General features: G+C 46.4%; 5 protein-coding genes, 2 long non-coding RNA genes and 1 other non-coding gene across 21 annotated transcripts; 4 read left to right on the top strand and 4 right to left on the bottom strand.

Annotated features, from left to right (window-relative positions):
• Positions 1-279: 279 nt before the first annotated feature.
• On the bottom strand, positions 280-44,855 carry KIF17 (kinesin family member 17). Of its 10 annotated transcripts, none has more exons than XM_028712586.2 (15): positions 44,701-44,798; positions 42,672-43,086; positions 41,029-41,175; positions 36,123-36,224; positions 32,183-32,372; positions 30,270-30,722; positions 19,726-19,835; positions 18,836-18,983; positions 13,282-13,376; positions 11,148-11,281; positions 8,997-9,228; positions 6,260-6,518; positions 5,131-5,204; positions 4,053-4,173; positions 280-1,918 (listed from the first exon to the last, which is right to left on the bottom strand). In XM_028712586.2, the coding sequence occupies exons 2-15, from the start codon at positions 42,900-42,902 to the stop codon at positions 1,719-1,721; spliced, it is 2,496 nt and encodes an 831-aa protein (XP_028568419.2). In that variant the 5' UTR covers positions 42,903-43,086; positions 44,701-44,798; the 3' UTR covers positions 280-1,718. The 10 variants fall into 10 exon arrangements, with proteins under 10 accessions (XP_028568419.2, XP_077777148.1, XP_028568411.2 ...); XM_077921022.1 differs by having other exon boundaries at positions 42,672-43,502; positions 44,701-44,773; XM_028712578.2 differs by lacking the exon at positions 42,672-43,086 and having other exon boundaries at positions 44,701-44,855.
• PPAN (peter pan homolog) lies at positions 44,855-58,731 on the top strand. 2 transcript variants are annotated; one of them, XM_028712589.2, is made up of 12 exons: positions 44,855-44,995; positions 45,124-45,294; positions 45,966-46,067; positions 46,967-47,017; positions 47,787-47,957; positions 49,447-49,523; positions 51,330-51,437; positions 51,885-52,008; positions 52,232-52,310; positions 53,653-53,782; positions 53,923-54,083; positions 54,843-58,731. In XM_028712589.2, exons 1-12 carry the CDS (start codon positions 44,978-44,980, stop codon positions 55,274-55,276), a joined length of 1,626 nt encoding a protein of 541 aa, XP_028568422.2. In that variant the 5' UTR covers positions 44,855-44,977; the 3' UTR covers positions 55,277-58,731. The 2 variants fall into 2 exon arrangements, with proteins under 2 accessions (XP_028568422.2, XP_028568423.2); XM_028712590.2 differs by lacking the exon at positions 47,787-47,957.
• LOC114588217 (small nucleolar RNA U105B) lies at positions 46,796-46,877 on the top strand. Its single transcript, XR_003704422.1, has one exon. It is a non-coding gene; the product is annotated as a small nucleolar RNA U105B (small nucleolar RNA).
• Positions 58,732-62,354: 3,623 nt separating the features above from the next.
• On the top strand, positions 62,355-67,268 carry LOC144325938 (uncharacterized). The gene is made up of 2 exons (XR_013391103.1): positions 62,355-62,903; positions 63,606-67,268. It is a non-coding gene; the product is annotated as an uncharacterized LOC144325938 (long non-coding RNA).
• Positions 67,269-67,667: 399 nt separating this feature from the next.
• On the bottom strand, positions 67,668-74,077 carry EIF3G (eukaryotic translation initiation factor 3 subunit G). The gene is made up of 11 exons (XM_028712553.2): positions 73,921-74,077; positions 72,865-72,911; positions 71,922-72,044; positions 71,735-71,823; positions 71,206-71,265; positions 70,055-70,159; positions 69,440-69,629; positions 69,202-69,309; positions 68,866-69,002; positions 68,535-68,641; positions 67,668-67,773 (listed from the first exon to the last, which is right to left on the bottom strand). Exons 1-11 carry the CDS (start codon positions 73,938-73,940, stop codon positions 67,758-67,760), a joined length of 1,002 nt encoding a protein of 333 aa, XP_028568386.2. The 5' UTR covers positions 73,941-74,077; the 3' UTR covers positions 67,668-67,757.
• A 3,574-nt stretch (positions 74,078-77,651) lies between these two features.
• LOC144325954 (uncharacterized) lies at positions 77,652-83,455 on the top strand. Its single transcript, XR_013391125.1, has 2 exons — positions 77,652-81,666; positions 82,108-83,455. It is a non-coding gene; the product is annotated as an uncharacterized LOC144325954 (long non-coding RNA).
• Positions 83,456-89,067: 5,612 nt separating this feature from the next.
• On the bottom strand, positions 89,068-140,773 carry DNMT1 (DNA methyltransferase 1). Of its 3 annotated transcripts, none has more exons than XM_028712550.2 (34): positions 140,703-140,773; positions 134,350-134,392; positions 134,112-134,219; positions 132,041-132,317; positions 131,214-131,286; positions 129,290-129,395; positions 128,914-128,954; positions 125,484-125,535; positions 124,455-124,538; positions 124,264-124,373; positions 122,637-122,755; positions 121,118-121,210; positions 116,748-116,899; positions 116,248-116,435; positions 115,328-115,517; positions 112,053-112,150; positions 111,306-111,453; positions 108,995-109,110; positions 108,120-108,324; positions 106,227-106,360; positions 105,819-105,992; positions 105,095-105,316; positions 102,683-102,875; positions 102,121-102,211; positions 100,315-100,449; positions 99,859-100,141; positions 98,058-98,199; positions 97,413-97,579; positions 94,859-95,036; positions 94,166-94,361; positions 92,365-92,528; positions 91,286-91,402; positions 90,297-90,387; positions 89,068-89,570 (listed from the first exon to the last, which is right to left on the bottom strand). In XM_028712550.2, exons 1-34 carry the CDS (start codon positions 140,756-140,758, stop codon positions 89,533-89,535), a joined length of 4,584 nt encoding a protein of 1,527 aa, XP_028568383.2. In that variant the 5' UTR covers positions 140,759-140,773; the 3' UTR covers positions 89,068-89,532. The 3 variants fall into 3 exon arrangements, with proteins under 3 accessions (XP_028568383.2, XP_028568382.1, XP_028568384.1); XM_028712549.2 differs by lacking the exon at positions 140,703-140,773 and adding an exon at positions 140,500-140,606; XM_028712551.2 differs by lacking the exons at positions 89,068-89,570; positions 90,297-90,387; positions 91,286-91,402; ... (1 more) ...; positions 98,058-98,199; positions 140,703-140,773 and adding an exon at positions 140,500-140,606 and having other exon boundaries at positions 94,258-94,361.
• Positions 140,774-171,569: 30,796 nt separating this feature from the next.
• On the bottom strand, positions 171,570-225,407 carry S1PR2 (sphingosine-1-phosphate receptor 2). Of its 2 annotated transcripts, none has more exons than XM_077921433.1 (3): positions 225,040-225,407; positions 181,026-181,274; positions 171,570-177,492 (listed from the first exon to the last, which is right to left on the bottom strand). In XM_077921433.1, exon 3 carries the CDS (start codon positions 177,364-177,366, stop codon positions 176,311-176,313), a length of 1,056 nt encoding a protein of 351 aa, XP_077777559.1. In that variant the 5' UTR covers positions 177,367-177,492; positions 181,026-181,274; positions 225,040-225,407; the 3' UTR covers positions 171,570-176,310. The 2 variants fall into 2 exon arrangements, with proteins under 2 accessions (XP_077777559.1, XP_077777560.1); XM_077921434.1 differs by having other exon boundaries at positions 181,026-181,143.
• Positions 225,408-243,793: the final 18,386 nt, after the last annotated feature.

Raw genomic sequence — 243,793 nt, 5'->3', positions numbered from 1 at the left:
AATATCCGCTCCGCTCTGCGCCCCCCCGCCCCCCGCCAGGAATCTGTGGTATGAGGGAAGCGCAGAGATTGCATGCTAATCCCAGATAGGGGACTGGGAGGGAGAAGGCAGGAAGTCATTCAGAACCCCCAGTGTTTGGGGTCCAAGGTTGCAGAGATTCTTGGCAGAGATTCTCTTCTTCCCTGCCCTCTGTTTATGGCACATTTCCTTCCAGGGTTACAATTAAATTGAGAATGGATAGTGGAGGACAACATGGGCTATAGAACAACCAAGCTAAAGTTTCATTAACAGGCAGTTTATTGTGCTCACATAAAAGGTGAAAACAAAGAAATCAACTAACACATGGACAGAGAGCAGTACCTTAAATTAACATCTGACTCCCACATGAATGTGCTACTCTTACTCCCACTCCCGTTTTCAACTGTTCTCATCTAGTGCACAAAGCTGGTGAATTATTGTGCAGTATCAAAAGCCCACGTTCTGTGGTGAGGCATCCATCTTGAAATGGGCTTGAAGAAAGCAGTGGCTAAGGCGTGGCAGTGAAACTGTTGTAAGAGTGTATTCTCTTGCTATGGTGAAGGAGGAGGGAAGTGCCTGCTGGACTGAGGTGATCTCAGGCTGCAGAAGTGACAAGAAATTGCTCTAGCTAAAAATGTAAAACTGAAGAGCTTTGGAAGGTGACATTAATTAATTTAATGATGTCCCCAAGAACAATGGGGTGTAGAAAAACCATACTGTGCCTTCTGAGCAGAAGAGAAATGATCTGGGAAATCTGTCTATCCCCCCCCCCCCCACAATCCTCCCCTCCAACACCCTATATGTGGATGCAACTGAGCTGCAATGAAATGCTGGGCTGCTGAGTGAAGAGCAGGAGAGAAGCTTCTGGAGTCCAGCTTCTGGGGAAGCCCAGGCATCGTGAGCTGGGCAGACATACCCTCCCTTTCTCTGACCCCCTGCCTAGATTGACAGTGGAGCTTCCCAGCCTTACTCAGCCCTCTCAGCTCCCCTTGAACGCTGCTTGACAGGTAGGCAGCCCCCAGGAGGCATTTCCCACCCAGCACAGCATAAATTTAAACTGCGCAGGTTCTGCTTTGAGCACTGTTCTTCTCAACTACTCAAAATTCAGCCCCCTTCAGCCACTATTCTGCTCTTGAGTGTAGAATGGATCTCCCTTCTCCTCTTGTCTGTCTGCTTCAGAATCCCTCAAAATCCAAAATGAGAGCAGAGTCAGGATCTAAACTGAGCTAAACAGGCAGGGCAGTGATGTTACAGGCTATTCAATGGGCTTTGGGATTTTCTGCCAGATTATGCCCACTAGCGTCCTTTCCTACAACAAATTAGGGAGGCAAAAGGCAACACTTGGATAATCTTAAGGTCCACCACCAAGAATTCTTAATCCATCTGTTCTGGGTTTGAGTTCCCTTCCTGCTGCCGTGCATTTCAATGATTGGGAGAGGAAGAGCAGACTGAAAGGCGAGGTCACTACAAAATGGCAAAGGAATAGGCAACTGTGAGAGAGGTATCAGCCCCACCTTGAACATGGAGGGCTGACCACACTATCGTCTGTGGGAAGCAGCATTTAATTGCTTTCACTCTCCCCAAAAGGGAAAGAAAAGCCATGGATCCCTTTGAAAAGCAGCTATGGTCCCCAAAATGGAGGTCAAGGAAGGGTGTCCAGATGTTGACTAGCCTGGCAAGCAGACCAACAACCACAGCAGTCAGAGAGGGTCGCCGCCACTCAAGTTGTTCCGGCTTTTCTTGCGCTTTGTCTTGGCTGACGGAGAGGAGAAATCCAGAGATTCGAGACGAAAGGGACGTGGCTGGGGCATCTCCATCGTTTGGGCAGGGGGAATAGGAGCCAGGCTGGAAGTCAGGATGGAGGTATTGTTGTTCAGCAAAGGGGGAGAATTATGGGAAGCTGCAAAGGACAAAAATACAGACACACACACACACACACACACACACACAGAGAGAGAGAGAGAGAGGGAGAGAGGGAGAGAGAGAGAGAGAGAGAGAGAGAGAGAGAGAGAGAGAGAGAGAGAGAGAGAACACATTGAGATACTTGGTCTAATTTCAACATGAAACACTACATCTCCCTGGAGAAACCTATACATCACTTAGCATAAATATTTTTTAATACTCGGGGCTGCAGTCCCACCTCGCTCCACTCACCAACCCATTTGCCAATCCTGCAACTTCCCTCTCTTCACCTCACCCCCCTTGCCCACCCCCTCCTTCTCACAGCTCACCTGAACCCCCTTCAGAGGGTGGTTTTCTGACACACCTCCTCTTCCCCTCCATTAAACCTTGCTGCAGCCATGTTTAATGGATGGGGGAAGGTGCTTCACAGAGCGGTTTGGCAAATAGGTTCAACAGATCGCCCAGTCCACCTGCCCTCACCTCCTGACAGCCACATGAACTACATCATCAACAGCCTTACATTGTTATGTATATAGGAAGATTTTGAGGCTATGCTTTTTAAAGATTTTGAGACATGCTTTAAAAAAACAAAACCCTGTACATTGCCTATTGTGTATGTGAGCATATTAGATACTTGTATAATAACAGAGGATGTTGATGATATGGAATAGGTACAGTGACATACTAACACCACAGTCCTAACCATGTTTACTCAGAAGCAAGTCCTATTAACTTCAGTTAAATGACTGTAGGACTGCAGCATAAGGCCTGACCTTGTGTAGTACAGTGCCATCCAGGGAACTATTAAGCAGTAAGTCCCTAGTTTCAGTCTTGTCACTGGGCCCTTACAGACTGTTGTTTGGGTGGGATTCAATCACATGATGCCAAATTCACATTGAAACTAATTCCAATTTGGTGCTTTTGCACAACAGAACTACTGCAAAATCAGATTATAACAATAAGGAAAGTGATGGGGAAACAGCAATTACTTGATGCAAGGTCATCTCTTTGCAACCTCTTTGCAAACAGATCAGGATAAATGCTCAATAAACAAGTTGTTTGGAAGTGAGGATTGTCATGGACTTACTGGTAGGTGTGTCAGTCCCTCCAACGCAGCTCGTCATGTGCAAAACAGAGATAATAATACTGCCTGGCCTATCATCCTGGGTTGTTGTAGAGCAGAGATGGGGAGAAACCTCTTTGGCCAGATCCTTATCATGATTGGTCTCATGGGACAAATTTGACAAGTGGGTACAGCCTGTCAATTACATGGCACCACAGCAATGCCATCTGCAAAGTGCTACTGAATTGGAGAGGGAAAATCCCTTTTAGCAAGAGCAGAAGATTCCATCAACAGGAGGGGGGGGGGAGAGAGAGACTGAGATTTTAGCATTTTGAAAGTACTCCCTTTTTTTACAGTGGGCATTTGCAGAGCAGGCTCTCAACATTATCCACATAAAAAGGAAGTAGAGGGTAGAGAGTGGAGGGGGGGGGGCAAAGGCTACTGAGAAAGGAGTCTGCTGATTGTGTGCTGCTGCAAAGTATTTTGCAGCCTTGGGGGACCTGAACTGCATGGACACTCTAGTGCACAGGGCTAATCCTTCCAAAGGTTTGCCTGCTCAGCTGCTACAACCTTGAACTTTTTTATGTTTGTACATATTTTATGGGCTAATAGCCGTAAATAAACGAATGAATGAACCTTGAACTTTAGAAGTCTAGTAGAGGGGGGAAGCAGCAGCTGGGACTCCTCCTGCCCACTGCCAATGCTTGCAAAAGGCACCTTTCTTTCTCCCTTCCCTGTCACTTGATGAGGAGGAGGGGAAGAAATAATATTTTGGCTTGCAAGCTCATGTTCCCTGTTGGGAATAGGCAGTTGCAGCCAAGGCAGAACTGAACTCTGCCCTTGCACTCTTGTGTTGACAGGTGGTTCTGGTGCAGACAAAACTGGACTCCCTGGTGAGCCAAGATCCTTCCACAAGGGGGAGTGTTCCTGCCTCTCTTGTAAGGAATACTGAAATAATATTTCAGAAACCTTTTGGACACCTTAAGAGTACTGTACAAATGTTGGGTATTCTGTAGAAGTCAGGCAAACCTTTTGGGGAAAAAAGGAAAGAAGACATGAAGGGGTTTACCTAGACTCTTCATGGGGTCAGCACTGAGAATCTGGCTTGCTCGTTTTGAGCGAAAATAGTTACTGGCAATATTCTCACTATCACTCTTGCTCAGCATCACTTTATAGCGGTCTTCTTCCTGCTGGGAACATAACCAAGCAGTCACCAGTTTATCATCATTTAACCCAAAGAGGTCACTACTGTTCACATTTCACGCATGAGGGAAACTGAGGCTGAAACCTGACATGTCAGCCCCACTTTTAACCTGCTGAACTACACTTACTTCTCTGTCTAGTTTCCACACTGGTGTCCAAAAACTAGGTTACAAAGCCATGGAAAAAATAATCTAATCCAGACCAAGTTATCCATGGGGTATAAATGAGAGGGTTGAGAGCTTACTTAATGTATCCTATGAAAAGCCATTGTGTGTAGAAGAGATTAACTTCTCATTTAATTTCTGGGGGAGTAACAACACTGTGGAATGTATGCACTCTGGTTAAACATGAAAATATTGTTGCATGCCACCCCACTCTGAGCAGTGTGAGATTCCAGGGATTCAAGGAGTTTACCCAGAGTTTGTGTATCTTTTGGAATGAGGTGCAGCACAGACTGTGGTGTCCTATTTAGACATATCTACAACCCGAGCCTACAGTGGAGGAGTTCACAGCATTAACACAGCAAGAGGGTCTTGCTTCACCATGACCATGATTGCTCCCAGTTGGTCGGTCTGAGCTTTCCACACTGACTTGGGGACTGATTTATATATTGTACTCTAAATGAAAGAATGCAGGAGATAGGGCCAATTCCTTGCTGCTGCTGCCACTGCTACTGCACCTTTGCCTTGGCTGCTGGAAGAAGGCAGGAGCTAAACCCTGCCTGCACTCAAGCCCCCACCCCAAATATCTTCCTCCAGTGACCAAGCAGTAGGGCGTTAGTTTCACTCTTTCCCCTCATTATGAAGGCAATGTGTGAACCAGCTTGGAGATCAACAGAATCCCCTGAAGTTTTACCTTCAGCGCAGACTCCCAGCTGTCATCATTTATTATGTGTACATTGTGTAACATTCTCAGTATTGCCCAAGTACCCTTCCTTAGCTTACCATTGCTGCTGCATCCCCATTCTCCGATGATGAGCTCTTCCTGCCTGCTTTGGTCTGTGACAACGAGGAAACTGCTATGGAAAAGAAGAGTAAGGGTGGCTCTCAGCCTCAGTGGTGGCTCATTTCTCTGCTAGTTCCATGTCACCTGGGGCCAGGATCCAATATGTGCATAGACTTACAAAGGCCTATTTAACAGCTTGGTTTCTAAACATTTTCAAAGCGGGGATGCAATAAATTCCATCCGTTCATTAGTCAACAACAGTTGCTGTTGCTTAATTGGTGAAAGCCAATCAGAGGGCAAATGTCGATTGGTTGGTCAGGACTCATATTTTGACCTGAGGCTTGAGCAGTTTAGTCTCTTTCTCACAAACCCTCTATTGATCATCATCATCCACCCTTTCTCCCAAAGGAGCCCTGGGCAGCAAGGAGCATTTAAGGCATCATTTTTGAAAAAATGCAAACATTAATTGTGGGTGGGTGTGATTATTGGGATCACAGCAGGCAGGCAGGACTCTCCAGGACTCCTGAGGAAAATCCTTCATTTGAAGCTGCTATTTGCATTGGGAGGAAATCTCCATTAGCACCAATAGGGATTTTCTCATATATAGCTGTAGTCATGTACACACTTACCTGTGAGCAAAAGAATGAGGCTTAATTCTGAGTAGGCACGTGTGGGGTTTTTCAGCTGGAGAAGCAACACCTCACTGCATTCTGCAGTTCTTAAGTTGTTCTCTCTCCAGCTGGTTTCCATGCCAGAAGTGAGCTGGGCAGAGAGAAAAACTCTTAAAGGAACAAAGCGTAGTGGTGGAAGGGGTCACATTTTGCTCCCCTACTCTGAGAACTCCATTTTGAACGCAGTAAGTAGATCCACACACACCCCACACGCATCTTGCTTAGCTCCAAGTTCATGAGCCTGAAGCCTGTTCCCGATTTCACTGTGCATGAAGGTGAGATGTGAAAAGTATTTTAAATAGTCCCAGAGTGACCATGAAGGAAATAAGAAACCCAAGAATTCCTTAAGAAGTGAGTGAAACCCACATGAAAATCCTGGGAGACCATTTTTGCTCCATTTTGTATGAATGGGCAACCAGAGCAATGTAACATGGTAATTCCGAGTTGTTCTTCTTACCTGCAGGGAGACTGGTCTTTTGAGTGACAGGCTCTGGGATTTTCCAGCAGCCTGATTCTTCATCCCACATGGACTCCCGTTTGATTTTATCAAAGTTGCTGTAATTACAGTCCCGCCGTATGAGGGGTTGCACCTGGTCCAGTAGCTGTTGATAAAGGAGGAGCTCCCGCTCTTGGCGGCGGATGGTGGCCAAATAATCAATCTTCTCCATTTCAAATTCGGACTGAAGGTCTTTGATTTCAGTCTCAGCAACCCTCAGCTGGGAAGAAAGCAGCCAGTTATGGGAATAAGAACTAAGTAAAATGTTGGGATCCAGAGTCCTTACCTGAGCCTATCATAGGGCTGGCTCACACCTGCATGAGCATCACCTGAGGAGCTTGCACTTGATGATGAGCACGGAACTAGCTCAGTTGAAAATCGTAATATAACTACAGAACTTTTTTTTTTAAAAAAACAACTTTTTATTTATTGTTAACAAAACAAAAAGAGAAAACATAACAAAAAGAAATACGACAAAGAATCAACAATATCAGTCATAAAGCTCATCTCGCTCTCAGGCGTTTGTCTACAGACAGCTTTCCGGGTCATGTGGTCAGCATAAACCGCTTCTGGCGTGATGGAAGCCAGATGGAAATGCCGTTTCCGTGACAGATGGCCATCCAACCTCTACTTAGAAACCTCCAAGGAAAGAGAGTCCACCACCTCCCAAGGGAGACCATCCCACTGTCCAACAGCTCTTACTGTCAGAAAGCTCTTCCTGGTGTTTAGTTGGAATCTCCTTTTTTGTAACTTGAAGCCATTGGTTTGGGTCCTACCCTCCAGAGCAGGAGAAAACAAGCTTGTTCCATCTTCCATGTGACAGCCCTTTAGATAATGGAAGATAGCTATCATCTCTCCTCTGAGATTCCTCTTCTTCAGGCTAAATATCCGCAACTCCCTCAGCCATTCCTCATAAGGCTTGGTTTCCAGGCCCTTGATCAACTTGGTTGCCCTTCTCTGCACACGTTTCAGCTTGCCAACGTCTTTCTTAAATTGTGACACCCAGAACTGGACACAGTATTCCAGGTAGGGTCTGACCAAGGCAGAATAGAGTGGGACTTTTACTTCCCTTGGCGCATAAAGGTGTATAAGTGCACAGTGTACAGTTAACACTGTGATGTATACTGATACTATTTTATCAACAGAAGTGCCCTACTTCCCTTGACTAGAACACTATACATTATTATTATTATTATTATTATTATTATTATTATTATTATTATTATTATTATGTCACCCTTCATCTGTAGATCTCAGGAAGGTTCACAACAAAAAATGCAAGATAAAAAACACAAAATACGTAATAAAGACAAGAACTAAACCAATAATCCCCGCCCCCCCCCCACTCCTACAACACATTTAAAGGGCTATGGGATATTAATTAGCCAAAGCGCTAGTTGAAGAGGAACGTTTTTGCCTGTGCGTAAAGGTGTATAATGAAGGTGGCAACCAAACCTCCTTACGGAGAGTGTTCCACAAATGGGGAGCCACTGCAGAAAAGGAACATTCTTACCGAAACTCTCATGGAGGAGGCACATGAAGAAGGGCCTCAGGTGATGATCTCAGAGTCCAGGTAGGACACTTCTGTTGATACAGTCTAAAACAGTATTAGTATATATACACAGTGTTAACTCATGTTAAGCTTGTGGTCTACCAAGACCCTGAGATCCTTCTCACAGGTTGAGCATTGCTTTCCTTTTTGGTGAAGACAGAGGCAAAGTAGATGCTGAGCAGTTCCGCCTTCTCTCTGTCACCCAATAGCATTCTCCATCTTCTCCATGCAAGGGACATACCACTTGGTCAAATATGGAGGTAGTCTTGGCTCCTTTAAACTTGAATGGTTGCAGCTTGTTCTGCAGGGTGGGGAAAGCTAAACCTGTTGTAAATTCCCTTTTCTATACAACTATTTCTGGTAAAGGAGCTCTGCTCTCATTTCTATAAGGCCTCTCTGGTTTTCTCCTCTCTCCCCACCACCCTTTCTCCTCTTAAAAAATCAAACTAAATGTAGATACAAAATAAAATGGTGGTGATACTACTAACACTACTTATATTAGTATGAAAAGCAATGCTTTAAAGCAATGCTTCTCAAGCTAGAAAATTGCTGAAGGTCTCGGTGGACAACTTAATCATTTTTCTGCCTGTTACAACAATTGCAATGCGCTGTGTGAGATGCTGTATGCTTTTTGAATTTTATGGAATTTAAGTTGTAAAACAATACAATGTAAGAAGCATTGCTGGATTACCAAATAGGCAGAGTTGGCACTGGCCTAGGGGTCCACGCCTTTTAGGGATCCCACAACAATGGATCAAAATTATATTGATTCGATCTTGAAAGAATTTGAATTTGGAAGAGAAACCTGCATTGACTCAGAAACCGAGCCCACCATCTGCAAGATTTCAACTGCCTAGGGGCCTCCACAGGGTTTAATCTGGCACTGGTAAGAACTTAAAGAAACAATAAATATACCATTAAAATCAATGACTACTGAACATGGACAAGGCACAGACCACCTGAATGAAGCTTGTGGACAACTGGTGGTCCATGCACCATAGTTTGGGAACCCCTGCTTTAAAGGTCATGGTGAGAAGGACCTGATCCTAAGTCCGTTACTGCACAATGCCCTTGAGTATCTAAATGTGGTGTGGATAGCCGTCCTTACCCACCACTGTACAAGACTTCAGAGGGGAAAGGAATCACCTTTTCCTTCATCTTCTCCAACAATTTGCTTTTGGCTCGCACTTCTTCCTGGATGGAATCATAGACGTTGAGCAGGACCCAGTCACTGCTGTCCTCATCTGATTTCTGCAAAGCTGCCAGCAGCTGCTTCTTCCGCTCATCGGCAATTTTCTTTCGCCGTTTATGCTTTTCCTTCAGGTCTTTGTTCTTGGCCTGTTCACCTCCCACCACCTGCTGCTCCAGCATCTGCAATCTAAGAGGGTCGGAGGCAATGTCTTAGCTCTAAGCACAGCTTGTCCAACTTTCTATATTCAGTCTCTCCCACCTCCATTTTGCCACTAACTTGTCAGCTGAGGATCCCTGAAACTTGGAACCCCTGAACTTTGCAAAAGATTATTGGGTGCTGGCCAGTCCTGTTCAGCTTCCCAGCTGCTCCCCTTAGGCTGTGCAGATATGAAGCACATTCTTCCCCTCAAGCCATTCTGGGCACTAGATTTTCCTCCTCACAGAGTTACAATTCCCAGCAACCTTTAAAAAACACAGTGCCCAGAATTCTTTGAAAAAAAGAATGCTTTGTATGTGCCTTATATTCCCTATAGTGTGGGAATATATGAAGACAAACTGTAAGCAATTAAAAATGTTAGTAGGATTGACATAAACATGAGCAGTAAGAAATAACGGGAGTAAAAATGATAAATTTGTAAATAGGTTTGAATTAGTTATGCAGTATGATTATGATATAAAATAAGGAACCGCAAGGGGAAGGGGAGGGAAGTCAAATAAATGTAGGTTAAATTTGTTTAGATTTACCGTAATTATTGTTGTTGAAACATTGTAAAATGGAAAAATTAAAAGGGGGGAAAATAAAGCTATAGTGTGTAAGTCTAAACTGAGACTGTGCCAGAGATGGGTGGGGTAGAAATAATTTATTATTATTATTATTATTATTATTATTATTATTATTATTATTATTATTATGTCCAACACATTGTAGGAGAATATTGGTGATAATGGGAAGGCTATTTTGCAGTTTTAGGGAAACTTCCCACTATTTCTGATTTTGTGACTGAGAAACCTCAATAAATCTGTCAAAAAAACCCCAAAACAGAATTTGAGAACCAATGTTCTAGTGCACTGAAGAAAATAAATACCTCCAAAAGGGAAAATAATTTTTCATGCCCGGCAGAGCCTGCACATTCAAAGGTTGTTGGAACTGAAGCAGGAAGTGGGGTCAGCAGGGAGACAGACTTCAAAGGCTGGCCGGAGAGGCAGCTGAAACAAGATCCTCTGGACCACAGCTGGTTGCTGAGAAGCTGAGCCAAGGGAGGCTGAGAAGGAAAGCATGGTGGGAAAGCCAGTGGGGACAAAGGAGGAGCAACTGAGGATCCACTGTCATGAGGGAGGAAGAAGTTGCCATTCAGGTCACAGACCTTCTACCTTCTGAACAACAGAATCCTCCAGACATTGCCTTGGCATGCCGAGGCAAGGTGTGGGGAGAGAAACTGTGTTGGCCACCAGGCAATGGCTTTTTCCACCTGCCTTGCCCCCCCCCCCCCCCCCCGGCCAAGGAGCCTTTCCCAGACCATGACTTGTAAGACAAGCAGAAGCAGAGGCAAAGAGAGGAGTTCAGGGCTTTTCTTTTTTAATAATTTTATAAGTTGTGCGTCTTTGTTTCTCAGTTTGATCCTTTTACATGGTTTTGTCTGTATTGTGTTATTTTATGCATTGTGGCTTGCTGTTATTATTACTGATTATAGTTTAGCAATTATTTATTGTAATTGTTAATAATTAAACAGAAATTCACTCTTATTTACTGACATTTAATTTTATTGTGCACTATTCTATTCTAATGGATTACTTTATATGATGTAAGTTGTTTATTTTAAAGTTAGGTTTTTATTATGACTTTTTTGTATTGGAGGAGGTGCATGATCTTTTGTTCTTTCTTCAGCTTGTAAATAGACTTGTGCATAGATATAGAAAGGGGGCATACACATGAAAAATGAAATGAAATGAAGGTGCATGCAGGGACTCCACTCCCCCAACACGGAAGGAAAATGGAACAGTGTCTGCTTCAGGCCTCGAGGGCCCACACGGGAGCCTCTCTGGAGCAAATGAGCAAGTCCAGCAAACATTGCACCCCTTGATGGTCTGTCTATTCCTCACACCGACCTGGCAAGTACTTGCTGCTGGTTCACTGCCACTGGGAGTTCCTCAGCCACCTCAGTCCCAGGTGTCCCCGGTCTGACAGCTTTCTCCAAATTCTGGGCCACAGAAGGAACAGGCGGCTCAGTTGTGTTGGACTCCTGAGTGTAAGGGAAAATGGGAGGCAGCCATTCTGAATATGCATGATATCCACATTGAGGGATGGACTGAAGCTGATTCACATACAAGTTTCCAAAATTCAACACCCTATATTTTGCCTGTCTCCCAGAAGGGATTGGGAGAAAGGAAACAAAGACTGGCCCATCCACTGGACACACAGTCTGAAGTCTAAGGTCAAGGCTTGCTGGAGCATTGTGCTCCCAGCGCTTGGTTACTACTGCTGTTGGTTTTGCTGCTGCCATACTTCAGTCCCAGCCAACCCAGCTGTTGTGCAAGGTTCTGGGAGAGGAAAGGGAGAGGAAAGAGTTTGCTCCCTGGACATGCCCTGAAGTTGCTGGGCAAGAGTGAAATGCTTCTATCATCAACCAGCAGAGAAACTGAGCTGCTGACTTCACAATGCACACTGCAGTGTAGGAATCTCAACTAAAGCATGTTTACCCAGAATGAGTCTCACTTATTTCAGTGGGATTTATTCCTGAGCAAAGCATGGGTGTAATCCTGTACCACTTACTGGAGACCTTAGTGGGACTCACTTCTAAATAAACACACATGTGCTTGAAGGACTCATCCACACTTCCATTTGTCCTATGATTTCTAGGTATGGGTCACAGAGGTCCTTTTTTTGTCTCACCACTTTCCCCAGGAAAACCCGCTGCTTACTGTAGAATTGGAACAAACAATTGGTTTTTTCTGAGGATTGATGTTTGTTCCGATTCAGCAGTAAACAACGGGTTTTCCTGGGGAAAACCTCTGAGACCCATGCCTAGAAATCGTGGGAGAAGCAGACATCTGGATGAGCCCTTAGTCTGGTTTTCAAAACTGTTTTAATCCAGGAGAATACCTATTAACATCAAGTATAATTCCTTACTCGAAGTTATCTCATGGAACTAAATATATAAAAGTACTGGCTTTAATCATTTGTTACATCGGACACAGTTCATTAAATTCACTTGAATCCCATAATTAAGCACCACGAAGGGTGCTTAAGCATCAGCGAAAGGAGGCATTCTGGTGGCAGCGGGGCGGGGGGGGGGGGGCAGATGCACATTTCTGTTTCACTTCACTTCACAGGATGGGCCACCACTGGGTCCCTCTAATAACTTGGAATTGGTATAATGGATTAGAGTAGTCCTTGAAAACTGATACTAAAATAAATTGGTTTGTCTTTAAGATGCCACTGCTGTGTCTGAGTACACCACAACACAGCATATATTCAAGCAGGGCTAACCTGTAAGATATAATGGTTGAGAAGTGGTTTGTGACTAAAAGACTACTCTGCTGTGAACCTGCTAAAAAGCTTTCGGGAAGTCTCTATCCGCCCTTGCTGACCTAATTTACCTGGCTCTTGTAAGAATTACACCAAGGGCTATGTTTCAATGTCATGATAATCCACAGTTTATTGTGACAGTAATCAGAATAGGAAGGCCTTGGGCTTGGACGCTCCCCTCCCCTCTCTTCTCCCACCTATGCTGTAGCTGCAAAGAGAAGTTTAGAAGCATTCACATCTGGGGTTTTTATTTATTAAGCACAGCTTATTGCATAAATAAATAAATAAATATTAACAAACCTACTTAAAAATTTGGTTTAAGAAGTTGGCTTGCTTCACAAGCCCATAGCTAAGAATAACCATGGTTTAGGGTTGGGCATAATGCTAAACTGCAGTCAGTCAAAGACAGAAGCAGAAGTGGCCAGTCTCTTTGCAGCTGCTCCTAAAGAGGAGGAAAGGAAGGGGAGGAGGGTGTACCTAAGTCGACAAAAAGTCATGGTTTCTATCATGATACCTAAATGCAGTGATATAAATGGTATATTATTAAATGGCTATTATTATTAAATCCAAATCGCCTCCAACTGAAACACACTCCAGTCTCCTGTGACAGAGCTGCTCTACATGGCCATCGGTGCTTCACGTTACACAGACCCTGTGTCATTTTAGAAGTATTTTTATGCATGGCCATCATTTCATCTGTTGAGGGAAGTTCACCTTCCTGGGTACCTTGGCTGACACTTCAGTTTCTTTAGCAAGGCCTGGAGGCAAAGAAGCTTGGTCAGCAATGGCTTCAACTGTCTGGGTGATTTCTAGAGAAAATAAAGGAAATGCAGAGAAAAAATGAGTTTTATCCTGAAGCTCTGTTAAGCTTGAGAGAGGCAGTAGTTTTTAACTGAGAGTGATGCAATTTTATACATTTATATATTGACTTCTAAAATATCTACTTTGCCTTCCATACAATACTGTGGGCACTTTCAATAACTAAGACAACAGAATAATAAATAGAGCAATAATAATAACAAAGCCTTAAAACATTAAGACGAAGAACAGACTCCATTTGAGGATCTCTCCCTCATTACAGTCGATCAGGTATATGAAGATGAGCAGCAAAGTCAGTTCTCAGGGAATGTGCAGGCGACCTTGGAACTTGACAGCTCACAGAAGAACCCCGACCAAACCTAAGAGGAGGCGTGTAGTGGTGATAGGGGATTCCCTACTGAGGGGAACAGAAGCAGTGATCTGTGGGCCTAACAAGATGTCTCGGGAGGTGTGCTGTCTCCCCGGGGCTAAGATCCAAGATGTAACTGAACGACTGCAAGGAATCATAAAACCCACTGACAAATACCCCTTCCTCTTGGTTCATGTGGGAACCAATGACACTGCAAGCAATAGCCTCCAGAAGATCAAAAGAGACTACGAGGCTCTGGGCAGGAAATTGAAGCAATTAAATGCACAAATTGTCATCTCATCTGTCCTCCCAGTTGAACGACGTGGCCCAGGGAGAGAGGGAAAAATAGTGGAAGTGAACAACTGGCTTCGCAAATGGTGCAAACAGGAACGGTTTGGATTCTTAGATCACGGACTGCAGTTTCTTGAAGATGGACTTCTGGCAAGCGATGGGCTGCACCTCACAACGGTTGGGAGGAATGTTTTTGCCAAAAATCTCAGAAACCTCATCAGGAGGGCTTTAAACTGACTAATGTGGGGGAGGGAGACAGTGCTCCTGAAGGTAGGAGTCTATCAATTGATGAAGATGATCATCCAAATGTCATAGACCAAATGGAGCAAACAGCATGCAGACCTAGTGGTGGGAGGAAAAAATCCTTAAATAAGAGACACGGGGGAATGATTAATGGACTTCAATGTCTGTACACTAATGCGCAAAGCATGGGAAATAAACAAGATGAGCTTGAGCTCTTGGTACAGCAAACTAAATATGACATAATAGGCATCACTGAAACCTGGTGGGATAAGTCCCACGATTGGAATGTAATAATGGAGGGATACAATCTATTTCAGAGAAACAGACCAGACAAGAAAGGAGGAGGAGTGGCGTTATATGTCAGGGATGTGTATACCTGTGAAGAGATCCAAGATTTAGAACCTCAAAGCCAAAGTGAGAGCATTTGGGTCAAAATTAAGGGAGAGAAGAATAACAGAGACCTCATTGTGGGAGTTTACTATAGATCCCCAAGCCAAACGGAGGACATAGATGATGCCTTCCTGGAACAGATGGCCAAGCATGCAAAAGGAAGGGAAATAGTAGTAATGGGGGACTTCAATTACCCGGATATTTGTTGGATGTCAAACTCAGCCAAGAGCATAAGGTCAAACAGATTCCTCACTGGCCTTGCAGACAACTTCATTGTCCAGAAAGTGGGAGAAGCAACAAGAGGAACAGCCATTTTAGATCTGGTCCTAACCAATGTTGATGACCTGGTTAGTGGGGTAGAAGTGGAAGGATCATTAGGCGCGAGTGATCATGCTCTTCTGAAGTTTACTATACAGCGGAAAGGAGCAGCCAAGCATACTAGGACTCAATTTCTTGACTTTAAGAAAGCCGACTTCATAAAACTTAGGGAAGTGCTGGGTGAGATCCCATGGACAGTAATACTAAAAGGAAAGGGAGTTCATGATGGCTGGGAGTTTGTTAAGAGGGAGATAGTAAAAGCACAACTTCAGGCAATACCAATGAGACGGAAACATGGAAGGTGCCTAAAGAAGCCAGGGTGGCTATCTAAAGAACTTTTAACTGAGTTAAGATTTAAAAAGGATGTGTACAAAAAATGGAAAAGGGGGGAAACCACCAAAGAGGAATTCAAACAAATAGCCAGCACGTGTAGACACAAAGTCAGAAAAGCTAAAGCACAGAATGAACTCAGGCTTGCTAGAGAGGTTAAAAGCAACAAAAAAGGCTTTTATGGGTATGTCCATAGCAAAAGGAAGAACAAAGAAACAGTGGGGTCACTCAGAGGAGAAGATGGTGAAATGCAAACAGGGGACACAGAAAGGGCTGAACTCCTCAATGCCTTCTTTGCCTCAGTCTTCTCCGATAAAGAAAACAATGCCCGACCTGAAGAATTTGGAGCAAATGATTCAGCAGAGGAAACACAGGCCAGAATAACTAAGGAGATAGTACAAGAATACTTGGCTAGTTTAGATGTATTCAAGTCTCCAGGGCCAGATGAACTGCATCCAAGAGTATTAAAAGAACTGGCAGATGTGATCTCAGAACCACTGGCAGTCATCTTTGAGAATTCCTGGAGAACAGGCGAAGTCCCGGCAGACTGGAGGAGGGCAAATGTTGTCCCTACTTTCAAAAAGGGGAAAAGAGAGGACCCAAATAATTATCGCCCAGTCAGTCTGACATCAATACCAGGGAAGATTCTGGAGCAGATCATTAAGCAAACAGTCTGTGAGACCTAGAAAGGAATGCTGTGATCACCAATAGTCAGCATGGATTTCTGAAAAATAAGTCATGTCAGACTAACCTGATCTCGTTTTTTGACAGAATTACAAGCCTGGTAGATGAAGGGAACGCAGTGGATGTAGCCTACCTTGATTTCAGCAAGGCATTCGACAAGGTGCCCCATGATATTCTTGTAAAGAAGCTGGTAAAATGCGGTCTTGACTATGCTACCACTCAGTGGATTTGTAATTGGCTGACTGACCGAACCCAAAGGGTGCTCATCAATGGTTCCTCTTCATTCTGGAGAAGAGTGACTAGTGGGGTACCACAGGGTTCTGTCTTGGGCCCGGTCTTATTCAACATCTTTATCAACGACTTGGATGATGGACTCAAGGGCATCCTGATCAAATTTGCAGATGACACCAAACTGGGGTGGGGTGGCTAACACCCCAGAGGACAGGATCACACTTCAAAACGACCTTGACAGATTAGAGAACTGGGCCAAAACAAACAAGATGAACTTTAACAGGGAGAAATGTAAAATATTGCATTTGGACAAAAAAAATGAGAGGCACAAATACAAGATGGGTGACACCTGGCTTAAGAGCAGTACATGTGAAAAGGATCTAGGAGTCTTGGTTGACCACAAACTTGACATGAGCCAACAGTGTGACGCCAGTGGCGTAGCGTGGGGGGTGCAGTGGGGGGCCGGCCGCACCGGGCGCAACATCGGGGGGGGGGGCGCTCGCCGCCTCCGGAGTCGCCGAAGAGCCTCGGGCGCAGGCTGTAGCAGAGCCCCATGTCTCGCGGAACAGATGAGCTGGCAGCGGCTCTCAGCGCTCGCCGCGGTCCCCGCGTGTCAGGGCCGTGGAGGGCGCGCCAGGCAGCCCCTCCTCACAGCCCCGCCGCCGCCGCCGCTGCTGCAGCTGCTGGGCCATGTTGCATTTTCCTCGCCTCTCTGCCCTCCTCCTCCGGGCAAGCGGCGTCGTTTGGGCGGCAGCGCCAGCGGCAACTCGCCTCAGATCACCTGTCACGGACTCGCCGCCGCTGCCGTGGCTACCTTACCGTAAATACTGCAGCCCAGGCAGCAGCAAGAAGAAGCTGGCAGCGGCGGCAGGTTAGGGGTTAGGGGGCGCAAATTACTTGCCTTGCCCCGGGTTAAGGGGCGCAAATTACTTGCCTTGCCCCGGGTGCTGACAACCCACGCTACGCCGCTGTGTGACGCGGCAGCTAAAAAAGCCAATGCAATTCTGGGAAGTAATAGTGCCACTGTATTCTGCTCTGGTCAGACCTCACCTGGAGTACTGTGTCCAGTTCTGGGCACCACAGTTCAAGAAGGACACTGACAAACTGGAACGTGTCCAGAGGAGGGCAACCAAAATGGTCAAAGGCCTGGAAACGATGCCTTATGAGGAACGGCTAAGGGAGCTGGGCATGTTTAGCCTGGAGAAGAGGAGGTTAAGGGGTGATATGATAGCCATGTTCAAATATATAAAAGGATGTCATTTAGAGGAGGGAGAAAGGTTGTTTTCTGCTGCTCCAGAGAAGCGGACACGGAGCAATGGATCCAAACTACAAGAAGATTCCACCTAAACATTAGGAAGAACTTCCTGACAGTAAGAGCTGTTTGACAGTGGAATTTGCTGCCAAGGAGTGTGGTGGAGTCTCCTTCTTTGGAGGTCTTTAAGCAGAGGCTTGACAAACATATGTCAGGAGTGCTCTGATGGTGTTTCCTGCTTGGCAGGGGGTTGGACTCGATGGCCCTTGTGCTCTCTTCCAACTCTATGATTCTATGATTCATTCTAAAAGGCAACAACAGCAATCACGATTTCTTTAAAGAACCAGTCTCTTCCTAGTCATATTGCACAGAAGTTGCCTCAAAAGAGGGTCCTCAGGTTAAAAGGTATAAATGAATACCACCAGCTGTCGATTTCCAACTGGCGGGTAGGAAACAGACACACCTTATTGGTAGATTATCCTGCAGACTGACTATTGACCATTAAAGAATTAGCCCAGCCCCTAAAACTTTTATCTTGAATATTGCAGGCTGGAGGAACATATTAGCTGACTCAGATTTTAAAAGGTACCGACACACAGTTGACATCGTCTGTCTGCAGGAGATTTGGCTCCCGGAGACAAACTCTCTAAAGCTCTAGGGCTTTAGGACATGGGAGCAACCTGCCTGGAAAATTTCCTTGCTCAGGCATGGAAGTGGCAGTTGAGCTATTCAGAAATCTGTCACTGTAGATGCAGAGATCACAGAGATAGAGGACACTTCCTCTAATTATTGGCAGGTGCTAACCATCCGGGCTTACAAGCTGCATCTGTTGATTTGTATCAACCTCAGACATGACAGCAGAGATTTGGCAAAGGATAGGAGAGTGTTGGACAGAGTCTCTACTGGATATCCTAACTACCTTCTTATTGTATGTGGGGATTTTAACGCCAGGATGGGGAATGACCTTACTCATAAGTAAGGCCCTGGACTCAAACAAGAGGATGTCTTGAGCATTTCCTGTTCCTCAAATGATAAGACTGTCAACAAATCAGGCCAGAAGCTTTTTCCTTTAATTTAAAAATATCAGCTGGTGGAGCAGCTGGCTCTGAGCACCATCTCTGGGACCAAAGAAGCATCAAAATAGTACATCCTAATCCTATTCAAGAGTGCAGCCTACAGTCTCCTAGTTTGCATTATTTGTTCTTTTAATTTTACTACTTTGCATAATTTAACCTGAAATTTAATAACCTGAAATTATTAAACATAATTTAACTGCTGGTCATAGAGATGTGCAAGGACACCCCACCCCTTCCAACTCAAAGGAACATTATTCAGCCGCTCTTCTGGCTTCATGGCTATACCTGCTTCCTTTTGGAGGTTCTCATCTAAAGTATGGAATTTCATGTCATAAGCATTCCTCAAGGCGCTGATATCCTCCTCCAGCCGGACCCGAGATTCTTGTTCAGCTTCGTAGTCAGCCTTCAGCCGCGCCAGCCTCTCCTCATACTCCTGAAAAGGTCAAGGAAAACAGCTGAGGGATCCTGGTGTGGCACATTCCAACTCTAGAGAATATTTGTTGAGGGAGGACACACAGTGGTTTTGCTCATTTATATTTTCAAGAGAATTGAAAACTTTAGATTTTTAAGAAACTTAGCCTTTGCTAAGCATATTTAACTAGAAGGAAATACCATGGATATCATATATTTTTTTCCAAATGGCTGTGCTTAGGACCACAGCTAAAATCAGAAGGTCAAACTCTGGCAATCAAGTAGTCAGGAGAAAAGATCTTTTCAGTTGTGATGACCTATCTGAGGACTGCTCTCCCAAAGAGGGTCCATCTGGCATTGTCACTAGTTTCTTGGGTGTTTTCTCAATGATGCTGATACACACACATACGCATATAGGTTGGTTAGTTAGTAAGTTAATAAAATAATGATAAACCCTTCATTATCCAATTCCAGGGTGGTTTATAAAATACACTAAAGCAGCATATACTAAAACAACAGTATCTCAAAACATTGGTACAATAACCACAGCAGAAAACTATAAAGGCATATTACCAAAAGCTAGGTATTAAACTCAGCAAATTCTTGACAAAAGATAAATATTTAATAGATGATGGAACATCATTTAAACCATAATGTGTGTGGTTCAGCTAATTAGAAAAGTTACCTGGCAAGTTTGTGCAAGGAAGACTGTACTGGAATCCCACCCGTCCCTATTGCCAGAAGATATGGTTGCACCAACTTACTTCTCGAATTAGCTGCTTCTCTTTCTCAATATCTGCCAGGGACTCAAGAGAGGGCTCTGGCTTCGCCTCAGGCTGAGCAGCCTCAGGAGGCAGCATGTGAGACAACTCCACTAAGGAAGGAGAAAGGACATAACTGAGAAGATGGCACACCTAGAAAGCTTGGAAATTGGGCCTGGGAGCAAAGCTCACTTTTTCCTGACCACCCAAAGGAATTCATTTCCAAATAGTTTGATATAGTTTATATTGACCACAAATATATTAAGAGCCTTTCAAAACCCTGGAATGTTCTGTTTCTTTTGTTATTTAACAATGGGAAATATACACTGGTGAGTCTGTTGTTGCGGCCAATCTTGATTTCATACCCTTTGTTTGTCTACCCGGTCATCTAGCCTGGTGAGAGGACCCCTCCCCTCTGAACTGTATTTCGGCCAGGATGCTGAGGTGTCTCTGAAGTGCAACAAGACCTGTACCAGCAGTTGGCACTTCCAAGAGGCGAGGGAACAGACTGACCATCAGACTGACCATCATTGCTCTCTCTGACATTTCTCTTTTACTGTTATCAACCTCCTCAGGAGGAGAGCCAGCGGTGTGTCATCTCCCCCTCTCTGAAGCACACTTGGAGTGCAGCAAGACCAGCACTAGAAAGGTTATTGTCAGTTAACTCTCATTTTTGTTTTGTATTTATGCATTTATGTATGTCGATATTAGTTTTTTTCTTTGTAATATTGAATTTATTCTGTGTTAAATTGTTGGATATTTGTTATTTTTAATTTACTGACTTGTTTTGCATTACATATTTGTATTTCCATGTACTCTATCAATGTCCTGAATGTTTGCCATAGGCTGCTTTGGGTACAGCTCATTGTGGAAAAGCGGCATATAGGTAAGTAAAACCAATCAATCACTGTGGGAAATCACAATTTCCCCAGCACTTAAACCAGGGGCAAAACTAGGCTTTCTTTCATCTGGGTCAAAGACTCATTCTAGCACCCCCTTGTGCATATATTATAATAGAAACGGTGATAATGGTCAGACACATACCAGAGAGTAAGTCCTGTTGAACTCAGTGGGACTTAAAGGTAAAGGTACCCCTGCCCGTACGGGCCAGTCGTGACTGACTCTAGGGTTGCGCGCTCATCTCGCTCAAGAGGCCGGGAGCCGGCGCCGTCCGAAGACACTTCCGGGTCACGTGGCCAGCATGACGAATCTGCCACTGGCGAGCCAGCACCAGTGCTGCACATGGAAACGCCGTTTACCTTCCCGCTATAAAGCGGTACCTATTTATCTACTTGCACTTAGGGGTGCTTTCGAACTGCTAGGTGGGCAGGAGCTGGGACCGAACGACGGGAGCGCACCCCACCGCGGGGATTCGAACCGCCGACCTTTCGATCGGCAAGTCCTAGGCGCTGAGGTTTTACCCACAGCGCCACCCGCGTCCCATCAGTGGGACTTACTTCTGAGTAAAAATGCTTAAGATTGCAGTACTATCGAGCCAGCTCAGCCCAGCGGTTCCATCGACCAACGCATTGCTTGGATCCCCAAATCGCTTCCAGCGGTTTGAGACCCGCGGGCGCTGCCTGGCTTTTTAGAAAAAAAAAAAAAAGATTGCAGTACTGTATAAGATTGTACAATCTTTACACAGTGCCCTCTTTACATACAAGTAAGTTGTCCTCTAGATACAGACACATTCAACACACACCCAGAGAGAGAAAACATATTACAAGCAAACAATACTTCAAAGTGCTTATCTTGTGATTTTGCCATTTATATTCTCTAATCATGACAAAAGCTCCTGTTTCTGAAAGATACAGGAGGTGGTGTTATGATCTCTTTACCACTTTTAATTGATCTCTGAGATGCTGAGGGGAGCAAAAGAAGAAGGAAGGATAGTTCAGGGGGTTGGCTGTGTGCCTTCCAATCTGCAATGATTCCCTTTAACAGCAGAACAAGAAACAAAACTTCCCTTTTCAACTTTGCTCGGAGGGCAGCCTTCTCCACCCTTTCCTTCGCCAGGATTTCTGTCTCACACAATTGCAAAAACAGACGGGGGGGGGGGGATCCTTACTTTTGCCTCCCAAGGTATTCCTGCTTCCCCTTGCAAATAAACATCCTCGGAAAGATGAGGATGAGAGCTGCCTAGGTAGGATGCTTTTAGACTCCAGAGCCAAGGAGGCCGAAATCTTCAAAGTGGGCAGAATTGGACTTCCACAACAACTTCACAAGCTCATTGAAAAAATCTGGGAAAGAGAAGAGATCCCAGCAGACTTTAGGGATGCCAAAATTATCAATCTCTTTAAAAAAGGTGACAGAACTGATTGTGGAAACTATCGAGGCATCTCTCTATTAGCTGCGGCCGACAAAATTCTAGAATAGAATCATAGAATCATAGAGTTGGAAGAGACCACAAGGGCCATCGAGTCCAACCCCCTGCCAAGCAGGAAACACCATCAGAGCACTCCTGACATATGGTTGTCAAGCATCTGCTTAAAGACCTCCAAAGAAGGAGACTCCACCACACTCCTTGGCAGCAAATTCCACTGTCGAACAGCTCTTACTGTCAGGAGGTTCTTCCTAATGTTTAGGTGGAATCTTCTTTCTTGTAGTTTGGATCCATTGCTCCGTGTCCGCTTCTCTGGAGCAGCAGAAAACAACCTTTCTCCCTCCTCTATATGACATCCTTTTATATATTTGAACATGGCTATCATATCACCCCTTAACCTCCTCTTCTCCAGGCTAAACATGCCCTTAGCCGTTCCTCATAAGGCATCGTTTCCAGGCCTTTGACCATTTTGGTTACCCTCCTCTGGACACGTTCCAGTTTGTCAGTGTCCTTCTTGAACTGTGGTGCCCAGATTCCTTCTTGAACTGTGGTGCCCAGATTCTTGCAAGGATCTTAGCAAACTATCGCATAACAATATCCGAGGTGACCCTTCCTGAATCCCAAAATGGTTTTCGACCTTCTATGGCGACAGTGAACATGATTTTCACCACTCGACAGCTTCAAGAAATATGCAGAGAGCAAAACCAACCCCTGTATATAGTGTTTATTGACCTGACTAAGGCTTTCAACACTGTAAATTGTAATGCCCTGTGGACTGTCATGAAAACTGGCTGCCCAGATAAATTTGTAAACGTCATTTGGCTCCTCCATGATAATATGACAGCAACAACCACAGATAGCAATGGCTCTCAAAGTGAACCATTCGCAGTGGGATCAGGTGTTAAACAGGGTTGTGTTATTGCCCCAACTCTATTCATTATTTCCATTGCCATGATCCTGCACTTTGTCAAAGGAAAACTCCCCACCGGAGTAGAAATCATATACCGAACAGATGGAAAGCTCTTTAATCTGAGTAGGCTGAAAGCAAAGAGTAAGGTTACTGTAACTTCCGCCATAGAGCTTCAGTATGCTGAAGACAACGTAGTGTGCACACGCTCAGAGGATGACCTACAAACCATCCTAAATATCTTTACAGAAGCTTACGAAAAGCTTGGCCTATCACTCAACATCCAAAAAACCAAAGTGCTGCACCAACAAGTACAAAATAACCCCTCTGCAGCGCCACAAATCCAACTCAATGGTGTAACACTGGAAAATGTCGATCACTTCTCCTACCAAGGCAGTTATCTTTCCACAAGGGCCAACACTGATGCCGAAATCCAGCATCGCCTGAGCTCTGCAAGTGCGGCTTTCTCCTGATTGAAGTGCAGAGTGTTTGAGGACCGGGACATTCGCAGGGAAACCACAAGGCTTGTTTACAAAGCTATTGTACTACCAACATTACTATATGATTGTGAAACATGGACCACTTATAAATGCCATCTCCAACTCCTTAAAAGATTCCATCAACGGTGTCTCTGAAAACTTTTACACTTCACTTGGGAAGACAGGCGAACTAATATCAGTGTAATGGAAGAAGCAAAGATCACCAGTGTTAAAGCAACGATTCTTCAAAATCAACTTCGTTGGACTGGTCATGTTGTGCGGATGCCTGATGATCGTCTTGCAAAGCAACTACTCTATCGCAAACTTAAAAATGGAAAGCGTAATGCTGGTGGTCAACAAAAGAGGTTTAAAGACTGTGTTAAGGCAAATCTAAAAAAATGTAGTATAAACACTGACAACTGGGAAACACTGGCCTGCGAGCACTCCAGTTGGAGAACAGCCTTGACCAAAGGTGTCATGGGCTTTTAAGACACTCGAACTCAGGACGCAAGGGAGAAACGTGCTAAGAGGAAGGCACACTTGGTAAATCCACACCGTGATCAACTCCCGCCCAGAAACCAATGTCCCCACTGTGGAAGGACATGTGGATCCAGAATTGGCCTCCACAGTCACTTACGGACTCACTGTTAAGACCATGTTCATGGAAGACAATCTTACTCGGCTAGGAGGGATCACCAAAGAGCAGTCAGAGGAATCTCACACAGCCTGGGAGTCTCCATGGTGCCCCTCTGGAAGTTTCATCCAGAATAAAACCTGGTTAGCCCCGCCCCCCTTATGAACCTGCTTAAACTGCAGTATGGGAGTTTCGGAGGAAATGCCATTCTTCCTAATGATAGCAAATGCCATCACAATTACGAGTACAACAAGAGATTGTAGCTGTGCCACCATCAAGGACACCTTTTTAAAGAAACTGTTTTCATTAAAGTTTTTTGGGTTACAGAAGTACATACATCATCTCTATTTTCAGATCATAAAGTCCTTTTTACAGATCAGTTATATCTGTTGTGAGACTTTGAAGGTGTAAGGTTGGGGGAGAAGATAGGTGTGTGGGGAGAGCAGGGGAAGAGAGAAGGGGCGTAGTAAATATTTATTATTTTACAAGGTGTATGTGTGAGGTTTTTGTGTGAGGGTCACATGAGTAGGTTCTCTTCCTGTCCACTTACTAGTTTTCATCAAGGACACCTTTGGGTTAGTGCCCATTAGCAATGCAATTCCTAGTGTCAATGTTGTGTTGTAAAAATTATTTATTTTGTATTTCAGAATACTTCAAAAGATAATACTTAGAAACCTAGCACTCCTAGCTCTCCCAAGACAGCATGTAATACTCATTTAACATTTTAAATATTATTTTTGAAGTGGGAAACTCTTATAGCAAGTCATTTTATGACACTTTTGTTCCTTTTTGCACCTAGACTTATTAATTAAAAAATGATATTAAAATGCAACATTTTTTGAACAAAAAACAAGAACAGGCTCCTATCACATCATGACAGATGGAGTCTATTTGCCTGGCCAGGGTTGCCCAACCTCAGTCAACCTCTGTGAGCACAGTCTGTGGCCAGGGGTAACAATAACAGGAAGGCTGCATGGCTCCTGCTCCCAGGTGTTCACTTTCCATTTTCTGTAGTGATATAGTTCCAGGAGGCCAGCGCCACACGCTTTATCTAAATGTGTGGCTTGCTCAGGCCTGGCGTAGCACCTTGGGATGCTTCTTGTCCTGGCTATTGTTCCACTCTTCCTTCCTTCCTATCAGAGTCTCCCCCCCCCTTTATATTTAAAATAATACTGCAAGTCCACACTTCCACTTCTTTGTACATCTCTGGTGAGAATCATGCCAACACCAAGTTAGTCAGTTGGTCCCTTCTAACCCACTCCTGCCTCCTCCAACTGAGCTCTCTGGCTTCTTGGATGGGGGTTGAATATATTCTTACAAAAGTTGGGTGTCTGCGCAGAAGCTAGATTCCTGAGGGTTCCAGGCACTCACCCAGCGCCTGCCTTCCTTGGAGTCCAAATCTTTCAGCATGGTCATCTCAAGAGAGGCTCATTTCCCACCGCAGTCCAACACGGGGCTTCAGTTAGCCTGCCCAAAACGAATCTCTCTCTTTTGGTTCTCTTTCTTCTTCCCAGGACACCTTGCTCCTCACCTTTTCCTGTCACCTACCTTGGCAAAGGTCCAAACCCCCAGTCAAACCTCAGGGCAAGGGGGGAGGGCAGTTCTCTTCTATTGCCAATGGCCCTCAGTGGCCCTGTATTGTTTCTTAATGGCCCTCGCTTGGCCAGGTTGTTTTGCATAGGCTAGCTTAGGAATTCCTCTTCAGCTTGTATTTCCCCCTTCACATAGCAAATAATCAAAATTCCACCATTTATTAAATTCTAGGGTTTCTGGGGGTCCCCCCAAATGTGTAACACCACCCCCCTTTTAGAAAAAGGGACAGCTTTCCATAGCTGTGCAGAAGAAATAACAGAAATGTTACTAGCAGCATTCAGTTCAATACATCAAAGCACAGGGACATGTTTGAAAACACAATCACAGCTCCTCTCCAAATGATCTCCAGCTGCCCTGGAATTCTCCAGCCTTTTCCTTCCTCTTGTCCAGACACAGGCAAACTCAGCCCTCCAGATGTTTTGACCTGCAACTCCCACGATCCCTAGCTAACAGGACCAGTGGTCAGAGATGATGGGAATTGTAGTCCCAAAACACCTGGAGGGCCGAGTTGGCCTATGCCTACTCTTGGGATACATTCTGGTCCCTGTTTCAGCCTCCCAGTGCCACGTACCCAGTCACCCACACTGGGCAGCCAAGATGATGTGTTTCCATGACATATTCAAGCCGGGATGTCTGCCTCAGTATCACAGCTGTCTCATCCAAAGACCCTCCTTCCTTCATCATTATCATCATTACTTATCAGAACATTCCTAAACACCATTAGCAGTTTTAATCAGCACTGAACAAGCTAATTTAACCAAAACACTTACTACCACCCCCTCGCAAGCAGCAGCAGCATGCAAGGAAACAAAGAAAAACACACTACAGTGCTGTATTTCAGGATGATTGCTGAACTTAGTCCCAAGAGTGGAGGCTCCGCCCCAAGAGTGGAAGCCTGCCTGGGGTAGCCACAGAGCTCTTAATTCTAGTAGCTTACACAGAAGTCCTGGTCTTGCAATTTCCACATAAAGTTATCAATCCAAGCCCATCTTAAAGATCATTAAACAGTTCTCCATACAAGAAGGGGATAAAAATCACAGGTCCAGTCTTTCTAGAGACTTCCTATTTCATTTCTGCCTCCCTGCTGCTTGTGGCTCAGAGGCCCCAAACTCCTCCAATCCCACTTCAAGACACAGGTCTCAGCAATACAACGTTTTAAGTGTGTTTTAAGTGCAATATACAATGTAACACTAGACGGCAATGGAAAATTCAATGTATTTTTAAAAACACTTTTTAAAAAAGCGTTTTTTTAATATGTGTGTAGATTCCAGCACAATTTTAGGATCTCTGCTGCTTCCTCTCTTGCAAAGGGGGAATCCCCTTTTCCATTTCTCCTCCCTGGGGCCCAGTTTACTTCATCCCCTGCCCCAAACTCCAAATCAAAATGCCGCCTCCAGGCTTTACCTGGGGCACTTTCTGCAGAATCTCCAGACCCACCCCACCCCCTTTCCTTACTCATGGGGCTAAACAAGGACGTGTAACTTCCCCAGTCACTTTCTTCCCTTAAACCCACTGGACTCTGGGTGATCCTGGCTGCTGCCCCCAGCATTAAGACAGGTCCCCCCAACCCTTGCAGACCATCTCGGGGCATCCAAGAGGTAAAACCACTGGCAATTATTATCTCACACACCTCTGCAGCACACAAGCCTATTGCTGCTCCTGGGCACCCTCTTCCGCTCGGGGAAATTCCGGAGAAACCAACTCAGGAGGAGCCAACTGCTCCCCTGGCAGTGAGCGGACGCAAGCCTGGAGTTGCTCCTTGGTGTTTTCCTCCCCTGAAGAAAGCGCCATTTCCCCTTGTGCACAGACAATCAACATCTTCCTTTCCCATAGGTGCTGGCTTCTCCCCCAACTCCTCAGGAACAGTTTCCCCTCTTTCTGGCACCTCCGCAGGCACGGGTTCCTCTGGCAGGCTCTCCGGCACCTCCATTTTCTCCTCTTCCACAGAAGGCTTCCAGGGGTCAGGCAGCTCAGGTGGCCAGCCTTTCTCCTCTGAGGCATTTTCTTCCCCCACTGCTGGAGCTCCGGGACTAGGAGAGAGATCAACTAGCAGCTCCTCCTCCGCTCCAGCCACCTTGGTACCTTTTTCTTCTGCCACTGGCGCCTGGCAAGGAGTCACACTTTACTCTCCAAGGAGATTTCTTTCCCACTCTATTCTCATTTCACTGAACCACTGCATCTGCTGCCCATGATGCTGCTTTCGGTGCTCCTCCATCAGCTTGAGGAATACTGCTATTCCTCCCTTCATTTTGACTTCAGGAGCATGGTCTCCTAGGCCTTCACTCCAGGAAACACGGCTCCCACTTCTTACACCAGTGTAACAAAAGCAGGTGTCACCCCCACTCTCTGCTGAGTGGTATTCCTGAGGGGGTTCCAGCGCTCCCCTAGGGTCTCTGCTCCTTTGGAGAATTGAAAATGCAGTGGAGACTGCTGTAGCTTTAAGAAATACAATTTATTCCCATATGTACACCTTCAGTCTGCATGGAGGGAGTCCAGATCTTACAGCATGGTCATCTTAAGAGAGGTTTGTTCCCTGGAGTCCAAGGCATCTCCCCCTTCTTCCCAGCACATCTTGCTCAAGACATTCTTTTCCTGTCACCTCACACCCACTTACGCTGGCAACCTTAAAAATCCCCAGCCTTCAAAATCAGGGTAAGGGGAGAGGACAGTTCTCTTGATTTGCCAATCGCCTTCTGTAGCTCTGTATTGTTTCTTAATGGCCCTAGCTTGGCCTGGTCCTTTGCTTCATAGGTTAGCTCAGGAATTCCTCTGCAACTTGTATTTCTCCCTTCACAGCCCAAACAATAAAAACCCCATTTATTAAATTCTAGGTTATAGGGGGTCCCCCCCAAAAAACTTATAGCAATATACATGCAAAGCATGCACTCTACTCACTGAGGCACCTTAAAAGCCACTCTAGCAAACTTCTCAAGATCTCTGCCTATAAAGGGGTCATCCTGAGCCAGAATGGCAGAAGCTCTCTGAGGTCTTTTTCTCAGATCTTTTGAACTGGAGTTGCCACATGCTCCTGCATGCAAACCATTTGCTCTACCACTGAGCTTATGCCCCTAAGGTGTGCAGGTGTTTTCAGGCGCATATCAAATGGCAGCCCCCCCCCCCCCCCCGCTCACGTGGGGGGTGGGCGTGAAGCCCGCAACCCCACCTCCTGGGCAGGCCGGAAGTGGCTATGTCAGCAATACAATCAGGGCAATGATCAAGCCTGTGATCATATTGTCCCTTTATTTATATCTCTGTTTTTGTTGCTGTTGTTGTTGTTATTCTTAACCTGTCCTTCACTTTAAGGTCCCAGGGTGGGGAACTACATTAAAACAGTTAAAAACATTAAAACAGCCCCCTCAGCCTTTGAGAGAAAAGGAACCACCAAGAGGGTCCCCTCTGCCAATCTTAGCACCGAATAGAGTCTATAGGAAAGAAAGCAGATATAGTGGGTAGTTAATGGCTTGAATTTTTAAAAATGAAGTATTGCCTTTTAGGAAATGGTCCTGAAATATTGCTGAAAGGGTCAGGTATCCTGTTATCATTGTGGGGGGAGGGAGAATTGCACTTACCCCTCATCTGAGACTGTGTGCACACTAACCTATTTGTAGCACCAACATATAATTCAGTCTGGAATTGTTCATGCACATCCTCAACATGCTGTTTTCAATCCAGACTGTTTCTAAATCCTGACATCCACAAGGGTGAGTACAGTTACTTAACATGCATTTGAAAACCTTTCCCTTGGTGAAGCTATCCATGCCTCTTCCTCCCTGCATATGCCCCAGGTTAAGGAAAAAGGAAGTGGTGACTGCAGTCTACCCTCAAAGTCACTGGGCAACTGTAGGTACAACCTGGCTGGCATCACCTAAGTCAGTTTTTATCTTTTTTCAAATGTATGTACTGTGCAATTACACAGAATCAATCTGCAATGAGCTTTTTTTCTTTTAATGAAACCATTTTCTCAATAAGTGCATTTCTGATTGGAAGGTATTCCACGATGAGAAGGAAAACTCTGATCCTAAACCTCTGCTGCCTTGCAGAATATATTTGGAAGAAGAAAAGCCTAAGGAGTAAACCCTACACAAATCCAGAGTACAGTCTTAAGACAGCGGGATGGGGCCTTGTACGCCTCCTCCCAGCAACTCCTGCAGCCAAGCTGGTGTCAAACATTTCTCTACTTTCCTTTGGACCACCCCAAGAGGGGTGTTTTGCCATCTGGGCAGCCCAGGACCTCCATAAACACTGCCCAGGCTTATGCCCTGGGAAGATCACTTCTGTGCTACTAGTACAGTGGTTTGACATCACCCCCAGACGCACACTCTGTTGTCTGTCAAGACAGATGGATGCCAACAACAGATGGGGGGGAGGAATGCAATAGATTAGTTTGTGTGTGCCGTGTGTCAAAAAATCCCAAGGATTCAGTTTCCATTGATTCTTGAATATGTTGTGTGTACACAGACTAATTGTTGAGAAGGGGGCACCACCTAAGATTAGAAGAATAGCTGCTGTTGTCACTACTGGTGGACAGAGGTTTCCCCCAATGATTGAGGCACAGAACATAAGCAATTCCATTTCAGTAAGTGGTGAAGCAGCTACATGAAGGGATCCTACCTTGCAAATGGCTTATGTTCATCTGCTGAGCCAAGATGGCTCTCAGCTTCTTGATTTCCTCTTGGTATTCCCTCAGCAGAGCATCCTTGGGATCCTCATTGATGCGGGGTTTGTTCCGTATGTTCTTGGCTCGGTGGGCATAGCGCAAGGTGCTGAGAGTCTCGTCGTAATTGTTGTCCGCAGGAGACAAGCAGGCTACCATGAGCGTCTTGGTATTGCCTCCAAGCGAGTCCTGCAGCACCCGAGTCAGCTTGGAGTCTCGGTAGGGCACATGTCTGCACCTCCCGTCTGCCAGGGCTGAGATGACGTTGCCCAGTGCCGAGAGGGAGAGGTTGATTTTGGTGGCCTCTTTGAGGCGTTCGCCAACAGCTCCAGTTTTGGACTGCCTCTCGCTCCCAGCCAAGTCCACTAGGTTGAGCTTTGCAGCCCTCAGGTGATCTTGCCCCCTCTCATCTGCAAGGAAGAGAGTCTGGGCTGAGCTGAGTTCTTGAAAGAAGGGAACAATCCTGAATTATCTAGAGTATATCAGACCTGAAGGGCCTTGTGCTGCACCATTAGCTGCTTGCTGTGATAAAATGTCTTGGGACAGCCCTACTTGCTATCATCAGACAGCAATGAGTTCTACAGATTATCACAGAATTGTGGAGCTGAACCCCAAGGGTCATCTAGTCTAGGGTTGCCATATGTCCGGATTTCTCCAGATATGTCCTCGTTTTACGGTTTAAAATTTCTGTCCAGGTGGATTTTAAAAATTATGCAAAATGTCCGGGGGGGGGGGTTGTTGCGGCCCTTATCCATGCGCTCCATAAGGCTGCTGGGGCTGCTCTGGGACTAAGAAGGGACACATGGTGCCTGGTGGCGGCGCTGCTGCTGCTTTGGAAACCTGGGCTTTATCACAGGCAGGGGCTGAAATTGCTGGGGAGCCACTTACAAGCAGCAGCAGCAGTGAGTGAGCAGGCAAGCAAGCGCGCGGTGGGACAGGGCTTTTGAGATCAAGCGTTCGACATCCAAGGCCTTGCTTGCTGGGAAAGGTGCCTGTGCTGGGCACGGGTGGAGCTACCTTTATTGAAGGAAAAGAAATCAGAGAGGAGGAAGGGAAGAGTGTCACCCCCACATGCCCCCCCTTTCCGATGTGTGTGCTCAGGGACTGAATCTGATACTAACCCCACCACAGCTTGGTCGAAAGTCAACAGGCAAGCCCTGCATATCTGGGGGGAGGGGGTGTCTGACTTCCAAAGCGATGCCTTTCAAAGTTGCCAAAGAGGATTTAAAATGCAGGTTGGCCATTGTGAAAACTGTTGAACACTTATTGTCTTATACTGGGGGTGGGGGTGGGGAGAGACCGGAAGGTGGCTGGGCAACAGCTGGGGGCCCTTTGGAGAGACCAGAGGAGAGCATGTTATATGCAAATAGGCAGAAAGGGAAGGCCCCAAATGCTGGCCACTGACAGGCAATGCACGCCGTGGCCACACTGTGAGGGGAGAGAGAGGCAAATGTATCCTCTTATTTGCTTTTCAAAATATGGCAACCCTAATCTAGTCCAACTTCCTGCAATGCAGGAATCTCAGCTAAAGTATCCACGGCAAATGGCCATCCAACCTCTGCTTAAAAACCTCCAATAAAGGAAAGTCCAACACTTTCCGAGGGAGTCAGTTCCACTGTCAAACAGCTCTTAAAACTTCATTTCAAGCAGAATTGCAAGTAGCTTTGCTTCACCCACGGAGAAACAGACACTGCTGCCACCCGGCACCTGAACTCTAGATGCACCAGCAGAGCACAAGCAACCTCTGCCGTGCCTGAGGCAGACCAAAATGGTTGAGCTTTTCTGGGGAAATCAAAGTTGTTGAGCTTCTATGCTCCAGCCCCTGTCTTGTCTCATTCACATCCTCAACACAGGAATTTTCAGCTTTTACCTACGACATAGATCTCCATGTTGATGGTGAAGATGGAATGGGAACGGGAGGAGTCCTTGTTCATCAGGGTGTAGCCCACGGCACGGTTTCTCCAGCCCATCTCCATGATGCGCTCACACTGGGAGATGCTGTGCACTGTGTGCAGCGACAGGCCTTTCACGTAGACCCCTTTCTCTGGATGCTCCTTCAGCTGCAAGGAGGGCCGTTACAGCAAGTTACAGTAAAAGCTGCAGAAAGACACTTGAACTAGGAAATGACCAGAAGCTTGAGGGTCACTGCTATAGAAGGAGAAAGCTCTTATGCACAGACAGTGGCACTCTACCCCAAAGAACAAACCCCACAGAGGTGATGGGTTCCTAAAGCTTTCCCCATCACCTACAAGCAAGATGGGCCACATCTTGCTCTGCCCATTTATACACTGGTGTGTTTTCCCAGATGGATTGCATCCGCTTATACACCTCTGGCAAACTGCATTTTTGGAACAAGAATTGCAAATGTAGGTCTTGTATTTACCAGTAATACAACAGAACTGGGGGAGGACTATCATGCAGCATATGGGAAAGATACAGCAGAAGGTCCAGTCCCAAGTGTCTGCTGAAAGAATCTGGGTAATTGAAAGGCTGGGGAAGATGTTAACAATTTGTCCCCAAAGTGGGAGCAGGTGACAGGGCTGCCAGCATTCCTCAGCCCTATAAATCTTTGTGTTCACCTGCTGAGGGAGGGGGAGAGAACATGCCATAGATTAGACTGCCGTGTGGTGTCTGTAGCTGGTGCCAGAGAAGACGCCAATAAAGCCTGATAAGTTTTTAGAAGCTTGCAGGGAGGACTTCGGAAAGTGACCTCCTTGACACGGTGGCATAGTGGCACATTTGAACAGGAGCTTTGGAGCTTCAGCACCTTGACTGTGAATGGCAAGTGGCTGTTTAGACGGCAGAAAGTGTTCATCAATTCCAGGGGAAATGGCAGAAGAGCGCGCTTGTCTGTTTGGTGAGAAGCAGGCAGGGGGCCAGCTAGTTAATAGCTGAATGACCCTAGAGACGCGGAGATGTAAAGGAGGAATATGGTCGGGTGTCAAGACCGAGAGTGGTTTGGAGCGAGGGAGACTCCTCTCCAGAAAGATCCTTCAGGGGGAGAAAGAATTGTGTTTATTGGGACAAGCATACGTTCCCCCCATATACTGAAGGGCAGGATTTAGTCATATTTTGCACTCTCTTAAGCTACATGTGAGGACTTTCTTGTTCCTGTAAGCCACTGGATAAGAATTCATGAAAACATGAAACTGAATCGCCAGTAAAGTTCTTACGAAGGGGAGGAGTGGGGAAAACAGAAGCTTTGATGATAATAATAACAGGAAACCCCCTAGGCGGGAAGGTTTCAATCTCGTCTCGGAGTGGCCTGGGTTTTTTTTGTAAACAGCCAGGACATCTTAAGAAAGACTGTAGCTTTTTGCAAGAGAGAGAATGGCGGAGAGGTTGCGTCTCAAGAGCAGCACAGCTGAGGAAGCGTCATGGGAGGAGGAAGGAAGGCCAAGGGAACAATCTATAGCAGCACCTCCCCCTCCCCAGAATCAAGCTTCAATAGAAAATGGTTCATCAGAAGAGGCGCCAAATGGGGTTCAACAGACTGTGAGAATGGCATTAATTGACCCACGTCAATCTAGATGGGCTCAGGTGCAATTCAGTGAGGAAATTAAAATTAATAACGTATTAATAGTAGAGTTAAGGGATACGGGGCTGATATTTCCTCAGTATACTGTACAAGGGGTTATTATAGCCTGGCCAAATTTTAGAAGGCAGAGTTGATTGTAACTCCCTATGGGGGCCAAGCAGTAAAAACCAGTCTAGCCCAGGTGGGTTGTGAATACAAAGATTTTACAAGGTCCTTACCAGTTTTAGTACAAGAAAAGGATGTTTACACCTTTGCCTTATAGGCAATGATCTTGCTTTTAAGACAGCATTTAGCTCAGCTGTTGCCTGACCCTAAAGGGTTAACCTTTGGTGAATTGTTTAGCCCAGGGGCCAGCAAACTTTTTCAGCAGGGGGCCGGTCCACTGTCCCTCAGACCTTGTGGGGGTCTGGACTATATATTTTTTGGGGGGGGGGGGATGAACGAATTCCTATGCCCCACAAATAACCCAGAGATGCATTTTAAATAAAAGGGCACATTCTACTCATGTAAAAACATGCTGATTCCTGGACCGTCCATCGGCCGGATTTAGAAGGCGATTGGGCCGGATCCAGCCCCCGGGCCTTAGTTTGCCTACCCAAGGTCTAGCCAATGTGTTGAGGAGCCTGTCACTGGAAATGTCAATCAGTTTGATTAAGCTTGTGAGTCAGCAGAAATTTCCTTGGCAAAGTCTGGTGAGAATATCGTGACTTCTCCTTCACCACTTCATGATATTGAATTTAAGAAAGAACTGCTTAAGGATCCAACTTTAGAATTATATAGAAGTGCGGGGGTGCCTAGGGCTGGCGCTGGACCAAGAGTAGTTTCATCTGGGAGGAAGGGTTACTTTATAGCCGGTTCCTTCCAAAGAAATCGGCCCCAGAGTGTGAACTGAGAAGACAGTTGGTAGGACCCAAACATACAGAAAGACTGCTTTACATCTGGCTCACAAATCTGCCTTTTCAGGGCGCTTGGAGTTTAAGTGTACATTAGGAAAGGTTACTAGGGAATTTTATTGGCCTGATGTGTTTGGAGATGTTAAGTTCTATGTCAGGTCTTGTGATGTATGCCAATGAGTGGGACATGACGGAGGTCATAAGCATTTCCCATTACAGCCCAGTGGTGTTACTGGGGAACCATTCACTAAAACTGGAATAGTTATTATTGGCCCAATGCCACAAGCCACTCCTCCATTTGAAATTAAGATTTAGTATGTAATCTAGCATGGGTTGTTTTGTCAGACTGCCAGATCTTGGAGTCTGGTCGTAATACTTAGGGTTTTAGCCGCCTCCTTTGTTTGGATCCCCAGGAGAAAGTCTAAAACTTCAGCATGAAGCAACAAAATCAAATTTCCTGATTGGCTTGAGAGCTGTGCTCTTTGCTCTAAATCAGGGGTCAGCAAACTTTTTCAGCAGGGGGCTGGTCCACTGTCCTTGTGGGGGGCCGGGCTATATTTTGAAGAAGAAAAAATGAACAAAATCCTATGCCCCACCAATAACCCAGAGATGCATTTTAAATAAAAGGGCACATTCTACTCATGTAAAACACGCTTATTCCCTGACTGTCCGTGGGCCGGATTTAGGAGGCGATTGGGCCAGATCCAGCCCCCGGGCCTTAGTTTGCCTACCCATGCTCTAAATCACCACGTCCGTCAGGCTCTACCCAAGTCGCCAGTCTGCTGCATGGCCCACCAGAGGCACCACCTCCTGCTCCAAGCAGGCTCCACCCCCATGACCAATATAAGGCAACCTCTTGGCACCCATGTTCTGGGGAAGGGATGAGTGCACATTTAGCATCCCAAAGTTCCCAAGTACAAACTCCAGATAGGGCTGGAAAATACTTCAGACTGAAACCCTGGAGAATCTTTCCCAGTTTCAGTAGACAATGTTGAGTTGACGGACTAATGGTCTGATTTGATATAAGACCCTAAAAGTTCCTACTGATTCTACTGCTTATTCAGATGCTGAACAAAAGGGAAGCGGGAGCAATGGGAAAAATATGAGCAAGGAGCCCCATCACTGAGGGTCCTGGAATAAGAAGGGTTCTGGTGATGATGGTGACAAGGAAAGAGGGATGGATTTCACATACCAAGTTAACCTACCAAATTTTTCAATTCAGGTTTCTAATTTTCTCTGAATAAATGTTCTTTACGTTCCTGACAATTCATTGTGTGGGGTTTATTTTTCTCACAGCGAACTGTCAGAATTCTGGTTTCTGGATTTTTGTTTTGTTTTTTGACTTACTTCAAACTAAGTTGCTAGTCTGGTGTCCTCACCTCCAGTTTTTGTTTGGTGTTTGGACCAAGGAGGTCTCTGATGTCTTCGTTATAGATCTCCAGGTAAGAAGCCCTTACCAAGAACTTGGAGTTTTCGGCACACTGTAAAAAACCCGAAGCAAAAACAAGAATAGGCTTCTTAAGTTTCCAAGCTGATTTATACTCTGTCAGGATTGTCTGCTAGGAGGACGGGGTTCTTGATGGCATGATGACTGTGTCCTCCCTCCAGTATTAGAGGCAATGCCTCTGAACATCAGTTGCTGGGAACTGCAACTAGGAAAGCGCTGTGGCACTCATGTCCTGTTTGCAGGCTTCCCATAGGCACCTGGTTATCCACTGGGAGAATCGGACGCTGGACTATGATGGGCCTTTGGTCAGATCCAGAAACATGCTTGGAGCAGGTTCTCACTGTCTGGTCTGTACCACTTCAGATGGAAAGTGGGAGAGAATGTCCCCCCAGCATAACGGAAATTCTTGCTCTATCTACTCTAGCTACACAAAGGGAACCCAATGTTTCTACTCCGCTAGTGAAACCATTTGAATATGACCAAGATGCGGAGACTTCTGCTCATGGTTGTTAGGAGAGAAACCAATTTCAAGCCCACATCTGCACTCAAGACAAGCCACGTTCTAGCTTGTTTCCTCCCTGGCCAGGGGCATACCAAGGAGTTGGTTAAGAGTGCAGGCCCAGAGGGGGTGCAAAAACTGCATGGCTGATGACATGTTGTGCAGCAGGCACCTCCTCTGCAAGCCCAAACCACACCAACCTTTCAGCTTTTCACAGTGCAGAGAGCCTGTGATTGTCTGGATGCCAAGGAGGTGAGGGTCTGGGAAGAGAAGAGGCCAGTCTTCAAGGGGGAAGAGGTGTGTGGGATGCTGCAGGAAAAGGAGTGGCAAGGCTGGCTGCAACACTTTAAACAGCTGCCCAGCAGAATCTGAAGGCAGGGGCAAAACTAGGCTTTATTTCACCTGGACCAAAGACCCAGTTTGGTGCCTCCCCGCCCCCCCCCCCATGTGCATACACACATACAGGCTGGGAGCCTCAATGGTGCTCCTCTGGAGACTTCACCAGGGCAAAAAACCTGGCTAGCCCCCCCCCCCCCCAGCTACGGCTCCGATTGAAGGGGGTGGGTGTTTTATTTGGGTGGAGGTATAAATGATGGTGATGAGCACCTGTGGATTCCTGACCATCAGAGTGGGAAGGCTGCTTCAGGCAGCTGATATTGGGTGTCATGGAAGGGGCAGCAAATTGTTAAAGATTTTGATTTATTATCACGGTATTTTTATGGACTAGGAGCAGGAAAGGTGCTTTTTGGCTTTTCTGCCTCAGGTGCTAGAAGGAACTGGCCAGCCTTGGCTACTATGCACCTTGATGTGGGGTGTGGCTTCACTGGCCACTCCTCGGGCATTAAAATGACTTAAGCCAGCTCTGGATAATTGGTTGAGAATATATTGTTTGCATATCTGGACAGCAGACCGCAAGGTTCAGGTTCAGCATTTCCCACATTTTGGTTTGCAGCATTATAGGAGAAGTCAGAAAGATAATAGTTTGTGAGGTGGACATGTCATAAAGAAGCCATAGATCCAATTCCTGCCAATTCTCAAAAGTTCAGAAGAGAAACATGATTTCATAAAATAGATATTCATCAAGTTGGTGCTTGTTCAGACTAATTAACTGGGAGCAAAGTTGTGTGGCCCTCACCTGTTCTGAATCCCTTCCTATCCTTCACCTTTGCAAAGAAACTGTGGACACTTAAACGCTGCAGCTTCTTTAATTCTTAGAATTTAAGTGCCTTACCTTGGTTCAGAAGGGATTGCTGCTTCACAATGAGTATTGCTTCTAATTTCCTTATGAATACTGCACAATTATATTCCATTTATTTAGTCATACTAGTAGACCAGATTAAAACAGCAAACCTAAAATTATATACTAGGTCCAACTGAATTCACATTGGATTTACTTATGGGTAAACATGTTTAAAGATTACAATTCTGGAAGAAACTTACAATCAACTCATTGGGATCTACTTAGGTGTTTAGGATCTACTTAGGTGTTTAGGTTCTGAGTGACAGCACAGTGTGGTTGCTGTTGTTTTCAATAATTGCACACCATTAAAAAAACAACAGAAAACTTTTATGTGCTTATTTCCTAAATCCACCATCCTAAATGCCCAATGTTCTTTGGAAATTAGATTACCATATTTTTCACCCTATAGGACGCACCGGCCCATAGGACGCACCTAGATTTGGGGGGGGGGGAATACCCGACCCCAGCCCCCCCCCGAAAGGGTCCGAGAGCGATGGCGAAGGTGCGCGCACGTTCGCCATCGCTCTCGGAGCTTGCGAGGCTGCGGGCGGGGGAAGCCGGAGTTTACCCCGACCCCAGCCCCCAGAACGGGTCCCAGAGCAATGGCGAAGCTGCGCGCAGCTTTGGCATCGCTCTGGCAGCTTGCCGGGCTGGGGGGATAGCTTCCTGAAGCCTAGAGAGCAAGAGGGGTCGGTGCGCACCGACCCCTCTCGCTCTCCAGGCTTCAGCGAAAGCCTGCATTCGCCCCATAGGACGCACACACATTTCCCCTTCATTTTTGGAGGGGGAAAAGTGCGTCCTATAGGGCGAAAAATACGGTATATGTTTCTGCCAAATCTCATGCGCCTTTCTATGTCTTTCTGCACCTGTGGCTCACATCTATGTGCCTTAAGCCAGCTTTTGCCAACCTGGCGCCCTCCAGATGTTTTGGACTACAACTCCTGGCCTTGCCTCACCCTCACTCCAGAAGCTTCAAGTATTTGGGTTGCATTTGTTTTTCTCCGGGGAACCGGTGCCAGTACAGTGCCTAGATATACCTCTGCTCCCTGCCCCCCCATGCCCTGGGACAGTAAGGAGCAGGAGAGGAGCAAATTGCTTGTGCACATTAGATCATGGTTCAAAATATGTTATTTTTAAACAATGTGTTTGAACCAGGCCAGCATCTCTCTACTGCACCTGAAGGCAATAGGTTGTACATCACAGAAAACTATTATTTTCTGCCCACAGGATTCGCTGCCTGAAGCAGCTTCCCAACTCTGCCTAGTGGTATGGCTGGTCATAACTCTTGCTGGTTAACTGGAGTCACATACAGGTCACTGAATTTCTCTATGGAAAAAGGCACTCCACCAGCAAGGAAAAAACCCCCCTTACAATTATTTACATGATCACATTCCCCAGGGAGAAAGAAAGACAAGTCAAGAACACCCGATCTTGCTATGGTAGGGTTACCAGACATCCCTGTTTCCCAGGGACAGTCCCCAGATTTATGAATAAGTCCCTGGACAAATTCCATCCCCAGAATGTCCCTGGATTTCATCTAATGTCCCCGGGAAACACAGCCGTGGCAGTCTCAGCAGCCCGGAGCAGTTGGCTCTGGCTGGCTTCAGGAGCTGCTCAGAAGTCCCCATATGATGGTGGTGGAGGGTCTCTAAGATGCAGCTTCCGGGCTGCCTCCACCTTCCCTGACCCCAGCAACTAAGCTGTGAAGGGAGGCTTCATGTTGCCTATCGGAGCAGCCTCCCAAATCCTACTTGTGTGCAAGCAGGAGTGGGGCGGGGATCTTAGCTGTGAAGGGAGGCTTCACGCTGTCTATCAGAGCTTGCGTGCAAGCAGGAGGGGGCAGGGATCTCTCAGGCAAGGGGAAGCCTCCCTTCCCAGCTGAGGGATCCGTGCCCCCTCCTGCTTGCACGCAAGTAGGAATGGGATTGGGGCTGCTCCAATGGGAAGGGAGGCATCGCGCTGCCCGAGCCTCACTGCTGCTCTTGGCCCTCCTTCTCTGCCTTCCATGCCTGACCCACCGCACATTGCTTCACCACCACCACCACCATCACCACCGAAGAACCAACAACTCAAGGGCTGCCTAGGCTCATGGAGAAAGGAGATAGAAGCCTCAGAGGAAGGGGAAACGTGGCGGTTGAGGTCAAGGCCATCGCTGCAGCACCAACGTCCCAAACATGTAGTATTTATTTATTTATTTATTTATTTATTTATTTATTTAAAGTGTCCCCGGATTCATTGAAAAAAATCTGGTAACCTTATGCTAAGGGTTGCTGGCTGACTGACTTTCATTTCATATCAGTCTGTTTTACTTCAACACCTCTGCTCAGAAAACTCAACCAAAACATGACTTTGCTCTCAGGAGCAACCTGTGGCTCACACTCAATGTTCTTGCTCCCCTCATGCAAAACGAGTCTCTCACCCACTTCCTGGTTCACAGCTTGCTTCCAAGCCAGAATCAAAATTCCATTCAAACTGATATTTGTTCTCTTTTGGAGGTAATCAGTGCTGTGGGGCTCTGTGTTGCCTTATCTGTTGTGATGTCCCTGCTACCAATTTTAGATGTCTTTGGGGAGATTATGACTCGGCTAGCATTGGGGGAAGTCAGGGTGGGGCTTCTGGATTTTCTTACGCTAGTCTTGGATTGAATAACTCAGCTAGTAGCAGGAACACTGCAGGGAGCATTTCGATAAAAGTTTGTCATGTGCCCTCCTTTATTTATCCCCTATACCAGGGGTCAGGAACCCGCGGCTCCGGAGCCGCATGTGGCTCTTTTACACCTTTGCCGCGGCTCCGGGGCGGATACTAGCGAGGGAAGGAGGTGCATTGTGTGCCCTGACACTCCCCACTGTTTTAAATGTCGCAATGGTTTTGCGGCTCCCAGTTTTTTTTCCTTCGGTCCAAGTGGCTCTTTTTGTCTTAAAGGTTGCAGACCCCTGCCCTATACAAATGTACCTTGCTTATCAGTTTTTCCAAGACAGCTAAGGTTCAAATTTTATCAAATCAAGTGTCCAAAGAGAGGCCCTCTAGATATCAGAATTGCTAATTGTGTAAACAAGCCCTTAGCCAGCTAGTCCCTTGGACAATTTTAATCGTATGTACCTGCACACTCTCAAATAAGTGTTCAAATGCTCTGGGAATTATGCCCTTCTGGGAAGATGGATCCAGAATCCCTTGCATGGTAAAAGACTTCCCACTTCCCGTCTGCCCATAGGCAAAGATGGTACCATTATAGCCTTCTGTAACACCCTGGAATTTAAACAGAAAATGCAGATTAATAATAACCATCAGCTTGGATTTGTGTTCTCAGTTCAGTGTCTACCCTTCCTCAAGAGATTTTGTTTGCAGGCAAACTAACCACAGGCATCAGCTTCTATTAAGATCCACTCAAATATTTAATTAGAATAAGCATGCATCTCTGGGAGTGTTTCAAAAAGAATTGGATATGAGATAGCATGGATGTAGGGGTTCCATAGCCCAGGGCTTACAGAAGTTAGAGTTACTGCTATTTGCAAATTCTGCAATGAATTCTGTGATGAATTCTGTGTAGGCAGAATAGTCTTTCATACATATTGTCCTATAGATCAGCAGGGAACTTCAATTCCCATCATCCCTCATCACTTAAAGGTAAAGGTAAAGGTACCCCTGCCCGTACGGGCCAGTCTTGCCAGACTCTGGGGTTGTGCGCCCATCTCACTCAAGAGGCCGGGGGCCAGCGCTGTCCAGAGACACTTCCGGGTCACGTGGCCAGCGTGACATCGCTGCTCTGGCGAGCAAGAGCCGCACACAGAAACGCCGTTTACCTTCCCACTAGAAAGCGGTCCCTATTTATCTACTTGCACCCGGGGGTGCTTTCGAACTGCTAGGTTGGCAGGCGCTGGGACCGAGCAACGGGAGCGCACCCCGCTGCGGGGATTCGAACCGCCGACCTTTCGATCGGCAAGCCCTAGGCGCTGAGGCTTTTACCCACAGCGCCACCCGCGTCCCTCCCTCATCACTTACTATGCTAATAATAGAGTGCAACAACATGTGGAAGACCAGAGACTCCCCACCCCAATAGATAACCATCAGTCTTCAACCATGCCACAGCTGAATTGCAATCTGATCTAACACAGGGCCCATCATCTTCTACAGGAGAAAGAGGGGTGGGGAGAGGAAATTGAAAAGTGTGTGTGATATATTATTATAACTACATACTGCACTCTTTCCTGAGGTATGTCCCTTTGAATTGGATTTACTTCTTGGTAGTCATAGAATCATAGCATTGTAGAGCTGGAAGGGACCCAAGGGGTCATCTAGTCCAACCCCCTGTAGTGCAGGAATCTCAGCTCAAGCATTCCTGACAGATGGCTACCCAAACTCTGCTGAAAAACCTCCAATGAAGGAGAGTGCATCACCTTCTGAGGTTATGCATCGGCTTGCTCTGTAATTTTGTTTTGAGCAGGTTAACATGAAATGAGGGCCCCAAGTCTGAAAAAATTAAAGGCCATTGCTACAGATTTTTTTCTGCTCCAGTACCTTAATTTCCCCCCTGCTTTAAGTTACCCACTTCCCTAGGATAAGCAAACTATGAACGCACACACTTAAGTACAGTATGTGACATTTATATCACTGAGCTGTAGATTTCCCAATAGGTAAAGGTAAAGGACCCAGACAGCTTTCTGGATCTGCTTCTGGTGCAATGGAACACCGCGACGGAAGGCAGAGCGCTTGAAAACGCAATATCTGCAGCTGGTTGCACTCACCTCTATGAGGGGGTAGGCAATTTCATTATAGATTTGCTCTGTGTTGTGGCTCATGTTATACGCCCCATCAAAGGTGAACTGTTTGGGTGGGTCCTCGGATGCCATAGGGTTCTGGATAAAGCACTGGCCACAGGAGCTGTCCATGTTGACCACCACCTTGCAGCCCAGCTGCTTTTCACGCTCATTCAAAGGGCGGCAACGCACAATCACTTTCACCGCTTCTGAGGCCATCTTCAAGGCCCATGAACTTGGGCTTGGAGACTTGGTGTGGGGCTAAGGCACGTTACCTCCAGCACAGGAAGTAGGGCTTGTGCTCACTTCAATGGAGTGTCAAGAACAAGGCAGTAGAAAATGGCAGCTTGAAGGCCAGCTGCTGTGCTGTCAGACAACTGGCCAAGGGTGAAGACTGTTTTGCCTGGCAAAGCAAGTAGTACAAAACAGGTAATTCCTTTTGGGTAAGATCAGTGCAGGGGGTGCGACCGTAAGAGGGCAACATGTGCTACACCAGGTGATGGATTTTCTAGGAAAATATGGGACACCTGAAGTGCCACGAGAGAAGTGCCAAGAATGTGAGCGGCCGAAGGCAGTACTATGCTAGGGCAGTGGGGTGGGAAGCCTGGCAGAAGAACAGGTGTTCTTCCTTGGTCTTGCTTTGGCAGGAGCAGCGATGAGCAGCAGCGGCGTTTCCTCAGAACCTGGAATGTGAGTGTGACCTCACAAAGACCCTGCTAGGCAATGAAGGCTCCGGTGCCAGCGGCCGGCAGCTCCGCGCAACTGTGCATGGGTGCGCATGGAAGCCCTTTTCTTGCTTCCCCCAAGGACTGGGTGTTGCTGAAGGGAACAATGGCTGGGGAGACACGCATCAGTTTCACCTCTAAATCTGCCAGAGATGATCCATTAAGGGGCTGTCAAGCCCAGAGACTTGGGAGCTCCAGGCCCTGGCAGCCTGAGCAGCTGGGAACTGGCACAGCACCAGGGGGGCCAGAGGGCGGGGAATGGGGGCAGCTGGCCCGGAGGGGGCCTGGCCCACAAGCGGAGCGGGGGGGGGACAGCTGAGGGGCCCGGGAGCGCGGGGAGCCTCACCGCAGCCTCACGGGGGCTCCGGAAGGAGCCAGGCCCGGCGGGGCACGCGAGCGCGGACGCGGGATCCCGCTCCGCCGGCACAGCCCCCTGCCTACCGGCCTCGGGGGTCGAGGGCGCGGGAGGGCGGGGCGGGGCTGCGCGGGGCAGGCATGGAGGGGGGCTCGGGCCGGGCGCCGCTTCGCCGTCCAGCCCGCCCGCCCGCCCGCCCGCCGCCGGCTCCTGGCAGTGGCAGTGGCGGCGTCGGCGTTGCTCGGGCGACCGGCAGCGTCTCTCTGGGCGCGCGCGGCAGCCTCCGAGGCGGGGCGAGGAGCGCCGCAGTCCGCGGGTGGCTTTGCCCCTCGGGCGCAGACCTGGGCTGAGCAGGGCAGCAGAGGCCCCTTCCTGGGGAACCGGGCGGCTGCTCCGGCGCCCAGAGCCCAGCGGGTTTTCGTGTTGAAACTTTTTAAAGGCAGCTCAGGAAAACTGGCTTCCCGCCACGGAATCCTTTCGCGGTGAACTCGGGGGCTGCCTCGGGATGGGAAGAAATTGCGCTCAATCCTACGCACGACCAAAACGTGCGACCCCTGAATTGCCCCGGAGCATTAAAGCTTTCGCATTGGACTGAATCCAAAGGTGCGGGAAATTATGCACCAGGCGCGGCAATTCGCCGCCGTCTTTCACTCAAAAATAACATCTCCCCCGCCTTTCTTTCAAGCATTTCTGCCCTACCTACATAGTAAAGGATACAAAACGCTCAGAAATTTGGTGCTTTGTTTTATACCTGCGTGTGGGTCTTAAACCTAAAAATACATGCAGCCCCCCCCCCCTCGCCTTTGGGATAAAAGAGAGTTAAGATGCATGGAAGAGAATCGGGGGCGAAGAGAGACGGGCGCGGCCGGGAGTTTTGTTAGGGGGCAGCTGCTCCCCGCGACTGAGGCCTCGCTTTCCTCGCGCGGCTCCAACTCACTTCGCAGAAAAGCCGCTTGTTCCCAGCAGCGCCCCGTCTGCTCGGGGCCAGAACCGCGTGCCCGGGCGAGTCCGAGGCGCGGCCAGGCAGGCGGGCCGCTTTCTCGGACCGGATATTCGCGCGTCTAGGGGACAACCCGGACCGCTGATTGCGCGCACTTCCGGGCGGGGCCCGGCGCTGGGGCGGCGCAGCACACGCGGCCGGAAGTGGAGGGGACCGCGTGCTCGCTCTTTCTCCGGAGGAGCCCGAAGCAGCAGCCGCCGCCGCCGCCGCCGCGATGGGTCGTCCGCGCAAGGTGAGTCCTGGGCCGGGGAGGGGGCGGGAGTGAGGCGGGCGGCGGGGCGTCCGGGGAGGGAGCGGCGCCGGCCTGCCTGCCTGCCTCGCCGCCGGCCCTGCACGAGGTCTCGCGTTCCTCCCTTGCAGACCAAGAACCAGAAGAAGGAGCGCGCGGCCGCCCAGCTGCGCGGCCAGGAGGAGTTCGGCTCCGTCCCGCACTCCTTCGTCTTCCACCGCGGCCGCGTGGGCAAGAACCTGCAGCAGCTCATCCTGGACGTCCGCCGCGTGATGCAGCCCTACACGGCCTCCAGCCTCAAGGTGAGGCCAAGGGGAAAGAAATGGTGTTCCGGAGGGGGGCGGGTAGGAGAGGCCTCTTACAGATTGGGGCTTCTGACTGATTCTAAGGGGAATATAGGCTACTAGATGGGGATGAGGAATTAAATCCACACATAAATGCCCAGAAAACAGTTTGGTTCTCTCTCTACATACATTTAAAAATGTGTGGTCTTGGACCATTTTTGTTCAGAACAATAAAACATTGCTCCAGTCAGCATAATCGTCTCCCTCTGACAGGGGCTGTATAAATTCTGGATCATTTAGGGGGTGGGCTGTGTGTTTGTTTTTAAAAAATCTTGCAAACATTTTGCCAGTTATACAGATCTGTGTTTATGAAACCTGGATCACATAGTACCTAGCCATTTTGCATATTTAATGCAAAATGCTAGTCCTTGCGCTTGTTTAGTTTTGTTGCAAAAGTGTTCAAGGATGTAGTTGGGAATGGCTGGGGGGGGGCGGCAGGTAGGGTAAGAATACCAGAGGCTTTCCTGAGTACATGTTTGCTCAAAATGGATTTCTAAAACTCTAGTAACTTTAAAGCATTTTACTTCAACTAATTTAATTAAGTAATTTAAAGACAATTCTATGCCCTGGTTTTTGTCTGGCAGCACAAACAGCAGAGCCACACTGATTACAGGTCTTGACTTTTTCAGGTGCGCAAGAAGAACACTCTGAAAGACTTTGTGGCAGTGGCTGGACCTCTCGGTGTGACTCACTTCCTGGTGTTCACGAAAACCCCCACCAATATCAACCTTGTAAGTTAAGCAGTGAGAAGTTGCTGAGTGGTGGCAACAAGTGGTTCCGATATTGTTCTGCCCTGCTAGTCTTGTGTTTTGGTTCTGTTAGAACAGGCACAGGCAAACTCGGCCCTCCAGATGTTTTGAGATTACAATTCCCATCATCCCTGACCACTGGTCCTGTTAGCTAGGGATGATGGGAGTTGTGGCCCCAAAACATCTGGAGGGCCGAGTTTGCCTGTGCCTGTGTTAGAATGTGCAACTTGAATTCTTTCTCTCTATATTGATGCTTTTCAAACTCTTGTCTTCAAATTGATTTGTCTGTTGAGGACAATTTTGTGTTGTCATTGTGAAGCTTCTACTCTTCAAGGCAGGAGATTCTGGAGCATGTACTAGATTTTACAGTCAATTCCTATGGAGCAGTGACCAAGCTTCTTGGGCCTCGTTGCTGAGTGTGAACTGAGTACAGCCTCCTAGGACACACAAGTCCCCCTGCTTGCCCAGGTCACTGATCACTCCCTGCAATATGTAGTCGTAGAGCAGTCTTCCCCAACCTGATGCCATCCAGAAGGGCACCAGGTTGGGAAAGGCTACCATGAAGCAGTATGGCAAGGCAGAATTGTCGGAAAGGCTTGTCTGGTACTGACCCTCTCACTGAGGGAGTCCTGATAAGCTTCTGAAGAACTTTATCATTCTCCAGAACCCTGCTTTGCAGGATGAAGTATCATTGTAACTCTGCCTGATGACCTGATGCAAATGATGACAATGTGTTTTGCTGAGTGAAACCTGTGATTCTCACTTCAAAGTAAACGCACTGATGCATCTGGATTTTGCAAAACACTAAAAGCAGAGTTTGAATTATGACAACCAATCTGCCTGTGGTAGAGGCTGCTCTGATTGATTTCTCTCTTCCTCAGAAATTCTTCCGTCTTCCTGGTGGACCAACCTTGACCTTCAGAGTTGCTCAGGTACCAGTTGCTGGAAATAGTAGGGTAGGCTAGTTAGAATACAGCTGCCTCTGAAAGACCCTTTTATAGCTTGCTAAAGTTAGAAGGGTTTTTTGCTACCTGTTCTTTCTAGTGGGTTATTTATTTATATATCGCCCTTCATCTGTAGATCTTAGGGTGGTTCACAGCATAAAAATACAAGATTAAAACAAAATACATAATAAAAACAAGAACGAAAACCAAGCAAACCAATAACCACCCTCCCACCCCTCTTACAGACTGCTAATGTGGTGTGCTGTGAATCCTTGACCTAGGTGAATTATTTATCTGTACTTCAAGACAATCTAAATTTTGCAGCCTGTATCACTTAAATGTATTTTGCAGCCTGTATTCACTGTAAATTGCCTAATTTATCCTGGCTTTATCACTACTGAACATCATATGCAGCCACCCCTCTAGCTTCAGGGATTTCAGGAGTACAATTTCCAAGCATATATTTGCTGCCATGAGGTCTAGAAACCTGTGTGTTTTTTAAAACGAAAGCTTGAGATGCTCATGAAGCTGAACCAGTACCAAGTCTACAGGCCTTCTGGATATCAGGGTTTACATCAAGGATGGGCACTCCAGATACTGCTGGAGTATAACTCCCATTATCCCTGACCTTTGTTTAATTAGATTTGTATACTGCCCTTCATCCGAAGATCCCAGGGTGGTTTACGACAAAAACATACAAAATGAGAATACAAAGAATACACCTCTGCTGCTGCCTCACTCATCTGTTTCACTTCAGTATTCGCTCATCAAAGATGTTGTGTCAACCCTGAAGCGGCACCGGATGCATGAGCAGCAGTTCACCCACCACCCACTCCTGGTCCTCAACAATTTTGGCCTTCAGGGCATGCACATCAAGGTCATGGCGACTATGTTCCAGAACATGTTCCCTTCCATCAATGTCCACAAGGTAGGTGTGTGCTGGCCTGGAGACTGTGGGAAGTCAGCTTGATGGTCCTGCTCTGCTATTCAGATGCCTCTGGCCCTGGTCTCCCATGGTGTGTCATACAGGTCAGCTCTGCCCTGCTTCTCAAAAAGAGCGTATGTTATTCATAACACTTGTGTCTTCTTCATCTCCAAATCTCAGGGCAAATTTACTTCTGTGAGGTTGGTTAAGTGGGAAATGTGTGGCCTCAGTTAAGGTGTGTCTTGGCTTTACCATGTTAGATTGGAAGTGAAAGCTCACACAGTTGGAAGCCTCTTAATAGACAAAAAATATCCCTCACCTAGAAAACATTGGGGAGAAGGCAAGAGTGGAACCTGCTTCCTGATGTGAGTTAGAGAGGTTAGTTTTATAGAGCATTCAGTCTGAAATGGCACCTCTGTGACAACAAAGCTTGTGACAGGATGACCTCATCCAGGATATATAGAGTGTGTTTGTGATTTAGACCTCCGTTTTCCATTCTGGAAAGGGTTAGGGTGGAAATTAATGTACCGTATTTTTCGCCCCATAGGGCGCACCTAGTTTTTTTTTGGGGGGGGGGGAAATAAAGAAAAAAAATTATTTCCCCCCCAGGCACAGGGCTGGGGCGGGGGAAGCCCGAGCTTCCCCCAACCCCAGCCCCCAGAACAGGCTGCTATCCGCAAGCCTAGGGAGACCAGCGGGAACTGGATAGCAGATAGCTTCCTGAAGCCTGGAGAGCAAGGGATATAAGAACAGGATGAAGCACAACCATGCGTTAAACTTACTCTGAATCAGCACTGTGTTTTGGGATATATTGCTTTGATAAGTCAGGGGTCCCTTTACCTTTTAAAGCTCAGTTACCGAAGTTGGATACCTAGAGCTGGCTACAGCTAAGTTGTGCACTAGTAGAAGCTAGCACATTGAGTCCTGCTAGCAGAATGGGACTTCCTGTCTCTCCACCCAGAAAGGTCAAGAGAAGCCCCAGGAGGAGGAGGAGGAGGAAGGTCATTCCGTCTGCCAAGCAGAAATGCTTGTGCAGACAGAACAATTGCCTTAGCACAATGTTGAATTCCACCTCAAGAGTACTAGGGAAATTGGGCACTAGGCCTCCTGGCTTCTATAAAGGCTGTTACAGCTAGGGAATCTTCATTGCCACCTAAAGTACTTGTCAGATGAGGGACTTCATCATCATCATCATCATTTATTATTTATACCCCGCCCATCTGGCTGGGTTTCCCCAGCTACTCTGGGTTGCTTCCAAAAAAATATTAAAATACAGTGGTTTGTTAAACATTAAAAGCTTCAGCCTTCAGATGTCTTCTAAAAGTCTGGTAGTTGTTTTTCTCTTTGACATCTGGTGGGAGGGTGTTCCACAGGGCGGGTGCCACTACCGAGAAGGCCCTCTTATGCCATATTGTGAGCCTTGGTTCTCATGCTGTTGTGCTCTCTTTTCTCCTACCCTGCCCCCCACCACCCACTGCCTGCCCTGCCCCAGGTAAACCTTAATGCCATCAAGCGTTGTGTACTGATCAACTATAACCCAGACACCCAGATCCTTGAATTCCGTCATTAGTAAGTATCTTCTGTTTCATGCTGTGCTCCTCCCCAGTGCTGAAGGATCAGATCTGAGCTCACAGTAATCTGCACCTGCAAGAGAGACATACTGCATGCATGGCCACTTTCATAAAATATATTTTAATTAGTCTGTGTTAGCAGTTCATTGTTTGTGTGCCAGTCCGCATTATGCATGTCAAACATTCATATTATTGTGCTCATTAAACAAAACACTGTTTTGCACTGTAAGGATGTACACTCAGGGAAGAAATACTTCTTTGTGGCTTTGGTTTGATGATAAAAGATAAAGCTCAGGGCAGCATACCAGGGGTACATCCTATTTTATTCTTGCAATGTAAAATAGTATAGACCAGGGGTCACCAACCTTTTTGGACCGGGGCACATTTCAGATTTTGAAAGAGTGCAGTTGGCACTAGTCACAAAATGGTACAATATGGCTGCTGGGGGGGGGCATGGCATGGCACAAAATTAAGAGAGTAGCCACAGTGAAACGTTTCCTGTAATTGTATTTCTATATAAGAAAGGAAGACAGGAGTGCCTGGCGTGCTCTGGTCCATGGGGTCACGAAGAGTCGGACATGACTAAACGACTAAACAACAACAAATATAAGAAAGGGTTTAGCCTATTGAATTTCAGCCTGACACACAGCAATTAAAGGCACAAGAGTCCTGTTTGCCTCCAATGCCAACCATAAACCCAAGCCTAGGATTCCATCCTGCACCTACTTACAAATATTACTTCTGAGGAAAAATGTACACCATTGTTCTTTAAGTTAACTAATTAGTGAATTCTTAATGCATGCCTAGTTTTAGCTTCTGCACAGCAGGAGGCATACCTAAGCCTCTTAGCACAGTTTTCACATTTGCCTTTGGAGGGGAGGGGGATTTATTATCCTCCATCCACACTTGTTCTGTAGTAGTACTTGCAGAAAATAGCTTCTAGGTGTGCCTGATCTCAGATAAGCCACCACAGGAAAGATGCCTTCTGGGAGTTAGGCGGAAAAGAAGGGCAAACTAGGTGCACATGGTGAGAGTGTGGTCTGCTGGTGTGTCTCTGGTCTTAATCTGAAACAAAACATTCTGATGAATCTTAAGCCGCTTGGGAACAGGAGTTTAAGGGATTGCTGTCTGGTGATGTCACGCTACTCTCTTTCTTTTCAAGGTTTTTTTTAAAAAAATATTTTATTAAGGTGATTTCAATTAAAGGTAATACAGTGATACAGGAAAAAAGAAGGAAAGTGAGAGGGAGAAAACTAATAACAAAGATACATATCAAAGTGAAAAGGGTTTTGAATCCTGGAAAATTTATCTAACCAACATTTTTTCTAGTGTATTATGCCACCTGCCTTGTTGGGGTCCAGAGCAACTGGAAGACAGCAGGTCGTGGGGATACTTCCCTGGATAAAAGGATCCAAGGAGTTTGCCCCTGAATCTAACAGCTAAATTTTCTAGATTGTATTCCACACCCCTAGCTGGAAGCCAAGCTTGTTTCCAGAGTTGAAAGAAGATTATGTCAGCTAATATAGGAGCAAAGCAGGAATAGCCCCTGCCCAGATGATAATGTCAGCACATCACATTTCACATCATGACCCTTGCCAGAGGCCTCAGACAGAATAGAGAAGAGTCTTTCCTAGGCCTGCATCCAAATAACCTTTAATTGGCGATGCCAGTGACTAAATTTAGGAGCTGGTACATGGCAGTGCATATCTGCTCTGCCTCCTCCACCCAACACAATAGCAGTGGCTTGCTCCTCTTGCTTGATGGAATGCCTTCATGCCCCTCTCCTGCCCTTTGTGTTTTGCAGCAGTCTGAAAGTGGTGCCTGTAGGAATAAGCAAAGGGCTGAAGAAGATCATGCAGGAGAAGTTTCCTAACATGAGCCGTCTGGAGGACATCAGTGAACTATTGGTTAGGTGAGAAAAAGACCCTCCACCTCCCCATAAAGCTAAGCCCCCACTCCCACCCCATTCAAAGTGTAGGCTCATTTTGGGTCCTGGAGCAGGTTGAGCTGTTCTTAGCAGAGCTAGAGATTCAGTAGAGACTAATGGTTTGTGAATAAGGCAGGATGTAAGGAGGTTTGTGGATTTGGGGCCCTGTTTCATGATGATTCTGATTTTCTGTTCCTTTTTACTTCTTCGTGTATGTTTAAACTCCTGTGGAATGCCAAACCAGCTTGATTCTCATGCTCCCACTGATAAATCCTCTTCTTTATTGGTGCCCATTCTTTTTCCACCACACTTCTTCCCTTGTGTGTCTCACCTTGCTTGGACTGTAAGCCTGAGGACTGTTTTATGTGCAGAGCTCCTCTGTTAGCAGCATGCTAGGAATAATAATGTTTTCCTTCCCTCCCTGCAATGCAGAGACATCAATCTTTCTGAGAGTGAAGCTGAGCAAGATGGCAGTCACAACACCACAGAGCTGCCTCAGGCCTACGCTGGCCGGGGGAACATGAAGGCCCAACAGAGCGCTGTCCGCCTCACCGAGGTCAGGCCATGGAACTCTTGAGCTCACAGAATGGGAGTGGCTGGGGGGGGGGGGCAGCATAGAGCTGACCTCGGCTCTTCCAGCTGCTGTCTGCTTCAGCAGTGAAAGTCCTGATCATCCAAATTGGGATAGCCATGAGGGCTGCCAGGCTCCTGCAGGTGGTGGGGTGGTGGTGGTGAGGATATCTCTGACCTAATGAAGTCTCTGCCTCTTTTCCCAACAGATTGGCCCTCGAATGACCCTGCAACTGATCAAGGTGGAGGAAGGGTTAAGCCAGGGCAATGTGCTCTATCACAGCTTCAGTGAGTTCATGGAGCCCTCTTCTCCTGAGCTTCTATGTGGAAAACAATACCCCCCACCCCCACAAACACACTTAAAAGGCTGTAGAATATTAATCAGCCAAAGGCCTGGTTGAAGAGGAATGTTTTTGCCTGGCCCCTAAAGGTGGATAATGAAGGTGCCAGGGGAGCCTCCCTGGGGAGAGCAACCCACAGATGGGGAGCCACTGCAGAGAAGGCTCATTTTTGTGTCACCACCCTCCAGGCCTCTTGAGGAGGAGCCACGCAAAGAAGGGCCTCAGAGAATGATCTCGGGTTCTGGGTTGATTCATATGGTGAGAGGCGGTCCTTGAGGTATTGCAGTCATCATCATCATCATCATTTTATTTGTATGTCGCCTTTCCACAGTTAAAAACAACGCTCAAGGCGGCTTACAACATGACAAGATTTACATAATTACAAAAGTCATAATAAATAAACCACATCAAAATTACACAACCAAATGGAAAACAATTTCCACATAAATCAAAATCTAAAACTTAAGAATACAGCATTAACATAACAGTTTAAATTGACATAGGTAAAAAAATAACAGCAATTTCAAAAACAAAAATGGAGCCCTCTCTGCCCAGCGGCAGCAGTCCTTTATGGAGCCCGTCAGGCCCCGCCCTGGGCCAGGTGGTGAGTGGCAGGACGGGGGCCCTCAGGTGCTGAGCAGGGGAGTCCTGAGCCATTTAAAGCTTTATAGGTCAAAAACAGCATTTTGTATTTAAAGGTGGGGGGAAGTTAAAGTGAATAGCTAGGGGTGCACCCCAGTATTAAAGATATTGGACAATAAGTCTGTATAACTTCCAGCCATGTTCAACAGTGCATGAATAAATCTGCCCTTGCTGCCTCCCCAGAACAGCAAAAACAGGCTGTTGGGCATCCAAGCATGTTGCATTCAGGTTGGTGGGCCTGTTGTCAGCCATCGTCTTCAGTTGCTGAGTTGTGTTAGTGGTGCCACTGTCGCTTTCTTAGATAAAAAGCACTTGTATGTGATACCTGCTCCCACTGGGTTCCCAGCTGCCCTCTTAAGGGAGTAGATATTGAGTGGAACGCAATCACTCCATTGGTGAATCATTTAAGCTTGCCGGATGGAATGATCTCTCTCTGAGCCCGCCCACCCCAGTTCTGGGGTTTCTACCCTTCCCCACCTGCCAGTTGGGGAGAGAAGCCCCAGTTCCACTAGTGGGACTCATTAGGTTGGCTCCCGCTAAGCATAACTGCTTAATTGAATCTATCCCCATGTGTTTGTTTTATACTTGCTAATGTGTAGTGTCAACGTCCACAGCTGTTGGTTTTAATTTCTCACTCCTGCCCTCAGTTTATAAAACGGAGGAAGAGCTCCAGGTGGCCCTGGCCCAGAAAGAGGCAAGGCTGCAGCTGAAGGCTGAGCGGCGCCGCAAGCAGGAGGCGGATGTGGAACGCAAGCAGGAGCAGAAGCAGGCTCACAGGTGAGGGAGAGAAGAGCCAGAACCTTGCGTCCCACAAAGCCGCTGTCCCTACATGCACACATTCCAAAGTAGCATGCTGCTTTGCTTTGGGAGGACCGATATGTGCACTTGTGATTGTATTGTTGGTTTGCGGGCTACAGGAAGAAGAGTCTGGAGGGGATAAAGAGGAAGAAGAAGCAGGCAGAGGGAAGTGACAGTGATGCGGAGGACCCTGGGATGCAAGAGGACCAGAAGGTGGATGAGCCATCAGACGATGACATGGAGTATTATCGGCAGGAAGTGGGAGAAGAGCCTGATGAAGGTTGGTATCTAATTAAATAAAAAAAATTCCTTCCAGTAGCACCTTGAGACCAACTAAGTTTGATGCATGTATCTGAAGAAGTGTGCATGCACACGAAAGCTCATACCAATAACAAACTTAGTTGGTCTCAAGGTGCTACTGGAAGGAATTTTTTTATTTTGTTTCGACTACGGCAGACCAACACGGCTACCTACCTGTAACTGGTATCTTAATTAGTAGTGCTTAAAAGACTTGGCGGCTAGGGACCCTCCTGGATGCAGCTGATGAAAACAGTTGTGCTTCTGAGCATGAGCTGGGACACTTGCAAGGTCAACGCTCAGGTGCATCTATCCAAGGGGAGAGGGAGGGAGGGACACTGCATGTGTGAATGCTACCTCCTAGCTTCGTATGGACCACCAGTTATATCTGTGTTACATGTAATAGTCTGCTCAGAAGCAGCCACCGTCCCACCCTTTTACATGGGACCCTGTCCTAACTTTCTGACCCTGAGTGATGTTCTTCCAGAGTGACCAGATGCAGAGGAAGGGAAAATTTTATCAGCAATTTCCTGGTCCAGCAGGACAAGTTGCCACCTTCCAAAATTTCCCCTTTGTAATCTACAATGCTACAAGTTTTGTTTTTCTCTTCCAGCAGCTCTCTGTTTTTCTGAGGGTCCTGAGATACCACTTGAAGACCAGTGGCCTAAAGAGCCTTTTGGACTTCAAGGCGGCATAGAGGCTGCAGCTATCTTTATCTTCTCTCCTTGTGACCCTCCTTTAGATCTGTTTCCCCAAAGCGCTAAGAGGAAACGAAGGCCCAGTCAGTCCACCAGAGCTGGGAAAAGGCATAAATGCACTCATCCTGCTGGTGACCAGAGCCCAGCAGCATCTGCAGGGACCAGCACCAAGGCAAGGAAGCAGAGGACCCCACGGCCCGTCCAGTGGAAGCCGCAGAAGTTGAGAGGCTTCTCTCCTCGACAGCCCAAGGGGGCCCAGAGTCCGCAGCACAGGGAGGCTGGTCAGCCCGCGGTGCAGCACAGAGTGTCACCAAAGACCAGGAGGAAGCGGCCCCAGGCCCCAGGGCAGCACCACGCCCGGCGGCAGCCTGGCTCAAGGCCCTGGGGGCAGGGCAAGTCTGGACTGCGGCAGAAGCCGGTGCTTAAGGGGAAAGGAAGCTTCCGAAAGCCCGGACGTTCAGGGAAGAGGCCCGCCTAGAGCCCTGGGCCTCCCTCTCTTGGTTTTGTATAGCTGTTTGCAGGACACATATACCTACTGATTCACCGTGAGCTGCCTGCCTTTTTGTCTGACTGTCTCTGTGAGGCTTGCCCTTTCCCCATTGCTTTGCAAGGCACAAATATCTTTGAATCGCTACAGAATTGGCCAGCGGTGTCTGTCAGCTGGATATGGTGGCTGATAAGGCTTGTTTGCTGGCAAGGGGAAATGGAGCAGGGGGAAATCAGTTGTTGCTGGAATAGTGGGAGATTCAAGACAGCTGAAGAGTGTGGTGGCTGGTATCCACTGGAACTGGTGAGGCAGGAGGGAGAGAGGCCAACAGTAAGTGGAGCCCGAGCCAAAAGTGGGCCGATCCCATTCATTTTGTTTTCTGCCTCTTCCTAGAAGGGCAACACTGATAATGGGGGGGGGGGCAGATTGGCAGGCCGTTTTGCCCCCTGAACTGATTGTAAGTGAGAAGGCAGGTGCAGGGGCAGGCAGGCCTAGTTTGTCCTCCTGGGCCAGCCTGATTCCTTCATGCAATATGTAGTGATGGCTGCCATTGCAAATGTCTTTTCAGGGAGGATAATTCTTAGCCAGCAAGCCTAGTAGTCACTGATACACATTACCTCCATTATCAAGTGTCAATATGCCTTTGAATAACTCTTGTTGGAGAGCAACAGTGGAGAGGGTGACTGCATTTGTGTTTTGTCTCTGGGTTTCTCACAGGCACCCAACAACTAAGAACAGGATAGGTCTTTGGACTGATCCAACAGGCTCTTCTTAAGTTCTTAACTGTGCAGCTTATTGAGGGTATAGTTCATAACTAATTCTATTCTACTCCTCTTTGCTCTTTTTAAAAGTAATTTAAATTACTTTTGGACACTCCTTAAAATGGGCCATGGAGCACCAGTGACCCCGAGGTTGTTGGATTCCACATCATCCCTGACCACTGGCCACGCTGGCTGGCTGGGGCAACTGGGAGGTGGAGTCCACAATTTCTGGGGAGCCACGTGCTCTCCATCCCTGCCTTTGAAGGTGGTCAGAGCAAGATAGACCAAGTGTGGATATTCCCCTTTGAGGAGACCCATTTGTCTGAGAAGTGGTTGATACTTGATCACACCGTTACGGAGATGAGATTCCATGAGCAATTTTCAATAGTTTTCTGGTCTCAGAATGAGACCCATTAAAGGAAATTGCTGCTTAGCCATGACCACTCTACAGATTATTTGTGTAGTTGTGTCCATGTTTGGAATTCCGAAAGCCTTGCCTTCTGAAATAATAGCAAGAGCAAGTATTCTAGTCCTCATGGGCAAGATAATTTTTAGAAGAGTGATCTCTGTGGCTCATTTCAGGCATCAAGCTGAACCATGGTTAACACAGCTTGGCATGATAATCTCATTGTTAAAGCAGTTGATTTAAGAGATCCTTATTTGGGTTTCTCTGTCTTTTTGCCTGAGAGAACAAAACACCACTACAGCTGTTTTTCCCCCATCAGGGGAAAAACTTATGTGAGAGACAGATAAATGGAAATGATAAATGGAGCTCTCAAAGTGGCAATCACTAGCATCCTTAACAGTCTGCACCACATTTTGACTGTCAGAGGAATGCTCCATAGGAACTCAAATGTCCATCAAAAACTCTGGAGAACATTTCCTTTATCTTAAGGTGGGTGTGGGACCTTATCTCTGAGAGGACTCTTTAGGCCTGAAATGTACTTATAAGATACTAAGCAGCCATCTGTACATTGGTCAAGAGAAATATATCTTATAGGAACTACATACCCTTCAATCTATCCCTCCATTCCTGTTTTGGTGACTGCTGAATTTAGGCTGTAAACACGTTTGAGAGGATCCACAAAGTGTCCAGTTTTCTGTCCTGTTTGAAAAGCTCTTTGCCAAATGTTTTCTTCAAGTCCATGTGTCTCACCTTTCGCATTCGAGTCATAAGTTCGTTGGCATCTGTCTGTCTCAAGACAATGGAGTGTGCCTCCTGGGGCTAAGTCAAACCACTGGAGAATTACAGCCCCTGCTGTGGCTGCAGAGACTGTTAACTTCTGCCTCCAGCTTTGGTTTTGCCATGTTAGCAGCACTGAAGTGACCTGGGCAGTGTGGATGGAGGTCCTGGGTTGCCCAGACAACAAGACCACACTCTTGGCCCCACCGATGTGGTCCAAAGGAAAGGAAAACAGTACATTTGACACTAGGTTGGTTGCAGGAGTTGCCAGAAGGAGACGTACAAGACACCATCCAACTGTCTTAGATACTCCACTCTAGATTTGTGTTACGTTTACTCCTTTGCCTTTTCTTATTCCAAAGATGTCCTGCCAAAAAAGTGGGTATGGGTTTCTCCTCCTCCTCCTCCTCCTCCTCCTGAAGCCTTTCTCATGAATAGGTAAAGATGTGAGGCAGTGGAGGTTTGGATCAGAATTTTACTTCTCCCATGTGGGCTACCTTCTCAGGTTGTTGAGCCCCGTCCACCTCTCACTTCCATCTCCAGCACATGCAAAGGCCACCTTGACCATTGGACCCACTACTCAATATGCTGAAGGCTGTCTTCTCAGGCAGGGGAAGTCTCTATCTGCCCAAGCCGGCCAGTTGAAGCCATTTCTTGGGTGTTGCCACTTGCATACTGACAGCTTCAAGGAGTCACAGGTGAGAGCTGGAAACCAAAGGTGGACAAAGTACCCCAGAAGGAGCACAACATCTCCCCCACTAAAGGGACTACCCCTCCCCAACACCCCATAATTGGCATGACCAACTTTTAACATGCCCAAATCATTGGAAATTGAAAACATTTTAACTCTTGACTGGATTGTGCCCAACCAGTTCTGCAGTTTGTATCAACTTAACTCTAAGGAGCCATGCACGGCACTGAAACTTACCAGGTATTATTTTTATTTGACTTGTTAATCACTTGTTCCCAAAAGGTCTTTAAGCAATTTAGAAGACATCTGTTCTAATGATTTCAAGCATACTTTGCACCTTGTGCTGTGCTCTTTGTGCTGTTGCTTTGTTTGGGTGGAATTGCCTTGTGCCTCCAGGGGCCAAGTCAAACGACTGGAGAATTAAGACCTGCATGAGTTCCCTAAGGTTACATTCCTTAAGCAGTTGGACTTTCCACCAAGTAGTACTTGATCTTTAAGTTTATAGGACCTTCTATTTCTTCCCTCCTCCCATTGAAGCAGACTTCTATTCATGTTTTTTTTTTCTTTTAAAAAATCCTTTCACCATAGAACAACATTTAATCAGAGACATACAGTAATAAAACACCCCACTCTCACCCAGAAGCTGCTATTTGCATGCAAAATAATAACATAAGTTCTTATCTCAGACTTATATTTGTATAGGTGATAAATGGTTGAAGTTAAGCAATATGGTAGTCTTATGAGAGGAGTCCTCTAGTTTGGATTTTAGCCATGTACTGTATGTAATAAAGCTGTGCCATTGAAATACAAATGAGTCTTTGCTTCAGGCCTTGTGCCAATTTTCTTTTTAAAAAATTCACAAGTGCTATTTGCCATACTTCATTGTACCAATTTGTTAGAGAAGAACCTTCTAAGTTATTGTATTACCTCATTATTGTGAGCCTGGCTGTTAGTAGAACTTTTTAAAAGTTTAGACGTAAGTTTTATTTGGACAAATCCTTCCTCCCAGAACAGCCACCTCCCCAAAGGTCCACCACACCTGTTTGTAAGAACCAGATTCTACAGCCTCTGGCGGTTTGTTGAGGGGCTTATATGGGGTAACTGCATAGGCAGGGGTGCCATTTTTGCACTATTTTAAGTGCTACCTCTCACAGAGACAGATTTCCTCTACACTGAGATCCACACCTCTGTTGATAGTTATGTGCTGATCTGTTTCCTGCATTTGCCTTAAACCATCTGTACCCAGTGCTTTTTAAAAAGAAAAAAGGTGCCAGTACTCACCATGAAGTTGTTACAGTAAGTGCCAAACTTTTAACATTTTAAATAAAAAACTGTGCCAGTACTGCATACCCTTGAGTACCCCCAGAAAAGCAGCGCTGGCATCCCGTGTCTATTTGCATTTTTTTTAAAAGATATTTATTAAGATTTTCAAAATATTACAAAAAGAAAAATACAAAATAAAAATAGTTAAAAACAATTCCATCTTTCCATTACTTCTCTTTCATTTGCTTGTTTCCCGGACCTCCTCACACCTCCCTTTTTTGTATTCCAGTTCAATTTGTTAGTTCAGCAAATCCTTTCCCTCTTTCTTTGTCCTAGTCTTTAATCTTAAAGTATTGTAACATTAAGTTTTTACCTGTTAATAATCCATTTTTCCATATTCCTTTATAGCATTATAGCTAAAAACCACTTCTTATCCAACATCATTCTAACATTCATTAATTTTACAGTATTCCTGTAAATAGACTTTAAACTTTTTTCAATCTTCTTCCACCGACTCTTCTCCCTGGTCTCGGATTCTGCCAGTCATTTCCGCCAGTTCCATATAGTCCATCACCTTCATCTGCCATTCTTCCCGGGTGGGTAGATCTTGTGTCTTCCAATACTTTGCAATAAGTATTATTGCTGCTGTTGTGGCGTACAAAAAGAAAGTTTTGTCCTTCTTTGGCACCAATTGGCCAACCATGCCCAGGAGAAAGGCCTCTGGTTTCTTCAGGAAGGTATATTTAAATACCTTTTTCAATTCATTATATATCGTCTCCCAGAAACCCTTAATCCTCGGGCACGTCCACCAAAGGTGAAAGAATGTACCTTCCGTTTCTTTACACTTCCAACATTTATTATCGGGCAAATGATAGATTTTTGCAAGCTTGACTGGTGTCATGTACCACCTGTATATCATTTTCATAATATTCTCTCTTAAAACATTACATGCTGTAAACTGCATACCTGCGGTCCATAACTGTTCCCAGTCAGCCATCATAATGTTATGTCCAACATCTTGTGCCCACTTAATCATAGCAGATTTCACCGTTTCATCCTGAGTATTCCATTTCAACAGCAAGTTATACATCCTTGACAAATTCTTAGTTTTGGAATCGTAACAATTCTGTTTACAATTTTGATTTTTCCACCTGGAATCCAATTTTCTTGTCCAAATTATATGCCTCCATTATTTGATAATAATGAAGCCAATCTCACACTTTATTTTTTAGTTTTTCATAACTCTGCAATTTCAGTTTGTCTCCCACTTGTTCCAAAATTTCCCAATATTTCGGCCATTTGGCCTCCATATTGTGCTTTTTCTGAGCCTTCGCTTCCATCGGTGACAACCACCTTGGGGTTTTATTTTCAAGCAAGTCCTTATATCTTATCCAGACATTAAACAATGCTTTCCTGACAATATGGTTTTTAAATGCTTTATGTGCTTTGACCTTATCATACCATAAATATGCATGCCATCCAAATACATTATTAAAACCTTCCAAATCCAAGATGTCTGTGTTTTCAAGAAGTAGCCATTCTTTCAACCAGCAGAAAGCTGCTGATTCATAATAAAGTTTAAGGTCTGGCAGGGCAAACCCACCTCTTTCCTTTGCATCCGTTAATATTTTTAATTTTATTCTGGGCTTCTTGCCCTGCCAGACAAATCTAGAAATGTCTCTCTGCCACTTCTTGAAACAATCCATTTTATCCAGAATTTGCAATGTTTGAAACAGAAATAACATTCTTGGCAATACATTCATCTTTATCGCAGCAATATGGCCTAGCAGTGAAAGCTTCAAATTTGACCAAATTTCTAAATCTTTTTTCACTTCCGTCCAGCATTTTTCATAATTGTCTTTAAATAAGTTCCCATTTTTAGCTGTCATGTTAATCCCCAGGTATTTCACTTTCTTAACCACTGTTAAACCTGTCTCATTCTGAAACCTCTCTCTCTCAATCGCTGTTAAATTTTTCTCTAAAACCTTTGTTTTTAACTTATTCAGTTTAAATCCTGCAACCTGACCAAATTCTTGAATCAATTCCAAAACTCTTTTAGTACTAGATTCTGGCTCCTGTAATGTCAATACTAAATCGTCTGCAAATGCTCTCAATTTATACTGTTTAGCTCCGACTTGTATACCTTTAACCAATTGGTCCCTTCTGATCATATTCAACAAAACCTCCAGGACTGATATAAAAAGCAATGGGGAAATTGGGCAACCTTGTCGTGTCCCTTTTTCTATCTTAAATTCCTCCATCACCTCATTCTTAACAATTAACTTGGCCTTTTGTTCAGAGTAAATTGCACTTATACCATTTCCAAATCCTTCACCCACCCCCATCCCCTGTAAGTTCTTCATAAAACTCCAAGAAATATTATCAAAAGCTTTCTCCGCGTCCACAAATATCAAAACTGCCTTAGTGTTAATATTCACTTCTAGTTTTTCCAGAATGTTAATTATATTCCTCAAATTGTCAGACAAGTGTCTACCCGGAAGAAAGCCTGCTTGGTCTTTATGAATCTCTTCCATCAACACTTTTTTTAATCTTTTGGCCAAAATATCTGCAAAGATTTTGTAATCCACATTAAGTAATCATATTCAGTTTCTGTTTCCGGTATAAGTGTAATATACGCTTCTTTCCACGACTCTGGTGCCCTTTTCCCTTCCAATATTTCATTACAGACTTCCTTTAAAGGTTGTACTAACCATTCTTTTAAAGATCTGTAATATCTAGAAGTCAGTCCATCTGGTCCTTCTACTTCCTGTTCAGATATTTTATGGTTCAACATTAATTTACTTTCTTGGGATTTTTTTTGTAATCCATTTATCTTCAAAAATCGATCTATATCAATTTCTTTCTGTGGCCCTTGTGTATATAATTGTTTAAAGTACCTCTGGAAACAGTTTTTAATCTCGGCTGGGTTCTGTATGTTCTTTCCTTCCACTTCTAAATTTATAATAGTATTTAATTTTTGTCTTTTTTTCATTTGCCAGGCCAACAATTTCCCACATTTGTTAGCTGATTCAAATGTATTTTGTCTCATTTTTTTAATTTTCCATTCTATTTCCTGATTCATCATTTTCATATATTGTACTTGATATAACTTTATTTCTCTCAAGATCTCTTGCGACTTTGGTTTTGCTCTCAATTTCTTCTCACTTTGTCTTTCTTCTCATTTTGGCTTCTCTTCTTTATTGCATTCTGTTGTATCAAGAACCCTCTCATAACCGCTTTGCTTGCGTCCCAGATTACTCTTTTTTCAACATTAGTATTCATGTTTATCTCAAAATAGTCTCTCAGAGTTTTTTGGGCCTTCTTAATCACATCTTCATCTCTAAATAAGGTGTCATTCATCCTCCATCTGAAAGAGCCAGTTGATATTAGTTTCATCTCCATCTTCACAGCATTATGGTCGGAGCAGGTTTTTGGACAAATTTCCACTTTATCTTTGGTGCCATTCCTCTAGTTACCCATATTTGATCAATTGTGGTCCATGTCATTTTGGCTTCAGAAAAGAAAGTTCCCTCTCTACCCAAGGGATTCTTTGTTCTCCAGATATCAACTAAGTCCAAGTTATCTGTCATCTCAAAAAATGTTTTCGGTAGTCTACCATCCTTGGTGACTACCTGTCTTTGTGCCTTATCCATATTTGTAGATACCACTCCGTTCATATCCCCCATCAAAATCAGATTGTAATCCAAATAGTCCATTAAGGCAGTGTTTCCCAACCGGTGTTCCGCGGCACACGAGTGTGCCGTGAGACGTTGCCTCGTGTGCCGCGAGATGCCTGGAGGGAGGCGGGCGAGTCGGGCGGCGAGAGGCGGGGCGGCGGCGGCGAGGAGAGGCCGCGCCTCCTGCTGTTGCCTGGCGCTCCTCCTCGCAGCCGGAAGCGCTGCCTGGGCGCCTCCGCGCGACTCTGCCTCGCTGGGTTTGGTCTCCCAGCAGAGACGGGTCACACGCGCCCCTCCCTCCCTCCCTCAGCCTGCGCGGAGGGAAAGCCAGAGAGAGGCATCGCTCCTGCGCGGCGGGAGAGGGAGCAGCCGGAGCGATGCCCCAAACGAACGCATGGGACCGGAGGGGAAATCCTCTCCGAGGCGGATTGAGCGCAGCTGAGAGAAGCCTTTCGAGGAGCTGCCGTGTCCCCTGGAAACCCCCTTCCCAGCTCTGCCTCAGCCGCCGCCGCCTCAGTTGCCGCCGTCCCTCAGTCCCTCGCTCTGCTGCCTCCTCCCACCCCCAAAGCTTGGAGGTTCCCCAGCAAGGGGGAGGGAAAAAACTTTCACTTTTGTGCGTCCCTCCCGGCGTGACGCTGCGCGCTGACGTCACGGGGCGGGGCTTTAATGGTGGTGTGCCGCGAGATTTTTTTTCAGTAAACAGGTGTGCCGTTGCCCAAAAACATTTGGGAAACACTGCATTAAGGTCTCATGCAACTTTTTAAAGAATTCAGATTTCCCCTCATTCGGTGCATAAACTCCTACTATCAAGAATTTCTCTCCTTGTATTTGAATTTCAATTGCCACAAATCTTCCTTGGTCGTCTTTAAAAATAAATTTCGGTGATAATCTCTCCTTTGCATAAATCACTACTCCTCTTTTTTTAACTTTGTCAGATGAGATAAACTCCTGTCCCAATCTTTTGTTAATCAATACTTTTCTATGTAGCCTTATCACGTGTGTTTCCTGTAAGCAAATCAAGTCCAATTGTTCCTTTTTTAGTAAATGAAAGACACTTTTCCGGGGAGAGTTGAGACCATTACAATTCCAACTTAATAGTTGCAGAGCCATAATGTAGTTACTTTGCTTTTCCTCCAGCTGCACCAAGTGTTTGTTCTTGTTCTGTTGGTGGTGTCACTTTCTCTGAACCATGCAATCCAAAAGATAAGTTTGCTATGTCTAGTATTCCTCTTTCCAGTGCTCTTGGCTCTTCTCCAGATTCCTCTTCTTTCTGTAAGTCTTCTCCGTGATCTTTCAAAAATCTATCTTTGTCGTCAACTGATCTTATTTTTATCTATCTTCCTTTGTATCTAAAAGACAGGCCTTGGGGAATTCCCACCTAAAGATGATTCTGTTGCTTCTCAGCAGGGCGACCAGGTCTCCGTAGTTAGGCCTAAGATCCAAAAGATGTTTCAGAATGTCCTTAAATATCTCCACACTTGACTGATATATTTCCAAAGTCTTTCGGAAATGCGGATTCAATATTTTGTCTCTCTCCTCTTTTGTTCGGAGGGTAATCAGGCAGTCTCTCACCTTGTTCTTCTTTCCTCCTCTTCCAAGCCTGAATGCACTATCTTAAATTCTTCCTTCCCCAAATCTACCGTAATTGCCAGAAGTCTGCAAATTCCTTCGTAAGAAAGTCAATCAAATTATCTTTCTCAAGTTCAGGTACGGCCCTCATCCTCAGATTCGTTTGTTTCTCCTTCAATTCAATCATAGAGAACATCAACCTGTGGTCCTCAAGTTGCCTGTGTATCGGTGGTATCTTCTCTTCAGTAGCAGTTGCTATTTCCTTTGCTTCTTCAGCTGTCTTTCGGGTCAAAGTAGATTCCTGTAACAATTTCTCAATAGTCTCTGTATTGGTGTTCACCTGCTGTCCCAAATTGTTTATGCTTGTAGTATTTTGATCAATTTTAACTGATGCTTCAGCTACTTGTTTATTTGTTTCAGCTACTTGTTTACTTAAGTTTTCCAAAGATTCATTAATTTTCCCTAGTGCCAAAGCTAAAACATCTTCAGACGACATTCCTTTTGGCTTAGCTTGTACAGGTGCAGCCCCTGATAGTCCAGATGGTCCAGAAGGACTGGATGTTGATGCTCTTCGCTGCAATCCAGTATCTGTACGAAAAGATTTACCAGACCTCGTTGTTTTTTCTTGAAGCAACTCTAACTTTTCTTTTCCATCTGCCATAACACTCTAGATTAAATCCAAGGTCAGTCCCACGGCTAGGATTTGTTTTGAAGTGGAAAATTCCCCTGGCCCAGTTGTTATTGTAACAATATCAAACTTCCTCTAGGTGGACACAGTAACAGTCAAAACTTGTAACTTTAAAGAGAAAATAACCTTTTTAAATCCCCCAATTCACAAAAAATTACGACAGTTTCAGTTGCACTTAATCTCCAGTTACTTTAAAACCAGGAGAAGCCAGCCAGAAACACTGTATCTCTCTTGCAAAGTTAGCTGTCAAAAGTACTCTATTTACCAGTAGTGCTTTTCACAGTATGGCATTCCTATTGTCCATAGGCAGTCCGTTCCCAGGTTCTAAGCGGTGGATTTTAGCTTCCTTTCCTCTCTTTTTTTTGCAGGAAAATGCAGTTCAAACCTTTCCCCCTCCTCTCCTGCAATCCGGAGGGGAGATCGCTTATTTGATGTTAGGATTTGAGTCGTTTTAGAAGCGTCTTTCAAAGTTTTAGCTTACAGTCTCTTTGCTTTGATCTATTTACAAGAAACGGAAGGTGGACTTCCTGTTTATGCCTCCCCGCTTCGGTGCCGAATTAATTCTTTTTCTCCCTTTAAGTCCAATTTTATCCTACTCACGGGTAGTTGCTTTTGTAGCCAAATTGTCCCAGGAAAAAGTCAGCGCTCTCCGATAACGTGTCTATTTGCATTAACAGTTTAGACACTAGACCCTGTTCTACTTCTTTAGCAGAATCCCACAGTACAGTCATACCTCATGCTGCGTCCGCTTCAGGTTACGTCTTTTCAAGCTGCGTCCCACAGCAACCCGGAAGTACCGGAATGGTCACTTCCGGGTTTCACAGCATGCACAGAAGCGCTAAATCGCACTGCACACAGACACAGCACTTCTGGATGTGAACACTTTGAGTTGCATAAGCTGTGTGAAGTCACCTTGAGTATGCACTCTTGCTTAAGAACATACTGTCTGTCTGACCTACCATTCTTTGTAATAAACCCAGTAATTGTAACCTGTTCAGCAGATGACGAGATTGGCCAGTGATGTACCAGTTGACAAGGCTCTATCTCCTGTTCTAAGGGGTGGGACAAATAACTTCAAACTTTTATCCTTATTTAAAAAGGTTGTGAAGTGTTTAGCCACAAACCACACAACACAGGGAGTAACAAACTAAGCTGCAGTAATTGTGAGAAAACCTTTCAAGAGGTTATGGATGGATGATAAAAATAGTCATGAGTCATAACCAGGACTGCAGAGGGCCTGTTTCAAAACTCAGGCAAAGTAGTGATTTATGGAATATCAGAAAGATAACATCAGAAGCAACATGCAATGGATCCAAACTACAAGAAAGAAGATTCCACCTAAACATTAGGAAGAACTTCCTGACAGTAAGAGCTGTTCGACAGTGGAATTTGCTGCCAAGGAGTGTGGTGGACTCTCCTTCTTTGGAGGTCTTTAAGCAGAGGCTTGACAACCATATGTCAGGAGTGCTCTGAGGGTGTTTCCTGCTTGGCAGGGGGTTGGACTCGATGGCCCTTGTGGTCTCTTCCAACTCTATGATTCTATGCTGAGCTTGGGTTACCACTAGTCAAGAAGTTAACAGTAGGGCCTTAACCAACAGTTGTACTGGAGGCCTCCCACACCTAATCCGGAGTCCCTCCACCACCCCAGAGGGAGAAGAGCTGGGGGGGTGGAGGGATAAGAGGGAAAGCAGTTGGCCTCTGGCACTGCTAAGGCATGGTACCTATTTCCTGTTTGCCTGAAGCCTTTTGCTAAGCTAAGCAGCAAAAGTTGCACAAGGCTATGCTGAGTGGGCAGCCTCCCACATCCCAAAGAAAGACTGAAGCCACAAGCCACAGAAGAGAAGAGAAGTGTGACCAGGCTCCTTACACCAATACAGTCACTTTCTCAAGCATCAATGCATTGCATGAAGATATTTCTCCAATGGGTCAGTGCCACCAGCAGTGCCTGTTTGCTGGTTAGCTTAATTTTTTAGAAAAAGGAAGGTAAGGGCCACTGTGTAGATGTGACTGCATAGCAAACTGCACCACCTTAAATTACTTTTGCATGGTTGTAAAAAGGTGCAGCTGGCAGCCTGGCAGAAAAGATTAAAAACATGCAAAAAATGTAAAGTGGATCTTACATTGCATACTGGAATTAAAGGGATATTGTAAGATTGAGAGCCTTTTCTAAAGAGAACCGCAAGAGTCTGTTACTTACTCCTCTTAATTTGGTCATTACTGGAGGAGGCTGCAGAGAGTCCAGAATGTGGCAGTAAGTCAGTAAATGGCAACCTTCAGCCGAGCAAGCCACACAAAGACACCTTCCTTTCGCTACACCTAATCCCACTCTGGATCAAACCCAGTGAAACAGTTCAACATTTACTTTAGAGGCCTGGGTCTTCATCTAAAACGGGGTTATTAACATAATAAAAATTAAACACTCTTGCATCAGAAAGCCTGTGTATTTAACAAATCACTCAGTAAAAAGAAACTCAGCTGTTAAAATGATATTGGGTGACTCCAGCAACAATAGGGCTATTTTGATGAGGGACTGAGACACACCACAAGAGAGCGACTGAAAGGAACCTTTATTAGTGACTATTATTTCCAGTGAAGAGCAAAACTGGGCAATTTCCAAAGACAAATGCCGGACAGGAAGCCTCAGTTGGTGGAAGGTCTGGGGGTGGGAAGGGGAAAAAAGAGACATTAATATTTTAACAAGTGGACGACTGAAGATTTAGCATCCAATGCACCACCTGGAGAATCTGTTGCTCATATTTAAGAACTAAAAAAAAATAGTGAATCCGCATAGCACTGCACCACTTCAGACAGCAGGCAGAAGTTCTCACATATGAATGTTCCTCCATACATGAAGATAGATTTTGTGTAAATAGGAATCTTATCATGAGGGAGAATTCCATTTAAAATGGTACAGCTGAAAGACTAATATATAGAAACAGGTCTACTGTCTCAGTGAGAAGCAGGCTGAAGATTTATGTAAGAAACATAAATTTGCAGTAACAGCAGAATTTGAGGCTGTTTGACAGGCACACTGCTGAAAGGAATTAAATAGCCTACCCGATACCCTATTATAAGGGACTAGGGTGTAGCTAGACACAGAGCCTAGGACTTGCCGATTAGGTCTGCGGTTCGAATCCCAGCAATGGGGTGAGCTCCCCTTGCTCGGTCCCTGCTCCTGCGAACCTAGCAGCTCGAAAGCACGTCAAAGTGCAAGTAGATAAATAGGTACCACTCCAGTGGGAAGGTAAGCAGCGTTTCCGTGCGCTGCTCTGGTTCGCCAGAAGCGGCTTAGTCATGCTGGCCACATGACCCAGAAGCTGTACGTCAGCTCCCTCGGCCAATAAAGCGAGATGAGCCGGTCACGACTGGACCTAATGGTCAGGGGGTCCCTTTACCTTTATATAGAGTCCTACTTACTTGGCCCATTCCACATTTAGGATCAGGTGATCATAGCCAAAGCCAGATACCCCTGCAATGGCCCTAGCAGCATCTTCTCGGCGATGGAAGCTGATGAAGGCAAAGCCCTGAAGGTAAGCAACAGGAAAGATGAAAATAAGAGATAAGGAAGGTAATTTTTGCTTGTATCTATATTATTATTTATAATTAATTTATTATTAGCCCTTTACCCGCAGGTCTCAGGGCGGTTACAACATAAAAGCACAATGTCTTCCAGCACTCACCTGTTGCCACCTCTTTCCCCACTTTGAACCTGCCAAGTCCAGCCCAATTATCAATCCCTCTTTCTCACCTTGGATTGGCCAGTGGTTTTGTCCTTGGCTAAGTAGATGCGGGATATGGACCCAAAAGGACGGAACAGTTCCTGCAGGTCAGTCTCTCGGGTGTCCTCGGACAGATTGGTGACTCGGATGGTGGCATTATCATCGGCTAGGATACAAGGAGGACTGTTGGATCAGGGTAGCAGAAACTGAAGGACTCTTAAATACCTGCCAGCTCAACTATCTTTAAAGCAGGCCTAGGCTTGTATGGCACAGAATATACACAGGACTAGACTGCTAGATGCCAACAGCTACTGCTGTCAGGACACGTCAGATTCAGTCCCAACCTCCCCTCAAAGGCAATCTACCTCTACGGTTAGGCTGCATGGACTCCCCTCTGCGCGTGGCTCCATCTCTCAGGCTGGGTGGGACATACTTCCCAGTCTTGCTTTGCTGGGCTTGAACAGGTTCTGGTTCTGCAGAAACAAAATGCAGTGTTAGTGAAACTCGGAGCACAACTCTCCTTCCCATCCCTGGCATAAGCCAACCTATCTGTCTCTGCAGGAAGGGCTCACCCCATATCCTCTGCCTTTTTGCACCCCTCACCTCCTGGCAGTTTGTCCTTCTCGCCTGTGGAGAGCCCCAGCTGCTCTGCCAGCTCCTTCTGCATAGGTCCCAGGGTGTCCTTATATGGGCAGCGAGTGGTCCAATGATCGCCCTTGCAGATACGGCACGACACAATCTTCTGCCCTTTCAGCTTGTTCATGGGGTCCTCCTCCTCTTGGCAATTCAAGTCCTGGCAAAGGACACATCTGAGTGTGTGAGCAACTGAAAGTCTGCTTGTCTTCCCACCCACATTCAGAGCCCACAAAACAATTAAGTTCCAACCAAGTGTTTCTTATCTTGGCTGTGCCAGTAGTCTTAGCAATGGCAGAATGTTAACAGGCAACGGCAACAGCTCAGTGGCAGACACCTGCTTTGGAAGCAGGAGGTCCCATGTTTCCCTTTCTCCAGGTAGGGATTGGAAGGACCTGCTCCCTGAAACCCTGGAGAGCAGCTGCCACTCAAGGTGGACAATCCTGTGCTAAATGGCCCAGGGGGCTGACTCAGAACAAAGCAGCTTCCCGTGCCATTTCCCCCCAGAAACACAAGCACCACAACCCATCTGGAAACCTCTGCTCTTTATTTTCACCCCCTGCTTTCCTGCATGCTGCCACTCACCTCCTTACTGGTGATGAAAGTCATGAACACATCATCGCTCACAGTGGTAGTGGCCACATTTGGACCAGGGGCATCAAACTCAGAATTTCCAAATTTTTTCCAGTTCTAGAGAGCAGAACAAAAGAGCTGGATGAAGTCTTTGATCTCATTTGCAATCCCCAAGAAGTGGGGGAGAAAGATGATGCAAGACAGATATAGTAGGAATAGGCTGGAGAGACCAGCAGGGTGATTTCTAAAAAAATCTCCAGCTGGCAGATCCCAAATTCTGAGCAAATTGCACACCAGCTGCTCCAAAGCAAAACAGCAGCAGCAAAACATTCTGTCAACAAGATGTAAAGAGTATCAAAACACCATTTAAGATCCAGCATCTCAAAATATGAGATACTACAATGAAAAAAAAAACTTTGGGTGTCCCCCCACCCTTAGCCAGCCTCTCCCAACATGGTGCCCTCCAGATGTTGTTGGAATGTAACTCCCATCATCTAGCCAAATGTGAAGAATACATGCAAAAACAACGTCTTCACTCAGAAAGAGAGCAAGACTAAAATGTTACAGATCAGGAGGCTGAGTTCACAGAAAAGTCTGATGAGCACCAAAACTTGCATAACTGTGTGTGCAACTAATGGTGGGACCTCCCTTCAACAGGCACAGGCTGAGGGTGGACCTCAGGTCCAATTTTAAGCCAATCAAGAACAAATCCCAGACTTCACTTCTTTATGGACCTATTTGTTTTTCACTGGAATACTGGTTTGAGATAAATATATATATTGTTTTGGCTTTTAGACATCTCTTGCTCCAGTACCATTACGTCAGATCTGATGATGGCATAAAACAGGAGTCAGCAACCTTTTTCAGCCGTGGGCCGGACTATATTGGGTGGGTGGGGGGGGGGGGAGATGAATGAATTCCTATGCCCCACAAATAACCCAGAGATGCATTTTAAATAAAAGGTCACATTCTACTCATGTAAAAACACATCGATTTCCGGACCGTCCGCGGGCTGGATTGAGAAGGCAATTGGGCCGCATCTGGCCCATGGGCCTTAGGTTGCCTACCCCTGGCATAAAATGTCTGTATACATATGCCTAGTATGCCTAGTGGTCAAGGAGGAAGGTGCAAGGGGATAAGCTTCACTCTCTTAGGTGACTCACCTTTCGCCTAGCCACAGCCTTTGAGGCCTTCCGGGTCTCAATTCGAAAGGTGCGGATAATCTGGCAAAGGATAGCAACATGTCATATTACGCTCAGGGCAAGAATCAACAAAGAGGAAATGGGGAAAGTCTGAGGATCACACCTGCAGGTAGAATTTGCTTGCTTCTTCCTGACCACACAGTTACTGTGCTTAAGTCACAACCAACCTCCACCCAAAAACCTATTCACTCAAGCCTGCAGAACTCGAGCAACATGGTGGATTGGAGGAAAACATCTAGCAGGGTCATCACTTTCAGACTAAAAGCAGAAATGAACCACATGACATGGAGAGTTCTGCCCCTGCACAACCTAGGAAGTGGCGTGCTGGGAGATGAACTTCCACTGTCAACGAAAGGCAACTGGAAGTGAGGGTGGGGCCAAATCCCTAAGACCACAAGACACCAAGAGGATAATCTGGAGGTGACCCTGAGAATGAGAGCTGGGGGGGGGGGAGAAGAGAGATACGGCTTGATCCCAAGCCCTCACTCACCTTCACCTTGCGGCCATCCTCCTCTTCCCTGTACTCAGTCACTGTTTTGATGTTTCCATTCACAAGCTCCTTGGGTGATGGGAGAGGTTCTGTAAAAGTAGTGGGGGTGGGAACTATAGTAATCTTTCTGTGTCTCCAAGTCACCCAATACTGCAGTCCCTTTTTGAAATGCAAAGTGAACTTTTACCTCCTTTCACAAGCTCAGGCTCAATGCTTACAGTTACATTTACAGCTCCACCTCCACCTCCACCTCCACCCAGCACTCCACTCAGGGGGATGTCCTTGAGCAGGTCACTGGTGATGCATTTATCTGTGATGGGAAAGCACAATAACTCAATTAAAGTCTTTACATGAAGGATATTATCATTCTCTCTAATAATAAATTAGTATAGTCAAATTTGTATAGCCATTGGGAATGAAAACAGGGCTGCCCAAAATAAAATACATACATGGGATTCTAGAGGTAAGGATGCTTATAAATACCTAAGTACTCCTGAACATGGCCCCATGAGCTTCAGGTACCTTTGGAATGTTGACAGCACAGAGATAAGAAAATTTAGAGGAAGATCTCATTGTTTGGAGTGGGTTCACAATGAGTATTATTATTATTAGAATGTTAAGACCTCTTGGAAGGAATTCAACATTAGCAGTTTGCTCCACCTGAGCAAGCATATCTGCTTACCTGATGGAATGATCTGCCCTCAGTGTGGCTCAGAAACTATTACTCAGAATTAACATGTTTAACTTAATACTCCCTCCTTGCCCCTTCAAAATGGATTGTTGCGGCCAGGCTTCCTTTCTTTGGAAGAGCACTGTGACTTCTCGGGGTGCGGAAGGAAGTGTGGTGAGGCAAGAGGAATGGGGCCACACTGGGAGGCAGGCAGCTGCCTGACTTGTATAGCACCATAAACTTGTCTGAAGGCATCCAGGTGGGATAGACAAGGAAAAAGCAGAGGCTAGCTGCAATCTAATTTTCTTGGTGTGTTCAAGATGTGGGTACAGATTTCAAGGTACAAGGAAAATAAAACTCATTCTAGATGGCGTGGAAGTCTGCTCTGACTTCTCCTGGGTGAAAGGGGCTGCTCTTCCTTTAACATGCACCTTGTTCAATGACACATGAAATTTCTCACCATCATCCCCTTCCTCTTCCACTTGGTCTGCCCAACTGGGCTTGGAGCTGAAATAGAGTTAGAGATACCAAGTTAAGTATCTGTTCAGTTAATGTAAATGTATAGAGTTCTTGCCTGATCCTCTAACCTTGGCAATTGCTCTTCCCACACCCAGTACTTTCTTACTACTTACTTGTAGTAAGACTAGTCCCTGACCCCCACCCATATACCTCATACTCTCATTGCGAGTCACTTTAATTCTACCAAAATGCACATTGGCTTCTTCATATAAAAGATAGGAATGTCTTCGAACCACATTCCAAATGGCATCCATAATACTAACTCCACCCTGAAACTCTATTCCAGGTACTCTGCCATTAACCCATTTGGTCAACAGCTGCTCTTTTATTTCCTCTTCTGCCCAACCTCCAAGGAAAAGCACCCGACTACTAGTCAGCCACAACCTACCAAACATTCTCTCACGCTTTCTGACCAAGGCCCAAGAGAGAAACAAAGGGCACAGGAGTCCCACAGAAGAAGGTCTCCCAAGCTAAGGCTCCATCTTCTCTCTTCTACACTCCTGCCTGCTGTTCGCCTTCCAACACCCCCCAAAATAGCCTTACATGCTTCACGGTGCCCCAAAGCCAGCAAAGAGCCCAAGTATTTCCCTCTCATTCTAATAGCTCAATCGCCCTTGCAAGGCCGCCTCTTGCCAGGCACCCAATGCACCCCGGCCTCCTGGCTCAGGCGCCCAGAGCTCCTCTCCCCAGAGAGGAGACTGGCTTCTGGAGGCCCCGTCTGTATCTGAGCAGGGGGAGGTGGGGCAGGTCTCCCACCCGCAGCTCCGCCACCGCCGGGAAGCAGCAGGCCCACTCCCGCCTTGGGCCTTTCTGGGGGCTGGACTAGATGATCCTGAGGGTTCCCTCCACCTCTGCCATTCTAGGATTCTCCGAGCCCGCGTCGCGACCAGGCCCGAGCGCCAGGCGGAGCGAGCAGGCCGCGCGGCCCTGGCGGGGCCCCGGGGAGGCCTCCGGGCAGCCGCCCCAACCCCCCCCCCCGCCCGGCCCCCGCTCTCACTCGTAGTCCCCCGTCGGCATGGCCGCCCAGCAGCGCGCGAGCGGCAAGGGAAGCGCGGGCCTCGGGCGCACGAAGCGGGTCGGGCGAGTCTCAGGCGCGTCGCGGAGCCGAGCAGAGGCCTCCGCGCGCGCAGCACCCTGGGAAGCGTAGTCTCTCCGGCGCGGGGGCTGACGGGTGGGGAGGCCCCTCGCGCCTGCGCCTCAGGGTGCGCGCTGGGCCTCATCCGGCGGGGCCCCGCCTCCCCGTCGCCGCTCCCGGGAGGAGGAGGGGGGGGGCCGCCGGCCAGGCGGGCGGCCATCTTGGAGCCCCCCCCGCCCCGTCCCCTGAATTGCAGCCCGGGAGGCGGGAGCCAGGACGGGAGGTTCCTTTCCCTCCTTCTAAGTCCCCCGCGTCCCTTTCAGCCGGAAACAAGAAGCAGCTTCGCCAGAGAAGACGGAGGTGACACGTGAAAGGATCCAGCAGCCTGAGTCAGCAAAGGCGGCCTCAAGAGCAGCTTAGTCTCTAGAGTCAGCACTGCTCTCTTCGGCCTCGCTCAGGCCCCGCCAGGGACCCTGTGTCCACTTCTGGGCTTCGCAGTTTAAGGAGGATGTTGAGAAGTCTGCAGAGGAGGGAGGAGTTAGAGGAGGCTGAGGGGAGCAGGAGAGCCATCTCGAAAGATCTAAAAGTATCTGACATGATGAAACGAGGAGCTGAAGCAGTGGCTTTAAGTTACAAGGAGATTCTGGCTAAACATTAGAAAGAACTTTCTGACAGCAAGAGCTGTTCAACAGGGGAACGATGTCCCTGGGAAGGCTGTGGACTCTCCGTCCTTGGAGGTTGGGCGGCCTCCTGTCTTGGATGCTCTAGCTGAGATTCCTGCATTGCAGGGGGGGGGGGTGGACTTGACCCTTCCAACTCCACAATTGTAAGATTTTATGAAAGCTCCTTACAGCATAATGCAATTTAGTTCCATATGATTAGGCAATTATAAATAAATGAGCGCCCCCCCCCCCGAATAATGTACTCAGATAAACTGGCCAGTGCAGCTCTTTTGGGGTAAAATACTTTGGTTATAATTACAGGCTACATCCAACTAAATCCTACTTAGTGCAGACCCTTTGAAATCAATGCTTGGATTTTTATTTCATTTCAGAGGTAAACCATATTTGTGTGTGTTGTGTAAATTTACATAGCAGAAGGGCAGGGCAAACGAGTGCTGAGAGCAAATGCAGAAAGGATGGGACAAGTGCATATTCTTGCACTGCAGTGGGTTGGCCTAGATGATCCTCCTCGGGGGAAAAAGGTAAAAGGCGGATCTACACGGATCCTCGTGAATTCATATGATTTTTTCATTCAAATTAAATAAAACCACCATGATACTGTAGACCATGTCTTACTCTGTAGAAAGCATCAAAAAAATCACGCATCCACTGTTTCGGGGGGGCGCAGGGGCGCAAAAACATGGTTAAAAAACACGGATCCTCATGGATCCTCATGATTTTTGCACTAGATCAGCCCAAACTCACTTTCAAATTACAAATCATGTCCAGGGGCACAACATCCACCACAGAAATCACGCATCCACGGCTTCCTGGCGAAACCGTGGCCCAAAAACGTGGTTTTCAAGAACGGATCTTCATGGATCCACACGCTTTCTGCATCGGGCCAACCCAAACTCACCGTCAAATCACATATCATAGTAAGGGGCACAGCCTACAACACAAAAAACTCGGATCCACACCTGCCTGGCCACGCCCTGGCCCAAAAACGTGGTTCCGAAGCACGGATCCTCATGAATCCTTATGATTTTTGCACTAGATCAGCCCAAACTCACCGTCAAATCACACATCATGTCCAGGGGCACAGCTTACACCACAAAAAACTCGGATCCACGGCTTCCTGGCCATTCCATGGCCCAAAAACGTGGTTCCAAAGCACGGATCCTCATGGATCCTCACGCTTTCTGCATTGTGCCAACCCAAACTCACTATCAAATCACACATCATTCCCAGGGGCACAGCCTGCACCACAAAAAACTCGGATCCACGGCTTCCTGGCCACTCCATGGCCCAAAAACGTGGTTCCAAAGCACGGATCCTCATGGATCCTCACGCTTTTTGCATTGGACCAACCCAAACTCACCGTCAAATCACACATCATTCCCAGGGGCACAGCCTGCACCACAAAAAACTCGGATCCACGGTTATCTGGCAATGCCATGGCCCAAAAACGTGGTTCCGAAGCACGGATCCTCATGGATCCTCACACTTTTTGCATTGGGCCAACCCAAACTCACCGTCAAATCACACATCATTCCCAGGGGCACAGCCTGCACCACAAAAAACTCGGATCCACGGTTATCTGGCAATGCCATGGCCCAAAAACGTGGTTCCGAAGCACGGATCCTCATGGATCCTCACACTTTTTGCATTGGGCCAACCCAAACTCACCGTCAAATCACACATCATTCCCAGGGGCACAGCTTACACCACAAAAAACTCGGATCCACGGCTTCCTCCCCACTCCATGGCCCAAAAACGTGGTTCCAAAGCACGGATCCTCATGGATCCTCACGCTTTTTGCATTGGACCAACCCAAACTCACCGTCAAATCACACATCATTCCAGGGGCACAGCCTGCACCACAAAAAACTCAGATCCACGGTTATCTGGCAATGCCATGGCCCAAAAACGTGGTTCCGAAGCACGGATCCTCATGGATCCTCACACTTTTTGCATTGGGCCAACCCAAACTCACCGTCAAATCACACATCATGTCCAGGGGCACAGCTTACACCACAAAAAACTCGGATCCACGGCTTCCTGGCCACTCCATGGCCCAAAAACGTGGTTCCAAAGCACGGATCCTCATGGATCCTCACGCTTTCTGCATTGTGCCAACCCAAACTCACCATCAAATCACACATCATTCCCAGGGGCACAGCCTGCACCACAAAAAACTCGGATCCACGGCTTCCTGGCCATTCCATGGCCCAAAAACGTGGTTCCAAAGCACGGATCCTCATGGATCCTCACGCTTTTTGCATTGGGCCAACCCAAACTCACCGTCAAATCACACATCATTCCCAGGGGCACAGCCTGCACCACAAAAAACTCGGATCCACGGCTTCCTGGCCACTTCATGGCCCAAAAACGTGGTTCCAAAGCACGGATCCTCATGGATTCTCACACTTTTTGCATTGGGCCAACCCAAACTCACCGTCAAATCACACATCATTCCCAGGGGCACAGCTTACACCACAAAAAACTCGGATCCACGGCTTCCTGGCCACTCCATGGCCCAAAAACGTGGTTCCAAAGCACGGATCCTCATGGATCCTCACGCTTTCTGCATTGGGCCATCCCAAACTCACCGTCAAATCACACATCATGGCCAGGGGCACAGCCTGCACCACAAAAATCATGGATCCACGGCTTCCTGGCCACTCCATGGCCCCAAGACGTGGGTTTGAAGCACGGATCCTCATGGATCCTCACGCTTTTTGCATTGGGCCAACCCAAACTCACTGTCAAATCACACATCATGGCCTGGGGCACAGCATCCACCACAAAAATCACGGATCCACGGCTTCCTGGCCACTCCATGGCCCAAAAACGTGGTTTCGAAGCATGGATCCTCATGGATCCTCACGCTTTTTGCATTGGGCCAACCCAAACTCACCGTCAAATCACACATCATGTCCAGGGGCACAGCTTACACCACAAAAAACTCGGATCCACGGCTTCCTGGCCACTCCATGGCCCAAAAACGTGGTTTTAAAGCACGGATCTTCATGGATCCTCACGCTTTTTGCATTGGGCCAACCCAAAATCACTGTCAAATCACATATCATAGCCTGGGGCACAGCCTACACCCCAAAAAACTCGGATCCACACCTGCCTGGCCATACCGTGGCCCAAAAACGTGGTTCCGAAGCATGGATCCTCATGGATCCTCATGATTTTTGCACAAGACCAGCCCAAAGTCACTATCAGATCAAACATCATGGCCAGGGGCACAGCATCCACCACAAAAATCACGGATCCACGGCTTCCTGGCCATACCGTGGCCCAAAAACGTGGTTCCGGACCACGGATCCTCATGGATCTTCACGCTTTTTGCATTGGACCACCCCAAACTCACTGTCAAATCACACATCATAGCCAGGAGCACAGCCTACACCACAAAAGTCACGGATCCATGACTTCCTGGTAAATCCATGGCCCGAAAATGTGGTTTTGAAGGACGGATCCTCATGGATCCTCACGCTTTTTGCATTGAGCTACCCTAAACTCACCGTCAAATCACACATCATGTCCAGGGGCACAGCCTACACAACAAAAAACTCGGATCCACGGTTATCTGGCAACGCCATGGACCAAAAACGTGGTTTCGAAGCACGGATCCTCATGGGTCCTCATTATTTTTGCACTAGATCAGCCCAAAGTCACCATCAGATCAAACATCATGGCCAGGGGCACAGCATCCACCACAAAAATCATGGATCCACGGCTTCCTGGCCATACCGTGGCCCAAAAACGTGGTTTTGAAGGTCGGATCTGCACGGATCCTAACGCTTTTTGCATTAGGCCACCCCAAATTCACTGTCATATCAAACATCATGTCCAGGGGCACAGCCTGCAGCACAGAAAACTCAGGTCCACGGTTATCTGGCAACGGCATGGCCCAAAAACGTGGTTTTGAAGGTCGGATCTGCACAGATCCTAACGCTTTTTGCATTAGGCCACCCCAAATTCACTGTCATATCAAACATCATGTCCAGGGGCACAGCCTGCAGCACAGAAAACTCAGGTCCACGGTTATCTGGCAACGGCATGGCCCAAAGACATGGTTTTGAAGCACGGATCCTCATGGATCCTCACGCTTTTCGCATTGGGCCAACCCAAACTCACCGTCAGATCACACGTCATAGCCATGGGCACAGCCTGCACCACAAAAATCACGGATCCACGGCTTCCTGGTCATACCGTGGCCCAAAAACGTGGTTTTGAAGCACGGATCCTCATGGATCCTCACGCTTTTTGCACTAGATCAGCCCAAATTCACCATCAAATCACACATCATCGCCGGCGGCACAGCCCGGACCACAAAAAACTGAGATCCACGGCTTCCTGGCCATACCGTGGCCCAAAAACGTAGTTTTGAAGCACGGATCCTCATGGATCCTTACGCTTTTCGCATTGGGCCAGGCCAAACTCATCATAAAAGCTTTTTGACACCTAATCGTCTCCGCCTCTCATTGCGCGGGAGTCTCCTGCGCAGGGTGGGCGTGGGTAGCGGAGTGCCTGGGCTCTCTTCACTGACTTCCAGGGAAGAATCCCGGAGCCCTTCCACCTCCTCTTCCCATTGCTCTCCTGGACTCTTGGTGTCACGCGTATTTCCTTCCCCTTCCACCAAGCTGAGTCTCCCCCTTGTGCTAGGACCTTCACCTGCAGAATCTGAGACCCTCTCCCTCTCCCGTGTCTCTGATGTCAGTTCCCTGACAGCTGCCATTAGACCCTGGATTGCAAAAGAAATAATACAGTACTGTAGGAAAAACTATTTTGAAAGACAAGACAAATATTTTCAAGTGGAAATTGATGCTGTTCCTCCCAAGAAGAGACAAATCTTGAACGAGAGTTATATTACTGTGTCTCGACCTTGCCCAGAGGGATGGAAGGATACACTAACCTATTGCTCAGATATTTTACCTTCCTTGTTTGAAGGCTGCTGGCCACTATGTTTCTTGAAGGAAGGGTGCAGGAGGCCCAGTGGTGACCTAACTATGGTTTACTGTGAAGGAAACTGCAAGGACTGGTACCACTGCTTTCACATAGGCATTGATTCAAAAGATCTTCCAGAGGTTTTCGTGTGTCCAGACTGTCAATCCACTGTGGCCAAATAGATTTTGAAACTGCAAAGTGTCATATTCCACAGGTTGGTATAATACAGCAAAATCCAAACATATAGTTTTCATCATCATGGCAGGGATGGTCCTTTTCCGTAGAATTCTTATTTATGGAGTTAGTTTTTATATCCTGCTTTTCTCTACTTGAAGAAGTCTCAAAGTGGCTAAAAATCTCCTTTCCCTTCCACCCCCACAACAGACACCTTGTGAGGTAGGTGGGGCTGAGAGAGTTCAGAGAGAAGTGTGACTGGCCCAAGGTCACCCAGCAGCTGCATGTGGAGGAGCGGGGAAGCGAACCCAGCTCACCAGATTAGAGTCCACCCCTCTTAATCACTACACCACAGAATCGTATCTCTTAAAACTCTGGAGCAAGCTGTTCAGTTCAGCCTTGTAGTGATACTGATTTGAGGAGGAAAGGTTGGTGATGAGCAAGATCTGTTCCCATTTCCCAACACAGAGACCATAGAGCAGTTTCTTTTGGGAGCTGATCCTGCAGAGTGTTTCTGTTCAGAATTTCCGTGGCAGAAATCGGCTAAGTGCCTTTATAAACATTCAGCTTCTCAAATTGGAGGTGGAGGGCAGAGAAGGTGCTAGTCCTTACCTCCCTCCTCCCAGCCCCATGATCCGTTGCCCAATGGGCTGAATTTCAGGGCTTTTGCATGCAAAGGGCAAGCTTGTTCTTTACTTGTTTAGATCTTTAAACTTGGGAACAGATATTTGGCTCCATGACCACAATGACCAAAAGGTTCAGCTTCTAGAGGACTGGAAAGATCATGATTGTACTTCCCCTACCCTCAGCCCTAACTCCGTTGAGTATTTTTTGTTATGAGACTGAGTGTTTGGGGCTGATGCCGTGGCATTCTTGTCCGGGGGCTTGATGGAAAAACAGAAAAGTGACCCTCACCTAACTCTCCAATGCCCTTCAACAAGAATGCTGTAGGAAATATTGCTAAGCCCAAAGGGAGGCAATTTGCTTCAGCTCACCTTGTTAATGGCAGAGCAAAAGCTATGCGTGTGTCATTCTCAACCAGTCTACTTTCAGGACTGATTTTAGAACCCTCTTATATCAGGCCACATGGTCACTGGGGTGGCTCCATCATGCAACCATGACTATCCACACAGGGACCATCTATTTTTGTTTTTTTCTGATACTGGATTTTAAGTTACAGTTACATCTTTTAAAACAACTGTCAGTATATCACACTGTATTGAGTGCATGTCGGATCTCGTCTTCAGTTTTCCTTTTTCTGTGAACCGTCCCTTGGAGCTCTCCGGGCCCCATCCTGTTATTTGGCTCTGCCCAATGACCCACCCTTGCATCGCAGTGTTCACCTTCTGTTGTCAGATATTTCGGTTTTTAAGCCTTTGTGCTTTTTTATGTTTGTACATATTTTATGGGCTAATAGCCGTAAATAAATGAATGAATGAATAAGTATCACACTGTATTCCACTTGCCTTCCAAAGGAACACATGGCTCTCCCCACATAGCGGGTTAGGTTGAGACTGCTGATCCAAAGTGATCAGTAATTTTTACGGTAATTACAATCCTGCTTTCCCTTGTACCAGCTTACCTTGACTTTGGTAAGGCCTTTGAAAAGGTCCCCCATGATATTATTGCAAAACAACTAGTAAAATGTGGGCTAGACAAAGCTACCGTTAGGTGGATTTGTAATTGGTTGATGGGCTGAACCCAAAGAGTGCTCATCAGTGGCTCACCTTCATCCTGGAAAAAAATGACTATTGGGGTTCCACAAGGTTCTGTCCTGGGCCTGGTGCTATTCAATATTTTTATAAATGATTTGGATGATGGAATAGAGGGCGTGCTAATCAAATTTGCAAATGACTGCAAACTGGGAGGGGTTGTGTAGTGGTTTGGAGTTACTCTTGCGTAAACCGACCCCGTTTGGGTGCTTGGTTGCCTGGTTAAATCCTTCGGACTGCACAGCCCATCTCCGCTTGACTGCCTCAGTCACTGACAGAATCTGTCTGTGGGCGTTTCTTAAACCTCTGCCAGCATAAAAGCTGTTTGACACCTAATCGTCTCCGCCTCTCATTGCGCGGGAGTCTCCTGCGCAGGGTGGGCGTGGGTAGCGGAGTGCCTGGGCTCTCTTCACTGACTTCCAGGGAAGAATCCCGGAGCCCTTCCACCTCCTCTTCCCATTGCTCTCCTGGACTCTTGGTGTAACGCGTATTTCCTTCCCCTTCCACCGAGCTGAGTCTCCCCCTTGTGCTAGGACCTTCACCTGCAGAGTCTGAGACCCTCTCCTTCTCCCGTGTCTCTGATGTCAGTTCCCTGACAGGTTGCTAATACACCAGAGGACAGGGTCAGAATTCAAAATGACCTGAATAGCCTAGAGAGCTGGGCCAAAACCAACAATATGGAGTTCAATAGGGAGAAATGTAAGGTACTACACCTGGATAGAAAAAATGAAATGCACAGGTGGGGGACACTTGGCTTGACAACAGTACCAGTGAAAGGGATCTGGGAGTCTTAGTTGACCACAAGCTGAATATGAGTCAACAGTGTGATGTGGCAGCTAAGAACGCCAATGCAATTCTGGGCTGCATCAATAGGAGTATAGTGTCTAGATCAAGTGAAGGAATGCTACCACACTATTCTGGTTGGTCAGACCACACCTGAAATACTGTGTCCAGTTGAAGAAGGATATTGTCAAGCTGGAACATGTCCAGAGGTGGGTGACCAAAATGTAAAAGGTCTGTAATCCAAGCCCTATGAGGAGAGACTTAGGGAGCTGGATTTGTTTAATCTAGAGAAGAGAAGATTAAGGAGTGACATGATAGCCATGTTTAAATATTTGAAGGGATGTCATGTTGAAGAGGGAGCAAGCTTGTTTTCTGCTGTTCTAGAGACTAGGATGCAGAATAATAGATTCAAACTATGGGAAAAGAGATTCCACCTGGGCGCGGTAATCCAGTCAGGGAAAAAGGGAGGCATACTATGTTTAGGGCACCATTTCCAGCCTCTTCTCCTTTTCGGGGTGAGAATAGTGGATCCTAAAAAGGGCTGCTCAGTCATGGATACAGCTGCTGAGCTGCTCAACTGCCTTATTCCTTGAGTCAGAACGACTGAACGCCCATGTGTCGGTTCATGACTAGGGGCTTCACATTCCTGCCCCTGTAGCCATTTAGTGATCGCCATGGGGGTTGGGTTTGGGGGGGTTGGGTTGGGTTTTTGGAAGATGCCTGTGCGTGAATTTGTTTTATGTGTGTAGATCAGTGCACACTGACCAACGCACAGCCTTCGCAGTAGGGCTCTGTTCTGATGGCATGAGTAGTCACGACGAACTGGTGGATCCTATCTCATGCAGCCTTCATCCGCCTTCACAGCCGTTGTAACACACTGCTTGTTATCACCCGCCTGTTCTGCCATTGAGGACTTCTTGGCTCATTCTTTGTCTAGCTCCTTCCCTGTTATGTACTAAGCTTGGATCCTAGAACAATAGGCAAGTAGGATCCTAGAATGCAAGAATTGATTGGCTTGCAGGAAAGACCAATCAGGCTCCAGGAGGGAAGCAGAACCAGCCATTCAGACGGGACTCATTGTGTAAATAATGTATATAAAAGCCTGAGGTTTTGGGGGAAATTCAGTCACTGTTTTACAAGCTGCAATAAAGAGCATGAAATCACTACAGGACTCTGAGCATATTTAATTTTCTTTGACCTTACCACCTTGGGTGACCCTGCTGGGAGTACGAGATTCCCAACGGCTTCACTCACAAGGGTCATAGGAATGTGCAAGCCCACTCACCATGACAAGTGAGAGAACTGAGATAGATTGCACTGAGCCCTGGTCTCATTAGACAAAGTGTTCCACCAAAAAGGCTCTGGCTCTGGTTGAGGACAGCTGGATATGTTTTGGGCCAGGGACCACCAGTAGGTTGCTGTTAGATGAGCATCACACTCATGGGGGTGTATTGGAAGATAATTCCCACAGATAAGAAAGGTCACAGACTGTTTAGGGCTTTAAAGATTAGCACCAAAACATTGAACCTGATTTGATACTCCACCTGGAGCCAATCCAGCTGATTAACAACCAACTGAATGTGGGCTCTCCACAAAGTCCAAGAAAGAACTCATGCATCTGCATTTTAGACCATTTGGAGTTTCTGGAGCAGTCTCAAGGGTAGCCCTGCATCTCTCTCTCTCTCTCTCTCTCTCTCTCTCTCTCTCTCTCTCTCTCTCACACACACACACACACACACACACACACATATTTAAACCCTGCACTCCCCGGCTCAGGTGTATAGCAAGTTAAAGTACTCTAGTACTGTATGCAGGTGACTACTGCATGGATCACCATGGCTAGGTTGGAAAGGGACAGGTACAGTGCCGATTGCCTAACCTGACATAGATTCAAAAATTCCAGTTTGGCTACATTTGTGACCAATGCCTCCATAGAGACAGAAGCATCCAGGATCACACCAGGACTCCTGATGGCAGCTACAGGTGACTATTGCACCCCATGAAGAGCTGGGAGCTGGCAAACCAAACTGAAATTATTCTGGCCCAGCCATTGGACGCCCATCTTTAAAGGATAGAGATTCAGCCGACACTGTTTCCTCCATCCCAGCACACCCACCTAAAAATTGGCCAATATATCCAGGGTAGCATCTGGCCAGGGCCATGAAGCAGTAGATCCATGATGTTTGTGGTCAGATCTGTGGTTATGTACAAGATATGTGAATGAAGGGTGAATTTGGGGTTCCCCAATGCAAAAAGTGTGATGATCCATGAGGATCCGTGCTTCAAAACCATGTTTTTGAGCCATGGAGTGGCCAGGAAGCCATGGATCCGTGATTTTTCTGGTGCAGGCTGTGCCCCTGGAAATGATGTGTGATTTGCCGTTGATTTTTGGTTGGCCCAATGAAAAAAGCGTTAGGATCCATGAGGATCCGACCTTCAAAACGACGTTTTTGGGCCATGGCGTTGCCAGATAACCGTGGATGCTAGTCTTTTGTGGTGCAGACTGTACCCCTGGACATGATGTGTGATTTGATGGTGAGTTTGGGGTGGCCCAATGCAAAAAGCGTGAGGATCCATGAGGATCCGTGCTTCGGAACCACGTTTTTGGGCCACAATATGGCCAGGAAGCCGTGGATCCGAGTTTTTTGTGGTGCAGGCTGTGCCCCTGGCCATGATGTGTGATTTGACGGTGAGTTTGGGTTGGCCCAATGCAAAAAGCGTGAGGATCCATGAGGATCCGTGCTTCAAAACCACGTTTTTGGGCCATGGAGTGGCCAGGAAGCCGTGGATCCGTGATTTTTGTGGTGGATGCTGTGCCCCTGGCCATGATGTTTGATCTGATAGTGACTTTGGGATGGTCTTGTGCAAAAATCAGGAGGATCCATGAGGATCCATGCTTCGGAACCACGTTTTTGGGCCACGGTATGGCCAGGCAGGTGTGGATCCGAGTTTTTTGTGGTGTAGGCTGTGCCCCAGGCTATGATATGTGATTTGACAGTGATTTTGGGTTGGCCCAATGCAAAAAGCGTGAGGATCCATGAAGATCCGTGCTTTAAAACCACGTTTTTGGGCCTTGGAGTGGCCAGAAGCCGTGGATCCGAGTTTTTTGTGGTGTAAGCTGTGCCCCTGGACATGATGTGTGATTTGACAGTGAGTTTGGGTTGGCCCAATGCAAAAAGTGTGAGGATCCATGAGGATCCGTGCTTCAAAACCACGTTTTTGGGCCATGGATTGGCCAGGAAGCCGTGGGTCCGAGTTTTTTGTGGTGTAAGCTGTGCCCCTGGGCATGATGTGTGATTTGACGGTGAGTTTGGGTTGGCCCAATGCAGAAAGCGTGAGGATCCATGAGGATCCGTGCTTCAAAACCACGTTTTTGGGCCACGGTATGGTCAGGAAGCCGTGGATCCGTGATTTTTGTGGTGCAGGCTGTGCCTCTGGACATGATGTGTGATTTGACGGTGAGTTTGGGGTGGCCCGATGCAAAAAGCGTGAGGATCCATGAGGATCCGTGCTTCAAAACCACGTTTTTGGGGCATGAAGTGGCCAGGAAGCCGTGGATCCGAGTTTTCTGTGGTGCAGGCTCTGCCCCTGGGAATGATGTGTGATTTGATGGTGAGTTTGGGGTGGCCCGATGCAGAAAGCGTGAGGATCCATGAGGATCCGTGCTTCAAAACCACGTTTTTGGGCCTTGGAGTGGCCAGGAAGCCGTGGATCCGAGATTTTTGTGGTGTAAGCTGTGCCCCTGGACATGATGTGTGATTTGACAGTGAGTTTGGGTTGGCCCAATGCAGAAAGCGTGAGGATCCATGAGGATCCGTGCTTCAAAACCACGTTTTTGGGCCACGGTATGGTCAGGAAGCCGTGGATCCATGATTTTTGTGGTGCAGGCTGTGCCTCTGGACATGATGTGTGATTTGACGGTGAGTTTGGGGTGGCCCGATGCAAAAAGCGTGAGGATCCATGAGGATCCGTGCTTTGGAACCACGTTTTTGGGCCATGAAGTGGCCAGGAAGCCGTGGATCCGAGTTTTCTGTGGTGCAGGCTCTGCCCCTGGGAATGATGTGTGATTTGATGGTGAGTTTGGGGTGGCCCGATGCAGAAAGCGTGAGGATCCATGAGGATCCGTGCTTCGGAACCACGTTTTTGGGCCTTGGAGTGGCCAGGAAGCCGTGGATCCGAGATTTTTGTGGTGTAAGCTGTGCCCCTGGACATGATGTGTGATTTGACAGTGAGTTTGGGTTGGCCCAATGCAGAAAGCGTGAGGATCCATGAGGATCCGTGCTTCAAAACCACATTTTTGGGCCACGGTATGGTCAGGAAGCCGTGGATCCGAGTTTTTTGTGGTGCAGGCTGTGCCCCTGGACATGATGTGTGATTTGATGGTGCGTTTGGGTTGGCCCAATGCAAAAAGCGTGAGGATCCATGAGGATCCGTGCTTCGGAACCACGTTTTTGGGCCTTGGAGTGGCCAGGAAGCCGTGGATCCGAGTTTTCTGTGGTGCAGGCTCTGCCCCTGGGAATGATTTGTGATTTGATGGTGAGTTTGGGGTGGCCCGATGCAGAAAGCGTGAGGATCCATGAGGATCCGTGCTTCGGAACCACGTTTTTGGGCCTTGGAGTGGCCAGGAAGCCGTGGATCCGAGATTTTTGTGGTGTAATCTGTACCCCTGGGCATGATGTGTGATTTGACAGTGAGTTTGGGTTGGCCCAATGCAGAAAGCGTGAGGATCCATGAGGATCCGTGCTTCAAAACCACGTTTTTGGGCCACGGTATGGTCAGGAAGCCGTGGATCCATGATTTTTGTGGTGCAGGCTGTGCCTCTGGACATGATGTGTGATTTGTCGGTGAGTTTGGGGTGGCCCGATGCAAAAAGCATGAGGATCCATGAGGATCTGTGGTTCGGAACCAAGTTTTTGGGCCACGGTTTCGCCAGGAAGCCGTGGATACGTGATTTTTGTGTTGCATGCTGTGCTGCTGGCCATGATGTTTGATCTGATGGTGACTTTGGGCTGATCTAGTGCAAAAATCATGAGGATTCATGAGGATCCGTGCTTCGGAACCACGTTTTTGGGCCAGGGCGTGGCCAGGCAGGCGTGGATCCGAGTTTTTTGTGGTGTAGGCTGTGCCCCTTATTATGATATGTGATTTGACGGTGAGTTTGGGTTGGCCCAATGCAGAAAGCGTGTGGATCCATGAAGATCCGTTCTTGAAAACCACGTTTTTGAGCCACGGTTTCGCCAGGAAGCCGTGGATCCGTGATTTTTGTGGTGGATGCTGTGCCCATGGCCATGATGTTTGATCTGATGGTGACTTTGGGTTGATCTTGTGCAAAAATCATGAGGATTCATGAGGATCCGTGCTTCGGAACCACGTTTTTGGGCTAGGGCGTGGCCAGGCAGGCGTGGATCTGAGTTTTTTGTGGTGTAGGCTGTGCCCCTGGCTATGATGTGTGATTTGACGGTGAGTTTGGGTTGGCCCAATGCAAAAAGTGTGAGGATCCATGAGGATCCGTTCTTGAAAACCACGTTTTTGGGCCATGGTATGGCCAGGAAGCCATGGATCCGTGATTTCTGTGGTGGATGTTGTGCCCCTGGACATGATGTGTAATTTGAAAGTGAGTTTGGGCTGATCTAGTGCAAAAATCATGAGGATTCATGAGGATCCGTGTTTTTTAACCATGTTTTTGCGCCATTGCGGCACCACGAAACAGTGGATGCGTGATTTTTTTGGTTCCTCCTACTGACTAAGATGTGGTCTACAGTAGCATGGTGTTTTTATTTTGTTTCAATATAAAAATCATATGAATTCATGAGGATCCGTGCCTCGGATCCATGTTTTTATGGTGCTGCAGCGCGGCAAATTGTTGGATCCACGTTTTTTATAGTCCAGTTTGTAGGCGTGCCTTCTAGGTGTGATTTGACACTGCATTTGTTGGAATTATTTTTAAAAAACTGGAGGATCCATGAGGATCCGTGTAGATCCGCCTTTTATGCAGACCCCTCATCGGGGTCCCTTCCCACTCTACAATACTGTAATTCTATGAGAAAGGAGCCGAAAGGGGAAAATTGCTCCCCAAAGGTTTCTTTCCAGGGTGAGAAAGGACTTAAAGAGAGGCAGGAAAGACTTAAGCAGGGAGATGTGGAAAGGTGGGAAGGGTGAAGAGAGAGAGGGAGGAAAGTGTCACTGTTAATCTGTTCACAGCATCAACAGAGCCTTGGGATACTTCAAAAACACAGCACATTACTCAGGAAAATAGTGGGTGTAAGTGCTTCAGCGTGCACTGGCCCCCCTCTGCTTCCGCCTCCCAGAGGAGCCTGAGTGGGTTCAGGAGGGGCAGCACAGGCACAGCTCTCAGAGGGAGGGAAAGGAGGAGCAGGTGAAGAGGATGCCCCCCTTTCTCCACTCTTGCCTCACTGCTAGCCATCTACTTGCAGGAAGATTTTTTTTAAAAAATAATTACACTAAAAACATACTCTGCGGCCTGTATATATAAAAGGTTGGGGGTCGGAAGTAGCCCTCTTGCTGATCACATTCTCTTCCGCAAGAGAATCCCTGGCACATGACCCCAGCTGAACTAAATAAAGCCCTGACAATTTTCATGTTCCAGCACAGAGTCCAGGCAGGCAGACATTCAGGCCTGCTTACCTACTAGCCATGATTTTCTTGGTGTGTAGAAATGAGCCAGCATTCTTGTGCTTAGATTTCAGAGGCAACACTAGCACACCAGACACAATGGGCAAATTCATCTGAAGAAAGTCAGAAATACCCTCTTTGAATAATTTATAGCAGAGATTTTATTTGAAGAAATATTACAACATATAAAAACTACATAAAGTATTAATTTCCACTTGTACAAAGTGGTTGATTAATTTTCAATACAATGCATAATAAAAACACCCGCAACCCTTCCCCCCAACACACACACACACACACACACACACACGCATGAAGTGGCAGGCACTGCACAGTTGATCACTTAAGAATGGTTATTTGGAACATCAAAATGGCTTCAGAATGTCAGCCAAGTAGACAAACACTGCTCACAAATACAGGCTTGAAAAGAGAAAGACAGAACACAAAATAATTCCCCAAACAAACAAAAACTTCCAACAATTTTCAGCATGTCCAGAAGAAAGCAAATAAACCAGAAAATGAAACAAAGAAAATTAAAAACAATCAGTGCATGTTTGGGTGTTCAGGTGCTGGAACAGAAGAGCAGCAGGTGAGGGGCTACTGACAAATTAATCTGAAATGTCCATCTTTTCCTGCTTGATGTTACCTGCAGAAGAACAAAATATACCAGAGAGATAAATTAGATATGTTATTCCAGGGATGGGAAACTTGTGGCTTCCCATCAGGCAGCATTTATTGCCAGTGGTCAGGGATGATGGGTGTTGTAGTCCAACAACATCTAGAGAGCTAAATGTCCTCCAGTCTCTAGGTGTGCATGTGAGGGTGTCCAAGAAGCACATGGGCCCTGTGCAAATACAGTGGTACCTCAGGTTACATTCGCTTCAGGTTACACACTCCACTAACCCAGAAATAGTGCTTCAGGTTAAATACTTTGCTTCAGGATAAGAACAGAAATCGGGCTCCGGTGGCAGCAGGAGGCCCCATTAGCTAAAGTGGTGCTTCAGGTTAAGAAGAGTTTCAGGTTAAGAACGGACCTCCGGAACGAATTAAATACTTAACCTGAGGTACAACTGTAAAAGTAACCCCATTAGTTCTTTCTGGAGTGGGGGGAAATGCCTCCCTCCATTCCCCTTAGCTGCCTCAATAGTTACTCCCAGGACAGGCAAGTGATACAATGGTAGCAACTGACCTAAGTCAGGGAAGATAATGCAGAAGTATTGTGCTGCGAAAGAGGCTGCAATCGTAGCCCAAACAGGTGTGGAGGCATGTCCCTGCTTCATGCCACAGATGGGACATGGAGTCTGCCAGAGCTGTGGGAACAGGTTGCTCAGAAGTCCTCTTTAAAATACATCACCGAAATTCCATAGCTTACCTGTAGCATCCTCTTTCATTTTGGCCAACACACACAATTTGATCTCTAGTCCGATGGCTTTTGCCAGAGGTGGAGGCACTGCGTTACCCACCTGCAAAAACACCGCCAGGGCAGGGGCAGAATAAACAGTCATCACATGTCTGCAAACCACCTCACTTACTGCTAAGTATTGGTAGGGCCACCAAAGCAGGCGGTGGTGGGGTGTGTGCAAATGGAACCCAAAGGTACCAAAACTTTCTCCCTTCCTCTTTTTGCTCACTGCGAGCAAGCCATCTGTTGATTTGGCAATCAAAAGTTTCAGAGTATAAAACGCATCTTAAGCCACCATCTAATGCTATCTTTTACAATAAGTATTTCAGCAAGGGTATTTAATCTCTTTCCTTGTGTATGCATATTTGTATATACGCATGCAAACACGCTCACTCTTCCCTGATGGGAGAAATCTTAGTTGCATCCTGCTGGGCAGCTGCTTCTAGCATCTTGAGTTCTTCTCAGTTTACACAAATTCAGAAATTTGAAGCATCAGGAAGCTTTAAAGGTTTCATCGGAAGGTTTTTAAACTTGTTCCAGCTTACATGGCTTTGATAACCTCTAATCTTCTAAAGAAATGTGCAAGGCAAGACAGCTATATGCTTGTCAGCCCCTTTATCTTAATTTTGAAATAATGATAGGTCTGTGCTCTAGCACTAACTTTCAGACAGCTAAATAACAAACAAACAAAAAGTAACAAAGCAACAGGGATGCTCTGGCATCTTTCTGGGCATCTCCACTTCTTTTAAAAGCAGGGATGAGGAACTTGTGGCTCTCCAGGTGTTGTTTGACTCCAACTTGCAGTAGCACCCAGACAGCATGGCCAATGGTCAGGGATGATGGGAACATTTAGAGGGCCACAGGTGTCCCACCCATGCTCTAAAAGCATAAGAAGCTGTCCCATAAACGTTGACATCTAAAGGTCTCCCTCCCCACCCAAAACATCTGCGGCAACCTACCTGCCTGTGCTTGTCAAGCACATTTCCAAACAGACGGTAGGTATCTGGAAACCCCTGGGACCGTGCGCACTCACGCACACTCACCACCCGGTGCTGCTCGGGATGAAGCACACGCCCCTGCAAAACAGGGTGGAAGACCATGAGCCATTTCCAGCTGATATCTGGGCCATGTCCTTTCTCGGGGCATAAGGGGAAGAATTCAGCGCTGCGCTATCAGCTCGCCAGATTGAACAACCCCCCTCCCTCTGCACTTCTGGGGTTCTCCCACCCCACACCTGAGCCAATATACCAAGGACTGCCTCTCCCCATAGAAACTGACCCAGACTCTGCATTCCTCCACATGAGCTCCAGAGGGTGGCAACACGAGAATGGACCTTTTTTGCAGTGGCCCCTTGTTTGTGGACTGTTCTCCCCAGGGAGGTTCATCTGGTGCCTTCATTATATAACTTTAGGCGCCAGGCAGAAACATTCCTCAGGCCTTGGGCTGACTGACATCCAATGCTCTTTTAAATGTGTTTGTGGAAGAGGGGGGTATTGTTTTGTTGTTTCTGTTTTGACTGTTTATTTGTGCATGTTTCCCAACTGGCCCTGTTTCATTTATTTATTATATTTACTCACTGCCCTTCATCAAAAGATCCCAAAGCAGTTCACATGATAAAAACATGAGCCAATGAAACAGAGCCAATTTGGAAACCGTGCAGGGGACGGAGTGGGGGGAACTGTCCCTCTGACCGGGCCCCTGGGGCCCCTCCTGGTCCTCCACATGGCTTATTTAACAGCTTTCTTTACATGAAAATATAAAAAGAGAAGAAATCCAAAGCAGCCCATACTGCATAAAATCTTCAGGGAAACTTTTAGAATTCAGAGTAACTGAAGAAAGGCCTAACTGGAGAAAAGAAGCCTTCTAAATGGAAAAGGTTTTCCATGCTTCCTCAGGGTCCCTGACGTTGGGCAGCTGGACTTCCTGAGCAGTGAGTTCTGCGAGGCCAGAGGTGCCACCACAGAGAAAACACACCAGGCAATACAGCTAAACTCACAAAATATGCCACTGAATGCATTATCAAGCAGTTCTCTCTTACCTGTTTGCCCATGGGCTCAGGGTTGGTGACTGTTGTACTGAAGAACCCATCCCACTCTAATCTTCCATACAAGCCAGCCCAGTGGTTGTGCCGGTTCCCCGTGTGGGGCAGACACCAGGGGATCAGGGTGTTGAACTGCCGGTCCGCAGGGTCACATGGCTTGCCTAGGAAGGATGACAGAGTTCAGACAAACCTCCCACTGAATGTGTGGACAAAGGGGGACAACAACCCTTTAACACAAGAATCTGAATTACACCACAAGCCTCAGAATAAAACTGCAAGGGGCCATGGACTGTAACATCCTAGAAAAGCCACCGTCTCTATTTTCTAATTCGAAATACCATTTCATTACCATTCCTTTAAAAGGGTATTTAAAATTGTCACAAAATCCTGAGGTCTACTGTCAAAGGAATTCACTGCAATTGCCAATCAACTGATAAGCACTTACAGTGACCTCACTTGAAAGCACTGCTGGGATTGCACCTTCAAAGGGATTTGTGTGCTCACTGCCCAGCCATCTGTTGGCTCCAGCAAGCCTCTTTTAAGCTTCAAAGGAAGTGGTTTGAATGCAAACCTTTTGCAGGAGAAAACCAGTCCATTTGCAGAAGTGGTTAGGATCCTAACCACTTTCTCTAAACGGAGAAAGCGACCCCTCTTGGCTGCACTAGGGAGACCCCAATGAAAAACTCAGTTCCAATGGGGGTCCCTGTCAGGGTCAATAAGCTGGATCGACATGGACAGAGAACAGACCCCACCTGCCAACCGCACCTGCTCCACACCTGACATCACACAGATCCATTTGTAGAGCAGGCGGGGGCTGCTTGTATGGAATGACTGTGGACTAATTTGGGTGCAGCATTGGTTCCAATTAGGTCCATGGTTCAGAGGTTTCCCACAGCTGCCCTGGTAAAATGCCATTTGCCTTGTGGGCCTGGGGCTTACTCACGGACTACAAAGAATATTCCCTGGTAGCTTAGAAATGCAGGCCCACAAACCTAGGTCAGGAAAGATTTGCCGCTTTGGGGAGGGGAGAGCAAGGGGTTGTTACGCCCCCCCCCCTGCACCTCACAACTATTTCACTGTTTCTGCCGCTAAATTCCAGTTAGGCACAATGTGAAGATCCAATTTAGACATAAAATCTATCTATCTATCAGTGGCCTGTACCAAAATAGAGTGGCAGAGTTTGGTTATTAACTTGTAACAACTCACACTTCCTTCACAATCTCATAAATACACCTATATTCCAGTTTCAATTACAGTATGGTCGTGTATACTCAATCTGCCCCCACACAAGTACTCTTACCTTTCAGAGCCTGTTCTTTGACCACGTTCCTTACCACGCAAGCAAGGTGGAGAGCTTTGAAGCTCAGCACACATTCTGACATGGTCTTACAAGAACTTGCGGGGCCGTCTGGGTTCCCAGTAGAGAATCCTAGAGCCCATGTGCTAAGCGGGACTTGCCTGATAAGCAAGGCGGAGAGCTTCAAAGCTCTTTCTCCACCAGGAAAAGCCAGTACACAAAGAGCTTTGAAGCTCTCTGCCTTGTGCAATTTCAATTGGCTGGCTTTCAACCAAATGGTGCGTAAGATGCAACTGTACTATACAGCTATTCTAAGGTTTTAATCATTTATAAGTTAACCGTTTTCAATTAGTTCTCAGCCCTGGTTATTAACATTTCAGGTAACAGAGCCAACAAAGACCCTGAAGCACTGAATCCATTAGGGATGAGAAGACCATCTAAAGGACTGAAGACTAAAAGGACCATCCTCTGGTGGCAAGAGTTCACTTTGGCATCCCGTACCTTCAGCGCAAGAGCAGACCCCCCGGAGGGCTCCTGTGGTGCTGCGCCCATTTTTCTTCTCATGGTGTGTGTAGCGCAGCTTGCGGGTGGTGGTGCCATCGGAGAGACGCACTTCAATGTTGGGCAGATCACGCCAGTCTGAGCCTGGGGCCAGAGGAATGTGTCTCATCCGAGCAGCCACCAGTGCACTCATATCCTAGGAAGACAAAGTCAAGAGTTCATCCCCTGCGCTGCAGCAGCATCAGCTTCCCAGTCAGAATCCATTAGGGCCACCGCTTACACCTCCGTATAAAAGCGACTACTCTTTCCCTGGTAGGAGACTCCTCAGTGGCACAAAGGGCACAATGGTGAGGAGGGGGCCGCACAGCACAGCTGCTTGGGTCTTTTTCTCCAGTAGCACAAGGGGAAGGGCTGCAGCTCAGTGGCAGAGGTCCCAGGTCCAATCCCCAATGGCATCTCCAGGCAGCGCTGGAAGAGAAGCCTGCCAATCGGTGGAAACAATGCTGGATGGATCAAAGGTCCAACTCTGCATGAGGCAGTTTCCCATGTTCAAATTATGTGGAAGCCTAAGGACTTTGCTTCAGAAATCAGAATGCAGCTATCAAGAGAGCCTTCTTCCTAGGAAGCTCTGGACCTCAATACAGTGAATTCCACCCCATCACCAGATAACGATAGTAAGAAAAAGTGCTTCACCTTACATATATGATCCCTGAGGATGGGCTGATACTGAGAGCCTCGAATTTGCCTCTGGAACCAAGATTGTGGCTCCCCATTGTAGGAGATTTCAAGTGCTGATGCCCCATTCCTGATTTCAGGAAGGTCAGACATGGTGTCCCGGACTGTGATGGTTCGGAATGGGCCGGAATAGGTCCTAGAGGACAGCAGAAGAAGGTGCTTTACAAATCAACTCCTGCCTGAGCCTTCCCCTACTCGGGGGGGGGGGGGGGATGGCCCCACTCATACCAGGAAGCATGGTTCATTAGCAGGCTTTGGCTAAAACTTGCTTCCACTGACAAATAAAAAGCCTTACTTGAGAAGAGTAGTTATTCCCAACGTTAAAAAATAAGTTTCAGAAAACAGCTTCAAGATTATGGCTGCTGGCCAGAATAAGGGAAGGGGGCGAAAACTTTTTGCTGCAGGGCTCTTGGGAGCTTTTCATAGAATCATAGAGTTGGAAGAGACCACAAGGGCCATCGAGTCCAACCCCCTGCCAAGCAGGAAACACCATCAGAGCACTCCTGACATATGGTTGTCAAGCCTCTGCTTAAAGACCTCCAAAGAAGGAGACTCCACCACACTCCTTGGCAGCAAATTCCACTGTCAAACAGCTCTTACTGTCAGGAAGTTCTTCCTAATGTTTAGGCGGAATCTTCTTTCTTGTAGTTTGGATCCATTGCTCCGTGTCCACTACTCTGGAGCAGCAGAAAACAACCTTTCTCCCTCCTCTATATGACATCCTTTTATATATTTGAACATGGCTATCATATCACCCCTTAACCTCCTCTTCTCCAGGCTAAACATGTCCAGCTCCCTTAGCCGTTCCTCATAAGGCATCGTTTCCAGGCCTTTGACCATTTTGGTTGCCCTCCTCTGGACACGTTCCAGTTTGTCAGTGTCCTTCTTGAACTGTGGTGCCCAGAACTGGACACAGTACTCCAGGTGAGGTCTGACCAGAGCAGAATACAGTGGCACTATTACTTCCCTTGATCTAGATGCTATACTCCTATTGATGCAGCCCAGAATTGCATTGGCTTTTTTAGCTGCCGCATCACACTGTTGGCTCATGTCAAGTTTGTGGTCAACCAAGATTCCTAGATCCTTTTCACATGTACTGCTCTCAAGCCAAGTGTCACCCATCTTGTATTTGTGCCTCTCATTTTTTTTGCCCAAGTGCAATACTTTACATTTCTCCCTGTTAAAGTTCATCTTGTTTGTTTTGGCCCAGTTCTCTAATCTGTCAAGGTCGTTTTGAAGTGTGATCCTGTCCTCTGGGGTGTTAGCCACCCCACCCCAGTTTGGTGTCATCTGCAAATTTGATCAGGATGCCCTTGAGTCCATCATCCAAGTCGTTGATAAAGATGTTGAATAAGACCGGGCCCAAGACAGAACCCTGTGGCACCCCACTAGTCACTCTTCTCCAGGATGAAGAGGAACCATTGATGAGCACCCTTTGGGTTTGGTCAGTCAGCCAGTTACAAATCCACTGAGTGGTAGCATAGTCAAGACCGCATTTTACCAGCTTCTTTACAAGAATATCATGGGGCACCTTGTCGAATGCCTTGCTTAAATCAAGGTAGGCTACATCCACTGCGTTCCCTTCATCTACCAGGCTTGTAATTCTTGTTGAATAAGACCGGGCCCAAGACAGAACCCTGTGGCACCCCACTAGTCACTCTTCTCCAGGATGAAGAGGAACCATTGATGAGCACCCTTTGGGTTCGCTCAGTCAGCCAGTTACAAATCCACTGAGTGGTAGCATAGTCAAGACCGCATTTTACCAGCTTCTTTACAAGAATATCATGGGGCACCTTGTCGAATGCCTTGCTTAAATCAAGGTAGGCTACATCCACTGCGTTCCCTTCATCTACCAGGCTTGTAATTCTTGTTGAATAAGACCGGGCCCAAGACAGAACCCTGTGGCACCCCACTAGTCACTCTTCTCCAGGATGAAGAGGAACCATTGATGAGCACCCTTTGGGTTCGCTCAGTCAGCCAGTTACCAATCCACTGAGTGGTAGCATAGTCAAGACCGCATTTTACCAGCTTCTTTACAAGAATATCATGGAGCACTTTTCCTGCCCTCTTTACGTATGTTGGACCCTGGTGGAAGGCATTCTGCACTCAGTGAACAGGGCTCAAAGCACAAGTGGAGGGGGCTCAGATAAATCTGTCCCTTGTCATGTGAGAATCAGCTCAAACATGCATCCAAAATGTGAATGAGAAACCTGACATATGTAAAAAAAGAGGCTTATCTGCCAAAAGTGGTGATCTTGCAATGAAACTGTGCAGTTTGGATAAGGTACTAAAAATAATCAGTGTTCAGTGTTCTTCTAGACATGCTGATGCCGAAGAAAGTTTAGGAGCATAGCCTTAAGTCCAACAATGGATGGCAGAGAAGAGCCTTTGTCAGGGGATCCTTGAAAGCTGAACTCTAGCCAGGTTCTGTTTTTTGTCTTTAAAGGCACCCCAAACATACATGCACACACCATGAAACTGCCAACAGTTAAGTTTGAAAGACGGCCATTACCTTGTGATATTGCTAACAAACTTCTTATCGTCCACCACCACACTGAGCTGGCAAGCACGGGGAGCAAAGACATGCAGAGGTTCAGGGAACATGGGAAGCTTCTCTCCTGGGGCTGCAGCCAGCACAATCGCTCTCCTGCGTGTTTGGGCCACACCATACTGACCAGCCTGGAAGGGAGGAAGATTAAAACACACACGTTAATGCTGAGGAAGAACAAAAGCTGCAAACTTGCCTAAAAACTTGTCGTTTTGAATTTATTGCCTTGCCTTGCATTATTCAATCAAGTTTGCCACAATCTACAGCTAGCACCAGTTCACCACCTGAAAACAATTCCAATCTAAAAAAGCATCTACCCTAGCTTGGAGTTCCGTATCTGGTGGTAACCCTCCAGATTCTAGAGGGCCACACAGGTTTCCCACCTGTGCTCTAAACTCTCTTCAAAACTATTGATGCAACCCAAGAATTGGCATACTGGGGGTTGGGGGGAGGGAGCTCAGCAAAACCACCTAACAGCTCTCACTTTTCGTGGCATTCTGGTTCGACTCCTGATCTAAGAGGAATCTTTCTCCTTCTGAGAACCTGCAGAGGACACACTCACTGTGACACGTCCCCTGCTCTGACAGAGAGGCTGCCCAACTAACATACCTGCAGAACCCCAAAAGTGCACTGGTATCCCATCCGGACAAGGCAGCGCAGGGTGAGCTTTAACACCATTGAGCGCTTGAAGGAGACAAAGTTCCTCACATTCTCAAGCAGGAAGAACCTCGGCCTGTAGTAGTCACAGTAGCTGGAGAACAAGAAGGGTCATAGGGGTTCAGTTGTGGGCTCTTTTCCCCTCTCCAACAGCAGACAGGTTTCCTCAGCAACACTAGGATAGGGGGGCAAGTCCCAGCCCAACCACCTCACCCACTCTCCCAGTACAGCCTCAGGTCTTGCAAGGGTCCCGGCCACTGAGGGACAGAACATTCACCCATTCCATGCATACTTATTCATAAAGTGAACACACTGCAGTAAGGAGTAAGAATAAAAGCATTTTATGGTGCTCTGGGGCATTCAAAGCGCTTCAAGCATACCTTAGACACATACCTTACCTAAGGCGGTTTGACAAGATTCCTGTATTGGAGGGCCATTGGATGAGAGAGTGGCTTGCCTTAGCAAATCCATAGCAGAAATGAAATTCAAACTGGGACCTTCCCAGTTCAAAGCAGAGTCTCACCACTATGTCACATTGGCTTAACGGGTGTGTACTCTGCTTCTCCCTTGATCAGAGCACAGATGAGGGATCCTAAAATGAAATTATTGTGCAGCTTCTCTCGGCCTCCCACAAATCTACCTGTGATCTCAAATTCCCAAGCCACCTTTCATTTGTTCTTGAGGAAAGCTTCCCCTTACACAAGACATACAGTGGGTGCATTTCAAAGTTCAGGCTGTAATTGTGCAAATTTGAACAAACTGCATAATTTCTCTTCATTTTAATGGAAACAATAATTCAGGTTTTTCTAGTTATGTGAAGGGGGAAGGAGATATGTAGGGCACTGAAGCCATCCAGTCACTGGAAATGCTGGTAGCAGGAGCAAGGAACCTGTGGCCCTCCCCTCCAGGTGTTGCTGGACTACACCTCCCATCATCCCTGACCACAGGCCATGCTGACTGGGGCTGTTGGGAGTGGGAGCCCAACACCATGGGGGGGGGGCACAGGGTCTCCACCCACACTACCTGCTTTGGTTTCATTTACACTTGCAAGGCCTAGAAATGTGCCTCCTCACCTTCACCTCCATCTTAAAAAAAAAGAATACAGAGATTTTCCAGGAAAGCTGAACTCTGTAGTCACTGTCATGGTCCATGTTCTATCCTGTGGAACTACAGCACATACACAACCCTGATTCAGCTTTTTAGAATGGTCTACACTGACTGGCGGGATGCGGGTGGCGCTGTGGATTAAGAGCCTAGGACTTGCCAATCAGAAGGTAGGTGGTTCGAATCCCCATGACGGGGTGAGCTCCTGTTGTTCAGTCCCTGCTACTGCCAACTTAGCAGTTCGAAAGCACGTCAAAGTGCAAGTAGATAAATAGGTACCGCTCCAGCAGGAAGGTAAACGGTGTTTCCATGCGCTGCTCTGGTTCGCCAGAAGCGGCTTAGTCATGCTGGCCACATGACCTGGAAGCTGTACACTGGCTCCCTTGGCCAATAAAGCAAGATGAGCGCCGCAACCCCAGAGTCGTCCACGACTGGACCTAATGGTCAGGGGTCCCTTTACCTTTACCCTGAGTGGCAATGGCTCCCTAGGGTTTCAGATTGGGTGGGGGGACATTCCCAGTCTACCTGGAGGCATTGGGGACTGAACCTACAATCTTCTGCATTTGAAGCATGTGATCTACTGCTGAGTAAAACTTATATTGCTGATTAAGCCCCTAGAACTTATATTGCTGATTAAGCCACTGTCAACCTGAGGAAGGAGACCACCAGAGAGTTCTTGAACTTTGAATAGGTGCGCGAATTGAAGCGGTTCATCCCACTGAAGCCTTGGCAAGGTGGTCCACCGCACAGCATCTCCACGTCTCCCTTTTGTGGCAGCTTCTGACCCAAGGAGTTGGTCTTCTCCCCAGACATGACCAGCTTGAGCAGGACATTGCAGTCCTCCGTGAACACTGTGGTGCCAGGATTGTTCAGGCGGAAGGCCTGTGCTGCTGGTTCCCACATCTCGATGGCCCACAGAGTCTCTGAGACTTCTGCCATTGGGAAAAGAAACCAAAAGAGGAAAAAGAGCTTTACACTGCACGCCTCACTTCCAAAGCCGGGTAGCAGGGTACAAACCACCCCCCCAGCAAACAAAACTGAATCTCCCACTGGTCCATCATCCTGCACTTCCTAGCCTCCCCATGGCTTTTTTAAATGGCCTTGCCTGCTTGGTGGAAGCCTTCTGACAAGCCTCCACAGCCAGAGAAGACATCCAGGCTGCGCAACTTTGATGGCTTAATCTCAGCAGTTTCAATTTCACTCTGCTCCGTTGCTCCTGAAGATTTCCCTTTGCTTTTACCTGTGTCAAAAACAGAACAAAACTGGGGTGAAAGGGTGTTCAAAATTGGGTCATAGCAAGACAGCTACACAGCTGGCACTCTGATCCCACAGGGTGCAGGACAGGACTTGGACTTTTAAGGCCCCCTTAAGAGCAGTTTCAGAAAGTGATACACTGCAATGCAAGGGAGATTTTCAAGAAATATAAGAGGCTTTGGAAGGCCAGCTGCTGGCCTTCCATAGGGAGCTAGGACACTGTACCTTCACCTCCCTCCCCACCATGCAAAAGGCAGGGGGGGAGCCTCTCGTGGTTTTCCTTTATTTTATTCATGCATGCAAATGTACTGAGAGGAGGAATGAAGAGGCAGAGTTTGGGCAGCAGAACAAAAGGGAATGGGCGCCCTACTTTAAGCTACCGGGGGAGGGGTGCTATCTTTTAAAAATGACCCCTGCTGCAGTGAACGCTGCAGGGAAGAAAGGTTCAAGCCCACTCTCTGATCTGTTAATTTGCTACTTGCAGAAAGCTTTTCATGCAGGGGAGCATCAAAAAGAAGATCCCTCCCTGCATTCTGAAGTGCAACAGCCCATTCTACAACCCAGAAACTCTGCCTCCTCATTCCTCCCCTCATTACATTTGCATGCGTATCCAGCTTCCCTGGATAACTTACACACATTTGAGCAGCCCATCTAGTTCAGAATCCTCATCTCAGTGGCCAACCAGATGCCTCTGGGTAGCCCACAATGAAAGCCTCTATTGCCCATTCGCTGGATGGACTTGGGGCTTTCCCACATGATCAGATATGGGCCCCCAACTACATTTCCCTTTCAGTGTGTTATTAGCCCTAGAGACAGTAGTGCTATTTCTTAGACAAGCTGCTGGAATATTTGGCAACTGGTGGGAGGGAGAGTGGGAGCCTACTGTGAGTGGATCCCCCACCCTTCAGAAAACCCCGCTATAGATTAGGCTTTCATGCAGTTATGCAAAATGAGAGTAAGGAACGGGGTGTCCTGTGTGTTCATTTAACAATACATTAAAAGAACAAAGGAAAGTGCCTTCAGCCCCTGGGACTGGAAATAACTCTCCAGAGTTACTACCACTGGATCTAACCCTGGTGTCTGCAAAACTAGGACTGAAATATATAGCGCTAGAGTCGTCCCAGATGCTTGAGGACAGAGCAGCTCCCCTCAGCAGTCAAGGGGGGGGGGTTGGTTCCATGCCCTGCAAAGCTCTTTGTGCCTCCACATGGATTAGCACAATCATGCAAGCCATCAGTTATGAGAAATGGGTGAAATTCAATGCTAGTCCTACTCCAAGTACACCTAACAAAATTAACAAACATAACTAAGTTAGATTCATTAATTTAAACGAGTCTACTCAGAGTAGGACTTGGTTGAACTCCACCCAACGTCGTAGTGTCTGATATAAGTTGCTAAAATCATTTTTCTGTCTGCAGAATTACTGGATTAATTCGGAATTTTGATTCTCTCCCCTTACCCCCAGCACTCTTCAGCCTTCCACGGGGAACAATCCCCTGCCCTCCTCCCCTGCATGCTGTTTTTGAGGTTATCCTGACCCCCCACGAGGGGAAGGGGGAAGTCTTTGCACAGCCTGCCACTGGCAGGACTAAATAGTTGAATCCCGCCCTGAGAGTGGGCTGGGATCAAACACGTTATGTTCTGATCAAGCACCCACCTTTCCCTTTCCCTTTCCCTTTCCCTTTATTTCCAGAGCTACGGGCATGATATGGTGGGTCTTCAAAGCTTTTCGTTTTTGCATTATATGCCTAGAAAACAAAAACATAAATAAAAATAAACTTAACACTAAACATTTTGGCCTTCAAGCTAGCCCAGACCAAGCACAAAACTTTTCCAAAAGTTCCTTGGGCTCCCAAGTACATAGCTGGGACACATGGACAGAGTGGAAAATTAATCCTTTAGACCACTGGCTCCAGCCCACCATAAAACAGCTGCCTCAGGTAGTGGATTCTGGATGCCAGGCAGCAGCCCCGCCTGACCCAAGGGGCGCATCCTACTAAGTGCTTCTCCTGCCCATAAATGGGGCTTACACGGGGGAAACGTGCCAGTGAATTGGTCTTCATGTTCATTAGTGCATGTTTGGGGTGGGGATGGATTTTGCATCTCTGACCCCAAAATGCCGTGAGCACTAAGGGCTTTAGCAGCCTTTGGCTACCAGCTGGCATGCAGAGAATGCATCAGTGCCTGCACAAGTCAACCTGTGCCATGGGAAAGGTCACCTCTAGGAAGTAGAAGCGATCAGAGCCACTGGCAGAATAGTCCTGGATGTTTTCTGTCAAATCTTCCCCATACACCACCGTGCAGCGGCCCTGCACATCTTTGAACTCGACGGTGGCCTCTTCATCGCTCCAGTATAGTAAATTGATGTCTGCATGGTAGCTGGCTTTCACGGACTTATGGGTGTTCTCTGGCCTGGAAAAACAGCAGCACAGAGAAGTATTTTCTTCTGGGAAGAGAGCAGGCCCAAACAACAAAACATGCAACATGAAATAAATGATGCTTCCTCAGCCATGTCGCTTTCAGAGGTTTTTTCCCATTGCCCTGGTATTTGAAGGCAGTCTTACCTGCCTTCAGTTCTGCCATCCACATTTTGTCTGGGTGTTGATTTGGTCACTTCACTCCTCTGTCCCAAGTGCATGGAACCCGTGGCCCTTCAGATGCTCTTAGGACTACAACTTCCATAATCCCACCTGGCCAGTGGCCAGGCCGATGGGGCTGATACTGAAGGGAGTTGGGCATTCCCTGCACTGCTTTTTCTTCCATTATTTGTTGTCCACCCCATAAAATAAATAGAAACACTGAACACACTGGATATTGGGTTACAAACACTTGTACTATTAAATTCTGTTTGATGACCAAGCTCTCAAATATTGAATATTGGTGTTTTTCATTTTAATGTACTCAGTAAGGAGCCAAGCTAGAAATGATGGAGCAGCCACATCTGACCAATTGTGTCTCTGTCTTCTGCATGAATAAAGCAGGGTAGGCAAAAGAGTATTTTTCTTGATCAATGGTTTCAAGAAGCTAAACAGACCCACAAGCCCAGCTCCAATACTAGGAATGAGTCAGGCTGAGAGAAAGGTTGTTGCACTTCTAATTGTGCTTTGAAAACATGTTTATTCTGGAAGGCCTGCAATGACTCATTTTTGCATATGCAGATTTGAGCTTAGGCAGTTTCGGATTTTACTGTATTGACTTTATAGTAATATCTGTAAGCGGCCATATGAGATATTTACTTTTGAGAATGGGGTAGCAGACACTCCATCCACATGCTGCTTTTTACATGAACAAAATGTACCTGTTCACATCATAGCCTAGTGTAGGCCTAACGTTTGCCATTTCAGATGTTTCTCAATGTTGGTTCAGCTACTTTATCTTAGAAGGCACTTTAGAACCATGTACTGCTGTTTTTTAAAAAATAATTTTTATTAAAGATTTTCATGAACTACAAAACAGCTGCACTTAAGAGTTCAAAAATAAAGGTTTTACTTAAATTGGCTAACACTGGTCTCTTCCACCCTTCCACCTTCAGTTCAAACACTCTGCAGAAATACATTTTGGTGTTTTCTTCTCTGGTGTGCCAGCCAGTCATTTTTCTAAGTTGAGGATTTCTCCCTCAGTCCCATACATCTTCCTTAGTCACCATTTTGTTACCAGGATGCAGGGACTTCCCACAGGACACCTGCCTCCTGACATCTATCAACACCATCACCATCACCAATCGCCATGTAAAAAATCCTCAAGCCTTCTTGCAACCATTTGTTCTCTCAAAGCTTCCTTTATGAGGTCTGCTCCCTACGTCTCATGTCCAAAGGGGTTAGTGTTCAAAACTTCACTCTACCATGAAGCTCACTGGGTGACCTTGGGTCAGTCACTCACTCTCAACCTCATCTACCTCACAGGGTTTAGTGACAATAAAAGTGGGACGATAACCATGTATGCCACCTTGAGCTCCTTGGAGGAAAGGTGGGCTGTAGAAGGAAGGAAGGAAGGAAGGAAGGAAGGAAGGAAGGAAGGAAGGAAGGACCCCTCTTTATAACTGTAAGCTGCCCACTGTTTGCTAGTCCTCAATAAAGACTACTCTACACTCCACTATGTAGGGCACATACATCCTAACCCCACTGACCTGCTATACAGTGGAGGAGGAGGAGGGAGCCTAAGTAGAAGAGACACAAAGTTTGTCCACGTTATTGACGCAAATAGAGGACCCCCCCCCCCTTGCTAACAGCAGCTTCAATGAGCAGGAATTTCCATCAAGACCACAATAAGGGGGAAAGAGCTAAGCTGCTCCTCCCTGCCTGCTGCAATCCTCATTCAGCAACTGATCTTAGCATTTTTTAAAATAACACGTTAAAATACAAAGATGCGTTTGGTTGTGGCCATTTGGTCCTGAATCCAAACATTGCTCCTTCTCCTGAACAGCAAGTTACCAGGATCATATATCTTTGTTTTGCTTTGCGGGGGGAAATGTTACCTCATGGGCAATCCTGAATGCAAGGTCTTTGCGCCCAGGAAGACACGAAGTTTCCCATTTAGGGATATGCATATGGAAGATGCCTTCTGTATCCCCAATTCACAAACAAAGTTTATTTTTCCATCTTGCTGGTAAAGCCATCCTGGTTGCTGTTTACCTGTAAAGTTTGTATACACGCAGCTTGATTTCTGCTTCGTTGGGCCTGCCGTTGCTGCGAATATTGCAGTAGATTGCCTTGATTCGGCCGATGCGATACGGCTCAGGTGCATCCTGGTTGCTGCCTTTGATATATTCAGAATACTTGCGGTAATGCTCAGGATGCAGTTCCTCGTCTACTGCCTCCTTTTTCTGCCGCTTGATAGGGCTGGCAAGCCTCAGGCTGGGGAGAGGGGAGAAAATGGGGATGAAATAAAAACCAGGGCAATCAATGAGCGACACAAAGTCAAAGTTTCTGCAAATAGGAGGAGAGTGACTTCAAACTGGTATAAGTGTGGGCAGACAAATGGGCACAAAATTTTGTGGCCTGCACAATAATTATCGTTGATTGGTTCGCAAGGCTGTGCTGAGGACTCTTGACCGATCAATAATATTTAGAAGGCTGCCCTGAAGATCTGCAATGTAATTGCATTTCTTTCTTAATTCTTTAACTCCCACAACTGTATCCCACGAGTTTCCTTCCCTTTTAGTGACCCTTTTCTTCTACTGTTGATGTTTAAATGACGTTTTAAGATGTGATATTCTGAAAAATAAACATTTTTAAATGCGTTGGGCTGGTATGAATCAATTTGGATTTTTGATTCCTGCATTATCAACAAAGGAGCCAGCTCTATACTAAGCAATCCCTTCTCTTGCTCCACCCAGAAGCCAGTTCAAAGACCAACCTGAACAGGAAGGCATCTGGAAGGAGGAAGACTCCATCTCCCACCCGATACTGCACTCCATTTTTCACTGCCATGCTGTAGAACATCTTCCCTTCCAACTCCTCCTGGGGCTCCAAGACTTTGGGGATTTCCTTCTGCCTCACCTCATCCAAACTTGCGCAGCTCATGCAGAACCTGGGAGAAAAGCAGGTGAATGCTTGGATTAGATTGAGTGGCGTGGGGTAGACACCAGCGAACCCTCACCTTCTAGCGCTAGATTAATGGGACAACGGAAACAGTTTGGAGCATCCAAACCAATGCCATAAAGTTCTATCGCACCAAAGGCTACACATCCATGCCTTCTACCCCACTTTCAATATTTTCCAGCTACACCTCCCCTGCCAAAGCCTTCTAGTCTGGTGCACTAACTTGTATTTGTTGTCTTCAGGAGGCAGAGTCTTTGGCGGAGTCTCAAACCTGGCATACTCTTGATCATACCACATTTGGTAGAAATATGTTCTGCCATCATCTTCCACCATTTTGATCTCTGTATCAAGCCCTCCCTATGGGAAGAAGATTTTGGAAGTTGAGGGGTGGGGAGGAGAGAGATGAAAGCAAGCAGATTATCTAAGCAGAACAAGAAATGGCCACTATGATTTCAGCATGTGCACATGCACCAAAACACACGCAGAAGCCACAAAAGCCCAAGTTCAGTTTGTCTGAGGAATTCCTGGCTGCAGGATGTTCTGAATGGCAACACATGGACCGGATACAAAAAGAAAATGTGCTGCAATAGTTATGGTGGGGGAGAGATGAGAGTCATGCCCAAGGTGTCCCTATGAAGCTGGAAGTAAAAATAAAATAAGAAATGCCACAACAGATGCTGGCAGAAGCGGAAAGAAAAATGTTTGAGGGTGGGACAACCTATGCTTCAAGACCACCTTGCAAGGAGACTGCACATGAAGTCACAGCTCCTACTGGAATTATCAGGTGACTTGATCCTTCCAGTGTCTTAGAAAAAGCTGGTGCTTTGCCTGGCCCAGACCCCTGACATGGGGCCCCCAGGCAGCCCTCCTGCAGCCAGCAGCCTAATCTGACTAGGGTGGGAACCTCTTTACAACCTTACCCTATATATGCCCACTCTACTGCTTTATCTGCAGAACTGGCACTTTTACAAATGCCACAGGATGTTCATTTGGCACTTGCAGGAAACTGATGTTTCCACAGGGAAGAATCTATGCCCTTGAACTCCCTGCCCTTTGACACTAGGCAGCCTCTTGGGCTGCATTCTTTTTGGCACTGGCTAAAGCCTTTTGTGTTTAGTTAGACAAGCCTGTGAAGATAGCGGACACGGAGCAATGGATCCAAACTACAAGAAAGAAGATTCCACCTAAACATTAGGAAGAACTTCCTGACAGTAAGAGCTGTTCGACAGTGGAATTTCCTGCCAAGGAGTGTGGTGGAGTCTCCTTCTTTGGAGGTCTTTAAGCAGAGGCTTGACAACCATATGTCAGGAGTGCTCTGATGGGGTTTCCTGCTTGGCAGGGGGTTGGACTCGATGGCCCTTGTGGTCTCTTCCAACTCTATGATTCTATGATTCTATATGCAAATGTGACATTTTAAATGCTTTTAAAATGCTTATTTTGTACTTGCTGATATTACTTATATCTTGTAATTTTCTTTTGGCTAGTTTGTATTTAAGTCTGATTCTTATTGATACAGTGGTACCTCAGGTTAAGTACTTAATTCGTTCCGGAGGTCCGTTCTTAACCTGAAACTATTCTTAACCTGAAGCACCACTTTAGCTAATGGGGCCTCCCGCTGCTGCCGCGCCGCCGGAGCACGACTTCTGTTCTCATCCTGAAGCAAAGTTCTTAACCTGAGGTAATATTTCTGGGCTAGCGGAGTCTGTAACCTGAAGCATATGTAACCTGAAGCGTATGTAACCTTAGGTACCACTGTAATTTGAATGTATGTTTTATTTTATATACACTGCTTAGGGACTGTTTTAGAATTAAGAATTATACCAATTCCACTAAATATAAAGTGTGTGTGTGTGTGTACACATACACCCCCCACCCCTTACAGTTACCTAACTTCTTCCTATGATACTCACTCATGAGCAGGCAAAGGCAGCTCTGGCATGGTAGCTGCCATGGGCCGCTGCAGTGCTGCCTCCCAAAAGCTGGAGCCAGGCGTAAGATAAGAACAAGACATAGTGGAGAACTGTGAGCATATTAGCCTGGCACCTCATCACCAGAGGGAGACAGTGGTGCCACCCTTCCATCTAAGCTGCCAGAGCAGTGGAATTCCTCAACATACCTCTAGGGACCAGTTCTCTGAGGGAGCCTTGTAAAGGACATTGACTTTGCCGTGAATGTAAGTCAGCTGCATGTCTTCGCACTCGTCCACCAAGAAAAGTTCCAGCGGATCAGAGGTTGCTCCCAGAACGGTGTCAGTGCCACGGCAAAACCAGTGGGCATGGAACATTGGCCCACTGCTGGCGTCTTCCCACATGGCAGTGACTCTGGGAGAAGGAACAAAGATGAGCTTCAAACTGGAAACCAAGGCAAAGACATCACCCCCTCCCTCGGAAAAAGATGTTTTGTCTGAAGCGCTCCCAGAAAAGGTGGCCTAGCTGAGAAGGCATCAAAAAACAGGTGGGGCAGGCAAGAGGACTTTGCCTATAGCTCTGTGCAAGTCAAAGGGTTAGAAAGGCTCCAAAGAAAATCAGCAATCCTTATGAACTCTGTAAGTTGGCCAGTAGACCCCTTTATACTGAAGACTGGGGGTGGGGGGAGAACTAAGGCTGGGAGAGAGCAGACTGCATAGGGCCACTTGAAAAGTTTACAGCTGAGGCCGTCTTTCAACCTAGGGCTTCCTAGTTCACAGCTCAGCCCCCTAACCAGGACATTGCAACAGCTTACAAAAGAAGCCTATACTGAACAGGGGAGACCACCTTCTAGGAAGCAGCAGTGGGCTCAGAATAATTCATACCAGTAAATGCAATCCCCCTTCCATGGCTTCTCTCTTTCTAACATGCTTGGTAATAAAATACATACATATTGTATACAGCCTAATAAGCAACTTGCCACTATCCCTAAATACAGTTTCTGGGTAGCCTGTGTCCAAGTTACACGACAGGACGGAAGGTTGAGTCCAAGCCCAGCCCCTACACCACCACCATGACAGCACACCTTGCCAAGTAAAGAGGCTTTGTGGGGTCATCTGGGCTGACAGAGACACAGTCACCAATTTGCAGGGCCTCTGAATCAATGCACACCTTCTGGTAGAAATCCTTTTTGCCGTCAATCTGCAGACAGAAAGAGGGTGGTGTCAATGAGACGGCAAGACGAGAAAAGCACCAGTGCTGGGGTCTTGAAGACTACATAAGCACACTGACACCCACCTTGCTTGCTGTCATCACATCTCAGAGCTCCCTCTGCCTTGGCAGAAGGGATTAGAGCAGTGGTTCCCAATCAGCTAATTACTGAGGACCCCCTATTCTTCAAGCCATGGACCCCCTACTTCTGAATATTTTGATAACTCTATGGAAATTAACTGTGCAAAGCAATTTTTTGAACAAAATGTGGGGTACTCCCTAAAAAGCAAAGGATTTTCAGTATACTAAAACCAGACTAGGGCTGAGCAACATCTGGCTTTCAACATCATGATATATCAGCAGCTAAACATCATGATATTCTGATATATCAAGATGTCTGAAATTGGAGATGAGGCGTGGGGATCAGATGGGTGAGGGGAGGAGAGGAAGTGGAGTCCCCTCCACCACATGGTTTGAGTGGGAGGGGTGGGGGTGGATCAAACCCCACTGTGGCTGCTGCTGCTTTCCTGCTGAGAAAAGCTGCTCTGCCTGAGTGCCAGGGGAAGGTAGTGCCACGGTGCCTTGGAGTGAGAATGACCAGCTGCCCTGTTCTCCGTCAGCGTGAAGAGAAAGCAGCACCCTGCAATCAGTTGCCCTGTTCTCCGTCAGCGTGAGCAAAGGCAGCTCAGATCAGCAGCGTTATCAGCTGAGATCATTGTGCAACATTGGTGGTGCCTTGAAACTGGCTGCCCTGCTCTCCCTTGCGCAAGGAGCAATATATTGCTGTGTATTGCTGGGTCAAAATCATTATCACGGTGTGATTTCAAAACTGATTTTGGCGAATATATTGAAAAATCGCACAGCGCTAAAACTGAACATAAAATTTGTGATATTACCATGCAAAAATGACAAAAATTTAGTTGGGGGCAGGCAAGGGATGGGGCCACGGACCTGCTGGGTGCATTCCATAGACCCCCCGAGGTCCCTGGACCCCTAATTGGTAACCACTGGATTAGAGGATGTTGCCTGGCCACAACTGCACCAGGAACCAAAGCATCTGGCTGGCAGTGTGTAGAACTGCTGCCTTCTTTAGGTCTCTGCATAGCTTGGATTTAATTTATTTTCATTTTCTGCTAAGCATGTCTCAAACTCTCATGGTTGCAAAAAAGAAATTGTTTCAGCTTCCTTTAATTAGTTTGTGCTTTAATGTTTTTAGTTTCTGAACTGTCTAGAGAATGATTGTTATGGGTTGGTTGGTTGGAGACCGTGATGAGATACGCTAGGCATTTTCCAATATTTAAAGGATATCTAAAGCATGTGACATTCATCACATCAAAGATGGAGCAAGCTTGTTTTCTCCTGCTCTGTAAGGTAGGACTTGAACCAATGGCTTCAAATTACAAGAAAGAAACTCTGGCTAAATATCAGGAAGGAAGAACTTTCTGACAGTAAGAGCTGTTTGACTGTGGAACGGACTCTCCTTCTTTGGAGGTTTTTAAGCAGAAGTTGACTGGCATCTGCATTGCAGGGGTTGGAGTAGATGATCCCTGGGATCCCTCCCAACTCTCTAATTTTATGATTCTATTAAAAAAATGTAGTAAGTATTTTTTTTAAAAAAAGACAAAAGATGTGTCTAAACCACAAATCATAGGGCACCCAGGAATATCAGGCCCATAATGTGGACACCTACTGCCTGGGCATCTAGCAATGCACCACAACATTGTTTTACACCAGGGTTAGCCAAGGTGGGGCACAAGGAGAAGGGGACGACAGAGGACGAGATGGCTGGACAGTGTTACAGAAGCAAGCAACATGGATTTTACGAAACTCCGGGAGTGCCTGGCGTGCTCTGGTCCATGGGGTCACAAAGAGTCGGACACGACTAAATGACTAAACGACAACAGCAGCCAACATGGTACCCTCCAGCTGTTGCGGGTGTCCATCACCCTTTAGCCCCAGCTAGCATGGCTTATTGTCAGGGATAATGGAAGATTTAGTCCCGCAACATCTGGAGTGCAACCTGCTGGGTATCCCCAAATGACACAGTGAAGTGCAATACACAACAAGAATGCAAAGGTTGAACTCAAGGGATCTCTGCATCCCCGCCCCCCAAACTTGGATGTGAGACACCAAGCTAATCCCTTTTCCAACTGCTTGAGCTGCCTTTTCCTGTGCAGGCATTATACCTTGATAGGCTCTCCCACCCAGGAAATTCGGCTCTTGCTTTGCTTCTTCTTCCTTCCTTGCAGCATTTTTTTGGGCGAGGGCACTTCAGGGATGTTATCATCCACTTCCTCATCTTCATCAGCTTCTTTTACGGCCAGATTGGGACATCTAAAACCAATTTTTAAAAAAATACAATGTGCAGCTGAGAAATGGAGGCCTAATTTGGCACAGACATGCACACACACTCCCTCAATTCGGCAGTGTGTTCATTTTGCAAGCAGATTTCCCAACTGAGATATTATACCAACAGTACAAACATGTTTTGTTTTACATAATCCTGGCTAATTTAGTTTGCCTGAATCATCTCATTTCTACAGTGCTTTACAATACTTTGACACTGAGCAGCATTAAATCCAGCCCTTATTGCTGCAGAGAAGAGTTTGAAGATGGGACTAAAGATGCAATTGCTCAGAGACAGAAAGCAAGGCAATTTAAAAAAATCCTCAACTCATAACTGTTCAATTCACATTGATTCTAAATCCATATAGCCATGTCAGGATTCAACAGTTCCTCACATATCTTGACCAGAGATGTGATAAGTTGTGTGGTGGGTGGTTTATTTCAATAAGAGTAGTAACACAATTATGTGCATTATATAAACCTGAGTGCATGTATAAGTTTTCAACTGTTGGGTCGGCAAAAATGGACACAGGTGGATGAATCTCTTGCCCAAGCTTGCAATCCTTCAAGGCAGAGGTCATAATTACCTTCTCATTATGCAGGCCTGTTTTGACTTCCCAGTGCCACCAAACTTAATCATATCCTGGCAAGCTTTGCATTTGCCACACTCTGGCTGCTGGCAAACCTGGAAAGAGAAAAAAAAGGAAGGAAGGAAGAAGGAGCCGAGAGAACATATGCATATGGCCCAACACCTGCCAGGAGACAAGTATCCAAACAAGGGTAGTTCACAAGGAAACTGTGGATGGGTAAGCAGAATGGGCAGGTGTATCCCAAACCAAGATAGGCTCCACTGTGAAGAAGACTCAGCAAACTCTTAGGAAACAGTAAGATGCTGACCCAGCTTCCATTGGTGGCAATTCCTAACAGGCCTCCAAACAAAGCAGTCTCTAAAACAAATCACAGCCTTTAAATAACATAAAGGACGGTAGCCCAGGAAAGGGAGGGAACTACCCATGATAAATGTTTTGGACTACAACTCCCATGAGCCCCAGCCAATTCCATGGGAGCTACAGTGCAAAATATCTGGAGTGTGCTAGGTTGGCAAAGGCTACGAGAGAGAGACAGACAGAAACAGAGAGACGGAATGAATTTGGGGGAAATGTTAAGAAGTTTGACTTCTTCCCTTAAACTTTATATGCAGTTTTCCCATGGCAGCCTGCCTTGTAACTCTTGTTACTATCATTTCACACCAGGAGGATAAAAACATTCATGTTTTCTTAAGACTTTTAAGAATTACTGGGGTTTTCTTAATTTGGGCATTTTTTTTACAGTACATTTGAGTGGATTGCTACTGCTTAAGTTCGTTGTGTAAGGATATATGCTTTATTTTATTTCTCTCCACCCTCTGCCAATGTAGCTTTTGCTGTTTCTCACTAGTTTGTTAACCATCTCAGGAATGTGCAGGATAGAAATTGTGCAAATGAGTTCTGAAAATACGGGTCATATTAAATAGGGTTGCCACCCATCCCTTGAAAAATGGGATTGTCTTGTTTTGGGGGCACAGAGTCCCCTGTCCCGTCTGGCACCCAATTTGTCCCATTTTTGAAGTCATAAAAACAAAATTGGCATTTGTGAGCTCACCCAAACTTGCTTGTCTCATGCAACCAGAATTGCTAGGTGCTCAGGAAACTGAGCCCTCCCTCCCCTCCAAAACCAGCTAAGTGGGGCTCCAGGGTGGCCAACAGTGGAGCAGCAGCCTTTTCAAAGGGGAGAGAAAGAGTGTGGTTGTGGGAGGCAAGGAGGCAGCCTATGGGGATTATATCTCTGGGAGAGCAACAGGGGGTCTGAAAACAAACAAGGATTCTTTGGGGGACGGAAAGAAGAAACAGTTCCGACAAGGGAAGATTGGCAATTAAAATTAATGGAATATGCAGAAATGGTGAAACTCACCAGAAGAATAAAAAATCAAGACAAGAGACTTTTAAAAACAGACTGGGGAAATATTATTGAGTATTTGTAAACGAATTAAAACATTTGCAGGACTGATATAAGCACGTGCAGTAAGAGACAATTAAGGGGGAAATAAGGAAAAATTTGTAAATATATTTGAATCAGATATACAGTAATAAAAAGATATGAGATAAAGAACCACAGAAAGGAGGGGAGGGAAGTCAAGGGGAAGAAAGATTTTGTTTTTCTTGTTAAAATATTTGTGAAAGCTGAAAATGGGAAATAAAATGATTTTTAAACAGGATTCTTTGTGGAACTCCACAACTGTTAGTGGCTTTAAATGATGCTTTAGTTAAGATTCCTGCATTGCAGGGGGTTGGACTAGATGACCCTTGGGGTCCCTTCCAACCATACAATTCTATGTCTCTATGAATTCTTTTAAAAATGCTTCAGGTATGTGACAAGAAACCTCTAGTGGTAGGATGAACTTGTCTGACTAGGGTGTGTGTGTGTGTGTGTGTGTGAGAGAGAGAGAGAGAGAGAGAGAGAGAGAGAGAACTGGCACATGGGACGTTGGAGACAAAGCTCTGTTAGGAAGAGAAACAAAACTGTTGCTATCTCCAGCTCTTTCTTTCTTTCTTTGGCTGGGTTTCCACATTTACCATTCTTCTGACAGGCAGAAATTCAGTGGTTGGGGAGGATGTGAGTCATTGAAATTAATGTGCATTGCTAACTTAGATCCATAAATTTCATTGGGTCCACTCTATGAGTATGACCAGCACTGGAAACAATCCACTGTAATGGATTGCTTTGAAACAATTTCATTCTGCACCAGGTGGAGTACTTTTTAGCCCACCAACTCCCCTCCCACAACCTGTCCCTTATTTTGCCCAACCAAAGGTGGCAACCCCATATTTAAAGAGCTCCACATTGCCCTGCAGAGAAGGATGACTAACTTCCTGTGTCACGTGACCACAGGTGCTTTGGGGTCTGCTTCAGGTTGCTTCATGCTTCCTCTGGTGGAGCAGAAAGGTAATAGCAGGTAATCAGAGAGCTCTGCTCCCACTCAGTGTTTGAAGCTCCCATTGTTAGGCACATTTTGCAACAGGGAATTTCATTAGCGCAAGCAGTTTCTGAGCTCTGGGAGCTGTACTGCACCTAAGATTTCAGATTAAAACTGCAGAGTGGAAGGAAAGGAGGAGCTTTTTCTGCCTCTCCACTTCCAGCTACTCTCTGAAGACTGGAAACGAGACCCTCTTAAGAATATTAGGGGGGGTGGGCAGGGGAAGGACCAGACCATGTGAAAAATGAACATAATACTTTAGCTACAGTTCATATTCTTGTTATAAAAAGTGCACCTAGACATTCCGCTGTTGGGCCATAACCTCGGTTTAAGGTGCCCTTTAGCTCCAAGCTTTCACATCTCTGTTTCTAACGCTGCTCTCACCCTCAGCTCTGGAAGGTACAACAGTAGTCTTCTCTATGAAAGACCAGGTAAAGCTGGAGGAAAATCCAGGAATACATGCTCAGGGACTCTCTTCTTCAGCTACCAAATTAAAGCCAGGGGCCGCTGACCAATGCAGGAGCTCATCTCTTTCTGTCTATCTGCCCTGCTTCAAGTAAAAGTGACCCAAGAAGCAGAGGGGGGAGTTGACCTTAATCTGCATGCTGTGTGCTGAACCAGACAGCTCTATATTTGAAGACTTTGGGAACTGTTTGGCCAGGAGCAGCAGTGTTGGGAAGGGGAGTTCCATAAGGCAGGAAATGAATGTGTCCAGGAGACCAAAAAGAAAAGATGAGGAAGCGCTGCTCCTTCCATGTTGGAACTCCTCATGCCAACCTCATGCCACCCTTTCTCTGTAGGCAAAACAGGGTGTCTGGGTCACCAATGCAGCCTCTCTTTTGTTGTTACCTCGCAAACCCCACAGCGCCTGCGCTTCAAGCCGTTCTCTTTGTCTTCCTCCTTTTCGTTTTTCTCTATTTGCTCAGAGAAGAAGGTGTCAAAGATCAAATGGACCAGCTTCGTGGTGGTTGCCTTGGTAGGGCCTTTGTCCTTGTCGATCTTGGTAGGGTGCCGAATGGCTTGCCTTCTTGCTGCTCGTCTAGGAGGAGAAGACAGATGTGAAAAGCTAAGCACCTGCAGGACACAGGGAAAACACTGGAACAAGATGGAATCCCCCCTTTCTCCAGCTCTCAAAGCCAATTTGGTGCCCTCCAGAAGCTGTTGGGACTAAGCACCCCTCACCTGCAGGACTGGGCTACCTGGGACTGATGGTAGCTGTAGTGCCACCAACATCTGGAAGGTACCACATCGTCTATCTCTGAGCTACAGTATTCTATCCTCATATAGGCAAGAGGAAAATTCACCCACGCGCTCCTCCAAATAGCACACAACTGATCTGCAGAAGGAGTTCTAGCAGAGTGATAGAGGACACGCTTCTCAAGGAAAAGGTCCCAGGCTCAACCCTCATACTCTCCAGGTGGGGCTGGGAAAGACTCCTTCCTGAAATCCTGGGGAGCCGCTGCCAGCTGGCGTAAGTACTGGTTTAGATGGGCTGACTCAGCAGGAGGCGCATCTGTGCTGTGCTATGCCAAACATCAGGTCACATGATTGAATCCTTCTCCCTAAAAAAACATTCCCTGCACACAGAAAGAGGAAGGACCAAAGAGAAAGTCTAGAGCCCACCTCCCAAACATTGAGTGTGGCGAACACTGAGCACCAAAGAAGGTTCTCTGACGCAAGCCTTCTTCTTTGGCGTTAAGTTGCACAGCCCAAAGGAGGAGATGAAGCACCTCCGAAGGGCAACTCCCAGGGTGCAGCTGCTGGCGTACCTTTTGCCTAGCGTGACTCCTGCCAGTTTTATCAGGTCTCTCATGCAGGGGGTGATGAGAACAGGAGGCTCGTCACTGTCTCCTGCCTCATCATAGCTTTCCACTTGCTCTACCACAAACTGGGCATGCCGGAGGAGGGAATCTTCTGTGAAACGGTTGAAGTTTAATCCAGCCGGAGGGACAGTGGTCTGGAGACAGAATTAGAAGGAATTTAACAATTCTACTGGTTTTAAACTGGCAAGTCAGGAGAAGAATGTTAAGCAAGAGCAAAAAAGCATTGCAATAGCAGGTTCATCTGCTCTCTCAGCTGCCTGGTGTTCAAAAATGGTTGCTCAGCCATCTCAAGATGGTGACACACAATGGCAGTCTAACCTACTTCATAGGGTTGTTTTGAGGACAAAAAGAATTGAGATGGATAGACAATGTATGCTGATCTGAGTTCCTTGACGTCGGTCTTCTTACAGACACAAGACACGGCTGCCCTCGTCTGCTGGACTAACCTCTATCTTGTTCAGCAGGTCCTCATAGCTGACATCAGGGTTATTTTGCAAGAATTCAACAACAATTTTGCTCATGTAGATCTTCTCCTGCATCAGAGCAAAGATGGGGGCGTATTCCTCACTTGGTTCCATCAGGATATAATCTGCAAAGGCTAGAATGCAATGCAAATGTGTTTCCCAATGAACAAGACTTGGGTACAAATACATACTTAGCCATGAACTGAGTGGATGATTAAGCAACATGTGTGAGCACCTAAGAATGACAAAAACTGCATTAGTGAGCAAGACCAGAGGTCTAACCCTGCTCCCTGTTCCCAACAGCAGCCAGCCAGAAGGCACAAAGATTGCTTGTCTATCAAAGGGCTATCAAAGATACACTGCCAATGAACATGGAGGCTTCATTCAGTTCTCATGACCAACAGAGAGATATTTACAGGAGGGTAAACCCTGGCAGTTGCCCAAGACAGAAAATTTGAGAAGGCATTTGTAAGGTTGGTATGAATCTCATGTAATATAATTTGAATGCAAGTGTTGTTTGTATAAAAGAGAACAGAATGAGGTTTGTAACAACTTTAAAACATGTATATTTAATGTACCTCACTGGGTCAGCAACAAGGCTAGGGCCTTTTGAGTTTATGAACAAAGAAAACTGTAACTGATGGGAGCTATTACGTATATTTTTTGCAGGTGCATTACTGAAGAAGCAAATTATGTGAAACGGATACCAAAAATCTGTATTATTGGAGAAGCAAATTTTGTATAACAGTAAGCTCCTGTGAAACTGACAAGAAAAAGTTTTAATAATGGAGAAGAAGCAAGTTTTGAAACATGAAAAGCTCTTTTAAAAAAAAACACAAGATAAATTTTTTTGGAACGGATCTTACTGCAGTAATTGCCTATTACTATTGCCTGCATGGGTTTTCCTTTTTTTGCAGTCACAAAATGGTGGCAGATGGAGGCAGCATTTGGCACAACCAGCTGGCAATTCCTGACACCCCTTTCTGCTGCTATCTGGTTCATATTTGGAAATGATTAAATTATTTGCAAGAAATCTTACTTTGCAGCTTCCATTGCATCCTCTAGCTCTCGCCCGGCACAACTTTTTAGAATAATTAGGTCAATAACGTCCTTAGGAGGACAACCAAATTTAAGCACAAATTCAACCCACAGCTGTGAGGCATTCGCGAGCTTTTTTGCGGAGAAAGTCCTGTTGCTCCGCCGTGACCTCCCTGCCAATTTAGATACAGTGACTGAACTGGAGGCCCCTCGACTGACTTCAGGTCCAGTGTTGGACCATTTTGATCGGATACTCCCTACTGATGTGGATAGATTCCTCCAAGTTGGTAGGCCCACCACCTGCCTCCTTGATCCGTGCCCGTCTTGGCTGATTAGGGAGTGTCCAGATGTTGCGCGGACCCCCCTGGTTGAAATTATCAATTTGTCCCTTGACACGGGGACTTTCCCAGGGGAATTGAAGGAAGCAGTGGTGTGTCCACTCTTAAAGAAAACTTCATTAGATCCCTTAGACCTATCCAATTACCGCCCAGTTTCAAATCTTCCATACCTGGGTAAGGTAATTGAGAGAGCGGTTGCTGAACAGCTTGGTAGGTTTCTGGAGGAAACATCAGCATTAGATCCATTTCAGTCCGGTTTCCGTCCTGGTTTTGGGACGGAGACGGCTCTGGTTGCCCTAACAGATGATCTCCGTAGACAACTGGATCGAGGCGGGTCAGGACTGCTGATCCTTTTAGATTTGTCAGCAGCCTTTGACATGGTCGATCATGATCTTCTGGACCACCGCCTCGCAGACGTGGGGATACAGGGCATAGCCCGTAAATGGCTGTGCTCTTTTATCTCTGGTCGGGGACAGAAGGTGGCACTAGGGAGGGAGATGTTGTCGCGCCACTCCTTGGTGTGTGGAGTGCCGCAGGGCGCAATTCTCTCCCCGATGCTTTTAACATCTTTATGCGCCCCCTTGCCCAGATTATCCGGAGCTTTGGGCTGGGCTGTCACCAATATGCTGATGACACTCAGCTCTATCTGCTGATGGATGGCCACACCAACTCGGCCCCGAACACACTGACCAGATGCTTGGAAGCTGTGGCTGGTTTCGTGGGAGCCAATTGAAACTAAATCCTTCAAAGACAGAGGTCCTATGGCTAGGTTGGGATGGCATGGGGATGAGGGACCAACTCCCTTCTCTTGCGGGGGCCCAATTAGTGCCATTGCCTTCCGTTAAGAGTTTGGGTGTAATCCTTGACGCCTCCCTCTCCATGGAGGCGCAAGTTACAGCAACAGCCAAGGCGACATTTTTCCACCTTCGCCACAACAAGCAGTTGGTCCCTTACCTTTCCTGCCCCGACCTGGCCACAGTGATCCATGCGACGGTCATCTCCAGGCTTGACTACTGTAATTTGCTCTACGCGGGGCTGCCCTTGAAGCTGTCCCAGAAAGCGGCAGCGAGGCTCAAGGGGTCTTTGCCATGGGAGCATATTCACCCAGTGCTTTTCCAGCTGCACTGGCTCCCAGTGGAGTACAGGGTCAGATTTAAGGTGCTGCTTTTGACCTTTAAATCCCTTCACGGCCTAGGACCCTCGTACCTACGAGACCGCCTCTCCTGGTATGCCCCACGGAGAGCCTCAAGGTCCATAAATAACAACACCCTAGTGGTCCCGGGCCCGAAGGAAGTCAGATTAGCCTCAACCACAGAGCCAGGGCCTTTTCAACTCTGGCCCCAGCCTGGTGGAACGCTCTGCCTCATGAGACCAGGGCCCTGCGGGATCTGATTTCTTTCCGCAGTGCCTGTAAGACAGAGTTGTTCCGCCTGGCCTTTGTCTTGGAGCCAATTTGATTCCCTCCCTCCCTCTCTTTCTTTTTTCTTTTCCTTCTCCTCCTGCAATGAGGCTACATTTTAATATTTTAATGTTCCATTATTTTAATGTTGTATTTTATTTTTGTTTTTAAATTGTAATCATTCTTCTTGTTTTTATTATTGCTTGTAAGCCGCTCTGAGCCCGGCCTTGGCTGGGGAGGGCGGGGTATAAATAAAAAATTATTATTATTATTATTATTATTGTTGTTGTTGTTGTTGTTGTTGTTATTATTAAATGGAGAAGGTTTTATCTTTTGTATCAGGCATAGGCAACCTTTGACCCTCCAGATTTTTGGGACTACAATTCCCATCATCCTTGACCACTGGTCCTATTAGCTAGGGATCATGGGAATTGTAGGCCAAGACATCTGGAGGGCCCGGTTGCCTATGCCTGTTTTATCTATTTCTCTTCCCACATGTCTCTCAAAGTATTTCTACCCATCTCCTGCCGAGACACTGAAGTCCACCTGAATGTGGCCCAAGCACCACTGAGGGGTCTCAGTCAACTGCTTGAGAATCACTGCTCTGAAAGAATGCTTTTCTCTTTTTAAGTTGAGCACAACTTGGTTCTTAAAGAATGCTTCTACGTGATGGCACTGGGCTGTGGAATTCCCTCCTCCTAGATACGAAGGCAACCAAGCATTCTCAAAGCTCTAAAGCAGGGATGGGGAGCCTGTGGCCCTCCAGGTGTTGCTGGACTACAGCCCCCATTGTCCCTAATCATTGAGCGTGCTGGCTGGGGTTGATGGGAGTTGTAGCCCAGCAACACTGCTCCACACAGTTTGTCTTCCCTGAGGTCAATTCCATGGTAGCTCTCTGACAGAACATGTATGTCAAGATGTGCGGCAGCATGTCCTGCTCCTTGGCTGGTAAAGCACATGCGCAGCTTTGCAAATAGGTCGTGCTGTGGATTTGTGAGGACTGCTTGCTCTGCGCAGTCACATATGCAGCGCCCAAAGTGGTGGAGGTGATCAGGGATGAAGGGGGACAATTAGGCCACTCAATTAAGCCCACCTGGAAAGGGATTGGCACCCCCATTTTGAGCACAGCATGCAAGAGAACTGGGGTTGGCAGAAGAAGACGCTTTTCATCGCTGCCAGTAGTTTCTTCAACAAGAGACTGAGCTGTGAGTTCTGCAAGGCCTGGGTCCCCCTTGTCTATCTGGCTCACTTAGAAGAGTCAGTGACTTAGGAGTGGTTGTTGTTGTTGGGGAAAACTTTAATTTCAAAAAATATGTAATGTTTTTCTGCTGTTTATATATTTTTGTATTTGTTCATATTTATTAATACATTTTGGGAGGCCTATTAATATTTGTATGGTTGTTTCTTTAAAAATTGTTATATTTTGTAATTGTTGGTGAATTATCTTGAAATATTGCTGGTATTTCATTACGCAGATTTTTCTGATGCTGTTGTGAGCCATTCCAAGTATGCGCTGAGCATGAAAAAGCAGGACACAGACAAAACTGAAAGGCATGATGATTTCCTTAAAAGCTTACCTGTGGTGAATCCAATCAAAGCCTTCTCACCTCCATCAAAACCAGTGATCCACCATGCATTGATGGGGCCCATCTTTCTGGCTCGGACACCACCTAAAATCAGTGATGAAAATGGAGAGGCATCGTATTTTAAAATCACTTAGTTGCTAGGCCATGGTGGATGCATGTGCTTTAATAAGCCCACGCTGAGGAACAGGAGCTGGGCAACCACCTCTGGCTGGTTTCTTAGGGTTCTTTGCTTCCCCTGGAAGCTTGCAGATACAAGTGGGCTGGCCTGAGAAGCTCACTTCCTTTCCCACCAGGTCACTAGATCCACACCTGCACCAAAACCAAGGCACCTAATTGGTCCGTCTTACCCTTGGGAAGCTGCAAATATCTTGTTACTTGATTTACAATGGCTAATTAAAGACAAAACATTTGACCTTCCTGTCATGAATGAACGATGCTTAGCTAATTTAGCAGCATCCAGTGGCTCGTCTAGTAATGCACCAAGCAAACACGGGGCTAAGTGTCTCTTTTGTGGGCAAAGTGTACTTGCAGCCTCTGAAATGCTGTCCCACCACCTGTACCCTGGACTGCAGCCCATTGTGACTTGACAGGATGGGTCCAAGGAGTGGCAAATGCCTCCTTGCCGTAGGGGGTGGTACCAAAGGCTTTGGGGAAATGTGTTAATGTCTCTCGGGGATAATAGTCTGGATGGGGCCCAATAAGCTGTAGCTGAATTCCAACAAGCTGTTGGCTCTGCTGGTCGTGGTTCCCGATTCCAGAAGATGGGTAAACGGTGTGTCCTGAAGGGCACTGCACTCCCCTTGAAGGATCCAGGTTCGTGGCCTGGGGGCACTCTTGGATCCATCTTTGCCACGGGAGGCTCAGATAGCTTAATGAAAGCCTATTTCTAGCTCTGGCTGGTTTACCAGCTATGGCTGTCCCTGAATTGGAATAGACTTGTCACAGCAATCCATGCCCTGGTTACCTCAAGTCTGGACTACTGTAATGTGGTCTGCATGGGGCTGCCCTTGAAGACTGTTCAGAAGCTGCTATAGATTTCAGCCACTAGGTTATTGAGCAGCAAGCCACTTTGAAGTCATATCACATTTATTTTCCATGATCTGTGCTAGTTACCTATTCATTTACATATCTAATTTAAGATTTACCATTAACCTTTAAACCCAGAAGAGTTCAGGGTCCATGTAACTTGGAAGAGCACCTCTCTTGGTATGTGCCAGTCTGGTCACTAAGATTAAAGGGATCTTCTTTGGGTGCTGTCTCTGGGTGAGGCCCTGAGGCAGTTCCATGGCTGATGGTCTTCTCTGTTGCAACACCCTCCCTGTGAAACTCCCTTCCTTTGGAAGTCAATCAGACATAATTTGCACTCCAGTTTTATGACAGGTTAATGTGATGTGTCAGTTATGTATGTGGCAGAGTGAATGTGAACACTCTGGAGTTTTAAATTAAGAGCATCATATAAATTAATTGGGGGGGGGGGATAGGGAAAACCTGCCTGCAGAGCCACACTTACCATCCAGACAAGGGTTATCATCATATATTGGCTTTACTGCACCACTGAAGTAGAGTTCGATATTCCTTTCTATGAGACCAGTATCAAATGGGCACAGGTGGCCTTTTCGATCATAAACACTGCACAGAAAAGGAAAAGGTTGCATAGTCTTTGGTTGTCTATACACCTGTCATTCACACCAGCCAACTAAGAAAACCTCCAGTTTCTCATTAATGTAGCTGTAAAGCGTGTACAAAGTGCTTTTACAGCTCTTGGGGCAAAGGGTGGCAAACCAAGTGGTGATAGCAAAATAGAAGAGTCAGGGCTCCAGTGAGAGTAGTGGCAAGGCTTGAAAACGTAAGTGGAGGCCATGAGATGCAGAACACAGGAAGACTGATTCACCTTTTTCTTTTGTAAAGTAAAAGGAAGCCACACTGATTATAGCATTGCCAAAGGCCAAGAACCATAACCATATATAACCGATATGTACTGTACTTATATTACCCATCACTACGGACAACTTTCCTGGCCAACCCTATCCTATTTCATAGCTGTACACAGGGAACTGTCCCACCAGACTGGGAAAATCAAAAGCAACACAAAAGCTGGGGTGACTTGAACCTTGAAACTTGTGTGTTCTGCTTTATTTACTTACAAACTGAGGACCACCAACTGGAGCAAAGTCCAAAATAGTGGTTCAGGAACATAAGCTGAGAATAAAAGACAGTGTCTCTTTAATCCTGATCAGCCCAGGGTTAAAAACTTAGCCGGTCTTTTCCTCCAAAGCTTTCTCTATGTCGGAAGTTTAATTCAGGGAGTGCAGGAAGCCTTTAAATTGCTCCCATTGTTAAAGACAGTTGGGATTCAGAAAGTCACCGCTTCTGAAAATCACCCGAGATCCCAAACCCCTTCCTGTGGCTTAAACCACACCATCCTGTTAAGGGCTAGGGGCTCCAGAGGGCTGCAGGTGCAGTTGACTCTGCTGCTGGGCACCCGCCTTCCCAAAGATCTCACTGCACTCAAGCAACAGAGTTCCAGCAGGTGCCCCAAGGATCCCTACCAGACTTCTGTGGGGATGCTTGGAGGCTGCAATGGAGCACAGCCCCAAACCTAGGAACACACTGGCGTATCCTCAAGGGGTTGTGTTTATTGATAAGGTGCCCCATACTGCTGCACCCTCGCCCCTGCCCAATCTCAACACACACAGCAGCACTGTAGACCTCTGGATCAGAAATAAATGGACATTCAAAGCTTTCTTTTTTGAGCAGACGGCTACCTGCTTCCTTCTGCCCTTATCACCCTCTAGTTTCTAAGCCTCAGAGCTTAGCAGATCCTTCCTCCAACTGCTGCTACTGCAGATTCCTGCTTGGAGTCTCAGAGATGTAGGGAGGGGCAGTCCTCCAGGCAGCAAATTTCCAGTATTCATGACTCCCTCCATATTTGTCCCACCCTGAGATTCAATTACCTAGGCTTTACAGTGGTGCTTGCTAATGTGGCATGCTCCCAATGCCGCTGGACTACAACTCCCATCAGCCCTGACCACTAGTCATGCTGGCTGGGGCTGGTGGGAGCCAGTGTCCAACAGTAACAACTGGAAGACCACAAGTTAACCAGCCCTGCTTTATGGCAAGTCAGCACAAGGCCTCACCTGAAGGAAGTCACTTTGTGCTGAGGCAGGTCATCGTAACTCTCAAACCCATCTTCGTTGGCATCAAAGATGGACAAGCGCTCATCTGTCAGCATCTCAGGTTCATCCAGCTAGGAAGATACAAAATTTTATTCTAGACATATACCAGCAAGATAGAATTCTTTTTGTTCATCTGCAAAGGATGGGCTTACGGCATCATCAGGATCTCCTTGGAAGAACTTGAGATCAGGGTCATCTAGGTATTGCCTGCATTCAACACACTTGGGAGGAGTGGTCTGGAAGAGAAAGATATAAGGAGAAAATGCAAGGTGGTGAATATAAGGAGAAAATGCAAGGTGGTGAACCAGGATCTAAAAATGGTGCTGCCAATAAGCTTGTGATGTGGCTGAATAACTCTGGGAATTTGTTACTTAAGTGACATTAGACCCTACCATTTCAAAGTAAAACATTTATAGGTCCACTTACAAAAATCATACTAAAAACAGGTTCCCTCCAGATGTTGCTGAACTCCAATTCCCATCATTCCTGATCACTGGCCATGCCAGCTGAGCTGATGGGAAACAGGAGCCCAAAACATCTGAAGGGAACCAGGCTGGGTAAGGATGATAACAGGGTCAGGGAACCTGCATCTCTCCAACTCCCATCAGACAGTGTGGTCAGTCATAGTGAGACATTGAGTCAATCAGCATCTGCAGGGCAAGAGAGTTCCCCATCCCTGGTGTAAAAGCTGTTACTGTACTGCTCTGGGTCACTGGTACCTAGCCAGAAAGGATACCCAACAGGTTTCATGTGCATAAGTGGCATTTCTAGAAAATGCAGGGATTACTCACTCATAGTTGGCTAAATCTAGCTGAAAGGGGGAGGCAGGATTTCATCAGTCCTTACATTCCATTCCACTGTACCAGCCATCATTTATGGAGCCCTTCCAAATGCTTAGCTGCTTTTCTGACTCATTTTTAAGAACAAAACACACAAAGTTATGCCACTTTCATTCACTATTTTTCTGTTCTTAAAGACAGTAAACCAAGGCCAAGATATGGTATCAGAGCAATGCTGATGTGGTATATCTGAACCCACCCAAAGTTCCACCTGACAGAGGCATTAAATGCCTGTCCTGAAAATCAGAAAAAATAGTATCTTCTTGAACTGCTGGTGTTCCAGTCATTCCAGGGCGGAGTGTGTGCATATGCCAGATACAAAACAAACCAACACTTACTGACCTTAACAGGTGGCACAGTTTTAACCTGGTTTGCTTCTTCTTTTATTTCAGACCTGGGCAAAAAACAAAACAAAACCCTCACACAGTGCAGCAAGTTGGGTAATATAAGCTATCACAAGAATAATATTGTTTAAGTCACTGGCTACAGAGACTTTGATAAGTCCATGCAGTAAAATGCTTTCATATACAGTGGTACCTCGGGTTAAGTACTTAATTCGTTCCAGAGGTCCGTTCTTAACCTGAAACTGTTCTTAACCTGAAGCATCACTTTAGCTAATGGGGCCTCCCGCTGCCGCCGCACCGCTGGAGCACGATTTCTGTTCTCATCCCGAAGCAAAGTTCTTAACATGAAGCACTATTTCTGGGTTAGCGGAGTGTGTAACCTGAAGCATATGTAACCTGAGGTACCACTGTACAAAGAAACTTTCAGCTTAAAGAAACTATATTCTGGGGAGCCATTTTATACCCTCTACTCTCACTTCCATCAATGCATGAACAGGGCAGAGACTGACTGCTCCATTTCAATATTCTGTGTTTCTTTATTTAGCCTAAGGAACGAAAACAAAGCGCTTCTGACCTGGTTGGGATTCCTGATGTTCCTGGTCTCTAAACAATGGTTTTTCTGTAGGGTAATCAGTCTGAGGCCCTCTAGATAATTTAGGCTACAACCCCAACATCCGAGATTTGGCCATGCTGACTGGGCCTGACAGGAGCTGTAGTCCAAAACATCTAGAGAGGACCAGATTCAGGGAAGGAGCCGATTCTCTCCCCTGCACCTCCTACATGCAAATTTCTCCTTTCTTCCCATCACAGAGCTAACTAGTACATCTGTACAGATGTTTGAAGCTAGCCAAGGAGGAGTGGCTTTGTGTAATCCAAACACCCACTGCTGCCACTCTCCAATGTATGGAGATACTTCATTTCTCTCCTCATGCCAGAGGCAACATTTACAAGGCTTTTTTTTTCTTTTCATTTTTAGGAGTGCAACAGGGTTGCTTTTTCTTCGGACCAGACAGACAGAGCTCAAAAGAACATGAACTATCACTGCTCCCACTTGCACCTTTTATTTGCAGCTGGCAGATTTCAAAAGCCCAATTTCAAAAGCTTCCTGCAAGAAATCAGTTTGAGCCTCCAACAAGAACAACCCGTTTCCCTTCCAATGGAAGGGAAGGGGGGGGGGGGCGAGAAGGGGCGAACTCCTTGCTTTTAACTCTTGCCACACCCAACACTGTCATGTGACCCTCAGGAAATCTATTTATCATCATCATCATCATCATCATCATCATCACTATACTACTACAATTACTACATTTATATCCCCCCTTTCTTCCAAAGAGCTGAAGGTGGCATGTGTGGTTCTCATCCCTCTGCATTTTATCCTCACAACCATGTGAGGTACGTTAGGCTAAGAGACTGTAACTGGCCCAAGAGCAGCCAGAAAACATCATGGCTGAGTGGAAATTTCAACCCTGGTCTCCCACACCACCAGTGGCTTGAGTGTTGGATTTAGACTCAATCAAACTCACTGAAATAATGTCATGGTCAAGTGCAGGCATAGGCAACCTCGGCCCACCAGATTTTTTGGGACTACAACTCCCATGATCCCTAGCTAACAGGACCAGTGGTCAGGGATGATGTGAACTGTAGTCCCAAAACATCTGAAGGGCCAAGGTTGCCTGTGCCTGGTCAAGTGCCATTGATTTTGATGGGTCTTCTCTAAGCATGACTTAAGTTTGGCTCCATCACCCCTAGTCTGTAAACAGCAAACTGTCCTAGTCTCCTCAGGTAAATTGCTCTAGATTTTTGGAAACTGGATTGAGGGAGGGCCATAGGTAGGTAGATATTTGGACCTGGCCAATATGGCTAACTATTGCCCAGTCTCAAACCATCCATTATTGGGCAAGGTGACTGATCATGTGGTCGCTGAACAACTCCAGACATGCCTGGAGGATGTGGACCATTTGGATCCCTTCCAATCGGGGTTCAGGCCTCATCATGGGACTGAAACTGCCTTGGTCGCTCTGGTCGGTGATCTCTGGTGGGCTAGGGACATAGGTGAAAGCTGTTTCCTAGTTCTGCTGGATCTCTCAGCGGCTTTTGATACCATCAATCATGACCTCCTTCTGGACTGACTAAAGGAGCTGGGAGCACTGTTATACAGTGGTCCGGCTCCTTCCTTTGGAACCGTGTCCAGAAATTGGTTGGGGAATGAGTGTTCAGACCCCTGGGCTCTCACTTGTGGGGTGCCTCAGGGTTCTGTCCTCTCCCCCATGCTTTTCAACATCTATATGAAGCCGCTGGGGGAGATTATCAGGGGGTTTGGGCTGAGTTTTCACCAGTATGCTGTTGATACCCAGACCTACCTCTCCTTTAAACTGAAACCAGTGAAGGCAGTGAATATCCTGTGAGTGTCTGGAGGCAGTTGGAGGATGGTTGGCAGCTAACCGATTGAGGTTGAATCCTGACTAGAAGTACTGTTTCTGGGGGACGGGCCAGATGGGTGTGGGGGACTCACTGGTCCTGAATGGGGCAACTGTGGCTCTGAAGGAGTAGGTGAGCAGCCTGGGAGTCATTTTGGACTCACAGCTGTCCATGGAAGGGCAGATCAATTCTGTGTCCAGAGTAATGTCTACCAGCTCCATCTGGTACACCAGCTGAGACCCTACCTGCCCACAGACTGTCTCACCAGAGTGGTGCATGCTCTGGCTATCTCCTGCTTATTGACATGCGCTCTACATGGGACTACCTTTGAAGGTGAATTAGAAACTACAACTAATTCAGAATGCGGCATGTAGACTGGTGACTGGGAGTGGCCGCCGGGACCATATAACACCAGTCTTAAAGAATATTCACTGGCTCCGAATACATTTCCGAGCACAATTCAAAATGTTGGTGCTGACCTTTAAAGCCCTAAACGGCCTTGGTCATGTATACCTGAAGGAACGTGTCCACCACCATCATTCAGCCCGGACACTGAGGTCCAGCTCCGAGGGCCTTCTGGTGGTTCCCTCACTGCAAGAAGTGAAGCTACCGGGAACCAGGCAGAGGGCCTTCTCGGCAGTGGCGCCCGCCCTGTGGAATGCCCTCGCATCAAATGTCAAGGAGATAAAGAACTACACAACATCTGAAGGCAGCCCTGTATCTGGAGGTTTTTAATGTTTGATGTTTTACTATGTTTTTATATGTGCTGCTAGAAACCCAGCTAGATTAGTGGGGAATAAATATTATTATTATTATTATTATTATTATTATTAGCTATCATTTTCTGTGGTGGTCATGTGTCGTAAATGTTTAGTTTTGGCCTAAGTATGTTCCCAAAAACAAAAAGAGAGTGTTGCTTTTCGTATCCATTGATGAAAATGGTTACATTTCTTGCTAGCAAACATACATGCAGAGAAAGCTGATGAGATCTCATGCGCCCAGGCACTTACCCTTCTTTGGCTTCTATTTTGATTCTTTTCTCATCTTGTTCCTTGAGAGCAAAAAGGAAGATGGCATTGAGAAGAAAGAAACATTTTCTCTTTCTTTAAAATTAGGTGTGAAGTATTAACCTTCTAGGGCAGCCTTCACCACCCTGGAAGCCTCCAGGTGCTCCCATCAGGCTGACAGCAACAGCAGTCCCAAACATCTGGAGGGCACCAAGCTGGCAAAGGCTTTTCAAGGGCCCATAATTTATCCCCACTCCAGGGTGAATCAGCAATATTAAATCCAAAATTCCAAATGCAAGTGAGAATTCAGAGGTTTCATGCATACGTTTCAAGCATTCTGGTGGTGGTGGAGTAAACTAGTAAAGCAATCAGCATGTACCTTCTCTCCAGGCTGCTGCTGCTCCTCCTCTTCCTCCTCCTCATTTTCTACACTAATTTCTTGTTTCAGGTCTCCATTCACTTCCTCAGATTTGCGTTTATTGGATCTATTGCAAAAAGGAATTAATTTAGGTAACGTTATTTTGACAAGATGTTCACTGTGCTTATTAATGAAGGTGGAAAGCTAAGAAAAACTAAATGGGTTTTAACTTTACAAACCATGTTCAGATAACGCAGCATGAATTGGATAGCCATGGATATGTGACATTTTAATTTAATTCTTTTAATTGATTTTTATTGAAAATGATCAAATATACATTTCCATCATTAAATATCCACCATTGTAGCTGTACATTCATCAACTTCTCTCCTTCCCCTTCCACAGTTCTTTAAATTTTCCCATATTTTCTGCATATTCTAAGAACCAAAAAAAATCCATTTTAGTCATCGTTGTGCCCCTCCCCCGGCAATTATCTCTCTCTACTGTGTGTTATACTATTGAATTTACCTTAATGCTGCTAACATTTTCACTTGCTTTACAGTTATTTTCCAAATATTCCACAAAATTTTTCCACTCCTCTTTATATACAGTCGTACCTCGGAAGTTGAACGCCTTGCAGGTCGAACCTTTTGGCTCCCGAACACCACAAAACCGAAAGTGAGTGTTCCAGTTAGTGAATGTTCTTTTGGAAACCAAATATCCGACGCAGCTTCCTGCAGCCAATCAGAAGCCACGCCTTGGTTTCCAAATGTTTTGGAAGTCGAACGGACTTCCAGAACGGATTCTGTTCAACTTCCGAGGTACGACTGTATTTGATCTTCTTGCTCTCTTATTCTTGATCTCCAACAGAGGTCCACTTGCCTGATGTTTCTTTCCCCAGGACACCTGGCTGCTCCGTGTCTCACATGAACACCTTTACCGTTCACTGCTCAATGTTAACCACCTTGATGTAAGTGGTAATGAGGCAATCAGAGTACAGTGGTGCCTCGCAAGACGAAATTAATTCGTTCCGCAAGTCTCTTCGTCTTGCGAGTTTTTCGTCTTGCGATGCACGGTTTCCCATAGGAATGCATTGAAAATCAATTAATGCGTTCCTATGGAAACCGCCTTCAGACCAGGTCCGGGGACAGTCTGTCCCCCAACCTCTTCTGAAGGCTGGGGGGGGGGGGGGACAAGGGCTTTTCTTCCCACCCCCAGCATTTTAAAAAACCCCGGGACAGCGGAGGACTTCTCCGCTGTCCGGGGCGATCTTAAAATGCTGGCGGGCGGCATTTTAAAATCGCCCCGGGACAGCGGAGGACTTCTCCGCTGTCCGGGGAGATTTAAAAGCCCCTGGGAAGGCAGGCAGGGGGGACAAAGACTTTTGCCCCCCGCCAGCCTTCAGAAGAGGTCCAGGACCTCTTCTGAAGGCGGGCGGGGGGCGAAAGTCTTTGCTCCCCCCGCCTGCCTTCAAAAGCCGTCCGGGACAGCGGAGAAACGCGCTGCGTTTCTCCGCTCTCCCGGGAAGGCAGGCAGGGGGGAACAAAGACCTTTGCCCCCCGCCGGCCTTCAGAAGGTGTTCCCTCCCCGCCGCCCGGCTTCGGAGCATCGTTCCGAAGCCGGGCGGCGGGGGGAGGTGTTCCCGCCCCGCCGCCCGGCTTCGGAGGAGGTCCGAGGACAGTGGGGAAGACGCGCTGCGCTTCCCCGCTGTCCCGGAGATTTCCCTATGGGCTGTCGTCTTGCGAAGCAAGCCCATAGGGAAATTCGTTTTGCGAAGCGCCTCCAAAACGGAAAACCCTTTCGTCTAGCGGGTTTTCCGTCTTGCGAGGCGTTCGTCTTGCGGGGCACCACTGTAAAAGGTGGCAGAAGTATGGGGATGAGAGTCAAATAAGCAAAAGAATCTTTAAGAAAAACCCACAAAAGAACAGTCACACAACCTACTCACCCTTTGGAAAACATAGCTACTATGGTTGGTTGCTTGCCAGAACTACGGGTGATCCTTGAACTGCTTGGGGATTCTGCAGATTAATTTAAAAAATAGAATCAGTTGCAGTTACCACACATAAAAGGTTTCTGCTGCTTTCAAAGTGCTTAAAGCAGATTAGATTCCCCGCCCCCCCCAGCCAAGCCCAAACAAACCCATCTTCTATTACCAACTGCAGAATCTTAATCTGAAACAGACTTGAAGGACAGACTTGCTTGCATATATTCCTTACAAAGAGCTTGCCATCACTATCTGCAGCAGCCTTCCCCAACACAGTGCCCTCCGGGTGTCACAGGACCCTGATGCTTTCACCAAAGGGAAAGAAAAATAAAAAGGGAAGGGACTCAAAATGTTCATTATCAGGCTTGTTGAATTTTGAAATAGAATTTGCATTCTCAAAATCATCATTGACGTCGTCATCACTTCCTATTTTCCTTTTTTTTTTAAAGCAGGATGAAAATCTATGCAAGGAGACAGCAAGCCAATTCATGAATAGGAGCTAGGAGCACATCCTGCAGATGGCTCATTTGTGCAGGCTGAACGTAAATGAGAACCTGCAATGCTCCGCTAATAAAACTAGTCAAAGGCCAACCTCTGGCAAACAAGCCCACAGAAGTAACTATGCCACCTCTGCCCTCATTTATTTGAAACCTAAATAGTAAGTGGGAGTGGGGGGAGAAACACCCTCAATTTCCAGAAGGCTTTCCTGCCATTTATGCTATGTATCCAGAGTCAAAGTAGTGGAGCCTCCCAAGAGCCATGTTAAAGCAAGTCTCTAAATGACGTACTTCTGTTCTCACTGTTGGACTTGCTCTTCCTACCCCTGCGGGCTTTGGGCACAGAGGGTGAGGCCAATGGTGTGGAGGAGCAAGACAATGCTGCCTCCTCCACCTCCATGGTGCTGTCCTCTTCTCCCTTGCTGCCTCTTCTCTCGGGCTCTTCATCACTGCCATAGGCACCATTTTCTGTGCAGCCGTTGGGCTTCTGGCCAAGCTCCAGGCTATCTCCATTCTCCAAAGCAAGTTCTTGGTGGAGCAGGGTTTTGACTTTGGCCAGGTACAGTTCCTGCAGCAAAGGGAAAGAGGAACAGGCTGAGTGCAGTGCACATCTTCTGGGCACATCAATGGACTTTGCAGAGGAGGAGGGGGGAGATAAGAAATTCTGAGATCCTGGTTCCACCTGCTGCATCTTTCTTCCGGGAGCAAAAGAGGAAAGGCGCAACCTGCCAGCTCCAGTGAAGGCAATTTGAGCTGCCAATACATGGCGGATGGGGAGCCAAGACGTATCGGCAGCTCAAAATGTCTGAAACTAATAGTGCAATGTGAATGCCATACCGGTTTCAGACAATAAATCGGATTATCACCCAGCTGTGGAACACAGTGGACAATCTGTCCATGCTCCTTTACAGCAGATGAACTGCCTGGCCAAGATATAAATCACAGTCAAATCTACACATATATCCTTTCACTCACACAATATTTTTGACATGCAATAGCATGATAAGTATGCTGCCAACTGCCCCGAGATCTATAGATGTAGGGTGGTATACAAATGTAATAATAATACCCCCCCCCACACACACTTATTCTTACAGCACAACACTATAGAGTCTACATGCCAGGCCAGAGTATGAAATCAGTGTTAGAAACAGATACGAAGGCTGGGAGCTAAATGGCACCTTAAACCTAGGTTATGGGTGCAACAATTGAATGCCTAGGCACACTTTTTATAACAAGAATACAAGGCTGAAAATGAATGAACTGCAGCTAAAATCTCATATTCATGTTTCTCATCTGAAGATTTCAAAAAACAAAGCCATGCTTCCCCTGCCCACCCCCTGATATTCTTAAGAGGGTCTCTTCTCCAGGCTTCAGATAGTAGCTAGAAGTGGGGAGGCAGAAAAGGTCCTCCTTTCCTTCCACTCTGCAGTTTTAATCTGAAATCTTAGGCACAGTACTGCACCCAGAGCTCAGAAACTGCTCACGCTAATGAAATTACCAGTCACAAAATGCGCCGAGAATAATGGGAGTTTCAAACACTGTGTGAAATAGCCCTTAGCCTACAATGCAATGATCTGGCTCAGTGTCCTTGAATATGTATAGAAAAGGACAGGCAGAAATCTATTGTTTTGGCAATTGTCTCAACAGAATACTGTGGAGTTATCATCCTAGTTATGATCCTAATGCAGAGTCATACAATTTAGCGCAATCTAGAGCAATCTATGGAATTTACAATCTGCTTTAGATTAAAAAAAACCAATTTATATAAAGCTAGCAACCATGTGGCTCCTGGGACTTGTGTTCTAGAAGCCAAAACAAAATGTCTAGGTGCCATTTTAATTTTGCTGCCATGCTACCCCATAGACCACCTAATTTGCCCTACAGCAGCAAGCAATCAATAAAATCAATCAATCAATATTATTATTATTATTATTATTTTGCTGCCAGGTGCATCAGGTGGTCTGCAGGGAAGTGTGGCACCGAAAGACAAGTCTTTTGCTGCCACGTTACCCCACAAACCATCTGATCTGCCCAGCAGAATATATGTGTGTGTGTACACGCGCACACACACACACACACACACACACACAAAAATAAATACATAAATACACACACACACACACACACACACACACACACACATATATGTTCCCCACTGCTAGCTAGATCAAGAGTGAATGAAGTTAGTATCTCCCCACCTGAAAAAAAGAAATAAATGAGTTGATGACTGCAGCAAACTGGAGAACCTTTCTCATTTTAGAAATCATCCCCATCCAACTGGGAAGGCAGGCACAGTCAAACCCACAGAACGGTATCTGAATGGAACAGGAGGAACTGACCCATCCCTATAATTACCTACCTCTGAAAGCTCCTCTTTGTGAAACTTGGTCTCCAGGTCTTTCAGTTGATTCTGAACATCGGCTTGCAAGAAGCCGTGCATCAGACTCAGTTTTTCCTTAACACATTCCTAAAGACAGACAGAGAGGCAGACAGACAGCATATTAAACTGGCAACTCACACCTTCTCAGGGGGTGGCTGCAAGGAGGCACTGGCATGACTCTCCATTAAAAGGGGGAGGGGGACACTCATGCACTCACTCTTTCACCAAGACCATCTTCATCCCTTTCTAGATCTTTTAGCCTGTTTAAAAAACAAACAAAAACAAACACAGTTCCTCATTAGGAATTAGCCTCTTACAAGGGAGCTTCAGAGGGCTGAGACAGGTGGTATTTCACCTCCTGGATGACACTGGGGTAGGGAAGGGGGAAAGAGGGGCTTGGCACCAACACACGTCTCCCTGCCGCCCTCATGCCTGGGCAATAGGACTCAGGGGGAAGCGGCGTTTATTGGCAGAAATGGAGAACCTGACCCCTCCAGATGTCTCAGATTCTTTTATCTGCACCATGTCATCTGTCAATAGTACCCAAGAGCCACCTGGCTTACTGCAGAGAATAAGGAGATACCTAAGTTGGCTGAAAGAATAAAGTGTTACTTCCATCTCCCTTATTCTAGCCCTGTTAATGGCTGTGGCTGGGATGGCATCACTTGGTTGGTTCTCCCCACCAGCACTGCTCAGGAAGCCTCACCTCGAGAAAGAGAAATCAATACATTTCCACTGAATGTCTCCCTCAGCTGACTCGAGAATTTGGTCATCCAAGCCCAGGAAGGACAAAGAACCCGGGAAGAAGTCAAGCATGCCTTAGCATTCCATGCTGTTATTTGTTTTGTTGTTGCTTTATTTGCCATATTCACTAAGATGGCAATCCAACAAAACCATTCTGAGGGAAGAATTGGAATTGAGTGGGGTAGAAACCTATATAGAAAGATTATCCCTTAGAATAGCTGAGGGTGGGGGACTAGAGTGCTCAATTTAGGGAGGAAATCCATGCTACTGCCCACCCCTTCACAGACCCACAAACTGAGAGCATGTTCTAGCTGGCTAGCAAGGATTATTTCAGATCTGTGGAATGCTTCCCTAATTTCCCAGGAAGAGTTGGCGGGGGGGGGGGGGGAGAGAGAGAGAGAGCCAAAGCCAAGCTCAGCCCTTCAGAGGCAGCACCTAGACCAGGGAAGCCAGCCAGCATGTCCTGTAGGACATTGTTTGACTACAACTCCCATTCATCCTGACCAATGGCTAGGCTTGCTGGGGCTGATGGAAGTTGAAATCCAACAATATCCAGATGTCACCATGTTGGCTACCCCTAACCTAGACCCACAGCTGCCTACCTAGAGGGAAGCAGCAGTGGGGTTGCTGACATGCCAATTTGGGTTGGAGGGGAAGAATGGGTTCCACTGCTGAAGGCCAAGGGAGAGATGAATCGTAGAATTATAGAGTTGGAAGGGACCACGAGGATGATCTAGTCCAACCCCTGCAATGCTTCCCTCTGGTCACCCCCTTCCTATACTGATGTATCTGTATTTGTGGATTCACATAGAGACCTTGGGCTTTGAATTCCACTTCCCCCAAAATCTATGTGTCCTCTTCTCAAGAGTCAAACATTTCCAGCTGGAAGCCAGAAATCTACAAAATGACATATGAAAGTTTCCCCTCAAAGCACATGATTAAACAGAGGCCCCAGCTACATACAGGCACCAATACGTTCCAGAAAGCAACTCTGGAGACCCTCTTCTGCACTTTCTGTCATTTCCTGATGTGTACAGACACACATGCCTGTAAGAACAGGACCAAATTTTTCAGAAACTGACTAATTCCTTAACTCCATTGAGGCAAAATGTTTCTCTTTGGATGCGTACCAGGGAACCACCCCCTCAACCAAAAACAAAGAGCTGCTGACACACTTTGCCCCAGGACACAAGCCAAGGCAAAAAGGGCGCCATTTGCTTGCACTTTGCACATTTAATTCCTGTTCCATTGTGACATTCCCTGAGGCCAAGGGAGTGCCGCCACATGCAAGCCCCCCCCCACTCCAACTTTGCATCCAATTTTGATATTTTCCCCATGTCTCTTTTTACTTATCCTACAAATCTAAAGTGGCCAGCCACCACTACCCTAGCATATAACACATCCTTAGCACACTAGTCTACATTCTTGTTTTACAACTTAGTGAACTGTAGGGAAGAAATCTCTGTTAGGCGAGAAGTCTTTTTGTAAATATTTTTTTATTAGTTTTCCAATATTCCCTCAATAATAGCCAAATTATAACAATATCAATTAATTCCCAATTAATACAATTATACAAATGCCAATCAACTTCCAATTAATACATTTTAGTTAAAATGGCTCCCGCATGATGGATTGGATGCATATCCGATCTTACGTCACTGTGTTTCATAATCTCATTAATTTCAGTTATATTTCAGTTATAATAATAATCCTTTAATCAACAGCTGCATAATTAATGATTTCCATTCGTGTTGTTATATTATATAAATTTATAAAACTTCTAGTGAGGAATTCAAACTACAGTCATACCTTGGGTTACAGATGCTTCAGGTTGCCTTTTTTCGGGTTACGGACGCGCCGAAACCCGGAAGTACCGGAACGGGTTACTTCTGGGTTTCGGTAGTTGCACATGCGCAGAAGTGCTAAATTGCGCTTTGCGCATAAGTTCCGAATTACAACCCGCGTGTGCACATGCGCAGCACTGCGTGTTGTGAACGCTGTGGGTTGCAAACATGCTTCCCGCACAGATCACGTTCACAACCCGAGCATCCACTGTATTATCTTTGTTCTGTCCTGCATGTGAAAAACTGTTATGTCCATGGAGATTCCTTTTGACCATATATGGTGTTGTCTCTTTCACTTCCCAGCTGATGCTGCCTCCCATCATGACTTGAGGCAGAACTGCGTCTCAAAAGTTTCTCAAAGGACTTATCTCTCCATCCCTTGCCTCAGTGTCTCAGAACAGACAACAGCCTGCTAACTGAACCTCTTGGGCTTGCCGATCAGAAGATCTGCGGTTTGAATCCGGGGTAAGCTCCTGTTGCTCTGTCCCAGCTCTTGCCAACCTAGCAGTTCAAAAGCACACCAGTGCAAGTAGATAAATAGATGTCCAGTCACCTTTGACTGGACTTAACTGCCCAGAGGTCCTTTACCTTTGTTTTTCTTCAGCCTGGGCAAGTGGGCTATTTTCGAATGTGCTGGAGATTTTCCTTTGCAACTCTCAGTATCTCTGCAACACCACTCCCACAGCCCTGTTTCCTTTCTTCCTTACAGCTGAGATTTATGGCCAATTATCCTTTATCTTAAATTACATTCTGTCAGAAGCACAAACAAATCTCAGTCTCTTCTTCCTTTTTCGATGTTTTAAGTGGAGGTGGGGGGGGGGGGACGACTCTTATGTTTCCAGCATACTTGAGCTTCCCCTCCCCCTCCTTTCTTCTTTTCAAGTCACACACAGTCTTCATTCTTGCTAATTAATCTCAATAATACTCAAATTTCTCCCTTCCTCACTTGTAAATATTTTTTCATCTTGCATTCTAGAGAGGGTTGCCGAATCATAACTATAAAAAGAAGCTTAGAATAAGCAAACCATGGGCTTCCCTCTCCCAGCCGTCTCTCGCACCAAATAAAATCTTATTTCAGTTCATGCAGCTGAATGTCCCACAGTTTATCATTGCATATTTCTCCAGCAACCCACCCCCGATTATTTTAAAGCCAATTTAAAAATCAATTAATGAGGTGACCTCTATTTCCAGAAAAGGGGTGTTGCGGCAGACAAAGTGCTTCTGCACCCAGTGCCTTTGCCTGTTCTCACACTCCATGGGGAAGTGAGTGCCAGACCTCAGGGCAAACAGCGGATGAGAGTCCCTTCCTCTCAAGCCCACCAAGGAATTCTGAGAACGGTTTAACCCCCACCTCTCTCATTCTCTTTATCTGCTTCTCCCTGCAATGTCAAGGGAGTCGTCCATTCCTGGCGCAAAATGGAAATGGAAGCCTGTTAGGCAAGAAGTCTTGCTGCTAAAATACAAGTACTTCCAATGCCTTCTCTCCTTGGGGAAGAATCTCTTTGAAGACTCTTGAGAGAAGCTGCCAAATCTGAATTATTTTTTCCTCAAATTTGCCATTATCAGACGTGCTCAGCAAACTGCCTAACTCTGACTAAAAGTGCTGAATGTATAACTTGCTTAAGGTCAACAATGCAAATCTACTGGGCCAAATTCAGAATCCTAAGAAATGCCGCCTACCCACAACCCCCTTGCCAAAGAGAAAGAGAAGTCTGAACTGTTAGACTAGAACTTACAGGCAGAGCACTTCGGCTGAGCTGCTGGCCCAGAATCCTTCACTCGGAAGCTCCCTTCCATACCATAGACCAAACTTGTGTGCAAGGCAACACAGAGATGGAAAATAATGGAAGCTGAAGAGGTTTTGTTTGAGAACATGTTGCTGTGTTGGACAAGAGTCTACCATCAGCCCCTCCTCTTCCAAGAATGATATGTTCCCATTGAGGGCAGACAATCGAAAAATGCGGAAAGGGGGAAAATAGTTTAGGAAAATCCCAGAGCTGAAGTTTAGAGCCACCACTGGCTCTCATAAGGGAAAGGCAAGCGAGTTCCTCCCAGACTGTTGACTCCAGACAACAGCAGAGAAGCAGTTGCTGCCCGCCTGCACTGCTCTGAGAGGGAGACTCAGGAAGTAGATACGCAAACGGATGCACCATGCGGCACAAGCTACAGCCTCACAACCATTCACAGCTGTAATGGTGGGCAAAATGCACATACTAGAGCCTTCAAGGTGGAAAGCAGGCTGAAAAAAGGAAAGAAATGAGAAATAACCATTTCCTTCTTTCGGTCTGCATAGCTGTGCAAAGGCTAGCTTGTTTACTTTCCAGATTCCATTTTGCAATCGGGCCCAAAGGACCACCTAGGTTGGCTCTGAGAGCAGGAACACAGAGCCATGACAGACCCTGAGCTACAACAGCACCCTATAGAACAAGGATTGCATGGCCATTTTCCATCTGAGAGAGAAAAGTGAAAGTTAGAAAACAGAATACAGAATGATGTTGATAAATATTTGCTACCAACAATTTCAGAAATAAGATCAAAAGCTCAAAAATAAGTTGAGAAACAGTAAAGGTGTGCAGCGTTACTTCAGTGTAAAGAAGCAACTGGCATCCTCTAAGTCAGAGGCTAGGAAGAAATCCCAATGGGGCAAGAGAGGGCAGCGCCTACCTCCCATCCCAGACCCAACCCGTTTTGGCAGCAGAGCACAGTTATCAGTTTCAGAAGCAGCAAGCAGAAAGCAGAGGCACTTCGACAAAGGAAATTGTTTTGAACAGATTAGGGAAATAGACAGCTACTACTATGTGGAATGACAGGTAGGCGAGATTAGACCTGGGGGGGGGGGGAGCCCACCCAAAAAACACCTCCCAAGGGGAGCGGAGGGAAGGGCTCCACTGAAACGCAGCGGGCATTAGAAAGTGGAGAACCAAGCAGCATTGCAAGCTCGTGGCTGCCAATGACGCCAACCCACCATGGCGTTTGCCCGGGCTTCCGCTTAACCCTTCCCCTCAAGAGACACAGGCACATTCCCGCCAAGCCAGGCTTTCCACTAGAAACGCTCCTCCATTTCCTGACGCAGGTGCCAAGGGGGCACAGGGAGAGAAGGGGGGCCAGTCAGCAAGGGAAAGGCAAAGCCCCCGGAAAACTGAAGGGCTGCTTTCGGCTTCTCTGCTGGTTCTCCCCTCTGCACCCCAAGGAAAGGCAGGTTGGCTGCAGGAAAAGTGACTCCTCTTCCTCCTCACATCGTCGCTGCTTTTGGAAAATCCTAGCAGAGAATTAGTCACCTTCATTCCCCAGAACCCTATTTTTTTACGAAGAAAAGTTGGGGCACCAGCCCCTCCAGAAGGGATGGGGGCGGAAAGTTGACAATGAATTCCTTGGGGACATTTGCCGACAGCTGAGCCCCCTTCGAGTTGTGATTTGACAGCCATAGCAATGCAGGTCTAGGACCACCCGTCCAATTATGCATTAAGAGGGAAAGCGCTTTCCTTCCTGGGGCGCTGCAATTCTCGGAGGGGGAGAACTCGCCCCCCCCCCCAGTAATGCGGGCCTCCGCGCAGGCGAGGCTCCCTCCGGCCGCCCCCCCCCCCCACCGGAGACCAGAGTCCTCCTTTCGGGAAACTTTCCTTGGGAGGCTCCTTGGCCGGGAGGACGCGGGGCGGGGGGGGGGGGGAGCCCCGGCCTCGGCGGGAGAAGGCGCCCCCTCGGGAAAGGGGCTGGGGACCCCCCCGGCGGGGCGGGGAAGCGCCTCCCCCCCCCCCGCGCGCGAGGGGACCCGCACTCACCGCCGGCGCAGCTCCTCCGGGGTCAGCGGGGCGGCCCGGGCGGGCATCGGGGCAGCGAGGCGGCAGCAAGGCGGGCGGGCGGGCGGGCGGGCGGGAGGAGAGGGATTCGCGCGCGCGCGCCGGGAGGGAGGGGGCGGAGCGGGACCCCGGCAGACCATCCGGAGTCGGGGAGGAAGGGGCGGGACTTCACGGCCGCCACTCACCGAGAGGGAGGAACCAAATGGGGGGGGAGCGGAAGAGGCGCGCGAGGCGGGACCATTCTCCTTTCTATCTGTCTGCGTGCAGCAGGCGCATCTCTGGAGCGTGGAAGTGAAAGGCCGGAGCCCGGAGCGGGTTTTGGGAAATGCAGGCGCTCCGCCCTGGCGCTCCTGCCCGAGGGACGCCCGGCTTCGGCCCGCGGCCTCCGCAGCCCCGTCTCGCCAGGCCCGTCCTGCCAGGCTGCCGAGGCTGCGCTCGCTGTTCCGCGGCCGGTGGCTCTGGCTATGCGGCCCCCGGGGCCCGAGCGCGGCTGCCTGAGGCGGCAGGGGCGGCAGATCCCCGGGAGGACCCCCCCCCCGGCCCTGCTGCCCCTCTTCTCTCCGCGCTCCTTCCGCGGAGGGCACCACAATGCCCCTGGGCGGGGTGAGGCGCCTCCGCCCCGGCTCCTCTCCTGGGAAGGCGCCTCAGGAAAAATAACAAACTTTTTAAAAAAAAGAAATAAAAAATCCCCTGCAATTATTTTCCCCACCCCCACTGTGTCGCTGTATTTTTACCTGACAGTCATAAGGTTTTAAGGATATAGAAAGTTCTAGCAATTCAACCTTTTACTCAGACAGAAGTTTTAAAAGTCCCGGTTTTTTCTTCAGCTAAAAACACAAATTTTAAAGACAGTTATAAAACAGTATCAATCCACAGTATTTATCGTTTGTTATCTTCAACCTCTGAAAAAGCCCTCCTATTATCCACTTTCGGGAAATTTAAAATCTTTTAACCAACCAAGTCTCCCTCCCTCCTTTCTTAAGATTTTTCAAAAAGCCGTTAATCCATATTTAGAATAATCCACCAGGCTGTCTGATTCAAACATACAGACTTTAAAAGCAGGAGATTATAAAGCAAAAATATGTTGTTGTTTAGTCGTGTCCGCCTCTTCGTGACCCCCTGGACCAGAGCACGCCAGGCCCTCCTGTCTTCCACTGCCTCCCCCAGTTTGGTCAAACTCATGCTGGTAGCTTCAAAGACACTATCCCACCATCTCGTCCTCTGTCGTCCCCTTCTCCTTTAAAGAAGAAAAGAAAAACGCTACCCTGCTTCAAAACCATTTCCAGCTTCTGTCAGTCTCAAAAAAAACTTCATTTTTTAGATAGTTCTAAAAATATTTTCAGACAATTCCCAATATTAAATATTGTTTTTTTAACTCCACCCTTGCAGTGCCTGCCTCTTTTGGTTCAGAAGATGAAAAGGAGCAAGAGAAAGAAAAATGTTTCTTAATATCAATCAATCCACAAAGTCCACGTCCTGCTTGCTTCTCTTTCCCTTCCCCAATGTCCAGGTTAAGTCCTTTTGCAGTTTGGCAAACTTGCCAGAGAGTGTTAGGATTCTTGCCCTGTGCTTGCAGTCATGGGATTGTTTTTCTCTTTTTATATATATATATAAATTTTTATTAGGGTTTTTACAATATTACAAAATGAAAAAGAAAAAATACAAAATACAAAATAAAAATAGTTAAAAACAAATCAATCTTGTCATCACTTATTTATCATTTACTTGTTTCCCGGACCTCCTCATACCTCCCTTTTTTGTATTCCAGTTCAATTTATTAGTTCAGCAGTTTCTTTCCCTCTTTATTTTATCCTGATCTTTAATCTTAAATTATTATAACATTAATTTTTTACTTATAAAAAACCATTTTTTCATATTCTTTTATACCATTACAGCTAGAAACCGCTTAATTTCAATCCAACATCATTCTAACATTCATTAATTTTGCAATATTTCTGTAGGTAGTCTTTAAATTTCTTCCAATCTTCTTCCTCCGACTCTTCTCCCTGGTCTCGGATTCTGCCAGTCATTTCCGCCAATTCCATGTAGTCCATCACCATGGAATTGTTTTTCTCACATGACAGTGTATGTTTTCATTCCACATAGTGGGAAGTGATGGAGACAGGATGTTTGTATTACTGTGTTCTGTGATGTGGAACTATTATCCTTTGTCTCTTTCTCTTTGCTGTCTGATGAGAAAGAGGAAGGAGCTGAGTCAGAATGCTCCGAGTGTATTACATGTAAATAAAGTAGTTTAGCCAAAATGCTGTGCTGCTGAGTCTGTCACGCGAACTGCCAATACTCTGCAGAATTCTGAAGTGTGTTGATACTTCTTGATATCAGTCGCTGTGATGTTTGGGCTCTAGAAAGCTTTTGAAGCTCCCGAACGATGGACCAGGAGGGAGAGAACATGCCAGTCAGGCATGTGTCTCTGTCGGATGCCTACTCGTGTGTAGGACATTCCTGACAGAGAGTACTTATAAAGTCTAAAAATAATGCGTCCAGTATTTCCTTGATGCACGTTTTTAGCTCAGTTCATGTACTGGAATGCTTATTAAAACGACTATTAGCGGGTATTTGTTTATTCTTTTGTCAGCCCCTGCAGATTTTACTCCATGCCAGCTCTGCAGGCGGGGGGAGGGAGGGGAGGGGACATAACGGGGTTCCTGAGCCCCATAGGGGTGCCACAGAAAGAGTAGTTGGTCAAGAGAACTGTGGACTCAAAAAGGTTGAAAACCTCTGCTATAGACCATGTTCTCTTACACTTGCCCTATTATCAGCATGCTTGTGCAAAGATTATTGCCCCATTGCTTAGAATAATACCCTGAAGTTCAAGTTTGGAATTGTTCAGGAAACAGAAAACCAAACATCAGAAAGAGCGATAGTTGAGACAAAAAATACAGCGACACTGGTGGGAAAAATAATTACCAGGGATTTGTTTTACGTTTGTTATTTTTCATTAAGCAGCTTCCCAGGAGACCATCTGTTGGAATTTTGAGGAAATCACAAGTATTGATTCTTATTTTATGGAAATTGAAAATTTAAGACAATGATGATAAGTTTTGTATTTTGAACTTTAATAATTCAACTCATAACATTATGGCTAACACAGCAAAAAAGCCACCTTCAGGCCCAACAACTACTCCAGGTCAGAGTAAAGGTTCAATCGCAGAAAGGTAAACAAAGTCAGACCTGATGACAATTTTATTAGAAATTAGGAAAGAAATGAAAAGAGGTATACAGAGACTGGAACAGAAAACCTCAGCAGTTGCAAATTTACAATGGTACCTCAGCTTACATACGCTTCAGGTTACAGACTCCGCTAACCCAGAAATAGTACCTCGGGTTAAGAACTTTGCTTCAGGATGAGAACAGAAATCGTGCTCCGGCGGCACAAAGGCAGCAGGAGGCCCCATTAGCTAAAGTGGTGCTTCAGGTTAAGAACAGTTTCAGGTTAAGAACGGACCTCTGGAACGAATTAAGTACTTGACCTGAGGTACCACTGTATAACAGAAATTAAAGATTTGTCACATAAAACATTAGAATTGGAAAAACAGTGCAGACATTAAAGGCCAAAACTTCATATTTGGAGGAATATTCCAAGAAACTACAAGTCAAAATAAGAGGGAGCAAGAGAGGATGAAAGAAGACATGGAGGCATGATGCAATGAACAGGCACGATGTGATGGTGGTTCTGGAATTAAATTTAAAAAACTTCACTTTTCGATTAAGAAGCGTTCTAGAGGATTTGCTGGAAGAAATAAGTGAAAAAATAATAAAAGAACTTGCTAACCTGATTGAATTAGAAGAAGAGGTCAGTGCGGCAGTGGACAAATTTTTTCATGTGAAATCTAGATATGCAAAAGCAAACAAAAAACTGAGGGATTGTATGGTTATTTTTAACTTGAAAGGAGTTAAAGAAAGAGTAATGCAAATGTACTACCAAAAGAACCTCCAGATTGATGGCCAAAAAATAATAATTTTGAAAGAAATTCCAATCAGATTGCTAAAGAAAAGAGCAAATTATATTTGTCAGATGCACTGAGATATATAAAAAATCCCCTTCATTGGGAATACCCAGAATGTCAGGGACGAACCAGGGGTTTCAGGTTCCCCAGAGGGAGGGGGGAGCCTGGGAGCAGAAGAAGTGGATGAGGTGCCCGAGGGGGAGGGAGATAATGAGGAGAGAGCGATTGGAATAAGCCGAGAGCAGGAGGCAGGAAGGGCTAGGGAGCCGGGAAGTTCACAGGAAACACAAGGGTTAAGCTCGAGCTCAGAATTGGGGGCTCTTGCGAGGCATGTGGAAAAGAGGAGGGCTGAAAGGAGGTGGGAAACTTTGTTATTTTATGAGCTGTTGGAGGGGCAAATGCAGGCCTCAGCAGAGATCTGAACTGAGTGACTCTGATGGATGATAACGATGTGCTAATGACCCGTTGTAAATACTGTAATTAAAGACTATAAAAACGTCAAGAGGCTCCCATGGTGCTTGTGGTGAAGAAAGAAGCCCTCAGCTCTGATACAGGAGTATATTTTACATATAAAGGGGGAAAACAAAGGTGCCAGGATCCTACAGAAGCAGACAAATTATGGAGAATATGTGGGAAAGAGCTAGAAGGAGAAAAGGCATTTGGACTGGAAGCAGGACAGGAAGAATAAGACCCGACAAAAGTCGAGGTGAAAGAAAAATAATAAGATGGCATTGAAAATCTTAACCTGGAATGTAAATGGACTGAATAGTAAAACTAAAAGAAATAAGATCAAACGTGGTGAACAAGTTACCGTAAATCTGGATGTGATCAGCCTCCAAGAAACACATATTGCGAAGAAACATAGAAGAATTCTGATTAACAAAAGATTGGGAAAGGACTTTGTAACCTAACAAGCAAAACAAAAAAGCATTGTAATGTATTTAAAACCAGAGTTGGGCCCCGAAACCACTATTTAACGATGAATAAGGAAAAAAAAAAAAAATGTTAATTGGTGTGGGTGCACCAAATGAGGAAAAAAACCTTATTTTTATAAGAGACTTGAAGTAATTAATTTAAATCAAGAGACAGATTTAAAGGTTGTTTGGGATGTGAGTAAAGCGGTAATGCAGGGCTTTTTCATACAGCAAAACACATACCAAAGAAAAAAAGAGCAGAAAAACAAGACATTTTAGAAGAAATGAAAAGAAAAGAAAAATAATAAACTCCCCACAAAAAAGGAGACAGTGAAAGATATTGCAAACACAGTTTTCAAAGATAGTAAATCAGGAAATAGAGTGGAGGATTAAATATTTAAAACAGAAACAATTGGAACAGGCCAATAAGTCTGGAAAACTATTAGCTAGGCAAATAAAGAAGAAACAAGAAAAAACTTGTATTAACAAAATATATATAGGAGGAAGAGTTGTGGAAAATCCGGAAGAAATAAGAGATCAATTTGTGAGCTATTTTACAGAACTATATCGAGCTAAACAAGGTGATATACAAGAAATGGGGAAATATTTAGAAGACAGTGGAATACCTAAGATAGCAAAAGACAAAATGACATTTCTGAATGGTCTGGTGACAATGATGGAATTACAGCAAGCAATATTATGGGTAAAAGCAGGGAAGGCACTTGGACCTGATGGACTTTCAGCAATGTACTATAAAAAGTTACAAGATTACCTATTACAACCATTAAAAGGTATTATGAATATGACTTTAAATACAGGAAAGCTCCCAGAATCCTGGAAGTGTGCATGTATAACTAATTCCTAAGCAAGACAGAGACCCAGAGTTGCTTAAGAATTATTGACCTATAACTGTGTTGAATAATGATTATAAACTTTTTGCAGGCATATTAATTAATAGATTGAAAACTATTAAAAGATTCATCAACATCAGGCAGGGTTTCTTCCAGGAAGACAAATGAAAGATACCATTAGGAACGTAATTGATATAATAGAATATTTAGAAGTGAGAAATGAAAAGCAGGCAGCCTTAATGTTTTTAGATGCAGCGAAAGCATTTGACAAAGTCTCCTGGGACTTTATGTTTAAAGTTTTGGAACACAGTGGTACCTTGGGTTACAGACGCTTCAGGTTACAGACACCGCTCACCCAGAAATAGTACCTCAGGTTAAGAACTTTGCTTCAGGATGAGAACAGAAATCGTGCTCTGGCGGCAGCGGGAGGCCCCATTAGCTAAAGTGGTACCTCAGGTTAAGAACAGTTTCAGGTTAAGAACAGACCTCCAGAATGAATTAAGTTCTTAACCCGAGGTACCACTGTATATGGGTTGTGGAGACACTTTTATCAAAGGAGCTAAGGCAATATATACTGAACAGTCAACAAAATTGATAGTAAATAATGTGTTTACAGAGAATTGTAAAAAAAAAAACCAAAAACCTAAAGGGATTAGAGAAGGCTGTCTGCTGTCAACTTTATTATTTTTATTTGTTTTAGAAGTTTTGGTGCAAAGAATAAGAGGTAATCAAGAAATTAAAGGAATAAGGGTGGGGACAGAGACAATATAAACTAAAAGTATTTGCTGATGATGTGGTGATATTGATTCCAAAAGCATTAGAAGAGATTTAAATTTTTTGAGAAATAGTAGGTCTTAACATTATCAAAGATAAAACCAAGCTTCTGTTAAAGTTGCAAAACAATGAAGCACAGGACGATGGAAAAAATTCTGGAACAATAATGGGATATCAGCTCTGTCCAAGGCATGACGGATAACAGCAACAACCAGGGAAAACACAGACATAATATCTTACAAGGACAGGAAGAAACACCACGGACAAAATAATTGCCACACACAGGAAGAACAAGGTAATGCTTGAGTTCCTCACTTGTTTTATAAATCATTTAATGTGTCAACATGAATAGAAGTTATTAATGTTGCAGTTGTTGTATGAGGGGGGATGATGATGATGACGACTGGAATGTAATTGAGATTAACAAGATTTTGGAACACAGAAATAAAGAAAATAATCAAATCTAGCACGTGGGCACCCACCTTATTTAAATTATATAATTCGGTATTTGAATGATTGATATTAATAATTATATTATAAATTGGTATTGTTATAATGAGGCTGTTATTGGACTGTAATTGTAAATTAATAAAACTAATAAAAATTATTATTTAAAAATGAAAACTGTGTAGCGTATAGAAATTTGTTAAGAGAGGAAAGTGGAGAATTCAAATTAAAAGTGTTTAAGAATTTATCAGGAATGTTAACAACTTGGATACAATATAATCAGTTGAATGAAGTGTTTAAAAAGGATATTAAACGACGGTTTTTTGGGGGGAGATATCTCGAAAAAGATCCTGTACAGTGGTACCTTGTTTTGCGACCAGGATCCGTTCCGGAGCCCTGGCCGCTAGCCGAAAAGGACGCTCTGTGCGCATGCGCAGAGCGGTTTATGCTTCTGTGCATGCGTGAGCACGTTCTGGTACTTCCGAGTTTGCTGCGGACGTTCGCTGGAACCGTCACTAGACGAGGCGGACATTCGCGAAGGTATTACGGTAATGTTAAAGTGATGTCTAAAATGTATAACGTTATTGGAATGAGAGACAAAAGATGAACAAGTGAAATCTTCAATGATACATGGGCAATCGATATTGGTCACAATATAGAAATGGAGGCATGGGAACAATTGTGGAATATGGATATAAAATTTACAGCGTGTTATGGTATAAGAGAAAATATATGAAAATGTTATATTGATGGTAACTAGCACCTAGTAGATTGGCAAAAATGTATAAATCAAAATCCAACAAGTGTTGGAAATGTAAAGAGAAAGAAGGTACCTTTTTCCATATGTGGTGGTCTTGTAATAAGGCTAAAGCTTACTGGGAAATGATATATAATGAACTTTTCTTTTGGGGATAATGGGATCAGAGCTACCTAAACAATATAGAAACTTATTTATGTATGCAACTACAGCCGCAAGAATATTTCCCCAAAATGGAAAGAATAGCAAGTCCTGACGAGAAGAGTGGTTGCAGAAATTAATGGAATATGCAGAAATGGTGGAACTTATCTGGAGAATAAGAAATCAAGACAACAAACCTTTTCTCAAAAAATGGAACTGGTTTATTGAATATTTACAAACAAATTACAAAAAGATCAGGACATTAGCATGACTCCTGTAAAAACCTGCAGATTGTGTGTGTGTGTGTGTGTGTGGTCACCAACAGAGGGGCCCCCACTTGATGTTACACTTCAAAAGCTCAGGGGAATAACGTCAGCCCCAGGTGCTTTACTAGAGTGACTTTTCCAATTCGTGACTTGATTTCCTTGATGGTCACAGGTGGTCAATACAATACATCCAAGGACTTCCTTGTACTTCCAAGATTAACTGCATATTCTGTTTCCTCCATCTAGTTTCCCCTTTTCCATTATATCTTAATCTACATTATACTGTTGAATTTACAACAATCCTGCTAGCGTTTTCACTTGCCTACAATTGTTTCCCTGATACTCCCCAAATAGTTTCCATTCATCTTCATACCCTCGTCCTTCTTGTTCTCCTGCCCGGCTGGTTAAGGCTGCTGGCTCTGCGCATTCCATCATTTTCAGCTGCTGCCACTCCTCCTCCTCCTCTGGAGCCTCTCCCACCTTTAACCTTTTACAGTTGAAGATTGGCAATAATTTATTCAGCGTTGCTGAGAATATTGGGACAGGAAACCATTCAATAAACAATCATACATATTTATTTTGTTTACTAAATTTGTATACTGCCCTTCATCCATAGACTCAGGGTGGTTCACAACACAGAATTACAATACAAAATCACATTAATGGGATGTGCCAGTTCTCATGATATGGCTCTGATTACGTACACACTTGGAAATGTATCGGCAAGAAGCATCTGAGGAAGATATTTTGAAACTTCAGGTGGGGAACAGATTAAGCATCTTTATCAGAAATTGCTCTCCTGAAGTTGATTTTCCCTTAAAACAAAAAGCCTCAAACAGCACCTGTGTTTCTGTTACTTGAGTTTGCAGCTAATATGTAGTTAGGCAATAACTCATATTTTAAAGTTTTCTAAATTAGAAGGAACCCAAACGCTAAGATTTTCCAAGTCAGGAATGTCTCCAGCCTTGGATAATATTATTTTATATGATTTCTCTCTCTCTCTCTCTCTTCTTACCTTTATCAAGTCTACAATCTTTCTTAGATTTGGCAACAAGAATAGCACACAGTATTCAAAACAGGGATGACCACAAATGAGTGAGTGAGAGAATATATATGATATATTTATTTCCTTCTAATCATTTCATTCTAATTTCTAACATTTATTTTTCCTTCATTTTTTCATTTTCAGTAAGCTTTGTAACCTGACCCCAAGCATTTTGCTATTTCATTCATTTTCTCCTGTAACTGTTTAAAGCAGGTATTGGCTAACACCCAGTTTATGGGTTCCTGTCAGCAATCTACCTGCTGTATCCTGTATCAACTAAACTCTTATGATACATTTTAAAGACAGCACCATTTAGACCACATTTATTTCTATATAAAAATATTTATATACTTCTATTCATAAAAAATATCAGAGCAGTTATGCATAAAGCCATAGTCAAAACCATAGTGCTATTTTAAAACTGGAGATCAGCTAACTACTGCTGTATTCCTAGAACAGCTATACTGGCCCTGGTAAACTGATTAACAGGAGTATTGTTATAAAGGCATTGAACTCCTTGTTGAAAAGAATCCAAAACAAAGGAGTGAAAAATTTTCCCCAGGCAACCACAAAGCTGGACTGAGACCAGTTTCGGAATTTTGTGCATGCCAACTCTGCTTTATTTTATTTATTAAGATACTTATATGCTGCCTATTTTGCAGACATGTACAATATTTTTGCAAAGACAATTCAAAACTATGCAAATACAATGGAAATTTAATCAAATCAAGCAGGCAGTAAAAGTCTACAGTGGCTAACATCATGAGACAGCAAAAGCCACAGTGAATAATAAAAGCCACAGTGAATAATAAAAGTGTCTAGTGTTTAGTTTGTGCTGAAGTTGTATCACAGTCATACTTGCTTTTCATTCTCTCAGCATTATTTTTGCACTAGAATCTGAAGCCAGTTAAGTTACCAGTGTCTGAAGACATTCGGCAAATATAAAGCACTACTGCTTGGGCAGCAGATGGGGCTATTCACTAGGTCTTGCCATAAAACCTGAGATCACTCACAGCCAGCAAGTGTCTTTCTACTGAAACAAACTCCTGGACTCTGAACGTTCATCTGCACCATCTCAAAATTTGCTTGTTTCTTCATTTTGGGGGCTAGGAAGCACATGACACCTACAGGCAGGGTGATTTGTCAGGTTTCTTGAAGCTAAAATCCACTTTTCAACTAATTGGTATTAATGTGAAATTTTCTAAATCCATTCCATGCCACTGTGCCATGTGATATGTGTTTGCCATATCCCGGTTTTGGGGTTCCCCCATTTCCGTGTCTCTGGGCTGCTCCCCATGTCCGCGCCTCCCAGCCTCTGCCCTCCTCATCTCATTTCTTTTTCGTTTTGCTGCTGCTCATTTCCAGGTTCAACAAGACAGCTCCGCCAGTAGAACATAAGACTCTTAATCTAAGGGCCATGGCTTTGAGCCCCATATGGGGCAAAAAGATTCCTGCGTTGCAGGGGGTGGACTAGATGACCCTTGTGGTCCCTTCCAGTTCTACCATTATATGATTCCATGAGGTGCACCTTTCTCTCTTTCTGTGTGCATTTACCTGGGAGGACTCAATGGGGCTTACTTGTGAATAGGAGTGCCTGATGGCATCTACACGCATATAATGCACCGAAACCTGGAAGTACCGGAACGGGTTACTTCTGGGTTTCGTCGCTCGCACATGCGCAGAAGCACTAAATCGCTCTTTGCAGATGTGCAGAAGCGCCAAATCGCAACCCGCGTATGCGCAGATGCGGTGCTGTGGGTTGCGAACGTGCCTCCCGCATGGATCACGTTCGCAACCCGAGCGTTCACTGTAGTGTCATTTTTGTATATTGCACTTCACAACACATTTAAAGCGCAGCTGTGTAACTGAGTCCCCTGAGACTGAGTTGTTCTTTGCATTAGTCAGTGAGGAACGCAACTAGATTTTCCTTTATTTGAGGGGGCGCTGTTATGAGGGAATGACACACCCACACCCAAACTCACACACCACTGCCACTGTGCAGCTGAGTTCCCTTGTAGGGAACTTGATAGTGCAGCCGATCCCTCCAGAAATCAGCTTTGCCCACCCTATGCTCAGGACTCAGGAAGTGCAGAGTCTCACCAAGCATTGGGAACAACGCTTCCCAAACAGCCAGCTTCGCAACTGGGGAGCATAAGGTTGGCAAAGTCCCGTACTCAGCATTTCTCAAGCACCTGACAATCAGCTGGCTGTCGAGTGCTTGGAAATTGCTGAGCAAGTACAGTGGTACCTCGGGTTACAGATGCTTCAGGTTACATTCGCTTCAGGTTACAGACTCCACTAACCCAGAAATAGTACCTTGGGTTAAGAACTTTGCTTCAGGATGAGAACAGAAATCGGCTGCACGGCGGCAGCGGTGGCCCCATTAGCTAAAGTGGTGCTTCAGCTTAAGAACAGTTTCAGGTTAAGAACAGACCTCCAGAACGAATTAAGTGCTTAACCCAAGGTACCACTGTAACTTGGACAGGCAGACAGGACAACCCACCTGCCTGACATCTGGTAGAGGCAGATTTAGGGGAGCGTGACCGGTTTGCCTGTACTGGGTGCTGAGCCGAGGGGGCACTGCAATAATGACGAACAACAGAAGGCAAGAGGTGGTGGTGCACACCAAATTTTGGGCTCACACAGGGCATCACCCAAAGTCCACCACTGCATCAGGCAATTGACAGGTGGGGTTATCCAATCCACCTGTCAAAGTTGGCCTGAGGGGCTGGATAAAGAGAAAAGTCTGACCCACCAGGCCAAAAAAGGTTCCCCACTCATTGCTTTAAACATTCCCCCAACAGTCTCGCTAGTTGCCTGTGCTTCCTGATCTGAAAAGTCCCATGAGTGGCGTGCTTTCATGGTTCCCCACCCCCACCCCGGCACCCAGGAAGGCTACAGGCTGCAGACCACTAGAGAGATGATTTGAGGAATGCCAGAAAGGTCCCTCACAAATACCCCTCTGCCACCATGAAAGTATGTTAAGCAGGATAAAAAGTCTGCATCACACCTATAAGAATTTCACAATTTTTGAATGCAATTTCTTTTCTCATTAATGATGGAGAATGGTTCTGAAAGAAATAAAGGAAGCACATTTTTGGAAGAGCACCACTAATGAGAACACTTCTTGAACCTAAATGGAACATCCAGGGATGGCCCACACACTGGGTCCTCAGTCTTTCATAAGTTAAAAATGATATCTGATCAGATGCTCATAGCTGACAGTGGTTACAAGACTGAAGCAGGAGCCAAGTATAGTCTCCATTGTCAAAGACAAGACACAAAGACAAAGAGACAAAGACAAATTAAAGGGCTGGTGGGCTCAGCAGCAGCACAGCAGCATTACTGGGGCAGTCCAGGGTTGGTAACTGAATCATTCATCTGAAGGGGTGGAGGAACAGAATGAGGTGAAAAATAGACTTGAGTGGGTTAGGAAGGCAAAACAAAAGCAAGCAAGCAAGCCAGCAAGAATTAGGGGCAGGCAGAGGGTCTATGGTTTACATGAACAATAGGCTGATCAATCTGTTACCTAGGCAGGCTGTTCTCTGGAAATATCTATACCCACCTATCATCTGCCTTGGAGACAGAGCATTATCAAGTACCAGTGTTCTGCTGGATTAAAGGTAAGCATTGTTGTCCAAGTGTTATGAGATTCTAGGGATTCCAGGTGCTTATCCAAGGTTTGGTTTCCTTGGAATGAGGCATAGCCAAGACTGTGGTGTCTTTAGGATATGTGTTTATTTACCTATATATACAACCTAAGCCTACACTAAAGGGGCTCACAGCACTAACACCCCAAAGGTCTTGCTTCTCTCCAGCAGAAATCAAGCCTGTCTCTCCCACTCTGGCTTCTGCCTACTTCTGAATTGGAAGTGGCTTAAAAAGTACATCCCCGGTCTTGTAATCAAATGCATCAGAATGCAGCTTCTAATTAATCTCTGGAATGTCTGTTTCCACCCTAAACCTGGTACTGGAGGGGAGTAGTGAAATCTACAGCTGAGGCACCCACCAAGGGCAAGGAATTTCAGTCCAAATCCTGACACTAACCATAACTTGGTCACCATTGCCATTTGGCGGGCCTTTCCCCGGCCCCTTATTAACCCTTTGACCTCTCCTGCTCCCAACTCCAACTTGTTCATTTAAATCAGGGTAGCCAATGTGGTCCCTCCTGATATTTGGGACTACGGCTCCTGTCATCCCAGATCACTAGCCACGCTGGCTAGGCTGGAAGAAGTAAATTTCTGGTGTGAACGGGAGGAAGCTCAGCTCCTCTCTAAATTCCATATAAGATGCAGTCACAGAAAGCAACTATTTCCTCTTTAAAGGGGCTTTGACTTTCTCCAGGTTTTAGATCATTCAGAGGCCACCTCCCCCACAAGTCCAGCATGGCATATGAGAAGTCCCACTGCAACAAGGCTCATTACTCTTCAGGATCCGGTCCCTAATTAGGAAGTGGAGAACAGACACGGAGGCAGCGGATGTGCACGTGTATGCAAATAGTTTTTATAAGTCCCTGCTGAGCTGTTACAAGAAGCCCAGCCAGTAACAGCAGCACAGCTACAGCCAGCTGTATTTTATCAAAAAGTTATTTCCTTTTGTAAGGAGAAGGAACCACACATCAGCTGAATAAGGAGACTCACTGGAACTAGGCCTCGTCCTGGGACCTCTCTGGTTTGCCTTTGGAAGGATGGGTGTAGCCAGGACTTTTGTGGGGGGCAGAACAGATGTGATTGGTCGGTTAGTTAAACATTTCTATTGTTTTACTTATTGTTTATCTGGGGTTCAGCTGCCCCCCCCCCCGGCTATGCCCATGCTTGGAAGCAGGTTACTTCCTGAGATAGATCTTGCTGGGGGTTGTGACATTGTTTGGGATTGCAAGGACCTCTTCTTGTCACCTCTGATGATGGAGCAGGACTAAATCACTGCTTTTTCTCCAATAGATTTCCTTGAGGAGGCACAGACCAAACCAAAGGGCGATTACATGGTTGAATTGTAAAATCCAAATGGCCTTCTGTTCCCCAGCTTTTAATATGTGTGGGAGGCACCTTGCACAGCTCCTGTTCTCTTTGGGAAGAATGTCCTGGTGGAGTGAACCCATCCCTGGGCCAGATCTTCGTGTCCTCCCTCTGTTGCCCTTAGCACAATGTCTGACCCACCACTTATGGGAGCTTTCCTCGGGGCAAAGAAATCCTGGAGATCATAGAGTTGGAAAGGACCCTGAGGATCCTCTAGTCCAACTCCCTACAATGCAGGAATATGCAGCTGTCCCTTACAGAGATTGAACCTGCAACCTTTCCGTTATCAGCGCCATGCTCTAACCAACTGAGCTATCCAGCTGATGTTATGTCTCTCACTACCACTGCTCCCTGCCCTCCTTGACTGCTTTGGCCTGGCTGGAAAGAGTCCTAAAACTGTGGCAATGCCTCTTGCTTGCCAAGATGGAGAGGTGTGGAGGTGTGGAAATGTTTGGCTTTTGAATGGCTGGATTGTGTAGCCTGCATACTAGGGTAAGACTTGCTAGGAGCTTGGGGGGGGGGGGTAAAGGTAAAGGACCCCTGACAGTTAAGTCCAGTCGCGAACGACTCTGGGGTTGCGGCGCTCATCTCGCTTTACTGGCCAAGGGAGCCGGCGTTTGTCCACAGACAGTTTTTCTGGGTCATGTGGCCAGCATGACTTAGCCGCTTCTGGCAAAACCAGAGCAGCGCACGGAAACGCCATTTACCTTCCTGCCATAGCGGTACCTATTTATCTGCTTGCACTTTGATGTGCTTTCGAACTGCTAGGTTGGCTGGAGCTGGACCAAACAACGGGAGCTCACCCCGTCCGGGGATTCAAACCACTGACCTTCCAACCGGCAAGCCCAAGGCTCAGTGGTTTACACCACAGTACCATCCACGTCCCTAGGAGCTGGGAAACCAGGGTTCACTCAGCCAGGAGCTTGTTACGTGATTTGGGGGTCTGTCACAGTCTCTCAGCCTAACCTACCTCACAGGTTTGCTGTGAGGAGACCACCTTGAGTTCCTTAGAGAATAGTTGGAATATAAATTTAATAAAAAGCAAACAAACTTCTGCTTCTGGCCACCAGTGGCACACGGCCCTGACAGGTTGGCCAAAAGAGAATGCACTCCTCAGATTGAAAAATTTCCCCCACTCTTTAAAATCTGCCCCCAAAGCTGTCACCTTACCATCATGGTAGGAACAGCTCTATTTATCAGTAAGCTTGTGGGCTTCACCAAGGGACTTTCCTCTTTTGAAAAATGATGTGTCTTCCTTAGTATGTAATACAGTTTCTGTGTTTTGAAATGAACACACTGGCAGGGCATATAACACTTGGTCAGATGCCAGGCGATTAAGCAATTCAAACATTGGCGTACTAGAGATGCTGAGCATCTGAGAGCTTTGCCAGCAAAGAAGTCAAACTGTCTGACTTGGAGGCGTATTATTTTTCACTATGCGAATACACATCCAGATCATTTGCATCAAATGCTGCCACTCAGAAATTGGCAGCTCTCTCCGCCGTTGAGTCACTGGTTCCGCAGCCCCTTCTTCCACCCCACACTGCAGCCACTGCCACTGCCAGGCAGGCCAGGGAAAGAAGTAGCTCAGTCATCATGTGAAATTGGGCAAGTGGCCAGCATTCACCTGCAGGATGTGCGTGAGGCCTTGGTGAGGAAGATGCACAGGGCCTGCTTCCAGTGGCACATCTTGGTGATTGTGTAGACCTTGGACTTAATGGTCTTATTGTTGAAAGTGCAACAGCAGAGATCATTCAGTATGTAACTTAAAGAGTTAAATTTGTTGTCAGTAAGCCAGCTAACCAAAGGGTGGGTGGATGGGTTATGTGGCGCTATTGCTTAGCATCCAGGCTGGGTGGCATGATATTTACTGAGGTAACACATGCTTTGATTGACTGTGTAGTTCTGAGGGCGTTTTCCTCTGTATTTCTCTGTTAAATGTCTCCCTGCTATATGTACAAGGCCTGAACTAAGAAAGACAAAAGCTCTCTGTTCCTTTCCCCTCAAATTATACAGTTTTTGGCTTAGTAAAGTGTTATCAGGACATTTGCTTCTAGACTCTGCATTATTTAAGTGACTTTGCTCGCACTTATTGGGGTAACCTTTAGATAGGCAAGCAGGTTACTTCACTTGTGAAAGTGCCCAATTAACCATTTTGTTCCTCCTGTCCTTGTACTGCCATTCCATGCATCTGCTTCTACGTTCCTGGTACATTAGCTCACACACACAAAGTTTGCTAGTCCTGTTTGAAAAAGAACATTGCATTTGAAACTTACTTCAATAATAGTATCATCATTACTACAGGAATAAACAACAACAACAATCTTTATTACGGTCCAGAGACCAACAAAACATTACAAATCAATACAGAGTTCATACAGCCTACCTGCAGGTTAATCAAGCACTTTGTTTGGAATATAGGGCTCATTTGTTCTTGCAACCACCGATAAAAACTTTGCCACTGCCAACGTTCTAGCTTTTGTCCGGTCTTCCAGTAGGAACCTGACATAGTGAGCCTCTGACTTTCCCGGGAAAGGCACCAGCAAGGGTAGTATCAGTTCAGCCCTGGCCTGCTCATACTTCGCACAATGTAACAAAATATGATTTATGGAATCGATGTCTTGAGCACACGAGCAAAGTCTGTCCTGGTAGGGAACTCCTCTCAACCTACCATCCAGCACTGCAGAGGGGAAGACATTCAGTCTGGCCTTGGTGAAAAGCCTTTGATAGTTAGGTACTGTCAGGTTTTTGATGTAAGATGTTAACTCAAAGACATACCCATATTGAACTCCTGCTGCCAGCGGACTACAGACTGCGTGTGACCGAGATCGCAAGTCACTGTGTGCATTGTCCCATAATCTTTGCTTTAAAACCTTTTGGGCGCCTTCATAGCCCAGGTAATACAGTTGGGGGGGAGACAGACCAATAGAGGTGGCTTTTTTAGCCATGGTTTTCTGCCATTTGCTGACAAATTCCTCATTGGTCAAATGTTGGTACAGACCCTTCCCTAGATTAAACACTGAAATCCTGAGCCAATGTCTTAGGGCAGCCCACCACGCTCTAGCTGAAATTGGGCATTCACCAGCTTCCAACAGAAGTACGGAGTTGGGGACGCAGTTAGAAACCTGCAGCAGAGATCGTATAAATTTTGCCTGAAAGCCATCTAGCTTTGGCAGGTCCCCATTATGCCAGACATTTGCTGCATACAGGAGTTGGGAAACGGGCTTTGCGTTGAAAACCCTTAAGGCTGCTGGAACATATTTGCCGCCCTTTGTGAAGAAGAATCTATGTATGGCTAGCTTTGTAATCTCCGCCTTTTGAAGGGAGGTTTGCCAATGGTGCTTCCAAGATCCTGTATGATGGAATGTGAGCCCTAGGTAACTGAAGTATTTTACCTGTTCGAGGTTATGGCCATCCAGCACCCATTTAGACTGGGAGAATCTTCTTTCGAAGACTAAGATTTTAGATTTTTCATAATTAATGGATAAACCATTTCCAGAACAGTAATCAGAAAATTTCCTCAACATGCTTTGCTTCTGCTGCCCTGATGCTAAACATGGGCATGGGAATAAATACCGTTTTATTGTTTTGAAAAAGAGGGGATAATGTATATATATATTAAAGTAGAATGAATAAAATTAACATCTGTAACCATGTACATGCCTGGAAATAAACTTTTAAAAATGAAAGAAAGGGTATCATGGTGACTAGCATCAGTCCTGGTGAGCACTTACATGCCCATGCCACCCCTGGTGCTGACGTGGGTCCTGTCTGCCACTGCCCCCACCAGCTGCCATGTGATATGTGGTCACTGGAGGCCCTGTTACAGGGCTGGCCCACCCAGGAGGCAAGGTGAGGTGACTGCCTCAGATGGCAGGACCCACAGGGGCAGCAGATCCTGATGTGGTTTTTTATTTCCCACTTATTCACTCACCACTTCTTCCCTGGAGGGAAGGGGATGCCATTTTGTGCCTCACCTCAAGCACAAAATGGTCTTGGGCAGACCCTGCCCTGTTCCACAGAACATGGCTCTCCCTGCCCTCTGCAGAGGGGGATTTAGGGCAGCATGACTGGTCCCGCTGCGCTGGATGCCGAGCCTAGGGGTGCTGTAACGTGTCACAACTATGACATAGGGAAATGAGCAGAATGGAAGGCAAGAGGGGGGGGGGAGCAAATTTTGGCACCGAAATTTGAAAGACCAAAGTCTGCCCCTGTACTCTGAAATGGAATGGGAAGCTGCACACGAGCGAGGGTCTTATCAGGTTACTTACACACTACAGTTTAGTGTACATTCCTGGCATACTGTGTGCTGGGTTGTTTTAGCATTGTACACACAACGTCAATCCCAATCCAGACGTGATCCTGTTTTTTCCAATGAGTTAATATGCTGAATTCCCTCCATGGTCTCCTGAACTGATCTGTTGGTCAGATCCTTCTCTAGAGTAATCCATCAACACCATCGCACCATAGCCCTCCCTACCCAATTTTGTGAGATTTCCACTTGCCCAGGGTCTCCCTCCTCACTTAGGGATGTGCAGTAATCTGTATCACACACATCAGAATGAAACTCATGTAGAACTTTGCATACAAAGTGGAATAAGTGGAATAGAAAGGATGAGTCAATTCTAAACAGAAGAAATGTGTTAATACTGAGCATTCGTAACCCAGATAGTTTCCTGGCAGCGGTGCATAAGTTACAATATATTTTCAGTTATAAGCCTGCTCAGGCGTTCACAAGGTGTTTTAGGCTCACATTGCTGAGAGAGAGGGATGCTTCATGCTGCAGTTTTTGTGTGGTGGCCAGATTTGGTTGCAGGAAGCGTCTCAAAAGGCATCACAACTAGAAGCTGAGCTGCATCCCGAAGGCCAGAGCAGGGTTACGTGGCGAAGTCAAACTATCCATGAGATCAGATAGGCCAAGGGCAAGGCTACTCGCCTGTGGGGAAAAGAGAGGGAGCAGGGCAGGTGGTGTTATGTTATGTTCCTGAGTGCCCCCTGCTCTGAGCTTGAATTCACATAACAATGGCCAAAGTGAATATAAATCGGAGCCTTTCCCCTGTTTCCCCCAGTCTGTTCCTGATGCCTCAATAAAGCCATTAAGGTGAATCACTGCCTTGGGTCTTGCTTGACCCACAGATATTTCACTGGTGACAAGGAGGGGGTGCTAGGCTAGCTTCCACAAGCTGAAATCACTGCTGGGAAACTGTTGCCTCAGCTGAGCTGAATCTCCGCTGAGGACTTACTGCTTCAGCTGGCTGGAATCACTGACCACAGCCACAAGGCCGGACCTCATGGCCACGCAGGGCCACATCGGGGAATTGGACCCCACAGTCCCAGGAAAATGTGACTCCTACGTCACATGGCTTGAGTTTTTCCTCACAGCCAAAAAGGTGACCGACTTCAAACTGAAGCAGACCATGCTATTCAGTGTGTGTGTGGACCTGTCATGTTTGAGATTGTCCAGGCTTTATGGGCCCTGGCTAAGCTGAGTGAGATGCTGTGTGACACAATAATGGAGAAGCTGAGCACACACTTTGTTCCCCAGCCTTGAGAGATTGCCTGCCAAAACGCCTTCTATAAACGAGACCAGGCCTCAGGTGAAACCATTGGGGCCTTTGTCGCGGCCTTGCAGCAGGCCGCCTGCCACTGCAACTTCAGCAATCTGGAGATAATGTTCCATGGCTGTCTCATGTGTGGCCTGAGGGACAAGAAACTACAGCGGCGCCTTTTTGCCAAGAAGGACCTGACCTTCCAGATTGTCTTAGACAAGGCCCTCATGGCGGAGATAGCTGACAGGATGACAAGAGAGATTCACCAAACAGAAGGCCAAGGCTGTTAACCCAGAGGAGATTGTGGACAGTGAGGAGGTCCTGAGACTGCGCCTCAGCTCGTCCAAGTGTTTTGGCCATCTGAAAAGTGCCAGGGGGATTTGCGCCAGTTGCAGAGGCCCACATGAATGCCAGTAATACTGTTTCCATGATGCTCAGTGCCGAGCATGTGGGAAGACTGGCCATATTGCACACCCCTGCTGGGCAAAGGAGCAGTGGAACACCCCCCCCCCGAGTCCAATGTTAGGGTCTGGGGAGGGTTGCGGGACCCCACATGCAGAAGAATGCCACGCCATCTCGAAGTGTGCCTGCACACAGGAGCCAGCTGCCATGTTCATCCAGAGCGTGCAGCAGCCTACTCGAGAGAAGATTCCAGGGGTTACCTTGCAAAATGGAGGGTGACTCTGGGTCAGCGCTCTCAATGATTTGTGCTGAGACATATCAATGCATCTGCTATAAGGGCAGAGCCTCCCACCTGCAACCGTTTGAAGTGATCCTGACTGACTTCCATGGGAAGCGTGTGCCCATTTGGCACTTCGGCACATTCACAGTCCAGTTCAAGCATTTTAGCAGACCCCTGCAGCTGGTGGTCATTTAAGGCCACCATACTAGCCTACTTGGCCTCGACTGGTTCAATGCGCTGGGCATCCATGTCACTGGGGTCCAGCACATTGGCCAGTCCAGGTATAAGGCCATCTGTGACGAGTTCACAGCCGTGTTCAGTGGGATTGCTGGGGTGCTACCAAGGCCCACTGGTCGCACTATGCCTCAACCCAGCTGTCGTACTGATCCGCATGAAGGCCAGTGGGTGTCATTTGACCTGAAGCCCAAGATCAATGCAGAGCTGGATTACCTCATTGAACAAGGTTCCACACACTCGATGGGAAACTCCAATAATCCCTCCCCTCAAGGCAAATGGGGACGTGAGGATCTGCACTGACTACAAGTGCACCCTCAACAAGGCCCTACAGCAGCACAAGTATCCTGTTCCAGTCGTGAGTCACCTCCTCATATTGCTGGCCTGTGGAAAGGTCTTTATAAATCTCGACTTGGCCAGGCATATCAACAACTCCTGGCCCATCGACCAGGAGGCCACCTATGAGGCAAAGAAAAGACCAACCGCAGGGCATTCTGCATCAAGTGACTACAGTTCAGTGTCAGTGAAAAGACAGTGGAAAAGACAGGCCTTTCAAAAATCTCATGGAAGATATACTGAAGGGCCTCCCTGGTGTCATTCCATCTTTTAAAGACATCGTCATCGCGGGGGTGGGGTGGCGGGAGTCCCAAGGCAGAGCTTCAAGAGGTCTTCTGCCATTTACAAGACTAAAGGTGAAGAAATAAAAGTGCTGAGGAACCCAAGTTCCTCGGGTTCCTGATTGATGCTGACAGCATCCACCCCACACCAGCAAAGGTTGAGGCCACCCAGAGCACTCCACTGCCACATGCCAAGCAAGAATTGCCGTCTTTCTTGGGCCTGTGGAACTTCTACCATTCCTTTCTTCCGCATAAGGCAGCAAATGTGGAGCGGCTACACCAGCTCTTGGACAAGAGAGTTCCTTGGATCTGTGGCCCACTCAGGACACTGCTTTCAATGCTGTCAAAAACCTGCTCTCCTCTGATAGAGTCCTTACCCATTTCAATGAGACTAAGCCTGTTGTGCTTGCCTGTGACGCCTCCCATATGGGATCAGGGCAGTCCTCAGCCACTAACTGCCAGATGGGGGGGAGGCCTCCATTGCATTCTACTCCAGGACCTTGTCGTCAACGGAATGCAATTGCACCCAGATCAACAAGGAGGCCCTGGCTGTCGTGGCAGGATTAAGAATTTCCATCCACAATCGTGACTGACCACAAGCCTCTTTGCTCTTGATCATCAGATCCCCAGATCCTGTCCCCAAGGATGCTGCGGTGGTCCATCTTTCTCAATGCATATGACTATGTGCTGCACCACCGTCTCAGAAAGAGCCTGGGCCACACAGATGCCCTAAGCTGCCTGCCATTGCCAGGCATTAAAGCTGACCTGTCGCCAGCCCACAGCATAATGCTTCTGGAGACTCTGCCTCAGCCCCCACTCCGTGCCACAGACATTGCCGTGCACTCGGCGAAGCATCGCACCCTCTCCTGCGTCCTCCACTCTGTGTGGCGGGAGTGCCACAGATGTTGGGGCCCCTTGATGCAGAATTCTCCCCATTCAACTTCTGGTGTCATGGGCTGGGCAGAGGAGCAGTAGTGGTGGAGACCACCTCCCCATCCTGACCCTTCCTGGGAGGAAGAGGAAGACAGTATAGATTTACAGCAGAGGTTTGCAGGAAGTCACAGCTCAGAGGCAGATGAGGGGGAAAGTTGGGAAATAATGGGAGAGGAGGAGCAGGCAGAGCGGGAGCAGCAGCTGGCAGACACGTTGTCACTAGAAAGCATTCCAGACCCACCATCTCCCAGAACCCGGCGAGCCTTAAAAGTAGAAGAGCAAAGAGCTTGAAGACAGATGGCACTGTAATAAACTAATCAAGGACTATAATAAACTTTTCATTGTCTTTATACTTCCCTGGGCAACCACTGACAGCACTCTGGCACCTGGCAACACAAATTGTCAGTCCACAAGGGATGCCTGATGTGGGGAAACTTTGTTGTGATCCCTGCTAAGCTGTGGACCAGAGTGCTGGAGGCTCTGCATGTGAGTCACCCAGGCATCGTCCATACGAAAGCTCTGGCCAGGAGCTACATGTGATGGCCAGGCATTGATGGGGCAGTAGAAGAGTGGGTCCTGCGCTGCCAGACCTGCCAAGTGTCCCAACTGGCCGTACCCCAGGCTCCGATCCAGCAGTGGGAGATGATGTGCACACCGTGGTCAAGACTCCACATCAATTTTGCTTTTAGACTGAAAATAGACTACATTAGGATTGTAAACTGCCCCCTGCCCCAATATCTGTTTGTCATTTCCTCCAATGTTTTCTGCCTTGTAGCAAACAGTCACTCTTATTTACACTTAAAGGAAATGCAAAACGATGCACATTTATGGAAAAAATTGTTTCTACTAAATTCCCCATGTACTTGCAGTGACTGACCAGAAAGAAGACCTAGGGGCCATTTTGGATTGCCTGAGGAAGATGGTGACCCAGTGTGCCGCAGCTGTGAAAAGGGCTAGGGATTACAGTGGTACCTTGGTTCTCAAACGTAATCCGTTCTGGAAGTCTGTTCTGAACCCAAAGCGTTCCAAAACCAAGGCACGCTTTCCCATAGAACGTAATGCAAAATGGATTAATTCATTCCAGGCTCTTAAAAGCAACCCCTAAAACAGCAATTTAACATGAATTTTACTATCTAACGAAACCATTGATCCATAAAATGAAGCAATAAACCAGAAATGTCCAGCTTCAAATAGGCTGCGATCTACTACCCATTACAAAAAAAAACTGGCAGTGATCTCCCCATTGTCATTGGAGGAACAAGGAGTGTGTCCAGGGTGGATGTATGGAAGGAGGTGGCTAACTGGACATGGGAGGGGGAGTTTAAGGGGGGGAAGCAAAGGGAGGCAAAAGTTCTCTGTCTGAGGAGCCAGTTGACTTCTCTCTCTCCCCTCCCCAAGCCAGAACTTTCTTCGTCCTGTGTCCTGTGAGGAGAAGCAGCAGCTGTCACTGCTGGGGCCGAGCTGCTCAGCATTGCCCCAGGACCTGGAGCGGGGGCCGCCAGCAACACCTGGAACTGGAGGAGCGCAGAGGCAGTGGGAGCCGCTGGGGGTGGTTGCTGCTGCGGAGGAATGCAGTGCTTGGGGGGCAGCAACATCCCTTGCTCGCTTGCTTGCCGCCTCCCCCCACTCAGCACTGGGGCTGGCCTGGGACAAGGCACCACTGGGCCTCCTTCCCCTTTGCACCATGGTGCCGGATATGCTTAAGACAGCCTTGCTATAAATATAAACAAATATAAACAAATACCTCATGGTCTGTCACTTTCAGATTTAAAAGAGGGTCATGATTGTATTGATATTGATAATAGTGGGGAGTGTGGGTGTCTTCAACTGGGGGGGGGGGAGATCTGCCGGCAGCTCTCTCTTTCCCCTTTCTTTTGGGCCTCTTCTCGGCGTGTGCATTTGGTTAGGAAGGTGGCACCACGATCCTCCCAGTCTCCCAGTGAGTAGGAGAGAGTGGGGTGGAGGTTTGTAAACCTCAGCTACCTGACAGGATGCCGCTTCCCCTTTCTTCCCTCAGGAGGTGGGGTGTGAACATGGGAAAGTTGCCCCCCCTTTTCTTGGGCAAAGCCAGGAGAGCCAACAAGAGCTGCCTGCGCCCACCTGTCAAGGAACGGGAGAAACCACTCAAGCACAGACCCAGGAAGCATTTATATGAGGAGGGACACAGCTCGGGGGGGGGGGGGGGAGCATTGCTCCGACTGAGGACAGGGAAGAGGAGGCAGAGGAGGGGTGGCTAAGGCGCTGGCTCATGTCCTCCACTGCTGCCACTGGCTGCCTTTGCCCCCCCCCCAACATTGGACCAAATTCTACATTTCCCCACTGTCAGGGGCTCAGGAGCAGAGGCACAGGAAAGGGAGGAAATGGAGAGCGAGGGGGAGGAATCCGAAGGAAATGTTAGCGATGACAGCGGCCCGAGGTCTCTGAGTCTTTCCAGCGAATCGGAAGATTCACAGAAAGGGGCTCCCATGGTCAGAGCAAGGGGGTGCCTAGGGGGACACCCCAGGAAGAAGGGGCCAGAGGGGACTCAGAGAGCAGCAGTTGGAAATCAGGACCAGCTTCCCCACCAGAGCGCAGTAGGGGGGAGGAGTCCCAGGTATCGGGAGCAGGAGGCTCACCGCCAGCGGGAGGAGATGAGTCAGGATTGGCCACGCCTCCATCGGGGAGCGAGGAAACAGTCAAGAGGAAGGTTGGAGACTGGGCGCGCGCGCCAAGTTCAAATGTACAGGAGGGCGGCGCAGTTGGTAGCCCGGATAGGGAGCCAGGTCCTAAAGCCCGCCGAAAGGAGGGAGAGGAGTCAGGGGGGTCAGCGTCAGAAGAGTCCAGAAAGGAGGGGACCCCGGGGGGCAGAAGGACCCAGAGGAGAAAGGAGAGACGGAAGAGGTGGAGTAAGGTTAGAGTCTTAAACTGGTGTACAGGGGGTGGAGACTCAGATGGAGCTTCGCCGGTCTAGCTTCTTGAAAATGGAAACTGTACTTCAATAAAGACTTTTGTACATTACTACCGGCTAGCGTTGGTCCTCTGTGAGCTGGGACCTGGAGGCAGCTCTGACACCCACAGACTCAAATTTTAACACCGAAAAAGACGACCTATCCTGGGGAAACTGGACATATGTCAACCCTACGAAAAGAGGAAGGATTTCTTCCCCTGGCACATGCTTAGCCTACGGAATCCACTTCCTCAAAAGGCTGTGATGGGCGCCAGCTCACAAGAGGAGGAAGTCACATTCACAGAGGAGAACGCTATCCAGGGCTGCCAGCCGCAATGCCTAGGTTCTCCCTGCACGGTCAGAGGGAGCATCAGCTTTGGGGAAAGGCAGGTGGAGAGCGGCTGTTGCAGCCCAGTCTTGCTTGCAGCTGCAGGCTTCCCATGGACGCCTGGTTGGGAACGGTGAGAAAATAAGGCTGCGTTAGATGGGCCTTTGACCGGATCCAGCAGCCAGGCTCTACTCTAATTGCCAGGCTCTACTTTATGTCCTACCAAAATTCCCTATATGGATGAAATCTTTCCACAGCTGACAAGCAATTGCCTATAACTGAGAAAGGAGGAAAGTACAAAAACAAACACACACTTGCTTCCTTTCCCCTCACTGGTGAGGGGGTGGAAATTTAGCAGGCCTTTACTACTTCCCATGCTTGCCAGTAGAACACTGAAAGGCAGGCGCTTTCTGGGCAATTAGGGCGAATGCCCCGAGCATCTTTCCCCTCTTATCACCCCATGTGGAAGTGTTTATGACTTATCCCCCCCTTTCCCCCACTAAATGAAAGCTGTAATATACCAGAGAAGGGATTAAGCAGGGCAAGGCAGCCCACCTCAGATGATATGCAGATTTTGACATATCATTAAAATGGATGGGTGTGGCCCTGTGGATGTTTTAGTCAAATGTACTTGTTGGGGCAGAAGAGAAAAGGAGTCCAGCAACATCTGGAGGGCAACTGGTTCCCCATCCCAGGTCTCCTAGCCCAGTGAAAGTTCTGAGATTGATACTTTGTGGTCTATGGAAATGGGGAATGGTGGCTGAACTAGGAGAAGGATAATTATTTGTGAAATTGCAAGAACTGAGTCTTGAGTTACTGCTGGGCAGCAAGAAGGTATTAATGACCTATTTTGTTTGCATTATTTTACAATTTTGTTTTATCGTTTCACACTGCAGTTTAGCGTGCATTCCCCACTTTGAGAATTTCATACCAAATATGTAAGAAAGGTATATCAAATAGATGGTGGCTCTTGCACTGTGTTTTGTGGCTTCTGTGGTCATCTGTGCACACAGAGTCAAGCAAATCCATTGCAGATGCTGGTCTGCAAAAGAAAAACATGCTTCCCTCACCCCCCCCCCAGGCCGCCTGTGGCCTGTGCAGCCGCAGAGGAGGCACTGACCCCTCCAGCTTCCCTGGGAATGTTTCTCTTTCGGGTCTAAGCTCTCAGTAGCTCTTGGCCTCACTATGCTGAAGACGGAGGACCTTCTGTCCCCAGTGGGATGAGCTCAGTAAGACAGAGGAGGTGGAGGGCTTGAAAGGAAGACTGGGAAATCTGGCCTGTATTAATAACTCCCCTAACTTCTTTTCAGATCCTGCACCTTTTGATCAAATGGTTGCGCATCTAATTATTCATTACAGCAGAGCTTTCCAGACTTTTCATGTTGGTGACACACTTTTTAGATAGGGTTTTAGATATCTAAAAGTTGATGAACTTTTTGGGGCAAAGTTGTTGAGCTATTTTTAGACATGCAAAAGTTCGTGACACAGTAATTCAGTTTTACTAGCAAACCAGGGGTTAAACTTAACCCCTTGAGCCCTAGGAGGAGCACGTTCGCGCAATACACCTACACACTGCAGCTGATACACTAACGTGTCACAATACAGAGTTTGGAAACCTCTGCATTACAGCATTGCTGCGTGGTATACTTTACCCTGCCTTCTGTGGCCAGAAAGTAGTGGGAGCAAAGCTGAGGTGACACTGGATTACAAAAGCTCAAGCTCTAATATATTCAAAAGGTTAGGTGAAATTTGTTAATTAAAAAAACAACAACAACTCTGGGTGCATATTTTGGATTCTGGGGTTTTTAAACCAAAAAACGTTCAGGAAAAAATGTAATCATAGGGTGTAACAAAAAAATTCTGAACATCTCAGATTTTGGCCTTAGAACTTAAGTGCTGGCAACATGTTTCAAAATTAATATTGTGAAGAAATATTAGTACTTCTGAACCTGATCTTACTCCTGGTGGGTCAGGTTGCTGCTGTGGCTGAGGTGCTTCTGCACAGGGTAGGTTGTTGTGTCAAGTATAGTTGTTCCTGAAAAATGCAGATCTGGCCACTGTCACATGTGGCGCTGTGGTCTAAACCACTGAGCCTCTTGGGCTTGCTGATCAGAAGGTTGGTGGTTCGAATCCCCACGATGGGATGAGCTCCTGTTGCTCTGTCCCAGCTCCTGCCAACATAGCAGTTCAAAAGTACGCCAGTGCAAGTAGATCAATAGGTACTGCTGTGGTGGGAAGGTAAACAGTGTCTCCATGCGCCAGAAGCAGTTTAGACATGCTGGCCACGAACCAGAAAACTGTCTGCAGACAAACGCTGGCGCCTGAAGTGAGATGAGTGCAGCACCCTATAGTCAAGTTTGACTGGACTTAACCGTCCAGGAGTCCTTTACCTTTACATGAGCTTCCTCACAGTCCAGACCATCAAACTAATGTAAAGTGGTCTACATGAGGCTACCACTGAAGGGAGTGCAGAAACTGTGACTGACTCACAGTGCTGTTGCCCAGCTCTTATTTGCGGCCAGCTACTTGGAGCATGTGATGTCAGTATCTGAACTGGTTGTCGAAATGCTTCCAAGCCCAATTAGAAGTGCCGGTGATCACAACCTTTCTAAAGTCCTTCATTGTTTGTGGGCCCATGTTACTTGAAGGACCACTTGCTCCTACATTATCCCACCCACCAATTTAATTGTTGAGAGGCTCTGGCTGTGTACACACAGCAGTTGTTTAAAATGGATTTGATGCATCCCATGTGGGCATGTGATTCACACAATGTTGGCCTCACCCAGGTGGCAGCCTGCATTTTCTGACCACTTAATTCAATTTGCCCGCTTTGCGGATAATGCAATAAGAAGGGGAAAAAACAGTGTAAAGTAATATGTTACTCAGCCATGGATGTGCTAAAGCGTATTCTGTGGACATAATTTTTTTTTCACATGAATGATGATGCTTTGCTGGGGACCATCCATCACTACACCCCCGACTTCCGCTTGGTGAGGCACTCCTCAGGGGGCTGCTGGTGACACTTTTAAAAAAATTGAAATGCAACTCACTGTTTTGTGCAAATCTGGTATGTCAAAAAAAGTATATTTTTTTTAAAAAAGCACCATGTTAGTGCACATGTGCACAATGTTGCAAAGCAACACAATTCTCTGTGTTATTTTCACTAATATATACATTTTCATTTACACTTTACCATGCTGTGTGAATTTTCATCCACTACATGGCTGGCAAACTGCATTGCAAAATGAGAAGTATGAATTTCAAAGGGTAGCTTTGCTTTTGCCTGTGTATTGTTTCAGAAAGTGCAAATTAGGCAAGAGGGGAGACAGTGGGATGGATATGGGTAATAAGGTTAGATTTGCAATGTTGGAAAAATTAAGCATGTTCACCTTTGTGAACATTTCATTTCTTCCACATCCCGACTTAGCAACAACAGATGTGAAGGTTCTATGTTCAAAAACTCAGTTGTGTAGGTACCATCTTCTGGCAGTGTACCAGGGCACTTGTTGGACCCCAACCCACCCACTTCTAGGTTGGCTGATTTATTTAATTTATTTATTTATTGAATTTATATACTGCCGTATCCCTGGAGGTCTCAGGGCGGTTCACAGAACAAAAAACAACAACAACAACCCAATAACCCCCCCCCAAAACCCCACATTTTAAAAGGGCATAGGATGTCAACCAAATGCCTGGTTAAAAAAGAACATTTTTGCTTGGCACCTAAAATATTGAATTCTCTCTTGCTCTCTTCTTTACAACACAAAACACATTTGCCTCTATATCAGCACTTTGATTCAAATTTGGCTGGGTTGTTAAGGCCGGGTGGGGGAAACTGTGGCCCTCCAGATGTTGGTTAACAACTCCCATCACCCCCGATCATTGGCCCTGTTGGCTAGAGATGGTGGGAGTTGGAGCCTAACAACATCTGAAGAGCCACAGATCCCCAATACCTGTATTATGGGCTAAAAAACAATAGCTTTAGGGTCCAGACTCAGCCCTTGGGTCACTAGTCACCATCCTTGATGGTGGGGTGGAAGAAAGAACAGCTCTGAAGGATTCTGTGGGTGTGAGAGTCAGGAAAGGGGCTTGTTTACGTCAGTTGTGTTGTTACTTTATACCCAAAGGAGCATGGCTTTCCTTTCAACACTACTGCACCATCATCCCCAAAGTTAAATAGGAGTGGCTGGGCTAAGCCTTTGGGAGCAAAGAAAAGTGCTGTTCTCAGCAGGATTCTTGCCTGGATCCCTCTAGGAGATGGGGGTGGGCAGGAGGCCTTTTAACAGTAAAAAAATACCAATCTTGTATAATCATTCTGTCCCCCTCGATGTGAAAGGGCTTGGCTCCCATAGCCCATCAGACAATGTGTGTGTGCGTGCACAGGGCCAAAGTGGTGTGTGTGTGTCTCCCAGCTATTGCTGTATTTCAGCTGCAAATTGATACATGAATATTTCCTTCCCTTCCCTACCCCACAGAAGGATTGGAGGGAATCCAGGAGGCCAGGGGCTGGAACAAAGAAATACACACTGCCCTTTCCTCTTTGCTAGAATGGATTGGAGGAAAAGCAGCAGTAAGATTTGCTCCAGCAAGGCTGGGGAAAGCCTCATAATTTGGGCTATGGTCCCATTCCATCCACAACCTAGTGTTAGATGAAATGGTTGGAAGTAAAGCCTGGAGTCCCAGAAAGTGGGACAACCGTGAGCTGGAGATTCAAAGAAAACAGCTTTTTCACCACCAGGTCAACCTTTCCCAACCTGGTGCTGTCCAGATGTTTTGTTGGACTACAACTGCCATCAGCCATAGTCAGCACACCCTTAAGACGAGAGAGCTGCAAATTCCCTTATCTGCCCACTTGGGTACTCTTTGCAATGTGGAAATAGAGGCATTCTTAGGAGTGGGAGGCCCAATGTTGGGCCCCTGCCAAATGCCTGGACTTACCCCTCTTAAGGAGCCGTCCATGGGACTATTCACTAATTGTGACAACTCCTATAAGAAAAAGCGGGTTAAGATGTACATAAGGGAAGAGATCTCATGCATTATGGATTTGACGGATCCCAGTGAGTGAAGAGTCCAAAGGGTAGACTGAGCATGAGGGATATCAGTGGCTCCTACAGTAGGAAGGAGAAACCTGTAGCTCTTCTGATCCAAATCCCATCAGCCCCAGCCATGCAAGGAAAACCATGGGGATTATGGGAAGAGTTACACGTTCTCCATCCTTGATTTATGTATACTCTTCCTTCAAAGTACACTCTTAGCTACTAAGCTGAACCACTTATTTCATATACAAATGCAAAATTTACATTGAATAGCTTCTGTAATCTGTCTCACATTAACATTCCCATAGTGGAAATGCCAAAAAGATGCATTTTAAACATACTATGTGAAAAAATCATTGTGCCTTCTTGCATAAGCCTTGGGAGGTCTGGGGCAGGGAAGAGGTGGTCGGAACCTGGAAGCTTTCATGATGCTATTTAGAGCAGAGACTCCTAATGATTATTTTTTTCCCCAGGGTAAAAAACCAAAGAGGGTCAGCCCTTAAGTGTTTTTGCAAATGTGCACATCCTCAGATAACATGGGCAAGGGAAAAATGCACAAAGGACAACTGTAGAAGCAAGTATTTTAATACATACAGATCTCCATTAAAAGGGAGAATTATGTTTAAAAAACACCCCACCCCACCCCGTTAGTGTTTCCACAGGCAAGATTCTATTAGGGAAAGGATAGTAGGATTGAATAGTCAAGACCGTACCCTTTGGTGTGTGCAAGAGAGAAAGAGAGAGAGAGAGCGAGTGCAACAGTCCGCTTCTGCCTCTAGAATTCTTCCAGTGACTGACCCAATGCTTTCCAAGACTCAATTCACTTTGTACTACAAAATGGATTGCCAGCTTCGTATATTTTTAAGGTCATTTATTCCTCCACAGAAACCTTGCAATTGCAATTTAGTGAGGGTGCTGCAAATTCTATTGAAAGATCTCCAAGGCCTCACCCAGTGCTAAAATTCCCAGCTACAGCCTGTCCTGAAATTGTCACTACTCACAGCAGTGTCATGAAGTGATGGACATGGGGGAAGGGGGAGGGGTGGCCATCAAGCATGGGCTTGATGCATTTGGATGTGGGAGCAGGGAGTGGATTGGCTGTTTCCAGAAGTGAGGACAAACAATAGTTCTTAGGAGAAATGAAAGGGTTCAGGTAGAGCCATTTTGTGTGTGCGTGTTGTACACAAACAACATGCCATTCTTTTGCCCCAGTGTTGTCTCCAATTAAACAAGGTTTTTGAAGTTGGTCTGCCGAAGTCAAAACAAAATAAAAAAATTCCTTCCAGTAGCACCTTAGATACCAACTAAGTTTGTCATTGGTATGTGTATCTGAAGAAGTGTGCATGCACACAAAAGCTCATACCAATGACAAACTTAGTTGGTCTCTAAGGCGCTACTGGAAGGTTTTTGAAGTTCTACAAAATCCTGCAAAACCTCTGAACAGTGGGAAGAAGCTCACAGTAGAGGCAATAATCCTACGAAACATTGCAAGCCAAAACTCTTGGGGGGGGGGAAGAGATAAAAATGTTCTGCTCTCTTTTCCCTGGGTGCACATCCATCCCCTTCATTTGCTTGCAGTAGCTTGGAATAAGTGCTTAAAGCAGGGGTGGGATCGCCCTCACTCTCCAGAGGCAGAAGAATACACTTAAGCACCATGGAGCAGTCTCCTCTTGAAAGCAGCCAAGGGCTCAAGAGAAGCGAGATATAAGCAAGTACAAGAAAACCAGACACAGGGAACAGGGAGCCAGTGAGGTTCTGCATGGCATCACAGAACGTGCACACAAGTGTTACAGTGGTACCATGCTATTGCTGGAGGAGAGCAGCACTCCAGGTCCATTCACACAAAACGGAAATGTTCATATGCACAAAGCTAAAGGCACATGTCACTGGCTTGGATTGCGTGGACACAGACCACAGACCTGTGTCAATGCAGATTACAAAATTATAACTCAAGAAACACCTTGCAGCCAGGCAACTTCACACACCCACATCTACTGGCACTTGCACACAGAGGTTGTGTGCGCACACAGATGCAATACTTCATTGCTACAAGAAGAAGAGCAAGCACACATATGCTTCACAGGCTCTACAGCTTTAAACATCAAACCTACATACACTTGTCTGGGAGTAAGTCCTATTCAGTTCAACTTGCTGTGCACTGGCTCACTATATACATGCACATATTTGCAATTTCACCCATCTTCTGCATACTTTGCCATGTGCCTGGTATCTGTACCTTTCAGTGCTTAAATTGATAGCTGCAGAAGGGCCAGGGTAAACATATCCTAAGGGCTCTGTTTGAGGTGGATGACTTAGCTGGCTAGCTACTATCCAACTAAAGAAATCCCAATTCATATATTCTGATGAAATAGACCTGACTCAGATATGTCCTGATTTGTGCATCAAGGTCTTTATACGCAACATTTGACAGGGTGCATAACTGCCCATTAACAGACCCTTACACTGCAGTTCCCCACTCATAAGCAAGTCTTACATTTCTATGGGTTCTTGTTTAGAACCAGCAGCCATGTTAAACCAAGAAGCAACACTCTTTAAAGTTTTGCTTGCTTTTTAGCCAGGAAAAGGATTTTTAAAAAGAGTACCACACAGGCTTATTTTATTCCTACAAAATGTTGTTCTGAGGAGGTGAAGGCAGCGAAGAGGAGGGTGCGTTATTTAAAGCAATCTCCCACCCCCTCCAGCCTCTGGGCTGCATCACCCATGCTTGAGGAGGGACATGGTTCCCACGCCTGCATCTCATTCCCATTCATAAAAACACCCTCCTCATTCTCAATGGCATGTCCCCGCACATCATACCGGGTGAATCACGTTTCCACCTGCAGCAGCTGTAGGCAGGAGACCCACCCACACCTGGCTCTTTCCTTGAAGGAATAGCCCTTGCACACCTCTCTGTTTTTCACCTCTTCCTTAGCAATGCCCCCAGCCTCACAAACCCACCTCCCCCAAACCCACACGTTTGTTCCCACACTACAGAAGAACTTTTGCAGAGGGTCTGGAAGTCCAGGGCCTCCTGTTGTCGACTGGTATTACAGGTTGGGGATGCATCCTGAGGGTGGCTGCATGTGTGTGCAAATCTAGCCTTCCAACACACACACACACACACACACACACACACACACACACACACTGCTGGAGGAAAGAGGGCTCTTGATTCTGATGACTCAACAGGATGAAGCCAAGTCTGTCTAACCAGCCATCAATCCTACACACACTTCCCTGGGAGTAATTTAAACTGAACTCAGCAGGACTTACTTCTGAGTAGACATGCACCACACTGTTACTAATAATCATAGAAGCAACTTTCCCCTCAATGCTGCCTTGGCACACCCCGTACGCCTGTCTCCCTAGGCTGCAGTGTGTCCTCCAGTTCACCCAGGGTGTGCTGAGGATGGGGGCTGAGAGCTCAGCTGGTGATGGGCTTGTTCCAGCTCAGGGGTAGGCAACCTAAGGCCTGGGGGCCGGATGCAGCCCAATAGCCTTCTCAATCCAGCCTGTGGATCAGCGTTTTTTACATGAGTAGAATGTGTGCTTTTATTTAAAATGCATCTCTGGGTTATTTGTGGGGCATAGGAATTCGTTCATTTTTCTTTTCAAAATACAGTCCAGCCCACCACATGGTCTGAGGGATGGTGGACCGGCCCACGGCTGAAAAAGGTTGCTGACCAGCGCAACACAAGACATTTAAGGGCCTGGAGAGGGAAATGCAGGTGGCAGCCTCTCCTGCTAATTGTCATGGGATACAATCCAGTGGGAAACTGCTCTGCATTTTAAATACAGAACCTGAGCCATCAAAAGACCGGCCCTTATCCACATGTTGGCATGGGTTGCCCTTCAAACAAGGTACACAATTTGAAACACCCAGTTCTCTAGCTTTTGCTCAGCCCCCTGTCCCGCCCCCCCCCCATCTCTGCCAACAACCAAGGGGACTGTTGATGCACCTCCCATCCAGGCTGGACACAGGAAACTGCCTTATTTGGAACCAGACCACTCTCCTGCTCCTGCTCCTGCCTGGAAGTGGCTCTCAGGGTCACGGTATTTATTTCCAGCACGATTCCTCCCTTATAACTAACTGCCCCTGTGACTCTCTCCTCAATCTTAAGTCAGCAAGGCAAGGCTGCAATGATTTCTTGCTACTTCTTTGCAAAAAAACACTTTAAGAATGGGAGAGACTGAATGCACTGTTTAATAAGCCATGCTAAAAATAATATATATTGGGGGGGTGTTTGTGTGTTTGTGTGTGTATACACACACACCCATATATGTTAAGTGTGAGCATAGGGCAGGACAGTTTCATACGACTCCCCCCCACCCAAGAGCTCTATATGCATTTATGCACATCCTTCATCTCACCAAGGGGGGTGGCGGTGCGGTAACCAGATACCTTTAGAACAGTTGCCAAAGTGATCATCAGTGATGGAGAGAGCACATAGATTGGCTTTACTGAAAAAAACAAACTCTAGCCAACATGCACTCATGCCAGACACACATGCATCTCTGGATTTGCCTAAATGACCTTTGGGGTCCCTTTCAACGCTACAGTTCTATGATTCTGTGATTCCATGACGGGAAGAATTGGCCTTTTCCTGGCTCAACTTGAAATGCACAGAAAACCTGCAAAACCAGTTTGAGCAGAGCCCAGAGCAGGAGACACACACACACATTTGCACTGCAGGCAGCAACAGAACTATCAAAGTGCCCTTGTTGTTCTAAAAATGTTTTGCATCTGTTTTCACTTCCAGTCACTCAAGGAAGCTCCTTGGCTGCTCTATGGCCACATTAGGACCAAGGCAAAGAGAACCAAGCAGATTTGAGTGACTGGTTGCTACTTCCTTGGAAAGGGGTGAATGCTTTGGGAAGGAGGGAAGGCATGAAAGCATGCTCTGAGGTGCAGGACAGAAGGAACTCTGGGCGTACAAAACAGGCAGGGCACCTTTTAGAGAAAAGGAGCAGAACTGTACCAAAGCAAAGTGTCAGCATCTGAGCAGGCTGCTCACTCACTTCAAGTCATTCAGTCTCTCTCTCTCTCTCTCTCTCTCTCTCTCTCTCTCTCTCTCTCTCTCTCACACACACACACACACACACACACACACACACACACTAACAGAACGTTCTAATACTGTGCAGGTCTAGTGAACAAACGGACACCTCTAGCTATGTCAAAGGCAGGTTGATTTGGCCACGAGGAGGTTAGCATCCCATGTACCACATCACCTTTGTACCGCTCACTTAGGTCCAACCCACTCCCCTTTCTTTCATCATCCACCCCATAGTTCCCTTCCTTGTGTTTTTTCACACAAAAGTGGAATGTTCCTTCTTCATGAAAGGCGCAGTAGGATTGTCCTGCTTTTGGGTGCAGCGTTCCAAGGAGCTGGAACTGCGGAGGGGAATCATGCAACGCTCTGACGGCTTCCCCTGCCCCATCACACCCCAGCAGCAGAGGACTCGCAGGAACTCCTTCCTCATGTCCTTGCTGCGGAGGGTGTAGATGAGAGGGTTGATGGCTGAATTGAGGGTAGCAAAGGCAAAGAAATATTTCGACTGGAAAAGGATGGGGCAAGACTTCCTGGCACATGAAGCATCTATTGAGAGGATGATGAAGGCAGGGAGCCAGCAGATGATGAAGGCCCCCAGGACAAAAGTGACTGTCCTGAGCAAGGCTATAGTCTGGGAGCCAGCCATCTCAGCATGGCTGGAGCGGACGATGCGATAGATCCGGACGTAGAGGACCACAATGGAGAAGAGAATGGCGGTGAAGATGGTGACCACAAAGACAACGTAGTGTTTGGAGTAAAACGGTAGGACAGTGGAGCACTTGTCAAGGTCATGTATGCAGTTCCAGCCAAGGATGGGCAGCCCCCCAATGGCTGCCGAAATCACCCAGCAAGCGCCAATCAGAAGCACCATACGGCAGTTCTTGTCGCTACTGTAGACCTTCACCTTTGTGATGGCCACATGCCGCTCTATGGCAATGGCCAGCAGGCTGAAGACGGAGGCTGCCAAAGTAGCAAAGGCTGTGCCCTCTCGCACGAACCACAGCAGCGGGGTGAGGTGGAAAGTGGCTGGGCCCGAGAGGACAACGTTGGCTATGAAGGCTGAGCCAGCCAGTAGGTCTGAAAAGGCTAGGTTGCCGATGAAGATGAACATGGCTGAGTGGAACTTCTTGTTCCTCCAGACGGACATGAGCACCAGCAGGTTCTCCAGGATTATAAAGCAGCAAAGCACAATGATGGCAACAGAGCCGCTTGAGAGTGAAGGGTCATCATCTTTCTCCAGCCTATCCTTGGTGTAGTTGTAGTGCTCCACAATCTTGTGCTTGTTGAAGTAGGAATCGAAGGTGTTCCCCATGGCTTTCCAACAACAGGTTACACTTGTGCCCACTCACGGACGTCTGTATTAGAAGGCATCAAGGCAAGACCACAGTGAGAATGTGTTCATTCAGAAGAGAGGGGTGAGGGGCCAACTTGCAGAAGCCTGGGGTTGATGAAAACACATAAAATTAACAGGGTTAGGAGCTTAGAACAAAGAACAAGGAGTGTGGTGCTGGGAATGCAAGGCAAAATATAGCCTTACCCTGTTAGAGAGGCATGTGCATCAGAAGTGCTAGTCTTCAAAGTCTTAGCCTTCCATTTACAGGGTCATGGCCTGCAGTGTGTGTGTGGGTGTGAGTTGACTGCAAGAGAGCAGCTTTCCTTTCTTTTTTCTTTTTCTTCCTCCCTTCTAAAATGAATGCACAAGTCTTTAGCCCAGAGACAAAAGCCCTCCAGGTATTGCTGGATTCTAACCCCCACCAGCCCAAGCCAGCATGGCCAATGGCCAGGGATGATAGGAGTTGTAGTCCAGCAACATCCGGAGGGCTGCAGATTCCCCCCTCCTGCTTCAGTTTTTTACTAAGGGAGATAGAAAAAAAGTGTCCTGGTTGCTAACATTCCTTTTGCCTGTTGCATTATGGAACTGTGGTGTTTTGTTTTTTTTATCAACATGTTGCACTAAATTTCATTTGCACTAGTGTGCATGGTGCCACACAACAGGGGAGGCCATTGGACATGTCACCATCCTTTACGCATGGACATGCTTCTGTTTCCCCATCAAAGTGGCAGTAAAGAACTGTATGCCAGGATACCATTCCAAATTTAATCACATGGGATGACCTATGAAAAGATTGGGAAAATTACAGCACAAAACCGTTGTGACAACCAAATACCAACCGGACATGTGTGCAATGCTGCAGTCAGGCAATTGCAAATTTGTTTGTGCTATTTTCTGATTTTGCACAAATTGGAAGTATGAAAAAGAAATGAAAGCTATTGTAAGTAGATATGGGAAGCCCTGGGAAAAACTGGAAAAATGTGGGGGGGGGGATCCAGGTCCCCCCCCCCATTTTTCCCCAAAGCCATTTTTCCTTATTTGAAAAAAACAAAAACAAAAACAGGGGAGGGGGGAACTGTTGTTGTTTTTCAATTTTTCCAGTTTTTTCCCAGGCCTCCCCATTTCTGATTGTAAGTTCTCAGCACACACGGCTGTTCAATATATTCACCATGGAAATTTTATGTAAGTTTGGTTGTACAGTTTTGTGTTTGTGTTAATCTGGGGATTCAAAATAAAAGGAAACATTCCCATATTTAGGAGTGCCCCAAAAAGAGTTACGAGCCCAGATAGGGGGAAAGCACAGAAGAAACAGCAGTTATGGGAGCAGCAGAAATGACAATCAATCCGCTCATCCCTGAGCTGGCTCAGTCTGTAGAGCAGGACACTCTGAATCCCAGGGTTGTGGGTTATGAGCCTCATGTTGGGCACTGCATTGAAGGGCTTGGACTAGATGACCCTTGTAGTCCTTCCTGACTCTACAATTCTATGATGCTAAAACAAATAATCTCTGACAATGCGTAGAGCTGTTTGGAGCCCAATTTCCCCTAATTTATCAGATTAGCCCTGTGTCAAGTAAACCCAACTTTAGAAGGGGAAAGTATCAAGACCAGTGTTGTTTGAGAATAATGTCAGGTGAACTACGCAAATTAAATGGGAATGCAAACAGCTGCAGGCAGACGGTAAACTGATGTAGACTTGACCAGGCCTACATAGTGTAGCCCACTGGCCATGTATAGAGTTCCAATCAGGGTGTTGAGGAGCCTCTTATTCGGCTACCTGTCAGCAACTGCAAAAATAAAAACAAAGGATGGTCAAGCCCCTGACCTCCATGTGTGGTTGGGGGGCCACATTTGGCTGGTAGGTCAGGCCTTGGCCAGCTGTAAGGGAAGAAGGAGAAAGAAGGAGCAATTGGCAGGCCCTGCCAAGGAACCGTGGCCAACACGGCTTCTGTTAAAGTCTCAGCTTTCATAACTCATTGCTTTGATCTTTTCAACTTGCTTTGGTAGAATACACAGTACAGTGGTAATGAGATCCTTACATTTAATGAAACATCCATATAACAATTAAGGTGTGCTTCCACTTACTTAACAATGTAGCATTACTGTCAGAGCAACAAGACAGGTATTCAAGTAACAGTGTTTTTCTTCTTAATTAAATAGATATCACACTTCAACTTTCACTTTAATACTAGCCTGGGTGCGCCACCTTCCCTCCCCAACACAAGTCTCTGGGAGTTGCGAGGTCTGGCCCGAGGGCAAGGCGGGAAGGGCAGGCGACGGTCGCGCCCACAGAAAGGCAGGAGGTGGGGGTGGGATGGAAATGGCTTCCCTCAATCACGCTGCCTTGTCTCTATCCCAAATCATTAATGATTTACCTTCTTAAGAACCAGGCATGAGAGCAGGCACCAGCCCCAAAGAAAAGACTGCCTGTTAGAATGGGAGGGGATTATGCTGGGACATTGCAGGGCTGCTGTGTTGTCATGTACACATTAAGGCGCAGGGAATTTAAAGGGGAAGTACAGGGGCCAGGGTGGGGGGTGGGGAGAGAAAGTTCCTAGCTGACCAGGGATTGTTGAAGGATAGAAAACAACCTTACTGATGGCTTGCCAAGCATATTCCACCCTCCTCCAAGTACTCCCACCTCCACTGGAGAGACACAGTGGGAAGCCACCAACTTTTAAAATGCAGGCAACAACCATTTTACGCCACATGTCTAAGTGAAATAGTGCATATTGAGAAGATCCTTGAAAGAGCCTGCAAACACCCTCTAAACCTCTGGGAACCCTTGGGAACCCCTTTTAAAAACCAGCAGCACTTGACAGACTCTCTCCAAACCTCCTTGCTCAAACTCCAACTCTCCACAGGCCTCAGTGGCTGATGGCTCCAGATATTGCACTTGTAAGGCTCGTGGGACTTGTTGTAAACATAGGTGCTGTTTTTGCGACATTTTTGCCCTTTCAGTGTTCTTTTTAGGGCTGTTTTTGACATTTTTCTAGTCACTTCTGGGTTCGGGGCAATGCACATGTGCACAGTTGCACACATATTCAACACATGTACAATGGTTGTTGCTTGTATTAAAATGGTGATGGCATTGGAGATGAAGGGACTGGGGATAAGAGAAAAAGTCTTGCACTTTGCCAGTGGTACTATGGGCAAGAGGAGCAATAAAACAGCACAAGCAACACTGCAAATTCTAGCACTTCTCCAGCAAGCAAATGCAGTCGGCGATCTGTTTAGGTGTATCCAGTTGATGCGTGACCCCCGAAATGTGGGTCCTTTTGGACCCAGAAGTGGGACGAATGGGGGAGTAACGGGGGCAGGGTGTAACAGGGCAAGCTTATGCACACTCCATCCCCATGCAAAATGGTCGTGCCTGTACTACAGAAATGTCATTCCATGCAAAGATGTGCGGTTGGGGTGAATGGGAAGAGTGCACTTTTGATCCTATGGAGCCAATAACTACATATTTATCATGCATTAGAAAAGAAAGCTCTCCAGACACATCTCATTTCTAGTATTGAAAATCAGGCAAGTCCTCTATGGTAACATCTCCAAGAATTGTGGGAAATTCCCCCCCCCCCCAAAAAAAACCCCACACAGATAACGCAGCAGTTTAAGCACAACGGAAATGCAAGTTACCTGAGGAAGCAGAGCCTTCGATAAGGCACAGAAAAGGCCTGCTGGCCGATGCAGAATATCCCTGCTTCACTTACACTTCAGAATCCCAGTTTCCAGCAGCAGCCAGCACTGCAATCTTCTGAGGAAGAATACAAAATGCAGAGCCGTTAGTGGGTGGACCATCCACAGGTCATTTTCTCCAGGCTTCTCATAGCTGCAAGTTATGCTGCGTTTCTGGTATGCATACTGTTAGCTGCCTCAGGTGCCCACCTGTGAAAAGGCAAGGTATAAATTAAAATAAGTTTAGGGAAAGACCATGCATAAAGTTGCAAAAGCCAGAGCTGTAACTGGAGGGGGGCTAGCCAGGATTTTTGCTCTGGGTGAAGCCTCCAGGGTGGGGTGCCATTGAGGCTCCCAGCCTGTGTGTGTGCGCGCGCGCACACACACACACTCAAATGTGCATGGGAGGGTGTGCCAAACTGGGTCTTTGACCCGGGTGAAATAATGCCTAGTTTTGCCTTTGCATAATCTAAGCACCTTGGATTGCTGCTAACAGTGCAGGACTCTGTGCAGACAGTGATTTAGGCACTAGATCACCAAATGACTCGGTGACAAGGAAGGTGGTTTGGATGGCCAAAGGGGGCTGCAGGCGCAACCCTCTCACTCCCACCTTCTCTTTCCCCTGAGTAGTTTGCTCCCAGCTGGGGGAAAGTGCCTGGAGGCAGAGTCTGTGGGCAGGGATGTTGCCAAGAACTTCAGAGAACTTGGGAAGGGAGCTGCCAGGAGAGCCTCTCACACCCTTTCCTTCCTCAACTGCCGCACAACAACCCTGCAGTGCTGCCAGGGCTGCTCTCTGGCAACTGCTGCTGCCACCACCCTTTTTGGTCACCTACAGCCCCAGAAGCAAGGAAGGAAATGGGGGGATATTTAAAGTGCAGTCAAACCAACAATTCATGTTTTGCTAGATAGGCACAGGATCAGAGCTGAAACTCAGGTTTCCTGTAAACTTGCCAGAGAGAACTCTGTGAGAGACGCTCCCACTGTGCCGACATGGGGAGGGCAGAGCTATAGATATTCTCCCACCTGCCTCTTTTCACCATGCCAGCAAGGTGAGAACATCAATTTTAAGCTAGACTTAAGTATGTATTTGTAACTGAATTACCATGTTAAGCCTGCCTAAATGAAGCTTCTGTATCTGTTACTCTTCAACAAGTATTCTGAGTGAGTAAATGTTATCTTTACCTTTTACAAGACTGTTTGTGTGATTATTGTTTTAAGGGAGAGAAAGGGGTGAAATACCAGGAGAATCTGGTCTGCCTTAAAGCTTCCTGCATTACTTAGGCTAAAAGGCTAAAACTAGCCCATCTAGGGCACTCTGCTGATCTCACAAATGTGAGGAAGGAAGGATAATACGTAAAAAAATATATCATCTTCTAGCACCTTTTCACATCCCAATATAAACTGGGAATGTACGGTTAGTTCTTCAGATCCTGGGATCTTGGACAGTGCCCTCATGCCTCCAGCCAATCCCTTGCCAAGTGGCAGAGCGAAAAGCCAGCTCCCCAGCCCTGAGCAGGGCGAAGGTCTGGCTTTACCCAGCCTGGCCTCAGGCTTCCAACAGTGCGGAGCCCAAACGGATCTGGGCACATGGGGATTTCTGAAACGGAGGTTGCCAAATGCACACACCTCAGTGGTCACATGGTGAAACTTTATTAGAAATAAAGGGGGGGGGGCAACAGGCCAAACAGAACACAGAATGCTGTGGCTCTGGAACTAGACTAACCTCTGCCTCTTTCCAGTCCCTAACACAAATCTGTATACAGTGGTACCTCTGGTTACATACTTAATTCATTCTGGAGGTCTGTTCTTAACCTGAAACTGTTCTTAAGCTGAAGCACCACTTTAGCTAATGGGGCCTCCTGCTGCCGCTGCGCCGTTGCTGCACGATATCTGTTCTCATCCTGAAGCAAAGTTCTTAACCCGAGGTAATATTTCTGGGTCAGTGGAGTTTGTAACCTGAAGCATATGTAACCTGAAGCGTATGTAACCCGAGGTACCACTGTAAATGTATAAAGCGCCTCTGGGAAAAATTAAGATGCACCCTGTAAGCAAAGTAAAACATATAATTATAAAAAGAGGGACAGAACAGAGAATTTGGGGCCTGGTATGAAAGATTCAGGATCACTGGGCTAGCCATTGTGGGCTGTGGCCATGAGCAGCAGCTATGTAAGATACCTGGCAGTCAGAGGACCCTGCTCCAGTGCATAGCACCCTGCCGCTTCCCCCGATTAGCAACCTGATATGCAAAGCAGTAAAAATGGCAGAATTTTAAAAATAGAAGAAAAATCATGCAAGACAACTCATTTTGCATTTATATTGGATGTGAAATTCAGACACTGGACACAGATTTGATTTTTTTATACATAAAGAGTTCATATGCTCATATCTTCTTCTTTGGCGATCCCTCGTAGCTGAGTAAGATTGTCTTCCATAAACACGGTTTTAACAATGAGTCCGTAAGTGACTGTGGAGACCAATTCTGGATCCACATGTCCTTCCACAGTGGGGACATTGGTTCCTGGGCGGGAGTTGATCACAGTGTGGATTTGCCAAACATGCCTTCCTCTTAGCACGTTTCTCCCTTGCGTCCTGAGTTCGAGTGTCTTAAAAGCCCATGACACCTTTGGTAAAAGCTGTTCTCCAACTGGAGCGCTCACAGGCCAGTGTTTCCCAGTTGTCGGTGTTTATACTACATTTTTTTAGATTTGTCTTGAGACAGTTGACCACCAGCATTACGCTTTCCATTTTTAAGTTGGGAATAGAGTAGTTGCTTTGGAAGACGATAATCAGCATAGCTGTCAACTTTTCCCTTTTCTTGCGATGAATCCTATTTGGAATAAGGGAATTTCCCTTTAAAAAAGGGAAACGTTGGCAGCTATGATAATCAGGCATCCGCACAACATGACCAGTCCAACGAAGTTGATGTTGAAGAATCATTGCTTCAACACTGGTAATCTTTGCTTCTTCCAGTACACTGATATTAGTTCGCCTGTCTTCCCAAGTGATGTGTAAAATTTTTCGGAGACACTGTTGATGGAATCTTCCGAGGAGTTGGAGATGGCGTTTATAAGTGGTCCATGTTTCACAAGCAGACAGTAAGGTTGGTAGTACAATAGCTTTGTAAACAAGCATTTTGGTTTCCCTGTGAATGTCCCGGTCCTCAAACACTTTGCACTTCAATTGGGAGAAAGCTGAATTTGCAGAGCTCAGGTGATGCTGGATTTCGGCATCAGTGTTGGCCCTTGTGGAAAGATAACTGCCTAGGTAGGAGAAGTGATCGACATTTTCCAACTTTACACCACTGAGTTGGATTTGTGGTGCTGCAGAGGGGTTATTTTGTGCTTGTTGGTGCAGCACATTGGTTTTTTGGATGCTGAGCGACAGACCAAGCTTTTCATAAGCTTCTGTGAAGATATTTAGGATATAGCATGAGACTGGGGTGTCCTTCCTAGGAAAGCTTATATTGATTGACCTTTCCAACACTTGTGGAGGAAAAGTGGAAAGAAACTAACTGGAAACTCCCAGATGAAGAGTAACACTCCCAAATGTGCTTCTCCTTCATGCCAGCAATCTGGTGGAAAAAAACAACTATATTTTTGGGTCCTATTTGAATATTGCCTTTTAAAAACCTTAAGACTAAACTAGCAGGACTTCCGGGTTGGTGCCTCCGGTAATGGCGGAATTCCTCTGATCGGGAGGAATCTGCCCCGTGGGAACTTGGGTCTGTAATAATAATAATAATAATAATAAATCTTTATTGTCATTGCCCCCTCTCGGGGACAACGAAATTACTTGGCTGCTCCATCCACCCAGGTAGGGCACTCCACACAAAATCAAAACAACTATAAAAACACTAATTAAAACAATACAGTATAATACAGCAAGGAAGATTAGATGACTTTCAAAGTCCAGGCTTCCCATTCAGGGCCGAGATCGCTCTGGTTTCGGGGATCGGTTTCGGGGATCCGGAGCGACGTGGGGTGTACCGCCACGGCGAAGGCGGAGACCCATAAAAATCACAGGCGGGAGAAGCCTGTGAACGTGGGATTTGGCGGGCACCTTTTGCGCCTCCCCTACTCGCGGGGAAACCCGGTTTCGGGGATCCGGAGCGACGTGGGGTGAGCGGCGCGGTGCTTCGAATCATCTGCTTCTTCCACGGAGCGAAGCCGCATAGCTGTTGCCGGAGAGCATTGACTTTTTCCTGTGGACAATTTGACTCCAAAGTAATTACCCGTGAGTAGAGGTGAAACGGGAGAATCGGATTTTAAACATTTAATTTGGCATCGAAACGGGGAGGTTCAAAACAGGAAGTCCGCCTTCCCTATTTGTAAATAGACCGAGGCAAGGAAGCTGCAAGCTGAAGTCTTGGAAAGCCTTTTGTAAAAGACTAAATTTCCATCGGTAAAGAGCATAAAACCCCCCTTGGAGGCAGGAGAAGAGGGGGGAAGTTGTGGACTGAGTATGCCTGCAGGAGAGAGTGAAGGGAGTTAAAATACCGCCGCTCTGACCCTGGAAACGGGCTGCTAGCAGGATTGATGTCTTTTGGAATGTTCATTGACAGCACTTAGAACGTTCCTTGACAGCTAGCAAAGTAAGAGAAATACATTGTTTCTACTGTCTCCGGCTGTTTCTAAAAAGGAGTAAAAAGTAACTGAAAACTGAAACTAACTTTGGATTGTATGAGTTGCGTTTAAAGGGGACATTGTTGACTATTATAAATAGAAACTGTTTTCCCATAGTGAAAGTCTCTGAAATTGGTTACTTTATAAGAGCTGAGCTAGGGGGACTTCCAGCTGTAAGATAAAAAATCGTGAGACTCTGGGATTGACCTTGAATCTCTTAAGTGTTATGGCAAATGGAAAGGAAAAAACAGACGAAATGTCAACAGAAGAGGCCTTAGTGGTCGCATTAGTGAAAATAAACGATTCGCTGGAACAGCTTCACAGGAAAACAGATGTGATGAATGTGAAAGTGGACGCTGCAAATAATAAAATCGACTTATTTGTAGAAAGTTTAAATAATCTGGGACAAAAGGTGAACACCAACACAGAAACCATCCAGAAATTGATACAGGAATCTACCTTGATACGGCAAACTGCGGATGAAGTCAGGGAGAAAACCCTTGCTGCTGAATGTAAAGCAACACAATTGGAGTGTGAGAGAGCCCCATCCATTCAAAGGCAAATCGACAAACATAAGTTGACATTTGTTATGATGGAACTTAAAGAAAAACAGATGAATTTGAGGACCAGAGCCCTACCTGAACTGGGAAAGGAAAGCTTGACAGAGCTTCAGGAGGAGACTGAACTAACATCGGTTGAGAAAGAGAGGTTTTTGGGGGTCAGTATGACCGCCAAAAATGTGAATTTATTTAAGGGTAATTGTGAAGGACGTTGGATTGAAGAGAAGGGGGACTGGGAAATATGGACAAATCTGAAGTTGTTATTGTTGGGCCGAGTTGTTGTGGTGGGGATGAGGGTTGCTGTGTTGCCGGGGATGTTGCTTTTGTTTCAAACAGTGCAAGTTTTGGATGGGATGGATTGTTTCAGGAGGTGGCAGAGGGATGTTTCTGGATTTGTTTGGCAGGGCAGGAAGCCTCGAGTAAAATTTAAGATATTGACGGATGCCAAAGAAGGAGGTGGACCTGCCCTGCCAGACCCCTAAACTTTGTTGTGAATCATCCGCTTTTTGCTGGCTGAGAGAATGGCTGCTTCTTGAAAGCACTGAAGTGTTGGAGAATGGCAGATGAAGTTGATGGACTAGATGGAATTCGCGGAAAAGACTGGCAAGACCCGAGTCCAGGGAGAAGAATCAGTGGAAGAAGACTGGGAAAAGTTTAAAGATTATTTATAGAAATATTGTAAAATTAATGAATGTTAGAAGAATGTTGGAATGAAGTTATATGGCTTCAGTAGAAATGTTATAAGGAATTAAGTATAAATAGATTAATAGAGTATTAAAGGAAAATAAGGTTAAAATGTGTTAAGATAATTATAGGATAGAAAACAGGGGAAGATGGAAAGGAATTGCTGAAATAATTAATAGAAGTGGAATACAAAAAGGGAGGTGTGAGGAGGCCGCGGAACTATGTGAAAGAAAGATAAGATATTGGAAGTTTCCCCCCCTCTTTTTTCTTTTCTTTTGATGTGTTTTTAAATTGTTTTTGTTTTGTTTTGTTAATTTTTATTTAGTGTTTTTGTATTGTAATGTACTGTTTTTTCTTTGCTTTTTTGTTTGTTTTTTTGTAAGTGTTTAAATTGTTGCAAAAGTAATAAATATTATTATATAAAAAAAGGACTAAACCAGCAGAACATGCTCTGTATGGTACTGATCTCATTATGGCTGTTTGGGACCTTCCAATTATGGAAGAATGGGCAAGTCTACCTCCTGGTGGGGACATGGCACTCATTTTTTTTACTATTAATTATTATTAAATGTAATTATTATTATTATTATTATTATTATTTTACTATTACATGATGAGAAGGTGTAGGAAAATGCAGGCAGGACTGGCTTTGGTCTGTGTGGGCTTGAGGGCCAGCCCTTTCTCCTCCTCCCCGTAGTCTTCCTCATGTTTGCTCATATGGCGCCTTCCTATAAAGGCAGCAAAGGGCGGAAGGCAGATCAGGATCTATGCAGGTAGAACCTCAGGATGATTTGCATATAGCCACAGATTTCCACTTCCCAATTGTTTAGCAACAACACAAAGGCATTCCATCATCACCAGTCCCTAATCCAATTGGGCAGCTGAAGCTAAGAAGCCTTAGGAGAAAGCCAGAAATCAAATTTCCTGAGAATGAACCCTGAGCTCAGTGTTGGTACTACTGAGAACTAATTTCTGAACGGAGTAGGTTTGTAAGCAGAATCCTTCTAGATATCTACCTGAGAAGGGCTTCTTCAGCCTGTAACTCCATCTTGGAATTGTGTCTACAAGTTTTAACTCATGGCTCCCCAGTCTTTTGTGCTGCTGCTTCTTCTTCTTCTTCTTCTTCTTCTTCTTCTTCTTCTTCTTCTTCTTCTTGCTTTTCTTTGCTTCCCTCGCCCCTGCTTTGTGTAACATCTTGCCTGATGGAGAGTTCTGGAGAACTCAGAAGCTTGATACACTTTGGTGACCTTTTCGTTGGTAAAGTGTTGCCCAATGTGGATCTGGGACTTGTTTTCTTATAGGCCAACATGGCTACTTTGCTTTTTATGGACTGAGTACATGCTCAGAGGTGGCCTGTCCTGATCCCTCCTTTTAAGTCTACATTTCTCGCCCTTCTCTTTTGCCCTGCTCCAAATGATTGTGTTGCATCTGGTTCTGCCAAATGGACCTCAGAGTCCTAGTACAAACCACAACAAAGTAGACCTCACAAGCCAGCTTAAGCTCCAAGTTGCTTGAGCAATATGCATGAATCTCCCACACCCCATTTTGTCCTTACAATGACCCTGTGAGAAAGGTTAGCCATCTGTCATGGATGCTTTAGTTGAGATTCTTGCATTGCAAGGGGTTGGACTAGATGACCCTCAGGGTCCCTTTCCAATGTTATAGTTCTATGATTCTATGGCAGGTCTCCCAGTGAGTTTCAGGGCTGAGTGGGGATTTGAACCTGGATCTCCTCAGTCCTAGCCCAACACTCTTACCACTATACCACACTGCCGCCATACCTCCTTTCCTTGTGCCTCATTCTCCCCCTTGCATTGGCTCCAACCCATCATCTATCTGAGGCTCCCACTCCAGTTTCCCAAGCTTATCCACGTCTTTTCCAATTGCTGTTCATTCTCCCCAATAACGTTTCTTGTTTGCTTTTGGGGCATCACAAGCTGCTTTCAGGTCTGAACCTCCCTGCCTCTGCCAAGCCCTAATGCTAAGGGGCAAATGGGCTCTCCTGCTGCTGTAGAACAGACTTCTCCTGGTACGATCTTATTTCAGGTAAGACATATTTTCCTCCTTCCTGCCCCAAGTTTATGACAGCAAATTAGTTCAATTAACTTTCTATGGAGAGAGTACAGTATCATAGAAAGTCCAACTTCGCTCTTTTGGAAAAGAATGTCATTTGCTTCTTTTTTATTCTAGAAAGCTCCAAAATAAGGTGTGAAGACATAAAGAGAGAGGATATTATTATTATTATTATTATTATTATTATTATTATTATTATTATTATTATTATTTCTACAGTCTCTTAGCAAGAACATCAGCTGCTTTCTTGTCCTTTAAAAAATCTGGATGTGTTACATTTTTAATTATTAACTGCTAACAGCCTTTAAGGAAAGTAGACTGAAATAAATAAAAATCAGTCAGGCAGGGAGAAATGGTAAAGTTTTTCCATGCTCTTCAATTAAACGACAAAAGAAAAACCATGGAGGCTTATGCTTGGCTATGCAGGAACTGGTCAAAATTAACAGGGCTTCTAAGAATTTGGTTATTATACATAAAGTTACTTGGGGTTTGTTCACTCTGAGATATCAGACCTGGTTAAGGACTCTCTGTAGCAGAAATTCAGTACCCACATCCAATGCAACTCCATTGCTAAGGTTGTGTGTATGTGTGCGTGTGCGTGTGCGTGTGTGTGTGTGTGTGAGAGAGAGAGAGAGAGAGAGAGAGAGAGAGAGAGAGAGAGAGAGAAGCTTTCCTCAGGCCTTTTTTAAATAGCATAATTTAGGCTGAAGCAAACCAGGACAGTTGCAAGCAACAGAACTCATTATCACATGCTGATTTCAGCACAGCCAGAGCCTGGTATGGCTGCGTATATCCAACAGCCCAGGTGGGGAGGGGAGGGTTAATAACCTAAGTGAGGACACCTGTTTCTTCCAACCTTTAAAAATTACAAATTCAGTTATTGTTAAATGTGTGGGACTAAAATAGGGGAAGGGCCATTTTTAATTTGACTGACACTCCTTAGAAACAATGGTTCCTGTGAAAACAACAAAAAATATTACCACTTGCTCTTGGTTTTGGGAAGGGGTATTACCAGAGGGGCCCAATCCACTGGAAAGTTCTCCTGCAGAGAGCCATGTGGTGGAGTGGGTAGAGCGTGGGACGGGGACCGGAGAGGCCAGGACTCAAGTCATCGCTCATTCACAAAGCTCACTGGGGCAGTCACTACCTGACAGGGTTGCTGTGAGGAGAAAAGGAGAAGGGAGAGAACCTTGTGGTGAGCTGCAACTGCAACAATAAAAAATAAGAAGCCCACTGAAATGAGTGGAAGGCACAATGCCTTTCAGCCAATAGTCCAGAAAGAAGGAGGACCTTGCAGCAGAAATTCATCGAGTGCAACAACTTCCTAGTCCTCATGGACACACATAAAAGCCTGAAAATCAAGTTTCTTCAAAATTCTTAGGAAATTTAAAAAGGAACATTTGGCTGATGCTTTGAGTTAGCTATGGAATGCTGCCATATATACAAACATATATAGAATGTTTGAAACTCCCATTGTTCTGGGCGCATTTTGCGACAAGGAATTTCATAGTGTGAGCAGTTTCTGAGCTCTGGGTGCAGTACTGAGCCTAAGATTTCAGATTAAAACTGCAGAGTGGAAGGAAAGAAGGGTCTTTTTCTGCCTCCCCACTTCCGGCCACTCTCTGAAGACTGGAAACGAGACCCTCTTAAGAATATCAGGGGGGTGGGCAGGGGAAGGACACTAGACCATGTGAAATATGAACATAAGATTTTAGCTGCAGTTCATTCATTTTCAGCTTTGAATTCTTGCTATAAAAAGTGCCTAGGCATTCCATTGTTGGGCCATAACCAAGGTTTAAGGTGCCATTTAGAGCCTAGCTTTCATACCTCAGTTCCTAACGCTGAATGGTCCTGCTTTAAGATGAGCACACCCACCCCATTTTCTTGCCTTAAAGATGGAGTAAATATCATATGAATCCCCATACTTGCTTGCTTGCTTCCTAAAATAAGATTTTATTTAAGCTTTTTCATACTACAATAAGATAAAAGAAACTAATCTTTGTTGTTGTTGTTTAGTCGTTTTTTGGTCATCTGCATACTTGTTGTTGTTTAGTCGTTTAGTCGTGTCCGACTCTTCGTGACCCCCTGGACCAGAGCACGCCAGGCACTCCTGTCTTCCACTGCCTCCCGCAGTTTGGTCAGACTCATGTTTGTAGCTTCGAGAACACCGTCCAACCATCTCATCCTCTGTTGTCCCCTTCTCCTTGTGCCCTCAATCTTTCCCAGCATCAGGGTCTTTTCCAGGGAGTCTTCTCTTCTCATGATGTGGCCAAAGTATTGGAGCCCCAGCTTCACGATCTGTCCTTCCAGTGAGCACTCAGGGCTGATTTCGTGAAGAATTGATATGTTTGATCTTTTTGCAGTCCATGGGACTCTCAAGAGTCTCCTCCAGCACCATAATTCAAAAGCATCAATTCTTTGGCGATCAGCCTTCTTTATGGTCCAGCTCTCACTTCCATACATCACTACTGGAAAGACCATGGCTTTAACTATACTGACCTTTGTTGGCAAGTCTCTGCATACTATCCCTTGCTTTTTCCTGTAGGACTAATTGCAGTCATTAACGGTCGTCAACAGTCAAAACAAAAAAAATTCCTTCCAGTAGCACCTTAAAGACCAACTAAGTTAGTTCTTGGTATGAGCTTTCGTGTGCATGCACACTTCTTCAGATACACTGAAACAGAAGTTGCCAGATCCTTCTATATAGTGAGAAGGTGGGGAGGGGTATTACTCAGAAGGGTGGTGGGAATGGGTGATTGGCAGATAGCTGTGATGAGCCTGTTGATGGGTCGTCAACAGCTTTACCATACCCATCAAAAATACGGTAATTTGTTTTTGTGACTGTGTGGAACTCAGTTCAGCTACTGATTGATTGATTGATTGATTGTGTGACTGTGGAAATAGATAAAAGCCCCCCATGCAAGCAATGACTATCACCAGTGTAGGTAAGAAAAAAAATTAATTTCAATTTTTATCATCTTATTTATTTTATAGTACAGTACATTGATTATTGCTTTAATTTATGGATCAATGGTCCCGTTAGTTAGTAAAATTCAAGTTAGTTTGTTTTTAAGAGTCTGGAATGAATTAATCCATTTTGCATTACTTTCTATGGGAAAACGTGCTTTGGTTTTCAAACAGACTTTCAGAACGGATTAAGTTTGAGAACCAAAGTAATACTGTACAGTCCACCATGTTTCTCTTCTTGAAGTGAACCCCAATGCTTCTTTCTATAGAAATCATAGTTCACACAACTGCATAATATATAAAGGTAAAGGTAAAGGGACCCCTGACCATTAAGTCCAGTCGCGAACGACTCTGGGGTTGCGGCGCTCATCTTGCTTTACAGGCCGAGGGAGCCGGCATTTGTCCGCTTCCGCAGACAGTTTTTCCGGGTCATGTGGCCAGCATGACTTAAGCTGCTTCCAGCGAAACCAGAGCAGTGCACGGTAACGCCGTTTACCTTTCCGTTGGGGTGGTACCTATTTATCTATTTGCACTGTGTGGTTGGCAGGAGCAGGGACCGAGCAACAGGAGCTCACCCCGTTGCAGGGATTCGAGCCGCTGACCTTTTGATTGGCAAGCCCAATTGGCACAGTGGTTTAACCCACAGCGCCAACCGCAACATTATATATACTTACTGCTAACTTTTGTCATCCACAATCTTCCAAATTAGTCCACAAAAAAAGTAACTAACCTAGGAATTCTTTTTACTAGCCTACCTACTATGCATACCTGTCCTATGAGTCACTATGACTCACCAACGGCCCAAAAGAGGCAAAGGGAAGGAACCAACTATTTCCCACTTTACAGAAACGTCCTTGCTTGGTTGCCTGGAGAGTATCATTGCAAGCCTGACTGATTATTTACAAACTTGTCTTAATATAATTAAATGCTTTTACACTATGCAGAGTGGATAGAAGACCAGCGCCACAGGGCTTTTCCAACCTCCCAAGTACAAACAGCAAGAGGCGCTTCCCATCTGAATGAAGATTCAACCCCATCCCAGCTTCATTTCAGCCCCAGTTCCAGCTGGCTCCCCGCTTCCCCCCTCCTTCATAGCTGCCAATAACTTGTTTGGCTTATTGCCATCTGCGGAGAGAGAAAGCACAACCCTGCCCTGGCACAGCCTCTGCCTGCACACACACAGTTTCACTGCTGACTCTTGAAGCAGATTTGCTTGAGCTGTGTCAGGGCTCACCCCGTCTGCATGGGAGCTGAAGGCCTGGAGAGAAGAGGCGGAAGCAGGTCTCTTGATGGTTGACATGTTTGTGGGAGCAGGCCTGTCTGGAAGCAGCTGGCAGGATCTGCTGTTGTTGTTTTAACCAACAACAACAACAACAGGAAGCCTTCAGAGCTTGGATGTTTCACATTTTGCAATTTTGTGTTTAGCATTAGCTGTTTTATTGATTTTATGTTGCTGTCAGCTGCTTTGGGTTCATTTTGATAGAGGTCTCATCTGTATTCCACCCTCAGAGACCTGAGTTCCCTGGGAAGAGGGACTGACTGTTAAGTCACTCTGGGGACTGTAGCTCTGTCAGGGGAATGGGCGCCTTGACAAAACTCTCAGCACACTTACCAAACTACACTTCTCAGGATTCTCTGGGAGAAGCTTGAACTGCTTAAAATGGTATGATACTGCTTTAAATGTACAGTGCAGATTGGGCCAAAGAGAAGTGGGATAGAACTTCGTACAAAAGAAGACAACAGCAGCAATTCAACTGGTCCAGTTTAAAGTGACTTACTTCAGGGGACAGCAAGTGACTTGCTTCCCCAGCTTTGTCCTCTACTGTCTCTCAGCACGCTGACTCAGTAAAGAAGCAGCGGACCTGGCTTGGATCAACGTGAAGAGTGGATCAAGCAAATGTTACACAGCCTATTTTTCACCTGGGTGATATACCAGTGTCAGGGCTGCACCAACATCAGTTTAACCTCATGCTACACTGCTCCTTCGGAATTAACCAGACAAATCGCTCCACCAACTAAGAACGGCCATATGCACCACCACCCACAGAATCGAGAAAGAGCTATCAATCTGTCAATCCTTTCCGTGTCCGGGCCTGGTGAGCTTTCCCGTGTTGAGTCAAATTAAGCCGCAGGCTCCACTCCTGGTGGTGCCCTTCCGTCAATTCCTTTAAGTTTCAGCTTTGCAACCATACTCCCCCCGGAACCCAAAGACTTTGGTTTCCCGGAAGCTGGGAATAACGCCGCCGGATCGCTAGTCGGCATCGTTTATGGTCGGAACTACGACGGTATCTGATCATCTTCGAACCTCCGACTTTCGTTCTTGATTAATGAAAACATTCTTGGCAAATGCTTTCGCTCTGGTTCGTCTTGCGCCGGTCCAAGAATTTCACCTCTAGCGGCACAATACGAATGCCCCCGGCCGTCCCTCTTAATCATGGCCCCAGTTCCGAAAACCAACAAAATAGAACCGGAGTCCTATTCCATTATTCCTAGCTGGAGTATTCCGGCGACCGGCCTGATTTGAACACTCCAATTTTTTCAAAGTAAACGCTTTGGACCTCCAGGACACTCAGTTAAGAGCATCGAGGGAGCTCCGAGAGGCAGGGGCTGGGACAGGTGGTAGCTCGCCTCGCGGCGGACTGCCAGCTCGATCCCAAGATCCAACTACGAGCCCCAAGATCCAACTATGGGACGCGGGTGGCGCTGTGGGTAAAACCTCAGCGCCTAGGACTTGCTGATTGCATGGTCAGCGGTTCGAATCCCCGTGGCGGGGTGCGCTCCCGCTGCTCGGTCCCAGCGCCTGCCAACCTAGCAGTTCGAAAGCACCCCCAGGTGCAAGTAGATAAATAGGGACCGCTTACTAGCGGGAAGGCAAACGGCGTTTCCGTGTGCGGCTCTGGCTCGCCAGAGTAGCTTCGTCACGCTGGCCACGTGACCCGGAAGTGTCTGCGGACAGCGCTGGCTCCCGGCCTATAGAGTGAGATGGGCGCACAACCCTAGAGTCTGTCAAGACTGGCCCGTACGGGCAGGGGTACCTTTACCTTTACCTTTACACTGCTCCTTCTGACTGCACTAATATTTTATCCAGGTGGGAAACTAGATTGGCTTCTGGAAGCTCATGACCAAGACTTCTAAAGAGAGGCTTTTGTAAAGGTGTTTTGAGGGGGAGCCCAGAGTCCGGCCTCATGGTGTACATAGGACCAAGAGACATGGAGGGCTATCTTTGGAGAAAACATCAGAGTCCATCCCAAAGGCGTTAAAAGAAAATTTAAAAATCTGGAGAAATTGCAGGTTAGTAAAACTAAAATGTTATTGGAAAATATGAAGGATAGCAAGAAAAAAGAATTAGAGGGGGAAAGCAGGATTATTAATTGAGAAAAACGTAAAATATATAGGGATATGGTTAACAGCAAGATATATAAATTTCACAATGGAACAGAGAAGTTGTCTTATAAAGCCCCCTGACCACATGTGGGTACAAATGATACTACCAGACACAGTCTTTTGTGTATAGCAATGGACTATGAAATTCTGGGCAGGAAGCTGAAGGGCTGTGGGGCACAGGTAGTTTCTTCCATCACTCCCTGTTGAAGGTTGTGGCCCAGGAACAGAGAGGAAAACCGTGGAAGCAAATCACTGGCTGTTGAGGTGGTGTTGTCCGGACATCTGCTAGGGTGGGTATTTTGGCCCACCCACTCATTAGACCCCAGTTCTATCTGGCTTGTATGTGCCCCATGTGACCTTCACTTAGAGCAGCAACTGGTTCAATATAACAAGTTCATATATAACACCACACAAAGTTGTACATAAAACTGACTTCATGTACATCATACACCAAGAGAAAGCACGTTAGTCACTAACAATAGGTATGATGTTAATAATAATACTGTCTTAACTCACAAGGATTTTTCATGGAAGTATAGAAAAAGGATGCAGTGCAGATCTGGGTGTGGAATCCAGCTTCTCAAGAATCACAGCTCTTATTTTTAAAAGAGAAAAAGGAGGAGGTGGTTGTGGTTTGTAGCCTTTATTACTATGAAGATATGCTCAAATTGTGTGGGCAGTGAAAACTCAGAAGCCAGAGGGATGATTGCTGCAGAGCTGCTTGCTGCTCCCAATGTAGAAGAGCATGTAAGTTTTTGCAGGTTGCATAATTTATAGAGGATGCAGAATCCAGTTTTTCAGGTTTGTTTTTTTAAAGGACAGTGTGCAAAAGCAGTATGTGACCACTGACACATGCGAAAATCAGAGAACACACACACAAATAGCTTGCATAAATGTTATTGATTTGGCTAGAATGCTACAGCTTCACAGTGAACAACTTTTCCTGCCAGGAGTCAAAATACTAGTGGAGAGAATTAGGGGTGAGGAAGCTGGTAATCGCAGGGAGCCTTAGAATCATAGAATCATAGAAGAGTTGGAAGAGACCACAAGGGCCATCAAGTCCAACCCCCTGCCAAGCAGGAAACACCATCAGAGCACTCCTGACATATGGTTGTCAAGCCTCTGCTTCAAGACCTCCAAAGAAGGAGACTCCACCACACTCCTTGGCAGCAAATTCCACTGTCGAACAGCTCTTACTGTCAGGAAGTTCTTCCTAATGTTTAGGTGGAATCTTCTTTCTTGTAGTTTGGATCCATTGCTCCGTGTCCGCTTCTCTGGAGCAGCAGAAAACAGCCTTTCTCCCTCCTCTATGTGACATCCTTTTATATATTTGAACATGGCTATCATATCACCCCTTAACCTCCTCTTCTCCAGGCTAAACATGCCCAGCTCCCTTAGCCGTTCCTCATAAGGCATCGTTTCCAGGCCTTTGACCATTTTGGTTGCCCTCCTCTAGACACGTTCCAGTTTGTCAGTGTCCTTCTTGAACTGTGGTGCCCAGAACTGGACACAGTACTCCAGGTGAGGTCTGACCAGAGCAGAATACAGTGGCACTATTACCTGGGATAGAACAGGCTCAAATCTGCTTTTTAGGGCTATATTTTTTAGAACTAGAAACATTCCCTGTCTCAGACCATTCAAGTGAATCCAGTTCTAAAGAAGCACCAGAAACACTCTGATAGAGGCTGGATCAAAGAAGCGTTTCAGTTTAAAATGTTGTAAATTTAAACAGGGAAAACTGGTAGAGAAAAACGGGACTCCATGTCGCCATCTGGTGGCACAATGTTATAACGCACATACAACACATATAAATAGCTTTTTCTTTACCAGTCTAGCTGAGTCCTTAGAGTTTCAGGATCCAGCAGTCACCAGTCCTTTGCCCTGTATTTCACTTAAAAAAATAAAACCCCAAACTGTGGAAAAGCAAGCAGGACCAAGCCAGGCTGGGGGGTGGGGTGGGCTGAGGGCAGATCACACTGCGTGCCCCCCTCCCACTTTCATCCTTCCCCTGACCTGCCTCTGCTGCCACTCTTGCTCGGCTTACTTTTTGCTTGGTCAGGAGCTGCCACTGCTTTAGAACCACCATATTCTCTTTCCTCTATGTTTCCTTTTGCTGCTGCAGCAGCAGTTGCAGTATGACAAGGCTCCTTGCTCCTGTCTCCTCCCTGGCTGCCGTGCAGATCACACTGTTCTAAGTGCTGCTTCTTTGATGCAAGTCCCAAAAAACTAATTAAAAACGAAGGCTGAGCAATGGAGAACCAGTCACACTTCTCTGACAGCTGGAAGGTGGACATGGCATGAATACTAACAGTATAAGCCATTAAGCTCCTCTAACAGACCATCCTTTTTGCTCCCTGAAAAATATGCGTGATGAAGAATGAACAATTCCCATGCCTGATCAAGATCACCCTTGAGAGATGACAAGCTGCTAGCACTGAAAGCTGCAGGAATGGCACACCTCCGGCCAGCAAATCCCCAGTGGTGACTTACAAGTCTCCATCCCATACAAATACTGTCCCGACTCTCCTCCTGTCTTTCTCCCCATGGCCCATTGCAGAGCCTTAGGGGCTGCTTGCTCTGGATTGAGCTTTGCTGGAGGAATGAAGCTGCCTTTGCTCCTCCAGCTCTGTCACTGATAGCTGTTCTGGCGACAATAAGGCAGCTTGTTTGGTCCTCCCAAGACACAAGCTTTCTGCTGTCCAAGGGAGCTCATTACACACACAGAAGGAGGCCTTGTTCGCTGCTTGCCCCTCCCAAAAGCTAATTCATCTCAAGACCAGACACCCAGACACACCCACCCACTACACATCCCAAGGGCACTGGGGCAGATAAATGGGATCAATTCCTCCTCACTAAAGGAGATTAAAAACAGAAATAGAAAGCAAAGCAGGAAGAGATATATCCACAGACTGGGTAGGGATAGGATGGTAAAATGGGGAAGCTTGTGGTTAACACAGATAGCAGGGGCAGGAGGCAGGCTTTTGGTGCCAGCAGGAGCATCCGGGTGGGACACATACGAAGCTGCTTATTGAGAGTCAGGCCACTGGTCTACCCAGTCTCATATATAATCACCTCCATCTGGGCAGCTCTCCAAAGTCCAGCATGGGTCTTTCCCAATCCTTTCTACTGGAGAGTGAACCTGAAATTATATGTATGTATGTATCTGATCCACGGGGCATAGCTGGCGGGAGAACTCTCTTTCACAGCAGACCCTCTGGAGTGAGCAGAAGCCCCCGAGAACAGGGGGAGGACATGAGAGAGAGACCTCCTTCCTTGCAGCCCACACTCCTTGCGCAGTACCACACCTTAGGAGCGCAGAGGGAAAGTATTGCAGTGAAGCAAGTGAACACGAGAGGAGACCAGCTGGAAAGAGCCAAAGGGCCTTCTAATCCACCCTCACAATGGCGAACTGGGTAGATAACAAAAAGGGGTGTAAATGTGGGGAACCTGACTGGGCCATTTCCCCACTTCATGCATTTGCTGCATTGAGACTCACATGTGCACTGGTGCAACACTCATGTTTCCCAAAGCAATTCTAACATGTAGCGTTGCCGTTAGCTGCTTCGCTACACCCTTGTTGTAAAGAAGAGGTCAGCAAACCTTTCCAGAAGGGGGCCGGTCCACTGTCCCTCAGACCTTGTGGGGGCCATGATTATGTGTATTGCCATGATTATGACCTGCATTTTTGGCAAAAACCCTTATTGGGACCAACCCCAACGTTGCCCAAATGCGATTGGGGGGGGGGGGTTGTTCCCTCATACACCCACGCTGCTTCTTTTGTGTTTTACGCGTTGGCAGTTATTATTTCTCTCATAAGGCGGGGTGGGGGGCTGAGGTAAGAGTGCTATTCCTTTCAGCCCTGGAGAGCGTGTGCGCATGTGTGGGTGAAGGTAAAAGCCGTTGGCCACGCTAAGTAAGGCGGGCGCTGCTCAAGCAAAAATGTACTTTTCCCCGCATGAGGGAAGATGAGGCGACGGAAGCTATTTACCTTTCCATGGCTCACGCTGTGTAGCTAACGAGCGGCCTCCCGAGCAGAGTGCAGAACTGCCTTAGAGTGCAGCCGCCCAGGCGGTCCTGGCTTCCTCTGGCAGGGAGCACCGCCGTCACAGACACCGACGGGCGTCGTTCCTGAGGCGCCTCCGAGCCCCTTCCTCAGGTCAGTCGCCGGCAGCTCCATGGTGGAAATCCGAACTGTAGCTCCTTTTCCCTCTTCCCCACCCCCCACCCCGGAAGAAAAGATTGCTGCACACGCACGATGGAGGGACAGACGGAGAAGGGGCCTGTCTCAAGCAGCCGTCCGCCTCACTTTTGACCCCCAAGCCTGGCTGAGTCACAAAAACCATTGCACACGTGCACTAACGTGGCTGCCTGGATTCCCAGACCGCCCGCGGGCTGGATCTAGAAGGCAATTGGGCCTGATCCGGCCCGCGGGCCTTAGTTTGCCGACCTATGTTGTAATGCAATAAGCTTTTCATGTACCAAAGTCTCCACTTGGGTAGATGGGGTGACAAACATTTAATAAGTACTTAAAAATTAAGCAACCTACAGAAGAAATACATGATGCCTGTCGGGCAGGCTCATATTTGGAAAAAGCAAAGCAGAAAGCAGGGAAGGGCAGGACAGAATGCTTTCAAAAGGCCAAATTTGTGGAGCCAGTGTGGAAAAACTCAGGAGGAAAGATGAATCTTGATTCAGGTTTTGGAAAACAAGGAGGAGGAAGGTGAATGTCAAAGGGGAGTGCATTCCTAAAACACGGAGCTGCAAGAGAGAAGTTATGAGGAAACAGAAGAGTGAATAGGAAGACGTTCTGAGAAAAAACACCAGCGCTTTGGCTGGAGGCAGACAGTTGGGAGACACCCTGTTTTTACCTCACCACTGCCTCTGACAAACACATTTTGCAGATTTTTAAAATACAAAAAATTACCAACCATATTTACCTAGAGCTGGCATGGAGGGTCAGCATGGCCAGGCATCTTCCAAGGAATCACACCCCAGCAGGGCTCCCCTTAACCTCCTGCAGCAGCCTTTGCCAACCAGGTGCCCTCCAACTGTCATGGGCTCATGGGAACTGTAGTCTCTTAACAACACCTGGAGGGCACCAGGCTGGCAAGGGCTTTCCTACAGTGAGGGTGTAGGGTCATTATGGAAGGGAGTGTGGGGCCCTTGTGCCACTCAAAACATTTGCCTTCTGAACGGTCTTTAACTGCTTGTCTCTAGCCTTACAGTTGCAACACAAACATTACGATAACCCAGGAAAATAAATGATTTGCACCCACTCACTTGCATGTGGCAAAAGGTGTGCTTGTCTCTGGCTGCCTTCCAGTCACTTTCCTACAAACATTGGCTTGAAAAGGTTTGGCGAGGGGGCACCAGCAGTTTCCATAACACAAAAGGGAAAGAATCCCTGCACAAGCACCTCCTCTCCGGGGAAGAATGCTAAGATGCTAAAGATGGCATCTGAACTAATTCTCCAAATATTTCCAGTGTCCTTATCCAAGCCCTTGCATCTCTGCCGTAGCAAGCTGCTACTTTCACAGCGCTGTACTAGAGGGCAACTCAACGTTCCCCACCCAAACTCTGGGGAATTGTGTCAAGACCCAAGAGTGATGGCCAAAGACCACATTAGTGGCAAGGCAAAGCTCCACGAGGCTGCCTGGCAGACAGAGAGTCACACAAGCAGAAGGGGTCACTTAGTTTGATGTGCAGGTACAAAGCTTCCTCTGTGCACAGCAGCTGATGGATTGGGGCACTTCGATTTCTGTTGAATCTTTCAAAGCAAACTAACAGGATGGATCCATCTCCCCAAAGCTTTAGCAAATTATTATATTTATATTATAGATATAGAGACCACACATGCATGGCCCTTTAACATATTTTTTAAAAACAGTTGCAAAACTGTTTTGTGGATTTGGGCTAGGGAGCTTTTTTTTTGGGGGGGGGGGACATAACAGAGCCAACTTTTTCCCCATTCAAAAACCGAACCACTCTGAAAAGTTGCAAGGCAGGTTCCTTGCCTTGATTGTTTGGGCTCTGCAATTGTTACATGGGTCTTTTACTCTTCAGCATCCTTTAAAAAAACAAGCGAGAATCTATTCTGAGAGATGCAGCCAAGGTTCAAATGAAGCCATTTTGCTACTAATTGCAACTGGCCCCCAGAGACCGTGGGCAGGTTAACCTAGTCAGCTTCAGGTCCAGAACTTCCTTGCTCTTTTGAAGGAAACCAGTTGTTTCTTTAAAGCACCAAGGAACTAAAGATGCTGTCTAGTCAAGTGTATGCATTTCAGCATCTTTATGTGGAAGTTAAGAAAATCCTCACCTACAATGCTAATATCGACAATGATATTACAGTTGATAAGATTAAGGCTGGGTACATACCATCTATTTTAAGTGCACCCCCCCCTCCACACACAACAAAAGAGATTATTGGGAACTGCAAGCTCCAATTCATAGAGCTCCAGTTCCCAGCACCCTTAAACTACAGTTCCCATGATCCCCATGTTTCCTGACCCTGGGTATGTACACATTCACGTGCATAATAATCAGTGGCTTGAAATGCAGCGAAGTTGCCCCCCCCCCCCAGATTCCTAGTCATATTCATACATTGCTATTCAGAGCAGAAGAAGAGTAGAGATGTCTTCACCAAATGCCCACTAACCAATTTATTTTCCTGTGCTGCTCTCCGATTCACTAGGGCTGCCACCTGTACCTGTTCCACTGCTGCCTGAAATGTACCCATCTCAGTTTAACTGTAGCTTCTGTTTTCAAATTGGATGGAAGTTGGTTTGAGAGAAAGTGCATCAGACAGGAGTATTTCTCAATAAGCTACAGGACACCGAAGTGGGTAATGTCATGCAAAGAAAGAAAGAAAAAGAAAGAAAGAAAGAAAGAAAGAAAGAAAGAAAGAAAGAAAGCATTGCAAGCTGATCCACCTCAGCATTAAAATGCCAAGCAGTCTGGAAAAAGATTGCAAGTGCTTGATAAACGTAATCTGAACTGCAGGTATAAAGACAAAGCAGCTCAGTTAAGAGTTCCAGTGGTAGATTTTTGTGGGCAATATGTATTGAGTCTGAGATCTTTTTGACTAATTTGGTACAAAGGACTGAATTGAATAGAAACAAATCAAAATGGGATGCTGACAAAGGCAATAAGGATGTGTTCCAAATTTCATGCAATGCCTTATTACCAGAGTGTAAGCTGTGGCCCTCCAAATGTTGTTGGACTCCAACTCCCATCCCTACCAGCCAGTGTGGCCAATGGTCAGATATGATGGGAGTTGTAGTCCAGCAGCATCAGGAAGGACACTGTTTCCCCATCCCTCCACAGGGATCCACAGGTCCTACTTGTAATTCATGCAAGTCGTAAGGTTCCAATGGCATTAAGAAGACGTTAAAAGGAAGGGCTGAATTGTTCAGAAAAGCTGAAGATCATACTCAAAGCAGAAGGATTTACAGAAAAGCCTAATTCATCTGATGTGGACAGGCCTGGCAGAGTCAAAATAGGAATATGTTTGGACTCGCAAAATATGAATAAATCAGTTCTTAAGACAACATTTTCAGCCACCTGATTAGAGACAATGTGGCGTGTTGGACTCATGCCTTTATAACAGGGATGAGAAACCTCAGGCCTGAGGGCCAAATAAATCCTTCCAGGCCTCTCTATCCATCCCTTGGGACTCTTCTCCTGGCCACACTGCTTGCCTCCTTGCCCTCAAATGTTTTCTGGGCTGGAATGGATCCTAGTGATAATGCTTCTTTGTTTGCCTGGATGAAGGATGCAGAGATGTGGGGCGTGGGGATAGAAACCTCTGAATTTTGCATAGTTATAATGTGTCCTACACATCCTTTGATTTGCCCACTTTTGCCATCAGCGCACCAGTGATGCCACCAGGTCAGGCCTTTGGGACAGAGGTAAGGGGTTCCTTTCAGCAGGAGGACTCACCAACTCAGCAAGGCTGGTTTACCGCAATTTGAAGTAAGTGAAATAACACGCATGACCATTGAAAAAGTGGAAACTTCTGTAAGATGAGTAAGTCTAGAGTGAAATAACAGAAGTGTACCACTATAGATTATGTTCTCATGTGGGGAAATACCATACCAGAACATAATTCCAGACAACTGCCCAGAGGAATCTGAAACTGAATAAAGGAAAATGCAAATTTGCCATTTCAAAAATAAAATACAACAGCTGTATCTTACTCAAAGAAGCTTTAAAACTTGATGCATCTAGAATAGAAACCATAGCTCAAATACCTAGACAAAACAAGACGGCTGATTGCTATGAAAAGGGTTTCTATAATAATAATAATAATAATAATAATAATAATTTATTATTTATACCCCGCCCATCTGGCTGAGTTTCCCCAGCCACTCTGGGCGGCTCCCAATCAGTGTTAAAAACAGTAGAGCGTTACATATTAAAAACTTCCCTGAACAAGGCTGCCTTAAGATGTCTTCTGAATATCAGGTAATTATTTATCTCTTTGACATCTAATGGGAGGGCGTTCCACAGGGCGGGCGCCACTACCGAGAAGGCCCTCTGTCTGGTTCCCTGTAGCCTCACTTCTCGCAATGAGGGAACCGCCAGAAGGCCCTCGGCGCTGGATCTCAGTGTCCGGGCTGAATGATGGGGGTGGAGACGCTCCTTCAGGTATACAGGACCGAGGCCGTTTAGGGCTTTAAAGGTCAGCACCAACACTTTGAATCGTGCTCGGAAACGTACTGGGAGCCAATGCAGATCTCTCAGAACTGGTGTTATGTGGTCCCGGTGGCCACTCCCAGTCACCAGTCTAGCTGCCGCATTCTGGATTAATTGCAGTTTCCGGGTCACCTTCAAAGGTAGCCCCACGTAGAGCGCGTTGCAGTAGTCCAAGCGTGAGATAACTAGAGCATGCACCACTCTGGCGAGACAGTTCGCGGGTAGGTAGGGTCTTAGCCTGCGTACCAGGTGGAGCTGGTAGACAGCTGCCCTGGACACAGAGTTAACCTGCGCCTCCATGGACAGCTGTGAGTCCAAAATGACTCCCAGGCTACGCACCTGGTCCTTTAGGGGCACAGTTACCCCATTCAAGACCAGGGAATCCCCCACACCAACCCGCTCCCTGTCCCCCAAAAACAGTACTTCTGTCTTGTCAGGATTCAACCTCAGTCTGTTAGCCGCCATCCATCCTCCAACCGCCTCCAGGCACTCACACAGGACCTTCACCGCCTTCACTGGTTCTGATTTAAAGGAGAGGTAGAGCTGGGTGTCATCTGCGTACTGATGAACACCCAGTCCAAACCCCCTGATGATCTCTCCCAGCGGCTTCATATAGATATTAAAAAGCATGGGGGAGAGGACAGAACCCTGAGGCACCCCACAAGTGAGAGCCCAGGGGTCTGAACACTCATCCCCCACCACCACTTTCTGGACACGGCCCAGGAGGAAGGAGCGGAACCACTGTATGACAGTGCCCCCAGCTCCCAACCCCTCTAGACGGTCCAGAAGGATGTTATGGTCGATGGTGTCAAAGGCCGCTGAGAGATCCAGCAGAACTAGGAAACAGCTCTCACCTTTGTCCCTAGCCCGCCGGAGATCATCAACCAGCGCGACCAAGGCAGTTTCAGTCCCATGGTGAGACCTGAATCCCGATTGGAAGGGATCCAAATGGTCCGTTTCCTCCAGGCGTGCTTGGAGTTGTTCAGCAACCACCCGCTCAATCACCTCTAGAGGTTACCATTCATTTAGCAACATTTATTTGAAACATGACGACAACGAAAATACTGCTTAAGACAGTTACGGACTCGCATGCATGAAAGGAAGAGCAATATTTTTCCCTTGGTGGCTGCCTGGAGGACTCCCAAGGAGAGGAGGCTGAGGGAACACTACACAAGGGAGGGGGGGGGAAGGGTGAGGGGCTGCCAGCTCTGTAGGCAGGGGGTGACATAACTGGGCTCCTGAGCCCCACAGGGGTGCCGCAGAAAGAATGTAGTTGGTCAAGGGAGCCGTGGACTCAAAAAGGCTGAAAACTGATGTAGTAAGAGATTCTGGATGTCTTATTTACTTTGGATCAGAAAGAACAGTCTTATGATCAATCAGAATAGAATCTGTAAACCTGCAAAAGTGACTGAGTGGTATATGGCCCCAAACAGACTACAGGAGGAAGGGAAGAAAATTGTGGAGCAGCACTAAAGGTTCCTGAACCAGTGACTGATCAAACAACATGAGAATGCAGATACACCTACATCAGAAATAGACATGCTAACATCTCATAAAGCATCCTAAAGTGCCAGTGAGACTTCTGAGAAGGCTTTGATGCTGGGATGCCCATCATTACATCAAAAGCAATATTAACATACAGAGAGTAATATTTTCTTCTGATGGAGAAGTATAGTAACAGTAGACCCCAAAACTAGTGTCTCATATGTGACTGCATGGAGAGAAGCAATTATTGGGAACCTTTGCAGGTAACTGAAACGGGGGCACCAGCAATTTTGAGATCAACTGCTACATTCTTATGGACTTCAGTGAAGTTTGGAAGAAGCAAACTTCTCTTTTGCAGCAGCAAATATTACAGAGAGGAAAAAAGCCGAATGAATGGATTCATGCACTTTTGTCACATCGCAGGGCTCTGCCTCATCCTTTACAACAACAGAGAAGAGGTAAAAATACCTGCACCTCATTTTCAGACAACAGTGGGTAACAATGCTCTTGAAGCATGTGGGGATGCTAGTCAGTTTCACTGTTCGTTCTGCAGGTCAACCTCATCACAGCGCTGGAGAGGCTAGTACAGTAAATGCCATGGACAAAGGAAGCAAATGGGAAAATGCTCCCAGAGCACGTGAAAGGAAGGCCGTAGGATCAGGCTTTGTGAGCCAACAATGCCATAGAGCATAACCAGATACCAGCTTTGAAGGGATACGAAGTGTATGTCCACATCTAAGGAGATGTAGACCATGGAGTCTGCAGGAACTGTATCAGGCACACAGGGCTACTACCCACTGTGGCATCTCCAGTTAAAATGATACAGTGGTGCCCCGCAAGACGAACGCCTCGCAAGACGAAAAACTTGCTAGACGAAAGAGTTTTCCGTTTTCGAGCTGCTTCGCAAGACGAATTTCCCTATGGGCTTGCTTCGCAAGATGAAAACGTCTTGCAAGTTTGTTTCCTTTGTCTTAAAACCGTTAATACCCAGGGTGCATTGCTTGAAGAGGTGCAGTTGAGACTTGACTTCGAGGAGCAACACATAGCATGCAGTGTGGTCGCCTTTTTGAGCTTTTTAAAGACTTTGCTGAATTTTTGAAGTTTTTCCAAAACTTCTTTTGCAGCCATTTGGTAAGTTAAACTTTTGAAACTTTTGGGGGGTTTTTTGGATTTTGGGTTGGGGTGTTTAGAATTCAAGGACTTGGTGTTGGGGAGAGGTTTGCAAGAATCTGGGAGCTTGTGTGGTTTTTTTCTGCATTTTTATGATTTTTTGTGACCATTGGGCCATGTTGTTTTTTTCAAAAAAAATTGTGGGTTTTGAATTTCTGTGTGCTGGGTGGCTGGGGGAACAGCTGAGGAGGGGTTTGCAAGAATCTGGAAGCTTGTGTGGGTTTTTCTGCATTTTTATGGTTTGCTGTGACCATTGGGCCACTCTGCTGTTTTTTTTAAAAAAAAAATATCTGGATTTGAATTTCTGTGTGCTGTGCTGGGTGGCTGGGGGAACAGTTGGGGAGGGGTTTGCAACAGTTGGGGAGGGGCTGGGGGAACAGTTGGGGAGGGATTTGCAATTTCTGTGTGGTGGGTGGGTGGCTGGGGGAACAGTTGAGGTTTTTGAAGACTTTGGTGATTTTTAAAGCTTTTCCAAAACTTCTTTTGCAGCCATTTGAGGATTTTGAAGACTTTGGTGATTTGCAGCCACTTCATAAGTTAAACTTTTTAAACTTTTTGGGGGTTTTTTGGATTTTGGGTTGGGTGTTTGGAATTCAAGGACTTGGTTCCGGGTTTGAATTGCTGGTTTTTTTTTTTCTTTTTCTGAGTTTGCGAAGGTAGGAGCTGTGCTGCCATGGGACCCAAGAAGACTGCTGCTGCGGTGGCCGGCGAGAGGAAGAAGGAGAAGGTGACGCTGGAAATGAAGAAGGAGATCATCCGGAAGCACGATGGTGGAATGCGTGTGACAGACCTCGCCAGGGAGTACGGCAGGAACCCATCGACCATCGGCACCATCCTGAAGATGAGGGAGAAGATCCTTGTGACTGATGCAGCCAAGGGAGTCACCAGGATCGTGAAGAACCGCCCAGCTGTTCTGGAGGAGGTCGAGAAGTTGCTGCTCATCTGGTTAGAAGAGAAGCAGCGTGCAGGGGACACAGTGACTGAGGCCGTCATTTGTGAGAAGGCCAAGGCCTTGCACGCTGACCTCGTCCGGGAACAGCCAGGAACCTCAGGCGAGCCAGAAGTCTTCAAGGCAAGCAGAGGCTGGTTTGACCGGTTCAAGGCAAGATCTGGAATCCACAGCGTGGTCAGGCATGGAGAGGCTGCCAGTTCTGATGTTCCTGCGGCTGAAGACTTTGCAGCGGAGTTCCTGGAGGTTGTGAAGACGGAGGGCTACGTTCCACAGCAGGTCTTCAACTGCGACGAGACCGGGCTGTTTTGGAAGAGGATGCCCAAAGGACTTTCATCACACAGGAGGAGGCCAGGTTGCCTGGCCACAAGCCCATGAAGGACCGTCTGACCCTGCTCTTCTGTGCCAACGCAAGCGGCGACCTGAAGATCAAGCCCCTGCTGGTGTACCACTCGGAGAACCCACGGGCCTTCAAGAAACACAAGGTCGACAAGGAGCAGCTGAGTGTCATGTGGCGATCCAACAGTAAGGCTTGGGTCACACGTGTGCTGTTTGTGGACTGGGTCAATCTTGCTTTTGGCCCTGCTGTCAAACAGTACCTACTGGACAACGACCTGCCGCTGAAGGCTTTGCTTCTGATGGACAATGCTCCTGCTCATCCTAAAGGCCTTGAGGTGGACTTGTTGGAGGAGTTCAGCTTCATCAGAATCATGTTCCTGCCGTCTAACACCACGCCACTGCTCCAGCCGATGGATCAGCAGGTCATCGCCAATTTCAAAAAACTCTACGCCAAGGAGCTTTTCAGGCGATGCTTCGAGGTGACTGATTGAACCACCATCACCCTGCGGGAATTCTGGAAGGACCACTTCGACATCGTCACCTGCTTGAAGATGATCACCACGGCCTGGAACGGGATCAGCCAGAGAAATTTGAATTGCGCTTGGCGCAGCCTGTGGCCGGACTGTGTGGCACCAAGTGACTCTGATGCACCAGAGTCAACAGTGGTGCAGGACATTGTTGCCTTGGGGAGGACCATGGGCCTGGAGGTCACAGAGGAGGACGTCAGCGAGCTAGTGGAGGAGCACAACCACGAGCTGACCACCCAGGAGCTGGTCGAACTGAGGTTGCGCAGGAGCAGGCCTCGCTGGAAGAGGAGGAAGCAACTGAGGAACGGCTGTCCTCCAAAGAACTGAGGGACATTTGCCAAAAGTGGAAGGAGGTGCAGGCTTTTGCACAGCGGCACCACCCTAACAAGCATGTGGCACATGACCATGCGAACACTTTTGATACGACAGTCATGTCGCCTTTCAGGGAGCTGCTGAAAAGGCGGATGAAGCAGCAGACCATGGACAGGTTCTTCAGCAAGAAGCAAAGAGTGGAAGAGGAACCTTCTTCGAGTTGGTCCCCAGAGTCTTAGAAAATGTATGTACTGTGCACTTTGTTGATTTTTAAATGTTTTTCTGTCATGTTTAGAAACTTAATTTATTGTTCCTTAAATTTTTGAAATGCTCTTTACGGTATGTGTGACTTTAAAGAGCACTTAATAAACTCTTGTTGTACCAAATTTGGCTTTGTTTCGACTTTTTTTGACCATAGGAATGCATTAATTGAATTTCAATGCATTCTTATGGGAAACCGTGCTTCGCAAGACGAAAAATTCGCTAGACGAAAAAACTCGCGGAACGAATTAATTTCGTCTTGCGAGGCACCACTGTATTTGAGAGCAGGACTACAAAATTCCCCAGAATGAAAGACTCTGGAGAGCTGCTGCTAGTCTGAGTTGGCAATACTGTACTAGATGGACCAATGGTTTGACTCAGTATAAGGCAACTTCATATTTTCACATTCAGATTCCTCTCTTGCCAGTGAAAGCCACCCTGTCAATAAATGTGTTAGTTGAAGATGCTACAGGGATAGCTTGCATATGCGTGCAAAAACACACAGAACATTTTCAAACAATCCCCTCAGCTGGTTTCTACAACTTCTAACTGTACAGTGCCAGAACCAAATAAAGAGGATGCAGAATGTGGCTGCTTGAGTAGGCTTTTAAAAGCTTTTTAAAAGCAGTATTGAACAGGCAGCTTCTCCCACATTCAAGATCTGACAGACCCCTCTCAGCCACAAGATTGTGTGGGGAGCACGAATGTGACATGGGCTTTATAGAGGTAGCATTCACAGCAACTGCTCTGACTGAAAGAGTGCCTCAACCACAGAACATGCAGTCTGATTCACACTTAGGTTTCCTTATAGCAGGGGTGGGGAACAAGGCCCTCCCCCTCAGAAGTTGCTGGACTACAACTCCCATCATCCTTGACCATTGGCTATGCTGGTTGGGACTGATCTGAGTTGGGAGTCCAGTGACATCTGGAAGGCCGCCAGTTTCCCATGCCTGCCTTACATGGTTACAGCACACATCTGTCTAGGTTGTGGGGAAAGGGAGAGAATGACTGTTTTTGTATTTTAACTTTTGTATATTTTAAAGTATGGCTGGGATTTTTTCTTGATTTTCTTGTTTTATCTTTTTGTAAACCGCTTTGAGGATTTTTACAATCAAGTTGTGTATAAATTTTATAGAAATAAATATATAATAAATAATACAGCAGGAGCTGCTTTCTGTGAACCATGCCTTGTTCTATAAATGCAGGGGCAGACAACTTCTGATCACATGACTGCCAGCAGTTTTTAGCCCAGCCACATTCACTCCCCTACCAAACCCCTTCAAAGGCTACATTTCCAACCTTGAGGGTTCCTCAAATGCGTCTCCCATGCTGTTCAAGTGATGCTTGTTCTCATCTCAGGTGTGAGGACGTTTACGAAGTGAATCCTGCACCGTGACCTGGCAGGATTCCTGCACTAAACCAGGGTGTTGAGATGCACCAGCACAGCCAGCCCCAAAATCATATCCAGGCATGTCCCAGCCTGCAGCTTAGGGCTGTTGAGTCACTGGCAGAAGCAAGAGGGAATACTTGTTTGGGAGCAGGGAGGGAATTTACTACTGGGAAGCCAAGAAGAGAAAAGAGCTACAAGCTAGAGAAAGAAACCATGCAAACAACAAAGTATTAAAATACTCTGAGTATTAAAAAATTAAGCAAGAGAGCTGAGAAGCATGCTAAGCAGGAATATGTTAATACAGTGGTTTTCAAGCAGTGTGCTGGGGCACCTTTGGGTCAGTGGTGCTGCGGGCACCACTGACCTCTGTCCCTCTTTCCTTACCTCCTTCTGATGCCCTCTCGTGTCTGCCTCCCAAAGGCTTGCATGACTGTTTGTTGCAGCAGCCCTGGCTACCAGCTCTCCAGGTGAAGGGTGCCTGTGGGGCTGGTCAGGGGCGCTGGTTGCCAGGAGCTGAGGTGGCCTTGAAGTAAGCGAGGGAGCCCAGCCCGCCAGCCCTTGCTGTTGGGAATGGACAGACAAGTGGGAGGCCAGGCAGGCAGGCATTTCTTTCTTGTGCTTGCTGTGTGCAAGGCCTGCCTGGGAGCTGAGTACCTGGTGCTCCACACAGCCCCGGCAGCACCCACTGCTGTCTCCCAAGGTAAACTGCTAGCCTCATGTTCACCTTTGGTCAATCTTTGTTGGGCCACTAAGGCTGGGGGCATCCTCTTCCCAGGCCCCTGTGGGGCAGTGTGAGGAGGCACCTCTCTTTGGGGTGGAGTGGGGGGTAGCTCAGAGACCAGGGGTGGCAGCAGTGGCTGCCCAGAGGACTCTCAAGGAGAGGAGGCTGAGGGAACACTCCACAAGGCAAGGTGTTCGAAAAAGGTTGAGAGGCTGCCAGCTCTGCAGGCGGGGGGGGGGGGGGGGACACATAACTGAGCCCCACAGGGGTGCCACATAAAGAGTGTAGTTGGTCAAGGGACTCAAAAAGGTTAAAAACCTCTGCGTTAATATGTTAAGAAGAATGGGAAATGAAGAATATCCCCAAACAACAGATGAATGGGGGACCAAGAGACAGCAGGCAGGCTGAGACACATGAGGGCTTGAGCAGCACATCACAGTGGGAGGCAGCTGTAGCTGTAGCTGGAGTCAGAGTCAGAGCTGGAGTAGTTTTCAAGCAACTCAGAGACTATACAGTCCAGATGCAGCAACCGAGAAGTGCTATTGCTGCTCCAATGGCTCAGGCAGCCGTTAATGACGTGTACAACCCTGCACTCCAGAAGGAAAGTCTGATGGGAAGCGTGAATACATACAAGCTGAAGGCTTGTGCCGATGCATCACACACACCCCAGAACTGACGCAGAGGGTTGCTTGTGCTCTGTGTTGCAAATGCTAAAATTCTGCATCAAGAAAAGTTGAGTTCTGCAATCTGTACAAATTATGCAAACAGAATTATGCAAATCAATTATGAGTTTATACATCACAGGAAGGGGCAAAAAGTTGCAAAGAAGCCTCGTCCACAGTCACTAGAGATCATACTTGGCAGCTCCTCTTTCTTTTGAGATTGTGAAAGCATTTTTTAAAATTACACTTATCTTCCACCTTTTTCTCCAAGGAACTCAAGGTAGTGAAAATGGGTCTCCTTTTCCTCATTTAATCTCCATAAAACCCGGTGGGGTAGGTTAGGCTGAGAGGAAGTGAGTTCTGTGGCCAAGTCTCCCAGCTCCTAGTCTGACACTCTACCACTGCACCACACTGGCTCACATTTGGCACAGTTTCAGTCATATATTTGCAGCCAATAGGACTAGTTTCCCCTCCTCTTTCAGCTAAAGCTAAGATTCTTTTGGAAGCTGAATTCTGTGCTCGGTCCCTCATTCTGCATTGTCTTCTAAGATCCCACAGAATTATGATACTGTATAGGTATAGTTCTATGGATACTGCATAAAGCCACTACTGTATTCTGATAATCCCTCCTTAGTGGATTTTTAATTTTTTAATTTTATTAAATATAATTTCACAAGATTGCAAACAATATTCTATATTCAGGTGTGAGATTCAAAACACTAACAAAGAAAACAATATATAAGGGCAAGAAAAAGAGAGAAAGAAGCAGACCAAATTGACCCATGGGCACAGTTCAATGGGGAAGTTCTCTTGCACAAGCCCCTTTGAAATGAATGGAAGCTGCCCAAGGGCACAGAAGTCCCCCCACCCCCCCAATGGGTAACTTTGATAAATGCTCAGACACAAAATACACAGCAGGGGCTTTTAGATCAGTCACTATCTCCTAGCTTCAACTTCTCTGGAATTCCCCTGGCAATCTCAAAGACTTTGGTAATCTCAAAGACTGGATTATTGCAATATGATGTATGTGGGCTGGTGCAAAAGCTGCAGCTTGTGCACAACTTGGTGGTGAGGCTGCTGAGTGGAGGGAGCTACTGCAAGCATGTTGGTATACCTTTGCTAAAGGAGCTGCACAGGCTGGCAGTCTGCTGCCAAGTCAGGTTCAATGTGATGTTACTACAGTGTTACCTCAGGTTAAGAACTTAATTCGTTCCAGGGGTCCATTCTTAACCTGAAATGGTTCTTAACCTGAAGCGTGCTTTTGCTAATGGGGCCTCCTGCTGCCGCTGGTGCGCAATTTCCGTTCTTATCCTGGGGCAAAGTTCTTAACCTGGAGCAACAACTTACTGGTTAGTGGAGTCTGTAACCCGAAGCGTCTGTAACCCAAAGTACCACTGTAATTTATAAGGCCCTATGTAGCTCTGAACCTGGTTGCTTGAGAGATGGCATTATCTCAGTAGAACCTTGCAACCCATAGAGAAGTTTCTCCCAAAAGTTCCAAAGATTTAGATACCCACACTGGATTAACTCAGAGCAGGGCCTTTAGTGTGGTTGCCCCTGTTCTGTAGAATAGCCTTCCTGTCAAGATAAGACAGGCAGCACTATTTTCATGCTCCAGAAACCATTGAAGACATATTTGTTCCAACAGGCTTTCCTAGCTGGATAAATGTGTATTTTCCATGGAATATGTTTTGCTTTGTATTGCTTTTGTTTTGTTTTAAATGTCTTGGCTGTCTTTTTAACTGTCTTTTTGCTGTTTTTACTGTACATTGCCTTGAGATGGTTGGTGGTTAACAAATTATTGATAATAATAACAACAAACAAGTTGGGATCTGGTTATCAAAAGGACCACCTTCTTCCGTACGGACTTGGCTGTTTACTAAGATCTACCAATCATGCCTTCCTGCCAGTGTTAGAAATTCAGATATATGAATGATGCATCAAATGCTCCTTAAACCAAGGTTACAGTCACCAAAACGGTATGTCTAGTTGCCACTTTTGGGTAAGACAGCTCTAACATCTTATTTTTCTCATGATGGACTGATTGCGAGTGATTCTCAGTTAAACATCCAGCTAGTTCAAATGATAACCTTGAGCTAGGTTAAGAACTTTGAGAGCTTAAAGAAGAAAAGTCACTTGATCCAGGGACAGGCCACATAGAAACTGGCCTGTTCCGACCTCTTTTTCTTAATGGTGACTGTGCCTATTCAGGCTGCACAGAAAAAGCATTTTGGTTACTGAAATTCATTACAATTGTGCAGATAAAATAGAACTGATAGAATTCTACAGGATGTGGTACTAGTGTGTGAAAACAGTCAAGATCCAATGATCCCCAAGCATGCACCTCCAGATGGTGGAGATGTGAGGCGTCATCCTGGCTCCCAGGCATCATCACTTGGTCGCACGTGGTTGATAGACAGGTGCAAAATGTGCCTGGCTGATTTTGAACACTGCTTCCTGCTTCCTTTTTTACCTGCTCATGTGCATCTTTTGGAGCATAGGAGCCAACTCCTAGGGGCCAAGGTCCCTTTGCCCCCCCCAATAAAATATTTGAGGGGGCTGCCCCCCAGTTGATGGGCATTGTCATTCAAATACTGTACGTTTGGCGTGTCATGTGATCAATTATGTAGGGTGGGGATTACCCCCCCCCCCAATATTTTATTCAAGTTGGCACCCCTGTTTTGGAAGGTCTTTTCTGTTTTGGCACCCAGCTTCTGGAATTACCATCCTTAGTTGTGTTTTGACACTTGTTAAAGACCTGTTTATTTGTTTGTTTGTTTATTCAACCAAGCATTTGCTAATTTTTAGTCCCTAGCTTTAAGTAATATGTTTTCTACTGTAGATTGTTTCATTAATTATTTTACAGTAATTTACTGGTGTGCAATTGTATCCTGTACACCACTCTGGAATTTTATAATGAAGGGTGGTATATAATTATTATTATTTTAAAAAAATACAATATTGTTTTTAGAAATGAAGAAATAATCACAGTCCTGTTGTACACAGAAAAGAGTAGTAAAAGTCTGGCTCTTTCCCATCACCCAAGGCATACTGATGCAGGGAATGGAAATTCCAGTTCACATCATGAACAAGAATCAAGGATGCAATCTTGTGTATAAGTAATGTGTGATCATTACACAACTTGGAGGGTGGTAGTTGCCCTGGGTTAATTCATGCAGACCACAAAGGTACAATCTTATGAATGCACTCATTTGAAAATGCTAAGAGTGGCTCAAAAGTTGGTACACTCCCTCACTGGATGACAGCTGGCTCAACAGAAATAAATAAAAAACAAGTTAGAACCAAGTTGTCACTACATTCGCAAAACTAGAGAAAAATATGAGAAGCGCAAAAGCTGGAATTGGCTGAGAACAGAACAGACATGACCTATTGCATCAGGAGGTCTGCTTTGGTTATGGATGGCTCAACTCCACAAGCAACTCACGTGATTACCTTGAGAGGCAATGTGTGATCAATGTTGCTGCATTGTCCTCATTTGCACATCACTATACAGTGGTACCTCGGGTTACAGATGCTTCAGGTTACAGACGCTTCAGGTTACAGACTCTGCTAACCCAGAAATAGTACCTCAGGTTAAGAACTTTGCTTCAGGATGAGAACAGAAATTGCACGGTGGCAGCAGGAAGCCCTATTAGCTAAAGTGGTGCTTCAGGTTAAGAACAGTTTCAGGTTAAGAACGGACCTCCAGAACGAATTAAGTTCTTAACCCGAGGTACCACTGTAGTTAAATTTAACTATAGTTTAAAGGTGAGCAGAGAAAGAATTGCAGCCACTTCACTCCTTCTCTGTTCCGCCATGGTTTGCCTTAAATCTGTGGTTTGTTTTCCCCAAGTAAACAATAAGCAGTAAGTCAAAAACAAAATGTGCTTATACTGTAGCCTGTGCTTTGTTGTTTGCAGAAAGACAAACCATGATTCTTCTTTCTGAGAGCAGGGGGCCATACTAAAATGCCTGCGATTTCAGCAGTGTATACCAGCATGCTGCGCTTTCACTTTGTACCACAATGAAGGTTAACTGTGGTTTAAAGTGACATGCAAATAAAGCCACTGGATTACTCGTGGTGCTTCACCAGGGCAATGACCATTTTGAAGTTAGGCTGCTCATTTGTCTTGTCCTAGAGCAGGGGTTCCCAATTAGCTAAGTACCACAGACCCCCTGTTTTTCAAATGTCAAGCCATGGAGCTCCTATTTTGGAAAATGCTGGTATCTCTGTGGTAGTTTTTGTTATGTGAATGGTGCCCTGGACCCCCTGAGTGGGTTATGCAGATCCCCTGTGGTTCACAGATAAGATAAATGGAGCCATCTTGCCTCAAGGCAAGGCATGGGGAGTACCGCACCAGTCGATGATATCCTCAGTCTTAAGGAAGTTTTAGGGCTGGGAAGAGAACACACAATTCTAAAGTCTGTTCTATCAAAAGCAGAAGAAAAAAAGGAAGAGTGTGTCAGACACAGAAATGCGGAAAGGGGGAGATGATGACATAAAGGTTTCCTAGCCGCCCTTCAGAGGTGAGCCTGACTGCAGAGCTATGTTCCACCAAGCTGAACCCTCGAAAAAGCTCGTCTTTCCCACCCTTTAGACATCAAGTCAGATGTCCCCTTCACGTTTTAAAAACAGTGCATGCACGCTGCTTCCCTGATATGCCCCTCCTCTGAACCTGACCAAGGGGGGCGGCCTCCAGCTCCATTTCTGCTCACTGGCACGAGTGTCTTGCCTCTTCCATAGGAACAGGGACGCTAGAAGGAGATAGCATTTTGCAACCTTTGCATCCTTTAGAAAATATCCTAACTTCCATTTTCACATTCAATCAGGTTCCTTTTTAAAATCTGACTGTAGGTTTAAAAATAGCTCTCTTCCACTTTCCATTTGCCCCTGATTACTTCTGGACTGACCTACTCACATTTAATCGGAAAGGATTCCTTGACCTTAAAAGCATCCCAAGATGCAGACATAGATCTGTTCAACACATCCAGGACAGGAAGTTGGGAAAACTACTTTTCCAAAGTGTTTATAATCCTATTAACCTTTAAAACCAATAAAAATTATTTGGATTTGAAAAAATAATCCTATTAACCTTATAGCTGTAGCTTTTGTCTAGTTTTTTTTACAGTTAAACCCCCACGTTTCTCCTTCCCACCGGAAAAACTGCTTCCCCACCCAACTTTCAGCAGACTTTTAGAGGTCTAAACTTTGGAAACAAAAAACACCATTGAAGTAGGGCAAGCATGGAGTGTTCTTTCATTCCACCTGTGATTGTTTCCCAGTCCCTTTGGTCAAATCATTCATTCTACACACGGAGCACCTAACTGATATAAATCAGGGACAGAATTATCACCTCCCATCAGCCTCAACCAGCAGAGCCAATGGTCAAGGATGATGGGAACTGCAATCCAAAAACATTTGGAGGGCCACCGGTTCTCCAAACCTTATAAATCAATTAAACACACAAATCCCTTTTCTTTCCAAATGAGAAGGGAGGCTGAGGGAATTGACTTGTGTTGATTAACATTGCTGTATTCTCAGAAGAGATATTTTAAGTCATTGCAACAAATTATTTCAAAAACACACTCATTTTGAACAATATATTTTTAAATCCATCCGAGACTGGGACTTTGAACCTTGCCCTATACCCAGCTTAATTGAAAATGGCATCTATCAGAGTTAAAAGATGTCTAATCATTTTCAGCCTTTCCTGATGTGTTGTGCAGCCTGTGCCCTACAATGAGGAACTAAGCAATCCAGACAGCTCTCTCTCTCTCTTTCTCTCCCTGACACATACGCAAAAGCCAACTTGAGGAAGGGGTTATCATCACAGTCCCTCCAAGTGTCCATATTTTCCAGGGACAGTCCCAGATTTACAGAAGCTGTCCCAGTTTCTGACCTGAACCTGGAATGTCCCACTTTTCCTTTAAAAAGGTAAAGGGACCCCTGACCACTAGGTCCAGTTGCAGACGACTCTGGGGTTGCAGCGCTCATCTCGCTTTATTGGCCGAGGGAGCCGGCGTACAGCTTCCGGGTCATGTGGCCAGCATGACTAAGCTTCTGGCAAACCAGAGCAGCGCACGGAAACACTGTTTACCTTCCCGCCAGAGCAGTACCTATTTATCTACTTGCACTTTGTGCTTTCAAACTGCTAGATTGGCAGGAGCAGGGAACGAGCAACGTGAGTTCACTCCGTCGTGGGGATTCGAACTGCCAACCTTCTGATCGGCAAGCCCATGTCCCTCCGCTTTTCTTTAGGACGTCCCTATTTTCATTGGATAAATATTGGAGGGTATGGTAAGATGTTCTGAGGGCAGCCTTATATTGGGAGCTTTTTTCAGTGTTTAATGTTTTATTATGTTTTTATATATGTTGGAAGGTGCCCAGAGTGGCTGGGGCAACCCGGTCAGATGGGCTGGGTATTATGATTGTGATTATGATTATTTAGAGCATCCCTATTTTCCCTGGAGAAATGTTGGAGGGTATGTCATCACTCCTTCAGTGGTGATCGGAACCAACACAATTTCTCTGCATAGGAGCATAATAAGCATCTCAAGAACAAAGGGGGGGGGGCGGAACTTGCATCCCCGCCTTGGGGGGAAAGGTGCTTTAAAGAGTAATGTTACCATTGCTAGGAATGGCTAGCATTGTCTGAAAGACAATGACGTGGTGGTTGGCGCTGTGCACATCCAGTCATCAGCCCCTGCTCCAACTTAGACATGGGGGCATCCTTCTGCTTACAGCAGAGATTCAGCCAGTCTGTTGAACTCAAGAGCCAGAATCTGCCGCGTGTCTGGAACACCAGAGGCAAATGCCAGAGCCCTGCTAGATGTTGATTTCTGCATTAACCCACTTATGTCCCTGCAGGCCTGATCCCGATCTGAGCTTTGTACATACAGCATGGACACTCCTTGTCCACCCACCTCCCCTTGTGTCCCTGTCCACAAGCAGCCAAGGATGCCTTGCTTGGGAGCCAAATGCCATGAAGGCACTTCCTGCTCTGTGGAAGTTGAGAAAGACTGTAGGAGTATTAGGGTGGAGCAGATTCCTTGCAATGGATGAGGTCATCCCAGCAGGAGAGAGTTCCTCCGGGTTCCTAAATAGCACTCGTGGGTGGAGAACAGCTATTTCTTCCTGGTCTCATTTCCAGTGATAAATATCCTGCCACCCATCTCTTAATTTATCTGCCTTGGGGACATCTTGCAGCACATGGCAGGACAGCAATCCTGGCCTGATCTGAACAGCTGCAATTGCTTTATCAGAAACAGACCCCCACCCCAAGCCTCTCCAGCACATCCGAAGCCTGAGGAATGCGGTTGTGCTGGCCACAGATATCAACAGATGGTTTTTGTTGTTTGGCGGAGATTTGGCCAGAGGCTTTGGGAAAAGCAATGAGGCAGGAGGAAGGGATGGGGGGAGGGGAGGGGGGGAAGGATCTCTCCTAAGGATCTCTTTCCACAAGCTGGGGAGGGAGGGAAGAGAGAGAAAGAGCGTGCTGAATGAAAGCTTCGTTCTGCACTTTCCGATAGGCTGATTAGAAGATGGTGATAAAGTGAATGGAAAAGTCCTTGGTCTGTATATTCATTAGCAAACAGAGCAAGAGGAGCACTAATAGATTGCTGGCAGGCAGGGAGTGTCACAGAATGAGAAAGGGGACAGCTGATTTGAAGGGCAGTCTGGGGAGCGTCTAAAACAAACAGCTCTGGCTGGGATCAGATCCTCATGGCCATTCTCTGTCTCAGAACTTTCTGAGTGTGGAATATTTAAGGTTTGCTGCTGCTGCTCCATTCTGAGTTCAGTAGCTGGCAATCAAGAAGCAGCACCAGTTATATGCATGTTATGTCAATGGGGTGCCCTACAGATCTTGCTGGACTACAACTCCTATCATCCCTGACCATCAGTCTGAGGCTGATACGAGTTGCAATTAACATCTGGAGGACACCACTGTGTTATGAATAGAAACCAAAATGCATTTTAAAAATGGGCTTTCCTGCCTAACTCCTGATTTGGATAAATTTATCACTGGGCCTTTAAAATTGCCCAAGAAGCACCTGACAGTCCCCAAAGAGGCAATATATGTAATTAATATGTGCACTTCACTGAAAGGGTTTCTCTGGGTCAGTGCTGAGTAGAGTACTCAATGTTCTGTGGCAGTAAAAACTAGAAACTCAGTGTTGCTGAGAAGTACTGTGAGACAAAATGAAGACTTTCTTTTTCTTATAACACTATTATTTGCCACAGAGCCATTATATAAATCTGCAGTGTGACTGCCTTTGGAAAACTAGAGTTCTGACGGCTCCCCCTCCATGAGGATGTTCAGGAGCTGGAAAGAGTGTTGTGGCTGGGGGGACCACAAGTCTGTGACAAGTGTCTGCATCCAAGCAGGTGGCTCCAGGTTCAACCCTCGGTGTCTTCAGCTAAAAGGGATCTGATAGCAGGTGATGCCAGTGTCCTCTGTGGAACACTCCCTGTCCGTCAGAACAGACAGTATGGGGCTACATGGACAAATAATCAGAGCTAGTATGTATGTACCAAAAGAGAAAGCAACTAACAGTGCAATCCATGCATTGCTATTCAAAAGCAAATCTCAAGTAAGTGTGTTACAGCCAAAAATGACCAGGAGGCTGGCTTTTTAGTTTAGAAATAAAAGATAACCAAGTTAGGAAAAAGATCAGTGCAGAGAATATGGACACAAACATTTTTGCCCTCTCTTGAAAGGGCAGAGGATTGATGGAAAGAGGTCTTTGTACAATGCAATTCAGCATAACATTGATATTTACCACTGAGATGGTTGATGGCTCTAAAAGGGGATTAGAGAAATTTGTGGTCTATCTGTGACTATTAGCCACATTAGCTACATGGAAACACAGTGTTCAGAAGCATTGTACAGTGGTACCTCGGGTTAAGAACTTAATTCGTTCTGGAGGTCCATTCTTAACATGAAACTGTTCTTAACCTGAGGTACCACTTTAGCTAATGGGGCCTCCCGCTGCCGCCGCCGCTCCACGATTTCTGTTCTCATCCTGAAGCAAAGTTCTTAACCCGAGGTACTATTTCTGGGTTAGCGGAGTCTGTGACCTGAAGTGTCTGTAACCTGAAACGTCTGTACCCCGAGGTACCACTGTACCTCTGAATATCAGTACTGGGAGACATAAAATGAGACAAGTTTGTCACTTGAGGCTTCCTGGGACATCTGGCTGACTACTGTTGGAACTTGGATGCTGGACTCTGTAGATTCTTGTTCTAATTCAGCAGGGATTTTCCTATGCCATTTATTAATTAAATTTTCTATACCTCTTGCTTGTGTAAAAACGAAAAAGTGGTGAACTGCAACATCTATATTGAAATTATCCAGCAAATACACTGGATACACACATAAATACAGTTGAAGAACTGTAGTGATTCCTCTTTACACTTGAATGTATGCAGCCTCTTCATCAATCTATTGGTTCATCGACCCAATATCCCTTATCCTAATCCCACTACCAATTCCCTGCCCTCACTGTCATAAAACAGACAAGCAACTGTGCAGCTTCACAGTGCGTTATCATCATCATCATCATCATCCAGCCCGAAAACCTCAGCTCAGTGCATTTCCACTCAAGAGACCAATCTGCATGAGGAAAAGCATGCTGTTTCCAAGACGCAGCAGCCTTTGGGGTTGGACATGGCACTAGTTCCCATACACAATGCCTCCACACAAATGCAGTACTGTGACTCAAAGCAAAAGAAGGGAATCATATGATCTATGGTTCTACCAAGGCCAGTATAATTTACTTTAACAACCAACTGCTCTCCACAATGCCTGGGCAGAGGTTCTTTCACAGCCATGCTAGAGATGCAAACACCTACAAAAATCTCCCAAGAAAAAGATGTGCCTTCCTCTCTCTTTTTCCGCAGAGCCTCATCTTCTACCAACTTTAGGAGGTACTTCTAACTGCATTCTGGACCTGGGACCATCTGCATGTGCTCCACCACTGAGCCTTGCCCCCTCTCAAGAGGACACAGAAAACTGTCAGTCCTAATAACAGACTGCAGAGGAACTGCTGAGATCTGGGGACAGAGGCAACCACAGGAAACAGAGGAAAAGTGACTCCAGGGAGGACAACACAAACTCAAGATCGAGGAGTCAAATTGACAGATCATTCTGACAAGACATTTGGCACCCAGTTGTGTAGAGCAGGGGCGGCCAACTCCCAAGAGACTGCAATCTACTCACAGAGTTAAAAACTGGCAGTGCTCTACACCCTTGGGGGGGGGGGGGTTCAGGTCAAAGTTATTGAGCTTTTTTTACAGGAGCCAAAATTTTTGAGCTTCTTTGGGGGGAGCCAGTGATCTACCAGTGATCTATCATGGATGTCCAGTGATCTACCTGTTGGGCATGCCTGGTGTAGAGCATCTGTCCCTCATATCTTTTTCTTTGTCAGAATAAAAGCAGGCTGGGAGGTGGCTGTTTTGAACATTAACAATATGGCCAGAGGGGAAAGAGCTGGCAGCAAGCCCCTTCCAGGCTGCTGGTAGGAAGAACTTTCTGACAGCAAGAGCTGCTAAGACAGTGGAATGGGCTCCCTTGGGATGTGGTGGTTCATTGGAGGTTTTCAAGCAGAGGTTGGGTGGCCATCTGCCATAGATGCTTTAGTTGAGATTCCTGCATTGCAGGGGGTTGGACTAGATGACCCTCGGGGTCGTTTCCAACTCTACAATTCTATGACTCTGTGAACCCCGTCTCTGGAGCCAACAGCCTGAAAACTCTTGCATCATTCAGACATCCAATTCCTGCCTTCCACCTATTCCCAGCCCCCACAGTGCCACTCAAAGCATGCCACTTCACTATGCTGTGTGGCCCTTCCAGACTTTGATCTGAGACAGCCTTGCAGTTTTAATAAGCCTGAGAGCAAATGATAGATTTAAGATCCAATGCTTGAAGGCATAAGGCCTCTTTGAAAACTATAGGCTGGCTTGTTGTGCCGGAAGAAATAATTATTATATTAAGAGAAGCTTTGTGACCTCTTTGTGGTGCCCAAACATTACATTTGTGGTTAGGTTTCCAGGTCAAATCCTATGCAATCCTGATAATTTCTGATTATAACCATGCAGCTGATTAAAACCTGTAAATCTGCAAATTCACCGCAAATCTGTGAATAGTGTGGGCTGAGAAGCTGAGTGTGCAAGGCAGGTCAGTCCTGTGGCTTGTGTGCTAGCTTTCCATCTGAAAGTTCACTCATCAGAGTCCATCACAAGCCCCTGAGTGTTTGGGGGTGCACAACCCCTCTTTACATTTCATGCCATTACTATGCGTGTGTGAGAGAGAACACACCAGGAAGTACCTAGTCCAAACTCACATCAACCATTAACCTTCTAGATTGCCTAGCTGGGGCAAGGCAGTCTCTTGGCTCTCTTCCCCACTTGCAACAGAGGGATATTAATACTGGCCTCTTTTACAAGGTTGTTAGAAAGATTACCAAGATAACACTCAAAATATACTTTGCATCCATACTGTGTAAACGCTGCTAGGAGGCCCCACAAGCACCATTTCAGCCTGGGCTTTCCAGGCAAAAATATGGAATACTGTATTGATGTGTGGATTGTAAAGCTCAGCACAAGAACAGTCCATAACTGGGTTCAGTCTCCTTTCTTTTCATAGGTAAGGGAAGAAGATAACAATTCTCTCCCACCAACTCTCCAATTTGTCTGTGGAGAGGCTATATTAACCATTAATGTCTTAAGAATATGCTTGAAATGACACTACAAAGTCCAGGTAAAGGTTTTTTGTGAAGATTGTATTGCATAACCAGACTTGTTCCAAGTTATTGTTGTAACAGTTTTATTATTTTCAAAAGCAATTTCTTTTTTGGGGGGAGTAAGTAGCATAATTGCTTCCAACAGATCAGTGTGCTTTGAGCAACAAACACCCTTCATTAGGTGACCTGTGTGTGTTAAAGAATATATAAGCTTTGACTGAACAGAAGAGTCTTGCTTCTTAAAATCAAAAGCTATTCTGAGCTGCCTTCAGAAGATACAGTCCCACAAAACTTCTCAACCCACATGCCCTGAATAGGTAAAGGTAAAGGTACCCCTGCCCGTACGGGCCAGTCGTGACCGACTCTGGGGTTGCGCGCCCATCTCACTTAAGAGGCCAGGGGCCAGCGCTGTCCGGAGACACTTCCGGGTCACGTGGCCAGTGTGACGAAGCTGCTCTGGCGAGCCAGCACCAGCGCAGCACACGGAAACGCCGTTTACCTTCCCGCTATAAAGCGGTACCTATTTATCTACTTGCACTTGGGAGTGCTTTCAAACTGCTAGGTGGCAGGAGCTGGGACCGAAGGACAGGAGCTCACCCCGCCGCGGGGATTCGAACCGCCGACCATGCGATCGGCAAATCCTAGGCACTGAGGTTTTACCCACAGCGCCACCCGCGTCCCACGATGCCCTGAATAGAGCTTGATTATTATTATTGTTTTATTATTCAAAGCTTATGTTTTCTTAACACAGAGTTCCCCTCGTGAAGGGCCCAAAATGTGTCAAGGCTGTTTGCTTTGAATAAACTCATTTTTTCTGCACCTGCTTACAGACTTTCCTCTTTTTCTGCTCATTCTGGGATGTTCCCTCAAGCTGGACGGGACGGCAAGATACCTTCTGTATACAAGAGAAGGGGGGACCTTCCTAAACAAGTCATTCACTTCCTTGGAGAAAAGCAGAGCAGGAGGGCAATAGCTGAAGATGCCCCCAGACTGGAAGTGGACTGACCTGCGGGGGGGGGGCAATGCGCCTCTGGATGCTGCGCCTGCAGAGATGCTCTGCCCCTCCGCCCCCCCCCCGCTCCCCCCCCCACGCCCACCGGCGGAGGGACAGGCATTTCGCTTTCAACACACTGTGCCCAATGACAAGAAGCAGGAGCATAAGCAGCAAAGATTGTATTCGGCCTTCAGTCCGGACTGGCAGCCCCTTCCCCTCCAGGCTCCCGCCCACCCCTTCCCAAAGTCACCGGAGAGGAGCTGGGCGGGCAGGGCCGGGGCCCGATCCACCCTCCCTGGGAGCAGCCGCCGCCTCCCCGCCCAGCTCCGCCGAGGAGCCCGTGGCGGCGCCGGGTCGGGGAGAGGGCGGCCTGGCCGGCGGGGAAGGAGCGACGCCGAGCAGCAGCGGACGGCGCGGGCGGTCCTGGCGGGGCACTCACCTCCAGGCGGCGGCGGCGGTGGCGGCGGCGCGGGGGGCTCCTGCGGGCCGGCGGGGCTGGCCAGCTGCCTCCTCCATCGCAGCGTCCGCCCGCCCAGGCGTCGGGGCGAGCCAGCGGCGCGCGAGCGGCGGAGGAGGGAGGGAGGGAGGGAGGAGGAGGAGGAGGCGCGCCGACGGCGGGGCCGCGCTTTCCCCGGCAGAGGGAGCTCCGCGCGCCGCCCGACGGTGGGGCTCCCGGCTCGGCGTCCCGTCGCCTCTTCAGGGCGGGCTGCTCGGCAGCGGGGAGAGCGGGGCCCCGAGGTTTCCAGCCTGGGGGCGTCCTGGGCTCCGTGACGCGGCCGGGGCTTCCCGTGGCCCCCGCTGCTTCCTTCCCGTCGGCCCCTCTGCTGGCGGGGCTTCTCGGAGGGGTGGGGATGAACCGGACACATGAAACTGCCCCACGGCTGAGTTCTCTGAGACGCAACTGGTCGCTTAGTTTAGCATTTTTTATTTATTTCCTTGATGGGGGCAGCCCCACCCCTCCTGGCTACCCGTGGCCGCAGCACAGGAGCAGAGGCGGGTTGATAAGCTGGCAACCTATTTGCAAGGCCAGTTTCTGCTTCAGGATTACTGGAAGGGAGCACTGGAGCGCATTGTGTGCTGGCAGTGCCAGTTCTGCAGATGGAGGTGGCCCGGTGGGCATTTGGGGTTTTGTGGGTCAGGTGTTCTCACAAGTTTTGAATGAGCAGGATTCCAGTTTTTCAGAAGTGATTGAGAAGGTGCTCCTTGTTGCAGCTACACATGATATAAAAGAATTAAATTCGGGTGGTCCAGTGGAAAGGAGGACAGGGCTCTTGCCCCTTTAATAGCTGTGTAGCCTCCTCTTCACCCATGTTAAAGGTACAGAAGCCCTATCCTCTTTCCATCAGGCCAAAATTAAGTGGGTCTCACTATTAGGAATGCAAATCTATTATTAAGTTAATATGTGATAATAACATACACCATTGTGCAAATTAGTTGAAACAAAGCATGTTTTCTATCTTACTCTTAATCCTGTACTCAAAACAAACATGATAAGTCAGTTGATCATTATGGTGTCAGAAGCCTGCAGCCAATAGAAGGAATGATGCGCTCGCCACAATATATTGAGGTTCTACGAAAGAGAGTTATTCCAGAGCTGGAAAAGAGGTATCCTGATGGTATTGGGTTATTGCAGCAGGACCTAGCCCCCTGTCACACATCGAAAGCGGTGAAGAAATTCATGACAGAGCAGCAAATACAAGTACTTGATTGGCCAGGGAATTCCCCGTACGTAAATCTCATTGAGAATTTGTGGACTACAGTATATGCAAAAGTCGCCTCTGTGCTGTAGACTGTACAACTATGGAGAAGCTCATTCAGGCTCTGATTCAAGTGTGCGTTATAACCTGAAAGAGATTTCATGAAAATGTTTTGCTGTTGGTACCTAACACCTTCAAAACTGGCTAAAATGTATAAAACCAGGTCGAACAATTGTTGGAGATGCAGAGAGGCAGAAGGCACAATGATACACATGTGGTGGAACTGTAAAAAAAAGAGAGAATTTGGGGAAATGATATACAATGAGCTTAAGAAAATGTTTAAATTTTCTTTTGCAAAAAAAAACCTGAAGCCTTTCTGCTGGGTATAATGAGTAACGATATTCCAAAAAATATAAGGAGAATTTTCATGTATGCAATAGCCGCAGCAAGAATCTTAATAGCTAAAGGATGGAAAGGAGAATCCATTCCTACTAAGTAAGGACTGGCAGGTGAAAATGCTAGAATACGCTGTTAGCAAAAATGACAGGAAGACTTAGAGATGATACAGAACAGTGATTTAATAGAGAATGGGACACTTAGAGAGTATACATAAAAGAACATTGTAAACATCTAAATTCTTTGGCAGGTCTTGATTGACCCCTGAAAGACACTAGGAAACTTTACAAAACCAAGACAATTGAGACAATTTATGAGAGACAATGGAAAGTGTGCAGTCAAAAATGTAACTTAGGAACCACGTTGGGGTGATCGGAAGTCATAATGGAATCTGTTATGTATGAATCTAATTTTTTTCTTTTTGTAATATGCATTGATCTTGGATTGTTTTTGTCAATTGATTTTTGCAAAATTAATAAAGCATTAAAATAAAAAATGAAGCACCACAAGTTCTCCTTCCCTGCTTTACACCTTCATATCTAGTATCTCTTCAGCAGCTGTGGCTGCTGATTCCTCCCTCTCTGTTCTTTCCCAGGTATGGTAGCAAACCCATTTCCAGTGATGGCACCAGAAAAGAATTATGGGAGAGCACTAAATGGGCAAAGTGCATTTTTTTGAGAGATGAGGCTGCAACAAGTGCCCTTCTTCCAAGGAACCACAGAGGTGCAGCGGGAGGGAACTCTTCGTCCAGGGAGGTGCTCTCTTGCCTCTCCCCTGGTACTCCCTAGGATCTCTTCCCCCATCCATTGTAACAAACAGAATATTGATTTTGCCTGACAGCAAGTTGGGAATGTGAATGAGCCCAATAAATGATAGAATGGGAGAAACTGTGATGGTGGCAACAACCTCCCTCAAAACAGAAGTTAGATTTTCTGGGTTTCAACCTTAAACTTTGCGCACACATGCTGGGAGCCTGATCCCATATGTGCTTCCTCAGTGGCACTCCCAGTAAGTGCATAAGATTGCAGCTAAGGCAGAATGCATAAGGAATCCAATCAACTCCTTGACTGGACAGGATTGCTTGGGCTTCCAGCCAAATAGTGTGCAAAGTGAAATTAGTTTCACCCTCAGCTATCATTGTGACATTTGAGGAAGGCGCATAGCTCAGTTGTAGAGCAACTGCTTTGCATGCAGAAGGTCCCAGGTTCCGTCCTCAGCATCTCAAGTTGGCCGAGAATTTCCCCTGCCTGAAACCCTGGGACGCTGTGTGTCAGGTCATGAACCAATGACCTGACTTGGTACAAGGCAGTTTCATGTGTTTCCCTGACACTGACATTGCAAGGAGTCCTTGGTCACACTTCTCTTGTAGATCATGTAGCCCAGCTCCCAGGTAAACTGTGACACTGAGGTGTCAGGAGCTACACACATAACCCCAGGACTTGGTGAGTCCCAGCACCTCTCATTTAGAGGTTAAACCACTCATGCCATATTAATGCATCCATTATTTAGGAGAAAACATAATATACCCATGCTCAATAGCCAGTCTATAAAAGCCTTTAAAGGGTCAAGGAACAATTCTTGTTGCATGTGGGAGTCAGATGCCCCCCCCCCCGCCCCCGATACTCTTCTTTCCCTAACATTGAACAAACTAATCATTTCAGCCACTTGGACAACAATAATAGTTTAATTGGAGCCAGGGCCTACAATGGCATAGCATTGGGAGAGTTTTCAGTCCTGCAAATGTGAAGCAAGAACCTATGAAGTGTGTGCAGACTACTTTTCACCTCTGACTAATCACAACCAGCCTCCACATGCCTGGGATTGGACAGAATACCTTGCCGATTTGGGGATGGGAGTGAATAGTCAGTGTGTCATCCACACCAGACTGAGACTTGTGATTCTACTTTCATTTCATGATTTCACCGACAGCTGGGCTACACCTTTAAAGCACATTTGCAGCACATTTCACCCCCTCAAAGAATTCTGGGCGCTGTAGTCTACCCCTCAAGGGGTTACAATTCTCACCAACCTTTAACAAACTACAATGCCCAGAAGCCTTTGAGGATAAAGAATGTGCTTCAAATGTACTTTAAAGATGTAGTGTGTGCACAGCCGAATGGACCCTCAAGCAGACCCTCAAGAGCACCAGACACTAGAAATCAATGCTGCAAAAGCAAAACCTGCAGAGGAGGAGGAAAAGGTTGAAAATGTATGATTCCCTCCCTCCCACTTAAGCTGTAGGGAAGGTGGCGGCAGCAGGAGGTCCTGGCTGGAAAGTAGTAAAGAGGAGCAGAGGTAAGACAACTCAGACTGACAGCCAAATAGACATTAAAATGGCACCCAAACCACCGCTTTATACATTCATTTCAGAATTTACATTATTTTCTTCTGTTATGGAGGCTTTTAAGTGCATTAAATATTTAAGCATTTAAATGTCATGGATTAATGCAACAGCAATACAGTACTAAAAACAAGAGCAGCCGCGCATCAGCAGCAGAGCAGGGCATGCGCAGAGATGACCCAAGGAGCCTCCAAGAGACTTCCGAGTGTCATGTGAAGCAAGTTTCCATTTATCATTACTGAATTTTTATTAACAGAGCGAGAGAGGTACTGACAGATTTTACGCCTCAAATGCCAAAATAGTTCAACTGAGTTCTTAAAAAAAAAAAACCCATTTTAAGTTTACATACATTCATCATCTTATAGACTTCCCAACCTATCTTCCATTGACATCCTATATGACTTCCTTTGATCTGCTACATCTCCTTTATTCCACCCTTTTTTATCCCCTCAATTCTGGGTACGTTAGTGAGTGTGCCGTGTGCCAGTCCCTCCTCCAACCTGGGGAATTGTGGTTGTCATATCAGCCAGCCCTCGGGTCTGCGACTGCTGCTGTTGAATGCCAGGTCAGCCCAGAATAAAATCTCCCTTATTCATGATCTGATTATGGATGGGGAGGCAGATCTGGCATGTATCACTGAAACTGGGTGGGGGAACAGGGTACTCAGTGCAGCGTCAGGCCAGACTCGAGGATTGGGGAGGGGGAGTTGCTGTGGTTTAGAGAGATTCTCTATCTCCAGGTTCTCTGTCTGGGGCGGGGCAGGGATCTAAAGAGTGTGTTCCTGGCGTTGGGCAATTGGGAGGTGGTAGCTCGCTGTGATTTATTTGCAAGGCATTTTGAGGATAAGATCACTTGCATCCACCAAGACCTTGACTCTGCTGTTATAGCAGATGAAACTCATGGGGTGTCCAGAGCACAGTCTAGTCCTGTTGTGCTGGATGAGTTTCAGTTGGTAAGGCTCGAGGATGTGGTGCTTGGATCAGTCAGGGCGACCACTTGCGCTCTAGACCCTTGCCCCCCCTGGCTGATAAAAACCATCAGGGAGGGAACAGCTGGCTGGGCCAGGGAGGTGATCAGTGCCTCTTTACAAGAGGGGGAGGTCCCTGCCTGTTTGAAGGAGGCAGTGGTAAAACCACTCCTTAAGAAACCTTCCCTGGATTCGGAAAACCTAACTAACTACTGGCCAGTTGCTAATCTCCCTTTCCTGGGCAAGGTTCTGGAGCGAGTGGTCGCAGACCAGATCCAGGCACTTTTGGAAGGAACTGATTTTCTAGATCCATTTCAAATGGGGTTTAGGCCTGGTTTTGGCACAGAAACTGCTTTGGTCGCTCTGTATGATGACCTCTGTTGAGAGAGAGACAAGGGGAACATGTCCTTGTTAATTCTCCTTGACCTTTCAGTGGCTTTCAATACCATCGACCATGGTATCCTGCTGGAGCGGTGGGTGGCACCGCTTTGCGGTAGTTCCAGTCCTACTTGGATGGTCTTTCTCAGAGGGTGTTGCTTGGGGAATGCTTTTCAACCCCGTGGAGCTTTCATTGTGGGGTTCTGCAGGGCCATCCTATCCCCTATGTCTTCAACCAGTGTGCCATGACACCCTGGGGTGCCTTGAATGATAGTCAGTACGTTCCGGTACTTCCGGGTTTGGTGCGTCCGTAACCCGAAAACGCTCAACCTGCAGCGATCGCAACCCGAGGTATGACTGTACCTTCTGCCAGTTGTGTCACATAGGACAGAGTGTGGACAAAATGCAACAAATGAGGTCGGCTACAAACTGGTCTAGTCCCTATATTATTTATTACCTTTTTAGGTGCCAGGTGAAATATTCAGTCGTAAATATTCTTTTACTTGTGCTGAATATTGTACTGAATATTACCCACTTTTTATGGTTTTAGTCTGTATTAGATTTTAGTTTCCTGTTGTATTTTACATTTTTAATTTTTAACTTGTAAACCACTCAGAGGTGGTATATAAATATTGGAAATAAATAGTGAATAAAGAGTGAACACAGTGCTTCTAGCTACCAAATCCTTCTTGGGATTACAGCCAGACATGTTCTCTTCCCACACACTCACACACTGCCCCAGTCTCACCCCCCTCTAAATTAAAACCATTATTCCTAAAGGATCCGTGCTGTTAGCTAACCCAAGAAAAGAATGTTTTATCTGAATGAAAAAGTCTCACAATAACTTAGCACCAGAACCTATTCTGAAAGGCACAATGAAAAGAGAGTCCTTCTTTCACCACTAAATAACTACAAACGACTTGTATATATTGTTGTAAGTTTGGGGGATTCCATTGTTGAAGGAGCTAGGCAAGTTTCTTGGTGAGTTAATGGGCCCTAAGTATGGTGTGTGTGTGTGTGTGTGTGTGTGTGTGTGTGTGTGTGTGTGTGTGTAGTATAAGAAAGGAGTTGCTCTGTGCAGGAAGGCAAATGGGTGAGCTCTCTCTCTCCCCAGGCTAGTAGTAAGAAAGACAAAAGCTGAACTAGAGTGTGTGAAAACTGGGCTACAAGTAGCAGAAATCAGAGAGGGAGAGACATGCTTGATTTCTGCCTGAATCCAAGGCTGTGACTATGGGGGAAGCAAGACCCTCTTGGGGTATTAATGCTGTGAGCCCCTCCATTGTAGGTTCAGGTTGTATATATGTGTCAATAAACCATATATCATAAAGATACCACAGTCTCTGCTGTCCCTCAGTCCCAGGAAATAGAACCCTGGGTAAGTGCCTGGAGCCCCAGAAATCTCTCACCACTCAGAGATTGGGGTGGCGGGCAACAACATGATGGGTGTCATAGAAAACAGCTTTGGTGGGGATATCAGTTGATAAAGTAAATAAAATTAGCAGGAAGGAAGTAGATTTTCTGTCATTTGTTCATTTTCACTTGCTGAAGAGCTGCACTTCTGTTGTGCAGGAGGGGAACTTTCAACTTATGAAAAAATATGCTTGTTTTTAATTGCATATTTGAAAGATCAGAATCGGCTATTGCATCAGACCTGCAGATGTAGTCATCATCACTGGAACCGCATCTTAGGGGGAAATTATGTTGAAAACATGCCTGGTTTTCCTAGGTACGGTTCTGCATGAGTTCTCTGACTTAGTCACTCTTTAAAACAGAAGTTGTGACGGGGAAGGGTCCTACTGTCACCCAGAGTCAGAGATGGTTCATTCATTCCTTGTGGAATGATAACCACAAGGCTTACCATATCACCAAGTGACACTCTCCCACTGTCAGACAAGTAGGAAGTTCACCCTATGCACAACATCAGGCTGGTAAATGATGGGCTTGGAGGCCTTTGCACTGCTGGTGTTTGCACCAAAGATAAATAGAGAGAAAATGGGCAGGAAAGCACTATTCCCAGAAGGGTAGCTATGCTTGTCTCTTTCAGGAAAACATCAAAGTCTTGTGGCTTCTGAAATACTAACACATTTATGATGGCATGATCTTTCATGGTTCTCTTCATTGGACACACAAAACCTTATTTGCAAGCAGGGATTTCATGAAACTTGGATTACAGTTGTATCTGTATGTGAAAAGGACTTTCAGAGAAAGTAAACACTTGACAAATGTTTGAGCCATCTTCCAGTAGTGAGCTTAAAAACTCTCTGTTGTTCAGTTCTGTGGGAAAACCAGCCTCATATAACCAGCATGCTTAAGTCTACTTAATGCATGAAAGAGTGCCTTGGGTATGCATGCCATAGAGTAAGCTGTCCTGCCAGACTTAGTTAGGTCACTCCCCCTCACCTTGGGAGGAAAGTAATCAAGCACATGGGAGATCTGAGCTGGTTGCTCCAAACTGCGTGGCTCTCACAAGTCACCCTGGAGTTCCTATACCAATAATTTAGATACTTTCACCACTATAGCTAAGCCAAGTTTTACTGCCTGTGCAACTTTTTCTGAATGGTGTTTGGAAAAACACATGAATCTGACCTTTGAACAGTTTGTATGTAAACCATATTTTAACTTACCAAGTGTGTGGTCTTTTTCTATGTTAAGGGATGGGGAAAGCTTTGGAACGCACAAGGGCATATTTTAAAGGTCCCTAACAACCGATGTTTCCGTGCTTTACTTTGCTGCTTTTTTGTGATTTTAAATCCCTGCTGAGGTTGTCTCACCAAATAGTACATGCCCCGAACTGGATCTCAGCATCCAGGGAATTCTCATTTTATATGCCTTTTTTTTTTTTTTTTTTTTTTGGCTTGCTACCAACAAGTTCAACAGGAAGTTCTTTTCCAATACATTATTTTGCCAAGAAAATAGAAGTTATAGAAAATAAACTGAAGATGAATTGATAGTTGCCCTTGGTGTAACAAGCATGTTTCTTTTGCCCACTGCTCAAATGGTGTTTGTCAGTTTTTGAAACACTCCAGAAATCCACAAAGCTTCTTTGACCAAAGAAGGGTGACTCTTTTAGTGATTCGGGATGGCCCTCAGGACCCTGCACCCCTAAGATTGTGTCCACTTTTATAGATCTAGATTGGTCCGCCGCCTCCAACTATAGTAATTTATAGAAATCGGCAAACACTTAAACAAACTCTGTATTTGGCAACTTATTATTAATAATTTAAAATTAAATAAATTTATAAAACTTACAAACAAATGCTTAAAGAATGCTTTCTTTAGTTTATTTATTTCATTCAACAAGAAAAAGACTCTCTGCACTTTTTCAAAAGCATTCAGTTTGATATGCTAAAATTTAAAATAAAAGTTAGCCACTCTTGGCACCTACTTCTTGGTGCCCAGGGAGCCAATGGGAACCTTCCTATCCGGCACAGGAGTCCCCGAATAGCTAAAGCCCGTCCGCCTTCATCCAGGGTCCCAATTTGGATCCACTCTTGATAGTTATTCCACCTTTCTCAAAAGAATGGCAATTGTCCAGATGGGATCATATCCCCCTGGGCAACTTTCACATCAGCTTTTCGTCTTGAGGTTCCAGCTTCAAACAGCTGTGAGCAGTAGAGAACTGTGGGTGTGGGTTTTCCCAGTGAGAACTGCAGGACCAAGCCGGCCTTATTGCTAGTGCTGGAGCCACAGGTGTCTGGGGTGTGCATATGTCAGCTTTCACCAAAAAGTGACTTGTCCTGCTATTTATTCATTTGTACACCCACTCAGAAAACAGATAGATCTGAGACTGACAGCTGCATGCACTGAGAGAGAATTTTCCTGGGCCACATTAGGAAGGAAGTGATGATGTTCCAGATAATTATATCATGTAGATACATTTCCTGTGCCTATAGCAGTTTTGGGCTGACCTCATTCAACCATCAAAACCACAGATTTAGTTCTGTTAACAAATCTTAGCATTTTGCTGTAAAGCTCAATTGACTTTTGTTGTCCATGGAACAGCAAAAGGCTTTGTCACTGGAACAGGATAATACTGTACTGCAGTTTTCTAAAACCAAATAGAAAGGGAAGGAAGACCAGTTGCTGAATTTTGCAAAGTTTGTTGTTGTTTCTAGTGATCTCACTGTTTCAGATAAGACAGGTAGAGATACTTAGGGTGGTATGCAACTAAGTTTTCCTCAGTGTAGATCCATTGAAATTAATGAACATCTGTTAGGTCCTTTAATTTCAGTGGGTCTGCTCTGAGTAAACTTAGTTAAATGCCACCAGTATTAAGCTGGCTTTAAAATAATGGCTTCAAGTAAAAAGAAAGGAGATTCCGACTAAACATCAGGAAGAACTTTCTGACAGAGCTGTTTGACAAGAAAGTGATGGGCTCTCCTCCATTGGAGGTTTTTAAGCAGAGGTTGGATGGCCCTCTGTCACGGATGCTTTACTTGAGATGCCTGCATTGCAGGCGGTTGGACTAGATGACCCTCGGGGTCCCTTCTAACTCTACAATTCAATGATTCTATTAAACCTGTGAGGTGGATTGTGTGAGGCCCATGGTCAGTAAAGTAGGCATTTCAACTGAGGTCTTCCCCAGTCCAAGTCAAACACTGTTCTCTGTGCAGCACTCATATGAAGACATTTCTAATTAATGTATGGAACCCCATTACCACAAGGGGGGGGGCAAAGGCTTTTAGAAGAATAAGATAAATTTGTGGAGGGGTCAGTCAATGGTTATTATCCATAAACACTAAAGTTCAGAAGAGAGTTTTGCCACTGAGAAATAACAGTGGGAGAAGGCTATGCCCTCGTGTCTTGCTTGTGGGCCGGAAACAGGCCCCTCAATGCCAGTTGCTGGTAATCACAAATGAGGAGTTGGTTGGCCATGATGAGAACAGAATGCTATGCTGGAGGGCTATTACATTCACCCCACAGGGCTTTTCTTAGTGTTTTTGCCCTGTCCTAGCTGGGTTCCAGGTACAGACAGCCTCTTGCAGCACCGTTGCTCCTGGGGACACAAGGGTTGCTCTGTCTCTGAGTCAGACACCAAATTCCCATTCTGAGGGGAAGGATCCCTGCCAGTCTTCCCCAAGGGCCCCATTTCTTCCTTGGCTGCTGTTCTGGGCTGCATCTGGAGGTTTCAGGTCATCCTCAGCCAGAACTTTGGAGAATGAGGAGGAGGAGACACCTGGCAGGAGCATGGCCATTCTTAAGGTTCTGTGACAGGAACATTCACACTGTGTTCTACAAACTTAACAGCTGGCAGAGGTGCTGCTGAATCCACCTGGAACTGCGATAGTGACCTACAGGGTAAACATTTCCTGCTGATATTTTTCCAGTTAAAAATCTCCCACCACACTGCTATTTGCCTGGCATGTAGCGATGATAAAACCTGCAAGCACCAGGGCTGGCTCTCTTGCTCCCCCCCCCCCCCGTTTTCCTTCTCCATTTCATCCCCCTTGCTTCTCCTCCCCATTTCATGTAATCTTCCTTCACCCTCCTTTCCAAATCTCTGTCAGACCACTAACCCACAGAGTTCTACTCAAGTTCCACTGTGAGCAGCTGCCTCCCTGCCCCTTGGCTGTAGATAAGATGTACAAAGAGAAAGCAGTCTCTTACCCAGGGGTCAGCAAACCTTTTCAGCAGGGGGCTGGTCCACTGTCCCTCAGACCTTGTGAGGGCCCAGACTATATATATTTTTTTTGGGGGGGGGGGGAATGAACAAATTCCTATGCCCCACAAATAACCCAGAGATGCATTTAAAATAAAAGCACACATTCTACTCATGTAGACCATCTGCAGACCAGATTTAGAAGGCAGTTGGGCCAGATCCGGCCCCCAGGCCTTAGTTTGCCTACCCATGCTCTTAGCAGTAATAGAAAAGTTTAATGAATGCAGCAAAAGAACAAGCAACCATTCTCGGAGGTGCTCCCAATTAAGGTTCCTTCCACTTCCCTCCAGTCACTTTCGCCCTCTCGTCTCCTAGCCACCTGATCTCTCAACCACTGAGCCTTTTGTGAAGCCACCTTATCTAACCTCCTAGCCTTGGGACTGAGAGGCTTGCACATGGCCCTTGTGGTCTCTTCCAACTCTATGATTCTATGATTCTATGATCTTTCAGTGAAAGTCGGCTAGCTCACTCTCTTCCTGTTCTTCTTCTTGCTGATCACCTCCCAGTTCCGCCCAGCTATTGTCTCCCGAACTGTGCCCTTCAGCAAACCATTGTTCCAAATCAACACTACTCCACTGGTCCTGTGGAGTTTCAGGATACTGGCCATGAGCAGGGGGAGGGGTAGGTTCCCACCATTCCTCATCGAGTTGTACTCCTCAGCCAGGTCTCTGACAATATATTTCAAAAAGCTTTTTTTTAGACAAACACATAAATTGTTGACCTTTTTTCTTTGTCACTATGAGCAAGCAGGCAGGCTGCAGGGAGGTGGGTACAGCACTTCCCAGAATGCCTCTTGAGGTGACTGCCACAGAGAGGTGCATGGTAGCTCCAGGCCTGCCAAGCACACAGGACCACCACTCACACCTATTATAAACTTTCCTTTTTCTGATGGTGGGTTCCAACATCAGCTTCCCCCACTGCTCCATAGGAGGAGAGTGTTGGGGCTAGCAGTGCTGATGTAAATATAATTTTATTTGCAGCTAAAGTGGTTTGTTGGATCCCTATACTTACAACATATGAAACAAATGGCAAATGTCATAGGATCACAAGTGTGAAAAAAATTATATGAATGTGGACAAAGTTAAATTTGGCATTCCACCTCATGCTGAGGCAGTCTTCCTTAAATGGCTACCCTTCAGTTACTTTGGACTCCCAACTCCCTTCAACTGCAGTCAGAATGGGACACCAGAGGAAGGCTGCTCTAAGGCACCCTCATCAGTCCCAATGAAGATCCACCACATCTCAAGCCCTGGGCTCTGAAGTACACATCAGAAAGTGAGAAGGTTCCCAGCAAGATTGGCTAGCGTGGCTGTTGAGTCAGATGGCTCTGAGATCAAGAGATGCTCTCCTCATTCACTTTCCACTCACGAGGCCTCACTTTCACATACTGTGATCCTTGTTTGGCTGCTAAGATTGCCAAAGCAAGTCAGCTTGCAGATGAGTTCTAAGACTGGTCCTTCTATTTGGCAGAATGAAGCAGCTGCCTCAGACAACAGCTGCAGGAATGGTGGTGAGGTTTTAGAGGACAGAACTACTTGTGCCACAAGGGCTAGATTATGTTCCATTTTACAGATGAGGAACTAAGTCTGATCCACACGTTATATGGTACACAGTGGAGTAGGGATTCAGCATCCTCTTGCCCAAGCTCATTTCAAAAAGCTGGTGCTACTGAACCCCATGGGCCTTCTGCTCACACATCTTGAACGTGGGAGAAATGCCCACCCCCTTCTCAGTTCTGCACAGTGTTTAATATCAGACTTCTAGCTCTTTGCCTGGTTGAAATGGGAGATCTGGGACTTATCTGTGCTGCTGCTTCCTCTAAATTCCTAAGCGCTCTGGATGGCTGCCTTAGCCTTCGAGGACCCCTGGACACAAGAGATTCCTTCTTGGATGAAGAGCTGCAGCTGGGACATTTCTCTAAAGACTGATACTGCGTCTCCCTTCATTTTAATGAACTGATGCATCCAGGGAGAAAGAGTCCTGTGCAACATCATTGATAGAGCAATGTGAAAATGCTTGTGGGAGGACAATAGGCTCCTAGCACCCCTCTATGTCAGCCTCAGAGCACCTGCACACAGGACAGCTATTCTCACCAGATGTGGCAGGGACAGGGGCAGTAAAAGAACAAGAGGAAATGGCATGTGGGTGGGTGGGTGATCTATGATGCTGGGAGGTATGTGTGTACAGTGGTACCTCTGGTTACGTATTTAATTCGTTCCGGAGGTCCGTTCTTAACCTGAAACTGTTCTTAACCTGAAGCACCACTTTAGCTAATGGGGCCTCCTGCTGCTGCTGCGCCGCTGGAGCATGATTTCTGTTCTTATGCTGAAGCAAAGTTCTTAACTCGAGGTATTATTTCTGGGTTAGCGGAGTCTGTAACCTGAAGTGTCTGTAACCCGAGGTACCACTGTATAAAAGAGAAAAAGGAAATGTATGGGCATGGGAAAACAAGGCTAGATGCAGTAGTTTTACTGCCCCAAGTGGTGACACCACATGATCTGCAGAGCATGTTGGAAGTGCTGGGGTGCAACTCAACTTGTATTTAAGACTGGTGGTCTGGATGGCGAGAAAGTAGACAATAGGAGCCGACTCCTAGGGGCCGAGGTCCCTTTGGACCTCCAATAAAATATGTGAGGGGGCTGCCCTTCCAAAGTTGATGGGCATTGCCATTTAAATGGTGTTTGTACACCACATCTTGTGATAGATTATGCAGAGCAGGGCTTACCTGCCCCCCCAATATTTAAATTGGCTCCCCCAAAGTAGAGAGACATATATGAATACCAAAGCTTCCTAGACTGTTGTTTAACCTGTGCTGATCTTCCTTCGTATGTTAGGCGATGGTCTTAGGGTTGCTGATCTCATTTCCTACTGCTCCCTTCTGCATCTTCACCTTCGGAGTGGATACATATTTGTGTATGTCTCCTGCTGAAAACAAAGAGGTTCTTTGTATCTCCACCTCAGACAGAACTAGAATTTTTCCTATCAAGTATGTATTTCCTTTAAATTTAGCTTACTACTTTTTCCAGACTCAGAGTCTCAGTGTGATTGTATCCAAAGGGAAAGTGTCCTCTTCCACAGGGATCCAGTGCTCAGTTTCACTTCTGCAGGTGCATTTAAACTCCAAATGCCATTAAGGTGCAAGCCCAGGATCCCATACCCTCAAACGTTCCTCAGGTGAAAATAGGGGCATTTCTGACTCCCCTCTACTGACCCCCATTTTTTTGTCCCATCCCTCCACAGAGCATTTCTTTTTTTAAAAAAATATATTTTTATTGCATTTTTTAAGAAAAGAAAGTCACCAAACATATAACAGACAAAGAAAATATAAAGAAGAAAAAATAGAAAATCACAGCCTTTCATACATTTTTTCATAACCCTCTGGACTTCCTCACGTCTCCCTTTCCTGCGTTCTCCGGACAAAAGTTATGTTCCGCAATTTATTAGAATAGAATCATAGAATCATAGAATCATAGAGTTGGAAGAGACCACAAGGGCCATCGAGTCCAACCCCCTGCCAAGCAGGAAACACCATCAGAGCACTCCTGACATATGGTTGTCAAGCCTCTGCTTAAAGACCTCCAAAGAAGGAGACTCCACCACACTCCTTGGCAGCAAATTCCACTGTCCAACAGCTCTTACTGTCAGGAAGTTCTTCCTAATGTTGAGGTGGAATCTTCTTTCTTGTAGTTTGGATCCATTGCTCCGTGTCCGCTTCTCTGGAGCAGCAGAAAACAGCCTTTCTCCCTCCTCTATGTGACATCCTTTTATATATTTGAACATGGCTATCATATCACCCCTTAACCTCCTCTTCTCCAGGCTAAACATGCCCAGCTCCCTTAGCCGTTCCTCATAAGGCATCATTTCCAGGCCTTTGACCATTTTGGTTGCCCTCCTCTGGACACGTTCCAGTTTGTCAGTGTCCTTCTTGAACTGTGGTGCCCAGAACTGGACACAGTACTCCAGGTGAGGTCTGACCAGAGCAGAATACAGTGGCACTATTACTTCCCTTGATCTAGATGCTATACTCCTATTGATGCAGCCCAGAATTGCATTGGCTTTTTTAGCTGCCGCGTCACACTGTTGGCTCATGTCAAGTTTGTGGTCAACCAAGACTCCTAGATCCTTTTCACATGTACTGCTCTCAAGCCAGGTGTCACCCATCTTGTATTTGTGCCTCTCATTTTTTTTTGCCCAAGTGCAATACTTTACATTTCTCCCTGTTAAAATTCATCTTGTTTGTTTTGGCCCAGTTCTATAATCTGTCAAGGTCGTTTTGAAGTGTGATCCTGTCCTCTGGGGTGTTAGCCACCCCTCCCAGTTTGGTGTCATCTGCAAATTTGATCAGGATGCCCTTGAGTCCATCATCCAAGTCGTTGATAAAGATGTTGAATAAGACCGGGCCCAAGACAGAACCCTGTGGCACCCCACTAGTCACTCTTCTCCAGGATGAAGAGGAACCATTGATGAGCACCCTTTGGGTTCGGTCAGTCAGCCAGTTACAAATCCACTGAGTGGTAGCATAGTCAAGACCGCATTTTACCAGCTTCTTTACAAGAATATCATGGGGCACCTTGTCAAATGCCTTGCTGAAATCAAGGTAGACTACATCCACTGCGTTCCCTTCATCTACCAGGCTTGTAATTCTGTCAAAAAACGAGATCAGGTTAGTCTGACATGACTTATTTTTCAGAAATCCATGCTGACTATTGGTGATCACAGCATTCCTTTCTAGGTGCTCACAGACTGTTTGCTTAATGATCTGCTCCAGAATCTTCCCTGGTATTGATGTCAGACTGACTGGGCGGTAATTATTTGGGTCCTCTCTTTTCCCCTTTTTGAAAATAGGGACAACATTTGCCCTCCTCCAGTCTGCCGGGACTTCGCCTGTTCTCCAGGAATTCTCAAAGATGACTGCCAGTGGTTCTGAAATCACATCTGCCAGTTCTTTTAATACTCTTGGATGCAGTTCATCTGGCCCTGGAGACTTGAATACATCTAGACTAGCCAAGTATTCTTGTACTATCTCCTTAGTTATTCTGGGCTGTGTATCCTCTGCTGAATCATTTGCTCCAAATTCTTCAGGTCGGGCATTGTTTTCTTTATCGGAGAAGACTGAGGCAAAGAAGGCATTGAGGAGTTCAGCCCTTTCTGTGTCCCCTGTTTGCATTTCACCATCTTCTCCTCTGAGTGACCCCACGGTTTCTTTGTTCTTCCTTTTGCTACGAACATACCCATAAAAGCCTTTTTTGTTGCTTTTAACCTCTCTAGCAAGCCTGAGTTCATTCTGTGCTTTAGCTTTTCTGACTTTGTGTCTACACGTGCTGGCTATTTGTTTGAATTCCTCTTTGGTGGTTTCCCCCCTTTTCCATTTTTTGTACACATCCTTTTTTAATCTTAACTCAGTTAAAAGTTCTTTAGATAGCCACCCTGGCTTCTTTAGGCACCTTCCATGTTTCCGTCTCATTGGTATTGCCTGAAGTTGTGCTTTTACTATCTCCCTCTTAACAAACTCCCAGCCATCTTGAACTCCCTTTCCTTTTAGTATTACTGTCCATGGGATCTCACCCAGCACTTCCCTAAGCTTTATGAAGTCGGCTTTCTTAAAGTCGAGAAATTGAGTCCTAGTATGCTTGGCTGCTCCTTTCCGCTGTATAGTAAACTTCAGAAGAGCATGATCACTCGCGCCTAATGATCCTTCCACTTCTACCCCACTAACCAGGTCATCAACATTGGTTAGGACCAGATCTAAAATGGCTGTTCCTCTTGTTGCTTCTCCCACTTTCTGGACAATGAAGTTGTCTGCAAGGGCAGTGAGGAATCTGTTTGACCTTATGCTCTTGGCTGAGTTTGACATCCAACAAATATCCGGGTAATTGAAGTCCCCCATTACTACTATCTCCCTTCCTTTTGCATGCTTGGCCATCTGTTCCAGGAAGGCATCATCTATGTCCTCCGTTTGGCTTGGGGATCTATAGTAAACTCCCACAATGAGGTCACTGTTATTCTTCTCTCCCTTAATTTTGACCCAAATGCTCTCACTTTGGCTTTGAGGTTCTAAATCTTGGATCTCTTCACAGGTATACACATCCCTGACATATAACGCCACTCCTCCTCCTTTCTTGTCTGGTCTGTTTCTTTGAAATAGATTGTATCCCTCCATTATTACATTCCAATCGTGGGATTTATCCCACCAGGTTTCAGTGATTCCTATTATGTCATATTTAGTTTGCTGTACCAGGAGCTCAAGCTCATCTTGTTTATTTCCCATGCTTTGCGCATTAGTGTACAGACATTGAAGTCCATTAATCATTCCCCCATGTCTCTTATTTAAGGATTTTCTCCTCCCACCACTAGGTCTGCATGCTCTTTGCTCCATTCGGTCTATGACATTTGGATGATCATCTTCATCAATTGATAGACTCCTACCTTCAGGAGCACTGTCTCCCTCCCCCACATTAGTCAGTTTAAAGCCCTCCTGATGAGGTTTCTGAGATTTTTTGCAAAAACATTCCTCCCAACCGTTGTGAGGTGCAGCCCATCGCTTGCCAGAAGTCCATCTTCAAGAAACTGCATTCCGTGATCTAAGAATCCAAACCGTTCCTGTTTGCACCATTTGCGAAGCCAGTTGTTCACTTCCACTATTTTTCCCTCTCTCCCTGGGCCACGTCGTTCAACTGGGAGGACAGATGAGATGACAATTTGTGCATTTAATTGCTTCAATTTCCTGCCCAGAGCCTCGTAATCTCTTTTGATCTTCTGGAGGCTATTGCTTGCAGTGTCATTGGTTCCCACATGAACCAAGAGGAAGGGGTATTTGTCAGTGGGTTTTATGATTCCTTGCAGTCGTTCAGTTACATCTTGGATCTTAGCCCCGGGGAGACAGCACACTTCCCGAGACATCTTGTCAGGCCCACAGATCACTGCTTCTGTTCCCCTCAGTAGGGAATCCCCTATCACCACTACACGCCTCCTCTTAGGTCTGGTCGGGGTTCTTCTGTGAGCTGTCGGTTCCAAGGTCGCCTGGACATTCCCAGAGGACTGCCTTTGCTCCTTGTCTTCATATACCTGATCAACTGTAATGAGGGAGAGATCCTCAAATGGAGTCTGCTCTTCGTCTTCCATGCTAGGGGAAAGACGGTAAGAGATATAAGGTAAGAGATATTACCTTATTTCAGATCTTATGTTCTAATTCTAATGTGTTATGCCTCTAGTTTTAAATGTTTCCATCAAATATTAAACCACTTAGTTTAGGCATAACATTACTTCGAATCTCATCTTTATAGTTCAACTTATTCTCATACATTTCTCATCTAGGCTACTGATGCCAAATTCCTTCCTTTCATGCACTTTCTTAACATTCAAACAATTTATAAAGTCTTTGTAAGTAATCTTTAAACTTCTTCCAATCCTCTTCCACCTCCTCTTTTCCCAGGTCTCGAATTCTGCCAGTCATCTCGGCCAGCTCCATGTAGTCTATCAGTTGCATTTGCCATTCTTCCAGTGTGGGCAGATCTTGTGTCTTCCAGTACTTTGCGATAAGTATTCTTGCTGCTGTTGTTGCATACATAAAAAAGGTTCTATCCTTCTTTAACACCTTCTGGTCGACAATACCCAGAAGAAAGGCCTCTGGTTTCTTAGGAAAGGTATACTTAAATACCTTTTTTAGCTCATTATAGATCATTTCCCAGAAGGCCTTCACTCTCGGGCAGGTCCACCATAGGTGAAAGAATGTTCCTTCAGTCTCCTTACACTTCC

Source organism: Podarcis muralis, chromosome 17, assembly GCF_964188315.1.
Source record: "Podarcis muralis chromosome 17, rPodMur119.hap1.1, whole genome shotgun sequence".
NCBI classification, from domain to species: domain Eukaryota; kingdom Metazoa; phylum Chordata; class Lepidosauria; order Squamata; family Lacertidae; genus Podarcis; species Podarcis muralis.
The sequence above is the reverse complement of the archived record's forward strand: the minus strand, read 5'-3'. Positions and strand labels throughout refer to the sequence as shown.

What these genes read in the sequence shown, in the direction of transcription:
- KIF17 (XM_028712584.2), bottom strand. Translation starts at nt 42,902, where the DNA reads ATGGCCTCAGAAGCGGTGAAAGTGATTGTGCGTTGCCGCCCTTTGAAT. An exon ending in CAGCAGCAAGTACTTGCCAG is followed by an intron (nt 9,229 to 11,147) that starts GTCGGTGTGAGG and finishes CGACCCTCTTAG; the next exon opens with ATTGCAGATGCTGGAGCAGC. An exon ending in AAAGACCAGTCTCCCTGCAG is followed by an intron (nt 5,205 to 6,259) that starts GTAAGAAGAACA and finishes TCTTTTCCATAG; the next exon opens with CAGTTTCCTCGTTGTCACAG.
- EIF3G (XM_028712553.2), bottom strand. Translation starts at nt 73,940, where the DNA reads ATGCCGACGGGGGACTACGA. An exon ending in GGAAGAGGAAGGGGATGATG is followed by an intron (nt 72,045 to 72,864) that starts GTGAGAAATTTC and finishes TTCCCATCACAG; the next exon opens with ATAAATGCATCACCAGTGAC. An exon ending in GAAGGACAAACTGCCAGGAG is followed by an intron (nt 69,310 to 69,439) that starts GTGAGGGGTGCA and finishes TTGTTTCTGCAG; the next exon opens with AACCAGAACCTGTTCAAGCC.
- S1PR2 (XM_077921433.1), bottom strand. Translation starts at nt 177,366, where the DNA reads ATGGGGAACACCTTCGATTCCTACTTCAACAAGCACAAGATTGTGGAG.
- PPAN (XM_028712589.2), top strand. An exon ending in ATCAGTGAACTATTGGTTAG is followed by an intron (nt 51,438 to 51,884) that starts GTGAGAAAAAGA and finishes CCTGCAATGCAG; the next exon opens with AGACATCAATCTTTCTGAGA. An exon ending in GGGAGAAGAGCCTGATGAAG is followed by an intron (nt 54,084 to 54,842) that starts GTTGGTATCTAA and finishes ACCCTCCTTTAG; the next exon opens with ATCTGTTTCCCCAAAGCGCT.
- DNMT1 (XM_028712550.2), bottom strand. Translation starts at nt 140,758, where the DNA reads ATGGTCCCGCCTCGCGCGCCTCTTCCGCTCCCCCCCCATTTGGTTCCT. An exon ending in ACAAAGAGGAGCTTTCAGAG is followed by an intron (nt 132,318 to 134,111) that starts GTAGGTAATTAT and finishes CCTTTGCTGCAG; the next exon opens with GAACTGTACCTGGCCAAAGT. An exon ending in CAGAGAACTGGTCCCTAGAG is followed by an intron (nt 106,361 to 108,119) that starts GTATGTTGAGGA and finishes TTCTTCCCATAG; the next exon opens with GGAGGGCTTGATACAGAGAT.